Source organism: Microcebus murinus, chromosome 5 (genome assembly GCF_040939455.1).
Source record: "Microcebus murinus isolate Inina chromosome 5, M.murinus_Inina_mat1.0, whole genome shotgun sequence".
NCBI classification, from domain to species: domain Eukaryota; kingdom Metazoa; phylum Chordata; class Mammalia; order Primates; family Cheirogaleidae; genus Microcebus; species Microcebus murinus.
The window spans coordinates 14,507,055-14,750,847 of NC_134108.1; the positions used below are offsets into that span (position 1 = coordinate 14,507,055).

A 243,793-nucleotide genomic window follows, 5' to 3' on the forward strand; every position below is an offset into this window, starting at 1 on the left:
TTTAGCTTGATATAGACACAAATGGCTACATATAGAAATATTTTTAAATATATGCATATGCCTGTGTAAATATAGCATATGCACATATATTTCCTTGCTCTGTCAGCTGAAAGGCTTAGAAGCAATAACACCCCAATAGCGATGTGCACACCTAGGGCCTAGATCTTGGCTTCTATCACTGTTCTTCAAGAAAAGGTACAAAGGATTCTTGGAGGAATGGCTGATTTGAGAAGTGGGGTAGGAAACATACAAGATAAACCTGGAGAATTTTGCAGTACCGGAAAATAAGGAAGTGCTCAAAACAAACAACCCCAAGCAACAACAAAAAACCCTACATTCATGGGGATATATAAAAGGGACAGTAGAGCCAACTTAGAGTTCCCAATGGCCAAAACTGGAACAATTTTAGCAACTAAATGAATAAAATAGTATAAAATAAATATTCATAACTCCATACTGATATAAATAAATGATCAAGTAAATAATTAAGGAGAAAACACAAATCTCCCATGCAGAAGAATTGCAAACAATTGATGTAGATACTCCGCCCACAAGGAGGCAGAGCATAACTCCCTGCATCTAGCTGTTTCTTTCCAAAGAGTCCAGTATGGCAAGAGGGAGGGTGACTTTAGAGTAGAGGAACCCGACACATACCACTTCAGCCAGCTGATCAGCGTCAACGTCAACAGCGATAAGTTACGTTGACAGTATACTCTTGATGAGATGCGATAAAAATGGCACTTTACCTCTGTGGTTTTCCTCCCAATAACCCATAACATGAGTTTAATTGTGACAAAAACGTCAGACAAATCCCAAAAGAGGGACTTTCTACAAAATACCGACCAGTGCTAGAAGCTGACCGGGAACAAGTCAAAGGATCAGTAGGTGGCATGAAGTCCAGCTGAGATGGGGAAATAGGAACTTCCAGCGACAGCAATCTGTGCTCTTATCTCTTGTCTCTATGCAGTTGGAGATAGGAGCAGAGAAGACAGGGCGAATCGATCCTGGATTTGTACAGGGAGTGGAATAGGTGGTCGGGGAGTTGGGGGCCAGAGAGTAGTAAAGTTCTAGACTAAGAAAGAAGGTAGTAAGACCAGGAGGAGCTTGCTACTGGGGGAAAGTGTAGGGCCAAGGAGCTGGAGGTCTGCCTTTGGTTGAAGACGGTGGGTTATGGGACAGTGGAATGAAATTCCGATTCTGGTAACAGTGGAGGGACATGAAGTGTGAGATTTGGGGGCCATCATAATAAACTATGTAACATTCATGTAAGAAAATGTTAAGTCACTCTCAAGCAAGGTAAATGAGAAAAGCAGAAGCAAAGAGGTGAGAAAATGTCAAGGGTGGTTGAGAAATGGTAAGGAATCCTGTTTGGTTAGAATGGAAGATCTGTATATTTGCAAGTTGGGGACACTGTGCTCTGTTTCTGTCTGCAGTAGGGTGTCCGTACACAGTGCAAAATAATAATGTCTTCTTATTCAAGTTAACTTCCTATCAGAGGGTGGGAGATGAGCATGGAGATCACAGAGGTAGATTATAAGATTAGGACTGAAGGACGACTACCCTGATTTCGGTACCAGGTCAATGGCATTAAAAAAATTGATGAGGAAGCTCATCAATAGAGTCTCTAGAGGCATAGCAACCAAATGAAATGTGTGGAACTTTTTTGGCTATTGACTCAAATCAACTAAAAAAGACTATTCCATGAACTAGGGGAAATCTCAAATGGACTGTGATTCAGATACTATCAAGGAATTACTGCTAATTTTGTAGGGGTGACAATGACACTGTAATTATGTAAAGAAAATGTCTGTATTTTTAGAGATGCTTCCTGAAGTATGAGGGGCTAAAGTGACACGACGTTCAGAATTTGCCCTAAAGAAAGGAGAAAATTGGGCTAGACGAAGAAATGTGGCAGATCTTGGTAACTGTTGAATCTGGAAGTTCAGGATGCCTTGAACTTTCACGTACACTTGAAATTGTTCACAATACGTTAAAAAAATAACAGCTGGGAAAAGATTTGGGTTGAGAGTTAGAAATGTTCATTCTACCAGCAATCCCAGGGTGGGTAGGAACCCGGAGGTGACACCACTGTGGCGGGACAGGTGGTAGAGGTGGGTGGGCAGCCCCCCAGTCCCAGGTTGGCCTCTGATCCCAGATCTGGAGTTGAGGGGTGGGAGCTGACTACTGGAGAACCCACCCAATTTTTTCCTCTTTGCTTGACGTCTGGGAAACCCCAAGGCTCCTTCTTTTGGTCCTGCCAAAGCACAGGACCACAGGGTGAATGACAGAAGAAACAGACGCCCCCACCTCACTTGTGTGTTTGTGGCTACTTAGCAGTTCTTGTTACCCTACAGTAGGGTGTGAGAAACAGTGATTATGGTAAAGTTTGTGATGTTTGTTTTTCCCCAAGATCAAAACTCCACCTCCCCTCTGTTAACATAAGCCATCAAAAGCCGATCTGTATTTAATTTTCCCTGGGTGGTCCTGGGTTGACATCTTGACCTTTTGTCTTACCGTATGAACTTGGGAACCCAATCCTTCCTTCCATCTGCTTCAGAGACAGCCCACCTCCCGCTGCTGGCCTGGAGGTTCCAGTGTGGATTCTGTGTTTTGAAATATCGTCTAAAATTACAGGGAACAAGAGATCCTTACATTTCATGTGAGTACTCCCAGTGAAAAGCATGTGTCCCAGCCACATTTGTGCACAATTGGTCTGCATTTATGAGAAAGCAGCAGAGCAGGTGAGGCCAAAAATGTGACCCCCTCCCCACCCCCCACTTCCTAAAGCTTCCCCCGTGTTGGACAGACTGACCCCACTGCCTCAAAGGAGTAAGTGAAGCCCATTCTGGGGTGAGTGCAGAGGCCTCTGATGGCCTGAGATCTGGCTGGGGCTCAGTGAACTGTCCCCTGCCTGGCCCTGGAGGCTTCTCCCCTTTCCCCCTGGTGGAGTTGGGGTAGGTGATCAAGATGAAGAGTTGTATGAAACCCTTTGACTTAAGCATGTGGTAAAAAAGAATAAAAATATAATATATAAATTATAGAAAAAATATTCACACACACACACACAAAAGATGAAGAGTGTTGGCAACTGACCCAGGAACCTGAGCTGCTCGAGGTTTGAAAGCACCTTTGCATGTTGGAGTCCTTCCCGAAGGCCACTCCTTCAATCTGAGCGCAGCTGCACAGCCACCCCGACCCCACTGAAGAACAAACTAGCTTCTCCGGCACCTGCAAGGCGGAGCTATCCCAGAAATGCAGAAATGTACACAGGGCCACGTGCTCCTGTGACCAATCACCAGGCACACGGAGAGCCAGGGGAGGAGCACAGGAGTCCCAGTGTCCCTCCTCCTTGTGTGTTTCTTTCCTTGGAGCCGTCCCTTTCTGCACAGGGAAATGCAGCTCGCTTTGTTCCTTACCTCCCGGCACCCTCCGGCTACAGGACAATAGTGCTGGAAAGTTAGCAGTCATCTGAAACGTCGTCGTATCATTAGCTTTCTTCTCATTTCCCTGGAGTCTGAAGTCTGTTCCTATTGAAAAATCCTAAAAAGGCTGGATCCAAATTGTAAAACACAGCTTTTATATGGAATTACTATGATGTGGGCATCTTGAATTCATTACGCCTATGGTTTTATAGGGTATATTTAAAATGCATATACTAAAATGAATGTAAACTTTACGATTCATTTTGCCCAAGAGGAAAAAAAAGGATGAGAGGAAATGAGAGTTGTGCTTTGGCGCATTTACCTCCGCGGAGCCTCGCTCCGTCTGGAGTGCAGAGGGCTGCCCCGGGGACTCGCTCCCTTCCGTGCAAGCTCACTTCTCCCCAGGTTGACCATCGTGTTTTTATACGGCTCCGCTCACCGCCTGAGAATCTGCTCACATGAAACCACCTCATGGCTTGGAGCAAAATTGTTCAGATTTTTCAGGTGTGTGGATGCAATTATACATCTAAAGCTCTGGGACGGTTGCTCACCTGCGCGTGGGCATTTATCAGTCATGCCTGAACCTTCCCGGAGATGGGTCCAGAGATAAACTCACTCAGGCACGACCATGAAATTCGAGGCTGGGAAAGCAGATTTGAAAAGCTGCATTTGAGCAATCTTGATTTTCAGGTGAGGCCGAACTCCCTGAACTTAACTCACAGGAGCTCCGATGCAATGCAGGGCAATCCCCGGTTGCCGTGAGGGTCTACCCCTTGGTAAAGTTCTTATGTCACTGTGGTCATTAAGTTGTCTGGAGGAGATAAGTAGTATGTGCTGATGGATACAATAAATCAATATATTTAAGACTCATAACCGATTGACACATAGCAAGTGTTATATACTATTTGTTTCAAAATTTGGTTTCCAAAACAGTGTGATCTGCTCTCTCTCTCTCCCTTCTCTCTGTCTCTTTCTCTGTCTCTATCTGTCTGTCTGTCTATCCAGAGACATTGGATTTGAATCATGGCCCTGCCACTTTGTAGCTGTGTAATTTAAGGAAAGTTAAACGATCTTTTTTTTGCCGCAGTTTCTTCATCTGTACAATAGGCATAAGAATTGTGCTCTGCAATACTATTTTGAGAATTACATGCAGGACTATTAAAACTCTTCGAACAAAGCGTAAGAGTGCTATCATTTTGAAGTGATAGGCCTTGCCTAAAAAATAAATAAAAGAGCTCTGTAGTGTTCGTTATCATAATTATTGTACCTGGAATGATGTTCACCAAAACGTTAACCATCATATTTCTGAGTGGTAGACTCCAGATGAATGTCTACTTTATATCATGTTGGGTAAGTTGAAGCTTCTGGGCAGGGGTACATTTTCTTGGCCTTCCTAATCTTTGTGTATTTAGTGCTATGTCTGATTGATAGTAGCTGCTCAATATTGAACTCAGCTGTTAAGATTGCATTGTATAATCCTGGCACTCTGGGAGGCTGAGGTGGGAGGATTACTTGAGCTCAGGAGTTCCAGACCAGCCTGAGCAAAAGTGAGACCCCTGTCTCTACTAAAAATAGAAAAAAATTAGCCAGTCAACTAAAAATGAAACAAAAAATTAGCCAGGCATGGCGGCTCACACCTGTAGTCCCAGCTACTCGGGAGGCTGAGGCAGGAGGATTGCTTCAGCCCAGGAGTTTGAGGTTGCTGTGAGTTAGGCTGATGCCACAGCACTCACTCTAGCCTGGGCAACAAAGGGAGACTCTATCTCAAAAATAAATAAATAAAATAATAAAAGATTGCACTGTGTGGTCAGCATCTCTCCCTGGTATCCATAGTTATTGTCTCATGTTTTCATAGCTTTTCAGGCAGTTTCTGGAACAGAATTGGTAATGTGGGATGAAATAAACAAAGCTTAGTAAATACTAGTCCACATGAACGTATTGCTCACAAAATTGGGTATCTTTCTCAAGACTCCTTGAGGGCTTACAGAACAAGTTCTAGACTTGCTTTCTCAAGTGAGGCCCCTCTAGAAGCCTGCACTATGTGGTTTGCCATAAAAATAACAAACAAACTACTAGTTAATCATCTGCATATGTGGTCCATGTACAGCCGGCTCCCGGGAATAGTAAGTAGATGGTATTTTATGGAAGTCAGACCTCTGAACAGGCAGTGAAATTGGCAGTCAGGGAAAACATAAACAGCAAAAAGCATGATTAGAAGACAGCATATATGGCATGATTTTATATGTAAAACTACATATATAAATTTATGTACACATATATGTATGGAATGTTTTAAATGTAAGTGGTGTTTATCTCTGGTAGTGGGATTTGGGGTGATTTTTCTCTCTGTTTATACCTTTTCTATACAAAAAAAATACACACAAATATATTACATATATATGAGAAAGAAAAAAAAAACACCATGGAAAATGCCCTGTTCAATAGACTTCAAAAATTAACTATAAGAATATCAAATATGATGTCTTATAGGGTTTCTAGATTTAGCAAAGAAAAATACCAGACACCAAGTTAAATTTGATAAGTTTGATAAATAATGATAAGTATGTCCCATACAATAGTTAGGACATCACCTCTTTTCTTCATTTTTTTTTGAAAAAATGAAAAGAAATATTTAACGATAGGAGCATAGCTTCCACACGCCTACCATTATTTATATTTCTTTTCATTCTTTTCTCTATAAGTAGGTTTTGTTTCACATTGTCCAAAATCATATTGTGTGTATGTAGCATGTAGTAAGTGAACTTAGTTCATGTACTAAGTTTGTATTGAATCACACTATAGATCAGGCACTATGCTAAGCATTGCAAAGACAGTAGGGTTATACACCTTTCACTTTACCTCCGCTCAACATAAAGTCATTTTACATGTTTTTTGTATAAAAAAATTTAAATGAATGCATAATCTGCCATTGAGTTGGTATATTCCATTTTACTTAACCAATCTTCCATTGTGGATTAATTTATTCACTCATTTACATATTAGCTTTTTGCTATTATAAATAATAATGCCCCGAATGTCCTCCTATTTCAAGCTATTCTTGTTGTCTTAGCACTATTATTGTTATTTTAGAGACAAGGTCTCACTCTATCACCCAGGCTGGAGTGCAATGGCATAATCATAGCTCACTGCAGCCTTGAACTCCTGGGCTCAAGTCATCTTCCTGTCTCAGCCTCCCAAAGTGTTGGGACTACAGGGCTGAGCCATCGTGCCTGGTCAGCATTATTTCATTTTTAGAATAGATATCTGAAAATCCTTTTATTTTTGGGCTAGCTGGAATTTCATAATAATTTGCTTAGAAAAGGTTAATTGGCTAGAATGACAAAAAGAGTTTTTCTGTATTTCTCTGAATACTAATATATTTAATCATCTTTCCATATATGGGTTCATTAATTTTATTTGCTGGGTTATCTACTAAATTTTTTTTGGGTGGGGGAGAAGGTCTTAGTGATTTTTCTTATTTACTTTATGAACTCACATGGAAAGGCTGTTAACTTTGCATCATATTTATTTTTTTGCATTTTTCCATCTGTTGGTGGTTTAGTTTTGGTTATTGATTTTATTTTTATTTTTGACCTAGAGCAATTTAACATTGTTCCTAATAAAATATATTCATCTTTTGGTTTCTTTAACTGTTTCTCAGTGTAGAATATCATTTTTCTATCCAGATGTTTACTACCTGTTTAATTCTATTTTATTATTTTTTATATTTTAAAATATATTAGTCTGGTTCCACTTAGGGGTTGGAAAAATAAGAATTAAAAACAAACCAAAAGAAATATCAAAACCTTAAATCATCTGGAACTTATTTTGGTATAGGTTTGTAGTGAATGGCTGATAGGATTTTTTTCCAGATGACCTATCAATTATTCACAAAGAATAATCCATTTTTCTTTCTTTCCCCTTGATTTTTATAATGTCCTTTTTATCATATATTTAATTTTCTTATATAATAAAGCTTATCTTTGGATTTTATATAACATTCCTAATATACACCCTGAGTAGCTGGGACTATAGGCACACACCACCACACGCGGCTAATTTTTCTACTTTTTGTGGAGACGGGGGTCTTACCGTTGCTCAGGCTGGTCTTGAACTCCTGACCTCAAGCGATCCTCCTGCCTCAGGCTTCCAAAGCGCTAGAATTACTGGCGTCAGCACTGTGCCCAGGCTTTGTCTTGATTTTTGAATTAGATTATAAACACTTTGAGAGCAAGAACCATATATGCACTTCTATTTCAAGAACATAGTGCTATTATACTTTGTATGCACCCCACAAATACTTATTAAATGAATAAGAGAATAAATAGCAAGCATAGAATTAGAAATGTGTTTGCTTATTTATTTTAATCCTATGAAAATACAGTTAAGGCATATGCTTATTTTTCTTTTCTGGTATAAGTAAAACTTCATAACTTAATACAAATGGAATACTTAGTCAGAGACCCAGTGCAGACATAACATAACTTGTTTCCTCATTCATTAGCATTCGGTGGCCTAATCAATACAATGGGTGCCATGGAGTAATGAGCTCCCCATCATTGCTGGTATTCAAGTAGAGCTGGATGACTGCTTGTGAGATATGTGGTAGAGTAGATTCATATCTAGATTGCTTCCAACAAATGAGATTCACTTGTTTATCAGATACACATGGCTGAGGAAATATAAATGAGTAAGACATGGTTCCTGATCTCACAGACTAGATGAGAAACAATTACAGGGAAAAAAAAACCAAAAACACATGCTGTTCAGTTTGGTAGATGTGAATGAGCTATAGAGAAAGCAAAAAGTAATAAAGGGGGTTTTGGTGGAGGTAGAAGTCAGAAAAAGGCTTCATTGGAGAGAGAAAATAATTGAGTCTTGAAGCCTGAACAGGTGTATTCCAGGCAGATGCAGGTGAGGGGAATGGGGTTCTTGGTGGAGCGAGCAAACTGAACAAAGGCACACAGGTGTGAAACCAATTAACTCTGAATGGTTCACCATAGCTGGGAAGACCGCCAGGTCTTGAAGACCCCAGGTCTCTGTGAGTGTGGTTGATTCAGAGCACAGACTAGTGAGGCCAACGTCCACCCCCAGGTGGCTCTGCTCCAGGGGCAGTTCTGACCCTGGCCAGGTTGCCAAATGCAGGTCACTGGATCCTGGGGCCTTACTGACCAATGGGGTTGGATCTGCCACAGGTAATTCCTACTACTATAAAAATATCTTAATGGATAGCCATGTTTGTTGTTGCAACATTATATATGTGTGTGTTTATAGAGAGAGAGAGTAATAAATTATAGAAAATAAAATATTTAAATATATATTCTTGGACAAGCTATAGAAGTACAAGGTGGCATTTTTATTACAAAACTTATAGCAGAGAATTCTAGTGGCTTCCCAATATCCATTCTATCAGCCTGTCATAGTAATACCTATCCTATTGATCCTCTTTTATAAATTAATCCTCATTTTTATTCAACTGAACACACCGCTGCCCAGCAAAAGGGCTACATTTCCTACCCTCCCTGGCACCTGGAACGGCTAGCCGGTGAGATAAGAGCAGAAATGTGGTGAAGTATTTCTAGCAAGCCTCCCTCAAAAGGGAAGAGCGGCTTACTTCTTCTCTCCCTCTCTTCCTTGATTCTGATGGCTGGAATGTGAATGAAAATGCAAATGCTGAGGCTCGAAGATCTGTCCTGGACCCTAGAGTGGCACTCAAGGCAGAACTACTAACATGGAACAGCAGGACCTGGGGCCTTCGATGATTGTGGGGCTGCCATCTGGCTAGCTAGAAAGAGTTCTCTTTTGTTTAAACTACTGTTATTTTATTTTTAATTTTATTGTTATTCGGTGAGGTTGAACCTAATTCTAACTGCTCCAAGATCTCGGTTATGGCCCAATTGTGTTCTTCCCAGATCCCCACGTTGAAATCCTAACCCCAGTACCTCAGAACATGAGAGCATTGGAGACAGGGCCTTTGCTAGGGCTTAGATTTAATCCCCGTTGTAACTGTAGTAAGAGGTGGCGCCTTTGGGAGGTAATTAGGATTATATGAAGTCATCAAGGTGGGGCCCCCACAATGGACATTGTAGCTTTATAAGAAAAGAAAGACCTGGATTGGCATGCTCTACCCTCCCCACCGTTCCACCATGTGATAACACAGCATGAGCCCCCCCCCCCTCCAAGGCCTTGTCTTGGACTCCCCAGCCTCTAGAACTGTAAAAAATAGACTTCTTTTCTTTATAAATTACCCAGTGTCAGGTGTTGATTTACAGCAACAGAAAATGGTCTAAGACAGGCTTGAAAGAGGGGATTAGGTTAAAATGAGGCTATTAGGGTGGGCCCTAATCCAATCTGACTGCCGTCCTAATGAGAAGAGGAGATCTGGACACACAGAGACACCAGAGATGCACACGCAGAGGAAAGACCAGGCGAGGGTGTACACGGCAGCCATCTGCAAGCCAAGGAGAGCGGTCTCAGAAAACCAACCCTGCCAAGACCTTGATCTTGGACTTCTAGCCCCTGCAACTGTGAGAAAATAAATTTCTGTTGTTTAAGCCACCCAGTCTGTGATACTTTTTTATGGCAATCCTAGAAACTAATACAGTCTCTAAAAGAAACTCAAATAAATCAATGGACACTTTGGAAATAGGTAAAAGTAATGTTTTAGAATAAAGCTATAAACACCCTTACCAGTGTTTCTCTACATTTTTTTGGAGACCTTGTGTATTCCTGACATGTTTACTCCTGATTAGCATGAACAATTTAAGGTTTACAGAAACATCCAGATGTATCTGTGCAAATACAGTTAACTTCTTATACTAGAGTAAACGATAGGGCACGGATTTGAAGATTTGTTCACAGGACAGTAAACCACTGTACACTTACATTTCTGTGAAAACTTACTTGTGATCACACCCATGCAGCCTCTAAAACTAAAAAATGTGTGAGAAGTTGCCCTCTTGGGGTGAGAGGTGGCAGCCGTGGAGGCCAAAGTGGGGTTTTTATTTGTTTTTGTTTTTTTGCTAACTGGGTTTTCCTCTGGTTAAGACAACACAGAACCAACCAAGAGGGATTTGTGCTATTGAGTATGGTGAGATATTCTGCATAAACGTTTCTTAAAGAGGAGGCCTTTTCATCCTGGCTCTCTGGCAATGATCTGAAAAAGGAGTGGAAAGTGCCGTGGAACTGGGCTGGGCTGCAGAGTCAGCAGCAGAGCTCCCAGCAAACCTCCTCTGACTACATTTCTTCAGCTCTTCTTTGCATGCTATGTCCAGAAAAGCAACCTTTCCTGAGGGTCTGCTCTGTGCCAAGCACTGCCTGAAGTGCTCACCTAGCCACACCTTCAGTCTGAACCTCTGTCTACAGCTGTCGGGTACAAAGCATTGCCTCCCCATCCTGATCCTTCTCGCCCGTTCATCTGGGCATCCACCTTCTGAATATACCAAGGAAACACACCCCTTCTTAACCATGTCAGAGCACAGAACCAGAACAATTTAGAGAAAGAAAGTATCTTAGAGATGATTAGATTCCTACGGCTCCCAAACAAAGTACCACCAACTGGGTGGCTTAAAATAACAGAAATCTACTTTCTCACAGTTTCTGGAAGCCAGAAGTCCTAAATCAAAGTTTCAGCCATGTTTCCTCTGTAGGGAAGAGTCCTTCCTTGCCCCTCTGGGTTCTGGAGTTTCCCAGCAACCCTTGGTGCTCCTGGGCTTGCAGATGCCTCACTCTGCTGTCTGCCCCTGTGGTGTCACGGCCATCTTCTCTCTTGTTTCTATGTCTCTGTGTTTCTTCTCTTCCTATAAAAACACCAGTTATGTCGGCTAAAGGGCCCACTACTCCGATGTGACCTCATCTTAACCAATCACATCGGCGACAACCCTGTTTCCAAACATGGCCACATTCTGAGATCCTGGGGACTAGAACTGTAACATACTTATTTTTGGTGGGGGTGGGGCTACAATTCAAGCCATAAGAGAGACCCTCTCCTCTTACTCATTCTTGTTGTTAAGGAAGTCAGGATCTCAGATGTTGAGTTGGATTGTTAATTTGTATGAAATGGTGCATTATTACTCTTGGCAGTCTTGGTTTCAAGAAACTGGAAACCCATCTTGCTCTAGATTAGGCTAAAAGGAGTTCTTGGATCATGCAGTCTAAAAAGAAATGAATCAGTTGGGTGCCGGCTTGGCTTCAGAACTGGAACAAGGGGCTCAAGCGGATCAGGATTTTTTCTTATTATCTTCTTTGGGCTTCATTCCTTGTTAAAAAGATTTCTCTCTCTCTCTCTTTCTCTTAGAGATGGGTCTTGCTCTGTCTCCCAGGCTGGAGTGCAGTGGCCCCATCATAGCTCATTTGAAACCTCAAACCCCTGGGCTCAAGCGATCCTCCCAACTCAGCCTCCCAAAGTGCAGATACAGGTGTGAGCCACCACAACTGGCCAGGATGTCTCTTAGCGGCAGGTAACGTGACTATTGTCAGTTCCCACATTTGGCTCTAAGGCTTTCTAGCACCAGAGAAGGCCTGCCTTTTGCTGTTTAACAAAGTGCCTGGAAAAAATAGGTACGTGTCGTGGTAGCTGTTGAGGGGGTTAGAGGACGGCTTGAAGCTCGGAGAGACCGAATGCCGAGGGGGGCTGGAGGTGGTGGGGGCTGAACTAGGGTAGCAGCAGTGGGGACCCAAATACTTAGGAAATGCTTAGGACGGTTGCTCCTAAATCCTGGTCATCATCAAATCGCCTTGGGGGGCTGGGGAGCACTTTTAAAATGCAGATACTCAGGCCACTTCTAGAGGTACTGACACAGAGTCTCTAGGAAGGGGACTCCCAATCTGAATTCATTTGAAAGCCCCTCAGGGGATTCTGATACTCAGCCGAGTTTGGGAAGCACTGACTTAGGTAGTGCCTTGGGGTAAAGGGGAAAGGAAAGAGAGAGGCAGCTCTCTTAGGGACAGGGCACCTAATCCTGGACAGTGAACTGTGGCCAGTGGGATGGAGCACAGTAAAAGCAAGGCAGTCTCCGCAGCAGCCTCACAGATGAGGATAAGTGAAACAGGACTGAGCAGACGATATTATAGATGTCCACTATAAAAAGATAACTCAAGAGAGAAAAATCCAATTTTTATGTAAATTACCCAGAGGGACTCCAATGCATATTTATATTCAGCAGAGAAATTGCTCTGTTCTCTATTTTGTGTCACTTGGTAGATCAGGTTTATATCTGCGCCCCAGGGAAATGACCTATGACAGTTACTAAATCTTCAAATAGTGATTTCAGACTAATTTGAAAATTGATTAGGTTGCATGTTTTTGCAGACATGTTTTTGCCCTTTTGAGGTGGGGGATGTTAAATATCCATTTATGAATCCAGGAGTTATTGTCAAAACAGGCTTTCAAGTCAATTACTAGCATCCACTGGAGCTTAAACATAACCATTTTTAAAGTACATATTTTATTGAAGATATCCTTCTTTTAGTTTCTTTTAAAGTATTTGTTTAACTGTGAGAAACAGGCAACCTTGCAAATGCTAATTTACTCCAGGACTGTAGTAAGTGCATTAAATATACTTACCTATTTCTAGATTATCACTATTGATTATTTGGTTAAATCAATTAGAAAAATAAAAGTAATCTTTACCTCTTTCTGCTAAGCTACAGAGAAAAGAGGGAGTATGATCTTTTTCCTACCGAAATGTCAAATTCTCAAGGTCATACGTGACAGATGGCTCTCCTGATTCCCAGCTGCCAAAAGGACATCTTCCTCTGGGGACATGCGGGCACCTCACACCAAATTGTGCAAAAGCTTCTTCTGCTGAGCGAGTCTAGGACATAATCGCCTCTTTCCTTTCCCCTTTACCCCAAGGCACTACCTAAGTCAGTGCTTCCCAAACTCGGCTGAGTGTCAGAATCCCCTGAGGGGCTTTCAAATCAATTCAGATTGGGAGTCCCCTTCCTAGAGACTCTGTGTCAGTACCTCTAGAAGTGGCCTGAGTATCTGCATTTTAAAAGTGCTCCCCAGGCCCCCAAGGCGATTTGATGATGACCAGGATTTAGGAGCAACCGTCCTAAGCATTTCCTAAGTATTTGGGTCCCCACTGCTGCTACCCTAGTTCAGCCCCCACCACCTCCAGCCCCCCTCGGCATTCGGTCTCTCCGAGCTTCAAGCCGTCCTCTAACCCCCTCAACAGCTACCACGACACGTGCCTATTTTTTCCAGGCACTTGGTTAAATAGCAAAAGTGCAAGGATGAATAAACCATGCTCCTCCTCTCAAGACAACTCTTTCGTTAAGGGAGATAATCTGGGAAACAGAATTCTGTTCAAGAGACAGGTGCTCTAACTGGAAGACTAGGAATTACCTGAAAGTCACAAAAAAGGAACTGATTTAACTCAACCTTAGAAAGTCTCAGAAAGCTTCACAAAGGGAGTAATGCTGAATTTGGGATGAAGACAAGTTTATCAGAAAAAAGTAAGGGTGGAAGGGAGGGACACAATGTTTCAGACAGTTTAAGCAGGGGAATAATACAACTAGATTGGTGTTTTAGATTTGTCTCCAGACTTATCTTTTGAAATCACACCTGAGAGCCTGTGTTACCCCTATTTGACAACTTGTAGCAGTTCCTCACTGTCTTCAGCGTGGCATCCTAAGTCCCTTATCTTGTATTCAAGACACTTGGTGACCTCACCCATCTCTCCATCTCTGTCATTTGTCACCTCCCGTCTTGTGCTCTGGCCACAGTGGGTTATTGCCTGTTTTTTTTTTTTTTTTTTTTTTTTTTCCTGAGATGAAGTCTTTCTCTGTTGCCCAGGCTGGAGTGCAGTGGCATCATCATAACTCACTGCAAACTCAAACTCTTGGGCTCAAACAATCCTCCTGTATCAGCCTTCCAAGTAGCTGGGACTATAAGCACGTGCCACCAAGCCTGGCTAATTTTTTTTTTTTTTTTTTTTTAGAGACAGTGTCTTGTTATTGCCCAAGCTGGTCTCAAACTCCTGGACTCAAACTATCCTCCTGCCTCAGCCTCCCAAGGTGCTAGGATTCCAGGAGCGAGCCACTGCGCCTAGCCAAATTTTGTCCTTCTTTCAAAAAGCTGTGTTCTCACTTCTCCAGGACTCTTTGCCTCTCTCATCCTGCAGTTCTCTCCCTGTCCCACACTGCTTGCCTTTATTGCCTTCTCTGCTGCCATTTTTAAAAATTCACGTCTTCCTCTAATTAATTTAGAGAAACTGGATATACAAACAGGTAATGGCCAGATCATATGTAAAAACAGACTCACAACCTCTAGCAACCTGCCCAGGAAACCAACCCCTTATCTGCAATCAACAGTCCAGAAAGCCAGCCTGCTGTAAGTCAGACTGGCAGGAAGTCAGGCCCCTATCTCTGGTAACAATCCGGAAAGCCCAACAACAACCCCTGTAACAAATGGCCAAGACTTGATTAATAACAGACAGCTTCCCCAAGTTTTGTCCCTACTTCCAATTCAGGACCAACCAGAGAAAGCCAAATAAGTTCCCCTAACGAACCACATGGGATGCCCTGTGTCCAGAGAGCCACCTGCCCCTTCCGCAGCCTCCAGTCGGGGCACACCTGCGGCCTTCCCTTTGTCCACTATGAAGCTCTCCCACTCCTCTGCCTGTGTTTGAGTCACTGTCAAAATGCAAGTGACAGTGGCCAACTCCCTTGCTATATAAGCAAACTCTTCAAAAATAGCCTTTGCTGTTATTTGGTTGGTCTTTATTTCCACAATCTGTAAAACTTTTTTAGAAAAGCAAAACAGTTGTATCACTGGTCCCTATTTTTTGCATACTCAGGGAAATGCCCATTTATTCCTTTCCTTTGTTAAATAAGTTCCCTAATCTGGACAAAAAGTGATTAATCTCCATACCAGTCCAAGTAGAAATGGTCAGATGCCCCAGGTCACCGTGGGAGTTTTCTTGTCTGTTTTATTGGGTTTTATACAACACACTGCTATGATAAATCTTGTCTATTTAATGCATCACTGTGTTGATATTAATTTGAAGTTACTTGGGTCAAAGTTAATATTTCACTTTGCTAGAACCACTTCACTTATTTACCTGAAAGAGTAAGACAAGACGTTGTATTTGTCATGAGTGACGCTTCTGCTCGCAGGAACTTGGACACCCTGTAGTCACCCTTCTCCAGCCTCTTAGACTTCTCGCCTCTTGAACCAGCCCCCTAAGGGCTTCTTGTGTTATTCCTTTCTTCTCACTTTAACCCTAAAAAATCTTTTTTTTTTTTTTCTGAGACAGAGTCTCGCTTTGTTGCCCAGGCTAGAGTGAGTGCCATGGTGTCGGCCTAGCTCACAGCAACCTCAAACTCCTGGGCTCAAGCAATCCTGCTGCCTCAGCCTCCCAAGTAGCTGGGACTACAGGCATGTGCCACCATGCCTGGCTGATTTTTTTTCTATATGTATTAGTTGGCCAATTAATTTCTTTCTATTTATAGTAGAGACGGGTTCTCGCTCTTGCTTGGGCTGGTTTCAAACTCCTGACCTCGAGCAATCCGCCCGCCTCCGCCTCCCAGAGTGCTAGGATTACAGGCGTGAGCCACCTTGCCTGGCCAACCCTAAAAAATCTGATCCCTTAAAGTCTCAAATCTGAATTCTCCAAGATTTCCAGGAACTCTGATTGTGCAGCGGAGTTTGAACAGCCTGCCAACTCGGTAGGACAGAACACCCAAGACACTGTTCTTTAAAATGAGTTATCTTAGCCTAAAGCAAAGTTCTCAAAAGCTTTCAGTGGCTTTCCCCTGACTACAGCATGAAGTCTGGATTTGTGAGCCTGTCCACCAAATCTTGCCCAATTTCCAGCCATCATTTTCCAGTAGGAGATTTTGTGCTCCAGAGTGTGCCTCCTGCCCGCCTGCCTTTGTTCCTGTGGCTTCCCCTGCTTGGAAGGCCCTTCTCTACCCTCCTCACCTGGCATAAGAGCCACACTTCTTGCTCTCCAAGTCCAGCATCAGCCATGGGAGAAGCACACCGGGTGTGGGGGGGTCATTCTGGGCTTTCTTGCTTCCCAGCTGTGGGGTGCCGGACATACCGCTTAACCTTTCTAAGTCTGTTTTATCATCTGGAAACTAGGTCTCATAATAATTACCAAATAGGCCTGAGGATTTAAAGAGAAAAATGCTTGTTAAAACATTCCCAGTCAAATGTGCTCGTTCTTGACATGGGTGGTTACACAGGCATTTGCTTTGTGATAATTCATTGAACTGTATATTTATGTTCAAGCACTTTTCTGTATGTGTGTTGACGTCACTTAAGTAATTAGAAACAATTGTCTAGTCTAGCTTTGTGGGATCTTAATAAAGATGATAAATATTGGTTCTCTTTCATTCTTGTCTTTTTCTGCTGGAAGCAGATGACCAGAGCTGGGTAGGGTGGCTAATGCAGGAACGACAGACCTACATTTGTGAGAGTTTAAACATGATGCATGGACGTGCTGAGAGGAATAAGATGAAATTTAATAGGAATCAATACATAGGAGATTCAAAAAGAAATAATACAAGTAACAAGTGGGAGATGTGCTTTAAGAGGAATTGTTATGAAAACTTGAAGATTTTTAACTGACTGCAAATGTGATCTGAGTCAACAGTCCAGCTTGGCCAATAAATTCTATGAGCCTCTGCAACCCAAACAAGCAAATAAACCCAAAACAAACAGAAATTTCAATATAAATTTATGTTGCAATGGAAGTATCATGCTCACATCCAGGAAGTAAATGCAACCATTGAGTCCTGAATCCCTCAGACCATATCTATGCTGTAGTTTCAGTCCTGGAAGTTCTTCTTAGGATGAACTCAGACCAGTGATCATGTCTAGAGTTCAGTGACTATGATCCTAAGGTCTTAAAACCATCTTATATGAGGCCGGGCGCAGTGGCTCACGCCTGTAATCCTAGCACTCTGGGAGGCCAAGGTGGGAGGATCGCTTGAGCTCATGACTTTGGGACCATCCTAAGCAAGAGCGAGACTCTGTCTCTACTAAAAAGAGAAAAAATTAGCTGGACGTGGTGGTGCACACCTGTATGCCCAGCTATTTGGGAGGCTGAGGCAGGAGGATAGCCTGAGCCCAGGAGTTTGAGGTTGCTGTGAGCTAGGGTGATGTCACGGCACTCTAGCCTGGGCAACAGAGCAAGACCCTGTTCAAAAAAAAAAAATGTCATATGAAGATCTGGAGAATTTCATCTTAAGAGAATATTTGGAGACTGGCTGGGAGGGCTTTCTATATTAGCAAGGATTTTGTCAAGAGTGATTAGATTTATTCTATGTAGTTCGATAAGGGAAAACTCAAACCAATAGGTGAAAGTTAGCAGAGGCAGATTTTGGATCCTATTAAGAAATGAGGTAGCTCATAATTGGGGCTACCTAAAAATGGGACGTATTGTGCCTGGCTGTCATTGGCAGTATTTAAGCAGATTCTCTGTGGCTACACATCATGGCCTTTTCAGATTATATTTTTAATCTGGGTGAGATGATAAATTATATGCTTTCCATTACGGGTTGAATGGTCCCCCCAGAAGATATATTGAAGTCTTAACCCCCCAGCACCTGTAAATGTGACTTTACTTGGAAATAGGGTGTTTGTAGATGTAATCACATGAAGCAGGGGTCATTAGGGTGGGCCCTAACCCGGTATGACTGGTGCCCTTATAAGAAGAGACGCAGACAGGCAGAAGGCCACGTGAAGACACAGATGCACAGAGGGAAGGTGTGCACGTGACGTGGGAGGCAGAGAACGGAGTCAGGCAACTGCAAGCCAAGGAATTCCCTGGGTTGCTGGCAACGGCCAGAAGCGAGGAGAGACAGCATATCTCTGCTGGCACCTTGACTTCAGCCTCTAGAACTGTGAGAGAATACAATTCTATTGCTTTAAGCCACCCAGTTGGTGGTGTTTTGTGACAGCAGCCCTAGGAAATTAATACACCGAAATCCATTCCCATTCAGCCTCTGATCCTTATTATAGTAGTTGATGGCAACAGTGAAGGCGGCCTTGCCATATAAAATTGTCTGCACACACCGATTAGCTCTGGCCTTCTGAAGCCACCCCCAGGGTGACAGTCTTGACCCTTGACCTCCTTGTCCGTGGAACCTTCCCCAGCAATGTTCGTGGCTGGTGAACCCCTGGGGGAGCCATGCCGCATTTCGCCTTTCCCTTCCAGCCTTGCTTTCTGGCCCAGTGCTGCCCAGGGCTCACGGTCCGAGGGCTCCGTGAGGCCCAGGGTCAAGGCCAGGGACCTGTGATAGCTGCTACAGTAAGAATCAATAGGCTTTGAGATCTCTAGCCCTGCATATATTTAAAAAAAGGCTTTCTGAGATGCAAACAACTCCCCTGCAAACGAACCTTTGGCATACATAGTCCTGTGCGAGTTCAGGGACAGTCCGTGTTTGACACTCAGGCCCGGTTTGTAGATAAGGCTGTAACATCGCAGCATTTGGGAACATTCAGCTGTCCAGAAACACTCGCTGAGGGAGTGCAGAAAGCAACTCATTTCTCCTCCCACTGAAACCCAGGAATGTCTTGTGAGCACTTTTGTTGAGATATGCGAATGATTTGCTTTTAAAAAAATGGTAAATCAGGACCTCCCTGTGATTCTCACCCAAGTCCTGCTACCACGTGCAGAGCTTTTCTGGGCATTGATTGTCCCCATCGGGGGAAACAGACGTGCAGAGCTGAGACCCAGAGCCAGAAAGGGAGGGAACGGGACATTGTCCCTGAAGACAGTAAGTACAACTTGGTCCTCTCTCTGACATCCTTAAAAAGACATCAAAGACTTGAGTCCTTAAGCCCCCTGCAACCCTACGTGTCCTAGATTGAGTGATGCCGGTCCCCCTGCACCGTTCCCCACATCCCATCTCAGTCACATAGCCCAAGGTAGCCCTACATATCAGAGTGACACAGAAGACTGCATTTGAAAAGAGAGTCAACTGCTAACATATACACGTGCATGTGAATCTGTTTGAGAACCACTCTTTATGACCTGGAAGAACATTGTAGTGGGTTGAATGGTGGTGCTAGAAGGACATGCCCTTTGCCTTAACCCCTGGGACCTGTAATGTGATCTTATTTGGAAAAATAGTCTTTGCAGATGCAATTAAGTTAAGGATCTTGAGCTGAGATGGCCCTGGATTATCCGGTGGGCCCTCAATCCAATGACAGGTGTCCTTGTAAGAGAGAGAAGAGGAGAAAACACAGAGAGAAGAGGAGAAAGCCATGTGAAGACAGAGGCAGAGACGAGCGATGCAGCCACAAGCCAAGGAATGCTTGGGGCCACCAGAAGCTGGAAAGGACGAGAGCTACGCTAGAGCCTTCAGGGGAGGTGTGGCTTTGCCAATCCTTTGATTTCAAACTCTGGCTTCCAGAGCTGAGAGAATAAATTTCTGTTGTTTTGAGCTACCACGTTGTGGGACTCTGTCACAGTGGCCCTAGGGAACCAGTAGAAGCATCAGGATCCATTTGAGTGTGCTGTGCCGTGGGAGGGGTTGGTGCACCCTGTCCGGTGATCTCAGCACTGGGTCAAAAGGGACAGTATCATTCTACTTCTGGGGATCTACCCTGAGCCAATAACTGGCAGTACATGTGAGGACATAACTCTAAAAAGTTCATCACGGTGCTGTCTGGAATAAAGGAACATTGGAAACAATCTGAATGCCTCACCCTAGGTCATCAATTTAATCAAGTATGGTGCAATCATACAAAAGAATCCTATGTAGGTGTTAAAATAACATCGCAGAAATGCAACTATAGTTGTGGAAAGATGTTACCAATTTACTCCTATAAAAATACATCATGGTCTGATTTTAAAAATACATAAGGGCCGGGCGTGGTGGCTCACGCCTGTAATCCTAGCACTCTGGGAGGCAGAGACGGGTGGATTGGTTGAGGTCAGGAGTTTGAAACCAGCCTGAGCAAGAGCGAGACCCCGTCTCTATTATAAATAGAAAGAAATTAATTGGCCAACTAATATATATATATAGAAAAAATTAGCTGGGCATGGTGGCACATGCCTGTAGTCCCAGCTACTTGAGAGGCTGAGGCAGCAGGATTGGTTGAGCCCAGGAGTTTGAGGTTGCTGTGAGCTAGGCTGATGCCACGGCACTCTAGCCCAGGCAACGGAGTGAGACTCTGTCTCAAAAAAAAAAAAAATACATAAGTACATGTATTTTGTATATATACCTAGAAAAATCTAGAAAGGAATATGAACAGTGGTTTTCCTTGAAAGAGCGAGTGCTTTATGTTCTTTCGATTCTCTATGTCATCTGTAATTAATATATAATTTATAGAAATATTGAAAAGTAGTTATAATAATAATGAAAAACAATCAAAGACATTTCATGTAGGAGGAGCAAAAACCCTGAAACTTGTCATCAACAACACGGTGGGGAATATTATTTTGCCATGTGGAGGATTTAGGGAGACAGATCAGTGCAGCCCCAGGAAAGCCCTTTGTCCCGGGAGAGGTTGCAGTGTCAGAAGTAGGGAAGTACGAAGGGGACATTGAATTAGACAGCTGCAGGACTTGTCAGAGCCTTGTACATGCCAACATCATTGTAAATCTCCAAGAGTTGGCTGAGTTACAATTTCCCTCCTACCTAATCCGATCACTGGTCCAGGAACATATTACAGTACTCCTGCTCTAAGAAACACACTTCGGGAAGTTTGGGAATACCACTTGACAAAAACCAGTTCAACTGAGTTAAGAGCAAACCCTACCCAGACACAAATTGAGGAAGCATGTTTTCAGTTAGTATATTGCTGAGAAAGACAGGCTGCTCCGAGGCGACCACGAGCAGCAGTGAGCTGTAAACTGAATGCCGGTGACAGTGTCCTGAGACAATGTTAACAGTCTGGCAAGTAAGGACAAGGAGCCTGCCGTTGAGGAGACCCTTGTGGCTGCTGTGCGTTGTGTTTTAGGAGGAATGTAGAAATCTCAGACGGGGTCCTGAGGATGGTGGCAGTGGAGGCCGCAGAGGAGAAGCAGAGCCAGAAGGAATGAAAATCTTCCCAGGCTTGAGCTGACAGCTCTGTGTCCATGACCGGCCTGCAGAGACCTTCCTCGTGCCGACTGGCGACTGCAGGTTATGAAACCAGCCTTTAGCAGAAGACGCTGAGGCAGAGCGTTCAGCTCGGCATTCAAGCGCTCCCTGGGTGCCCTTGCAGGCTGCTGCTTCCACGGCAGCGGCGCTAACCGGGCCTTCCCTTTCTGCCCAAATGGACACCAGTAATAGGTTTGGTCCCCTCCCTCCATGCCTGCCTGCCTTTCTTTCCCTTTCTTCTTTCTCTCTCTTTCTTCCTTTTCTTCCCCTTTCCTGATGAGCCTTTAGGAATCAAGAGGCCTGAACTGTCCTGCAGGCTTGCCAGGGGGCAGGACAGGCAGGGGCTGGACACGGGACACAGGGGACCTTTACCGACAGGAATGCCATGGGACATCCTGCACCGGTGGGGCACTCCAGGATTCCACCTTCCTGCTCCACCACCCCACCAAGTGCCCTTGTTCCTGGTGGAGTCCTGACGTTTGCTGCCCTCATCCCGTTGTCTTTTCCTCTGCTCTCTGTTCTTCCTTTTATATTGACGCGGAAAGCCTCCCCGCACTCCGCATCCCGGCCGGGCTGTGTGGGGCCGGCTGGCGGTGCCCACTGCTGAGGTCCGGCCTTGCGTGCTGTCGGGGCCTGCGAGCCGAGGTCCACAGTGGGGGCCAGGCTCCATGCTCCGCTGCCTGCCTTCTGCCATCCAGGGTGCTGCTCGAGTGATCCTGATTGGGTAATTTTTGAATCCCACTGTTGCTGATTGGATGTTAAAGCTTGTAGTTGATTGGACGCTTTTTGAGCCCACCAAGTGTATAAAAGCAAGAGGAGACCAAGGAAGGGGGGGTCAGAAGATCAGAAGACAGGGAAAGAGCTGTAATGCTTGCTGGGTTGAGCCTGACGGTTCTCCGGCTCATCGTTGCTGCTGGGTTCTTGTCCCCATCAAAAGCTGTAACACTAGCTGTACACGTTGCTGCAACTATGTATATATATATACACATATATATATGACATTTTCATATGATCAAAGTCTAAGGTGCTTTTGTAAAAGTGATGGGTTTGTTGTGGCTCTTTGTTTTCTCTCCCCACCCTAGGAGCGATGCCCACTTCTGCCCAGTGGGGCCCTTGGGCCTGCCCGCCTGCAGACACAGGCTTAGAGCAAAGCTACCGCCTCCTCACCCCCAACCCTACCCCGGACTCATTCAGGCTCCTGCTCTCAGCAGTCGATTTTAGCCTGTGGTTTCCACCTTTCAGAGTGATGGAAATAACCGTGTTGGGAGGCTGAGGCAGGAGGCTCGCTTGAGCCCAGGAGTTGGAGGCTGCAGTGAGCTGTGATCACACCACTGCTCTCAGCCTGGGCACCCTGCCGCACTCCCATCTCCCCATCCCTCCCCCTAAAAAAAAAAAGAAGATGACCTGAGCAGTTTGTTAACCCTGAAGTCTCCCGGTTCCTCTCCCGGAGAGTCAGATTGAGTCAGGGAGCACAAATCTCTGTTTTCTGAAATCCCAAGTGATTATAACACCGAACGCACGACAGCAGGTTGTCATCAGTTACGTATGTGCACCACTGAACTCTCATTTATTCCCCTCTTTCTAGATTGACTCTAAATCCTATTTATCTTATCATCTTAACATTTCTCAAATATGTCCTCTTCATTCCCAACGCATCTGGTTGGATAAAGTTCAAGTCCTTATATGGTATATAAATATAGATAGCATTATACATAGATATAAATGTCTTGATTTGTCCACATTGGGATGCTTTAGCGAGTGATGGGGGCCACTATTAATCATGCCAAGATACAGGGCGTGGCCCGGCCAGCCTGGAAGGGCGCCCCGTCTGTATGTAAACCCTCTGTGCCCCTGCCCTTCACCCCTCCAGCCTCCTCTGGCTTAGCTGTGGTGCTGTTACTCTTCTCCAAGTCTTGCGTTTTTTGTTGTTGCGGCCAAGACTGTCCGCCTGGGACCCGCCACTCCTACGGATTCCAGCCTCCCTGTTCCACTCGAAGTTCCTTCAATGTGCCTTGTGCTCTCAGCTTTCCCTTAGCGGCACCCCCCACGGCCCCCAGATTGGATTGGGCCATCCTGCCGTGTGCTCCCGCAGGGCGACTGTACAACCCCCACTCTGGCCTTATTTTTCTGTCATTGTCTGATTACTAGGCTCTGTCTTCTCCCAGCGTCTGGAAGCTCCTTTAGGACAGGGACTAGATTTTTACCCTCGCCTACATTTAGAGGCTAACAGAGTAGGAGGCCAAGGCAATCACTCAACAAAACAATGCATACAAAACCATTAATTACTCCCCACATTTCATTTAAGAAATACTTACTCAGGGGCGGGGGCGGGGCAAAAAAAAAAAAAAAAAAGAAATACTTACTCAGTACCCACTACTTGATACCCTGCTGAGTCCTGAGCATACGAATAAAGCTCTCTTTCTAGTCCTGGGTTACTCCTTTTAAAGATATTTGCTTTTTTTTTGTTTGTTTGGTGGTTGTTTTGAGACAGGGTCTCTCTCTGTCACCCAGGCTAGAGTGCAGTGGTGCCGTCATAGCTCACTGCAGCCTCCAACTCCTGGGCTCACTAGATCCTCCTGCCTCAGCCTCTCGTGTAGCTGGGACTACAGGTGTGAGCCACCACGCCCAGCTAATTTCTCCTAGAGAGTCCTGCTCTTGCTCAGGCTGCTCTCAAACTCCTGGTCTCAAGCAATCTTCCCGCCTCCCAAAGTGCTAGGATCACAGGTGTGAGCTACCTCAGGGGCCAGTATTTGCATTTAAAAGGAGGATGTCTAAGTGCAGTGGTTGCCTTGAATGGAATTTTCTCCAGTTTTGGTTTCTAGATTGAAAGAAGATACTGAGTGACTTTAGACACTTTTCAAGTATTAAACTTTTTTGGTATGTTGGCAAAACAAAAATGGCCACAACAACAAAAAACGCAAGACTTGGAGAAGAGTAACAGCACCACAGCTAAGCCAGCTACCACTGCCGCCTGACCACCCAGCGTCAAGTCTGGTTCCTGACGCGTGCTGGACAAATGACTTAAGCTTTCCGTGCTTCATGTGTAAGATAGGGGTGGTGGCAGTAACTTCTTCCCTGGGGATCGTGGAGTATTAAGTGAGTAGCTGTGCCTGGCACACAGCGAGTACTCAGCAGATATTACTACCAGTAGGTGCTATGGTCCAAGGGCTACATCTCTAACTGGGGACCGCTGACGCACAGCGTGTGGCCAGACCCCTGGCTCTGTGACTTGGGCTGTTGCAGAGAAGCATGTGGAGCATTAGGGCCAGCTGGAAACAGCTTGAGGTTTGGACAATGGCCACTTTGAGGTTTTGTTCTAACCAGTGCAATCTTGGCACTCAACTTGGGACAAAGTAAATAGAAAGATAGTGGGAGGAGCTGGCGTGGTGGGGACAGCAACGTGGAGAAGGAGGAAGACCTTCTTCACAGGGGATTTCTCAAAGATTAAAGAAACCTGGTGTCAACATTTCTTTTAGCAGCCTGATATTTCATGCAGATCATCGTCATTCAATAATTACTGGTTGATCAGTAGTGCTTTGTACCCATTTCGTCTTTCACGCAGAGAGCACATGTAATTTTGACAGTAGAGCCTCTGCTTAGTGGATGAGCGAAGTGAGGAATACTGTTGCATGAGCTGCATTTGTCCAGATGTCTCCATTTCTTATCATTTGGGTTTACTAGACCTAAATCTCTTGTATTAGGGAAAGACTTTCGAACTGAGGCAGGATAATCCCCAGCTACAAAGTGCCAGGCACCGCACAAGGCACTGAGGACCCAGCTGTGAACACGGCAGATACTCTCCCTGCTGTCGCTGCCTGTCTGGGCGGGGAGAGATGAGCGTTGGATACCCAGTGGCACGGGTGCCTCAGACTCAGGCCTCTGGTCCTCCTGGTAGCGTCCTCCCCCAAGAGATGGCTCGTGAGGCCAGCACCCAGGAGAGGAGCTGCCTGAGGAAGAGGCTGGTGACACAAGTCCTGTGCCTGCTGCTCTGGAGGGCTGGGCGACCCTGAGGGGGCTGTGTGGGGCTCTGCAGAGCTCTCCCGCCATCCTTCCCTGGGCTGACACTGCTTATCCTTGACCCTCCTCAAGTCAATTCTGGTGGCAGCCTTTCCTGCCTCCCAGGGCTGGGTTGACTGCACTGCCTGATGCCCCCTCGGTCCCCTGTGCCTATCCTGTCACAGCCCTGAGCACCAGGGCTCTAGTTACTGCCTAACTGCCAGTTTCCTGGGCTCCCGGAGGAAGCCAGTGCCACCACTGGACCCCCAGCTTAGCACAGGGCCTGGCACACAAGAGTCACTCTGCAAACATCAGTTCCATGAAAAGGAGATGGAGAGGAAGAGGAGGAGGAGCAAGATGAAGAAGAGGATGAGGGGAGGAAAAGGAAGAGGAAGAAGAGGAAGAGGAAGCGGAGAAGGAGGTGGTGGGGGGAGGGCAGCTCCTGAACACTGAACACTCCTAGCTGTTTAAGGAAAGAGTGTTAGGTTGAAAGACTGAAGGCCTCATCTCAGTTTCCCCATTGATTCTCTCTTTGACTTTAGGCATTTTAATATGATTATAATTTCTGGAACTCCACTTTTTCCACTTTTAAATGAGGATAATACTAGACATTAACAGACTTGTAGTGAAGTTCAAAATAAAATGGTGTGTATAAAAAAGCTCTAAAAATTCAGTGTGCGTAACTACAAAAAATTGTTTGCATATAAAATGTAGAATTACAAAAGCGTCATAAATCAGAATGGTAGCTCAGGGGTAGATGTTCCACCTGCCACATACCAGGCCTAGCCCAGTGAGCTTTTTCTTTCCTGTGACATGTTCTGCTCGGGGCACCAAGAGTCCAGGTGGCTCTGTGGGAGGGGGCGAGGCAGCGCTGGGGGAGGGGGAGCCATGTTTCTTTTGACTTGATCACTGAGCCAGAAACTTCGAAAAACACACCCTGCTAGCCTGGCCCGAGATCCTCATTTGCAAGCACTTTTAGCTCCATAATACAGGAACAATTTCAGAAAAAGAAAAACATCAACACAGATTACGGAATATCAACAACACATACAAATTTGGAGCTGGAAGATCTTTGGTATCAATGCTGAGATGATATTTTCTCCCCTCCCCATTCCTTTCTTCCAAACCTTTGCCTCTGCTCCGGCTCCTGGCCCCCTTCCGATCCCACCCAACCCACTCCCTGCCGCTGAGCAGCCTCCCGCTGCACAGAGAAGACAGAGGCCACAAAGCAGGGACTGTCGCAGCTTCCTCCTCCCACCACCCACCCACTGCACAGTTATCTGCATCCACACTCGTCCTCTCCTCTTGTTTCTGCGCAATTCTCATTCTTCCACCTGTGTTTGGAATCTTATTGCTCTCTGTGTCCTTCAGAATTTCATTCTATGAATTAAATCTTCCTTTTCCTCCATCTTTAACCTCTGGGAGTTTCTTATCCCACTGCCAAGTTCACCCCACCCTAACCTTAACCTTAACCCTAACCCTAACCTTAACCCTAACCCTAACCCTAACCCTAACGCAGCACAGTGACTTTTGGCTGCAGGCTCTTTCACATCTTTTGAATTTTGCTTATTAAATGTATTCCTAGGCATTCACTAGGTATCCAATTCCTAGTTGATGAGTTTGACCTCACTTAAATGCAGAAGATTCAAAATCCCTAAACCAAAGCATGGCATCAAAAACCAGTGGTGGGCCCCAACGTTGCCTCCCTTTCTCTTTGAGCTGTGACTTGCAACAATTCCTGGGGCTGTGAGCTCCCTACTGGCAGAGGCCAACTCTGTTTCCACACCTCTACAACCCCAGTGCCTAGCTCAGTGCCTGGGTCTCAATGAACCTCTGTTTAAAGAATGGAACCAGGATGAGAAGGGATGAATATGTCATCGGGGTTCAAATGGCCTATTGGAAATTATTTTGAACATTGGCATTTTTAAGCATGAAGAATGGTAAATATAGAAGATGACAAGTTACACGCATATATCCGTTTAATAGCTATGAAGTCCTTTCTCATGCACTTTAATCTGATCCTCACGTACCCTTGAGAGAAAAGCTGAGCCCCAAAGAATCAGGTTTCTTGCTCAAGTTCACTGGGCTAGTAATTGGCGGGTCAGAAGCCAAATCTCGTTGCTACTGTTGGGCGTTGAGCTGTTTTCTGCTTTCAACAAACAGGGTTTGATAAAACACAGTCCTTCTTCCTCAACTGCTTAACCAAGCCTATTGTGAAAGAAATTGTCAGTGAGGAAGAAAGCATCACATTTCTCTTTCAAAATGACAAATATGTACTCTTGAAAATGAAGCTAAAATTCCAAGTTTTTTTTTTTTTTTTTTTTAGAGCCAGGGTCTTGCTCTTGCTCAGGCTGGTCTTGAACTCCTCAGCTCAAGCGATCCTCCTGCCTTGGTATCTCAGAGTGCTAGGATAAAATTGCAATTTGTTATGAGAAAAGCCAAATGAAGTTTTTTCCCTTTAAGCTAAAAGCTGCAAAAATTTAAACGTTAAATATTTCAATATGTAAAGCATTTCCCTAAAACAATTGGTCCTGCTGTGCTGATCAGTAGTGTGATCATGCCTGTGATAGCCACTGCACTCCAGCCTGGGCAGCATAGTGAGATCCCATCTCTTAAAAAAAAATAAAAAAATAAAAGAGTAAAAAAAAATTGGTCCTGAAATGCACAGATTACATTATTGCTAATTATTATTATTATTTATCAGATTTTAAACTGATGAGGCAGACTCATCATTGGTAACATTTTCCATTAAATTCCTAATACAAACAAACATTTTGATCTAGATGTCTATATCAGGGTTGGCAATCTATGGCCCAAGGCCTGTTTTTGGATAGCCCAAGAGTGAAGAATGGTTATTACATTTATAAGGGTTGTAATAAAAGCAAAAATATGCAACAGAGACAGTATGTGGCCCACAAAGCCTAAAATATTTACTAAAAAAAGTTTGTTAAGCCCTGGTTTGCATTCAAGTGTGTGTGTGTGTATATAAAACCCTTGGGCCAGAAAGCCTAGCATTTATCTATACAGTCATGTGCCGCATAAGCACGTTTTGGTGAAAGATGGACTGCATATACGACAGAAGTCCCATAAGATTACAATACCATATTTTTAGTGTACCATTTCTACGTTTAGATGTGTGTGGATACACAAATACCACTGGGGTACAGTTGCCTACGGCATTCGGTGCAGTAACACGCTGCACAGGCGTGTCGCCTAGGTGTGCAGCAGGCTATGCCGCGGAGGTTCGTGTGCGCACACTCGATGTTCCCACAGTGACGGAATCACCCAATGACGCATTTCAGAACGCATTCCTGTCGTTAAGCGACCTGTGACTGTATGTTTACTTACTCCCTGCCTCATTCCACAAAGGGTTCTGTCAAAGCAGATGACTCCCAGAGGATCCATAAATCTTCTGCAAAATAAGCTCCTTCAGCTGTATAACCACGGCATGCGGGGCTTAGAAGTCGAAGGAGAGAAGCAGGGTTGGACGGCCTGCTGTGTTCCCTGAGAGGAAATGAGAAACCATGAGAGACTCCGGGGAAGAAGGCTGACATAAAAGAGCAACCTCCACTAAGAAAGACGATTTACAACGTACACAGAACTTCATATTTTACAAGTGCATTTTAATTCCATTTTATCAATTTTCCAGTAACTCCTGGTAACTGCAGACAAATCAATGAGAGAATAATCGTCTAGGTAACGCTAAGCAGTGATCTGTCAGTCTGAGAATTGTTTTCCGATGCCACAGCAATACGGCTTTTAAATATTCCTGATTTTTCTCTGGAGGCGATTGAACTGTTTTCTAATGGCCATCACCGTTATCTTTCAAATCTGAGATTTGAAAGTGGAAGTTAAGGTTTCAGGGTCCCTCAATTAAGGTGGAGGATCCAGAGAAAGGGAGGACAAAGGGCAGGGCGGGGCAGAAGGGAAAAGAGACAGACAAGTGTCTTCCTGGCCCTGGGCCTTCTGCACTTGTTGCCCAGGGAGTAACCTACACAGAGTAAGGGGTACCTGGGGGGAGAGGGTTAAAGCAAGGGAGAAAATAACACACCAGAAACTTGGGGGAGCAGCCCGGGTTACAGGAGCAAAAACACCAAAGGTGTTTTCCTAATTTTCTTAGAATCAGCCTTCAGGCTGGCGCAGTGGCTCACGCCTGTAATCCCAGCACTCGGGGAGCCCGAGGCGGGCGGATTGTTTGAGCTCATGAGTTTGAAAACAGCCTGAGCAAGGGTGAGACCCCGTCTCTACTATAAGTAGAAATAAATTAATTGGCCAACTAATATATATAGAAAAAATTAGTCGGGTGTGGTGGCGCATGCCTGTAGTCCCAGCTACCGGGGAGGCTGAGGCAGGAGGATGGCTTGAGCCCAGGAGTTTGAGGTTGCTGTGAGCTAGGCTGACGCCATGGCACTCTAGCCTGGGCAACAAAGTGAGACTCTGTCTCAAGAAAAGAAAAAGAATCAGCCTTCACCAAATCAGTGAATCCTCCCCTGCTTACCTAGTCAACACTCCCCAAAGACAACTGTGGACAATGCATTCATCTGGCTGGCTGTCTGAGAGGAGAAGTGATTTCTTAAGCCTATTGCTCAAATAGCCTCTGAGTGTCTTCTCTACTTTGATGTCTCCCCTCCCAGCGTCTTAATGGTGGGACTGCAGCCCTCAAACCATTCTTTATTTGCCAGGAGGAAGAAAGAGGAAAAGGTCGAAGAGTGAGAACAAGATCAATGACTTGCCTGAAGCTAATTCTTTTAACTCTGCGGAGGGAGCAGTCCCGTGTTTCTGAGAGAATTCCAGAGACAGGTAGAAGATTGCTCTGTGGGTCCTCTGTATTTGTTAGGGTGGCCCTAGCTACCTTAGGCACCCAGCTCTAGCTACCTTAACAAATAAACGTGAACTGGATGACTTAAACAGCAGAGGTTTGTGACTTACAGTTCCAGAAGCTAGAAGTCCAAAGTCGAGCTCTTGGCAGAGTTGGTTTCTTCTCGGGGCTGTGAGGGAAGGGTCGGTTCTAGGCTTGCTGCAAGGCTTGTAGATGGCGTCTTCTCCCTGGGTCTCTAAACTTCCTTATATTTGTGTCTATTTCTAAATTTTTCCATTTTATAAGGACACCAGTCACCCTACTGACCTTATTCTAACTTAATTCAAAAACGTTCTCTCCAAAACAGTCACTTTCACAGGTACAGCACATATGAATTTGGGGACAATGATATTCAAATCATAGCAGAGAGGGACAGGAGACGCAAGAACCTGTTGAAGAAGCGGAAGGATCGCTGGAGGAAATGGGAACGAGCTCACCACAAACAAGTGAAAGATTAAATAGCGCAAGAGTCCAGCTGAGGTTGGAAATAAAAATAATAATAAAAATAGCTAAATTTATTGAGCTGCTACTATTCGCCAAATATTACATTAAGCGTTTTGTGGCATTATCTCATTTAATCCTTCTAGTAGTCATGTGAATACTGTCGTTTTCTTTACTTCATAGGTGAGGAGCATGACGTGATACTAGGACACCCTGCTGAATCATTTTTCCAGCTGTGCTGATCAGTGTGGGCGTAGGAGCAGAAACCAGAGGATGGGCAGGTTGGGTCGTTGGCTGTGGATCTGTTCGTTTAAGGAAAGGACAAGAAATTAAGAATCGTAATGGTTTGTGCATTTTACTCAACAGGACACTAGTCCATGAAAAATTAGTTCTTCAAGGGTCTACTCAGATCTAGAGTGGTGCTGTTCATAGAACGTCCTGGTGTGATGGGAATGTTCTATGATTTGAGCTGTTCAATACAGTAGCCATTAGCTCTATGTGGCTATTGTGTCCTAGGAAACTGAACTGTAAATTCTATTTACATTTGAATAGCTGTCTGTTGCTGCTGGCTACTGTCTAGCACAATAGCACACATCTATGGCGTGCTGGAAAACAAATAGCTCCCTGGGTGCACGTTGGACCTTTGCAATCACGTGATAATCAAGCTTAGATGGGGGCATTGGGGTGGACCCTAATCCAAAATGACGGGTGCCTTTATAAGAAGAGACAAAGGGACAGAGGAAAGATTCTCATGTGAGGATGGAGGCAGAGAGGTCCGAAGATGCAGCCACAAGCGGAGGAATGCCGGGGGCCACCAGAAGCTGGCAGAGACAAGGGAAGACTCCCCCCTGGGGTTTCAGAGCAAGCATGGCCCTGCCAACACCTTGATTTCTGACTTGTAGCCTTCAGAACTGTGAGAGAATAGATTTCTGTTGTTTTAAGCAACCCAGTTTGTGGTCCTATCATGGCCTTCTCCTCTCTGTGTGTCTCTGTGTCATTTGTCTCTTACAAGGACACCTGTCACTAGATGTAGGTCCAACCTGATTAATCCAGGATGATCTCATGTCGAGATCCTTAACTTAATTACACCTGCAAAGACGTTTTTCCAAATAAGGGCACATTCACAGGTCCCAGGTGGTCATATCTTTTGCTGGGCGTGGGGGGCACTCTTCTACCCACTGTAGGCACTCTCCTAAACAAATGTCCCTTGGAAACCCTCCGCCACTGTCCGGGATCACTTCCTGGTCATTTTTTAGCTGGCTTATAATAAAACTTGCCTCTGCCTTCTGGTTCCTCCTCTGAGCAGCATCAGAATGATCTTCCTGCAATGTGAAACTGATCGAGTCACTCCCTGCTCAGATAGCATGAGACTGCATCAGCACTGTGATTCTGAGTGTTTCAGAAAATATGTTGTAATGGAAATGTTTCCAAGCTTTCAAAGGACAGAAAATTGGCTCCAATTTGTATATTAGAGCAATTTAAATACATTCATCTGGGCGATGCCTGCACATAACCTCCCACTCTGATGCCTGAATTAATGAATTAATATCAGGGCTCCAGGTTCTACCCAAATGCTTTATCTAATTGGATGCAAATTAAATATGCATACTTAGTAAACTGAATTTGGAAACTCCACAGTCCCTCAGAGGAAACAAACTTCCAAATGTTCAATATGGCCAACCAGTTCCCTTAGACCTTAGCAGGAGATAATTTTCTTAAGTTTCCCACACTTTATCATAAATTGAGGACACAGAACTCCCATTATACATGAGCTAGCACAGGAGGGTTAGCCCAGGCCCAGAGCCAATTCACTTAAGACCATGCAAATCTGCTTTATTTCAGCAAATGCAAAAAAATTAAATTAAAATGAACAATACTTTTTTAAAGATATCTCAGTGCTTCTTATAGAATGCTAATCTCCAAGGATGTGCTGAAAATCACCTGCTGGATCACTTAGATTTCCAAAATCACTAAACAGACCAAACTCCTAATGATTTAGGAGCCTTTGCCTTTGGAAAGCAAACCATATTTTTAAAAATGTAATTGTGTCTCTGAAGCCTAGACAATAAAGTTATAAGACATGACTAGAAAGTCTCAAGTTATCACCAAGTTGAACTTTTCTCTTTGGGTCTGTCCAAGGCAGCCCAGCCAGACCCCTGGCATGTACCACTGTGGGGGACAGGATTAGGTTCGTTATGGTGTGACATTGGAGCTTAGCTGTTGCTCTGATTTATTAAATCTCTTAAGAGAGCAAGTGACCGAAATTTAACTCAAATGTATGTAATGTAAAACAGCGACTCTATTGGCTCAGTTAACTGAAACGTGGAAACGGCTTTAGACATGATTGAATCCAGGGGCGTAAACAAATGTCATCAGGACATGGTTCCCTTTTTCATCTTTTTCTATTGTTTCTTTTCTGCTGGCTTCATTCTCAAGACACCTCTGTCTCGGTAGCTCCAGGCTTACTTCCTACTAACTCAGCAACCTTGGTGGAAAAACTAGTACTTTGTTCCTCCAAAACTTCCTATTCCTAGCAAAGTCCTAGGATTGGCTTTCGCTGGCCTAATTTGGGTCACATTTCCATCCTTAAACAAATCCTGGGGTTTGGCAGAACTGGGTCACTAGCCCATGCCTGGAGTTAGTGATGGGTTTTGCCCTACCAGAATCACTCAAGAGTAGAGAGATGTGGTTTCCCAAAGGAAAATTGAGGTGTTGCTTCTAAACAAAGAGGATTGGGTGCTGGGAAGGCAAAAGCAGTATATCTGCTACATACCAGGATGTGAGTCAGCAGTACACAGAGTCATAAAAGCCCTCTGTTCCATCTCTGAATTTTTACTGTCTGGTAGCTGAACGAGAAGGAACTCATTGGTGCAAAATAACGTATGTGTATATTAATATATATGTATATCTGGCCGGCTGTGGTGGCTCACGCCTGTAATCCTAGCACTCTGGGAAGCTGAGGCGGGAGGAATGCCTGAGGTCGGGAGTTCGAGACCAGCCTGAACAAGAGCGAGACCCTGTTTCTACTAAAAATAGAAAAATTAGCCGGGTGTGGTGGTGAGCACCTGTAGTCCCAGCTACTCAGGAGGCTGAGGCAGGAGGATAGTTTGAGCCCAGGAGTTTGAGGTTGCTGTGAGCTAGGCTGATGCCATGGCACTCCAGCCCAGGTGACAGAGTGAAACTCTGTCTCAAATAAATAAATAAATAATAAAAAAAGAAAAAGAAAAAAAATATATGTATAACTGTATAGCCATTTTGATTAGAGGACACCACTCCTGAACTTTATCACTCTTCAGATGCTGATGCATATGAAATTCTGAAGAGTCCAGGTAATGCAATTCAGGTTTATTTGTGATGACTATGTACCAACAGGCTGCAGGGACTGATTTGCTTCTCATGCACGTCGGTACTAGTCTGATTGCCATCATGCTGTACAGGTCATTCAGTTCTGAAGGACCAAGAACTTCCCTTCCCTCCTCATTGCTTTAGGCCTGGTCTTTACTAGAATGCTCCTCCCAGGACTCTGCAGTCTGTGACAGGTTGACAAAGTAAACCTTTGTCACTTCTAGGTTTGTTTTTTCTGTGCTAGAAAAAAACAGCCACTGAATGCTGATTTATTGAGTACAATTTGCCTGAGTTTTGAGAGCTTGGAAATGTGTTCTTTGGACTACATATTTGCCCTAAAATACCCAGTGGACCACCACACATGTACCCCTACCCCTCCCCCTACATTACCGATGGTGGGATGGCCATGCTTGCTGTTTGTTTACAAAGGTCTGTTCTTTAGGACTGAGTCATTAATTCAATCCTGTCTTCATAGCTTATTAGAGACATCTCAGGTAGGACATTTGATTTGAAAGGTACCTACAAGCCCATCTTCTTTTCCATTGATTGATTGAACCCTTTTCATACTGTTTCTCAAAGATGTTCAATCAGTCCTGCTTAAGTACTTCCCCTGAGAGGAAAGTCACTATTTACAGTTTCCCCAGCTAAATTCCATTGCTGAACAGTTTGCATCCTGAGAAAGATCTCTCCCATATAGATTTAAAGTTGCTGTCTCACTAATATCCACTTCTTCTTAAAGGAACAAAGCAAGTTTTGAGGAATCTATGTCTTTTTTTCAGTAGGAGATCAGGGTTTACACTTCAAACGATTTCTTTGGTATCTCTTCATGAGTCAGAGGCTCATCATCTTTATTTCAGATCAGTAACAAGGCAGGTTTCTGGAATGTGTATATGGTTTCGTATAAACAGTCCCCAAATTCATGCATCAAACTGACAAAGTCTAGACTCAAGAGTTTGTTTCAAGAAGAAATAAAAAGCCAGCCACGATAGAAAGAATTGCAAGCCTGTAAATTGTGCCGAGGTGTGTTTATATAAGTAGATTAGAGTTTAAATAAAGCAATCCAAGAGTAAACTAAACCACAAGTCGTAGTTGTAAAAGCAACCTCAGAAGGGTCAGTTGAAAGGAGAGGTTATGCTTGTCTTGATTGTGCACACAAGCAGATGGCCAGGACATCAGGTCACTGCTTCCAGGGGGTAAGTTTCATTATCATTATTCTCTTCTTGACAAAACGAAGTTCAAAGAGATGAGTGACTGCCCCAAGTCAGACAGGACTTTCATTTCAAGGGGCAGGAATACCTGTGACCACTCTGACCTAGCCCAGGTGACAATTTACAGCTGATGCATATAACCCTGTAGACTCAGACCAGTACCCCAAAACTGTTTCCCATTTCTTGAGACAGCAAGCTCACCTGGGAGTGCTGTACAAGCTGTGAATTTTGTGAATTTTCATCAGTTTCTTACAGATATCTGTGACACCCCCACCCCACCCCATGAATATCTAGGACTACTGAATCATAGGTCAAACCATCAATCACGTGTTTCAGAGAACCAGGGACATAATTTGCTCAGTGGTTTTGGCTTATGCTAAGGGTTAAGTAAAGTCAGGAAAGGAGGATGGAGGGAGTAGTGTATTCAGGTAATGCATTCAAGTTATATATTAAAAACAAGCCTAAGAAGAAGCTGAAGCAGGAAGATGGTAGGGTTTATAAGCAAAATCAATGCTTTATAAAATTTCATAGTGTTCAGTAAATGTAAGTTTAAAGCAAACCATACTATATATGTATAATTACAAGTACATAAAATTGTACAGTTATACATCACTTAACGATGGGGATACATTCTGAGAAATGCATCATTATGTGATTTTTGTTGTTGTCTGAACATCATGGAGTACACTTACACAAACCTAGATGGTGCAGCCTACCATAGACTTGGCTCTAGGGTGTAGCCTATTGCTCCTAAGCTACAAACCTGTACAGCATGTACTGTACTGAAAACTGTAGGCAATTGTAACACAATGGTAAGTATTTGTGTATCTAAACATATTTAAAAATAGAAAAGGTGCAGTAAAAAAATACGTGGTATGAAAGATAAAATATAGTACACCTGTATAAGGCAGTGACCATGAGTGGAGTTTGCAGGACTGGAAGTTGTTCCGTGTGAGTCAGTGAGTGAGTGGTGAGTGAATGTGAAGGCCTAGCACATTCCTGTACACTAGTGTATTAGTGTACACTACTGTACACTAGTGTAGTAAACACTGTACACTCAGGCTACACTAAATGTATAAACATTTTTCTTTCTTCCATAACAAATTAACCTTAGCTTACTGTAACTTTTTACTTTATAAACTTTTAAATTTTTTAGCTTCTTGACACTTTTGTAAGCTTTCTTCTGTTTAAATTTTTTTTTTTTTTAGAGATAGGGTCTCACTGTGTTGCCCGGGCTAGAGTGCAGTGGTGTGATCATAGCTCTTTGTCACTCAAACTCCTGCCCTCAAGCAATCTTCCTGCTTCAGCCTCTTGAGTACCTGGGACTGCAGGTGAGCACCACCATGCCTGGCCAATTTTTAGATTTTTTGTAGAGACAAGGTCTTGCTGTGTTGCCCAGGCTGGTCTGGAATTCCTGGCCTGAAGTGATCCTTCCACCTCAGTCTCCCAAAATGCTGGGACTACAGGTGCGAGCCACTATTCCTAGACTGTTTTTAAAATTTTAAATATTTTTTACTTTTTAAACTTTTTTGTTGGAAACTAAGACACAAACATACATATTAACCTAGTCCTACCCAGGGTCAGGATCATCAATATCACTGCCTTCCACCTCCACATCTTGTCCCACTGGAAGGTCTTTGGGGGCAATGACACACAATATAGTTTTCATCTCACATGATAACAATGCCTTCTTCTGGAATATTTCCTGAAGGACTCGCCTGAGGCTGTTTTACAATCAACATTTTTTATATATAAGTAGAAGCAGTGTACTCTAAAAATAAGGATAAAAGGTATAGTATAGTAAATACATAAGCCAGGGTCATAGTCATTTATTAGCACTATCAAGTATTATGTACTGTATGTAATTGTATGTGATAAACTTTTACACAACTGGCAGAGCAGCAGGTTTGTTGGCACCAGCATCACCACACATACATGAACGACATGTTGCACTATGAGGCTAGGATGACTAGGATGTCACCAGGTGACAGGAATTTTTCTGCTCTATTATAATCGTAGAGGACCACCGTTATATATGCTGTCGACTGAAGCGACATTATGCAGCACGTAACTGTGTTTCCAAGGTATCTCTTTAAGACCTACAATCTATTACTATTAGATGCTGGAACCACTTGAGTCCTAGCTACATACATAATTAGACAGGAACAAAAATGGACAGATGGTGTAGGCTGGTGGCTTAGAAGAGCAGATATATGTCATTGTCCAGACTCCTGACGTCTCTCACCTGGGCCACTTTAATTAACTCCCAATTTGTCTCCTTGACTCTTGATTCTCCTCTGTCTAATCCACCCTCTCTAGGGCCAGGAGGGCAATGTTTGCTGGAAATACTTCTATGGCTCCCTAGTGCCCCCTAAATAAGGGCCACATTTTTGATATTGGGAACTTTCTGAAATCTGACTCTTAAGTATCTTTCTAATCTCATCTCTCTTCACCGTGTCACCAGAAACCAAATGTTTTCACGTTCATCAGTTAGGATCTGCCCAAGACTCTCTCATTTATGAGGTCATTGTACCGTGGAGCACATACTTACAGAAATTGGCTTTAAAGCAGAGTTCTGCAAGGGAAGGCCATAGATGTATCCCAGCCCGCGCGCTCTTCTTCCGGCACAGATGTTCGTCCCATGGACATGTGGGCTGACATTCCCTCCCTTTGAAGCTGGTGGAGGCTTGTGATCAGCCTGGCCCATGGCGTGTGTTGGGAACAATGCTGTGTAACTTCCAGGATGCGTCAGAGCAAGGGCACAGCTTCTGTCTGGCTCTGTCTCGGGATGCTTGCCATTGGATCTCAGCCACCACCTTGTGAAGAAACCCAGGCCACATGGAGAGGCCCAGATGTGAGCATCCCAACCAACAGCCCCAGTTGGGCCCTTAGCTGACAGCCAGCGCCAATGGGCAGACACGCGTGTGAGCAAGCCTTCAGGTGACCCCAGCTCCCACCCTGCAAATGTGCAGCAGAGGCCCCAGACACGGTAGGGCAGAGACCAATCTGTGCTCCCTCTGGGCCTTTCCAGATTTCTGGCCTAAGAAATCATGAGAGACAATAAGTGACTCTTGTTGCTTCAAGTCCCTAAGGTTTGGAGTAGCGCTAATACAGCGCTACTCACCTGGTTATACCCACTCCAGGTAACAGATCTTGGTTACCAGCAGGTAGTATCCAATGCAGAAATCTGTACATAAAGTTACCCCCAAAGGCCTTTTTAGTTCTGGACTTTGTAGGAAAAATTTGAATCCTGATGAGGAAATGGGTATATATGTATATAGTATCTGATACATAAATAAATATAACGGAATACAAACGCTGGTCAGTGGAGTTCTGATTACAACCATCGGCTGCTCCTCCCGAATTCTGGTGGGGAGACTTAGCCAACATGGTGCGAAGGAGAACAGAGCATTTGGGTTTAGATTTCTCTTATTTGCACTTGAGCTATTCCTTCCTCTACTGTGTCCTGCACTACTTTTTTTACAGGCTGCTTGTGGTGGCATTGGCTACCTCTCCTTTAAAGACCTTAACAGATCTGTCTCTGTCTCTGCAAGATGATTGCTCAATTTGGCTTCAAGTTCCAAAGCTCTGTTGATTTGGACAACGATTTGCTCTGTTAGAGATCCCATGCATTCTTAATGGCTGCATAATGTCATTGTATGGATGTTCCAAATTCCTTTTATTGTTGTTATCCAATTCCTAGTTTGATTTCCAACAATTTTGGTCCAGGATGATAAATACAACTGGCCAATGCTCAGTTGCACTCTTGGGGCCTCTTCTTGCATTTTTCTCTTGCTTCTCTGGCTGAGGGTCACTGGGCAGAGCCCTGATCATTGCTGAGGTTTAGGGGGACAGAACAAATAATGGTTAGAAAGAGGCTTAGGGAACATTTGAAGGTCAATGGGTCTTCATTGCACACCTGAGATTGAGACGATGTGCGTTTCACAGTCCACATGCTCAGGGGTGTCACCTGTTGATTGCATTAACGGTGAGGACTCGGAGTCAGCATAACCCAACATCCTGCCTGTCTTCTCATACAGACTTGAATTACATTGAGATAAGGATGCGACTAATTTAGGGGGATTTCAACTTGTTGGGAGAGAAAACAGAGGAACCCGCTGTGAAGGCCCGACTTTGAACAAGCCCACAGGCTGCCTAGCGGGCCTGTCCCCAACCCTCCATCCCCGATGAGACGACAGCACCATCCGTCACCCAGTAGGAAACAGCACAGCGGAAGCAGCTGCTCGCTTTCTGGACCTAGGTCTCGTATTCCAGCTGATTGCTTTTCCAGGGAGAGAGGTCCTTGGTGGTTTGGGTCTGATGTCTGTCCTGCTGCAGGACGGAGCAGCCGCTGAGTGCGTGGGCTTAGGGTCCCACAGAGAGTCCAAGGACAAGCCCAAGTCGCAGAGAAGCTGTCTAGCGCCTCAGTCTCCTCTCTCTCAGACGAGGGTAATCCTACCACGCCCATGGGACCCGTGTGAGCAGGGGATGAGGTAATGCTTATAACATGTGTGGCAGGGAGCCTGGGATGGGGTCAGCGCTCATAGACGGCGGTCGCTATTAATCCCGCAATATCAGAGCTGCAAGAGACCGTAACAGGCAATTCTTTTCAAATTTCTCATTTTACAGGTGAGGCAACGGAAGACCAGAAAGGTGAGAGACTTACGCAACCTTGCATAACCAGTCTGAGTAGAACCCTGAATCAGAACCAGGGCTTACCTAGTCCCCGGAGATAATATGCATAAGGATGAGGAGACGAATTGGTATCAAATGAATCAAAAGATCTGTAGGCGTCTGATAATCAAAGTCCTTGAAGCATTTTTTTAATTTGGCAAAATATATACAACATAAAATTTACCGTTTTAATAATTTTTCAGTTCACAATTCAGTGGCATTAAGTCCACTGACATTGCTATGCAACCATGACCACCATCCAGCTCCAGAACTTTCCCCATCTTTCCAAATTGAAACTCTGTACCATGAAATAACAATTAGTGGACTTTTAAACTACAATTAAAATATTTTGAGTTGGGAAAATAAATGTCCAGGCCCCCAGCATATAGTTATGACTTAAAATCTTTTATCTTTGCCTTAAAATACTACTTCATTGAAAATAAAAATATAATAGAAAAAAAATCTCACAAGTTTTCTTCTTCATCTTCAACTATTAGGTAGATTACATCAGTGTTGATCACTTTTACTTAGAAATTATTTGTTTATTTTTGTACCACAGGGAACTTTTGATTTTCTACTCTCCACCCCTGGATGGGCTCTTGCTCTGCCCTGGGCCGGGCTGGAGGGGAGACTCACGCCATCTAGGATACCTGGCTCCTCACTCCCCCTCCTCCCCACCCTACCTCGTCTTTCCAGGATGCTTTGGTCACTGTGGTGCCTTGTACCGAGTGTTCGACGCTGACACCAACGTAGTGATCAAGGGAAGTGAGAACTGTACTCTGTCTTCATAAAAGCCGGCCGAATCCTATATGATACGTAGAGAAGCAAAATAGCCTCAAACTGGTAACTGCAACTCATACCCGGGAAGCTGTCAGGACAAGTGACAGCCAAGCTAGCTAGTTAAAGCTAAATCTCTGCACCTCGAAAGCTCTTGCCACTGGCTGAGCTCCCACGAAACAAGAGCCGCACAGGCTGCGAGGTCTGTTTGTGCGAGAGAAACTCTTTCTGGGCCCAAATATGCTTTTCTCTTGCTGGATGGTTCCCTATCAGACCTGACACCTTCAGAGCAGGGCGGTGACACAGACCAGCTGTTTCAAACGCCTTTCCAAATGTCACTGGGGTCTGGGGCGGGATGGGTGAGAGGGCTGAGGAAAATGGGAGGTTAATGCGTCCAAACTCGCATGGGGATGTCTCCCAGGAGGAGAAACTGACAAAGTGCCAATGGTAAGAGCCAGAAGAACTGTGATGATGAGGGAGACACTGGGTCCATTTGCCCATAGCTGCAATTGGCAGCTGCTGGGGACCGATGTTTTGTCCTTCTTCCCCAAGGAGCCACCAGCAAGCTCAGCCTCACCACCAGGGAATGTTCAGGAAGGCTTCATGCCCTTTCTCAGTTCCAAGGACTGAGTTTCCTGGTAGGCTTTTGAGCCATTCTTTACAATTCCTTCCTTTGGAATTGTTAGTGCTTCTTAATTATTTTTCCCTGTTAAATCTCAACCACCTATTTAAAAACCCGAATTCTGTTATGATAATATTAATAGGATTAATAGCTTAACTATGAGCATTTACCATGTGCGAGGCACTATATTAAGCACATTACACTTGTAACACATTTTATCTTTATGACAACACTAAGAAACAATTATTATTATATGAAGTGGAAACCGGGGCATTGTAAGGGTAAGTGACTTACTGGAGGCTGCAGAGGCAGGAAGCAGAGAGCTGGACAGACTCCATGCTGCCCTGGCTCTGCCCTCGTCCTGCAGCCACCGTCCCCAGGAAGGGCAGTCCTAGCCAGGCTGCCACCATATTGGTCACGTCAGCTAAGTTCAAAAGTCATTCAAAATTGTAGTAGTACGTTGGAAATAAATGTCATTACAATGCCTTTAAACACAAGCCAATAAGAATAATAATTGTCCTAGTAGCAAAGATTGAAATACTAACAGAAAACCTGAATTTTTTTTCAAATTTTCTGTGCAAAAATATACATAACATAAAATCTACTGTTTTAACCATTTTAAATGTACAATCCAATGTCTTTAAATACGTTCACCATGTTGTGCAACCATCACCACTATCTAATTCCAAATTTTTCAACTCCCCAACCAGAAACTTGGTACCCTTCAAGTAACAAGGACCTTTTCCCCTCTCCTCCCAGCCCCTGGTAACCTCCAGTCTACTTTTTGTCTGTATTATAATTTGCCTAACTTATAGATGTTTCATGTAAGTGGACTCATACAGTATTTGTTCTATTGTATCTGGCTTACTTCACTGAGCATAATGTTTTCAAGGTCAATCCGTATTGTAGCAGGTGTCAGAATTTTATCTATTTTCTCTATATACCACATTTTGTTTATCCATTTATCTGTTGATGGACACTTGGGTTGTTTCCACCTTGTGGCTATTGTGAATAGTATTGCTATGAATATTGAGTGTACAAGAATCTAGTTGAGTCCCTATTTTCAATTCTTTGTGTATATACCTAGCAGTGAAATTGCTGGGTCATATGGTAATTCTATATTTAACTATTTGAGGAATTTTCTTTTGCTATGGAAATAATAGATTTAAATAAAGGAGATAAGGGTTGGGTATAGTGGCTCAAGCCTATAATCCCTGATCTTTGGGAAGCCAAAGTAGGAAGATCGCTTGGGGTCAGGAACTCAAGACCAGCCTGGCCAACATAGTGAGACCCCATCTCCACAAAAAAGAAAACCATTAGCTGGGTGAAGTGGCATGTACCTGTGGTCCCAGCTACTTAGGAGGCTGAGGCAGGAGGATCGCTTGGGCCCAGGAGTCTGAGGCTTCAGTGAGCTATGATCATGCTGCTGCACTCCAGCTTGGGTGACCCAGGCAGGACCCTTCTCTAGAAAAAAGAAAAGAAAAATGTAGAGTTAAAAAAAAAAAAAGGAAAAGGAAAAAAAAGAGATAAGCTACAATTGGATAGAGTAAATTTCATTGCTATGATTAAAAACTAAATGAATAATTCCATTTGTGATTGAGAATGGCAATGATATACTTTTTCTATTTTATTATTATTTTTTAATTTTTATTTTTGGAGACCGGATCTTGCTCTGTTGCTCAGGCTGGATGCAGTGGCTATTACACAGGCACTGTCATAGCTCACTGTAGCCTCCAACTCCTGGGCTCCAGGGATCCACCTGCCTCAGCGTCCCCAGTAGCTAGGACTACAGGCATGCATCACTGCACCTGCCTAATTAAAAAATTTTTTTGTTTTGCAGAGATCTAGTCTTGCTATGTTGTCCAAGCTGGTCTCAAACTCATGGGCTCAAGTGATCCTCCAACTTCGGCTTCTCAAAGTGCTGGGAATTACGGGCATGGGCCATGGTGCCTGGCTAGAATTCAATTTATTAATAAAGCATTGCAAGGATGAGTTTTCTCTCCAGCTCTTTTCTAAGAGTGCCATGGGTGGAGAAGGAGGAGGAGATTGTCTAGAGTTGGCTGCCTCGGGGAGGGCGCTATGGCCACCAGTTCCCGCTGGGCTGGCCTTGGAGTCTGAGAGGTGGGAACTCAGTGGGAGTCACTGTGGCCTTTCCCTCTGCTGTCAGCTCCACCTATGGGGTTCCCTTCCCATGGAGGCCTGGGCCACACCTGCACTCATAGCTCCTGGCAACCTCTGGTGGGGGCCCCAGAACAGGCAGGAACTTTCCAGAGCTTTCTGGGTTCTAGTTTCTCTTTCCAACTCCTTTCTCCCAGACCATGAAGACACCATCGCTGGCTGGATTCTGCCCCTCAGGCTTAGCAAGTCTCAACTTGCATTCGAGAAGATGGAGTAAGTCTTTAAGTAGAAAGTCTTATTCCTTTAACTTTATAAATGACCAGCCCTGCACTACTGTTGAACCCAGGACGTGCTTCAGCAAACGTGAAGCGACCGTGTCCATCCTTCTACTTGCCTTCACCTCCAGGACAAGACTTCACTTTCTCAGCGACACCAGGCTCAGAGGTTCCCTCTGTCCTCTTTCCTGCTGCCACCTTGGGCAACTGCAGTCTGCATGTTGATAATCAATTGGTGAATTCACTCATTCAATGAAACAATTCTCGAGCAGCTACTATGGGCTACTAAGCAGCAATAGACATACTACTACTATTCGTGATAATGACAATGCTAATAAAAATAATAATCATGCTCAATGAGCACCATGAGCCAAGCCCAGTATGAGCACGTTATGAGTTTTAACCAAGTAATTCCTTCATAATAGCCCTGCGGGGCTGGTGCTATTCTTGTCCCCATTGAACAGATGAGGCAAATAAGGCTCAGAGAGGTTAAGTATCTTGCTCAGTGTCACACAGCTGGTTAAGGGCAGAGTTGGGAAGGTGATGATTTACTGAACCCTTGGTGAGCAGTCGTCCTCTGTCCACCACCACCCTCACCCCCCAGTCTCTCTTCTTACTGTGCTGGGCACAATCTGGTGGTTATGGGCAGTCTGTCCGGGTCAGTCCTGTCTTCGTCACTTGGCTGCGTGGGGACCAGGTGGCCTGGGGGCCACTCTACTGCATGCTCCAAGTTTTTTAAACCCCACTTTCCAAATCCTGTATCACAGAATAGGCCTCGTTCTCTGAGCTTTCGGACTGTCTCCATACAGCTGGGTTGGCCCCAGTCCAAGGACACTTGGGAGCCTCTGGAAGCTTTCATTCCTTCCAAACACAGGCTCGTCTCGATTTGGGCGACCCCCGTTGGATTCAGGGAGACGCCCTCAGTGGGGCTGTGCACGGGGTCAGGAGGGCCGGGCTAAGAGTCCCAGCTGTCACTTGCTGGCTGTGGCACCTTGAGCATGCCCCCCGACCTCCCTCAGCCTCAGTTTCCTTAACTATACAAAGGGAAACATTTTTTAAAACCTATGTACCTACTTCCTAAGGTTGTTGTAGGATTAAATAAAATAATCTGTGCAAAATGTTTGGGGTAGGTTCTGGCAGATATTAATCTTTCAGTACATGTTAACCGTGATAATCAGATGTTACTCAAACAGAGGCCCGTCTTGGCCGGCTTCATTTCTTGTTCTCATCGCTACCCCGTCGCCATGAGCCCTCGCTTAGACGGCGTCCCCGGGACTCTGGTTTGCACTGGGAGCCCCCACCAGGCAGCTGATGAAGGCTTGGAACAGGACCTGCCAGCCACCGTCAGGCGTCTGCACAGATGAGGGACATCTGTTCAAATTTCTGCTAAGAGCCAAACTTTTCATGATTAATTTGTCCTTTAGGAATGATCACTGTCGCCAGCCAATTTGGGACTTTCACTCTCGAGCTGGCCGTGGGTGCATTAGGGTTTGTGCAGAGTTCCTTTGTGTTGATGTCCTTCTTGTGTTTGAACGGGAATACACCGTGGTGGCGACTGGGGCTGGGGAGGGGACTGAGGGGACATCGCATTCTTTTACCCTCAAAACTTGTTGTGTTCGAAGTAGCTGCTTTGAACTTCTAATTTTTAAAAAAATTTTGTGTGTGTGTGTGTGTGTAGAAGGGGTCTCACTATGTTGACCAAGCTGGTCTTGAACTCCTGGCCTCAAGTGATCCTCCTTCCTCGGCCTCCCAAAGTGCCGGGATTATCGGTGTGAACCACCACGCCTGGTCCCTATTTTTTTTAAATAGGGGACTTCCAAACCATTTGCCAGTTAGCATATTCTTGCTCCCAAATTGCCACTAAGAACATTTTTACCCCTTGCTTTCTCTGCAGAGGGGCACGTGGGGCCGGTCCTGGGGCGGAACGCTGCAGATGTGATGCTATTAGATACTTCTCTGTACTATTAGATTCTTCTCATAGTTCCAGGCAGACCCCGACCCCGACCATCTCACATATTGTGAGTTTCCTTTTTTTCATGTGGGCCATGGCTCTGTCACCTCTGCCTTGATGAGTTCAGAGTTGTCAGAAACCAGAACCCAACTGGTCTTTCCCTGCACAAGCTTTGTTCCTCAGCCCTCCCCCTCCCCCCTTCCTCTCCATATCCTCTCCCCCACCCTCCAAACCAGCTCTCATCTCCAGCTGTTTCCAGAATAGCCCCAACTTGCTCACCCCTCCAGAGCTGCCCCACCCAGACCCCTTCCTTGGCTTCCCTCCGAGCTAATCATTTAGCGCTTAAGTGGATCTTTCTGTCCGTCTGGTTTGCCGTGCATGTTGTGGATGTTTCTGTTTCTGTCACTTCTGTTTATGCGTATTTACGGTTAGTACAATTAATTGTTCTAATGGCGAGCTAGGTGGCATGAATAATTTAAAAATAATTTACGTTTGGCTTTGGAATGCATTTCTGCACTCACATTTGAGTTCGTGTCTGACATTTCTGGTAATTTACATTTCAAACTAAGAAATGAAGCTGCAATCTAAAACGCCTTGGGAGGAGCAGGAGGGTTACTCAGCATTTCTTTTCCCCTGGCCCCTGAAAAAAATCCTTTGGCTTCCAACTGCATGAAGACGTTGGAAAGCATTAGTTCTCCTCTAGTTGGCTTGTTCTGAACCCAGGAGAGCCTCCGCAGGGCTTTCGGGCTGTCTGTCTCTGCTGTTTGTCTGGTACACGTCGTCTCCGTCGAGGGGGGAGGTAACCAGCAGGCGGACTTAGAGGAGAATTATCAGGGCTCACGCAATTATCTGCGGAAGAAAAATTCCTTAATTGTAAGGCTTTGCCAAATGAACATTCATTAAATGTGTCTGCTCATGAGCACATACACAAATGTAACCTATCTCATTGTTTTGGAAAACTGTCTCTCCACGATCCTTATTGTAAAATGCGCAAGCAACATGATGTCTGATTGAAAATATTAGCTGGCTTTAAGCGATCAGGGTCCTCTCACGTAAACACGATGCCCGCACAGGGTCGAGTAAACGGATGACATCCATGCTGGTGTGCCGGGCGAGGCTTGCGGCCCTGACCACACCATGAGAAATATTTAAGTTGAGCTGATTTGTTACATAAACACTCTAACCACAAACTCGGTCTGAGCCATTAGACTGCTCTCCTCCGAGGGCTGCCATGCCAAAACAGAGGGGGCACGGGCCGGTTTTCATTTTAATCATGGGACGAAATGTGGTTGATAATCTATCTGAAAGTTCGTATTTTTAAAGCATTTCAGGAGACTGAAATACAAACCTACGGCGCTAAAGAGAAGCCTGACCACTGAGTGCGATTTTGTAAAAATGAACTCAAAGCCTGGATACAAACCTTCTGGCAGGTGGGTGAAAAGCCAACCCCAGGGCTGGCCTCATGCTGTTTGCAGCGGACCCTGCCAGCTCCAGCCCTGCCAGGATCCTCTTGGTGGCTTCTGGGACCACTTCAGAAGCACCCCTCCCCAGACTTGTTCCTCTTAATCCTCGGGCCGAGCGAGATGGCTGGCCTGGGGCGGCGCTCAGCCCATCCCGGATTAGTGGGCAAGATTCTGGAAGGGGAGATTCTGAACTCGCATGACCTCATCCCTCCTTCGTCGTGAATTGAACCTTCCTAAGAGGTCTGTGGTGGCCGAGGTGACATAGGAATTAAATTTGGGGGGCTTGGGAGCCTAGCAAAGCCGTAGCTGAGAGAGGCAGGGGAGAGATGCCACGAGAGCATATCAGGGACTGCGGGGCTGATGCATTAATGCAACATGACGGGACTGGCGTGGGGGGACACGAGGCCAGAAGGTGGCTGCTCTCAGCCTTTATTCTTAATTCTCTCAGCAAGTATTTGTCCAGTACCTTCTATGTGTTTAGCGCTGTGCTAGGCAAATGGTGATACAAAAGTAGTTTAGGTATATTCTTAAATTTTAGTACGCAGAAGAATAATTTGGCGAACTTGTTATATAAATTACAGACTCTCAGGATCATGCCCAGAGAGTCAAATTGGTTAGGTCTAAGTGGAGAGAGGAAGTTGCATTTTAAACAAGTATCTCAGGTAGTTCTAATGAAGATGGTCTTAAGACCAGTTTTTTTTTTTTTTAAAGTCATTAATTCGAAAACCTAGAAGTGAAAATTAGCCTCAAAACTTAGGGACCTGCTGTAATTGCCCACAGACGGTTTCTGTGTTCAGCTGGCTCACATGGACTTAGCTTAACTTGAATACTCGGAGGGGCCAGCCATAGTGCTGCCTCCTGAAACTGCCCACTGCGGTTGCGACAGGGCACCCACAGCCTCCGACGCAGGAAAGCAGTGCTGGGGTAGGTGGCCACGCCTTGGCCCTGGGGAGGTTGCTAACCCAGAGCTTAAGTAGCACAAAGGAAAGCATCAGCTCGCCTAGGACGGGGACTGCAATGATGGGTCTGTGATCACAGCCGGGTGGCACGGCTAAGAATTTCATTCTTTTTTTTTTGCTCTTATTGAAGACTCAGCTACATGCTCCTACTTGGGTTTGTGAAGCTATGTTCCTGTCCTTTTTGGTTCCTGACATCTACCTTTTGTCCTAGAAACCAACCCTCTTCCTGAGACTTTCAGGGAGGTCCAGCAGTCGTAGAGAGCAGGTCCCTGGCAATCCCCTGAAGCTACGGTTGTTTACTTGCATGCTCAGGGCATGGGGCACCCACAGGCAGCATTCCGCACAGTTGCCAAATGGGACTTTGGCCTTCCAGGAATGGACACTGGCTATCCAGCTCTGTCCCATTTACAGTGACCAATGCCATCTGACTAACAGGATGCAATCTGGAGCCCTGTGTGAGCTGGGGGGAAGGGGCAGGCCAGGTGAGGACTCCCTTGCTGGGCAGCATCTGAAGCCACAGGGGTTGGGGTGGAGCTTGGCCTTGGAGCAGGGTGGGGTGGGCGCTCAGGGGCTGGCTGGGGTAGGGGGAGGGTGTGGAGTTGCTAACCCAGCTGTATGCTGACACAGCACTCTACAGTGTCCAGAGCTTCTAGTATATCATCAGTATCAGGGGAAACTTTGGTGACTGGCACAGCCTGTCTTACTACTGGATAGAGACCAAGGCTCTGCTAGATGCAGCCCAGCTGCCCTGAAGCAGGGAGTCTCGGGGCCGGCCCGAGGCACACAGATATAGAGACAGCAAGATCTAAGACAGGCAACTCTGCCGCAGAACCAGGAGTTAGGCTGTTAGAATTTCATCTGGTCCAGGGGATTAGAACTACTTATATGGCATGCAGCCCTTCACAGAACACTTTGAAATGCTGAAACCAAAACACGTATGATTGTAAAGCAAACCAACGATAACGAAGGCTGATTATTAAAACATAGAAAAGGTACCCAAATTTGGTTATAGCTCTTCACACTTGAAATACTGACAGTGGCAGATCTAATAACTACCGTAATTTTGAGGCAACCATGAGCATAAATGCGATTATGGATATCTGCAGAAACCATCATGTAATATTAAGATGTCCATGATTCCTACTGGTGACAAAGACCAGAAGTACTGTTGATACTGCTGTGGTTTGCTACTGACGCTCATAGTGGAAGGAAATGCTACATTACAGTTGGCGGATAGTGAAAATAAAGACAATGCTCGGCTTTTTCAGAGGATACAGATCACAGATTTGTAACAAATGCCGCTATCAGAATACACTTATTACTTTATTTTTAGTCCCTTGTACATACAAATTTATACAAAATCAATGTACAAATACATGTCTGTGGATTTTCCTGGAATAAATAAGGTCAGTTTTGTACACCATCGTATTTGTTGGCATGTGTAAATTATGATAAAAACCAACTCTGGCCACTGTCAGAGGGGTGGGAACCAGAATCCCCTTAAATACCTAGTGTGAAGAACACCCCTGTGTAATTTAATGGAGTCGGCACATCCTAGTTAAACCAAATAGCCCTGGCAACAGGGGAATGAAAACAGTATTAATGGATGGTTGGCTAATTGCCTTGCTGCTGCTTTCTTGAGTCTCTGCTCATCTCTCCCTCAGTTAATCCCTAGGGTGTGTTCCTCGGGGAGTTTACTGAGAGGATTCTTCTGGCCTGGGACTTAACCGTTGCCGGCGTTGCCACCACCCGCCCTCAAGTGGAGAGGGAGTGCGACCGCACATTCGTGCGCCATGTTGGGTAACTGGGTCCCTCACCATTGCTGCTCTGTTCGTGGGTTTTTTTTTTTTTTAATATTTCAATGACAGAGGCAGAAAAAAAGCAGGGTCCACCCTTCCCGGGCACATTTCTAAGCTAAATCCACCATACCAAAGGTTATGTAATTCTTTTTTTTTTTCCCACACTGTGGCCTCAGAAGAGATAGTTGATAACTGGCTCCTCCCAATACTCCCCCAAATAATCCTTCCTCTTGTCTCTGAATCCCTCAAGTCATCATGGATTGATGGCCCCACCGATTAACCTGCCAGAGACCTCCTTTTTAGGTGGAGACTGCGTATCCCCCCGCAGGAGTATATCCTGCCACCAGCAGGGTAGGGAACAAGAGAAAACACAATGATCAGAGGCTGAGTTACGATACCCAGGAGTAAAAACAAACCAGCAGAATGGAAACGTGGTTCCCAGCAACTCCTGGGTTAGGTCCTACCAAGGTGGTGATCAACCCCTCCCACACCTGTGCATAGGATGCTTTTCCCCCTCGTTGATGGGTTGCCTGGTGAAAGTAGGCAAGGAAAGGAGTCCCTAGTCTAAAGCCCTTTGAGTGTAGATTTCTTAAATATTTTTTTAAAAACATTTCCAAAATTGAAAATGAGACTTTAAAGGGCAGAGGAGAAGAATAAAAAACGTCAATAGCAGAAGGCAACTGCTTAAAAATCAATTTGCAATGAGAAAGACTGTTTTCTGAGTGCAGCATATAGAGGAAAAATTTACTGTGAACCCTTAAAATCTTAAATTAGATTTATACATTGAAAATAACGGCACGATGGCACATGCCCGTAATCCTACCATTTTGGGAGGCCGAGGCAGGAGGATCACTTGAGGCCAGGAGTTTGAGACCAGCCTCAGCAACATAGTGATGAGACCCCCATCTTTGCAAGAAATAAAATTAAAAAATTATTAAAAACAAAAAAGAAAATACTGGTTAATTGTACATCTGGAGAGGTGTACTCAAATAAAAGGCAGTGATGGGGAGAGATGCTTCAGAATTGCCAAGTAAAATTATTCGTGGGATAGACAGCCTTTGAGTGGGGGGACTTTTCCGTTATTAGACGGTGTTTTGGAACAAATGAAATTATGCATAAAGATACATCATGGGCTGAGCAATGAATAAGCAGGGTCACTGGAGAGGGTAGCACAAGGGCATGAAGGAAAGATACTGCAGGATGTGCCTGGGGGACAGTCAAGATATTTATGGCGACTGTTTTACTTGCATTGTTTAGAGGACAATCACCTCTTGTTTGTTCCCCAATCCTTGGTTTTAACTTTTATATAATTTTATATTTTTGTAGGAAAAAATGGAAACAAAGAAGGGTCAGGAACTCCCGGAAGGGGGAACAGGACACAGAACATTCTCAACTATGAATTAAGGGCTGGGCCAAAGGAAGCACATTTGCCAAACACCTGACCTTTAATTGCTACTTTTCCTAGCCCTGGAGGCCTTACTTAGAAAGTTTAATGGCCACTGAGATCCATTCATAGGTGGAAGAAACTAGCATAAACTCATTTATTTTAGGTAAGAGATATAAACTTTACTGGCACTGAAAAATAGTTCTGGATATACAATGCACTTTGTTCCAAGATGTTACAACTCTCCAGCAGTTGGAAGATTTCACAATCGACCAGATATTTCTCTATGTGTGTTCTTTTCTTGTTGCATTTAAAAAGATCTTGTTAGCTGGGCGCGGTGTGGGAGCTTGTAGTCCCAGCTACTCTAGAGGCTGAGATGGGAGGATTGCTTGAGCCTGGGAGTTGGAAGCTGCAGTGAGCTATGGCTACACCACTGCACTCCAGCTGAGGTGACAGAATGAGATCCTATCTCTAAAATACAAAAAAAAAGCTCTCGTTGCATTCCCAATTTTTAGAAAACTGATGCCAAGTAACAACCCTGCCACACATAATTCTTCACATGAAGTTACCTCTAGAGAGTGCAGAGTTTTATCTGGCACTGAAGATTTGCTGGTCGGTTTTCTAGATATATGTTTACTTTCATTTCAAAGACAAAGTAGAAAACTCCATAATGGAAAATGTTACCTTTTAGTTCACACTCTTTTAATCCCTTAGTCCCCATAAAATAAACATTCTAAAGTGTAAGCAGTGGAAATAATGTAAACTCTGCAGAAACAGAAAATAAATTAGTCTCTTTCAGACTTGGTGGAGGTCTTTTTGCTGAACACTATACTCTGTTGCAAACAGAATTTGACTTGGAGGAAGAAGAAATCTTTGGCCTATTTAACCATTTCTCCAACATTGCATAAGAGACATATTTCAAATTCACTTTCTTCTCCAACTATAGCAAAAAGGCAGTAGTTTTTGTTTCAGGAGCCTGAAAAAGAGAGAAAAAAAAAGTTTTAGTGGTTTAAGAACAGCTTTCTCCTTTGGTGTTAAACTGTTAATATGTTACAGCTCTGAAGTTTGCAGCCCAAAGAACCTTCCAGAGCAGAGAGGAGATTCTATGCACACGATGAAGGCTGGTGGGATCGCTGTTTGGAGTATTTTACTCATGGGAAGTGCAGACTCAGATTCCGCACCACCCTGGACCCATGAGTCGGCATGGCTACTGCGTGCAGCCTTCTGAACTCCCCAAGAGATTTGCTTGGGGACAGCGGCAGAATTTCCAGAACTTCTGCACCTGGTATCTATGGTCTGCAGGATCCCGAGAAATGAGCATGTTCAGGATAAGGGATCCTGTCACCTTGGATTTTTGTCTCTCTTTCATATAGTAGGCACAGAATATCAAATTCTTTGTTATTCTTTAATCCTGCAATCTTTCAGCAAGATAAGTAATCAAACTATACTTTAAAAACAAACAACAGGCCGAAGTCCCAGGAAAAAATGTGTTCACCACTCCAGAAAAAATGTAAATGCAAGTATGTTGCCTTTAATCTTCAGTTAGACATGGAAGGACGGATCTGTTGGGCCGAGACAGTTCAAACTCTGCTGAAATCCAGGGAGTTGGCCTCCCACAGATAACCGAGTGGTCTGGAGCCAGAGAGGATGCTTGATTAGTTTCAAAACAGAAGACAGTGGTGCAGAGAGGGGACGAGGAACTTCAAACACTCCCTTAACATGTGACCCAACCCAAGGGAGTAAACAGAAAACAGAAGTATTACAAGTATAATAAATATTAACAAAGAAAATATTTTAGATGTCAGGAAGGGAGGTTTGCTTGGTGCGCTTAAACATGCCCCGCTTCACGGTAGTGGCTCTGGTGACCCTAGATGTGAGGGTCAGCATCTCCTGGGATGGGAGGCAATGCTGGGGGACAGGAGGGTGGGCTCAGTAGACGGAAGATGACCTTTGGCTTAGCAAGGCAAGGCTGGGCAGGGCCGTCGTGCTCCAGGGGCAGGCGGTGGAAGGCCAGCTGATTGGGCACATTACCTTCGTAGCCCACAGTTTTGTGTTTAAAGGGGCGTAGAGTCTGTGGTTCCACATTTTAAGGAATGTTGAAGGGCTGCCCAACATATAGAAAGTCTGCTTATAGATGAAGAAAATCAGACGCAGTAGCTAAGGTGACAATGTAAAAACGAATCTGTTGTTTATTGTTTATTCAGTGGAAAAAACAATTTCAGAAGTTTATTCAGTGGGAAAATATTTTGGAAGATATACAATATAGGAAACATTCTATTTTGGTATGGGAATTCTAAGAAAATCAAAATGTGCCCGGTAAAAGTTTCTTTTAAGGGGAATTAGGAATTTCACAATAGTTACCTAAACTTCAGAACATTCCATTTTAGTTAGATAGGGGAGATTTAATTATCAATATCTTTTAGATGCCAGTGAGGGTTATTTGAGTGCCTGGGGCTTCCATCCCACCTAGTCCCTGCCTGGAAATGGGAGGGAAGGGGACACCAGGTACTTAAGGATGGCTCGGGGTGATGAACTGACACCCTATTCCTTGGAGCGCAATGGCGATGAGCAACTTTTGAGTTGCTCTATGAAAAGAAGTTTCAAGACTAAAATCACAGAACCTGGGTGGCTCTTGCCAGGCATCTTGCAAGCCTGTGGTTTGTACGTTGGGGTTGAACAGGCCTGTCCACAGAAGGGCCAGCATGCAGCAACCCTCCTCAAGACACATTTATGATTATTAAGTATCACTTAAAATTTCTTCCCTAAAGGCAGCTTAGGAAAGAAATGAGCTGGGTATTATACTTCTGTGTGTGTCATTGGAAAAAAGTAATTCTTTGGTAAATAAACATTTATTAGGAGCAGAGGGAATCTGATTCTGCACTAAACAGAACTTTGCACATCAGAACAAAGTAAGGGAGAACCTGCATTCTTCAGGAAATCTGCCAGACTTTATTGTGTGTTCATTTGAATGAATCCTGCCAGAGCTCGGAAATATGATAAACGTTAAGAATAGGAAACCAGAAGACAGGGGGGAAAAAAGAACAATCAACCCCCCAAATCCAATTATTTTCAAACCAAAGACTCAAGAGCAGGATCAATTTCACTGGGACAAACAACTTATTTTAATTAGTTCTATTTAGTGACATCCAAAAGAATGAATCATGCCCTTTTTCTAACAATAGCGAAAGCACAACAGGGCAGTCTTGGGGAGGCGGAGCAAGAGCTCGGATTCTGGTGATTTCAGGCATCTCATGTTCAAGTACGGCCTCACACAACTTCCTAGAGGGTGAGGGAGGAAGGAAGAAAGGAAAGGGGTCATCCACCGATGGCAGTCTTCCCATGTGGGACACGTCTCCAGCACGTTCCTCGAGGAACAATGTGTGTGCTGTCCAGCAACCGAGCGTGCAGAACCATCAATGGTCTGATCCTGAGCAGAGTAAGCCGACCAGACATTTCCTTCCGGATGCCCAAATTTGTCCAAGCTGGCTTTGGTCCAAACTTTAACATTTTCATGTTGTGCATTTTTAATAGCCACGGACATCTGACTGTTGGTAGAAGTGGTCCCTGACTGCTGCACGTGAGAGGCACAGGACACAGAAAGAACGTTTGCTGGACCATCATAACAATGAGTCACCGAGAGGGAAAGTTTGCTGTATATTGTGGTTTTATCTTAGGACACTGGGTCTGTTTTTGATTGTTCAAGCAGGGTCAAATGATGGGTTCTGAACCACTGACCACCAAGTCTAGAATAGGGGTTAGCAATTTACAAGGAAGAAGGAGGCCTTGGACAAAGGAGGGGGGAAAACACCATTCAATGAGAGAATTAAGTAAAAGTAGCCCTATTATATATATACTTGGACTAAAAAAGAATCTTGACAAAGCTTTTAGTACCCAAATAATTACTTTAGATATTTTTAAAAATCACCCCATTATCCCCAAGTACCTGTCTTTTCAAAGAGCTGGTATTGTCTTTTGGAATAGGTCAAAGTTCCTTGAGCCCATGACTGGAATGAAAAGGGCACCTTGGGTTGGGGGCTGACAGCCAATGGATCTGAGTTGAGTCTTTTGTAGTTTTGTAGGCTTTTGTAGTTATTAGCTGCGCAAACTGAGCAAGTTGTCAACCTCTCTGGGCTAGGGGTTTTGCAGCTTTGAAATAAAAATACTACCCATCTCCCTGGTTTCATGATACGGGGTGGCAAAATGACATGTGCCAGCTATGAAATGACAGGCAGCACCTCTCGGTGGCCAGGTGGCTCTGGAGTCCTGTGCACTAGGGCCACCCATCAGTGACCCCAGGGGAAGGTCTGATCCTCCTGAAGCCTTTGTGGCCTTATGGGACAACACTTGTCTCCAGAGGTGCTGTGACCACTCAGGCAAGGTGTGTAGCACAGTGCCTGGGTCACGGGAGGTCACGACCACAGGCCGGTGTCCTGACCTGCAGGCCCTGCTCCATCTGTGAGTAAGAGCTGGAGGCGTACTTGTTACGGAATACCAGTGTCTTAGGTAGTAAAGGATTTAAGTGTATGTGTTAGTAAGGCTGAGGACACGTCCCCTGGCATTACCTGAGTCTTAACTGTAATAATTAAGGTATAATTGTTCTCATATGACCTACTTGGAGAGTAAATTAAAATTGACCAAAAGGCTGGAAAAATACTACCCAAGAGAGATAAGAGAATTGTACACACTTGTGCTGGAGAGAAATGACAAATGGCAGAAATGTAGCATAACGGGTTCTTGACATGAAACGAGAGATCAGTTGGGACAAGGGGTCAATTTTCGGTTTAAGACGAATGATGCTTTTACTTTCCCAAGGGCTAGCAGAGAAATCCAAGACACGCACAACACACAAACTCATACCAAAAAGACGAAAATAACACTGTTATCAAAGCTCAAGTGTATGGGTTTCTTTGTCAAACTAGTGACTAGTGTCTCTTGTTTCATTTTTTTCTGGAGTTTTCTTTTTCAGAAATGACAAAGATCAAAGATGTGGTTGTAGCTAAAACTTAACACAGTTCCCACTCCTCGGCAAAACCCGCACACACACACCCCACCCACAACCTAAAACAAGCAACCCCACACCTTGTTTTCATGTAATTTCATTTTAGTGGTCATTACCTTTCTCATCATCGCTTAGGTTGTTAGTGTTTTGGTAACAAAGACTTAGAAAAACAAAAACTAAGACACAAACACCTGGCGTTGACACTGGTCGGGGAAGAAATGAAAAGGAGAAGCCTGGGTGGCTTCGGGCCATGACGCACAAACAGCAGCAGAGAAGGGACTTTAGGTCAAGGAAGCTCATCTGGAAGGCCCAGAATGTGCTGGCAGGAGGGAGAGGGTCTGGGCCAGGACAGGAACAGCCCTGAGTGGGGAGCAGAGACTGGCGGTGCTTGGTGGGAAGGAATGTGTCCTAAGACCACGGCAAGGACATGTTTGATCCCTGGGGTGGGGGGCAGCTGCCCTAAGCCTTCCAAACTTCTGATTGGGAGTTGTCCAGGGAGGAGGACTGGGAAGTTGGTCATTTTTCTTCAGATGGGGAGTTGGGACAGAAGCCAGCAGGTGTGGCTGCAGTACTAAGGGGTGGACATGAATGAGGCTGCGATCCCCCAGCTCTGGGCTGCCCGAGACAGCTCCAAGTCAAGCCCGACCTTAAACCATGTAGATTGTGAGTCGCCAAAAGGCCTGACTTCTGCTGCCCCGTCCTTCCTGGGACTCATCTCTAGTTAGATGGATCTGTCCCATCTCCATGTGTCTTTCCAGGGCATGAGAGCCTGATACATGTGTTGTGCCATAGTCAACTGTTACAGGTTGAATTGTGTCCTCCAAAAGATATGCTTAAGACCTAACCCTGGGCACCCTTATTGGGAACTAGGGTCTTTGCAGAGTAATCACATTAAGATGAGGTCAACAGGTGGGCCTGAATCCAAGAGGACTGGGATCCTTATAAGAGGAGAACACCATGTGAAGACAGAGCCGCACGGGGAGGATGCCGTGTGCCCGCAGAGGCAGCCTGGAGGGACGCAGCTGCAAGCTGGGCAGCCTGACGGATTGACAGCCACCAGCAGATGCTAGGAGGACGCAAGGAAGGATTCTACCCCGAGTCTCAGAGAGTGTACAGCCCAGTGGACACTTGACTTTTAACTTCTAGCCTCCAGAATGGTTTTAAACTTTCTGTTGCTTTAAACCACCCAATTTGTGATTCTTTGTAATGGCAGCCCTAGGAAATGAATACACCAAGATTCCTCTATCACATGATTCTAACTCTGTACCAAGAGATATGTGGTATTGGTTTCAATGGGTATGTCATATTGGCTTTAAGTCTGGAAAAAGAATAATGAGTTTACACGGTTCCTTTGTTAGGGCTAGAGATGCTCCACACAAATCCATAGATGACGGGATCTGACTTTCACCGGACTCAAGCCAAGGTCCACTGAGGGCTGTGTACTGACCATCTAACTTGTATCTGCACCCAGGAGTGGACTCAAGTCATGGGCAGTCATTAGGTAGGAATCTGTAGTAACTCCGGAAGGAAATGACTTATCCAATCACTTTTGTAATAAGTATTAGAAAAACAAAACAGAGAAAGGATTTGAACTAAGAAAGAAAGAAGGAAAGAGGCTGGGCATGGTGGATCAGGCCTGTAATCCTAGCACTCTGGGAGGCCGAGGTGGGCGGATTGCTTGAGGTCAGGAGTTCGAAACCAGCCTGAGCAAGAGCGAGACCCCATCTCTACTGAAAATAGAAACAAATTAATTGGCCAACTAAAAATATATAGAAAAAATTAGCCAGGCATGGTGGCACATGCCTGTAGTCCCAGCTACTCGGGAGGCTGAGGCAGCAGGATTGCTTGAGCCCAGGAGTTTGAGGTTGCTGTGAGCTAGGCTGACGCCACAGCACTCTAGCCCGGGCAATACAGTGAGACTCTGTCTCAGAAAAAAAAAAATCAAGAAAGAGAAGGAAAGAGAGAAAGAGAAAGAAAAAGTTGAAACACAGCAGTTACCTGAATCGGGTCCTGTGAGAGTCTTTTTCACTTAGAACAAGCCTTTAACTTGTTCTGTTTCCGTGTCGAGATCTATATCATAAAAGCAGGGCCGAGTGGGCAGTCCTGGCATCGTGCTCATCTGGGGGAGAAAACAACGTGTTACATATTAGCAAATGCTAAGAGTGATCATGTGGAATACTGTGCATCTGATGACACGAATTAACCATATACTTGAACACAACTTCATGTAACTTTAAGGTATATCTATACACACATGTATCTCTTTAAATCTGCCATCTGCTATTTCAATTTTGTTTAAGGAAGTAAAATGGAAAAGGCAAATGCCAACTTCCTGGAAATTTAGAGCATTTACTTTCCCCCCGTGGTCCCACCACATGCCGTAGCTGCAAAACCGACTTTCTGAAACTTCTCTTCTAAATCAAATCTTCATGCTGAACCCCAACAAGGTTGAAGGGGGTGCTGTTGTGAGTGGAGTATAAGATGGTCTCCTCCTCATCCCCAAGACACATTTCCGTAAAATCAGTGGCTCCTGGAGCTCAGTTTGAAAACTCCCATTCTCTAAGCTCCCTGCTGTACTGAGAACGTGCTTTGTGCTGGGCACTAAGCGCCTTATGCATTTTAGCCTCTTAGCAACCTGCAAGGTAGGTGCCTTAATTATTTCCATTTTACACGGGAGGAAGCAGAGGTTTAGAGAGGGCAAGTCACTTGCCTGAGGTCACACAGGTAATAAGTGGCAAAACCAGAAATCTGACTCCACGCCTGCAATCTCAAATTCTCAAATCACTCATTTCACCACTGCCAGTGTCGCTGCCACCTCCACCGTGGCACTTGGTGGGCCACCGATGGGTTCTACAGATAACCTCATTAAGTTCCCCAGCATCCTATGAGGTAGGTGCTAATTTTAGCCTCACTTTGTAGATGAGGACAGAAGACATTCGGACACAAAGGCACGTGTTCAAGAACACGCGGCTGGTTAGTGGTGGAGACAGGGTTAAAACCAGCTCCTCCCTGCTTTGCTGCGCTGAATCTGGACGAAAGATCTTCAGAACGTGCTCCTTGCCCGCCTGCGCCAGAAACCCTCCGTGTGTGCGCCAGGGAAAGGGCTGGCGCCCCAGCTGGTGATTCTTAGATACCGAAACACTGCTCTGGGATCTGGATTGGGAGTCTCCCTGATGACCCACTTTCTTTCCAGTGTAGCATTTCCCGCCGTGCTTTAATAGTGTGCATTTCCTACGAATGAATGACGCTGATAAAGCCGTGCTGCGTGCAATCACTCAGAGGAAATACCCGCGGCTGTGCTTAGCCGGCTCTCCCAAGGGCTGACGCTTTGCCTCGCAGACCTCCCACCTGCCCGGGCCAAGAACACGCATGGGGTGAAGCGGTGGGGTGGCTAGTGGCTAAGGCATTAGGGTTGGCTCGCTTCTTGCCACCCAGCAAACAGGAACCCCCCTAAGGCCCACAGAATAGGACTCAGCCCTGTCACTCTCTACTGCCTTTATACGGTGACTCGGGACTTCCCCTTCCCCACCCTCTCCTCCCCGTGGTGTTTAAAGATGCTTGCTACTCAAAGGGGTCTGTGGACCAGTGGCATGGGCATGACCTGGGAGCCGGTTAGAAATTCAGACTCTCGGACCTCACCCCAGACCTGTTGGATCGGAACCGGCAAGTGTAGCCAACCCCTGGGGATTCGCGTGCACGCTACAGTTGAAGAGCGCTGGCTTCAGATGGCTCCCACGGCCCTCCTCACCTCCCTGCCCTGCCTCTTCAGCACTGGGAAAGGGAGCTTGTGGGGGAAGGGAGAGGAAAGCCGGTTTAACCCCCACCTGAGTTGCAGTTGCAGCAGGTGGGCAGCAAATGCCCGCACCTGCAGGCCTCATTAACCTCCCCCCTCCCGGCCCGCTGGGCCCGCTGAGAGCGGGAGCCGGGAACACATAAAACACTGTGATGGATGGTGGCTGGCTCCTGTCTTGCTAATTGCACAGGACTGCACTTTAGGTATATCATGGGCTAAAAAGGCTTCTGAGGCCTGCCTGGAATACAGGTACTGTTTATAACACGCCTATGGGAAAATGTATTCTGGGTTCCAAACGATGAACTACAACTAAACTTTTGCACGCAACCTGCTAGTAGGTGGGGACTTCCTGTATTTTAAAATTTTAGGCATGTGGATGGCCACCGTAGCCTCCGCATGCTAAGTTCCCTAGCAGGAACATTTTTCTCTGGCTATTACAGTGGCTGCATATAACTGAGGAGACCCCAGAAAGAAAACCACTTACTGTTTTAGTGCTGGGACAAACACAAAGGTCACTGGTTGACCTTGTTCATACTTTTTCCCAGTTGCCTGGGTTACAACTCAAACCGGGCACTCTACAGCAATTTCCCTGCCTAACTGCATTTGAGATGGCATTCGAAGGGATCTTATGGCATTTACAGACAGTATTTTAAGATGCCTCTATAATCTGTGTAGAGCTATGAATTTGAAAAAAAAAAGTATTTTATAGTTTAAGAGAAGGAAATAAATGATCACATTCAGCCACAGTGATGCTGCCCCACCCCTTAGGTCAGCACTCAAGGTCAAAGGCATCGTGTACTAGCAGGGCTGTCTGGATTCTCTGTCTGCTGTTGTCTGAGTCTGCAACACTGTTCACTCTAGGGCAGAAGTTGGTGCGAGTGAGACAGGTCAAGCTTAAATACGCTAGCGGATGACAAAAGCCAACAAGAACCCTGAAGGCAGTGTATTTGGGCCCATGTGACCAAAGCTACCAGTGGAATATTCTATTGTAGATAACACCCTCGTTACACACTATCTCAACTTTCCTCCCCTCTGGTAACTTTCAGCTGACAAGACAGACAAAGGCAGAGTGTGTGTTTCCTGGACTTGTACTGACTAGCTGCGGTGAACCAGAACGTGCATCTTTTGGTCATTCTGATTCTGTCCCAAAACCAGGCGCTAAAATTCACCAAAATATGAAGAGCCAGGAAGTGTGAAATGTCTTTCCTCTACTTTCAACTTCTTTCAAACGGGGGGAAAATGAGTTCAATCCGAAGACTCCCACGTTCCTTTCCAATGATGCAATAATCACTTCCAAGAAGTGCAACTACTTATTCGGGATAAGCAACGACAGACAAGAAACCACACAGAATCTGTAGACCCAAGAGACTCTGTGACTTGGGAATAACCAGCCATCTCTAATAAGTCTACTTTAAAAACAAAACGTCTCCTGTTGAGCGAACACAATATGGAATTATGTGGACCAGACCTTATACATTCACTGCAAATTCTCTCCCAATAAAAAGCTGTTATCAAAGGACTGTAGCCCCAGACAAGAGTCAATACAGCACTACAGGGCAGAAGGAATCCAGACGGCCCTTGGGGGCTGACCTCTGGCCACACGCCTGGGGTCGGTGGTGATCCGTGTTGACTTTATCTGTGTGCCCTCTAAGGAGGCCTCCTGCTTAAAATAACCGAGGAGCCACTAAATTGTACTTACTTGTCACGCTGCATTAATGGATTCTTTTACAAAGGCTGAAAAACATGGGCTTTTGCCCTTCATGACCCTAATTTTAACTACAATGAAACTTCCAAGTTTTTACCGTTTCAGGTTAACCTTACTTTGGAGAAAGGACGAGTTCTAGCAATAGCCTTTGTGAACGTACATTAAAGACCGGTAAAGACAGAAGAGTCATGTTTTTAAAACTAGTCATTAAAAAGTAAAAGAGTATTCTTGGCATGAGTAGAAAAATCATTACAAATTCTGTTTTATAAAGTGAGAAAATCATAATTTCTAACCATAATTTTCTTTCTTTTTTTTTTTTTTAATTGAGTCTTTTCTTTTAAGGGATGGGGTTTTATGTTGCCGAGGCTGGTCTCTAACTTTTGGGTTCAAGAGATCCTCCCATCCCAGCCTCCGGAATAGCCGGGACTACCACGGGTGCATATCAACATGCCTGGCTGTAACCATAATTTTCTTAACCAAAATAGTGGAATTAGTTTTGTTGTGTTTGTGAAATAATTTATTTTCTGATTTCTCCTGAAATCTACTATCTTTTCCAACTGAATAAATTACCTAGTTTTATTTTGCTTCAGAAAAGAAATAGCGTTTTCACACATATCTATTCTGTTCCTACGGTTCATGATCTGAAGTGGAGGAGAGTCCTTCCATACCCTGTTTCCCTCCTCCACCAGCTGGGTGATATATATCATCTTGTTTCAAAAATTTAAAAATAACCAAAAAGTGATTGTGTAAATGTATAAGACTGGGGAAAAACAAACAAACAAAACCCAAAAAGATTATGATGGCTAATTACGTGATGATATTATTTAAATAAAAAGAATTTATTTTGAGGAAATAACTCAAAAATTTAAAGTCTTTATTAAGTAAGAGTGTTTTCTGAATTGTTGTTAACACAGTGCCTGGCAATATTAGACCCTCAATAAATATTTTTTAAAATAGGTGAGTAAAAGTAGAAGATGATTGGAAAATAGGAAATAAAAAGAAGTCTTCTCAGGCATTAGGCGTTTCCTTTCTGTTTCTTCCCTTCTCCTCCTTTGGATGTGAGGAACAGAATCGTTTATATCAAAGGTCATTTTGATAATTATTCAAGTAACCCTAAGATGATGCATGAGGAAATGGCCCAGTATGAGTGTCAAGTGACCGAGGGGAAGAAAGAGAGAGATTCAATGTCATCACAGGCTGGTGGGGTGGCTCTCGCCTATAATCCTAGTACTTGGGAGGCCTAGGCAGGAGGATTGCTAGAGCCTAGTTTGAGAACAGCCTGGGCAATGTATCGAGACAACATTTCCGCAAAAAAATAGAAAAATTAGCTGGGTGTGGTGGCATGCGCTTGTAGTCCCAGCTACTTGGGAGGCTGAGCCAAGAGGATCGCTTGAGCCCAGGACTTTGAGGTTGCTGTGAACTATGATGACGCCACTGCACTCTGGCCCAGGAAACAGAGCGAGTCTCTGTCTCAAAAAAAAAAAAAGATAGTGCTGCTACAACTGGAAATTCTATTGGCTTGACTTAATGGAGATGGAATGTTCTAGGATTTTTTTCTGGGTGGTTATGTAATTTCTACCTGTATAACTTGTGCCTGCATCCAAAAGGTGATCTATATTTGGTGGTTAGTGATAGCCTGGGAGCTTGACGGTATATCCTCTTGAGTACACTTGTCTTTCATGGTGGCTGACTAATGACCCTGTGATGTGGACTCTCGAGTGCTTGCTGCTCTATGAAAGGACACAGGACCTTTGTTAAGGGCTAAGTATGAGGACACCAAGGTGCCAGGACCTGGCCCTGCCTCCTGAGGGACACACCATTCAGACATTCAGGTCACGTCTTTTTACTTTTTAGTTTTAAAAACATGTTTTTCATACTTTACTTTTTATATCAAAAGAATGAACAAGACGAATTCCTAACTTATGACTTTTTGAGATGGAAGTCACATTCAATTACTATAAAAATTACCATATTGTGCTCACTCACACACTGTGCTGGTACTACACAGCTCAAATTATGCCATTTCTATGGCCTTGAATGAAAGACTGAACAAGTACAGTGTTTTTTCTCTTCTTTTGTAAAGGAGATTACAGGTTTCTTTCAGTGGTAGGAAGCCTGGCCCTGAGCAACTTTTCTATTAGTTTTTAAAATTTTACTGAAAAAACATATTTTCAACATAGAAGTAAAAAGAGCTCCCCCCCAATACTGCTTCCCAGAGGTAACCCCTGTAAATAATTTCTTATGTAAACTCCTGATTATAATCAGAACGAATACAGGGGGGGAAATGAAATATTAATCTTTCTGAGAGTCAAACTGCAGAATTGTCCAATTATCCAATTTCTATATATAAATATAGAAATATACATTACGTAGACACATTGCTTACACAGGAATAGGAAATTACCTAGGAGTGTTGTGAGGGAGAAACTTTCCGAAGAGTGACCATAGTCCCAAAGGAGGTATGACTCTACACTGAGCTTTGGTCTTTAGGAAGTGAAAGGATGCCCCGGTGCAGGCCACACGAGATGCTGCGACGAGCACAGCACAGTTAGATTCCTTACGCCTGCTCTTCTCTCCCAGTGTTTTTGCAGTACGTGCACTCGTCAGCCTTTGACTGACAGGTGGCAAGCCACGAGTGTCTCCACCCACTTGGGCAAAACAAACCAATTTAATAGTATGTCTCATTTTTTGGAAACTCAAACCATGAGAAGCTCATCTCCCGGGCATGGGTTTTATGCCAAGGTCCTGCTGCCAATCACATCGTGATCCTGCAACCCCTTTAGGAAGAGAGATGGTGGAGGCGATGGAGAGAGAGAAGGAAGCAAGAAAGAAGGGTGGATGACATAGCTTCCACCTGGCCCATCTGGGCTTTCTCCTCCAGGGGCTTGTTATCAAAGGCACAGCCGCCCAGACCTCGTTGTGGCATGTTCGGTTTTCATCCCCACCCTCCTGACCCCTGCAAAGCCCCTCCCCTGAGATAATAAGCTCTTGCAGCAGGAAACACAACGAGACACAGGGAAATTATATCCATTATGTAAACTCCCCTTCATGCCTCTCTTGGGACAGTGGGAACGCAGGCCTGGAGGTGGCTGGGGGAGTTGCCTCATCGGTGCTCACCACCACCCCGACACTCGGCTGGCCAAGATCCGCTGAGTTAGGAAAGAATTCCGGGCCACCCTGCGACCTAGTTTAATTGTTGTAAATACTAGAGGCCTACGTCGTTCTGTAGTTTTTTTTTTCACGTGATCCAGGCCAGATCCAGGTTGAACGCTCAGGACTTCAGACGGGGTCTAAAAGTGATTTAGTGTATATTATGGACTGGTTTGTGTCCCCTCAAAATGTTGGAGCCCTAACCCCCAATGTGACTGTATTTGGAGATAGGGCATTTAAAGAGGGGATTCATAGAAAGGTCCTTTGAACATCATGATGTATCATTAAAAAAAAATAAAATATATATATATATGTATAAAGGTCACAAAGGTGGGGCTCTCATCCAAAATGAATGGTGTCCTTTTAAGAAGAGGAAGAGACACCAGGGATGTGTGTGTACAGAGAAAAGGCCATCTGCAAGCTGAGAGGCCTTAGGAGAAGTCAAACCTGCCAGCACCTTGATCTTGAACTTCCTGCCTTCAGAACTGTGAGAAAATAAACTTCTGCCGTTGAAGCCATCCTGTCTGTGGCATTTCTGTCACGGCAGCCCTAGTAGACTACTACACCAAACGTATGTGGGTACCATGTTTCCCTGAAAATAAGACAGGGTCTTATATTTATTTTTCCTCAAGAAGACACCCTAGGGCTTATTTTCAGGGGATGTGTTATTTTTTTTTTTAAGTGGGGTACAACGATCTACATTTATTCAAATATAGTTAAGTCGTCTTCTTCTGGAACATCATCATAACTCTCCAAACCCCAAATTCCATCCTGAATTTCTTGGTACTCTATTTCCTTTAGAACCATTGGCCCCAGTCTCTCATGTGGAGCAATAGAGCTCTCATGGGGCAGATGAGAAGGGCTGCTCGTCTTCTTTACTGCTCCGCGACGAAATGCCTGGGTTGTGCAGATGCGCCTCGCAGCCTCGCCCATCACTAGGGCTTATTTTTGGGGTGGGGCTTCTATTGCGCAAATGCTTAGAAATCCTGCTGGGGCTTATTTTATGGGTAGGTCTTGTTTTCGGGGAAACATGGTACATCCTTCCCTCCACACACTTTCTAGATTATCAACTAAACACGTTTTAAATTATTTCACCTTTCCCCAATTCCTGGACCAAAAGAATCCTAACTCTGTGACTTGCCAAGGCTTCTAGACACGGAACACTTGCTCCTTGCAAGAGCAGACGATAACAAACCACCAGGTGGGTGCAGCTGTCCCTCCTTGGTCCTGCCCTGGGCCTCTCCTACCCTCTGTCACCGGCTTCCCCAACACCCCCAGCATTTCGGGGGGCACGCCGTCTTCCTCCGGATCAACGCCAGAGGTGAAAGAAAAAGAAAACTGCAGACCAAACATCTTCAAATCCTTCACAAATCACCTCTCTCTCTTTCAGTGTCTCACAAGCACATATACGGTATGTTAAAAATAAGGGGAAACACAGAGAGAGCAAGATGATGAATTCTTTTTGTGAACTTAATTTTTACAAAAGTAAATCATGTACATGGCTCAAGTCACTTTGCTCCTCGGGGCAGGCTATAAAACACGACTGTCTCGTCCCCCGCATTCCTCCTCCTGAGAGGCGCCCACTGTGGACTCTCAGCTGTGTCCTTCTTTCCCTGCAGTTTTAGGTGTTAACTACTAGTTTTCTGATATATTAGTAGAAGATGAGGACTTAGCTCTTATATCCCACTGCGCATGCTCATCTGCTTCCATCTCCCAAAGACAGAGCCGCCATGACTCTGGTTTAGAGCAGGATCTATCGGGGCTATTAAGTATTTACAGCAAGGCCATCTTATGTACTGACTGCATCTCCATTCTTGTACAGCTTCTGCTTCTCCTGTTGTCTGGCCTCTTCATTTTCTCAGTGGTCTCTCACTCACACACCACCACACCTGCTGAGCTCTAAGTCATCCCTTGATATGTTCGAGGATAAGATTAGTCTTCCTGGGTGCTGTCCCGGAACCCTCGGGCCTGTGGCCCTATGAAACACAGTGGGCTCTTCCTTCACCATGGTCCTGGGGAGTCCCGTCACTTATCAACTTTGGTAGTTGCCACTTCCTGGAGCCGACTCTGGTGGCTGTACCAAACGGTGACTCCACTCTCAGTGAGCCCCTCCCCTGGAGTGCAGGGGAGACCTGGGACTTGCTTCTAACCAACACGATGTGGCACAAGTGAAGAGACATCCCTCTGTCTCAGCAGACTCAAGAGAAAAACTTTGCCCCGTGCTGGCTTTCAAGAAATAAGCTGCCGTGTTGTGAGTGGGTAGAAGGAAAAGGTCACTTGGCAAAAACACACATGTGGCCTCTGGGACCTGGGTGTGGCCTCCAACTGACAGCCAGAAAAAGCTGGACCCTCAGTCCTACAACCCCAAGGAACTGAATTCCCTGTAGCTTTGAACCCCAACCCTCAGACGAGACGGCCTGGTGCAGAGAACCCAGCTGAGCTATGTAGACTCCTGATCCACAGAAATAGAGATAACAAACATGTGTTATTTAAAGCCACGAAATTTGTGGTAATTTGTTATACAGCAAAGAAGAGAGAGAATTAATACACACATATTACTCTTCCATGGTTTACTTGCTCATTGGGGTGAAACATCTCTTCTTGAGACAAATGGCATAGGAGGTATATTTTTATAAACTCTCTGGCTTAGACTTTATTCTTATACACTTGATTGACAGCTTGGCTGGTTATATTATTTTCCCTGAATTTTGAAAATATTGTTCCATTGCAATCTACCCTCCAGTGTTGCTGCTGAGAAGTCTAATGCCATTTTGATCCAAGATTATTTGTATATCAACATTTTTCCCCCTCTGAAAGCTTTTAATAATAGTATCTTCTTTTTGGCCCTATTGTTTTTTAATTTTATGATAAAGTGCATTGGTTTGAGTCTATAAATCCATTTTGTTGGCCCGTATGATTTGGAAATCCTTCAGTTCTGAAGGAAAAAAACTCTTTTAAAGGAGAATTGAGGATTATTTCTCTGATAATTTCTCTCTGGTTTCTTACTTCTGTCTTATTGGAATTCTAATTATTTGATGTTAGACTTCCTGGACTGACCCTGTAATCTCTGAAATCTTTTCCTCAGTTTTTATACTCTTTCCGACTTTATTTTGGGAAACAAATTATATTATTTAACAGCTTTTGTTGAGGCAAATGGCAATGTCAAGTGTAAAGCTTATTGGATATTATTACCAAAAAAGCTGCTATGAACATCCATGTATAGATCTTTATATGGAAGTACGTTTCATTTCTCTTGAGTAAATATTTAGGAAACCAATGGCTTGGTCACATGGTAGGTGCATATTTAGCTCTGTTGCCCAAGCTGGAGGGCAATGGCACGATCATAGCTCACTGCAACCTCCAACTCCCTGGGTCAAGTGATCCTCCTGCCTCAGCTTCCTGAGTAGCTGGGACCACAGGTGTGCACAATCACACCTGGCTAATTTTTGCATTTTTTGTAGAGATGGAGTCTTCTTTGTTGCCCAGGCTGGTTTCAAACTCCTTGCCTCAAGAAATCCTCCCACCTTGGCCTCCCAAAGTGCTGGATTTACAGATGTGAGCCACTGTGCTTGGCCATATTTAACTTTTTAAAAAACGACTCCTGTTTTCTAGTGGAGCACTACACACACACACACACACACACACACACACACACATCTCCCGTATACTAGGATATATTCCTATAGTAGTGTATGAGAGTTTTAGTTGTTCCACATTTTCACCCACATTTGATACGGTCAGTCTTTTTCATTTTAGATATTCCAACAGCTACATAGTGATTTCCATTGTGCTTTTAATTTGCAGTTCCCTAATGACTAGTGATAGTATATTTTTATGTGCTTATCATCCATATGTTTTCTTGGGTGAAATGTCTGTTCAAATCTTTTACTCATTTTTAAAAAGGGTTGTTTATGTTCTCATTATTGAGTTTTGAGAGTCCTTTTAATATTCTGTATACAAATCCTGATCAGATAGATGATTTGCAAATAATTTCTCCCACTGTGTTGCTTATTTAGTTTCCAAATATTTGGAGTTTTTCCAGATGTCTTTCAGTTTTGATTTCTAATTTGATTTCATTAGGGTTAGAGAACATATTTTGTATGATTTAAGCCCTTTAAAATTTATTAAGACTTATTTTGTAACCCAGAATACGGTCTATCTTGGCAAATTTTCTGAATACATTTGAAAGAATGTATAATCTGCTGTTGTTGGGTGGAGTGTTCTAATCATGCCTATTAGCCAAGCTGGACTGGAGTATTGTTCAAATTTTGTTGAACAATTGATTTCATTCTACTTGTTCTGAGTGGGGTTTAGAATTTTCTAACTATATTTGTAGATTTTTTATTTTTACTAAAAATTTTATTTTTTTCTTCATGTATGTTGAAGCTTGTATTATATGCATAAAGACTTAGAATTGTTATGTCCTGCTGATAAAATGTCCCTTTTATCATTATGAATCAACCCTCTTTATATCCTTGGTACTTTTCTTTACTCTTGTTCTTCTTTAATATTAATATACCACTCTGTTTTTCTTCTAATCAGTTTTAACATTTTCCCATCTCTTTCCTTTCAACCTACTTGTGTCTTTATATTTAAAATGAGTTTCTTGGCTGGGCATGGTGGCTAACACCTGTAATTCTAGCACCCTGAGAGGCCAAGGCAGGAGGATGGCTTGAGCTCAGGAGCTCAAGACCAGCCTGAGCAAGAGTGAGGCCCTGTCTCTACTAAAAATAGGAAAAAAAAAAAATTAGCTGGGCAACTAAAAATAGAAAAAATTAGCCAGGTGTGGTGGCACATGCCTGTAGTCCCAGCTACTTGGGAGGCTGAGGCAGGAGAATAGCTTGAGCCCAGGAGTTTTGAGATTGCTGTGGGCTAGGCTGATGCCACAGCACTATAGCCCAGGAAACAAAGTGAGAGTATGTTTCAAAAAAAAAAAAAAAAAGTTTCTTGTGGACAACACATAGTTGTGGACAACACATACTTGATGCGTTTACGTCTAATGTGACTATAGATGGAGTTGAGTTTAACACATGGACTACACACTAGAAAAAAATTTTTTTCCCCTGAGGCCACAGTGTTTCATTACAAGAATAGAATAAAAACTTCAAAAATAAGATGATCCTTTCTAATTTAATGACAATATTTTATTTTTCATTGTTTTCTGTGTATGAGTTACATGCAACTTGAAAAACAGTTCTCATGGCTTCTAAGGTGAAGAGACGTGTGAGTTACATATGCTTCAGGAGACCCGGGCTCAAAACTAGCGTGAGTTAAACACAACTCACTATTCTTTTTCTCATGTACTGTCCTGTTCTTTGTTCCTTTTCCCCTTCTGCCTTCTTTGGGTTGAGTATTTTGAACAATTTCATTTTATCACCTTTGCTAACTATAACATAGTTATAGTTGCTAATTATAACTTATATTATTTTAGTGGTTTCCTTAGTGTTTATAGTACAATCACATCCTGCTTAATAACATGGATATGTTTTGAGAAATGTGTTGTTGGACTATTTCATCATTGTGTGAACATCATGCAGTGTACTTACACAGCCTGAGGTGGTACAGTCTACTGCATACCTAGGCTATACGGTATAGCCTATTTATCGCTCCTGGCCTACACACCTGTACAGCATGTTACTGTAGTAAGTACTGTAAGTAACTGTAACACAATGGTTAGTATTTGTGTATCTAAACATAGAAAAGGTACTATAAAAATATAGTATTATAATCTTATGGGACCTCTATTATATACACAGTTTGTCATTGATCAAAACATTATTATGTGGTACATGACTATATATACATTTAACTTTTCACAGTCTACCCTCAAGTGATATTGTACTATTTCGCATATGGCATAAGAATCTTACAAAAGTATATTTCCATTCTCTTCCTAGATTTTGTGCTATTGTTGTCATATATTTTGTTTCTACATATGTTATAAACTCTATACATTTCTATTAATTTTGCTTTATGTGGTAATTTACCTTTTAAAAAGGTTTAAATAATAAGAACAAGTCTTTACCCATGTGGTTACTATTTCTGCTGCTCTTCATTCTTTTGAGTAGATTCAGGTTTCTGACTGGTATCATTTTCTTTCTGTCTAGAGGACTTTCACATTTTTTGTACTTCAGGTTGGGTAGTGATGAACTGTTTCAGCTTTTACTGGTCTAAAAAAAGTCTTTATTTCACCTTTGTTTCTGAAAGATATTTTAACTGGGTAAAAAATTCCAGGCTGTGAATTTTCTTTTAGGACTTCAAAAATGTTGACCCCACTGCCTTCTAGTTTGTGTTATTTCCAACAAGAAAACAGCTGTCAGTTTATCTTTGTTCCTCTGCACAAAATTTGTCTTTCGTCCTCTGATTACTTAAAAAAATTTCTCTATCATTTTCTTTGTTTCTTGTACTTGGGGTTCGTTGAGGTTCTTGAATGCGTGGGTTTATAGTTCCTATGAAATTTGTAAAAAAAACCTGGCCATTATTTCCTCAAAGCTTTTTCATTTCCTTTCTTTCTCTCCTGTGGGACTCATATAATTACATGGGTTTTTGGCTGCTTGAAATTGTGCAAAGGCTCACTGATGCTCTTAATTCTTTTTAGCCTTTTTCTGCTTTATCTTGGATGGTTTCTATTGTTATGTCTTCAAGTTAACTAATTTTTTTCCGCAATGTCTAATCAGCGTATTTTTAATATTAGACACTGTAGTTTTTATCTCTAGAAGTTTGCTTTGTGTCCTTTTAATATCTTCTTTGTCTCTATTCAACATGTCAAATCTTTCCTCTAGTTTCTTGAACATATGAACCAGAGTCACAGCAGTTTTAATGTTTTAATTTAGTAAACATATGCTATCACCTGTGTAATGATTTATTTTTGATTGACTTTTCTCATTATGGGTGGTATTTTCCTACTTTTTTGTATGCCTGGTAATTTTGGACTGGATGTCAGATAAGACCATTTTTAGTATTCTAATCAGCACCCCCGCGCCATGAGGTTTTTCACTGTTGGGAATAGGCAGCTCTTCCTGGATCTGCGTGGGCCCCATGCACTGTTCCTTCTAATTCTTTTGAGTGATCCTTTCCCTGGCTTCAGGTAGTTTCTTCGAATAAATGCATGGATCAGTACTCACTTGCGTATTCAGTACTCTTCTCCTTCCTTTCTTCCCTCTCTCCCTTCTCTGCAGTTCTTGCCTCTCTGGTAGTCCATACCGCAAACTCTAGCTGCCTTGGTTGCACTCGAGGTATCCTCAGTAACATGTCTTCAACCCAGGCAGACAGCTGAGTTCTCCCATTCCTAGGTTTCCTCTTTCTACACAGCAGCCTGGCAACTTTTCCTAGGCTAAGACAAATGTAGGGCTCATCTTGTCTGTTTCCTGTCCTTTGCTGCCCAATGTCCAGCGCCTCAAGTGATGTTTCTTCATATACTCTGTTGGGTTTTTTACTTGTTTCAGGTGGGAGGGTAAATCTAGTCCCTGTTACTCTACCTTCACTAGAATGCAATTTACTTTCAAGAATGTTATGTATCATTGGGTGAGATAATATTGTCTTATAAGTGTAAGTATGAATTTTATAGGTTATTAGTATTCTATTCACTCTACCTAATTAAAGTATAATGTTATAAATTTGATTTTACGCTACATATTCCAAGAATAAAATTAATTTAAAAAAGGTCCAATGACATAATACAATGAGCTTAAAATGAATTCACTTTCTTAAACCTAGAGCCAAAATTTCAATCATTTGCTAACACATAAAATAAATACTGGGAAAAAAATATAGTTTTGTATAAAAAAGTTTGCCATCTTTAAAAGAGGGCACGAGAAATACTATACTTATAATGTGGGTTAATATATACAATTTTTTTTTTAGAAGAAAAGTATTTGTAGAAAATAGGAAATAAGGCAACAACAACATTTTCAGTTTAGGATTATAAACTGAACAACCACCATGATTTTAAAAAAGAGGATTCATTAGTTGCTTGGTTATGTGCTGTTCTCAAACAAAACAAGTCTGTTTTCTCTGAACTCTTATTTTTTTGGCAAGTCAGCTCCTTACTTCATTGCTTTGCTACTGACACGAGCAGCAAGAACCATGTGAAGTTCACTGTGCTTCCCTCTGCTGCCTTGCCAGCGACCTTGGTGAATGAAAGCTTCCCATGATGGCACATTCTCAGTTAAATACGTGGTTCAGGCATCTGACAAGCGTCTGAGTAATTCTCTAGCGTGTTGAAGTAGAGTTGATACCATCAGCCCATTAGCAATTTTCCCACAGAAATCAAGCCAATAAAGCCTTAATTTTTCATTTATATTACACACACACACACGAATTACCAATGTAGATGCACTTTATACCAGAAAACAGTTCTACAGCATCACTCATCTCCCAGCTTAGTATGCAGGCATCCGATTTTGACTGAAATCTTACTTTTCCTTCCATTTCCATCCCCCTACAACCATTTTACCCAATGCAATGCCATTTTCTGTAAACCTAAAGTAAGTCTGGTGTTAAGAATTTAATTTCAAGCACATACATCACCTAGACCGGGCAGGACTACAAGCAACATTTATTTCATTTGCTGTTATGTTTCTGAGTCGGGGCAAAGTGACCTGGAGGAGGGCTTAGAGATCCCCAAGCAAACTGGGACTGGCTGGGGTCTTGCAGACCAGCTGCTTCCCCTGCTCGGTGGCCAGCGGGGATTTCCACGGGGAAAGGAACAGGGCTGGCTACCCGCTTTAGGGAACGGCATTCCTGGCCCTTCCCATCTCATTCCCACCAGTACTTGCATATGCTGGGAAAGTAAAAATAGTTCCCAATAAGGAAGAGGTTAGGGACTCCTGGAACCATTTTGTATGTTTATTACCCAAACATAAAATTTCATGAAACTCTCTCTTCTTCTATATCAAGGGTTAGTAAACTAATGCCCACATGCCAAATCTGGCCAGCTGCCTACTTTTATAAATAAAAGTTTTATTGGAACACATCCGCAAACACTTGTTTATATATCGTGCTGGCTGCTCTCGCGCTGTGACAGCACGGCTGAGTAGCTAGGACGGAGACCGTACGGTCTGCAAAGCCTGAAATACCTACTATTTGGACCTCTACAGAAAATGTTTGTCAACTTCCATTCTCAAAGAGACAATGTCACAGACAAGGGGTTTAATAAAAACCAAAAGAGATGGAGATCTTGAGAAGAATATAGATATTTCATAACGTTCCCTAAAGCCACCAAAAACATCACTAGTAAAGTGCAGATATCAACTGAAAGAAAGAGCCCGGTGGTGGTGTCTGAATCTAGAGTAGTGGTTCAACAATATACATATTTTCCAAAAGTAGAAGGATATTGACCTGGTATAGTTTCAATATTTTGGGGGACTTCTGTGGAGCAAACCCTTCTCAGGTTAAAAGATATTAAAATATAAGTGATAGTACTTTATAGTATTTTTGCTTAGAATCTACTTCATAGGTTCTAATTGGCAGAACATATAATTCATAAAACCTAATTTGTAGATCCTAGATAGAAGTTTTAGAATCTAATTCTCCATGATTGGAAAAACACCCAAGTTCTTGGAGACGTGATATCTTCTTGTACCAAAGGGCATGTGTGACCCTCTGTTCCACCTGGGCCAGAGGTGGTCAACCTATCAATTTATGTGTCGTGTCACGTGAAGGCTGCAAAAGTGACACTCTTGCTAACAGAGAGTCAACACAGAACCAGGTCCTCTGTGTCCTGAGAGCAGCACTTGTTGCTGCTTAAGAAGTAGTGTTCTAGTTGGTCCGAGGGTTGTGGGTTATTGTTAAGCTGATTTAACATTGTCTCCCCCTACAACCACGCTTGACTAGCTTTAAAAAAAAAAAAAAAAAGAAGTAGTGTTCTAACGTGTGCTGAAACAAATAACTGATTCTGTGGCATATTCAATATGTCAATGGGACTTGTTGAGGGATCTATGATCTGAGAACTTGGACATGGTGGTTGGAGTGGTCTAGTACTTGTCCCTTAGTCACGTGGTGTTAAGGCACTGCTGGGCTCTGAGCGAAAGGGTCACCAGAGAGACCTCACCAGGGAAATGATCCCTGGACAGGCTGGTAAACAGGACCAAAGACACGTGATGCTAACTAAAGAAACACCGAGGCCTGCTGGAAGAAGGAAAGCTGCTATAGCAGCTTGGTTTAGCTAATGATAGTATGGGGGCAGTTTCCTAAGATCAAAATCAAAGCTATAAATCCAGGGGAGAGGACTGTGGTAGGAAAACAACAAGGAATTTGATCTAGGGTGAGGAGTGATGAAGAGAATCTATATGGATTCTGGATTCAGTGTTTTCCATGAACATCCAATCCAGCATCCAAAGGTCCTCTGACCTAATGAGCCACAAGGCAGTAACTCCCTTGTTCTTGACTATACCTTACACTTCCTGGCTGTACAACCTGAATGGTTAGGGAGCTCCCCATCAAACAGAGAGAGAGACAGAACAGATGCCTAAATAATGCCTAAATAAAAGTTGTGTGGTCTCCATGTGCCTAGGTTTGGGTCTGATGCCTGCAGTTACTATAGAACGAAGCCACAATTAAAAACTCATGAGATCGAGGTGGCTGAACTTATAAAGTAAGTCCTCGTTGAGTTCCATGCCCGTTGCCCCGAGACCTGCCTTCCCCAGCGTCCCAGGCTGAATTCCTCATCTTTCACCAAGACCGCCCCAAATTATGATTGATGTGAGGATTGCAATAAAACGATACCATAGTTTTAGTCCTTTCCAAAAACTTAATGAAATCAGGCAAACTGGCACAAGTCCACAGAAAAGGAATCAAAGCTGGATACCACGATCAGTGCTTCAAAGAAACTGAGCTGAGTTCAAAAGCAACAAGGCTGTGGACAAGTATTGATACTGTTTTCTCAAAGACAGTGATGAGCCCTCCAATGAATGTGTCAGAAAAATGAAAATGCTCTTGCCTACTTAAAGTCCCAGCTTTTACATCCTCTCAAGTTTAACTGTCTTAGGCTGTAAGTGAATAATTTTTAAATTAAAAAAAATGTATGCAATTCATATCAAACTTAAGAAATTTCTATTAAATTAGCTTTTTGAAAAATAATTGGGTTGTATGCTCAGAATATTTAGAGCATCCCTTGGGATTAGTGGATGGAAACATTAAAAGCCTGCAAAAGTACTGGAAAAGAACAAAGGTCAGAGAGGGGCCGGGAAGCATATGGATGTTGTAACCAAACCCTCAGTTCAAGAAGAACCTGACCCGCAGCAGCTACTTGGAGCCATGAGGAAATGCCTCAGGATTTGAGAGATCTGGTAGCATTATTAACCATGTCCAAGAACAAAACGTGAAAAACGATACTGGAAAATCCTGAGGTGTCTCCATCCCCATCACCGATAAAATCTGGGCTCAAGTTCCTCTTAATGGGTCAGCGGGCAAAAGGCACCGCCCCACCAATCACAGTGCGGCTTTTCTCCCTCAGTGTGGTCGGGCAGGCATGCCGATGTCGCCAAGCATAGGAGGACTAGCTTAAACTTTTCTTTGCCATCTTTAGACTTCATCAAAATGCAGTGCTGTTGTCAGATCTGCACGATAGCTATTACTTTGGTTTGTTTACCCAGAAGTCTCCTCTGCTGCCAATGGTGTGAATCAGAATTCTGTTATCTGTTTAGCATTACTCATCTCTTTTATGTAGCTTGCCCGAGACTGAATTTGTTATTCAAATGCTACTTTCAAGTCCTCTCGGATCTCCCTTAGCGCCTCACTAAAAATCACAAATGTACAATCAAGAATAACCATCCCCCGTTTATATGCACCAGAAGTCCACACGCAATACATGGGACACGTCAAGGTTCGTTTGGCTGGCGTCCCCACAACATCAGAAGAAAAACCCCAAATTAGTGGTGATGCCAAGCTGGCAGCCTGCCACCACGTCCCAAGTCCTGGAGAAGAACCAACCGTACAGTGAGCCCGGGCCACTGGGTTGGAGAGATTTTACTCTTGAGTATAAGGAGATTTGTGTTTACATATCTAGTTACCTAACTACATTTAAGTTTAGCATGCAAACACATTTCTGTTATATATTACTTTTGAATGTCACAAAAATTAATTTAAAAATGATAAATAACTTGTGATGCTTTTAACTGGTCAAACTAATGTAGCTCGATTTTATAACAATCAAACGGATGCATTTTTAAATACTCACATGGACTACAAAGACCTACATACACTGCTTTAATGAGCTGAATATGAAAGGAGTAAGATGAGTAACTGTAGGAATTTTGTGGGAATAAGATGAAAGAATGTAATCTTGAGAGGACCCAGGTCGGGCATCAGAGAGAGGATGCACTTGGCTGCAGACCCTTTGGAAGAGCCAACAATAGACTAAGGACACTTTTCCTGTGGTTCTTTTAAAACTAAAACATTATTTTTAAAGATCCAATGCTATTTAACCTTTGTGAGGATGGGGACCTCTTTTGAAGTGGAAAATTAATTCCCTCGGGGCAGAATCCATTCAACACAAAAAATACACAATGAGAAGGGGCTGCTATACATTTAGTTATGCTTTTAAATGACTTTATATTTCATGCACTCCAACATTCACCTATAATTAAAGGAAGAGTAGTTTTTGCCTGTGGGGGACATTTGATTCGCCCACACTATAGACCAGGCACAACTGAGCGGTGGCCACGGGGGCCTGCCCCGCCCAGCACTCCTGTCCCAGTGGTCCTGCAGCCACGGCGGCCATTGCATGCTGGGCAGGTGCCTCTGCCCCATTGCACCCACAGATGGGCACAGTGCAGGATTAGGACTGACTGGGTGCAGGAGGCAAACAGCCCAGCAGTTCCCGAATATTGACACGCAGATGGTGAGGCAGCCAGACTCCTCCTCCTCTGGAATAGTGAGTTTGGGGTTTGAAGTAGTCCACTCTGAATGGAACCCGTCACTCCGAGAGAGAGGCGAGGCTGAAGAATGGACAGTGACAGCCAGAAGCCTGAATCCAGCTGTGGCTAAAGCCAGACCAACCCTGGAAGATTTCTGTTATCTGTGTCAATTCATCCCCTCTTTCATATGAGTTTGAGTTGAGTTTCTCTTACTTGCAACCACAAGAGAGTTCTGACAACACAGTGGACATAAAGCTGTCCTGGCTAGGATGACTCTGAACCCGGCTCCCACCCCCAGCGCCCCACCCAGGGCCCTTGGCTGGGAGAAGAAGGTGAGGGGAAGAGGCTGGGGAGCGGTGAGAGGCGGCCTGGGGCTGGGGCCAGGCCGACAGGAAGAACAGCACAGCTATGGTTATCTGCTGGCCTGAGAACGCTTCCTTTGCTAACATGCTCCAGCTGTTAGGCTGGAGTGGCATTTCCAAATACTCCTGAAATAAATGACATCACAGGCACAAAACTGTAAAGAGAGGCACAGGTGGTCATTTAAGAATATTAACACATTTTTCAAGAGCAGCGAACATTTGCTACCTTGAAAAGTTATAAGCTATGATTTGGTTTAATATTTTAAGCGTTTTGTGGGGAACAAAAGTGAATTATTAAACCAATCTTCACTACCTTGGAGAAAAAACTGTTTCCAGCAAGTTGAAACTATTTTAACACTTTAAGGATATTTATTGGGAATTTTGTAAAAATGTAATAAACAGAAAAATTTTGGATTTATGGGATAAAAGTAAATTTCTTTGGAAGCAAGCTCTGTAAGTGAAATCAGAGCTTTTAAAGAGATAACTCTTCAAATTGACTATTTTTGCCAAGTATTAGCTTATTTTTCATTCTTTGATTTTTTTTTTAGGACTTTAAAATAGCATATTTTTAAGACAATTTGATTTTGTATTTTGAGAAACTCTCAATCTGTGAGTTCATCCAGGAGTGGCCTGGTCCCAGTGGAAAGATTCATGACAAAGATATCCTGAATGTCTTTAAAAATTCTAAGTAGCATGCTGAAAATGAGCACTCCCAGAAATGCTCACAACTTCCTGCAGCAGCTATAATATCATACTGTGCTCTATTCAAATCTGGGGGGAAAAAACACTGAAACATAATTCAGATCTTTGGTTTTAAAGGTATATTTTTAAACAATTAATTAATTAACTTCCACCTTAAGACCAGATAATGTAACATGGCAGCTATCTTATTCTTGACATTTGGATATTCTGTTATTATATTCGCTTAACTGTCTAAATATATTTGCATAAGTTTGCAAAAGTATCAGATGGAAGCCTTCATGAATTTGTCAATATTATTTTTGGCTAGCTTCATGGAAACATGCTATGCTAAAAGCATAAAATGTTGAGCAGGGAAATAAGCAAACTGCCCTTACATCTGCATAAGACATATTTGTTGGTAAAGTTGAAGAGACAAGAAAGATGGGCGTTTAACTAGATTACTCATCTTACAAAATATTCAGCCTTCTCCCTATGCTATGCTGCACAGCGTCAATTAATCATGTTTGAAAGCTGAAAGAACAAAGGCTGTTTAGATGACAAATGAGGCAGTAAATGAAGCTGAGATAGGAGTAAAGATTCAAGAGGGAAAAATCTTGTTTCTTGTTTAATATATATTTTGAGTTTATACAAATGACCTGCAACTTGTTTTAAAATTTACATTCTATCATTAAGTTTGACTTGACACATATTTGATACTATCTCCTGAGACAACTTGGAATGATGCAAAAGTGCCTATTATTAGTATAGGAGGGGTGTATAACCACACAAAAAGCAGCAGCAAACACAAGACATCCAATCTAGCCCTAAAAAGGCTGGCATGGGCATCAGAGAAGGTCACTCTGCCCACCCCTGCCCCCAACACACTCCTAATTTACAAGTTGTGTTAATCTATCTCCTTCCTGGCCCTACAATACAAGTAACTTGAGGGCAAAGACTATGTCACGTCTTTTTATTCCTAGTAGCTCAGTGTCTAGAACCATAACAATTTGTTGAATAGACACAGAGCAAAGAGGAGAGAAAGGTCTTAATACTTTGCTGGTCTTTGATAATCAAGGTGGAATGAAAATGAATGGCTGATTTAGTAGCTACTTAGAAATTCCTTCCAGGCTGGTCTGGAACTCCTGGCCTCAAGCAATCCTCCTACCTCAGCCTCCCGAGTAGACAGGAATACAGGGGAGAGCCACAGCACCCAAATCAGTTCTACTTTTGAGGGTCCCGGGATCAGCTCTTTGGGAAATAAGTTGCATTAACCAAACTTACAAGGGCCGGCTTTATAACCTAAATGCCATTTCATTCATTTATGCAAACGTATGACTCTTATTGTGCGAGGCAGTCTGGTATGATGGAAAGAGCAATAGGATTAAAACAGAAAAATGTGCAGCCAAGCCCCGTCGCCGGGGCCTCAGTGTTCTCACTGAGAAGAGCTGAACTGGATGATCTCTAGCATGGCGGTTTGGAGAAATACGAAGTTGGACTTCCTCTTTGTATCACCTTGGTTTTAATGACCATTTGTGGTGCTAATGACTCCAGAATCTTTAATTTATGGCCCAGATCTCTTCACTGAGCTTTAGACCCAATACCCAATTGTCCATTGGACATCGTCACTTGAACTTGTAACAAATGCTTCAGATCCAACACGTTCATAAGTGAATTCATATTGTGTAGAAAAGAGATAATGTAGCAGGTCTGAAAAGTCTGTCCTTAGAAAGACCTGCTTGCGAGCCTGGTATCTGGGAACTCGGACTGTGGGAGGGCTGCCACTACCCACTACCTGGTAAGAGTGGCTCCCTCTGCCTCAGTTGTCTGTACAGAATCGTTCACGTGGGACATTCGCCTTTTCTTCTGGGAGTCTGACACTCGGCGTGTGGCAGGCAGAGGGGGCCTGTGTGACCAGCCTCCAGCAAAAACCTTGAGGATGGAGCCTGTAATGAGCTTCCCCTGTTGACAACATTATAGGTGTTGTCACAGTTCGACGCTGGAAGAATTAAGTGCATCTTATGTGACCCCATGGGGAGAAGATTCCGGAAGCTTGTGCCTGGTCTTCTCTGGACTTCACCCCATGTGCCATTTCCTTCTGCTAATTTTGCTTTGTGTCCTCTTCCTGTGATAAATCATGGTCTCGGTGATCCCCCCACCCAAATGCAATTATCTTCCTCCTAAAATTGGTTCCATTTTCTTTATTCCTTATCTAAACAACCCCTCTCAAACTAGGGGAAGAAGTCAGAAATCCTAGAGCCACTTTTGAATTTTCTCTTGCCCTCTTCTGTTCATTCTCCCTCTATAATGTCTCTCATCCCCATCTCCTGCCTGTATCTCGGTTTGGGACTTGTGTATTTTTTGTCTTCTTAAGTACCAGCCCCTCTTAACTATGTCTTTGTGCCTCTAATCTATGCTCGTTCCACTCCATCCTCCAGACTCCTGCCCGAGTGATCTTTTCAAAACGTGAAAATAATTATGATATTGCTCTGCTTAAAGTCGTGACTCTTAAGCTTGTCCCTCAAGGCCTCATATGACCTGGGTCTTACCTTCCTGCTCAGTGTCATGGCTCATTCCAAATCTCCTGCTGCCTCACCACACCACTGCCATAGTAAATGATTTTAGGCCGGGCGCGGTGGCTCGTGCCTGTAATCCTAGCACTCTGGGAGGCCGAGGCGGGAGGATTGCTTGAACTCAGGAATTCGAGAACAGCCTGAGCAACATCGAGACCCCGTTTCTACTAAAAATAGAAAAAAATTAGCCAGTGTGGTGGTGCATGCCTGTAGTCCCAGCTACTTGGGAGGCTGAGGCAGGAGGATGGCTTGAGCCCAGGAGTTTGAGGTTGCTGTGAGCTAGGCTGACAAGCCTGGGCAACAGAGTGAGACTCTGTCTTAAAAAAAAAAAAAAAAAAAGGAAAGGAAAGGTTTTAGCAATGTCTACTCCTTCCTCGGTGCTGTGTGCCTGCTGCCTTTCTGTCCCCCAACGCCTGGTTAACCTGTTCTTGTCCTTCACGATGCAGCTCAGGTAACCCCACTCCCAGCCTGACTTTCCTTGTCCTGCCAGCCTTCAATGCCACCGGCCCCCCAGGGCTCCTAGAGCACAGGGCTCCCCCTGTCCCTGGCATCAGCTCTTTCCATTGTCTCTATATTTAACCTGTGTTCCTCTCTAGCCTGTGAAGTCCCCAGGTGCAAGGTCCCGGCCTATGCTGTTGCTCTTTGTTACAGCCTGGTACACAGCACTCCTCAGTACATATACTGAATGAGTGGATCAGAAATTAGGCATTTGCATGGTAGCATAATGATGCAACCATTAAGCTAGAATGGCCTAATGAATCACCACTGTTCGCGGAGGCCTGTGTGTCTAAAGAGAGAGGGCCAGTCAACTGCAATGAGAAATCTCTACCACCTGGTTTCTCTTGGTGACATCAGTGAAAGCTCATTCTCTGGGGCTCCCTTTCTAAGGTCCATGCGGCCCTACACCCCCTGCTGTCCACGTCCCGCCCAAAGCAACGCGCTGAATACCATGTAAACACGGAGTAGTTTTCCGCAGATTTTCCTGCATTGCTCCCCAGGAGCTCAGTGCTGTTCATCTTAGAGATGTCCCCTTGCTGGCCTCGGCCTGCTTTGCCCTTCCCTTAAATCCCAATGTCCTTCCTCAAGTCTCTATTGTACCCTCCCTATGTCACATGAAGAGTCTGGGCCCGGAACTAAGCAAAGCCAAGATCCGTGGAAAGCATCGACTGACTGGTAAATAACGCGATGGCTCCCTAGCGCGGAGCCCCCCCCCCCATCCCACCGCTGAGCTGGCTGCACCCGCCCTGCGGAGAGACGGCCACCCTGCCACCTGCGGGGTGGGACGCGCGGTCTTGTGCAACGTGGAGACTGCTCTGGAAAACGCCAGTCTCTATGAAGCTTGACTAGCAAAGAACTCTTCGTATCTCCAAGAGCTTTTGGGGGTAAAAAGCAGAGCCTCGATACAAAACAGGGAAGTACCTGATGACTTTTAGAGCATTTGGATCCTTCTGTAGTTGTCATTCCTCATCAAAAAAAGAACACTTTCAAATTTTACATTCTGACTTCATAAAAATTCCAATCACATCCAGTTTGGAATTCCAGAAACGTGGAGCTAAAAGGGCCTGGCGAACATTATCCCCCACACAGGAGTAGAGCGAGGTGCTCCGAGGCACAGGCAGGACTGTGAGCCCAGAGGTCCCCACCCCTCAGCACTGCACCACCCTGCTCTTCGCTGAGGTGCTGCCTCCCTTTGATTTAAAAAAAAAAAGTTCCTTCACAAGCAGGGTGAAATGCACAACACTGGCAAGGTGCTATCAAATAAAACAGTTTTTTTTTTTTTAAAAAACCCCAAAACAGCCCTTGGTCCACAGCTGGGGAGTCCCTGACTGCTGTGCACACGTCCACACAGCTCTTGTGGCCAGGCCAGGCCGAGCCAGGCGGGCGGGGGCAGGAGCCCTTGGAAAGGAGGGGACGCGGCCACGCCTGAGCCACGGCTCTCCCTTCCCACTAAAGCAAATCACACAAATCGCAAACCGCACGATCAGCTGTATCTTGGGGTTACATGGGCTTCTGTAGGCTTATTTCCATCCATCCTACTGCAAATTTGCAAATGTACACGGAATTAATGGTTCTGGCTGGCCGCCAGCCAGGTCAGCCTTAAAAGCAAGCAAAACAAAACACATTTCTGCACAGCATGCCGACAGGCTTTCTATGAGATCAGAAATGCAGTCTCCGCCAGGACAAAGGCCAAGAACGAATGTGACAGACCCGAGCGTCAGAGCTCCCACACTGGGGCCCCTGCCCTGAGCCCCAGCCCGGCCCCGCCCCGCCCAATGGGATCTCCAGATACTCATCTCTCTGTCCAGGAGCTATTTATGTTTCATTAACACATCGACTCCCTAAGTTAGCTTAAGTGCTTACTAGGTACTGAAATGAAGCAGGAGAAGAGATAAAACCCAACCCCTCAGTACATAAGCCAGGGGTCCTCAAACTTTTTAAACAGGGGGCCAGTTCACTGTCCCTCAGACCATTGGAGGGCCGGACTATATTCTAAAAATCTATGAACAAATTCCTATGCACACTGCACATATTTTGAAGTAAAAAAACAAAAGGGCAAAAACACCCCCATGTGGCCCGCGGGCCGTAGTTTGAGGACGCCTGACATAAGCCATAGGTTGCCCCTGAATAGGAATGAAAATAAGGGTGCAGCCAGGTGTGGTGGCTCACATCCATAATCCCAGCACTCGGGGAGGCCAAGGCGGGAGGATCACTTGAGGCGGGAGTTTGAGACCAGCCTCGGCAACAGACTGAGATGCTGTCTCTATAATAAGAAAATGATAATAAAATAAGCGTTCTGCATAGCACTATCCTCAAAGGTAAGAATATTCCCTGGAGTGTTCTTATTGTGAAGGAAAAGGCAGAAATGCCATCTTTGTGTGTGTTTGTGTGTATGCGTTTGTGTGTCTGCTTTTGGCTGGGAGGGGTCTAGGTCTCTTGGTTCTTGGAGCCGTCTGAGGCAGCACTATTAGGGAGACAGTGAGGGATTCTGGGGCTCCTGGGGATTAATGTGGGTGCCACTGCGATTCACAGCCCCCATCAGCTTTCAGAGAGGCTCATGGGAGATTTGGGTACGTCGTAAGAATCAGGTCATGCAGATCCCAACTGTCCAATCAAAGTGGTTCCATAGTGACCTTTGAGCCACTAGGGAGGTCCCAATCCCTGCACTATAAAACAGGATGCAGGCCGGGCGCAGTGGCTTACGCCTGTAATCCTAGCACTCTGGGAGGCCGAGGTGGGCGGATTGCTCGAGGTCAGGAGTTCGAAACCAGCCTGAGCAAGAGCGAGACCCCGTCTCTACTATAAATAGAAAGAAATTAATTGGCCAACTAATATATATAGAAAATTAGCCGGGCATGGTGGCGCATGCCTGTAGTCCCAGCTACTCGGGAGGCTGAGGCAGCAGGATTGCTTGAGCCCAGGAGATTGAGGTTGCTGTGAGCTAGGCTGACGCCACAGCACTCACTCTAGCCTGAGCAACAAAGTGAGACTCTGTCTCAAAAAAATTAAAAAATAAAAAAATAAAAATAAAACAAGATGCAGACAATAACCAGTCCCTTTTTTGCCCCCTTCTTTTTGCTGTCCCTTTGCTGTGACAATGGGTCCGGTCGTCATCTGTAGCGTATGTATCATGCTCTGTACACCCGTATCTTGTCCTGCTCTATAATCCTATCTTTCTCTCCTCGATAAACCTCATTTTCTTGCTTGCCTAACTTTGCCGTGTCCAGTCATTGTTCGACCGTGAGCACCAAAAATCAACATTTTTTCACACTGAAATCTGACAGCACCATTATTATATTCTGCCTCCTAATCTTCTGTATGCCCATTCCAGAGGAGGGAGGTTTTCAGCAAAGAACATGAGGAGGCTTACCTTCCTGATTGACAGAAATCAGGATCATGGAAAATATATACAGAATAAGAGACAAGATTCAGTTAGAAAGTAGGCACCGGGCCCAGGCACCCTACAATTACTAGAGGCGAGCTGTTTATGAGTTACAGAGATTCTTGGCAATGAGAGCAAAGGAAAGATATTCAGCCCCAGGATATGCCTTGTTCATATGGAAAAGGAATTTAAACATTCCTTTATTCCTGCTTTATTCCCCTCATGCATTTCTACATTGTTGACATTTTGCTCATTTTTCTCCACTAAACACACCAGTTATTTCTCCAAGTCATTAAACATTTTAAACGTGTAATCGCTGTGTATCTTTAGAGACACTCAATCTGGCTACGAAACCATCTAAACATTATTATCTTTAACCCTCCTTTCAATGAGTCTTTTTGGATTACCCATTACATTTTGGGTAAAAGAAATGATTATTTGGGGCTAGAAAGATGTCAGCTCAGGCACTCAACAGAGAAGATACAGAAAAAATAAATAAAAGAAAATTACAATTCGAGATCTTTGAAGATTCACTGAACCACTGCAGGCAGAGTTTTTGTTGTTAAAGTAATGACATAGAGAGCAGCGACTGTACGTTGATAACACTCCGGAGGGAGGCCGGGAATGTCAGGGTGCGTGGCGAAGTAGACTCGTGCACTTCGGATGAACTAGAACACTCCATCACTGTCCTCAGCTTGAATTTGTAATCACAAAGAAGTGCTGGAGAAGGATTTATGGGCACATGTTTTTTCAGTCCTGCAAAGATTCCCCATCATGGTTCTCATGTACCATTAACTATTTACTGTCCAAAAAAGGGGAAGAATTCCACCTGAAGTTCTAATTGGTAAATTTTATTATTCTTACGAAACCATCTATTCTTTTCCCAGTGATGTGGCTGTAGCAGTCACTTTTTTTTTTCCTGTCTCAAATACTTCCTACTCCAAAGAAAGACATAAGGTTCCACTTTATGCTCAAAATGAAAACTAAAAATGCTCCAAGGAAGCTGAACAAATCTCCCATTGGAATCCTGTCGTTAGGTGGTTTGGTGTCTCTTCTTTCTCCTTCCAAAACGTTTCCATCTCAAAATAGGAGCACATTCCACTCTTTACGGCAAACTTATCAAAATTAAAATAACCTCCAGCTGCCAAAACAGCTTTAAGGAAAAAAGTCAGTTATGGTTCCCATAAGAAACAAAGAACTCCCAGCTATCTATGCAATGATTTTTGCCCACGGGAAAAGCATTTTTAATGAAATGATTTTTAAATGGCATAAAAAATTACAAATGAGTAATTCACTAACTTCATTTATGTATTAACTTGGGAGGGAATATCAACCCCATGGACTGGGGAGCTGGACTGACTGCCCTAAACTTGGAGAACTGAGTCCTTGTGAGTGGTGAAGTAAATGTCAGGACAAAACTAAAAACTGTCTCTTAATATGAGTGCTATGGTTGGGATTTACACTTGGATACTAAGGTACAAAAGAGAACTTTTCACCTATCTTTGTAATTTTATAGCTTTGATGACAACTTAAGTCTTGGAAGTAGAGTCAAGCATGCTATAAAAGAGAGCAAAGATAACGGAAACCCAGGCTACCGGTCGCAGTGGCCCTATAATCATTGCGACACGGCAGCAAACAGGTTGAAAGGTGGAGCATTCTGATGGATCAGAAATATTTGTATAAGTCGGACAATGCACGGCATCTCAGAAGACCTTCTTTATATGTAGGATAATTCTATCTGTATAATACAGTTTGAAATAATATTAAAAGCTTTTGACCTATCGCAAATAATAGCCCATTCAGCAACCGAATTATTGAGGGTTCATGACTAGATGCATATGGAAATATTATCTCAGGATTCCACACAGATCAACCCACCGTGCAGGAATGGCTCATTGTTCCCTCGGCCTGGCCTGGAGCTGCCAGTTCCAGTGCTTCTGGCCTTCCTATTTACCTAGGACAGGATCCTTCCCCTAGCCAGGCCCACACAGCCCAGGTAGGGGGAATGGCTGAAAGTTTTGCTTTTCTGCATTAAAGGCAGTGAGGAACGGCCCAGAGCCCTTGCCCAGTAGGCACACAGAAGGTGGCCTTGTACACATCCAGGGACCACCATTCACACAGCTGCTGCTAGGAACGGGGTCCCCAGAGCTATGCAACGGTCTGATCCCATCATTCCCTTGGTTAAGGGCTTCTGTGGCTCACCCCACTGGCTTTGGGGTCCAGCCCACTGCTACATGAAGTGTATCACCCTGCCCTCCCCCATAAACGCTGCTCTTTTTAGGAGACCACAGGGCACTCCTGGGCACAGAAGTGACCATCCTTCCTCTGTGTCCCTTTGCACCCTGCAACCGTGGGCTCTCTGCTTGCAAGCAGCAGCCTTCCTGCCTCCCCCAGCTGAGCCTGCAGGGCAGGGTCTGGGCCTCTTCCCTCTCGGTAACCTCAGTGCACGCTGCACAGGAGACGCGCAAGAGTATTTTCAACTGGAAGGGAATTCCAGGCTGCATAGCACCCCCAGTTTAGATAACTCCCCAGTTTTTAGCTCTGGCCTCTCCCCTGGACTCCAGAAGCTAATTTCTAACTGTCTGTTGGACAACCCCGCAGGAAGTCAAACAGGCACTCTACTGGCAGGGCGCTTGCCAGTCAACCTCTTCCCTGCAAGGCCGGTTTGCTGTCCTGGCTCTTCTGGGTCCATCTTTTCTGGGTCTCCAGGACTCACGTGGGCCTTCCTCACATTCCTCACTTGTCAGTTCCTGCGACTTCCCCTTCACCGAGTCTCCCGGCCACACACACCAACCTCTCCACTTACTGGCGAGAACGCCATTGCCCCCGCTGCGGGCTCTATACCCCTGCCCGGGGCCTTGGGACAGGCCTGAGGTCTCCTGCCTCTCTCCCTCCTTCCCTCAGGAGGGCACTGCCAGGTGGTCGTCCACCCACAGACACCCTCAAATGCCCTAGTATGTCATCCCAAGTCCCACCTGCTCAGCCTGCTTCCTGCCCAGCCCAGCCCACCCACCCACTGTGGTCTTTGCCATCTTTGAACATCTTTCGTCTTTTTCTTTTGGCAAGCAAATGACACTAACTGTATTTGCTTTAATTTTTCAGGTGTTGATGCCTTATTTATCCAAACATGCTGGTGCCACCTCAGGGGAACTCTCCTTTGCCACTTATTGCTATGGTCACTGGGCTGCACAAGGAGTGATGAGCTAGTCTATGCAAAGCGTTTGGAAGAGCATCTGACCTGTGGTAGGGACAGGCGATGCTGGTGACAATGCAGCCGGGCACACAGGTGCACATGTGGACACGCAGCGTCCACACACATGGCTGGACTGCCCAGCAATCAGACTTGCTGGGTGTGGTGTAATATTAAAGATATTTGATCTTTGTCCTCACAGGGCTCCTAAAACCCTAGAAATTTCCTGAGAGATAGGAGTGCCTTTTCCTATTCATAATGAGATCCTCTGATAACACCTGAGTTCATGCTAATGAGGTGACTTAGAGTGGGGCTCCCAGACGGCCTTAGGACGGAATGACCAAGTGATCAGAGGTCCTTCAGCCCCACCACCAACCTCCAGGAAAGGTGGGGCTTGGGGCCGGGAGATTAGGCTCCACAAAAACTCCTGAATGAGATTTGAAGAGCTTGCGTGTGCCAGGAGGGAGGCACATGTCAACTCCATAGGGACAGAAGCTCCTGCCCCCAGGGCCCTTCCAGACCTCGCCTTATGTACCTCGGCATCAGGCTGTCCACCCATATCCTTTATGACAAACTCCCTGAGTTCTGTGGGCCACACTAAGTTCCTGCGGCCTGGACTTGAGATTAGCATCTGAAGTGGGGCAGTCTTGTGGGACTGAGCCTGTAGCCTGTGGGATTGGACACCCTCTCTAGGTCGACAGTGCCAGAAGTGAATGGAATGATGGGATGCCCAGTTGGTGCTTGCTAGAGAATTGCTTAGAGTGTGGCGGACGAACCACCATGCGGCTGGTCACAGGAGTGCTCTGTGTTGAATGCAAAAGCACCAGGAAAAAAGAGTTTGCCCTTTTCCTTTATAGTGGGACATTCAACGTGTAGATCCGGATCTAAGCACATTAATAAAAATGTATCTGGGCTTTGCTTTTATAGTCTTGTTGGTCCGTAACTGGCTCGACAAGAAAGACTAGGGCACCGATCCCAAAAGGATGGAGTGAAGAGCAGATAGGATTTGTGAGCACTCGAGGCTCTCCTATTAGCTCCTTAAAAGATGTACTGTTCTAGACTTTTTTGAGCCTGGGATTTTGGTGCTCCTGAGTTTACGTGGCCAGTGGACTCCTTAAACATTCCCTTGCTCTCTGCAGAGCTGGCAGGCCACCAGCACGCTAAGTCGGCTCCTATGGTAGGTTCTACACTGGACTTCCAACCGTGGAAAGGTCAACAGAACTGAAGATACGGTCCCTACTGGGGTGGGACGGGGTTCCTGGATTAACAGCAGACACTGGGTAAGGTGACATGGGTAAAGTGAGAGGACCCCCAAAGGCAGGAACTGCAACTGACCTTAGCTGGGTGGAGCTGGTGGCACAAATGCAGAGGTGTGCCTGAGTGACAAATGGGGTGATGGAAATATATCCTGGTAGGTGTGCTGAGCACCCCATCCCCCAAACTCTAGTCCCACAGAAGGCTCGGGAGCCCAGGTGACGATGCATGCAGAGGACAGACACGGGTGAGTCTGGGAACCGGATGATGGGCTTGGAGCGCAAGGAAGCCCAGGGTAGGTAACATTAATGGGTCCTGAATCTCCTCACCGATCCTTGGGCTTGGGATGAGACTCATGCAGGAGACTGATGGCCTTGATGGCTTCAGCACCTTATGTCCCGAGCCCTGGGTGTCTTCCTTGGCAGCTTGTGGTACCTTTATGACAAATGGCTGGGGCGGCACACCTCACACACGCACCTCAGCAGGTTCTTATAGGGGAGTGGTGATGTGGTTATGAATTTTAATTCTGGATCTTCTGGGGACTTAATAAAATTCCTTCATTTAATCATTTAACCCAATATAAATTATTCCCTTAGACCTACTTTACACCTGTTCCCTGATTTTATTACACCAGTGAGTACAGCCAGATCTAATTAAAAGTTTTAAACCTTCAATGATACCCATAAAAAAGTATGTGATAACCAATTCTCTCAAAAGCAATTTCTTGCAAATATTTTCATTTACAGTGAGTACATTTTTCTCATATAACACAGTGGATAGATTCCCGGAAACTACAATTTTAAAGGGAAATGAGGTACCGTGTGACCCGGGAACTTAATTCTTGTTTATATTAATGAACCTATGGTAAAACTGGATTTGTTGTATAGAAGGACATTTTGCTTAAAGTGACCATTTCCAAGAACCTATCTATGACATTAGGCGAGGATTTACCATAATCTGATATTCACGGGTGGGTAGTTTAAAGAACATGTATACAGTTAAGCCTGCAAACTGCAGCGAGTTCCAGATTTTATCAGTTATGTTTCTCCACAAATTACAATTCCAGTTTTTAAAAGTTTACCTTTTCTTTTCATCCATCCTTCCCACTAAACCCTCAGACTGACTCTGAGGGTGGCCTGGCTGTCTACTTTGCAAAACTGGTATTTTGGTTTGCATTAATTTTATTCCCTTGCATAAATTGTTTAGCTGCTTCTGATCACAAGCCTCTTAGCGAAGACTGGGTTGCAGAGTATAATTATTTAACAAAGAGGCACAGAACACAGAGAAGCTCCAGGGGTACCCAATAATTTTACGGGTGCCTTTCCGAGGTTCTAAAGTGGAATATATCTTTGTTGTCAATTTTAGGCTATGAATCCAAACCAAGAACAGGGGAAAGGAAACAAGCTGGCTGCAGATGAAAGTGGAAGAAAACTGAGCCAATACCCCATCAATTGTTAGGAAAAATGATAGATTAATATGCTGATTGTGCGGCTGGACACAGAGGTATCACAAGCACCCTTTTTTACTTGTCTCTTTTTCCTTCTACCCTGAAGAGAAACACACACCCTTCTCCTAAGTACATCAATGGTAAAAAAGACAGAACCAGCACACGGGGATTGACAGCAGTGCATTGCAAATCCAACTCAACAGGATAAATATCTGCATATTTCTACTACTAAGTATTATTAGTCAGCGTATTTCCCTGGCTGAGACTGATTTCGCTTAAAGTCCTTTTGTATTTGTGCTAAAAATAAATCTGCATCCAACCAGGGGAGAAAAGATGCTTTAAACAAATGGATTGGACCTAGATGACCTCCTGTGTCAGAGAGGAAAACATCATTTTCATGAGTCACAGAGCTTTTTCCCCCTGATCAATAGGATACGCAGTTTCTGGAAATTGAGAACCACGATGGTCACCTTCCTTTCCCCCGAACACGCCACACTGAAGAGACAGGAACACTCCTCTCCTACTGGACGGATGCTGTGGGGGAAGGCGTGGCCACAGAGCAGTCAGGCGACCTGCTGCAGGGATGTCATGACACAGGAAGCTGCGCATGCCTGGGCCTGGGAACGGCCTGTTGGGAGGAAAGCGGGAAATTCTGATGCAGAGATAAGGAAGAGTGTGGGGAAAGGACCCAAGCTGGGTGGGAAGAAGGAACAAGATCCCAGGATTGCAGGGAAATGACACAGTGACACAGTGTGGGGCCAGCCTGGGAGGAGGGGCTGGGCGGGGCATGAGCTGCACCTGGCTTATGTCACACTAATCAGAGATTGCAGGTGTGCAGCCAAATCAAGGTCAAGGAACACGGGAGACAGGAAGGTCATCTGCAGAGACTTTTGTAAAACAAGCTAAGAGTTCCTTTGTTTGTTCGTGAGGGGAGAAGGTAGGGCGGTGGAGAGCGAGCCGAGAAAGGACGGGTAGATGCCGTCACAGGCAGCGTGCCCGCCGGGGGCTCGCGCTGGACGCCCGGGCTGACGCCGTGCGCATAATCTCATGTCACCGAGAGCGCTTTACTACATTACGGCCTATACGTCTCACTTAAGGTGCAGCCTGGGGAGCGAATGCTTGATTTTCTCACTATGTGGCTGGCCATAAATCTCCGGAAAATGTGAGGAGTCGTGCGTTTGATTTAAAGCTCCTCGGTCTGAATGAATCCACCTTCACGCCCGGCGGAGTGAAGCGAGCGTGTAATAGCCATGCATCCCCAATAGGGCCGGGACAAAGGGAGAAAGCGCCTCCCCACTGAGCTCGCAAAGAACCTCACCACTGACCCGAATCAGATCCAGCAGGAAGCGAAACATTCAGTACATACTTTTACTAGAGGGAGGAGAACTGAATCGTGAGAACCAACAGCCTGGCAGCCACTCTGCCCGGTGGGGCCACGGCTTTCTTTTCGCCCCCCGGGCTCTGGTCCTGCACCACTCTGCACCCAGCATTGGCTGTGGATGATGTCGCTGGTGCCCCAGCACGCTCCGGCAGTGTCCTGCTCTCCAGGGTCCAGCCGGGCCATGACATCAGCGGTGCGCCAGGGCAGAGATGTGGCCAGGCCAGGTCACACGGAGTGGAGGAGACAAAGGCCAAGCCGGCCAAATACACTTCTAGTTTGACTACAGGTCTTTTAGTCCCTTGTTCCTGGACAGACTTCCACCTTGTGATGGGTCCAGCCCAGGCCAATCCCAACAGGAGGAAAATAAAGAAGTGTGTGTACCCATGCTGTGCCGCCTTCACTTTCTGCCCCAGAAAGGGCACAGGGACCAAAGCGAGGGGTTATAGGAAGACAGAGGGAAGGACACCTCCCAGGGATAAGCACAGCACAAGGCCAGGCCAGGGGTTCGGGGCTGCTGGGTCTTACAGTGGCCCCAGGCACCACACATCTCTCTCCTGTATCTGGGGGACAGAGCACAAATGGTCTGTTTCTCTAGAGTCCCAGGAGCCACCCTGTTCCCCAAAACACCCTAAATGGCATTGACCACCACCTAAATGCCACAGGACAGCTTCACCCATTCTGGGTAAATGCCAGGCTGTTTAACCCTCAGAATGCAACCCAGAGTTTGTCATATATAGTAGCTTAACTATATGTCCCAGATTTGTCGATGAAAAGAAGAGTTCATGTTTTAAGCTCTTCAAGAGCTTCTCTGACTGTCTCAATGCAATGTCAAAGGAATGGACATCTGCTAAGAACTCACACTTGGTCAGACACCTCCCTGTGCCAAGTGTCTTGAAAATGCATCGCTGTTTTAGAAAGCACTGTGAGCAGAAAGGGGTCATGCATCCAATTCTGACCCCAAAACAGTTTGCAAGAAGGGCCCAGGTGCAAATTAACATGGGGAAAAAAACAATCTTGCCTTTCCTTAGGAAAATTTGAGGTTCACAAACATTAGTCAAATCTACATGAACCACACTCAGGAGTACATTTTTTTTTTTTTTTTTTTTTGAGACAGAGTCTGCCTCTGTCACCTGGGCTAGAATAGACAGCCATGGCATCAGCCTAGCTCACAGCAACCTCAAACTCCTGGGTTCAAGTCATCCTCCTGCCTCAGCCTCCCCAGTAGCTGGGACTACAGATATGTGCCACCACACTTGGCTAATTTTTCTTTTTTTTTTGGTAGAGACAGGGTCTCACTCTTGCTCAGGCTGATCTTGAATTTCTGAGCTCAAGCCAGCTTCCCGCCTCAGCCTCCCAGAGTGCTAGGATTACAGGCGTGAGCCACCTCGCCCGGCCAGAAGGAGTGCATTTTTATAGGAACGTTCTAGCTTGTCTGTCCTTTCTTCACTGTGCTACCTTTTGAGGTGCTGAAGCACTGCAAGACGGCCAGGACGGGCCAGGCGACGCCTCACGTGCTGCACGTGTGTTCTGACTCTCTGGCAACTCTTTGGCTTGAGTTAAACATTTTCCCCAAGTACTTGTATTACCATTTATCATCTTCCCATTTATTGCATTTTCATGTTATAAAAGTGATATATGCCCAATGTAGTAACCTGAACTACACAGGAAAAGTAAAGAAAAGGAAAAAAGCTACTCATAATATCACTGTCCAATGTTAAGGCTTTGGTGTTGTCTTTACAGACTTTTTCTATGTGGAATGTAATTTACTTCTCCATAATATCACTTCATATACTTTGCTTACATATTAGTATTTTTATGTGATGAAATTTATGCCAACTGAGTAAACAGTCCTCGTAAATTATAAAAACTTAAAGAAAATATCAAAACAATGTGACCACAAGACAAAGACCACCTACCACTAAATTTTTTTTTTTTTTTGGCATGAGATTGTTTTTTGAGAAGTTTTATAAACTCTTGGGTTTATTGAACACTATAAACCCTAAGCTTTGAGAGAGAATTCTGGAAACATACCATAACAGGGTAATTTTTAGAATATAGGGTTGGAAAATCTTAAAAAAAAAAAAACACCCCAACGTGTTCTTTTCTTCCCAGATGAAAGCTCTACACTGGATAAATTATTTCTTTCAAAAAGACATACTATGTGTTGTGATGGTTGGGAATCTTGTACTATTTCCTAGCTTTCAATAATATGCTGGAAAAAAACACATGAGTATATCATCAAACAGAGACAAGAATACCTATGAAGCCTACTGGGAATGCATAGTTATTTAAGGACAAAGGAGCTACCTTAAAGTAATATGGAGAACACTGCGAATGTATCTGAGAACGGCAGCGCAGGGCACAGATGCCCACGAGCTGGGAATCCTCACACGGATCACTTCTGTGAAGAACAGCATGGTGACTCGAAACACACCGGGGAAGCTGCTACACCGGGTAATGGCATTTATGATTATTATTCGATTGTGTTGCCCAATGTTAAAGCACTACCTAAATAGAACATGATGAAATAATTCACTGGTAGAAAAAATTTGGCCTCCAAGTAAAGATGGAAAGTAAAAGTAAATATTTAGAAAGCTAAATCTGGAGGGGGAAAAGGCTGGACTGTCCAGCGTCTCACCACGCCAACTCCCACAGTCAGCGACGCTGGGGGTGATCATTGTTTGAGGAGGGGCTCGCTCGGGTTGGGATTCTCCACTTTTAGACCTGCGAGGTAGGCAGAGGCAAGGGGGGCTCCCTGCCTCCCTTGAGGACATTGCAAGAGGGGATTTCTTTCGTTGTTATAAAGCCCACGGCGTTCTGTCTTGCACAGTTTTGCTCGATAGTCCACCCCAAGGCCCCGGCGGGAAGGACTGGATCTCGCTCATTCATCTCCCTCCGTGTGGTCTGCGGCCCTGCCTGCCGTGGGCATTTAGCAACAGTTTGCGGAATGAATGCATGAACACTGCAGAAGAATGGGGAAGCCTTCTAATTTTTTGAGGTCTCAGTTTGGACTGTCTTTCTGGAGTAGATAGAGGAATGTGTACTTCAACGGCACTCTGATGAGCCCACGTTGAGTGACTAAGCACAACAGTGACTCATTTTGCTAGAATTTTCCCACCTGCAGGAACCAGCTCCGCCCACCTTGTCCCCATTCCCCTGACCCTTGGTCAGCTCAGCAGGAAATTGCCGTCCTGTCTCCACCGCGGGTGACGAATGTGCAAAGCATTCCAGCCAACGGTGCCAGCGCCTGGAATGGGCCTAAGTAAAAGTAAATACCAGCCCTTATTAGGAGATCCTGGCTCCCCGCGCACACTGTCCCCGCCGCACGCAGCTTCCTGCTCTGTCATAGAAAGCGGCCCTCTGAGGCCACCACCCCCGGGGACGGTTTCCTGACCTCCAGGAACTTCTTTAGTCAGGCATCACACTTCCTTCCTCACGCCTCACACGATTGTGTCAGCAGGATTTTGCCACGCTGTGTTGACGCTCCCGGGGACCCTGCCCCGTGGCCGGGGGTGGAACCCGGCCAAGCGCTGTGAGGATGAGACAGTGATGGCACAAGGCACCGAGGCCACTTCAGGGACCCAGGGGCTGCGGCCGCTCCATTCCACACGTCCATTTTCTACCTCGTCACAGTTCCCAGTGACATCAAGAGCGGCACCGCCCTAGTGTTCAGTCGCAATCCCAGGCTGACGGGATCCTGATGTTCCAGAACTGTTTGGTCTTTACCTGGCACTGGCTGTGGTGGTGTTAGCTGGGGCGGGAGGAGATTCATATTATACATTTCTATTGTATATAAGATTTTAAATTATATTGTGGCTTTTATTCGATGACTGGTAAATGTTCAGAAATGAATTAAAGTATCAACCAAAAGCACAATTTTTACACCAAGCCATTTTCTTTGTCCATTTAATTCTATCTACCTCTGCTGGCTGAAGCGGATTAGAGCCGCGAAAGCTTCTGCATGTCCGGGCTCCCCGTCCCCGTGAGCAGAGTGCCGCGTGCACACTGGCAGAATGAGCGAATTTGTTGGGTGAACTATCCTGGATTTCGAATCTGCCTGGGCAAGACAGGACCCATTAGGACTGTGGCTAACCTTCTAAGTTATGCACCGTCTCATGCTCTGTGTGGGCGCCCCGCTGCCCTGGGTCTCCCCTGGCACTCCTCTCTCCCGGCCTGTACTACCTGGCTGTCCCCTTGCCCCTAAGCTAAGGCCTTCGCCAACTAAAGCCCAGGAGTGCAGTGGCCACCACGGAGGCCATTCTAAGGAATAGAAAGCAAGCTCTTCTTATACCCTTTTTTGTTAACTGAGGTATAATTCAATTATACACAATAAAACTCACCTTTTTAGGTGAGTTTTGGATGAGTTTGGATACAGTCAGGGAACCCCCACCACAATCAAAATATACAGTAATCCCATCATTGCACCCCTTTATAGTCAACCCCGTTCTCCAATCTCCAACTGCTAGCAACCAACCACTGATCTGAATTGTATGCCCGAAACTGTCATTCACAACTCTTTTTATTTGAACCCTTCCCCATCACCATCCAGAGTCACCAAGCTAGGACAGCCCCTTTACCCTAATCTTCACCTGTAAGTAGCTGGGTCTCACTCTATCGCCCAGGTGGGAGAGCAGTGGTGCAATCACAGCTCACTGCAACCTTGAACTCCTGGGCTCAAGAGATCCTCCTACCTCAGTCTCCTGAGGAGCTGGGACTACAGGCACATGCCACTACACCTGGCTAATTTTTTAATTTCTGTAGAGATGGGGTCTCCCTATGTTGCTCAGGCTGGTCTTGAACTCTTGGCCTCAACCAATCTTCTCGGCTCAGGCTCCCAAAGTGCTGGGATGACAGGTGTGAGTCACCATGCCTGGCTGGTAGCTACTTTTAAAATATGTCTCAAATTCACCTCCACTGTCCTTATCTGCAGTGCTGTTCTAGATTGCCTCTGGCCCCAGCCTACGTAACCCGTCTCCCTGGGTCTGGTTCTCTTTCCTCTAAACACTTTCCACATTGCTGCCAGAGCTATTTTTCTAAAATACACATCAGACCACGTTCTTATTATTATTTTAAAAACCCAAAAACTAAAAAACAAACCAAGAAACAAACAAAAAAACCTCCATCCTATAGTGGCTCCCCAGTGTGTACGGGATGAAGTCCAAGTTCCTTAAGATGGCATTCAAGAACCTTAACAATTTGGCCCTGTTCTGCTCTCCCAATCCCATTTTTCAGCCTCCCTACCCCATCCAACTCTGGCCACACTGGACCACCCCAGTAAGGGACATCATGTCCTTTTGTGCCTTTGAGTCAAAACTCACTCTGCTTTTCCAGTTCAGAGGTTGAGGCCTTCATGAAGCCTTCTCCAGTCTCCTCTTCCTCCATGCCCCCTTCCCCTGGTAGAACTAGCTGTTGCCTCCCTGGGCGCTCAGGGCACCGAAGGCCAACACAGCAGCACTGCGCAGGTGCTCTGCACGTGCAAGTCTCACACTTCTCACCTGAAAGTCCCCGTGCCTCACATGAAGAACGCAAAAAATGCTTGTTGAAAACATTTTGTCCAATATTGGATGAAATGGTGTAAATATCAAGGCAAGAGTTCTGCACTCTTTGCCTATCCAATGCTTGTCTGCATAATAGAGCCACATGGCTTCTCACCAAAAATTGTTACAATGTGTTCTGTTTGGGCTCAGATGAGTCTGTAATAATAATAGTATTATTGAGGAGAAAGAGGAGAAGTTAGAATTTTTTTGGTCTAAACCTAATCCAGGAGCACTTCCATGACAAGAAGTCAAGTGTAGGCCACTGGCATGCACCAAGAGAAGGCTGTCGTTGTGTGGCTCCAATGAAGTAGTTGATGTATGAAGCCCATCACCATGGATTTTAAGTGCTTTCATAAGCTTTTATTTCTCTTCTCATTTCCTTTCCCCCATAGATTACCTGAAATAACATAATAATCATCTAACAGCAATGCAGTCCCATTACAACAACGTCAAAAATGAGAACGGGTGTGATTCACTGATTTTCTAAACCAGAGCTTCCACCTGATGTGCTGGGGAAGAGGGTGGCGCGCTGGGCTGGTCCTGTCCAGCAGGGGCAGTTGCCTCCACCCCCCACCGAGGTACAATGTCATCGCCCTGAGAGCCACGACGGGACGAAGGCTGAGAAGCCGTGTCCTAAGTCATTCTATCACTCATGCAGCAGACTGAATTCTCCCAGCTATTCTCTTCCTCGTCTTAGGAGGGGAACAGTTTTGACCCCGTGCCTCCTGAGCACATGATCTGAAAAACGACAACCCAAACCACAATGGCAGAGGTGGTTGGGTTTTCTTTTTGCTGGAAGGAGCAAATACTATGCTATTAATTACTCCCTAGTACATGATTGGCAAAGAGTTGGCAGAGCATAATGGTTTTAGGCCCCACGACAACACAGAACCGGGAGGGTTTTTGGAGAATGTCACTCACTCACCGTTCCGACCAAAGGGTAAATGAACCCGGCGCCTATGCTGGCCCGGACGTCACTGATGGGTAAGATGAAATCCCTCGGCACACCCTTTTTGTCAGGTTGGTGAGACAGAGAGAGGTGGGTCTTTGCCATGCAGATGGGCAAATTTCCAAAACCCTGGAAGAGAGGAAAGGAAAGGAAATGTGTTCATTGCCACAGATGTTAGTCTCCTGTGCTTGCTGAATTGGCACTGTATACAATCTCTGCAGCAACAGGACGTTGGCTCAGATCCAGGAACACACAGTAGCTGCCCGTTACTACTTGTTCATTAAACAAGAAGTTCAGGATAAAACTCATCAAGTTCAGGATAAAACTCATCTCCACGTGATCGTCACTGAGCAGGTTGAGGATGACTATTGTTTATTTTGGCGGTTCTCTTTAAGATAAGGCAGCATGACCCGAGCACGGTTGGTGAAAGCACGGCTATTTTCCGGCAAAGCAGCTATAGAAACCGCTTTCCAAGGAAGGCTATTAGTATCCGGGACCTAGCAAGGTAGTCTGGAGAAAGGCTCCGGAATGAGGCTTTTTAGGCATGTTGTTCACTCATTCTTGGAATCTGTCGGGAAGCAAAGGGCCCTTTTGTGCTGTGTATGAATCATGCCTGTTTGATCTGCGATTATATTATAGGAACTAAGATGAGGTCACTATTTAAGCCTCTTATTTTTAAGGACCAAAGTCTAGGCCTGACCCAGAGTTACAAAGGTGAAAGGGCAGGAAGTCACATGTGGTGTCTCACAAAAAGGACAGTGTCTTCGAAGCCTAGATCTGATTAAATGGCACACAGTGTTCCTTTAGAGATTTTGTTAATTAATTGCAACCACATACTTGACACTTAACTTTTAAGGAATATTCCCTTGGTAGATGGAGATAAAGGGGATGCAATCTTCAGAGGTAACCCACATAGAATTTATTATTCAGCCTCAAACTATTTGGAAGATTTTAGAATCTTTATCAGTAGGGGAGGGGGTGGCTGTTGGAGCCATTCTCTTTTGGAAACCTCTGCTCTTATAGTCTGATACGAATTTTTCTGAGAGACAATCACAACTGCCCTACAGAAATGGTGCCAGAATTTGGGATTTCAGAAATCAGGCAAATATTAAAATAATTTCTATCAACTGATATAGGTTTGCCAATTGAAAATTTTTGTGAGTAGGGATAGCAACAACAACAAAAAAAGCAACCAATGTGCCACACACCATCACCCCATTATGTAATAAAAGAAAGCACATTTTAAAACTAATAAGAGAGAAAATATTTAATATTAGAATTAATAGTAGTCCTAAATAGCATGATTAAAAACTCATGGAAAACAAACAAAGCAACCTCATGACAATGACCTTGTTTTACTCAGTTCATTTCACATGAATGAAAAAAATCTCACAATGCCAGTGTACAAAGCAGTGTCTGGAAATCCTTTCTGTGGCAGATAAGCTGAGACCATACATGGGAAATTCTAAGAAAAACTGAGTTGCTGACTATCTTATTAAACCTGGGAGAATACCCTGGTTGGCAATGGTAGTATTTAACAATAGATTAAACAGGATTTACAAATAGGATTAAGGAGTTGAAGAATTAAGAAAAAGGAGATCAGTGCTGCCCATATTGAAGCTCTCTTGCTAGCAAGCTCCTTTCCTTTCCTTTCCCTTTCCCTTTCCCCTTTTTTTTCTTCTTTCCTGTTGGAGACAGAGTCTTTGCTCTGTCATCCAAGCTGGAGTGCAGTGGTGTTATCATAGCTCACTGCAACCTCAAACTCCTGGGCTCAAGTAATCCTCCTGCCTCAACCTCCAGTAGCTGGGACTACAAATGCGCACCACAACATGCGGCAAATTAAAAAAATATTATTTTTGTAGAGATGAGGTCTTACTTTGTTGTCCAAGCTGGTCTTGGACTTGAGTGCTGGGATTACAGGCTTGAGCCACCCCGCCCAGTCTTCCAGCAAGCTCTTAAAGCACTCTGACTTCTATTTTATTATGCAAAACTGGACGGGGCACTGAGCACACACTCCTTTTGGTCAGGGCGGCTGAATGCTCTGTGAGGGAGTCAACTGATTTATAGGACTAGGTGACTTCGCTGCTGGGGCACAGCCATCCTCACAGCTGCCTGCCAACTTGCCCTTGTCATTGCCTAGAGGTAGATGATGATGCAGCCTTCAAACTCAGTGGACAATTTCATCAAGAAGCCAACGAACCACCATCTTCATACACTGTGCTCCTGTTTGCCTAACCTGGCAATACACTGACATTTTTAAGGTAGTAAGAGGCCTGCTCTTTAAGAAAGAGGAAGCACTACAAATCACCTAACCTGAAGCCGCAGGTGCACACCAAAGGACAGTTTCGGTTTCTGGCTGAGTTGGGGGGGAATCAAGATCACACATCGCATAGAAACATAGACACCGCCCATGTCAGACACATCACAGAAGTCAGTGATCCATGTATCAGAGGACATGTGCCTTCACCATATGTTCTCAATACCGTCAACAGTCTCTACCCAGGATATTCCTTCCATCTTTATTAACCATAATGTAGACTAAGCAAAGTTTGGCTGGTCAGACATATACCACAAGTCTTCAAGTCGAGGTGAGTATTTTGACAGGCAAAGGTGGATTTATTCCCTAAAAGTGCAAGTTTTACCTGTTCAGTATAACGATCTATTTTGGATTGTGCAGTAGGAGATAGTTCGATATCTTTGGCTCCATAGACAGCCTGGGCAATGGTTCTTATCTTTTCCACAATTGGAAGCTGAAGAAACACAAAAGATAACAAAATTGTTAAGGAATTAAGGGAAAGCTTAGTGAGATTTTACTGAGATTTTCTGTAATTACTTAAAATTCCCTAAGGGAGTACCACCTCAGCAACTGCAGCACTTGTAGCAAATCCTCTTTTCTCTATCATTCTTAAAGCACTGAAATTTTAAGATCAGATGTCAACTAGCAAACAAGAAGCCTTAGATGTTCAGCTAATTTAGAGGCTGCTTATCTAGTTATAAATCATTTTTACCCATTGCAGCATTTTAAAAAATGTAGTTTATACTATCCTTTTTAATGACCATGTACATTAGAGCAGAAGTCTCCTAACTAAATTGTTAGTGCTGATTTTTAAGTGGGTCTGAATAGTGGTTTATAGCATGGTTAAAGAAAAGATAGCAATGCTAAAGAACGGGCATATTTTTTGCGAGCAGGAATGGGTTGAGATTTTAATATAAATGCTGATGTGATCAAACACGTTATTGGAAAATTAGAAGTTGAACTTACTGTCACTTTAACAAATTATAAGAAATCACGCAGCCTGGGAAAAATGTGAGAAGACTAGAAATGGGCAAATAAATGTGAGCGGGGAGATGATTTCCATAATGCTGCATAGAAATCCTGCATGCAGATTGCTGGTCACATACACAAAGTGACCTTAAGAAACAAGAATGGTTCATTAGGAAAGGAATATTCCACAGACACAGTGATTCTTAATTGAAGAAAAATTTTCATAATTTTACCATGGGTAGAAAAGACATAGGCATGATGCAGTTAGTGGATTTACTATTTGGTGAATAAGTGCTGAATCAAGTGCTAATGAAATGATGTCAACTAAGTGGCAGAAGTCTCTTGGGCCTGCCACAAGGACTTTGCTTGGCAATGGCAAATGGCATCTGTATGAATTACTGTTGATACAGTAGAGTTACCCAACAAGAGAAAATAAAAGTTAGTACTTTCCACCCTCCCAACCCTGACAGAACTCAAAATTGCTTTAAAGCGTGTTTTTCATTACAATAGTTTTTATTACTGTAGAGTTATTCTGTGGTCTGGAACCTAAATATTGGACAATTTAACAAATAAAAAAGAATAAAGGCGCACGCCATTGTAGCCTTTCATTGAAGGGCATAAAAGGGGCAGAATCAATGGAGAAAAATATTACTTTGTTCATGGAAAGGAGACTCAATACTGTACAGACGTCAGTTCTCTTAAACTTACCCCATTAGTTCCATGCAACTCCAATAAAATTCCCCAGATCACTTTTGCTTACTTGGCCAACTAGTTCTAAAACTCATCATGAAGAGTAAAGGCATAAACAGGTAAGATAACTTAAAAAAATAAATAAAAAAAAGGACTTCTCTGCCAGGTATCAATCATATCATGAAATTATGCTAATTAATCCCGTGAGTACTAGCATGGGAATTGACAAATTAATCAATGAAACAGACTAAAGAACCCAGAAAGACGTCTCAGCAGGTGTAGGACAGTATATCATGGAAATGACACCAATCAACCGAGAAAGGGCTGACTACTCAATGACTTTTGGATGGAGAGAAATAAAATCAGGTTCCTACCACACGCCAGGTCCCCATATAAATCCAGTATGGAACAAAGACCTAAACTTGACAAATAAAACTCTAGATATTAGTAGAAAACAGTGGGAACTCTATCATCCCGTGGTAGGGAGGGATTTCTTAAATGAGGCAACAACAGAATAAGCCATAAAGGAAATGATTTATAGTTTGACTACATCAAAATTTAAATTTTTTTTAAAAAAATACAGTATTATTTAATAATGGACAAAAGGAGTGACTAGTAACCATATGAAAAATTGTTCCACCTCATTTGTATTAAAAAATGCAAATTAAAATGATGAAAACTAAATTCATGCTCATTAAACCAGCAAAACTGTAAAGTAGATATTACAATATCAGCTGTAGGTAAAGATGTGAGGAAATGTGCTCTTGCCTTGGTTGACATTCTAAGCTAACCAAGAATGACAACTTCCTAACCGGTCTCTTCACTTCTAACACCCTTTACTGCAAGGCTAACCTTCCTGACATATAACTAAGCAAGAAGAATTCCCCCATCTTCAGCTCTCCATGGTCTACTGAAGAACAAAATCTAGTTCTAATATGTAAGCATCTGCACAATAGGTCCTCTGAAGCATAAGTAGATAACTCCCTGTATCTTCACATTTCTCCCCATCTTCTTGCACCTGGGCCCTGCACATAAAGCCTCTTTCCCTGTACTCTTCAAAGACCAACCTTGGCTAAAACTCTCTAAGCTCTCTCTAAGATCGATCCCAAAGGCCACCTCCTATGGATCCCCCTCAGCAGCTGTGAGCATTCTCTTCTTCGATGTGCAGATGCCCTGGTGACCTCTCACCTGCTGATTCAGAGGACAGAGGTTCAACAGGGCCTGGTGAGTGGCTGCTAGAGAAGCTCATGCTATTTGGGGGAGTGCTGATGGAGCCCAAGTCGTTAACAGTCCCAGGACACCCAGCAGGACCAAACTCTGACACTGAACTCTGCTGGGGTAAAAGGGGCCTTTTGTAAACCATATCGTATGACAAATTGAAGAATCTCCTACTCTAGAAGGGACAAGTCTGGAAAGAAGTTATCATTATTTCGAGGAAGGCAGAATGTGAACCAAGGCACAAAAGTGAGGAGGAAGGAATTTTTAGCTCAATGATTAAGGAAGAACTGTAATAACCAAAGCTCTCTCACTAAGCAGTGATCTGTTCACTCCAGGTGTGTTCGCTATAAGCTGAATACAGTGCCGAGATTGTTGTAGAAAGAGTCCCTGCTCAAGTGCAAAGCTGAGGCTGGGCTAGAGAGAGAACCTTGACAGTAACTTCTAACGTAGAAGATTCAGTGTTCAAATCAGCTGCAGAATAAAGCATGGCTTATAAATTCTTTGAGGTCAAGGACCATCTCTTGTTTACCTAGAGGTGGGGTATATTACAACCCCTGGCATATATATTGGGCTATCAAGGAAGAATTGAACAAATGAATGACTATTTCTAAATTCCCTATTGGCTAAGCATGGGTTTCATACTGCAGCTAACAGGGAGAGAGGACATTTTCCATGAATCTTAGATCTCATCCATCAGCATATGTTGCTGGGCACTGAAGTGCTTGATATGGACACCATACTGAAGCCATCATGAGCTCCTCTGCTGGTCAATAAATATCAGGCAAGGAGCAAGCCTTTTTTGTTTGGTTGTTTTTGTTTTTGAGATAGAGTCTTGCTCTGTGACCCCGACAAGAGTGCAGTGGCATCATCATAGCTCACTGCTACTTCAAACTCCTGAGCTCAAGGATCCTCCTGCCTTGGCCTCCCAAGTAGCTGGGACTACAGGCATGCATCAACACACCTGGGTGATTATTTTTTAGTAGAGACTGGGTCTCACTCTTCGTCAGGCTGGTCTCGAACTCCTGAGCTCAAGCAGTGCTTCGGCCTTGGCCTTCCAGAGTGCTAGGATTACAGGCGTGAGCCACCATGCCCGGCTGGAGCAACCCATTTTAAGAAATATTAATAAAAGTTGTCAGGGTGCTGGAAGATGTTTCTAGCAGGAAAGGAGCCACATGGCAAGTGCAGGGACCACGCTTTGTCAGGGGAAGTCAGCTCCCAGGATATCTGTTCCCTAAGCAGTGTTAACAGTGGTTCCTGGGAACCAGGAAATGTTCTCGTTGCACTCAGTCTCTGGCCTGTGTGTGCCTCCCCCAGCTCGGCCACTCCCTCCATGGGCTTTGCACAAAGAAGCCTGGCGGCTGTGTGGGGCAGGAAGGCTAAGAGAGAACACAGCCCCTGCTGATAGTTAAATAATGTGGCTGCTCTGATGATGTTTCCTCCTTCCTAGAAGGGGGATGTGAATTACTCCATTTGTATCATTGAATTACACACATAGAAGCAGTGCAAAGCAAGCCAACATAACTCTGCGCTGTACAAACCTCCAGTAATACTATTACAGAGTGAGGTGGTAGGGTGAATGAAAGAACTGTGGTTTCTCTGGAAGCACAATAAAACAACAATATGTTACTACCCACAATATATTTAAAGAACAGAACATATTCTATATTGAACTCTAGATCATGATTCAAAAATAAAGAGTGACTATGGTTTTTCTATCAAGATAATTATTAAGGAAAAATGGCTGGGTGTGGTGGCTCACACCTATAATCCTAGCACTCTGGGAGGCTGAGGCGGGCGGATTGCTAGAGGTCAGGAGTTCAAAACCAGCCTGAGCAAGAGCAAGAACCCATCTCTACTATAAATAGAAAGAAATTAATTGGACAACTAATATATATAGAAAAAAAAAATTAGCCGGGCATGGTGGCGCATGCCTGTAGTCCCAGCTACTCGGGAGGCTGAGGCAGCAGAATCGCTTGAGCCCAGGAGTTTGAGGTTGCTGTGAGCTAGGCTGACACCATGGCACTCTAGCCTGGGCAACAGAGCAAGACTCTGTCTCAAAAGATAATTATTAAAGAAAAACTCACTTGGGAACAAAATAATAGCAAATTAATGACTAGAGAAGGAATTACTGTGAGTGGGTATCTGATTTATTATTATTTTGAAACATGAAATTATTTTATTTCAAGAAATATATTTTTAAATTTTAATTGTGGTAAAATACATTTAACATATCACTTACCATCTTAACCATTTTCTAAGTATATAGTTCAGTAGTGTTAAGTACATTCACACTGTTGCATAACCAAACCCCAGGACGTCTCCTCTAGCAAAACTGAAACTCTCCACTCCCGCAGGCCCCAGCCCTTGACACTTACCATTCTACTCTGTGTCTTTATGAGGCAGACAACTCTAAGTACCTCATACAAGTGGAACCATACAATATTTATTCATTTAGCATAATGTCCTCAAGTTCATCCACGTTGTGGCAGGTGTCAGAATTTCCTTCCTCCTTAAGGCTGGATGATACACCATCGTATGCACATACCACATTTTGCTTATCCATTCACCCATTGATGCCTTTTAGTTATTGTAAATAATGCTGCTGTGAACGTGGGCATACGAACATCTCTTCCAGACCCAGCTTTTAATTCCTTTGGGTATAAGAAATCATTTGTCTTTTGTAAACAACTAAAACTATCTTCCTTTCTAGTGTTTATTGCAAGGTGCTTTGGGAATGTTAAGCAGGTGCCAGGCTGACTTTGTGAGCAGTGCAGTTGTGTTTTTAATTCCTACAGGAAAAATTACTACCACCTACACATGAGGGCACAGTTAAGAGGCCAGTAGTATAACTGAATCGCAACAGGGCAGCCTTCGTTCCCCCCTTAAGCTCACTGCTGGAGCTGTGTTCTGCAGGGACCACTCTGCCGCCCGCTCCCACGCCCTGCCCAGCATTTGGCATTTTGGACGTGCCAACCTCAGCTTTGCCACACTGGAGAAGATGATGGGTTTGACAGGTCCAACGCTGTCTCCTGGGACCTGAAGAGAACGCCCCATCTGAGCTGCAGTCAGTCCCGTGGCCACATGCTGAATAAAGAAAATGCTTCAACTCACATAGCTAGGAAGCCCACGGCCAACGTCTTCTCGGGACTCCTAATATAATTTTCCTTTTTCATTTACAAGTAAAGAAAAAATATCTCAGCTAACACATCTTTTGGGTTTGGTGTAAAAACTAAGACCCACTCTGATAAGGTACTTGCTATTGCACGCCATCTGTTTATGTTGTGTCAGTAGGCAAGAACGTCCTTGTTTCTCTGCTCAGCTCTGGGGGAAAAAGTGTAATCTTTAAAGAAAAAAATAAAAGCCAAGCTTAGTCCAGTGATCTTGATCTGAACTTAATATTCACTTGTACTTCTCTGTAGTAAATGATAGCTTTTATAAAACAAATAAGATGGCAAAATAAATTATGAGTGTTTATGCATTAATCATTGCTGGCTCTCCCCTGGCTCTGCAAATGTTGACTAATCTATTTATTCACCACATCTTTCATCCTGATAGTCCTAGAGCACAGGAGAGTGGCTTGCACACAGTAGGCATCCTATAAGCATTTGCCAAATAAACAAATAACCCTTTAGGGCCAGTACTTTAAAGACATCAGGGCATCGTACATAGAGCTTCAGGGACTTTGTGCACAAAGAATTGATGGACTGGTGATAATGAGAGACAATAAGCAAGTATGACAGAATAGAGTGTGTGACCACGGCTCTGCATCAATATTACTCTTTAAGTTGGGAGACTGCAGATTGAAGGGGGAGGCATGACAATCGGCGAAAGCTGGCAAGACATAAAAAGGAACTTGAATAGTGCTTTAAAGGAAGGACAGGAAAGATCTCAACAAGCAAAGGAAGGGAAGAGTATTCCATGTGAACAGAAAGGCACAAGCAAGGTGCACATGGTGGCAAATACAGGGCTTACTGGGGAAATAGTGAATATTCTGTTTGTATTATGCACAATTGCTTAACATATTAATAAGCTACTTCATGGAACCTGGAGTCCACACTAAGTATCTTTGGTCACTTTTGAACTAACCCTATGTTAACTCTTCATATTCACCACAAATATAACTCTACACATATTCTACATTAATTCCCTCTCAAGCTTCTGAAATACACCTTTAGGAAACGAAAATAGAAAAGAGCTGTCCACTGGCACTTTCTGCCATGATGAAAATGTTCAATAGCTACACCTTCCAGTCCAGTAGCCACCTGTTTCGTGTGGCTACTAAAGCATTTGAAATGTGACTACTGCACCCGAGCTACTGTATTCTCAATTTTATTTTAGTTAACTTAAATTTCAGTTAACTAAACTGGATCTTGGGCAGTACAGCTCTAGAAAATAACTATGACCCATTGTTATATTAGTGTTATCTTGTGTAGAGGAGACACACCATAGCCACCAGATGGGTGGCATGAAGGTCTGTTGGGGGATGTGGTGGTTTTTGTGCTTTGTTAAGTATTTTGTGTAGATGTGGCGCTCCAGGTTCATAGACATCACTCAAAGTTAGATAGTATAGCCTTCTTGAAAAGGTTCTAGAAATGCCCACTTGGATTATGAAACTATTTAAACCTGATTTTTAGTGTAATAAAAGTGATCTATAAGTTCCAGAAAAGCAGTTATCTAAAATGGACAAAATAAAGTGAAATGAACAAAAGTTTAAAAACAAAGCTGCTAGAAATAAAGACTCCTGGTGGCTTTATAATGTAGTGACATCTCATCTCACTTGGAGATCAGATTCTAAAGTCAGCAGCCCTGGAAATCATTTAGAAGACCCGTGAAAACACAACCTACTACTCTACCGTCAATACCCCACTATCTCTTAATGAGCCCACGCCGTGGCTGGAGTGCTGGAACACATTCTCTTTCTTCAGCCCTGCACCAAATGAAGTCGCTGGTGTGCATCAGGGCCTCACTGAATGAAAAACACATTGTTCTTTTGTTTCACCAAGGCCAAACAGCTGAATTCACGTGGGTTAAACGTTTCTATGCTGTGATACTGGCAAAATGCATTCCAATGCCCATAAAATATATAAAGAAAAGGATCAATTAATAAACTTGCAAGTTGAACAGAAATCTCTGGGCACACAGTAATTATTTAAATTTGTATTTTAAATGAAGCATACATTTTAAATGATCTATGAGTACAGTTTGGGAATCAGTCCTTCCTGTACTTCAAATACAAGTACACCATGAAACTCCCGATATGAATTTATATTGACCATTGTACCCAAGGTGCAGGCGGGTGCCTTGCAAACACACCACCTGGAGTCACGGGAGGAGCTCTGCCATTGTTACTGAGAACAACAAGCCCCGGTATGTTTGACACAAAGCATGTCCTTGGCTGGAAATCAACACATCTGAGCTACCAAAGCTGTACGTGCCAACTCCCATGCGCTTGCCCACGGAGCGTCGGTCCCTGTCAGCTCCCTGGCCCTGAGCAACTGGTTAACTCTGCAGATTCCTAGAGGAATCGGATTCTCCCGAGGCAAATGTGGTATGGGGTGGAGATAAATGGGAAGTGAAAAAAGGCTCACTGCCAGAAAACCTGCATTGGTCCACGTGAAATGATGACAATAAGGAACTCACATGGACATCTTTTATCACTCCCAAATAGAACATTACAGCAATGCCAATGGAAAGGTAGAAAAAGGTGATTTTAAAGATCTCATTTCACCCGAGAGAGAGAGAGAGAGAGAGAGAGAGAGAGAGAGAGAGAGAGAGAGAGAGAGAGAGAGAGAGAGAGAGGCTGATAGTGGTCTGAGCTCTCTGCTGGGCTTGCTGACAGCCACGCAGTACCTGCTCGTTCCTCAGGCACAAACCTGGCTCAGGGACCTCAGTGTGGTATAGGAGCCCCAAGAATGAACACAGGTGCAGCTGTGGTTCTATTTTCACAGGTTGGGAGCCCTGGTCCTTTACGAGTGGTCCTTTATCTTGACTGGACAACCGAAGCCATACATTGCCCATCAAAATCCACTGAACACGTGCTTCAAAGAAAGAAACTTCTGTCCAAGACGAAAAGTGCCACTCCAGAGTAAACTACTTACATGAAAGGAAAAAAGAAATCATTTTCTGACAAAATATTATTGCTCAAAACAAATCCCCTAGCCTCTGAGAGAGTGGAGTGTTGGGAAGCCTGTACCGTTTGGGCTTGTTTTCTCCCCAATCCTAAGGTTGCAGTTTTCTCTCTGAAAGTGGTCTATTATATGTGGTGCCTTTAGTGTTTATGCCTGAGATAACATTTAATGTTCCTTAAGTGCTTGCTTTTAGGTTGAGAAAATGGATGCGCTCTCTATTATGATGGTCTCATCCCGTCTAAGCTGAAGTTGGAAAGCCTGTGGCGGGACGGCGTGGGCGGCGGAAGGCAGCGGGCCAACATGTGGTGTGACTTCCATAGTTCATCACTGTATATTATCTCATGATTTTAGATGAAATAATGCATTTCTGGAAACTTCCATCATAATGGCATTCCATTTTTCATGCTAGAAGAAAGCATCTCAATGAAATTATAGGGATCCTGGTGACATGTACAAAGGATGGGGCATGCTCTGCCAGAATCACACAGGATGCTTTTGAGCAAGTTGGGCTGGAACTAACCATAGGTGCAGATCTCTTGAGACTATCTAACACAGATGAATGAGGCACAAGGTATGCTGGGGAGGAATGTTATATATTGCAGGCAAGAACAGACACCACAGAGATCCTGGCAGCCAGTGTCGGAGAGGAATCTAGATTCGACACAGATCTGAGGCGTGTTTGGGGAAGCAGCAGAGGATCTGGGAGTTCAGAGTTGAATCCTGGGGAGAAGAGGCCTATGAGGGGCTGGTGGAAACAGTTCAGGTTGGATGATCAAAGCTCTTTAGACGCAGCTCAATCATAAATAAGACGGCAGAATATTAAAGAGTATGGGGACAGAAACAGATCTACGAATGAGATTCTTAACGGACTGGAAAACTTAAGGGGCAGCTTCCCATAGAACACACCACACATTCCAATGCACGGGAAGAGGAAAGGCAAATGGTTGGTGAAGGCAGTCCTGGTGGCCCAGCGCTCAGTGCTTGTAGCAAGGGTGGTGGGGAGGGCGGGGTTTCCGGACCATGAGGGGTGAGGAGTACCTGGGGAGGTCAAAGGCCCCAAGGGGGGAGACAGTCCTCTAGGGACAAGAACAAAACGAAGGGACACCCTTTCTCCTTAGATTGCATTTTTTCAATTACTGTGAAATACAAAAGATGTATAGAGATGTGCATAAATATTTTAAATTTTAAAACTCTTAAACTCCATACATACAATGTGAATGTACTTAATGCCACAGAACTGAATATTTAAAAATGCTTAAGGGGGAAATTTTATGTTTTATATATTTTTATAATATATATATATATATATATAAACCCCACTATGCATACATAGATACAAATATATACATATGCATTTTTATTTATTTATTTAATTTTTGAGGCTGTGGTTGCAAATCCTCTAAGTCCAATTAAAGGGTAATTCTCAAAACCCCACCAATAACGGGCATGTGCTCAAAGTCTGAATGTTTAAGAAATAAGAGGCGGGGCATGGCACTGTAATTCTAGTACTCTTAGCAGAGGCGGAAGAATCGCTTTGCTGGAGCCCAGGAGTTTGAGTTTGCAGTGAGCTACGATGACATCACTGCACTCTAGCCGGGGTGACAGAGTGAGACCCTGTCTCAAAAATAAATAAACAAGAAAGGAAAAATAAATTAAAAAAGAAGAAATATGAAATAATTTCTCCATAACCCACCAGATAACATCAATGAGGAACACAGCCTGTAAGCCCAGCAGGGGAAAAGATGCTCCTACCCATGGGGGCAGTGACATGCAAGTTCAGAGACCAGTGTGGCCGCCGGTGGCCCTGGGCTGAGACCTCGTGGCGTGCTTCGGTCTTCCTTCCTCCAGCCCCCACTGTGATCAAGAGAACGGCTTCACGCAAGGAACAGGAAAGATCTTTTAATAAAAACAAACACCGTTCTGTCTTGCTGTCAAGGTTACACCTCAAAATGTTTGTAAGGATAGAGGAAGGATATACAGATGATTTTCAACCTTAACTCCTGATTCAACAAACGACACTCAGACTGGCTTTCAAGCTCACTTTCGGTGCCATGCCTACTTCTTTGCAAAGGTGACCGACTTTCTGTGATAGCACTAAAGGCTCCCACTTCTCACGGAGAAGGAAGAATGCCAGACGCCTTGGTTTAACCTTGAGTGGTGCCTTCCTTTCTTGCTGCACTAGGAGCCCTGGCTTCTAATCCCTGATTTTAACCCATGTGAAAAAGAAACCGACCCTAGAGTTTGACAGGGTGACCTTGACTTCCTAGAGAATTGTTGCGGGTGAAGTCAGGAGGCCCGCTTTCTTCCTGCAGAGCGCAGGGCCAAGGAGGAGCCGGCAGCGCCTGCCTGCTTCCTGGGCTGTGGCATTCTACTCCAAGGCATGTCATTTTGTCCCCGCTGCAGTTTGGTGAACTTGGTGTGCATGTCGGACGCCACTGCGCAGAGGAGGAAGTGCAGGCTCAGGGAGATTAGCTACTTTGCCCATGTTTATAGCCAACCCAGAAGGACTAGGCAGGATTTCAACTACATTCTGCATGAGCCCAAAGCGTTAGCCTTTTAATGACATGTAGTAAGTCCGTCTCCTAGCAAGTGTCCATTTGCTGTGAAGCAAGGCTGTCCCCTTCGTGTCCATTACGCAGAGCTGAGCCCACGTAGCAGATGGGATTTGCTGAGGCCTGAAAGAATGTGTGGAAGCCGGTTTCCCAGCTGGCAAGGTGTGCACGCAGTGGCTTTTCTATTTCCCTATGTGCGTGCAGATAGGTGGACATTGCACCAGTCAGCTGCACAGATACAATTCGGAGCAATCACACCATTACGTCTTATGTCATATTTTTTGAATTATTATTCTGAATTAATTAGCCGCTGCCTGTGGTTCCATAATCAGAGGTTGACTGCTCTTTAAGTAGAAGCTACTCTGGCAAAAAGAGATGTGCAATTGTTCTCTAGATGACGGTGGCTGAGCGCTAACTCAGTTTCTTATGAAGTTCAGCAGAGACTCCCAAGTCAGGGATGAAGATACAAATATCGCTTCTTGCCTTAGACGCCGGCCTGTCATCACACGGCCTAGCACGCACACGGCGCTGTCCGGCCTCACGGCGTGTGAGGCACAGGTGTTCCCACGTCTCTCTAGCTGTCCCTCCTTCCTGCGGGGTCCTGAGACCATTTCTACTTCTGACACAAAAGCAGACACACCCCAGGCTCCAACACTATGTCCCATTTCCCTAAATGATCTCGGGTGTCTTTCTTCCATGACACAAGACTGGGGTGGGGGTAGAGCAGCAAATAAGATGCCATCAGCTCGTACTGAATCCATTTCAGGGGAGTTAAAAATGGCACGCGGAAATAAAGTTCATACCGAAAAGCAAAGGGAGGAGAGTGACTTATCCAAAAACATTTCTACCTTCTTTTTCCTGTAGAGCAATCCCACAACTACCTAGCTGTCCAGCACCAAAGGGTTAGTAGTGTGGGTGGGGGAGGGGAAGGGAAAAAAGGGCTTCCAGAAAACCATTACTTAATCCATAAATTTTACCAGCCCCGAATAATGCAAGAAATCGGGGGGTGGAGGGGGGGTGAAAAATTTGTGCTCTATTACTGACTGCATCAACAAATTCAGATTTCTATATGGTCACAAGACAAGATTGTAAATGGTCTTACACTATCTAATCTTCTTGCCAGTGTGAGGAACGCAGCTATTAGGGAGACAGGACAAAGGGAGCCAGAGGCAGCAACAGCTCTTTTCATAAACTGTCATGTTGCAATAGGCTGAGATGCTGATTATCTAACAAACAATTATGCAGCTCGAATTGAATTTCTGTGTCCTAAGAAAAGGGAGAAGTGTGTTGGCAAAGGAAGCAAGAATCCTGGCCTTGAGGCTGCCTATTAAATATAAGTCTGTAGACCACACTATTATAAATTTTTTCCCTTTCACAGGAGAGCAGACATTTTAGTAGCATTATCTCCATGAAGAACGGGAATTCAGAAAAAAAAAATAATTAAAACATCAGTGGAAAGGGTTCATCTTAGGGTTAGTGCATGTCCGAGACAGTGTAACTCAGGAACATTTCTTTTGTTTGCTGACCTTCCTTTCACCAGGGATGTTTTCCATGAAAAGAGACACTTTGTGAAATCATTCATTAAAAAACTGCCTTTGCCACTGAGAGTGGGGTGGTGGGTGATCAGATGGCACAATGGTCTAAGGCGCTCACAGCAGGACATGGGGGGGGGTTTCCTCACAGTGCTTTGTGTAGGACAGCCCTGGGCTGTGCCAGGCGTTGTAGATACCCTGGCGAGCCTTAGCCAGGACCAAGGAACAGGTTGGGGTCACCTTGGCCACCCGCCATCCCGAGTTGGCTTCAACCGCTCTCACTTGCCCAGGGCAGGGCTACATCTACGTTATGTTTATCATCTCAGCATCGGGAGACTCACAGCTTCCAATTAGCACATTTTTCCTTATGCTGACTCCAAATCTTCCCCCGAGTTGATCACGACCACCTCTGTAAGCCAGAATATTTCAGTCCCTCATTCATAAAACCACCCTTCAGCATGACAAAACTTTTCTGAGCTAGCCATCCGCATTCAATCCTTACGTCCTTCCACAAACACTAAATGAATGCCAACAATGTCCCTCATTAGGCGTAATTCTGTGCCTGTTCTGTCTCTGTCCCCCTGCCTCTTCGGGTGGTCACTTAGTCACTGCCTCCTTTAGCTGTGTCCCCCCACGCCCCCCAACACGTTTGAGCACAGCACTGAGCTCTGATGAGCAGGGCAGGAAGACGGCCTCAACTGTTCCAGGCCTTTCTACCCCGAGTTCTGCCACTTCACAGCTGTGGGACACTGGGCAGGTCACTTAATCCCTCTGTGCTTTAGTTTGCTTATCTGCAAAGTGGGAGGAAATCACCAGCTCCTACCCAACAGGGATGTCAGGACTAAGGAGGTGAACGGGTACAAAGTGCCCACATACCTGGCACCCCAAAACCTCCTCAGGGGGGGGCCTACCTAACACGCCAGCCTTGTGCTCTTGCTGCCATGCCCTAGACTTCCTGAAAATGCTGCTAAGCTCACTCCTTGCTTACTTTTTTCCTTCTTCACTTGTGCTACTGACTTATGTCATTTGAACAAGAACGAGGAGTGAAGCCACTGCCTGTGACACCTGAGACAGGCTGGAGCAATGGGAGAAGAGCCGTCAGCGTGAAGGCTGAGGCCTCTGGCCAACACGAACTCTGTGAGGACAAGTCCGGCAGCCACCCCTGAAGCCACAGGGTTCAGAACGGAGGTGACAAGAGGATGCCAGGATAACTGCCAGTAGGACACTTAAACTCAGGGAAACTCAGATTTTCTGTCTCAATGTGTTTAAAAATATATTAGATAAGCCAGCAATACACTTCTGGGTATATGTCTAAAAGAACTGAAAATGTGGTCTTGAAGAGACGTTTGCACCTACGTTACAAACAGTAGCCAAGAGGTGGGAACGGCCCAAGCGTCTGTCACCACATGAATAGATGAACACAATGTGGTGCATCCATACAATGGAATATTACTCAGCCTTAAAAAGGAAATTCTGACCCATGCTACAACATTGGTGACTATTATGCCAAGTGAAATGAGCCAGTCACAAAAAGAGTAATACTGTATGATTCCACGTATATGAGACACGAAGATTCATCAAACTCACAGTAACAGAAAGTAGAATGGTGGCTGCTGTTGGGAGAAAGGAATGGGAAGTTGTTTTTCAGTGGGTACAGTTTCAGTGTTGCAAGATGCGAAGAGTTCTAGAGATTGGTTGCATAATAATGTGAATCTATTACTATTGAACTGTGCACTTAAAAAATGGTTAAGATGGCACATTGTAGATTATGTATAGTTTATAATAATGAGAAATATATATACATATGAGACGTAGCTCAAGGAAACCAGAACGAGGAGAAAGAACCACAGCAGAAACAGCCAAGGAAAATACCTCCCACGATTTCACAAGCCTTATGTATGGGATTATTTGAAGGTCTTGTTCATGGACAACTGCTGAAAGTGTTAGCAGCTGAACCCTGTTCTTCAAAGCATCCCCGCATGTGGACCTGCTGTTTGGAAGCAGAGTATAATCTTCAAGAGCATAAGGTTTGGGCCGGGCGCTGTGGCTCATGCCTGTAATCCTAGCATTCTCGGAGACCGAAGTGGAAGGATTGCTTGAGGTCAGGAGTTCGAGATCAGCCTGTGCAAGAGGGTAGAGCATATGGTTTGGGGCTAGCAGCTGAGATAACCTCTTTCATCTTTAGTTGCCTTATCTGCAGAGTTGCCAAGACAAAGGAATGGGACAGCCCATGTTAAGGGGCAAGAAATGTGAGCCCTTGTTGTTGTGGCTATTGTCGCTGGATCTTACCTGGACATCGTACAGAAACTGGAAGCGACTTCTCTTACTTGCAGCCTCTCTCACAGCCTGAGCCAAGTCCACCGAGCCTCTGCCACCAACCGACCAGTGATAGCAGGGGACGGCATCAAAGGCACCAGCCCGCTTCGCGAGCTCACACACCAAGTCAATCTCCGCCCGGGTGTCGGTCCTGGTGATGAAAATATTTGTGGTTGTACATCTGTCTCCGTTTAGTGATGTTTTTAAAGAAAGACTAACTGTTTATACAGAACTTTGCTCCCTAACACTGAATACATTTGAAACATCAAAAGTGGTCACATCGTGTTTAAATAAATCAGACTTAAAGAAAAGCATGGAAAAAAAAATCCTCTCCAACACGACTCAAATATTTCAAGTTGTCGAGGGTTTTATCGAGAAAATTCCATAACATATCCCTTTGATCATTTGGTCTTTGAGACAGAAAATGCTGGGTGGAATTAAAAAAAAAAAAAAAAAAAAAGAAGCAGCCAAGGAAATGGCAATTCACGATATAGATTTCACTTCCCTAATAACATTCAGAGAACACATCTGCTAAAGTGAAACCAAACCAAACAAACAAACAGAAAGGGCTGAGCATTTCTGTATACTTTTAGATGAAGCAGAGAAAGACCATATACCCTCAATGCACAAAGAGTTCCCAGGGTGGCCCAGTGATATGCAACCACATTTGGAGTAGGAGGCTTGACTCACTTGAAGACGTTCACAGCCACCACAACGGGGACCCCGAAGAGCTGAGCGATCTGAATCTGCTTCTGGAGGTTACAGCAGCCGTCTGCCACCAGCTGTATATTCTGTTAAAAGAGAAAAAATCCAAAAAACATAAAAAGTATAGCCCTGGATGTTACCTCCCCCAAACCTGCTGAACTAAACCAGTAGCACCACTTCGCCAGGTGTTGTTGCTGACATCTTTTCTCACTTTTTCCTCCAATAAAAATGGTTGTAGAACGAGGAAGTTTGTTTTCAAAGTAATTTCTAAAAGTATTCTGGGTCCAATGGCCTATTTGGGTCTTGAGCCCAGCAGCTTCCTCAGCTGCTAGGACCTAAGCCAGGTGCCCACGCTGCAGGGTGGCGGGCAGCAGGCTCCATTCCAGGCTCAAATCCCTGGCGCCACCTGTGGGAGCCGAGCGGTACTGCTGCCAGTAAATCAAAGCCTATCCACAGCAATGAGTCCAGTCGTTGTGTAAGTCATAAAGCCAACTGTACAGCCTCCAAGAGAATCTATGGCTATACGTTTCATATTTTTTTCTGTCTTGGAGACCTTGGGCTACTGCTCTGACAGGTGCTTGAGAGTTAACTGGAGGGATTTTATCCCACCACCTCACCCATATCTTCTTGGATTCTTAGAAAAGCATTTTTTTTTTTTTTGGAGACAGAGTCTCACTTTGTTGTCCAGGCTAGAGTGAGTGCCGTGGCGTCAGCCTAGCTCACATTAACCTCAAACTCCTGGGCTCGAGTAATCCTGCTGCCTCAGCCTCGGGAGTAGCTGGGACTACAGGCATGTGCCACCATGCCCGGCTAATTTTATATAGATAGATATATATATATATCAGTTGGCCAATTAATTTCCTTCTATTTATAGTAGAGACGGGGTCTTGCTCTTGCTCAGGCTGGTTTTGAACTCCTGACCTCGAGCAATCCGCCCGCCTCGGCCTCCCAGAGAGCTAGGATTACAGGTGTGAGCCACCGCGCCCAGCCTGAAAAGCATTTTTCTAAGAGAAAGGCATTAGTGGACAGAGCATACGCTGATTGTCAACTGCAAACCAAAGATTGACCGGAGTCAAATGACTCTTCATGTAAAGTGTCTCTTCTTACCTCCTCTGTATATTCCTTTTTAAGAGGGACACCAGGAGTTACCTGAAATAAAAAAATGACAAAAGTTAAGAATAATTACATAAAAATGCTTACTCTGATAAAGATCTGGGGGGAAAAAAACCACAAGGAAACCCCAAATCATGGTCACTTTCTGGAAAGGTAGTCCTACATTTTGAGCTATTAAACCAGTAGCTGGCAGCACTGGCTAAACATAAAAACTTGTGGGACGCTTTTTAAAAACATTGACGCCTGGGCTCCACCCGGAGCAATGAAACCAGAATTTCTGGAATTGGGACCCAGGGTGAATAATATTTAAAAACTCCACAGATGATTCGAATTTGAGCCAACGTTGAGAACTTTCATAACATAAAATGGAACTAACCATATGTTTAATACCTGATTTATACAGAAAGCATCATCATTCCAAATCAATGCTAAATCATTTCAAAGTCATTTCTTTCTTTTTTTTTTTTGGTCTGGTTTCTCATTAACCCCCTATGAATGGTGGAAGATGAGGTAACTGAGTCTGGGGGAAGACAAGATGACAACGGAAATGAGAGGCAGAATGGGGACGTGAATATAATAGGGTTCTGGAAACCCAATGTGGTGCCTTTCCACAATTCCACATTGCTTTTGTCTACAGCGGGCTACTGATTCAGGAGAAAAACACTAGAGAACATTTAGATTCACATAGGACATGATGAGTTTTCTCTATTCTCAGTGGAAAAGGCCTTGAGAATATAGAAATCTTTTGAAAAGAAGTGACCTATGTGAAAGAATTGCTTTTTATTAGTGCACAGGAACACAATAAAGTGTTTTCAGGTGGGTATTTCCAGAAATAGTGTAGAAAAAAAGTGAGTGAACTTCAACTAGAACAATAAAAATGCTAAATTAAAAAAAAGTTTAAGCATTACTGAGATTACATGCTTGTGTGCAGAATACTACAGAATCGAAGAATTAAACGAAAGCAGGAAGAATAAGTTATAAGCAGATGCCCAAAAGTGGAGAGGATCAACAAAGCCAGAAGTTGGTTCTTTAAAAGACTAACAAAGATTCTAGTAAGATTTTAGAAAAAAAGGAATGAAAAAGATTACATAAGCTGTACACAGAACTAGTAGGTTACTATAACAACTTTGTACCAATACATTTAAAGACAGATAAAATAGAGAAATTTGCAGAGGTATAACTTTCATTAAAACTCATTTAAGAAAAAGTAGAAAACCTAAACAGTCCTCCTGTTATTAAAAAATTAGATTTGGGCCAGGCACAGTGGCTCATGCCTATAATTCTAGCACTCTGGGAGGCTGAGGCGGGAGGATCACTCAAGGTCAGGAGTTTGAGATCAGCCTGAGCAAGAGTGAGACCCCCTTTCTACTAAAACTAGAAAGAAATTAATTGGCTAACTAAAAATATATAGAAAAAAAAATTAGCCATGCATGGTGGCGCATGCCTGTAGTCCCAGCTACTCGGGAGGCTGACGTAGAAGGATTGCTTGAGCCCAGGAGTTTGAGGTTGCTGTGAGCTAGGCTGACACCATGACACTCTAGTACGGGCAACAGAGTAAGACTCTCTCTCAAAAAAAATAAATGAATATAAATAAATAATTAGATTTGCAGTTAAAAAATCTATCCCTCACCAATAAGCAACAGGCCGAGACAGGTTTACAAGTGAATTCTATCCAACTTTGAACAAACAAATTATTCCACTGTTAACACAAACCCTTATAGAGTATATAAAAAGGAAAACAAATCCTTTCCAATTTATTTTATATGGTTAACAAATATCACTCATATATATGCAAATACCCTACTTTAAACATTAGGAAACCAATTAGCAAAATCTACTTATTCATAAAAAAGATAATATATGCCCAAGTTAAATTCATTTTAGGAATGTAAGGTTCATTTATTATTTGGAAGTTAAGTAATAATATAATTTGCAACATTAATAATTACAGAGAAAAACCATATCATCATCTTAATAGATGAAAAAAATTCAATATCCATTCAGTATAACTTGCCAAATTAGGTATAGAAGTCAATTTTCTTAATCTGATTTCAAGAAGACATTAAAAATTCTACAGCAAAAAAAGTAAAAAAAAAAAAAAAGCAACAACAACAAAAAAATTCTACAGCAAACGTCATATTTAGTGATGAACTATATTAAAAGCGTTTCATTTAAGATCAGGAATAAGAAAAGAATGCCTATTATCACCACCTGTATGCAACATTGCATTGCAACTAGGAAGACCTGGTCAGTGACAAGAAAAAAAGTATAAAGATTGGAAAGGAAGCAACACCAGTGTCATTATTTTCACATATGACTGCCCACATAGAATCCCCCAAAGTATCTATAGCTAAATTAGTACAGTTAATATAAGAACTTAGGTCACTGGATGTAAAAGCAATATACAAGAGTAGAACTAGCCTGTTACATTATTAAAAATATAAAGTACACAGAAACAAATCTATAAAAAGATATACTAGCCCTTTATGGAATAAACTCTAAGCCATATATAGAAATAGATAAGAGTAACCTTGTCCTATAAGGCTGCGGTCTCCAACCCCTGGGCCTCAGACCAGTACTGGTACCAGTCCGTGGCCTGGTAGGAACCAGGCCACTCAGCAGGTGAGCAGCAGATGGGTGAGCAAAGCTTCATCTGTATTTACAGCCGCTCTCTATTGCTCGCATCCTGAGCTCTGCCTCCCCACGGCCCCCTCTAAACCAGTCCCGGGTGCCGAAAGTGTTGGGGACCGCTGCTGTAAGCTACCAGTGTAGCAGAGACACAGTTATAAAGAAATAGGCTAGAGCCACTGAAGCAAGATCCCAGAAAGAGACATTTCCCTATACATGCAAGGGGAATGGATTTACCACACAGTGGGCCTGAAGATCAGGAAAAAAAGAGGGACTATTTCAATAAATAGCATTGTACCTATTGGTTATTCATGTAGAAAAAACATGAAATTAGATCTGGTCATGGCACCACACCCCCAAATTCAGTAATAATGGGTGTGTTGGTAAGTTTTATATGTCAACTCGGCTGGGCCACAGGGTGGCCGATAGTTGGTCACACATTATTCTGGGTGTTTCCATAAGGCTGGTGTTGGATGAGATTAATATGTGAATCAGTGGACTTGAGTAAAGTAGGTTGTCCGCTACAATGTGGGTGGGTCTCAACCCAGCAGTTGAAGGCTTTTTTGAATACAGTTCAACAAAAAGAGTGGCCTCCCCAAAGCGAGGGCAAATTCTCCAACAGACTGCCTTTGGGCAGAAACTGGACTACTGCTTCTCCAGTGATTAACACAACAGGTTTAAAGAACGAATTATGAAAGGAATATGTGGCTCCTAAAAGTATAACTAATAAAAGCATTACTTCTTGTATTACACCAAGAATGGTGAGCACAGTGAGGGCCAGGATACGAATTTAAAATAATTGAGGCTGAAACAGGCCAGTTCAAGACCCACAGGATTTTCCACTGCACAAATGATGGGAAAAAACTAGCTGAGTAAACACGAGAGGCAGCGATGGTTATTTGTGCAATGGTATCAAAAGGAAGTGGATCTGAGCACAGACCCTGTAGAAAAAAAAATTATAATGGATCAAAAACATTACCACAGAGTCATTCCAAGTGAGGAATGATGCTGAGACGAGCAACATGAAATGTAGGATTAAGGAGATGAAAGTTCATTTATTATGCAATTATTGAAAACATTTTCTGGATAACAGACTATGCCAAGCACTAGGGACATACCAATTAATAAGAAACAGCCCTTAATCTGAAGGAACTGGGAATTAAGTAGGGAGATGCACGACCAGACACCCCCAAAACAATGAGGCGGAAGGTCCTCCTGGAACCCAGGAGAGGGATGCTTAGCTTTTGGGGCTGCTGATCCCAGTCCCCGTTTCTATTGCCCTCCACCCACACCTGTGCAACCTAAGCCTCTGCCCATCCTCACTGGCATAGAACCAGGACTTTAAGTCGGAATGGAAGAGGCACAACGGATTAATGTGGAAGGAAAATGCTACCCCTGTAAAACAGAGCACATACATTAAGATGAAACAGGAGTACATATAAAAGGTGGAGAATTTTTACAGGACAGAGACCAGAGTCTGGAAAAACACTGGACTGGAAGTCAAGCGGCCTTGATTTTAGGTCTGCTCAATCCCCCAAAATAGACGTGTGACATTACACAAGCTGTGGAATCTCTTTGTACCTCGGAGATGTTCTGTTTATAAAGACTGAGCCAGACTAGACAATCACACAGCCCTGCCCAGTATTAAAAAGTACTTTGCTTTTTCCCAAGGGTGTATGGCCTTTAAAACAATTAAAAATAGAGTGGAATTGGAATGTTCCTAACACAAAGAAATGATAAATGCCTGAAGTGATGGATACCCCAATTACCCTGATTTGATTAATTCACATTGTCTGCTGGCAACAGAACATCGCACGTACCCGATAAAGATAAACAACTATTGTGTGCCCCATAATAATCAAAAAAATTTTTTAAATTTAAAAATTAAAAAAAAAAAGGTTCGATTTTATAATTATCAGGGTGGTAAGACAGGCAGGGAGATTTCAAATGCATCTTACATAGGTAGAAAAATTTTTTTGGAAATGGAAGTTGGTATGTATACAGATTCAAAGTCTAAAAGTCCAGAGTGACTGTAGCAACAACTGGTGTTTTGAGGAAAACCAGAATTCTTTAGGATTTTCTACTTTCTGATTCTTATTTATTTTATCAGAGTCTTGCATTTGAAATGATGATGAAGCTTCAGGCAAAAATGAAGTGGTTAAGTGTCTCATATTACAAGTAGATCTGGGATTTAGAACATTTTTACCCCTCATTAACATTCAGCTGTGCATGGTGGACAGAGGGTGGGGATTTGGATATGAAGTCGTTGGCTTCAAACTGGCTCTCTGCTGGCCTAGCAACACTGCCCACATTCCCTAAACCCATCAAACCTCAGCTTCCTCATTACAAAATGGTATAAAAAATAGGTCTGCCTCTCCCAGGACAACAAACTCCTAAGATGATCAAATAATGTTGCATACATGATGCCAAACCTGTTGTTTGTTTTTACTACATAATAAGCATTGATTATACGATCTTTGTGTACACAGTACAGTACACTAATTAAGAGATCAAACCTGGCAGTTTGTCTCATATATGAGTATTATCATGATAAAGAAATTTTAATCATAAGTATAGTAAGTATAAAATTTCATATTCTCCACTTAGAAATTCCTAAAAATGATACAAAAAAAAGTAAACACTACACAGATTTTTCCTATGGAAAAAAAAAAACACATTCCCTTAATGATATCTGTAATTTCTATACATATTAAGATGAGTAAATATCAAAAGTCTTTTTAAAATGTTAAAATAGAATTTGTATTTTCCAAGCAAAGCTCTCTTAGAAACGATGCAACATTTTAACAGTTATGGGGTGAAATCATAAAAAACAGAAAGAGAAGGAAAATAGTTTTAGATGGAATCTGATGCGTTGCAGCATCAGTGAAGCAAAAAACTATCTGTACAAACATTGAAAAACCTTGGTCATCAAAGAGATCACTCTAATCCTCATGTTCTCCGTTCAGGAACAAGAGCTCCTATCCTCCCATACCATGTGGTTATACAACCTTGGCTGAGGTATGGGATGTGAATTTTAAGACTACAAAGTGGTTACATTGTGCTCCTTTCCAAAATACTGCTTAGAAATAACTGGGTGTTACTGTTTACTTGAACTAAACTCAAGGTGCCCTATGGTGGCAATTTGTACAAAAAGGTTTTAGCAAGAAGACATTCTAGAAAACCACAGCCATTCAGCAGGCAGGAATGTTTCCAATGCAAAATTCTCTTTTATCTTAACTAAAAAAATTTTTCTTAGGAAGTTAGCGTGGGCACTTACACTTGGCCCACCTCCGTGCATCTTCAGAGCTCGCACCGTTGCCACCAACACAACCACGTTGGGCACCAAGCCAGAAGCTCGGCACTTGATGTTGAAGAATTTCTCCATTCCGATGTCAGCACCAAAGCCAGCTTCAGTCACTGTGGGGAGAAAGCAAGATGGAAAAGCAAGAAAGCAAGATGGTGCTATGATCTTCTGAAAACAAATGTAGGTTTTGGCAATCATTGTTACGATTCAAGCTCAAAGAATAGCTTAAATTCATTTTGTTTACCTCTGCAAAGGTAAACGGATTTTTCCATCTTCATAGACAAACGTTCTACTCCATTATATACCCTAGAAAGATGGCTTTCTACTCTGCTTCACACCATCCGCTCTAAAGGATTCTTCCAAGATTTTTCTTCTAGCATTGTAACTCAGAAAGAAGCTTTTCATAATACAGATGGGATTTTCAACTTTGTAATCAGGTTCCAAATTGTATCAAAGGACAACGAAAACACGATTACAACAAAAGATCCTTTCTTACTCTTTATACTTGGAATAATTTATTTTAGTGCCACCTTATCACTTCTGCTGGTTGACAAAATTCAAGTTAGTTGAGTGCTGTAAAAATGTTGATCCTCAGACCTGATACAAGGCAGCTCCTTTTTTCCAGAATCAGAGAAAATACTCAATTCTATGCGGATCCCCTCCAATTGCTAGAACCATTATAGTAGCAAGCATGGAAATAGCAGGGAGAATATAAACATTGCCTTCCAAGATAGTCCCAGATACTAGGTCAGGGACACTTGATACACAAGGAAGAGCTCTTGGACCTCACCACTCAAGGCATGACCCATGGACCACCAGGATCACCATTACCTGTGCTTCTTGGGAATGTAGAATCTGGGCCCCCCCATAAAAATTACTGAGTCAGAATCACCATTTTAACTAGATTCTCAGGTAAGATGAATGTCCACTAAATTTGGGGAGCACATTACTCTAAAAACTGAATACTACTGATGCAACAAAAAGAAAATATTTATGAGATATGCCCTATATACTGACAATATAACAAGGCCGTAATTTATAGCACAGCTAGCATTTTTTTTACCGCCAATTCCTAAGAAATCAAAACATTTAAAAGTATAAAAATGAAGATATTTGTCCCTAGCATTCACTGAATACACACATTTTAACAAGAATGAAAGGAAATGAAAATGAAAATTGCAAACTCTAAATACATCAATCAGTTGTTCTAATTCCCTTGGTTTTCTTTTAGTACTTTGCAGGTGCTATAGTTTGGATGCTGAAATGCAGGTGGATCCCTCGTGAATAGATTAATGCTGTGTGTGTGTGTGTGTGTGTGAGAGAGAGAGAGAGAGAGAGAGAGAGCGAGCGAGCAAGAGAGAGTGCGCACGCCTGTCACTTCCCTCCCTCTTGCTTCTCATCTCTCTTCTCGTGATCTTTGCACACACTGGCTCCTTTTCACCTTCCATCATGAGTAGAAGCTTCCTGAGGCCTCATCTTAAGTAGATGCCGGGGCTATGCTTTTGTGCAGCATGTAGAACCGTGAGCCAAATAAATCTTTCTTCTTTATAAATTATCCAGTCTTGGGTACTCCCTTATAGTAAGCAACACAAATGGACTAGGATAATAATATGTTTACATAATTTTTACAGAACAGGTAGAATTTTATAGTCTGATCCTTCGCTTCAAAATGATCCGTTTTCTTGCTGTATGACAAACTTTCACAATTTACGATTATAAGTGGCAGCTTATAATTTTGCTAAGTTGATGTACCAAGATTTACAAAATTGTTCCCCCTATGACTGAACATTTGGGTTGTTTCCAATATAAACAATGTTACATTGAAAATATTTGTGCATATGAGCTTCAATCTCTTTTGAATTATGTTCTTGGAATAAATTCCCAAGGGTGAGGCAATGCAGCCAGAAGATATAAAAGTTTTTTATGACCATTGATATGCTTTGCACAAAATAAAAATATTCCTTATAAAAGACATTCCTTTTTATATAGTGTTTGGGTCAATTCTTTTGAGTTTATCAGTAGTCAAAACCAGAGAAGATTGTTTACAGAAAAAACAATCCCTATTTCAGCGGTACCCCTGGTAAGACAAGCATTAACGTTGGCATGTTGGTGGCATAGTGGCCCCCGGAAAAAGAATGCAGCTGACTTTTGTCAAAGTCATTAGAGAGTGGGCTCCCACAGGGGGAAACCCGGACAGCGAGGCCACCGCACTGGATCACACGGGACTGTCGTGTGGGTTAGGGTCACAGGTGGGATCCTGGGTCCCTCCTAGCTGTGCAACCCTGGCGAGTTACTTAACCGGAATCTCAAAGTCCTCATTTGACTTGTTGAGAGGAATAAGTGAGATGTAAAGTACTGAGTTACTGGGTTTTTTGGGGTGCATAGTAAAAGCTCACAAAAATGGATGGCATCATTCATACCAAAAGGACACAGAAATCACATTATTTCCTAAGCAGTTGTCGAATTCCTGCTACGTCCAGGCATGTTCCTCAGTGGCAGGAGCCCACTCCTGTGGTCACCATCCTCAAGCACTCCAGCCAGGTGGGGCAGAGGCCACCTGCCCTTCAGCTCCAGAGCACCAGAGGGCAGCATGCAGGGAGGGGTGGCGTTTGCCTGGGCACGTGGGGAGAGGTGACAATGGAGTCAGGCTCTGAGGGACACGGAGAATTTTTCTATGCAGAGAAATAAAAAGCTGGGAGAAGGGGGACAGAGGGCAAGGGGAGGAGAGGGAAGGTGGAAAGAATGGAGTCACAGGTAAGGGACAGAGCCAGGACAGATGCCACCTTGTCCAGATGAACGGAACTCGCCCGTCATGCCTGGAGGAGCCAGTACTTCAACCAGCAAGACCTGTTCTCTGGCCGAATAGCACCGAGGAGTGAGATTCAAGTACCCAGACTTTTATGCATGAAAAGCTGTTGAACGTTGCCCGGTAGTTGGAGTTCGATTGTTGCGCACATTTCATATGATTGGGGTTGATCCAGTCATGTCCACATTCGTTCCAGCTGGAGGCAGGTTTACACGCTGAGCTCCCCATTAGCCTGTGAGATCCGGGAGGGCAAGCACCTCGTCTGTTTGACAGGTTAACACGGCAAGGCACACAGAAGGCACTGAATGAACGTCATCGTGTATCTCCAAACCAAATAAAGCAGAGCAGACGAGAGCAAGATTCAAAACGCTTGGTCACAAATATACCGATGATGCGTTTCATTTATAATCATTTAATCCCCTGGAAAAGTTGCAGGCTCAAATTCCCTTCAAAAACCTGGCTTGCTCTCCCTTCCCACACTTGTGGGCACCATGTTCTCTTATCTGCACTGGCTCCCTCTTACCCAGAGGGAAAAATCCAAGTGCCTTAACTAAAACCCTAGGCCATGCTCATATAAACCCTAAGCATACACCCCGCCTTCATCTTCCTCACACTCCCTGCCTCAGACGTCATGCTTTAGCAAGATCAAGCTTTCAGCAGACCCAGCACACACTATGTAGCTCGTCACCTCTACCCCTCTTCTCCCATCTGGAACATTCCTGGTGCTCTCAGAGTTAGTCACTCCTCCTGCCCTCCCGTCCTCCCAGCCCACTGGTGCGCTCCCCCTCCAGCCCCTCACCTGTCCCTGCATGCGGCTCCCTAATTAGACTTGTGTGGCACCTCCCACCAGGAGGGCAGGGACCATGCCTTATTCACCTGTGTGTCTCCAGGTCCCCTGACAGCACCTGGCACATACATGTAAGTGAATTAACAGAGTGACACGTGGGAGCCAACGATGATCTCAAGTGAAGGTCGCACTCCAATGAGATAGACACATAAAATAGAATTAAAAATTTGTTTTTAGTCCTTCCTATCACATTTCTCTTTTTTTCTTATAATGTCAAAACGGTTTTACTCAAAGGTATAAATGTCGTGTCTGATAAAGAGCTATGACCATCTCAAATGTCTACATGGGCTACCTAAGGTTAATTTCACATTTTAGGAGACAAATGGGAAACAAAGAAAAAGCAGTGACAAAGAGAACTTCAGCTGAGAGAAGAAAACAGGATGCAGTAACACAGGCCCTGGGCCTGTGGCTTCCAAATGCAAAGGAAATATAGAGACAAATACTGGGGAGAAAGCAGAGGAAAGTGCCAAATTCTCACACTTTGAAAACTGTTCTGAAATACTGCATGGAATCATTTTTATGTTGTTTGTTTTCAAACGTCAGGCTGCCAAGGAAAACAGAGAGCATGGAAAAGGTATGCTGATGTGTAATCAGTAATTACAAGAAAAGTAGGAACTAATTTAATAAAATGTCACCAATAACTATGGACACTGTGGAGGGCTGTGTCTCTGTGCCTTGGCACCTCAGGGCGCCTTGATCTGAAGACCAAACCTGCCAGCAGGGTACAAAACACTCCCTCAGGCAGGTTCCATTTCTTAGGTACTTGTTGGGCATTGCCAACATAAAAAACCTGTAGGTTAAGTTTTCCTAGCGACCTGAAATAGGCAATCTATTCCCTTTTCATACCTGCTGCTCTTCATAAATTTTTAAAAAGATACAGGCCAAAGAATTATTCGATGTTGAACTTAACACAGAACTTGTTCTTCAATCATAAAGTAAGTCCACTTAGTGATTTAGCTTTCCTGAAAAGCATGTTAATATAGACTACTGAAAGCTGCAAATTTAATAAAGCTTGCGATAAAATGTTTGCACAAGCTACAACAATTATTTGTGTTGGCAATCTCTTTCCCTTTTGTTACAGCTGTCCAACTTACAGCATGAATGAAAACAGGAAATGCTGACGGATATTCTTATTGTGTAAGCATAGAAGTTATTGGATAGTGAATCTGTAGCATGGTTTGATTTAAACTTCAAAACCCCAGCTCAGAAAGGGTCAGTGGGTCTGAGTTAGGAAAGGACTATTTGGACAAAGGCTGTTAGCAACGTCCACAGGAAACAGAGCTCTGGGTTCACATGGATAGTGAAAACAGATCTCGGAAAACCGGGCCACTGGCTTTCCATGGTGATCCACGAGGGCACCAAGAGTTCTCTTATAAAACTTAAACGATGACAATGACAACCACAAAAACACCAGAACAATAAAACACTACTGGCAGGTGCAGGTGGTTATCTATGGAATTCTTCAAGGAGGGAGAGAGATGGTTTTGATATCTCCAGTTATTCTTTATATCCTCAAGTTACTGCACGCAAAGAAAGTTGCAGTGCCAATTAGGACTCGGATTTTAAAGTGATCACCAATCTGCTAACTAAAAAAAAAAAAAAAAAATTAATGTCATCACTTCATAGGGATGCCCTATAAAATACGGACTTATCAAATCCAACAGGTTTGAGGGAACTGCAGGCATAAGGTGCTCTCAGCTCCTGCTAGCTTCTCTGCACCAGGCAAAAAAACTGCCTTCCTGAGATAATGTCACGGATCCCAGAGTGTTGTCCCAGGTCCTCTTTGATGGCCAGTGTAGAGTTCTCCCTGCTATATTTGGCTTTCTACTCAAAAGCACGTTTGAGTAAACACATACATCACAGTATTTAGGAACACTCTTTACTTATTTTCATTCAAAAATTACTCACCCTCTCTTACTCTGCCTGGCATTTAAGCAATCATATACGTGCCAAGAAAACAGAAGAAAGTGCCAAATTCTTATACTTTGAAAACTGTTCTGAAATACTGCACGGAATCACTTTTATATTGTTTCTTTTCAAACATCAGGCCGCCAAGGAAAACAGAGCGTGGAAAAGGTATGCTGATGTGTAATTATAATAACAAAAGCAGGCACTAATTTAATAAGTTGTCACCAATAACTATGGACACTATGGAGTGCTGTGTCTCTGTGCCTTAGTACTTCAGGGGCCTGTGATCTGAAGACCCACCCTGTGACAAGGGGACAGGAGATGCCTCTAGATAGACTCCATTTTTTAGGTACTTCCTGGGCATTGTCAACATATAAAACTTGCATGTTAAGTTTTCCTAGTGATCTTAAATAAGCAATCTATCTCTTATCATACGTGCTGTTCTTAATAAATTCTAAAAGAGGTATAGGAATGTCAGGAAACAGCCTCCAGCACCTTTTTAACATGGCAAAGACGGGAAAGATTAAGTACCTAATAACTATCTAATTAAAAACAATCTTTCTGCCCTTTCCTTTTTCATTTTTTCTTCAATTCCCTTTGGTTCTTTCAACTTTTTGTTCATTTACCTGTATGCAGGTAAATTTGAATGCAGTTCCGTTTCACATTTACTTCTGGGTGTTTTCATGCTTTTAGTACATTTACTGGACCCATTTCTATGGAATCACAAATCATAAATATAGTTCAGTTCTTCTTGACTGGAGGCAATTCTGCGCTCTCCTCCCCCATGCTCCCCGGGGACATTTAGCAATGTTTGGAGACATTTTTGGTTGTTGTAACTGGCTCGAGTGGGGCGGCACAGGGCAGCTGGACTCCGCACCCCCTTCCAAAGAATAACCACCCAAAATGCCAACAGTGCCAAGGTTGAGACAGCCTGCTGTGGTTCAAGCAGGATGAAGGAGCCTTGTACTTTCTAGACACTGCTCTGAGAATATAAAAAATTTATTACATGCCAGACTAAAAGACTAAAAGAGCTTGGATGAAAACCAAGGCCTATCTGCCCAAGGCCCTGCTCCATCCTGCCTTGTCAATACATCGACTGCGCATGCAGCATTTCTCCAGCTGAATTGCTCGGTCAGTTTTGTGTGCAAAGACAATCTTAAGACCTCATACTTCAATGATATTTCAGCATCTAAAAAAGCTCTAAATTATTTTCCAGAACTGATAAGTGTGTCCAGGTGTGCTTTCTAATTGCATATGGCCCTGCCGTGACAACAGACAACAGGAATCTAGAGTTCTCCCCATTATGATCTTCCTTCCTTTGTTCTTTCTTTTACCAAATTCAGAATGTGTTTTTTCTCTCAGAGCAATTTATTTAGGGATTACAAATCACCTCTCCTAGTTCTAGGTTAATTGTTTGTCAGCAGTGGTGAGTCCTGGTGCAGTAGCAGGGAGTATTCTGGTGAACAAAGAAAAACCCCAGAAATAGGAAGCTCTAGGGACCAGTTGCCCGTGGACTTACTGGTACCCAACACCAGGCAGAACCAGGCCATGCAGGTGGGCAACAGTCGCACAGGTAGAGAACCAGCAAGCTTCTCGGGGCCTGGGAGGTATTTCACCACTTCCCACCTGAGCAGTCAGACCCCGAGACTTGGCCTCCCAGCCTCCTCTGGCCAGGCCCCAGCCCTCCCATCCCTGGGTGGGGAAGTGGATGCCTACAACCCTCTAGCTTGGGTTTTCCATTCCAAACTGCACTCTCCCTTATGGTCACGTGCACATGGAGGGAGAAAGGTTGAACAGTGCTAGAGGAAATAGAATCTAGACTCTTCGGACTGCCTTTTCTGCCCTATGTAAACATATCTATTCAATTGCAGCTGTCTGCAGGAATAGTTGAGTTCAAAATCACAGAGGCGCATGAATTCTGAACTTGAGCACAAGGTGGGCTAGTGAGGATCTTAATCATTTTTAAAATGAGCTTGATTTAGAACTCATTAACATTGAGGCTCTAGTTTCTTAAAGCCATGAAAGTTTACTAAAACTAAATCTTTTCAGTTCCTTAGGATGTATCTATTTAATATATGACCTTCTTTGATTTTATTGAATGTCTCAGGGTCACATTTCCATAGGGTATATAGAATCAACTGGACACATATTAGTAGACCTAACAGAAAAGGACCCAGTAAAAACCTCCATATTAATATTAGCATGTACCCTTCCTCCTCCTTATCTTTTCGGGGTGGCCAGGGTCATATGTATTGGGGAAGACTGGGAGTGTGTGTAGCCAATGTGAGGAAGTTATTGGTGACGTGTTTGGCGAATGGGAGAGAGGGGAGCAAGGTAAAGAGGACACAAGTAAGTACATGTGGACGTATTTTTGGTGGTAATAAAAACTTTGAAAATACCAGTGATGGACTTAGATGTTCTTTGGTGTCAGAATTACAATTTCCTTCCTCCGCAAAGTAAATTAGTTATACATACTGGTTCACATTATTTGGAACCATCAATAATCATCTTGTTTTGTGAAATGATTTTGACCAAAGTGAAATTTAATTTGGATGGGGGAATGTAGATGAAAATTACGAATTACACATGTTTAAAATAATAATATGTAACAAATATTATTTTTAGCTCCCTTATAAAAATCCAACTGAATTAAATCTATGAATCCATTATTCAAATAGTTGCATGTGGGCTGGGCTTGGTGGCTCCTGGCTCACACCTGTATTCCACACACTTTGGGGGACTGAGGTGAGAGGATCACTTGAGGGTAAGAGTTTATGACCCACGTGGACAATAGGAGACCCATCTCTACAAAAAATAGAAAATTGGCCAGGCGTGATGGTGTGCACTTGTAATCCCAGCTACTCCAGATGCTGAGGCAGGAGGATTGCTTGGGCCCAGGAGTTTGAGGTAGCAGTGAACTACCATGATGCCACTGGACTCTAGATGGGGCAACAGAGCAAGATCTTGTCTCAAAACAAAAAACCAAAAACCAAACAACCCCAAATAATTCCATGTTCTTGCAGGGAGTATGAACAGTTTGTACACTGTCATAACTATGACCAGCAAGCAGTGGCGTTGCCCAGTCCTGGCTAGAGACCTGGGATTTCGGATGACCACATGGAGGCAGAGCTGTTCTCTTGCACCTCCTGAGAACTGGACACCAGGAAGTTAACTGGAAACAGTAATGAATCCTGACAGGCTTGGCTACTAACATGACTTAACCTAAAATAATGGAAAGATGAAATGGAACATTTTTTACTGAGTGGTTTATGAAAACAAACCCAAGGAAGAAAAAAAAGTACAGGTTGAGTATCCCTTATCCGAAATGTTCATGACCAGAAAGACATGTTTTAGATTGTTATGGACTTTGGAATATTTGCATATACATAATGAGATATCCTAGGGCTGGGACCCAAGTCTAAACATGAAATTCATTTGTTTCATATGCACCTTATACACATGGTCTAAAGTAATTTTATATAATATTTTTTTTTTTTTTTTTTTTGAGACAGAGTCTCACTTTGTTGCCCAGGCTAGAGTGAGTGCCGTGGCGTCAGCCTGGCTCACAGCAACCTCAAACTCCTGGGCTCAAGCGATCCTCCTGCCTCAGCCTCCCGAGTAGCTGGGACTACAGGCATGCACCACCATGCCCAGCTAATTTTTTGTATATATATTAGTTGGCCAATTAATTTCTTTCTCTTTATAGTAGAGACGGGGTCTCGCCCTTGCTCAGGTTGGTTTCGAACTCCTGAACTCAAACGATCCGCCCACCTCGGCCTCCCAGAGAGCTAGGATTACAGGCGTGAGCCACCGTGCCCGGCCTATATAATATTTTAAATACTTTTGTGCATACAGTTTTTCCTGTAGTTTGACTGTGACCCATGACATGAGGTCAGGTATGGAATTTTCCTCTCTTGTGGCATCATGTCAGTGCTCAAAAAGGTTTGGATTTTGGAGCATTTCCAATTTCAGATTTTTGGATTGGAATGCTCAATCTGTACAAACATGAAGAGGTAAATACGTTTTATTTTTAAAATTCTCAGGAAAGAACAGTATCAAGAACGTTGCAATAACTTTTTCTGTGTCTAGGAATGTAACTGAGCAGGAGAAACTATGACCATTGAATCTCAAAACAAAGTCAATGTGCCAGCATTCCTGGTATGACAACTTACATTATGGAAGAAATTAAGACAGAAGGAAAATATTTTAAACTTAAAAGTTGTAAAACTGTCAATGTATTAACTCAATACAAATAGACAAAGCGTGAAACCAATGATAGAGACCCAATGCTTGCCATTATATCAATTTACTGAGTTGCAACCAGGATTTAAAAAGAATAAAAATAGGGTGAAAATATGAGGATACATCATACAAACTAAGCAAAAGCAGTATTGTTTCATAAGATTTGATTTCGTTTTTGCACACACGTGGTGTGAAATAAAATGTAATTCCTGCTCTGTATCACATTTAAGACATCCCAGAGGCGGTGGTCTAGAATCTGCCTCAGGTGATGCCTTAGCTAAGAAGTGAAGAGACAGACCTGTCAGTTTCATGGTCCTGTCTAGACCTACCAGTGTTTCACAAGCAGATCCATTTATTTTTATTTTTACTCTTATTCTTCCTGCAAAGACCCAGAAGAGAACAAGCAGATCAATTTACTGATTACTCAGGCCTGGCTTGAATAATCCGCTCAATATTGGCACAAACAGCACGGGCAGCTCTCACAGAGCAAAGATCCGAGTGTTATCCGTGTATGTGTTTATATTTAGGGTCACAAAACACAATCAGAACCCGAAGATGAAGAAAAATATCTATAGTGTTACTCTCTCTGATGCTGTGACTCATTTCCACTGACCCCAGAGCTAAATAGGAAAACATAAAAGGAGAACGCCTGGGTTAGACCAGTGACAGTGGGTGAGAGTCCGGTGACACTGTGGAAGGTTAAAGAGCCCCTTCAGATCAACTTCAGCTCCTTAGGGAAGGAGTCTGAGATGGTGTTCTACCCTCGCCATGCTGCTGGGAGCCAAGGTGGCTGTTTTCTTGGCTTTCTCCATGTGCCTAGAGAGCAGGCTAATTCAGGGATGGAAAGGACGAAAGAAGGACATCGTTCAGGATCTTCCAAAGATGAATGGGTGGCTAGCTGCCCCGGACTGCCCTCGGATCCTGCCTGCCTGCCCGGACTCCATAGTCAGAGGAAACCGCTTCCTCTGAAAGTGAGTGCGCAGGGCAAACATCTGCCTTGGACTGGGAGACCCAAACTCCCCTGCTTAGGTTCTCCAACCCAGCTCGTGAAATCCGCTGGCCTTGGGACTAGGTCTTCTTGAGCAGAAGGAGGCTTAACTTAGCCTGGCTGGTGGCTCTCGGACCCTGGGGCCCTCAGGCTCCACGGGAGCCACGGCTGAGCCATGGAGTTTGAGAAGAGGCTGCAAACATAAGAGATGGGGAAGCCACGGAGTGGCTCCGAGTAGAAGTCATCACCTAAGGAGGGAATTAGCAACACTGAAGGCAAGACAGGTGGCTTCTCTGCTGCTGCTGCTGCTGCTGACATTAAGAATGGTGACAGATGCACTTGCTATAGATAGAAAAAAAAAAAAAAAAGAATGGTGACAGGGAAGATGATGTGAATAAGCTGACACTTGATCAAGTTCTCCAAATTCAGCCCATAACAACTGTCGTGTCCTACCCCACTGGCGTAGGCGGGCCATTTTTGGGCGTGGAAACAAGAACAATCTGCACTATCTTGCTTTCCCACGTCCTTGCAGCGTGCCCGATGCAGCCACTAGCACGAGACAACCGCACTGCCCGCACGGCGGCACGGGATCGTGCAGGGATTCCGCTTCACGGAACCAGTGAGGACACACAAATTTACATTTGTCAAAATAATAGCCTTGGAAAGGAGGGCCAAACGTATTTTGTTCTTTGGCTTATTTCCAAATTAACTTCTGTTTAGAAAAAATATATATATTAATATATTATTAGAAATATGTTATTAGTGGTATATTGTTGGGAAATTTGATATAAGGAAGAAAACAAATCAAGCACTTTTAACCATTTTCACTGTAATCTATGTTTCAGGTTATCCCTTTACTCTTTGGACAGAGGAATGATGTCTTTGAGACGTCCAGGTAAACATATATTATAGGGAAAAAGTAACGAAGAATCAGGAATAATTCTTGTGTCATCCCGCCCCACTTCTACCCCATCTCTAAACCCAGAAAGAGCTGAGACTAAGGTTTGTTATGTTTCCCATTAGTATAAAAATAGAACAAACCCTCCATTTGACCCCTCCCCTTCCTCCCCAGCCTGATCTTGTATCCTCATACAGAAGTGAGTCTGACTTGGGTGAAGTATTTTTTTTTTTTGAGACAGAGTCTCACTTTGTTGCCCAAGCTAGAGTGAGTGCCGTGGCATCAGCCTAGCTCACAGCAACCTCAATCTCCTGGGCTCAAGCGATCCTGCTGCCTCAGCCTCCCGAGTAGCTGGGACAACAGGCTTACACCACCATGCCCGGCTGATTTTTTCTATATATTAGTTGGCCAATTAATTTCTTTCTATTTATAGTAGAGACGGGGGTCTCGCTCTTGCTCAGGTTGGTTTCGAACTCCTGACCTCGAGCAATCCGCCCGCCTCAGCCTCCCAGAGTGCTGGGATTACAGGTGTGAGCCACCGCGCCCGGCCTTGGGTGAAGTATTTATAGCTGATAAAAACATTAATTGTATTATATAGGAAAATACTAAATGCATAGAAATATTTAATTTTTACATTTATTATATTGGCAAAGGATATGCATTAGAAACAAGGCTTCATTATGCCTAACTAGCTTGCAAATTTCTGAGACAGGGTCCTGAGGAGCAGTTTGGGGCTGTCCCCCACAAGGACAGCATTCTCTATCTACTCGCCTTATCTTCAATGTGATGGACGCCATGCTCTGCAGACAACTGTACATCGAGGAGCTTCTACATGAGCCCAGAGTCCCTTCCCTGAACTTCTCTTACATGAGAGAAGCAAACTTCTATTATAGCTTGGTCATTTTTCTCACTGTTGCTGTTATTTGTGGGCGAAGATAATCCTATTTGATTATATGTGAAAATAGAGCCTCCTTAGAAAAATGAAATAAGAGCATTTTTCATTTCTCCCACTTCAGTTTGCACACTACTGGAACACTGTGCAGTGTTTTCTTTCTTCATACAACATGAACTCTGGGGCCTGAAGTCAAGGTTACATTTCTCATTTAGAAGAGATAGGAGGCTTGCTCAAAGTTTTGCTTATGAAAGAGCTGAGCTTTCAGAGGCTGAGATGTGGCCATCACTCTTCACTTGACACTCCAAAGCTATGCCACTGAAGGTAACTGAGAGAGGGAGGGTCACCAGCTCCGGACACTGAATTAAATCAAGACAGCAGGAGCCAGTACACATGTCAGTTTGGAGCAGCACAAGATATATATGAGCAGGATTTCAGAGGATTTTGCATTCATCTGTCTTTAAAAACTGTTTTAACTCTAAATTCTATCTCCTTTCTGTATATGCTAAACAAATGTTTTTTGGAAGAAAAAACCTGATTTTTTATAGTTGTTTTAAATATTTTTAGAAGTTATGGTCATGCAATTGGTGCCTGCCACTAAATAAGTAAAAAACAATCTACAGTCAACCAAAACATTTATGCAAATTTTATAAGACAAACAAAGAAAAAAGGAATAAACAATACAAGGTGGGGGGAACCAAAAGAAGTCACTCAGATTGCTGGTGTTCGAAATTCAGAATGTTTGTGTGCATAAACACTTGAACACATGAAAAAATTTAAAAACTCGTTAAAACATAACCAAACATTTCAGTGCTGAATAAGGAGTTTTCGATGAAAGCATAAGCCGTCCCTACCGACTTTGGAAAGGAGGCCACATGGGAAACCACTTAGAAATCTCGTGGCATTGCTCACATCTCCAAGTTTCATTTGCAGAGAGAATCTCACCCTGGCTCAAACCAGCCTGATTTACCCTGGCCATGTACTCTACCACGCATCCCAAGGGAAATTCAAGAATGTGGACAGCGACATATAAAAACCACCACCACTGCAAGAGAGTAACATAAAGCCCCTGGCTCACGATACGTGGCTGCTAACATCCAGATTTAGTTCTAAATAGGTGAAGTCTTGACCACATACTAATCACAGCTGCCAATCTTGGCTCAGGCCTCAGCCTCTCTCCTAAATTATAGACCCCTATTTCCTTCTCCTCTCCCCTCAACTAAAAACATTAATGTTTTGCCACAATTGCTGAGATCTTTCCTTTTTCAGAGGGTTCGAGCAGCAGCACAGCTGAGCTGGATCTCTTAGGCACCCTTCCTGGTGGAGCACCCCACCCTTTCCCACCATGACAACCGCAATGAACTTGGTGCTTATGCAGGATAGATTTTCATACCTTTGCTACATCCGCATACACATTCATGAACAGAATACAGTATTGTGTTGGGTGTTTTGAAAATGTAATACACTGCATATACACTTCCATAATCTGCTTTTGCACTCTGTATTTTGGAGCTCCAGCCCCATGGATATACCCAAGAGTGGCACTGCTAGGGGTACACTGTGCACATCTCTAACTGTCAAGGGGGTCCTTTCAGGGAGGAAGCCCTAATAGAGAACACTTTGTCCTCTCCTACCCCTCCTTTAATCTACTTCAGTAAGGTCAATGACTTGTCTGATGGAGGGTTGAAAAGAACTGTCATCTTGAAGCACAGTCCTGGCAACAGTAACTCTCTGCAAAACCATTCAGAAGTTCTCATAGATTTAAAATGATCCATGACATCTCAAGACACTGAATCTATGACTCCAGTCCATCTGCTCTCCCTATCTCTGAGCCAGCTGAGATATTTATGATTCCTTGAATGCAAGAATCTTTCTCCCCTCTGCCCTTCTTCCTTGGATTGCATCTTACTCCTTCTCCAGGGCTTGCCTCATTGCCATCTTCTTGGGCCAGTGTCACCAGAGCCACTATTTACAACTTGTTGATTTCTCCCCACCGGTCATTGAAAGCATAACATTTCAGATTAGCATTTATTCCCCTCCAAAATATGACCTCAGCTAATGCTAAAACTCATCTCCCCCAGATGTTAGGCCCTAAAACATTCCCAGAATCTACCAGCACTTTTCATCAACTTGCTCTTTGCACTCTGCAAAGAGTGCATTTCTCCTTACTTCCCATGGCAAATCACCTCGGATGTTTCAAGTCAATTTTTCCTTTACAAAAAAGGCACAAAATTAACACACAGTAACTGTAAAAATTTCAGCATGCCATGATACAGAAAATATAAATGCAAATCACTGTGACCCCATTCCCCACAGGTAGATAAAAGTAATCCTTGAGGCCAGGCGTGGAGGATCACACCTGTAATCCTAGCACTCTGGGAGGCCAAGGCAGGAGGATTGCTTGCGACCAGGAGTTCTAGACCAGCCTGAGCAAGAGCGAGACCCATCTCTACTAAAAATAGAAAAAATTAGCTGGGTGTAGTGGCGTAGGCCTGTAGTCCCAGCTACTTGGGAGACTGAGACAGGAGGATTGCTTCAGCCTAGCAGTTAGAGGTTGCAGTGAGCTATGATGATGCTACTGCCCTCTATCCAGGGTGATGGAGCAGGACTCTGCCTCAAAAAATAAAAATAAAAAAGAGAGAAAATCACTTGATATACTTCTATATCTTTTCATTGCATAGATTTATATTTCATGACTTTTTTAACATTTGGAAATGTATTGTAATTATGATTTTTGCAATGTGACTTTTTACTTTATATATTGTGACTGTCTTCCCATGTCACATATATTATCTACCAGTGCTTTCCAATAACTTTGATGTCACACCAATACTATACTTTTATTTTGCTATTTGCTTGAAGCTTTATGTTTTAATTTTCACAATAAAAGTTAATCTATCTTTAGTCTGAGTATATTGTGATACAAGACAAGGTTTATGTTTTAAAATTATTAGTCAAATGTCCCAATATCATTTAATCAGTAATCCATCCATTTGCCGCTGATTTAAAATGCCTTCTTCTGTCAAATTATTAATTTCTACATATAATGGGAAAAGTCTGTTCAGGGACACTCTAGGGTGTTCCTCTGCTATCAGTTCTCCCTGTCTATCCATCTTTTTACTGTGCCAGCATTACTCCGTTTTGGTATCTAGAATTAGGGAAGTCATCCATACATCACGGTTCTTTTAATTTTTTTCTTGTCTGTCCTCATGAATTTATTCTTGTAGAATCTAGACAAATGTTTGCTAATTTAACTTCCTCCACCGCTTTTATAGTAAGTTCAGTATAGTACAGCATGGCACAATATAGTACAGTAATTTTGTAGTAATTTATATTAGTTTGACAGAGGAATGTTTTTGTTTTTTTGAGATAGGGTCTTGCTCTGTGGCCCAGGTTAGTGGGTAGTGGTGTTATCATAGCAAAGAGCAACCTCAAACTCCTGGGCTGAAACAATCTTCCCACCTCAGCCTCCCAAGTAGCTGGGACTACAGGTGCATGCCACCAGGCCTGGCTAATTTGTTATTTTTTATAGATGTGGAGTCTCCCCACGCTGCCCAGGCTGGTCATGAATTCCTGGCCTCAAGCCATCCTCTACCTCGATTTTGCAGAGTGCTAGGGTTACAGGCGTGAACTACCCTGTCTTGTGATAGTTAAATACTGATTATTCCCATTCAAGAATATGTTATATGTTTTACTATTTATTCAGGATTTTCTATTTGTCGTTCAATAAAAGTTTATAGTTTCTTTCTATCTGCTAATTTCTTATTAAATTTATTTCTAGGCATTTTATTAATATATTTTGGGGGACATGTATAAATAGGACTTTTGTCCATTACAGTTTCTGTTTAATGTTAATATAAAGGATAACTATTTTTTTTTTTTTTTTTTTTTCTTTTGCCTTGTTATCATGTTCTGGAAAAAAGGATAACTATTGACTGTTACATATTTACATTGCATCCAACTAGCAAATGAAAACTTTTATTACTTAAAATATATTTTCAGTTGACCATTTTGAATTTTCTAGTTATGCAATCATTCTGTATATAAATAATAATAAACTTATCTCTTCCTTTCCAATATTTATGCTTTTTTTATAGTTCTTATTTTATTGCATTGGCTAAGACTTCCAGAATAATGATGAATAACAATGGTGATGATAAGCATTCCTGCCATGTTCCTTATATATTAGGTGTGCCTTTCAGGTTAAATACTTACTGTGGATGCTGTTTGTTAGTTTCTGTTTTTGAATTTCATTTAAATTCTTTTTTCTTTATCTCTTTAATCCCTAAAGTTAATTCTTTTTTTTTTTTTTTTTTTTGAGACAGAGTCTCACTTTTGTTGCCCAGGCTAGAGTGAGTGCCGTGGCGTCAGCCTAGCTCACAGCAACCTCAAACTCCTGGGCTCAAGCGATCCTCCTGCCTCAGCCTCCCAAGTAGCTGGGACTACAGGCATGTGCCACCATGCCCGGCTAATTTTTTGTATATATATTTTTAGTTGGTCAATTAATTTCTTTCTATTTTTAGTAGAGACGGGGTCTCGCTCAGGATGGTTTCGAACTCCTGACCTCAAGCAATCCACCCGCCTCGGCCTCCCAGAGTGCTAGGATTACAGGCGTGAGCCACTGCGCCCGGCCTAAAGTTAATTCTTTACTCTGCTTTATTTTGAACTGGATACTCAAGAACTTTGTAATTTACATAGTACTTTTAAATCTTAGAGAGGTTTCTATTGACATTATTTGTATCAAAGCATTAATAGCTAAAACAATACTTTTACGGCTGCAGCTAGCAAGAGGCTTAGGACTTTTAGAAAGTCCTAATAATTTATGCTTCTCCCCTTTCCAACCCCAAAAAGCCTAAAGAGGTCCACAAAAAGATATACTAAATCACACATTCCTTTAGCAATGGCTACTTCCCCAAATTCCTTGCTCAAAAATCTATTATGTTTTATTTGTATAAATAGAGCAAAATATTGTAAATATACCAAACATTGCTAAAAACAACCTCATATAATTGCGATTCTTTAAAGTACAGCTTATATAGGGAAGGGGTAGCCTGACTCCTTTTTAGCATGCTCAGCCTGAATGTTCTCAGCCAAGATCAGGTAAGACAGCAGTCACACGATGCAATTTTTTTTTTTTTCATGGGAGGGGGGAGAGGGTCTTCCAGTGAGGACTGGAAAACCTGCTAGACCAATTCTAAAAGAGCCGTAACACTCATACAATGTAATTTTAAAAATCATTATGCAATGGATATTTTTCAAAAATTCCTCAAAAAGCCTATACATTTTGTGAATTTCAAAACTGAAGTTTAACCTCTGAATCACATTTTAAAATCATTTTACGGGCCGGGCGCGGTGGCTCACGCCTGTAATCCTAGCACTCTGGGAGGCCGAGGCGGGCGGATTGCTCGAGGTTGGGAGTTCGAAACCATCCTGAGCGAGACCCCGTCTCTACTAAAAATAGAAAGAAATTATATATAAAAATATATATACAAAAAACTAGCCGGGCATGGTGGCACATGCCTGTAGTCCCAGCTACTTGGGAGGCTGAGGCAGGAGGATCGTTTGAGCCCAGGAGTTTGAGGTTGCTGTGAGCTAGGCTGACGCCACGGCACTCACTCTAGCCTGGGCAACAAAAGTGAGACTCTGTCTCAAAAAAAAAAAAAAAAAAAATCATTTTACGTTAACTTCCGTAGCACTGCTCTGTGCATGACAGTGTTTTGACAAGTGTCTCATTTTAACTCCACATTATATGATGGCAAGCAGAACTACATTCTAAGCACATTACTTAGAATATATATACATCATAAGCAGGGATGGGCTATCTTTTTGAAAATAAATTTGCATTTTTATAGCACACAAGGTAACAGTCAAGGTCAGGTTAGATATTCCTAAACTTCCAAACGTCCTCCCAAAACTTTTTAAATGTAATCGCTTTTAATTAATTTATTTAATTACTGCTTCAACAAAGCCACATGGCAACTATGTCAATGTTTACCATAAAAATCGAGTGGCCATTCAGGCAGTTTTACCAGTGGATAAGTCATTTAGTTGCCTGGAGTGTATTATTCGTTTTTCATTCAACGAACATTTACTTGGTGCCTGTTTATGTGCTGTGCACAGGGCTATGTGATGATATTCTGGAATCAGTGCCAAAGCACAGTGGTGCCAGCAAAGGCTCTGGAGCTCAGGGCTTCAGTTCAAATAAATCCTTGCTCCCTTCCCACTACCTGGTTCCCTTTGAGGCAACTACTAACTCGCTCTGTTGTTCGGTTATCTCATCTGTACTATGGGGCTAATTCTGGCAACTGCCCCATGGGCTGTTGTAACAATGAAATGAGTCACCACATATAAAGCACCTAGCAGGGTGCCCAGCACGTAGCAGGTCCTCCAGGAAGGAGACAAACTCCTCATTGTTAGCAAAGATCTACCTGTGCCTGGAGCTGCACCATACACTTTATCTGAGTCATACCTGTCATCCTCACGCTGCCTTGTATGTTAGGACATGTTACTTCTCATGGCTTTGCAGACAGAGAACTGGGGCCTGGGAGGGTGGTCAGACCCCTGTGGAGGGGGTACCACTCCTGGGGGAATGTCTGGTGGTCGGGAATTGGGAGCCACCAGGGATGATGGACTTGTTGTCACCCAGAAGACGGTCCCACAAAGACCTGCCCCACATCCCACCCCACCAGACGTTCTCTTAGTTGGCAAACCTGTTTAGGATTATAGGAACCTAGAACCCTTCCCTCCAATCTGTCTTACATAAAACACAAACTGTTTTTTCGAGAGATCAATATGTACTGAATTATTAAGGAATGCACACAAGAGTAAACACCGAGGAAAGATTAGACTTTGTTGTCTTTGGAACTTTGCCAAGAATCGTTTGCTTTTTCAGAAAAATTGCATCATCACTGCCAATAACCACCAGTGACATTTGAGTTGCCAACAACACACATGATCCTTCTGCATTTGTGGCTGGCCTGTCCACTGCTTCCGGCATGGGTGCAAGCAGCTAACCACTCACAGTATCTTCCAGTGTAGTCGAAATGCCTTCCAATTGATACAGACTGAAATATGCAGCATACTATCACAAATACTTTTATATCACAATTAACATTATGTCGTTTTGGGAAGTTATATATAGAAGGTTATGTTACATATAGGTTTCATTTCAGAATAATGAAGTGCTTGTTATACAGAGGGCACTGGGCCTGTTGAGTTTGAGGATAAATGCCTGGGCTGCATAACTTGCTCAAAGACACAGAACTGACAAGGATCAGAGCTAGGATTTGAACCTGGCTGGCCCTAGAACCCATGTTTATAATTGTGATACTTTCATTTTTTTTGAGACAGAGTCTCGCTCTGTCACTCTGGGTAGAGCACAGTGGCATCATCATATGTCACTGCAACCTCTAACCCCTGGGGTCAAACAATCCTCCTGCCTCAGCCTTCCGAGTAGCTGGGACTACAGACATGCACCACCACCCTGACTAATTTTTCTATTTTTAGTAGAGATGGGGTCTCTCTCTTGTTCAGGTTGGTCTGAAACTCCTGAGCTCATGAGATCCTCCTGCCTTGGTCTCCCAGAGTGCTAGGATCACAGGCATGAGCCACCACACCCAGTTTATAATTCTGACACTTCTGAAGTAAAAAACTTATTTACTGCTCTCTTCCTTTGCAAGTTCTTTGATCTGGTGGGTGGTTCATCAGATATTTACTCAGGGCTTACCCAGTGCTGAGCACTGTTCTAGAAGCTGGGGATACAGCAGGGAACCAAAGGACAGTGTGCCAGTCTAGAGTGGATTCATATTCTAGTGGAGAGACAGACAGGGCTCAACTGCACACACACGTCTGGTGGAGGCAACGGCGGAGAGGGCGAGGGTGCCAGGGAGGTGGGGGTGCTCTGTCCGCTAGAATGTGCGCGGGAGGCGTCTCTGATATGTAAGCAGACACCTGGATGAAGCTGGCAGCAACCTGCGAAGTGTGACGGAGCTTTGAGAAGTATACAGAGACTGTGCAAAGGCCCTGGTGGGGAACGCCCAGTGGAGCCGAGCCAGGGGCTAAGCAGAATGAGTGGACGGCAGGGCAGCAGGAGACGAGACGAGAGGAACGCAGGGGGAAGGGTAGGTTGGGCTTATTCTGTGCGATGGAAAACACTGCGAAGTTTGAGCAGAGCTGGGCAGGCTGGGCATGGTGGCAAGCACCTTGAGTCCCAGCTATTGAGGAGGCTGGGGTGAGAGATTGCTTGAGCCCAGAGTTCAAGTCCAGCCTGGGCAATCCAGCAAGACCCCATCTCTAAAAAAGAAAAACGGGTGTTAAAAAAAAAGCAAGACAGAAAGAAAAATAAAAAAGCACACCAGAGAAGATTCTAACACAATAAAATACCACATTATTTTTGCAAATCTGAAACTTTTTGTTATGTACTTCAGTAGCAAGAAAAGAAGAAGACTAAAATTAAAAGCTTTGCTATTGTCTGGTTTCCTGAATAACACAATTGGCATGGGAAGCTGATTACAGCATAGCACATACAGGTCAGTTTCAGCTCCTGGGATTTGGAATTTAAGTTATATCACAATGCAAGTTAATTTAGAGCTTTTTTTAAAGTGAAAGTCCTTGATTTGGGCCCTTAGATGACCACGGATTGTAAAGGAAACACATTTATAAAAGCTCCCCAATTAAGTTCTGCATTATTGACTAGCACTTTCCTGGAAGTAAATGCATTTAGAATAATAATCAGGTGCTACACATATGGACCCACAGACTCCACACGGTCGGTTAAAAGTAACACATACTAAGTGACTTAGCTACTCTACTTTCAAAAGCATTTGCCTCTGGTTTCTCTGCCCCTGGCAGTGATGGCCTTTCCCAAATAAGGAGTGAAATCCCTAAAGTTTTGATTATCGTCCCTTTTGGCACCGAGAGTCTATTTGAGATGTTAAATATGCCAGTTAGATTTAAGACCATATGTTTTTAATTTGAATGTTTAACGCCGCTCGAAGATTCTCTGCATTGCTTCTCAACAATTTTCATGTTTAAATTTCTTCCCTCCTCTGCATTCTAGAGTAGTGGAAGGCTCAGCGAGGGGGAAAGGCACTGAAATGATGTCGCCTAACAGTGCCTGCTGGCTTCCTGCTTCCTCCCAGGCAACCAGGAAGCATTTTAAACCAGGCTGTCTAGAAGCATTGTCCGAACCCAAAGGAGGGTTTTTTAAAATAATGAGAGTCCCTCGGATTTCTCAGATAACCCCTATGGATAATGGTCCTGGATGAGTTCCAACGAGAAGGACACAGCAGCTGTAGCGTTTCCCATCGTCAGAACTCTAATTGCGCTATGGGTTTCATTTATACACACACGCGACTTTAAAAAGTGTACTCACACAGATATTCATCACTTGAAAGAGTTGCCATGTTTCCCTGAAAGTAAGACCTACCCATAAAATAAGCCCTAGCAGGATTTCTAAGCGTTTGCGAAACAGAAGCCCTACCCCGAAAATAAGCCCTAGTGATGGGCGTGGCTGTGCAGTGCATCTGTACAACCCATGCATTTTGTCTCCGAGCGGTCAAGAAGATGAGGAGTCCTTCTCATCTGCCCCATGAGAGCTCTACTGCTTGACATGAGAGATTGGGGCCGATGGTTCTAAAGGAAATAGAGTACCAAGAAATTCAGGATAGAATTTGGGGTTTGGAGAGTTATGATGATGTTCCAGAAGAAGACGACTTAACTCTATTTGAATAAATGCAGATTGTTGTACTGTAATTAAAAAAATAACACATCCCCTGAAAATAAGCCCTAGGGTATCTTCTTGAGGAAAAATAAATATAAGACCCTGTCGTATTTCTCGGGGAAACATGGTATGTGTGTGAAGGTTTATCTTACAAGTAAAGATCCTTGGCACCTAAAGTGGTGACAGTAGCAGGCACCAGTGACTGCTGAGTGTGTATCAGAGCCCGTCCTTTCTCCAGCAATACTTCATGCCTAGAACGTGCCTTGAGATACCACTGGAGACACAGAGCTTTGGAGAGTGTAAGTGACCCACCCAGGGTCACAGCCAGCACATGGCAAAGAGCAACTCAGACCCAGGTGACTGGAAGCTGCAACCTAAAGAAAATCATCTCCATTATCTCGATTTTCACTGTATTATATAGCAGAAAATGACCCCTACATTATATTGGCATCTAAATGGGTGCTCGGATTACAGGCATGAGCCACCACGCCCAGCCAGGTAAAGACATTTAATTCAAAGAATCTTGTAAAATATTAAAGTAAATAGAAAATGTAGAGTTTCATCATAAAATTAAACCCTTGCTTTTCCAACTTCCAGGGGATGTTTTACAATGAATGTTTGGAATTGAACCGTAATAGTTACCAGAATCAATACAAGGCGGTTAGAACGGAGACTTTCACTTCTCCAAAAGATCATGTACCACTGCCCGAGTAAAGCCCAGCAGCAACAGGTCAAGGAAGAGTCAGGGAGAGATGGTGCCTGTAACTCCTTCTAGAAGAACAGCTGACCACCACCTGCATCAGCCGTGGACAGCGTGGGACCTTGGACAGGGAGAAACGTGCAACCGGCTGATCTGGATCTATGGAAGGTTCATGGTCCTTCTCTTAGGGCTGGGGCTGACAACCATCTCTGTTCGAAGCACCAAGGAAGAAAAGCTTACAAATTGTATGAATTGACGAAAAGGGACACCATATACAAACATAAATTCTAAGATGACTAAAAGCCTCAACGTAAGAGACAACATTTTATAAGACAATATAAGAGATTATGCTTATAATCCCCCAAAGCAGAAATCATAAGGAAAAAGGGCAGACAAGAAGCGGTACAATAAACATATTTAAAAGATAAGCCACACAGTGGGGAAGAATTTATAGCACACATTGGCAAATATTCAGAAAATATAAAGGGCTTCTATAAATTACTGAGAAAAAGATACATAACACAACAGAAAATAGATAATTCACAAATGCCTGGAAACATCCATCAATATGCTTAACCTCACAACTATAAGGAAATACTACTTTACTACTATCAGATAGATTATTAAAAGCTAAAAAATCTAACAGTACAGATGTCAGGAAGAATGTGGAGAAATCAGAAATCTCACAAACAGCTGGTAGTAATATAACTTGGTACGATTTTGGGAAATAATTTGGCTTTATCTATTGAATTGATACTAAGCATACTTTTAATCCCCCAAATCTCACTCCCAAGCATAGACTCTAGAAATCCTTTAGCACTTAATCACAGAAAATGTACAAGAATGTTCCCTGCAGTATTATTTATAACAGAAGAACATTGGAAACAATCTAAACAGAACAGAACAATCTAAATGCCAATGAAGACAATCAATGAAGATTATAAAAATCCATGCTATATTCATCAAAGGAAGACTACATTGCAGGTAAAATGAGGATTCTTTGATCACAGCTACATGAGTACATGCAAAGGTGTAAAGTTGAACAATCAAGTTATATAGTGTGGGGTTTGGTAAATTATCACCAGCAGGACAAATCCAGCATCCTCCTGTATGGCCTGCTGTTTTTTAAAAAATATTTTTAAATTTTAAAATATTTGAAAAAGATAGCAGAAGAATAGTATTTCATCACACATGACAATTACATGAAATTCAAATGTCAGGGTCCATAAATAAAATCTATCAGAACACAGCCACACTCATTCATGGACCTTGGCTGGTTTATGAATTTATGTTGTGCCAACGGCTTTCTAAATTGAATATTTCTAACAGAGACTCTATGACCCACAAAGCCTAAAATATTTATCATTTTGCCCTTTACAGGAAAAATGTGCTTACCCTTGTTGTACAACAATGTAGACAGTAACATTTATTCATATAGATAATTTGAAAACACATAAAAAATACAAAAAAGAGCTATACATCTGTGGTTCCCAAATACACACTTAGTTGCTGTGAAGCGTGGCAGCGAACTCCCAGGAGCCAAGCGGTATTTAAAATTTTTGAGGGAAACACGGTAACACCTGACATCCACTGGACACTGCAAACCATACTACTAGTTGGAGGGTGCCCACCATTTCAAAAACAGTACTCCACATTCCTTTCAATGACATCATACATTTGCAAAGCAAAATATTTGGCAGGTGCCTCAGTAAAAAGCAAACTCCACGTGAAAACTGACATGGAATGGGAAATGAGGTGGGGAGTGTGGACTGGTTACAAAGGTTGAGAAGTTGTTCAGTGCCCAACAAGGACACGCATCTCATTACTAACGCATGGTAGTTATTTAAGAACAAAATAGTAAAAAGTATTATTTTTCCTTTGAATTCCTGTATATTATGCTCTCAGACAGCGACTAAGTTTTAAGGGCGTAAATACCCATTCAGCTGTTTGGACCGCACTACTTAATAAATGGAAGTTTTAGGGATCTCTCTCGGCCTGGGCTGCCCTGAACAACACGGCAGAGCCATCCATCAGGGTGTCGTGAACAGAGGAGATGTGGGAGGCTACTGGACACATACATGTGTGGTGAAAGTCTAAAAACACCCCCAGCCATGGTAATCCTAACCATGAGTGTGCTCCGCTATAGAGAAGCAGAAAAAAGGGTGAGATCAAGGAGGGATTCATAGGAATTTCAACTGTCCCCAAAGTCTGATTTCTTTTTTAAAAACGAAAGCACATATAGCAATAAGTGAAGGTTTTGATGAAGCCGAGTGATGGGTGATTATTAATTTGCATATTTTCCCATATTGTGTATACTCAGAACATTTTACTTTTTCATTTTTTCTTTCCCAGGGGCAGAGGACCATCTGTTGAAAGAAAAGAGGGTTCCTTTACATAAAAACATGGGAGGAGAAAGATAACGCCAGGGAAAGGCTGGTTCAGAGAAGTGAGAGAGGAATGAGATTCAGCACCAGGCAACATAAAAGAAACCAGAACTCCAGAAACAACACAAAACAAGCTCCCCTCGAGTTAGGCTTTCTTGAATACAGGGGTGAAAAAACACTGCCCAAGATTTCCTGAGTTAGCACGGGATCTTCAGCCAGGGTCTCCAATAATCCAGCACGTCTTACCCTTGATTGAATTAAGGATACGATCACTGAAGAGGGAAACTGGGAGTGTCATAACAGAAGTGGAGCCTAGGCTGAGATCAGAGTTTTCAAATAATGTACACAGGGTGTGGCCGGGGAGAGCTAATGCTTAGAAGCCTGAGGACCACTCAACATCAGATTTTTTTTTTTTTTAAAGGGTGGATGAAATCATAGGAATGTTTAGTTTGGCCTGGTTTTCTTCTACCAAAATGAAGGAATATTTACAATTTCATAGCAATAAAAATGGAAACAGAGAACAAGCCAGTAGCTGGGTGTAGCCACCAGCAGAGACCTCTAAAGCCCAAGAAGAAAGATTTGAAACTGTCCCCAAAGGACATGGGCTGAGGGGAGCAGCAGGAAGACAGAGTGGGACTCAACGACGTCACCTTTAATCAGCAATCTACTGGGGAGGAAGAAATGTGGAAAGTAGGAAGGAGAAAAGGAAAACAAAACAAAAGTAATCCATCACTGTCAGCACATACTGTGATATATTGGCACATTATAATTATACTGGCACTCTTTGTAAAATGTGACCATCTGCCGTAGGTCACCTGAACAGGACTGAGCGGAGCCAGGTAAAAAGAGTTAAGAAAATTCCAGAAGGCAGAAGAGCCGACTGACAAACCACAGGCTTTGGCGAGAGGGGCCCTCAGGTTACATCTTCTGTCACTCACTGGGCGATCATGGACAGGTGTCAGAATCTTGCTAAGCTCCCGCCACACAGTCTGTAGGACGAGGATAATAACACTGACCCCACGAAACCGTCGTAAGGATTACGTGAGAATGTCTCTGACAGCCTCCGCGCAGGTCTGACGCTCATGAGTGGCTCGGAAGATGGGGACGTTTATAATGAAAATATTAGCCCGGCTTTGTTTCCCGATCCTCCTCAGTTTGTCTTGGAACTGTGATGGCTATTTCTTCCGATCTCTAAATCCTAATCCCGAAATGTTGGAGGCCAGGATCATCGCATGTTTTAATTGGGTAGCGGTCTGGTATTTCTCTTCTGCTCTAGTGTGTTTCTGCTCCTGTACCCAGGAAGCACCTGTGTGATTCTCTACAGACGGCGACCTGGATGGAACCTCGAGCTCCACCTGAGCAGAGGCCGCGGTACAGTGAAGAAGGTTAAAAAAAAAGACATGAGGCTCTAGGATGCACACCCACTTGTCTCTATCTTTCTTGAACCATGGTCCCCTTTGAGAACTTAATGGGAATTGTAAAGCCTCTCTTTAGTTTTTTTTTTAGGCATATATACCCATGTGTATAAGTCTGTATTTAATTACTAGAGGGGTTTGTAGATCCGAGTCTATCCATAGATCCCCTGGTGGCTGGTGACCTTCTGTTGAGGACCCCTAGCTGTAAGAACATACAAGTGTTCACTGCACTCCCCAGCAGAGGCCAGGTCTTTATCTGAAAACTGGAATCAAAAGCAACTAAGAGAACAGAAAACAAATTTTAAAAATCCAAAGTTCATGTGTAACTTTGAAATCCCTACACATCGTTTATATATGATAAAAAACAAAACAAAACAGGATCTCAATATTGTTTTTTCCTTTCTTTGTAAATAACACGGTTAGGGCTTGATGCCAAATAAATGTTTGCCTTTACAGCAGTAAATGGAACTTAGGTGGACTCCCACGAGGACGGTTGAGTAACGGCAGAAACGGCCATCCTGGTGACCACAGCACTTTTTCAAAAATTCTCATGAACTGTTTTGCTCTAGTATGACAAGTTCATGCAATTAATTAAATAAACATCACTGTGTTTTAAGTCTAAATGGACTATTGATTCCATTACCTTGGACAAATTACTCACAGTAGACAACACGGCCCTTCCTTGTGTTTGCTTTTTTTAAGAACAAAATATTAGACTAAATGTGCCTCAGCAACACCAGTAATACGACGCCCACCATCTTTCAAGGTTCTTAGTTAATCAATATAATACTTAATGTCTCAAGTGCACTATACTCACCACTGAGGTTCTTGACTCCCATATTACAGATTACTGGGGTGTAAGAACGTGTCTTACTTGTCTCTGATTCCCAGCTCCCTGACACAGACAAATAGCCCAGTAAGTAAATGATTTCAAAGGACTTCCGTCTATTTATTTTCAGTTCCTTCTCTTCCAGGGTATACATAGAACTGAAATTGCCAGACCATTTGCTCATATTCAGTCTTACCTGGAAATTCTTTGTAAAATGTGACCATCTGCTATAGGCAGGTCATCTGAAACTTCATTTTGCTTTTTCTGAGAATTACATTTTTAAATCTTTTGCCTGTTTTTTGACTGAATCATTCATCTTTCTCTGATTTATCAGTCTGCAGTCTTTGGTGTTTTATATATTCTCAATGCCAGTGATTTGTCTATTACCTTGGCAAATGTTTTCTCCCAATCTGTCACTTGCCTTTTAACCTTGTATCTTTTTATCAAACACAGTTTACTTTTTTAATGTAGCCCAAATTATCAATCTTTTTCTCTCTTGGGTTTGAGCTTTTATGTCTTAAGAGGGCCTTCCCTAGTATGAAGTGATAGACAATCTCCTACAAACAATAGTTTTTTTAAGCATAAATTCTTCCTGAGACTTCAGGTAAACTTTATGCCTACTGCATTTAACTTCTGGAGAAGGACGTTAAAATGTAGTTCTTCTTGTCACACTTTTGTTTCAGGCCACAAAACAGTGTTGATTACTCACATGCCAAAGGATGATGCTGGCCCATCTAGCAGGATTTGCAAAGAAGCTGTGTGAAAATAGATTTTGTATTCCTTAGCCCAATGATCACTTGAGGTTTCAAAAGGTTAGAACCCGGGGAAGGATTTCTTCAAAGAAAGTCATGGGTGGGCCAAATCCAACTCCCTCCCCACCACCCCGTGGGAAGGGCTCAGAGCTGCTTCTCTCTTTTCTCAAGCCAGTGAGCAAAGGCTTCAGAAGACCAGCTGGAATGGCTCAATACATGTCCCCTGCCAGAGGTCAAAGGTCGGTGGTGCCTGAAGACCAGGTGTGGAACCGGCGGGAGGACTGTCTAACGGTGACACCACCCAGGCGCTTCCGCCGAGAATGTGAGGACTTCAGCTGTAAGAGGCTCCAGGGTCACCATCGCACACTAAAGCTTCGACCCTGAGTGGGGAGCCAGGGCCAGCCTAGGTGCAAGACTCGGGTGACAGAGAAGAAGCCACCGTCCCCTCCCATTCTTCACCAGAGGAGGCCCAAGATGGGGTAGGGGAGGAGCTCAAAGCTGAATGAAACTTGAAGCTTTAGATTTTTATGTAAGACTAGACACACATTTCTTATTAAAAGGGGGCTATTCTTGTGACTGAAAGTATCCTAAGGAATTAAAAACTAAATATTTTAGAGGGAGCAGATATTAACCGAGAGCGAGATGCAGGGAGATACTGGGAACCTCATCCAGGGCCGGGAATGAACAGCCCCACAGAACAGGCTGCAGCAGGCGGCGGGAGGAAGGATGTCGTCTCCTGGCTGTGCCCTGTCCCTGCCGTCCAGAACGCTGGCTTTGCCGTCAGCATTCACATGGGAGCTACAGCACCGATACAGCAACTTTGTGAGAGTTTAACGCGACAGGGCCAGAGTCCTGTGGTCTGTACATATTTGTACGTATCACTCATTGCCTGTCATATATTTGTACACAACAGAGCGTGACTTTTATACATTAAAAGTAACATAAAAGGAAATATTTGTACACCTGTGTTCATAGCAACATTATTCACAACAGACAAAAGGTAGAAGCAACTCAAATGTCCACCGATGGACCAATGGATAAACAAAGCGTGGTCCATGCATACAATGAAATGTTATTCAGCCTTAAAAAGGAAGGAAATTCTGACATCTGCTACAACATGGATGACCCTTGAGGACATGGTGCTATTTGAAATAAGTCAGTCACAGCAGGACAAATACCGTGTGATTCCACTCACATGGGGTACACACACCTAAAGGAGTCAAATTCATAGAAACAGAAAGTAGAATGGTGGTTGCCAGGGGCTGGGGTGGGGGGAATGGGGACTGTTTCACGGGCACAGGATTTGGGCTTTTGCAAGATGAGAAGAGGTCTGGATGTTGGATGCATGACAATGTGAACGTATTGAACGGTACGCTGACAAATGGTTAAGATGGCAAATTGTATATGTATTTTGCAACAATTAAAAAATAAAATCCATGAGCCAAAAAAATAAACTAAAATAAAAGAAGAAAATTTAACCTGCATTAGCCATATGTCAACAGTGCAGTTACTGAGTCTCACCAGGTCTCGGGTGCCAGGACTTAATGCCCATGATCTCATTTAACCCTAATTCCAAACCTATGAGACAAGTTCTTTCAAAAGCCCTATTTTCCAGGTAAGGAAACTGAGGCAGAAAAGGGTTAAACTGCGTAAGGTTATACGACTTGAAAGAAGTTGAGCAGGCAGCAGACAGATTTCATTGTCACGGAAATCGCCCCGCTCTCAGCCTCTTAGACTGGAGAGGATCATAGGAATAAGTAGCATAATTGCTGACATGTGCATGTACCATGTATATTCTCATCCGATACTATTCATTAAAATACTGTCACATAGGTGTTCTTTTATCAAAAGAGGAAATCAAGCCCTAGAGAAATTAAGAAACTTGCTTGGGGTCACACTACCAGTTGGGGCTCTGATCCCACAGTTTCTAAGTCCAGATCCATGGCTACCCTTCCAAATCCAGCTCCTCATGTGATCCAACTTGTCATTTTCCAGATGAGAACATCCATAAGGAACACACCCACAGAGATTAAAGGCTTATCCAAGGTCACATAAAGATTGAGTTTATTTTACATACATCATCAGCTTATACCTTTAAAAATATTTTGTCACGATAACGCATATTCTATAAATATGCGTTTGACAAAGTAAAGATAGCTATAGAGGCAGAGAGCTCTGTCAGCATAAAATAGAGTGCCTTCCTTCAGAAGCTCCTCTGTTTGCAGAGCTGATATATCAGAACCACCACTTCTCTTAAGCACCCAACTTTTCAGGGCCTGCCCTGACCCAGCCCCCTTGTCCATTAGCTCTATAATTACGCAGCGATCAATCGAGCAAATACTTAGACAGCACGTCTAGCCGCTCTCATAGTGGATTTGGTACTGAAGCAGCAAAGTACCTGAGAGCCGGAGAATGCAGATCTTTGAGGAATGAACTACATAAATCCTCATTTGATCCCTACTACCTGTCTATAAGGAATTCTTAAGAGTCTCGATAACCCTGAATGAACTTCCTGACGTCTGAGCATAAAAGTGCAGAACTAAGTTCACTTATGCAGCACACTCTTTTCTAGAAAATATAACTCACTTCTGAGTAGGATCCGAGGCTGCTGGTGTGAAAGAAGACATTGAGGTCCCTGAATACAGGCATACATGTGGTTAATGGGATTCATCCATTAGCATGTGAACTCTGCCAACATAATCCCTCATATGCCAAGTTAAGGTGCTCTTCTGTGAATGCCTGTGCTTTGGATTTTTTATTGTTTGTTGCCTTGAAGCTTTTATAATGTGGGTGAGGCTGGGGCTGGCAAGGACTGAGTAGACTCTATGTCGGTTGCCCCTTCTCTCTGGTTGGAATATGCAAGAAAAGCCAAAGAAGAACAGGGTCTACAAAGAGCTTGACAGCAGCCAAAGGTGCAAAGTCCTACCAATTAAAATTTTGAAGTCTATTGGTTGGGAATCTCACCTCCATTAGTTCACAAAAACGAGGAGAAATGTGATTTCATTTCAAGTTATTAGTACTACACAATAAGATTAGTAATGGCTAACATTTAACGAACACTTTCTCCTACTAAACTGTATATACCATTAGATAGTATACTCCATGAGAGCAGGGACTAGTTCTACTTTTTTATTTTTAATTTTTTTTTAAATAGAGATGAGGTCTTGCTATGTTGCCCAGGCTGGACTTGAACTCTGAACTCAAGCAATCCTCCTGACTCATCCCCCCAGAGTAGCTGGGACAACAGGCACACATAACTGCCCAGCTGGGCTAGGTCTGTTTTACTCACTGCTATGTCCCTAGACCTGAGTAGCATGCCTTGTATATGGTAGGTTCTCAATAAATACTTGATGAGTGACTAAACAATCTCATTTAGTTTTCATGATAACCCTATATGGTTTGATACAATATTATAATCATAATTTTACACATGAGAAAACTGAGGCCCAGTAGTAATTAAAATGTGTCCAAAGTCACTCAGCTATAAAGTGTCAGAGCTTATATTCAACCCCATATGTACCTGACATCAGATTCTATGGTTCAACCACAACATAAGTTCATTAGTATAGATCAGACCTTGGGATTTTCCAACACTGAGATCATCTAGCAAAGAGAGGTCTAAAAGAATGCATTTCATGTCAGTATGGATATTACTTTAGTCCAGTCATCATTTTTTCAATTTCTTCAATATTCTGCAACAACTAAATTTCAAAGAAATGACTTACCCACAAATCCTTCCTCACCAACCAGTTTCAGGGCAATTTTATCAGCCAACACTGAAGAGTTGCCATGAGCAATGTTGGCAAAGGGGCCAGCGTGCACAAATACAGGTGTCCCCTAGACAAGCAGAAGAACAAGTCAAAATCCCAAAAGACTCATGGAAGAAACCAAGATCAATCGGTGTCAAACAAGGTGGGCAGGAGTGTAGGGTATTTAAAGAGTCATCCAAGTCACTCTGCATTCACTAATACCATATATTTAATGCACAGAATCTTTAACAGAGGGTTAAAACACCTGGACTCGATCAAAGGAATAAATAATTCCCTATATATTCTAGAAAGTATCATTCTACATTTAATGAAGAGCCAGTGAGAAAAAGCTATAAGAATTCAGCCCTTTCCTTCTATAATTTTGATAAGCCATTGTATTAGCTGCCTCAGGGACCAGGAAATAAACTATTTACATAATTTCATTTTTCTCTACATTCTTATTTTTGAAAAGAATGGAATTACACTGTGATGGGCTAAGAGGTGTATTTATTTATTTTTTTAACTAAGAAATTAGTCGATTCAAGAAAATCAAAAGCAAGCATAAAAATCAAGATAATCAGCAAATTGTGGATGTCATGGAAGGCCAACTATATAACACTTAAGTTTATAGACTGTTTTTATTTTAGTAAGAAAGTTGCTGCATTGATTTTTATAAGTTCTAAGTCTTTCTCATTGTTTAATTGCCTTCCAAGTTAGAAATCTGGTAACCATTAAGATAACAAAAGCAAGAAAAATTTCGCTCATAGTAATATGTTGGGGTAATTCTTATTAATAAAAAGCACAAAAGAAACTAATTTAAGAGAACCATCAAAAGCTACAGATGTTAATTCTTTAAAGAAAATTTGTCTATATATTCATTTTTAATGCCACTTCTATACTTTTCCCTCTTCCTTTATTGACAATAGACCTTAACCCTATCCAAGAAGAATTTATTCACATGCGTTAAAATGTCCAGGTTTTATTCAGAGCCCAGCCAGGGCCACCGGGGTCTGTACATGCAGCCCGGGCTCCACCTGTGAAAATACAGGCTGGCCTCACAGTGACAAGGGGAGGGAGCGCCGTGGGGCCTGGGGGCCGGGAGCCGTGGAAAATTCCCAGGAACCACAACGGGCTGTTCGCTGACCACGTTTCAAAGATGAGAAAACTGAACAAAAGCAGGCAGAAAGGAAGTAAAAGAAAAGTCATTGCTGAGAATGAAAAAGAGTGAAAGATAGAATGAAAAGAAGATAGAATGAAAAAGATGTCAAAGCCACTATGTTGAGTTCTCTATTTACTTTTCCTCCACAGTCCTCAAGAGGGAGAATAATATAAGGCCCTGATATGTTCATGCACAGGGATGTGGAAATGAACCCCATAATAAACTGAGGACCATAAAACCCAGATAGACACGTTGATGGATATGTATTATGTATGTTTAGTGTCTGTGTCTCTTTCTTACCATCTAGAAATTCCCATCTCTATCTAACTAAACCTTTTAAGTGATCTGAAGAAAATATTTTAAAAAAGAATGTAAAGTCCCTATAACCTCTTAATCTCGCCAGTTCTACTAAGTCCCTGCCTGTGGTAGGCTAGTGGCATTTGTAAAAGTTGACCACAGACAAGGTCACAGGCTCCAACCCTGGACAGGCAGGTGGCTTCCTTCCTCTTCACACTGCAGCCCTCACCAAGGCCATCTGTCTGAGAAGCACCATGCCCCGGGGGGACAGGTGACAGCGTGTGGCTGGATCAGCACAGACACATCACTGTTCCTGGGATAATCCACACACTCAGCAACATTTTAATTAAAAAAAGAACTTATATCCTTCAACATTTAAACATTAAATAAGATTAATAGGCCAGGCATGGTGGCTCGTGCCTGTAATCCTAGCATTCTGGGTGGCCGAGGCGGGAGGATCACACAAGGGCAGGAGTTCGAAACTAGCCTGAGCGAGACCTAATCTATACTAAAAATAGAAACAAATTAATTGGCAAACTAAAAATATATAGAAAAAAAAATTAGCTGGGCGTGGTGGAGCATGCCTGTAGTCCCAGCTACTCGGGAGGCTGAGGCAGGAGGATCGCTTGAAGCCCAGGAGTTTGAGGTTGCTGTGAGCTAGGCTGATGCCACGGCACTCACTCTAGCCTGGGCAACAAAGTGAGACAATCTCTCAAAAAAAAAAAAAGGATTAATATTTCAATTATACATTTGCTTAAGTGTTCTAAAAGAACACTGTTCAAAAGAAATGTCTGCAATGCCAAAAACAGTCTCTATCTGCTCTATAACCACTTAAAATGTGGCTAGTAAAAAAATTTTCTAGTAAATAAATGCATAAATGGAAATGTGGCTAAAACGACTAAAGAACTGAATTTTAACTTTTATGTAAATTCAATTAATTTGGATCGGAAGAACCACACGTGGCCAGCGTTATCATATTGGACAGCACACTCTAGCACACGGTGTTTCTGTCAGCACCACGCACGGCTAGCGTGTGGGAAAATGCAAAGACCTCTCATTGCCTTCTTGTTTTGATTAAGTCTTCCACAGGGTTCTCAGCCTGGCTGTACAGAGAATCACCTGGGGCGCCCAGGCCTGACCCCCAGACATGCTGGCTCACTGGTTTGCCGGTCGAGCCTGGCATGAAAATCAGTATCCAGAGCACTCTGGGAGGCCGAGGCGGGCAGATTGCTTGAGGTTGGGAGTTCGAAACCATCCTGAGCAAGACCCCGTCTCTACTTAAAATAGAAAGAAATTAATTGACCAGCTAAAAATATATATACAAAAAATTAGCCGGGCATAGTGGTGCATGCCTGTAGTCCCAGCTACTCGGGAGGCTGAGGCAGGAGGATTGCTTGAGCCCAGGAGTTTGAGGTTGCTGTGAGCTAGGCTGACGCCACGGCACTCACTCTAGCCAGGGCAACAAAAGTGAGACTCTGTCTCAAAAAAAAATATATATATATATATCTTTACCCATTCATTTCTACCCTGAATGTCCACCAAGTCATGTCTTGCTGCAAGACGAGCTCGCTTAGGCCCAGGATGTTCTGGCACAAAGGTGCTGCCAGCTTGTGCCTGGGAAGAGCTCAGCTACTAATGAGGAATGTGCTACAGCTGACAAAGCCAAGCGTCATCAGATACCAGGAGGAGCCAAACCATTTGTATCCAAAAAATGAGCTGTACTAACTCAAGAAGAGGGAAGAAAGGTTTTGGTAACCAAACAATAGCAGAGCAAGTGAGAAAAACTTGGGGACTTTGCGCATCAGCCAGTGCAGGCAGCCAGAAGTATCTGAGGCTGCAATTGTGTCCCGATGAGAGTATTTTGGGGAAGCTATAGGGGATTGGGGTGCTCTGCACCTTCCCAGGGCAGGCCTCTTTCCCTCTACACTGTTACCGGATCTGTGATTCCAAATTAGAACTACATCTGGGCAACCATAGGCTGCGAGTGGTGGGCAGCCAGGGTTGCAAGGGCTACTCTGGAAGACGTGGACAAAAGGGGCAGACCAGAAGCAGTGGCTGGATGGTCATAGGGGGTGTTTATGAATGAAGCAGCTGTTTCTGAATCAGGAAGGTCCACAGAGGAAAGGGTCTACTGTAGAGTCTGTCCCCAGAGTGCTGACAAGCCCTGGAAGGGCTAACGCAGGATGTCCTTAAAGATCTTCATCTAGGGGTAAATCTTTGATTCTGTAACTGGGAAAATCAGGATGAGACAAAACTGGCTGTGTGCGGGGCTTTAGGACCAGGCCCTCTGGTGTGCCCCATGGCTCTGGAGCCTGGGGGTGGGTGGGAGGCATCCAGGATCAGGCACAAGGGCCATTTGGGGAAGTACACAGGTTATCTGTTGGTAGCCTTTCTGTGCCTTTCCTTAGATTGACTCACCAGTCCAAACTAGTTCTCTTTTTCCTGCTAAAAAGGCACTCTGAGGCCTGGCGTGAAGTCAGCTCCCCCACCAATAAAAAAAAAAAAAAAAAAAGATAAAAAGAAAATCAGTATCCTCACATCTTCCCAAGTGCAGCCAGGATGGGGAACAACTGGTCTCCGGCAATGTGCAGAGATGCAGCCTGTGATGACCTCCCAGGGGACTGACAATCAAGGGTCTTCAAATGTGAGCACTGAAGCACCATCCGCAAACTAATCAATGATTTTTAGGTAATCCTCTAATGTAGATTCCTAGTCACCGATTAGCTACGTAAATCCAGAATGACTACACAGGATCAAGGTAGCAGAGGTCATGCATGCAAATATTTTAACTGATTGCTGTTTTATTTTTTAAACAGGCCCATTATCTTTTAAAGTAATCTTAAAACAGCCTATGCATTAAATGAAACATAGGCATAAACACTTGGAGAAGAACAGGAACTGCTGAGGAAACCCCATCTACTGATTCATTCATTAAATGCAAACTATACTTTCCCTTCTTTTTCATGCATCTCTTTGCTCAACCTGATCCCACTGTTTGGGACCAAATCCTGCGGTCTCATTAGCCAGGAGGAAGAAATTGGACAATTACTTAATCAAACAAATGTGACTAGTGACCAGAAAACTGGATTAAAATAGAGATAATTTGACAAAAAAAAAATTAAGTTCAATAAATATAAGAGCAGGGCAAGTCATGTACAAAAACAATGTTCTTACAAGAGCGGAGTACAGCATACTTTCCCAGAAAACATTTCTTAGCATTTACTGTGTTTTGCTTGGGGACAAAAACAAAACCAACCTGAAAAATCCAAAACTTAATGATTGAGAGATTTAGTCAAAAAATGATAAATAGAAACACAATGTGAATGTGGCTGTACAACCTACTAAAATATTAGACAGATACTAAGTTTATACTTGGATCAATTATGCGAAGATGGGGATCATACCAAAGAATTTATGAATGTATTTTTAACATTTTGGGGGTTGACCAAGAAGTAATTCTGAAGCACCCTGCCTGCCTCATATTGGCTGGGAGTGCTCCTGTTCTACAGGAACACAAAAGCAATTTAATTAGCACGAACTCTATAAGCAATTATTATGAAAAGAAAACCACTTACTTCGAGGGTCTGCATCAGAGTTGGTTTTATTGCATCTTTCATCAAAACTGTCAAAGCACCTGTCACCCCCTACAGGAGAGAGAAAAACATTTAGATTCCTGACAAAAGATCCTCCCTTGGCCTTTTCTCTCCAACCTACTTCCTGGGTGGGTGTCCCTGCAGGCACCTCTTGGCGATAGGTGACAGTGCTTTGCCTTTGTTCATTTCATCATGTCAGAGGTTCTAAGATGTGCAGGGCACTGGGGAAGTAGCAGACCTTGTCCTTCCTCAAAACTTTCCTTGATGGTGTTTAAGAGGCTTGCTAGAAAATAGATCTTTCAACAACATCTCCAAGTATTCTCTGGCAATGTATGCACATTATATTTCATTGCCAGAGGCTTTACTCTTGCTCAAAGAAATAAGATGAAGAACTGAAACAAGGCTATCTACGGAGCAGGAATGCAGAGAGGTAAAGGGAAAAATCTAAAAGCACCCATTCTGGTTTCCCGCCCTCTCTAAACCTTTTATCCTGCAGATAAAGAAAGCACTCAAAAAACTGCAGCATTTGGTAGGCTTCAGGCTCTCTCTCTCTCTCCCTGCAGTGAAGCTGATGCCACTTATACATAAAATAAGGCAGCACCCTGCCAGTCCTAGGACGCCCTGGGTTAGGTTCCCTCTAAGTCCTCTTTCTCCAGTCCTGGAAAAGAAAAGGAAGAGAGAACAGGAATACAGCCTGAGAATTACAGCAAAAAGTACGCCAAAGAATGCCACAAGGCTATAGGTTGTTTTCTCATAAATATGATGCCATCATTCACTTTGTTTTCTTTCTTTCTTTCTTTTTTTCTTTTTTATTCCCTTCTTGTTTTGCTAAAGACCCTGGGTGGTGCCTTGATGTTTTCAACAAATTGTTTATTGGAAGACTATGTTAAGTCTTCCAATGAGCAAATGCCTGTGAATATAGTTCTGAAAAAAAGTTTTTAAAGGGTACTATTCCTTGCTACACCTGGTATCAGAAAACAGAACTGTTTTACCATGGTAGGTCTTAGGTCTAACAGGTGAGGTGGTAGAATGTGGAAAATCTTCTCCACCCTAAAGTGCATTACTTTCTCCCTTTACTCCTATCCCCAACAATTTCAAATGTTTCTTTCATGTGATCAATTTATGTATTCATAATATTTAATCATTTATGATTGATAAGAGCATCCAATCTATTTTCTTCCTTCCTTCCTTGTACAATAGATCTCTTGAACTTATTCTTTAAGAAAAGAGAGACAGAGAAAGAGAGAGAAAGGGAGAAAGAGTATTTTGCACAGTAAGGTGGATCTCATTTCAATGGGAAGAATAAATTCCATTACTGTATGTGACCCAATATGTGGGAAAGTGAGCTTAAATTTAGAGTAACGTCATAGTATCCCTACTTGTCGCACGGAAGACTGGTGTTCAATTCCCCAACAGGAGGCAAAAATAAATAAATAAAAGAAGAGGCTTATGTCATACCCAAGCACTTATAAACATGTACGAGTAAATGAAATGGCTATGCCACAAGTGAGGTTTAAGTGAATAGTAAAGGTTGTTATTACAAAGAGGAAGAAGAAAAAGAGATTAGCATGCCAAATTAAAATAAGCACTAAAAAAAGGCAGTGGTACACCATGAAAGCTTTATAGAACACAACATGTCATTCGAAAAACAGCTAGAAGATTAAGATCAACTGAGGCAGAGATTTGTTTTTACAATGTGATACCCAAATCTAAAGCACAAAATTAAATAATAAGCCAGGTTAGTGCCTAAAATGCGCCAATTTTAACTTTATCTTCCTGTTAATGAAAGTAGAGCCACTTACTTCTTTTCCTCGGAAAGAGGATTTGCCCTCAATTTTTTCACATAGGCATAGATTGCACATTTTTAAAAGGCCACCAACTGCAGGGGGATGGCACCACCCCAGCCCATGCAGAAGCAGAGATCAGCATTGGCAAGGATGGAGGAAGTCTTATGAAATAAATTTCACATGATTTGGTTGCAGCCAGACATTAGCATATCATAAGTGCCCATGAGAACATTGGGAAGGTATAAGACAAACAGGCTTAAGAGGAAAAAAGTGCGTGCACAGAAATTCTCTGGATGCCAATTATACACACTAAGAAAAGGAAGACAACCTTCCTTCTTGTGGTTGTGAAAGAACAAGGACAGCGTGATCCCTGGAGCTTCCGGTGGGACATACTCACCAAATCATCTGCTGTCACAGGCTGCCCGCTTTTGTCACTGGCCACCACCATCTTTCCCAGCCGCACCTTCATGTCCATGAGGCTGTCCGTCAGGGCCAGCACTGCCATGATCTCGCTGGCCACTGCGATGTCGAACTGCGCCTGCGCCAGCCAAGCAGAGGTAGTGGTCAGTTCTGTACCATGGGGATGGCCGTGGACACATGGCACTGGGTTTCAGCACTGAAGCGATCACAGGTGGGGGAGTGATTGTCAATGTCATTATCTGTCTAGTGTGTCTCTATCACTGGACTATAAGTCCCATGAAGGCAGGGACCACATTGGGCCACTGAGTTCTGATTTCCCAGCACAGAGCTCGAAGCCAAGTAGGCACAGAGTGACAAATTAATAAATAGCCTATTGACCACCTCCGCTGGCTGGCAAGGGGGCTGCATTTGTCTGTCCAGCGGGGACATGAGGAGCAGACGGTGAAAGATGATGCTGGTTTCTTGCGTCTGAGGCCAGTTTCCCAGACCTAGATCTCAACATGGCAGGGAGGCCACCCCTGTCAGATGGTGGCCCAGACTCAGCTTTCTGCTACCCGTGAGGTATCGCCACATCAGAGCCTGCGGCATTCAGCAACGAAAGCCAGAGAGCAGCCACTTTTTATGCAAAGTTCCCAGGACTTCCTATTCCCCCTCTTGGCTCTGACTCCAGGTTGTACAAAGTCCAACAGGAACTAGAAGGACACAAGTAAGTGTACTTCCTGCTCATGGCAATTCAGCCATGAGGGAAGTGTCTCTGGACAGAACCACTTCATTACACCCCAGCTTCATTCCCCTCTTCCCGAGGGGAGCGTGAGCCAGACAAGTCCAGGCTTGCGCAGGGAGGGAATGGCTGTGCCCTGGTGGGATCACCTTGTGAGACACTTTATTATCCATTTCCGTCCCTGACAAGTGAGGAAATGAAGGAAATAAGGAGCTTTCTGGCTACTTCCTGGTTGAGATTGCATTAGTAATTGATTTAGTGAAAAAATATTACCTGAAAATCAAATACAACTATATTCAATTGTTATATTCCCTGTATAACTCATTCCAAAAATAAGTGTTTTTATCATTGTATGAAATTTAGGTTTCTTTATAGCATTATTCAATTCTAAACAGAGCATAGAAGGAGAATATATATATAAGCAGAATATATAATAGAGCCTATAAGAAAATGACTAAAAAACATTTAGATTGTCTGTATAAAACATGCGATTAGAACTATTCCTAGAATATTATCTGTGTAAATAAGTATATTTATAATATATATTCAAGTTCTTCATTTGTAATCAGTACAATTTCAAAATTTTGCCTGTTGAACATCAGAGATGAAATAAACTGGGTCAGTTGAGATATCATTGTATTCATTTTACTGACTGAAACATGTGGGTAGCAGAGGCCTGCTTATTTCAGTTTTATAAATAAAATATTTCAAAATCGTATAAAGGTGCAAATGAGATTATTTTTATTATTTATCAGATCAGCACAAATTTAACCGAAGGCCAATATGCATGTTGGTAAGGATGTAAATTGATTTAACTTCTCTGAAAGGTCATGTGAAAATGTAAACATTTAAAATTTACATCTTTTTTGACTCTACAATTATACATCTAAGAGGAATTTGTTGTAAGGATATTGTCAGAGAAGTATGTACACAAAAATGTGTGTACATTTACTACAACTTATTTGTGATAGCCCAACACTGCAAATACTCTTCAAGTCCATAACAGGGAACTGGTAGAATGGATTATGGTCCATGCATAAGATGTGATACAATGTAGCCATTAAAAATGACAACATAGATTTCAGATCCATGTTTACTGACAAAAAAAGATCTCCTATCTAGAATCTTATGGTTAAAGAAAAGCAGTTAAAGCTCTTAAATATAAAAGGATCTCCTTTTATTTAAAAATATGTATGAATAAAGTAATAGGAGATATAACCTTGTGCAAGTTGCTTAACATAACATCCTCAATTTTCTCATTTGTAAATCAGATTTACAAATTAAATGTGTTCATGTATGCAACAGACCTATCAATAGAAGGTGCATAGTAGGCATTGAAATCAAGGCCATTGTTAATCTTCCATCTCACCACTGAACAGTACAAAATATGCAGAGAAAAGGTGAAAGGCCTTCTTCACTACCCCATTCCGTTCCCAATCCTCTTTCCAGAGGCAACACTTGGTGTACACACCTTTCCAATTTCTACTCTAGGCGTGTATATATGTATATATATGAACATGTATGCTGGCTTCTTCTTATACAGGATTATACTATCTATATTTTACATGAAATTTTTAAATTTCTTTTTTAAACTTTCCATTTCACAGTGTGTAGGAGAGCTCTCTTTATGTCACTCTACCTGTCTACACTTTATTACTTTCAACTTCCATGAGGTACAGAGCATGTACCACATGTCTGTAGATATCCCTACTATTGGACATTCGGATTATTTCGAATTTTCACCATTATGAATAATGCTATAATATCTTTATAGCATTAATATAATATAGCATATAATATAATATAGCATATAATATCTTTAGATTCTTTTTGCACATAAGCAAATAATTCTTCTTCTTTTGTAAAAAAATATTTTTAGTCTCGAAGTTATAATTGTTGGGTCATTTCAAATTTTTTTTTTTTTTTTTTTTTTTGAGACAGAGTCTCGCTTTGTTGTCCAGGCTAGAGTGAGTGCCGTGGCGTCAGCCTAGCTCACAGCAACCTCAAACTCCTGGGCTTGAGTGATCCTTCTGCCTCAGCCTCCCGAGTAGCTGGGACTACAGGCATGCGCCACCATGCCCGGCTAATTTTTTATATATATATCAGTTGGCCAATTAATTTCTTTCTATTTATAGTAGAGACGGGGTCTCGCTCTTGCTCAGGCTGGTTTTGAACTCCTGACCTTGAGCAATCCGCCCGCCTCGGCCTCCCAAGAGCTAGGATTACAGGCGTGAGCCACAGCGCCCGGCCCATTTCAAATTTTAATACTAACCAACTATCGTCCCAAAAGGCTTTGCCAATTTCTACTCCCATTAACTCTACATAAAAGTCCCAATTTCCTTGCAACCTCGCTGGCATTTAGCATTAACTATTTATGTTTTGATGAGCTAGCTCCTAGGCGAATAATATTTCATTGTTTTAATTTGCAGTCTTATGATTCCTTGTGAATATCTTTTCATGCTGGCGTAAGGGTTCTGTATTTTAACAGAACTTAAAATTGTGTTTTACTTATTCTGTCCATTTATTCAACAAACTTTTACTGAACAACAACTACTACTGTGTAACAAAATTCCATTCTGAGCATGGGGAATACAGCAGTGAATTAAAAGGCAAAACCTCCTGTCCTTGTGAACTTTAGGAGGAAAGACTGAGACCAAACAAGGTGAGCAGGAATGTGTGATGAGGGTGTTAAGTCCAACAGGGAAAGGAGGGAGGGAGTTTGGGAATGGGCTGTTGCACTTTTAAATGAAGTGGCCAGGGAAGGCCTTATTAAGGGAAAAATATTTTAGTATTCATCTCTAGAAGTTCTTTTTATGTTTGGCATATTCACCTTTTGTCATACGTGTTGCAAATATTCCCTCCAAGTCTGTTACTGGTCTTGGTGGTTTTGTCACTTTTTTATACTAAAGATTTTAATTTTTTATTAAAACTAAATTATCCATTCTTTTCTTTATCGATTCTACATTTTATGTCAGTGACAGTACATATCTATGGCAACCGCTAATCTGTTTGGACTTATTCCAACCAGCTTGTTCTACATTTTCTATTCTACATGTTTTATTGTTGCTGCTATTGTTTTACTCTTTCTGCTGAAGATTCTAGGTTCAAAAATCATTTGCTGGGCCGGGCGCGGTGGCTCACGCCTGTAATCCTAGCTCTCTGGGAGGCCGAGGCGGGCGGATCGCTCGAGGTCGGGAGTTCGAAACCAGCCTGAGCAAGAGCGAGACCCCGTCTCTACTATAAATAGAAAGAAACTAATTGGCCAACTAATATATATAGAAAAAATTAGCCGGGCATGGTGGCTCATGCCTGTAGTCCCAGCTACTCGGGAGGCTGAGACAGAAGGATCGCTTGAGCCCAGGAGTTTGAGGTTGCTGTGAGCTAGGCTGACGCCACGGCACTCACTCTAGCCTGGGCAACAAAGCAAGACTCTGTCTCAAAAAAAAAAAAAAAAAAAAAAAAAAATCATTTGCTTTCACAACTCTGAATCCATTTCCCCAGTGTCACTGAGCATTCGGTATTGACAATGAGAAGGATGATGCCAACCTGAGTCATTCCTTTGTGAAAAAATAAGGACCTTTTCTCTCTGACAGCTCTCAGAATTTTTTTTTTTAATGCTTCATGTTCTGAAATTTCAACATGACGTGTCCAGATATAAGGCTTTTTTCTCATTTATACTGCTCTGCATTTGGTAGGGATATTTTTTTTTAATGTGAAATTTCATGTTAGGGGAATTCCCTTTTTATCATTTCTTTGAATGTGTTCTTCCCTCCATTTTCTGCCACTTCCTTGTGCGACTCTTCCTAGTTGCCTATTAGAACTTCTTGATGTGTGCTCTATGTTTCTTAAACTTTTCTTTCAGATTTTCTATTGCTTTCCTTTTGGGACTATGTTCTGAGACAGTTCCTTGGTTTAAATGTTCCTCTAGTTCACTTAAGCCTATTCAATTATTCAGCCCATTAACTGGATTTTTATTGTGACAATATTTAGTTTACAAGATTTTAACATGCTACATAAAAATCAGTCAATTCTCTCTCCTTGGATGTTACAGCTCTCTCAACCCTCTGAGAGGACTGATTGTACACCTCTTAAAGACTGATCTACTGCTTTGTCTTCCTTGGGCACTTGTGTTTCTCTTCACTGAGTTTGGTATCACTCTTCCTGATGTGGGTGTCGTTAAACATCTGGCGCTTCCTGGCTCTAATGCCCTTTGTTACCTGTCTGTGGACATGATTTCTGACGACGCCAGCCCATCTCCAGACACGGCTCCCACGCCGAATCCACTCCTGGGGACACTGCTTAGGAGGCCTTCTTTGCAAATGACAAAAGGCTAATCTTTCCTCAAAAAAAAGGGCCAGAATGCACTGGCTGTCTTTCAACAAGACACTTTTCACTGACCCCTGCCAAACAAGAGGCACAGCACATACACAGCCCTATGGCTGTGCTGCGGGCTGGTGGGGGACACTGTGCACCGACTGGGCTGAGGACCACACCAACGCCCCCAGGCTGAGATGCAGGTGTCCCGGAAAGGTGTCCATCCACCAGCTTGTGGGAGCTGTCCCCAGCCACTAGCCCTGAGAGGTATGCTGGCACAGTCCTATGTCTGAAAAATAGGATATTTATTGCCTCTGAATTTAGAGAATCCCTAAAATCCTTGCACCATATTTTGGGCTGTCCTCCATCAATCCAATTCCACCTTCCTATCTTTCAGAAACTTCCCAAAACGTTACGCCAAGGATTCTTGTTTTCTAGTTTGGATATCGACTGTTTGAAATCTGTCTGTGTGTGTGAGTTTCCAGGATTTTCAGGAGAGCGGGTGCATGGGCTCAGTTTCTCTTCCTCATCCAATCCCCACATTCACTTTTTAATTCAAGATATTTCTAAAGGTCCACAAGTCTATTTAGTATGAGGACTGGTTATTACAGCACAAGTGACTCTTTTCTCACTAATAAAAACTTAACATAAAGGTCATAAATCTAAAGCTGTCACAAAATATAAAGTTTATTACCAATTAAAAAGAAAATAATTTAGAAGCCCACTGTGCCTGGATGAAAAATTATGGAATGAATTTATATCCCCTAAGTACCACTGACTGACATCAGGGACCTATTAAAATGAAAGTGGATATCATATTTTTTCTCTCACATTCTCCACATTTGGGTAATAAGCCATTATCCTTAAGAAAAAAATCCCCAAAACTCATGCTAGTAAACATAATAACTAGGTGTTTGCCTTTTGATTTATGAAATTTGAGTAATTTGTCTGAGATTTTCATTTTTCAGTTATGCAGATGTGGTCTTAACTGGGTGGGTTTCCAATAAACTATGCAAGAATTTATGTTCAAGGGACACGCTGAGTAGCTCATTCTGGAAACACAACTGAAAACATGGAAAGGATGATAAGAAGACACCGCAGCTTTCCAGACTCCTTATCTTCTCCCAGCCCTGCTCAGGGCCTGAAATGGGGGCAGAGCCACTGGCCACTGCAGGTGGGGGACGAGGAGAGGCACAGAGTGACCTCCTGGGCCAGGGGAAACCAACACAAGTAAGAACAGAAACACTCCTGGGAAGAAGGCACCACCTACCTCCCGGGAATAGCCCTTCTCCGTGCCGGCCTGCCCAATCGTTATCTTCCGCAGAAATCGGTCATTTGTATCCAACACTGAAAGAGAAGGGAACAGATTAGTTATTCAATCAACGAATATGGACTGGCTGCCCGGTGTGTGTCTGGCATTGCTCTGGTGCCCGGTAAACAGCAAAGAGCAAAACAATGTCCGCTTTCTCCAAGCTGACGGTGGACACAGCGGAGAAATCAAATGAACCGGAAAATATCAGCTAACGATAAGTGCCCCAGGAAGATAAAAAGGGTGATATGATAGTGTGTGTCAGAAAATAGTGGTGGTGGAGTTGCCCTGTTAAAGTAGGCAGCAAGGAAAAGCATTTCTGAAGTCATGATATTTTATGCTGAAACCTGAGTCACAAGAAGAAGCCGACTCAGTTTCTCAGGATGTTAAATATAGAACCACCAGCAATTTCACTACTGGGTATTTATCGAAAAGAATTGAACACAGGGACTCAAGTAGGTAAATGAACGCCATGTTCATAGCAGCGTTATTCACAGTAGCCAAAAGGTGGAAGCAACCAAAGTGTCCGCCAATAGATGAATGGATAAACACAACGTGGTTCGTACACACAGTGGGATATTATACAGCCCGAAGTGCGGGGAGATCTTGACATATACTCCAACATGAATGGACGTTGAAAATGTGCATGGTGAAATATACCAGACACAGAAGGGCAAATACTGTCTGATTCTGCTTACATGAGGTACCTAGAATAGGCAACTTGATAGAGGCAGAACAGGCTAACAGTGGTTGCCAGAGGTGGAAGGGGAGTTATTATTTGATAGATACAGAGTTTTCATTAGGGATAATGAAAAGGCTTTGGGTATAGATTGTGGGGATGGTACCATCATTGTGAATGTATTTAATGCCATGAATTTTATGCTTATGAATGGTTAAAAAGATAAATATTATCTTATGTAAATTTTGCCACAAATACAAAAACCCAAAAGTAAATAAAGTAGCAGGGCGGCGGGGAGAGGGGCAGGGTCAAGCATGGTTAGAGCAGGTGCCAGTCCTCCGTTTTCTTCACCGGTCTGTTTGGACTGCACCGATTTAGGCTTCATTGGTGAAAACTAGATCTGGTTCAGGGAAAACCAAATTTACACAGCCAGGAGACAAAGCCAGAAGGGCACAGACCTCACTAATAATTAACGTGGCTTCAAATAAGCTGTTCACACTGACAACTCAGATCCAATTTACTAAACATATATATTATGGCACAAACAAAAACGGTGATGGAAATGAGGTATTTGGGGACCGTGGGCATCTGTAGGATGAAGAAAGTTGGCCTTTTCTGTTACATACATACAAAGCACTAACAGACTTGCTGGCCCTGCCTGACTTTGTTGTCTACTGACTCAGCTGTCGCAGGTCCTACTGTATAATATGTGCCCTTTCTTGCGTGCACTCTGACACATTCACACAGATCAACCCATATCAACCCTCTTCATGATTTTTAAAGATATAAGCAGAGTTATCTATAAAATGAAAGGACTGCTTCTCAACATTATCACTAGCTATTACTTTTATTCCTAAGACGTATGGTGCAAAGTCACGTAAAACACAAACATCTCCTCTTCTGATACGTAGTATACACAATCTTGGCACCCGATTGAAATGATCTTTTATCAAATTCTTTTAAAGTCAACAATGGAAATTCAGACAGTTTTTATATAGCAAAGAGCAAAGAAAAAGGAGAGAGAGAGAGGGAGAGCAAGAGCAAGAGTTTGACAAGATCAACTACAATCAGTGGCATCCAAAGCCCACCTGTGCTCTGAACATGGCCCGGGAGAGCGGGGTGTCTCGCCACCCACCAGGACTTGGATACCAGGGGAAGAGGTGTGTGACAGCAGCAGTGATACGTAAGGGAAATGTGAACAAAGTAGCCCCAAGTTAGTGTACACGAGTCCTATAAAGGACAGAACTAAAGGTAGAAAAAAAACATATTGATTCCTTCCTGGAATATGATATGTCTTGAGGGCCTACTTTGTGCCCAGGGCTGTGCTAGCTGTAGAGGGACACAAAGAAGAAGACATCAGTCTCTGCTCTAAGGTGTGACTTGGAGGGTGCCAGTATGCATTTTGGACATAATGGCATTGTAATCATTAATCTTCCTAGCTATTATAAAAAATTATTTAGAAAAAATATGTAGGCTTCCCAATAAAATGCTGAAAATATTCATGGCAGTTATTTAAAATGTTGGTTGGTCCAAGAACAGAAGTGTGTAAGTTGTGGTTCATCCACAAAGGAATATTCTAGAGACATTTAAAATGGCCATTATAACAAAGAGCTAGTAAGCATAGGGGGACGGGGAGGGGGGAGATCTGTTCGTTTATTCGTTGCACTAGACAGTCCCTTCAGTACTACAGCGCTGTGTCATGAGGAACATCCTCAGTGTGCCTTAGGACGTACTAAATACAGGCTAAGAGCCTGAGCGATATGAAGTGCTGTTATCAGGGGCAGAATCGATATGGCGGCTTCCATGGAAGCTGTGGCACCGATTCCCTACGTGGCTGTCAAGGCCACGTTGGGAACCATAACTTGATGTTGGTCCAGTGAGCATGAGTGAGGCTGGTGGGGCTGTGGTCCAAGCCAGGACATGTACATGCGAGGGAGGTGGGGGAGAGGGCAGGCTGGTGAGCCCCGGGGTATCAGATGCTCAGAGACACAGGGGCTCCGACCTGTCTGAGCAAAGTCCTAATCTGCAACAAAATGGCTTGATGTCTCCTTTTTCTTCTGCTTATGGTAAGTATTTCTGGAATAGTCTATGGGTTTCTGGTTTTTACCTGGTTTCCACCCAGTTACCAGGCACATGTAGCCTTCAAGCTTCTGGTACGAGGTATAGGATGAACAATCACCTGATTTTGTACACAGGCTGAAAGGAAGGGTGGCCACTAAACGGTGGAACAACCACATGGCCTGAGACGAGGGTGTCACCCCACCCTGCCTTAGGACCACTGAGTGTCCACTTCTAGTATTCAAATCATATAACAATCCAATCTCATCACCGGAGTTGCATTAGTTCTAGGTCTAAGCCACAACCCCCTACCAGGAAATATCCTCAATACATTTGATGAACAGGCCTATTTCTTATATTACTTTATGATAATAAGTGCCGAACTACTGATCAAATGTCATTCCAAATTCCTTACAGCCAGGTGGCTTGGCCACAGCCATAAAGTTTTCTTTACTTTAGTGCATTAAACACGGACTATAATTCTAGTATTTTCCTGGAATAATCTGTTAAAGTTATCTCTTCCATTAAAATTGCAACCACAGAACATTTCAGTCCTTTCTGCCTCTGCAGACAGAACCGATCTCACACTGGCCCCAGGCATAAAACATGATGTAACCTTTCTAAGACCAACATCTGAGCCAATGCCCTATTTCTGATATATGCCCAGGCTGGAACCCCAAAGCACAAGTGGAAGAACGCCAACTGCTGTGAAAATTTCTCTTTTAGCACACTCGCATGCTTCGTTTAAAATAAACATATTTCTACCTGCACAATTTTTCACTCACCAGTAAACATCCATAAAAGTTGTAAAGAGTTAACACAAATTCACAAATACCTTTTAAAAAGGTGAGTATGTATTTTGGACATAATGGCATTGTAATCATTAATCTTCCTAGCTATTATAAAAATATTTTTAGAAAAAATATGTAGGATTCCCAATGAAATGCTGAAAATATTCATGGCAGTTATTTAAAATGTTGGTTGGTCCAAGAACAGAAGTGTGTAAGTTGTGGTTCATCCACAAAGGAATATTCTAGAGACATTTAAAATGGCCATTATAACAAAGAGCTAATAAAATGGAAAATGTTTATGACATAAATGAAAACTAGTACAGGATATAAAACCTACACACCTAAATTATAGTTAGAGCCACACGCAAAACTCAGATGCACAAAAAAACTATGAATATACTGATTTCATTAGTATAGGGAGATTTTTAAGACATTTCCCAAATCTCTATAATGTTCTTACTTATTTTTAAATGAAAACTGTATCCTCAAAAGTTTCCAAGATTTTAGTTTAGTTTGGGAGACCAAGACACACAGCCAAACGACACAATACGACTATTACCACAATGACATCCCATGATCACCTAGGCAATACTTTTGAGTTAGGAAAGTCCTCACATTTCAGCCTCCCTAGCAGGGAGGCTGGCGTTACCAGTCCATTTTAAAGATGAGGAAACGGAGGAAGTAGTTTGTTCCGAAGTTATGCAACTCATAAATGGAGGAGCCAAGACTCAGGCTCTGGTCTTTGTCTCTCCACTTCACAGTGTGCGTGCAAACACTAAATGCTTAGCAGACTGGCTGAGTGGGTCCCCAGGAGGGAAGCTTTATGAAGATGCACGACCTGGACGAGATCTGGAGGGCAAGACTGGCCCAGACAGGGAGAGCTGGGGAAGGCTTGGCAGAGGCTGGCAGAAGGACAAGGTAGGCCCTCCTGACTGGCCAGCAGACGGGGAGCAAAGGGAACAAAGCCTCACTGTGCTGGCCCTGAAGGCCAAGCTATGCCAAGGCTACTTTATCACCCAGGATGGGGGGAGCCCCTGGAGGCTTCTGACACAGGAGGTGACATGATGACATCTCTGTTAATACAAACCTCCTAAACTGGGGCATGGAAACAGAAGCAAGATAAGTTATTAGAAGGAAACTGCTACAAACTGCACATCAGGCCAGGCGCAGTGGCTCATGCATATAATCCCAGCACTTTAGGAGGCTGAGATGGGAGGATCACTTGAGGCCAGGAGTTCAAGTCCAGCCTGAGCCATACAGTGAGACCATGTCTCTACAAAGAATTTAAAAATTAGCTGGGCATGGTGGCAGACCTATAGTCCTAGCTGTTTGGGGGGCTAAGGTGGGAGGATTGTAGGAGCCCAGGAGTCAAAGGCTGCGGGGAGGCATGATCACACCACTGCACTCCAGCCTGGGCTATAGTGTGAGACTCCATCTCTAAAAAGAATATTGAAAAAAAAAAAAAAAAATCAGGCCGGGCCTGTAATCCTAGCACTCTGGGAGGCCAAGACGGGAGGACTGCTCAAGGTCAGGAGTTGGAAACCAGCCTGAGCAAGAGTGAGACCCCCGTCTCTACTATAAATAGAAAGAAATTAATTGGCTAACTAATATATATAGAAAAAGAAAAAATTGGCCGGGCATGGTGGTGCATGCCTGTAGTCCCAGCTACTCGGGAGGCTGAGGCAGTAGGATTGCTTGAACCCAGGAGATTGAGGTTGCTGTGAGCTAGGCTGACGCCACGGCACTCACTCTAGCCTGGGCAACAAAGTGAGACTCTGTCTCAAAAAAAAAAAACAACCAAAAAAAAAACCCCAGGCATCTCATAAATACGTTTTAAAAGTGGGTAGAAATGGGGGAAATGGGGGCAGAGTCTGAGAAGGACAATCCAGGAAGGCTCAGAACACAAGCCATCGAGTATTTCTGCAGCCCCGTGGGGTTCCCGAAGTGCTGCTGCCGCATTGCTGGGAAGTGGATCTGATCGTCTCCTTCTCCACCTCCAAGAGACCGAGGCCCCCAGCACGCACGCAATTGCTCAGGGTCATGCAGTGAGTCAGGGGCAGGTGGGGGACACACCGGGCTCCGGGTCCCTGCATTTAGTGCTTCCTTGCACCATCGCACCCCGTCGTGACTGACAGGTGCAGACGGCAGTGGGGGAGGCGAGAGCGCGTCACAGCCGAGAGGGAAGCAGGGGAGCTCACGGGGAGTCCGTTCGTGCCGCATCCGAAGCGGCAGAGGGAAACAGCTGGAAGTACGTGCCAAAAAACTCAGCCCTGAAAACCCCGAGGAGAGAGCTGCCTGCAGCTCACGGTAAGGGCATGGACAGGAGAAATTAGGACGGTGGGTGGAGAAGGCAGCAGGATAAAGAAGGGAAGATGCTGGCTTTAAATTTTTTGCAGAGACAAGAAGCCAAGGAAGAGAGAAACAGAAGAGAAAATTAAGTAATTTTCCTCGGAAATTTGGAAGACGTGCGAGTAGATGGCATTGGGACCAGATGGAGCAGTTGGTACACACAGGAGGCAAGGAGAGGGAAGAGGATGGCAAAATGGTGGTAACCAGAAGAAACGGTTTATTAGGAAGCACAGGCCGGGATGACGAGGGGAAGAGCTCAAACCGAGCGTTTATGAAATGAGCCTGAGAGCTCCGGCGGGAAGGCACCCTCCCAGCCTGGCGCTCAGCACCCACCTCGCTGCCAGGTGATGGTGGCCGGGTCGATGTTGAGACGGGCGAACCTACTCATTTCCTCCTCGGTCAGGGCGCCCGGATCAGTCTTGTTTATTCCCAGTCTCTAATGGTTAAAGAAAAAAAATGTGGTAAGTTGGAGAAGGAATGGAAAGCAAAAGGTAACCACAATTATCCCTCCCGTTTTATTTTCTCCATGATTAGTAAATCCTTTTGAAAACTAAACTGAACTTAGCAGGTGAGTGCGAATCAGCTACATAAATGCTGACCAAATATCTTCTACAAGCGGAGGACACTGAACATTGAGTTGACAGCACAGTGAACACTCTGCCTGCTGCCGGCTGCCTCGGCTCTACGTGGCTGCCACGTCCTGTGCTCAGAAGGGACATAAACTGCTGTCCATATAATAATTGATGCTCTGGTGCGTTAGTTCTTCTTTTCAGGTACAAACGCCAATCATTCAAGTAAAGTGAACGTCTGTGCTCTAAAACAAGTTATTTCTAATTCACTGAGGAGAAAGAACAACATTAAAACTTTGAGTGCATCTGTTTCTGTGAAGCAAACATCCTAAGAAAGTGGTTTTTAATGACCAAGTTTAAGAAAAGGATGCAGGAAGCAGAAACTGTACATGTTATAGCTGCTGGGGGTAGAAGTATCACTATTCTCAACACACCAAACTTGGTTCGGTAAGGAGCAAGGGAGTAAATTTCAAATCCACCTAATGCCAGTGGTTGTAAATTATATCATTAAGGATTATTTAAAAGTTTCTTAAAAAAAAGCATGTAATTTGCATAGGAGGTCAGAAGCAGCAAAACTCATCAGAAATAAGATAACAGGGGTAAGAATTAAGATGGTTTTCATAAGTACACTTGTAGTATCTTGCTACAACAAAAATAGAGATAGATGAATTTTCAAAGGCTAGTTTATCATTTACTTCTCTTGAGAAAGAGAAGGACTCACAAAAATTGTAATTTGTTAGTTTTTTTTTTTTTTAAAGATGGGGTCTTGCTGTGTTGGCCAGGCTGGAGTGCAGTGGCTATTTACAGGTGTGATCACAGTGCACTGTAGCCTCGAACTCCTGGCCTCAAGTGTGATCCTCCCGCGTCAGCTTTCCAAGTAGCTGGGATTACAGGCACGTGCCACTGTGCTCAGCTAATTTGTTAGCTGACTAGGGAATTTGTAGATTAGCAAAGTAGGTCTCTTGCTTCACAGATAATGAAAGTGAGACCTAAAAACTTTAATTAATTTGTCCACCTGGTTCTTTGGTGTACGGTCCAGTTTTCAGGTTTTTAATACTGCATTCTCTCCGCTATATTGATTTGTCTCTTTAGTACTGCTAACTGGAAACTTACTTTCAGTCGCGCAAGTTGAATTTCTGAAAATTCTCTGACACCATTCACTAGAGGAACTAGCCGATTATACAGAGCCTAAAAACACAAAACAAAAACAAAACTTCAGAAAAGTTTAGGGGACAACTATGAATTTGGACAATTCACAGGATATGACAAAGCTCATTCATTTATAACTAAACTATTTAGATAACAGACCCTATTAAAATTTGTAGGCTAATATAAATAATGTAGACCTAAATTCTTTAATTTTAATAAAACTGATTAGATCTGAAATAATGCACAATGCAAAGAGTTTGCATAAAAGTATTTCTTGATCTATAGCCTTACAAAAATCAAATTAATATTTATCTGAAGTCTGCTTCAAAGACACACTAAGGAATTACTTTAATTGAAGAAAATCACGACCCTATTGTAAAACATGCCAGAAAGTACGCTTTAATCCATGCCCTCCGTCTGCTGAGGATAGGATGCCCAAAATGGACAGCAAGGAATCCCTCTCACCTTATCTGTCTGAGTGTTCTCATGCAGAATCCTTGTGTCGATAGCAGCAGCCAGCAAGTTGTTGGCAGCAGTGATGGCATGGATGTCCCCAGTCAAGTGAAGGTTGAACTGGAAATGAAGCGAGACCTCTTTCTATTTGTTTCAAACCACCATGGCAGAATTGAAGGACTGCCTGAATAAACCAATTAATATGCTAACTACATATCTTTATAATGAGCTGAGTCCGCAGGACAGCCTAAATCAGAAAACCAATGTCAAGATCCTCCAATGGAACTCTTAAGCAGTCTCTCTGACTGCAAATTCTCCCATTCCTGACAGGCGCAGTGGCTCACGCCTGTAATCCTAGCACTCTGGGAGGCCGAGGCGGGCGGATTGCTAGAGGTCAGGAGTTCAAAACCAGCCTGAGCAAGAGTGAGACCCCGTCTCTACTATAAATAGAAACAAATTAATTGGCCAACTAATATATATATAAAAAAAAATAGCCGGGCATGATGGCACATGCCTGTAGTCCCAGCTACTTGGTAGGCTGAGGCAGCAGGATTGCTTGAGCCCAGGAGTTTGAGGTTGCTGTGAGCTAGGCTGACGCCACGGCACTCACTCTAGCTTGGGCAACAAAGTGAGACTCTGTCTCAAAAAAAAATTATCCCATTCCCGGGTTAAGGGAAAAATATTCCAGTGGATTCATTGACTGGTTTCCTTATTTTCACTCTTATGCACAGTCACTGTTTACAGGGGCTGTTTGTAGTAGATGTACCAAAATTTTGAGCCTCTTACGTCTGGATATTTAAGTTGCTTCCAAATTTTTCGCATTTGCAAAGAAGGCTACAGTTATAAAGAATACACACAATTAGCTTTTTTCCCTTTCTAAGAAAAATAATTGCTAATGAGCAATATATTTTCAGGAGTGTTGTTATTGGGTTAAAGGACCTTGATAATATCACCAAATTGTTATTTGAACAATGAACATTTGAACAAATGTTATTTGAACAATTTGAACAGTGAAGTCACCATCTACAACTTGGAAACAAAGTAATCTCTGGATTAAAAAAATAGTTTAATAGTTTAAAAAGTGGTGTTCTGTTTTAAGTTATAGTTCTTTAATTTCTTGGTATATTAAACATTTTTATTTTCAGGCTAAAATTTCATTTTATAACTTATAAAAACATGTTCACTGGGGAAAATTTGAAAAATTATATATATATGTCATGTATATCTTACAAAATATAATTTTAAATATTGGGATGATAACACTGTAATAGTTTCTATTTTAGCTTTTATATTAAATGTTAATATTACTAGCATTTTTACAACATTAGTCTCAAAATATAGTTAACATAATATCCTATTATTAGACATTAAGTTCTCCAACGTTTTAATGTTATAAACTACATAAAGAAGGTACATAGTTTTAAAATTAAATCTTTGCACACATATCCGAGTTTTCCTTAGGATAAATTAAAAATGAGTTTTTTGGGGCCAATGACTATAAAGGTTTTTAAGGCACTTGCTACATATTTCTAACTCTCTTCCAGAAGGGTTTAATCAACATACACTTCCCAGCAGTGCATGGGAGTGTACTTGGATCTCTCATTGCCAAAATCTGGTATCATTACTATTTTGAAAAATCCAATTCTGTCAATTTGACAAGTAAAATGGTAACTGATAGTGGGTTTAATGTAGATTTATTTATTAGTGAAGATGAACATTCACTGGTGTGTTAATATTTCTTTTCCGATGTTTCTACTAAACCCTTTGGCCATTTTACAATTGGGATGTAAGTTTTTCCTTCCAGCTGTCTCCTTGAGATCCACTTACAACGTTTCACAGGCCCCAAAGAGCACTTTCCTGACCATAACCGCCCACCACGCCCGCCCCACACAGCTCAAACCTCCCACTCCTCTCTCCTGCTTCTCCATTTCAAGAAATGACTCTACTGAGTTGCTCAAGCCAGTACCCTGGGTGTCATCCCTGAATCCTTCCCCTTTCTCCCAGCCCACATCTAATCCTGCAAATATCTGCAAACAGATCTTAAATCGCCATCCTCTTTTCCACCCTCACTGCCACCAACCTGGGTCAAGCCACTGCTGTCTTTCCCCTGGGGAAGTCCAGGCCTTGCTGGACTCCTCGTGTCCACTTGGGGCCCCCACAGTGCCTTCTTTGCACAGAAGCCGGAGGGAATTAAATAAAGCCCAATTTGCATCCTGTAACTGTCCTGTCAAGATCCCTTCCACGGCTGGCCACGGCACCCCAATAAAATCCAGCCTCTTGGCTACAAACTGCAATCACCTGAGAAAACCGGTGCCTGCCCACTCCTCTACTTCCCGTCCCTCCCATCTGCCAGGCCACTGGGCTCCAGCCACCGTGAGGTCCTCCAGTGCCCGAATAGGCCAAGCCCTTTCCTGGCCAGGGGCTTTCCCACCAGCAATCCCCACTGCCTGGAAGGCGCAGCCCACTTCATTAGGCTGGCTCCTTCTCGCCCTTCATGGTCTTACCTCCTCCATGGGAATCACCTGGGCATATCCGCCGCCCGCCGCTCCCCCTAAACAACAGAACGAGCAGGATTTGAAACGAGTCACCAAGAACAGCAACCCCGGATGGACACAGCCCCCCAAACCCAACAGGGAGGCACCTACACCCAAGATGCAAAAACAACAGACAGCGAGAAACATTAACTGCTCTAAGCAAAACAGAAGTTCAAAAAAAAACAAAAGTTCACATCGTGTCCAATTATGTAATTTAAAGACTTCCATTTCTTTGTGTAAAAATACAAAGGTAAACATAATACAGGAAATGTCATTACTGCAAAACATAGCAAGATATGAGATTATTTTGTTAATTTATTATTAGATTTATGTGACTATACTTCATCTAAATCCTATATGCCTTGAAGTATCAGAAAACTTTGTTAAAAACAACCCACCAGATAACGACCTCAGGGTAACAAATTGTCAACTTTGGTCAATTATTTCAAATAACAGTAAATAAGATTTGTCATGCTGCTTATATCTCAAAATATTATAATATTAAAAAGACTTCTCTTTCCTAAAACAATAATGAAACCGTCCATGTTAGTGTCATCTTACAATGTACCCTGTTCTTTACGTGCTATCTCATTTGATCCTCACTCCCAGCCATAAGACAAGTAATAGCAGCCTTTTTACATTTTTACAGATGCAGCTCAGAGAGGTCATGACTGGCTAACAGTCACACAGCAGTAAGAGTCTCAGCTGTGAATAAAACCTCGGCCTTCATGCTCCAAGTCTAGTGCTCACTCCACTACATAATGTACGACACTCTGTGAGTTAACAGAACATAATGAGATAGGAGGAGGTATTAATATTTGTAATAGTGATATAAATATAATACTGTTAAAAAACCCAAAAGTGCCAAGAATAAACAGTAATTGCAGCAATAAATGCTGTTGTAAAGTGAGCTAAGGAATGAGTTCATGATAAATCAAGGAAGAAAGAGGAACGAAGGGGAAGGTGCCAGATGTCAGCCCAACCATAGCCAGAGAGGCATTTTCATGATAACTCGCTGTCCGCAGCCAGCTCGTCCCCCGAGCGGCTCGGGCCCCACACAGCCGCCCTGGCGAGCTGAGACAGGAGGGTCTCTGTTCAGAGGAGAGACCTTTCCCCAGGCTGGGATGATAAGACACAGCACGAATGGCAGCTGTTCAAGATCGCTTGGCAAAGAGGCACTCATGCAACGGGAGGCTCCGCTCGAGGCGGGAGTCCTGAGCAACAAAGCCAGGCGAACGGGCTTCCTGAGGGGCTCCACTGAAGCCCCCACAGCTCCCTCTGCTTGTCTTTGTCCCCAGGAGGACCAACGTGGGGGACTGCTCCGAACTGAGTGTGCAGCGATGAAACGTGCTAGCTCCTCTGCCACGTTTTAGCTCCTTATCTGTCGATGATATTTTTTTAAGACGTTCCTCCCCCAAATTTTGCTCTGAAAAATGTATTATAATAGTTCTTAAACAGAGTACCTTTCACTCCGAAAGTCGGCCCTTGGGAAGGCTGTCTCAGACAGGCAAAGGAGTTGACGTTCAGGTGCGCAGTCAGAGCCTGCACCAGCCCGATCGTGACGGTGCTCTTCCCTTCTCCAAGAGGGGTGGGCGTGATCCTGGTTTGGGAGGGAAAAACTGAATTTAATAAAAGGCACATAGATTTCCTGGGCAATCTATGTGAAAGCAGCCTCAGATACCAGAACCAAATCAGAGGATGTTGGTAGAGAACATACAATTCCAAAATCCACTCACTAAGTCCACTTTCTTGGACCACAGTGGTCCATGCACACATCACCTAGGCTAAAGACAAGACACAGATACATCTTTACCAAGACACCAAAAAGGGAAAAGTTACTGGGCAGTGTGCTAATGTTAACAGCAGTATCCATCTAAAGAAATGCCATAGAACCATCCGTTAAAATAATTATTAATAATTAAATAATTATGTGGATGCCACTTCTTGCTGGTGAGTAATTCAGTAGTCATTTTCCCCGAGCCATTTATTGGGGGCACGGTGTGGGGTCTAGCTCAGTGGTTCTTGAGTGAGTGAGGAACGGCCCCTTCCAGGCTTAGAAAGGACCCTGTAGACCCACTGTCCATCTCCTTCCAGCTATGCATGCCCAGGGTTTGTCCCTGCCCATGGCTTGTCCCTGCCATGCGTGAACGCTGACGGTGACGGGAGCCCATCACCTCCAGGGTGGCCCGCTCATTTCCAGACAGCTTTTACAGTGAGAAAGTTCTTTGTTCTAAAGAGGAGACATCTGCATTCCTGCTGCTTCCTATCTCTTAGAATCCCACACACTAAGCCTACTCCTTTTCCCTGTAACAGCGCTTCCAATATTTGAAAAGAATAAGTCTGAAGCCCTCCACATTCTACAGAGATAACTTCTGCCCTAGAGAAGCTTATCGTAGACACCACCACCCTCCAAAACGAAATATTCACACATTCATAACAACATCACAGTTCCAAGCAACAGGGGGGGAGCCTATTCCATTCCCAAGGCAGGTCTCATAAAGTGCTCCTTAGCACACTATAGCCATCATTAAAGTTTTTTAAACTGTCGTGTGGGCTTCCAATGTGGTCTTCTGTGGATGATGTAGGCTGGGCTGTCCAGGATACTCAACCACAACAAATCTGATAAGAGTTTTCTGACCTACCAAACCTAGTGATGTGACCACAAAGAAGAAGTAATGCCTTTAGATGCACCATGACCCGCAATACAGGCATTTGGCAAATATTTAAGTACTTCGTGGCAGGCCCCAGGCTAGACCCTGAGGACACACTGATGATCAGGCCAGGTTCCATCTCTGCCCTCCCAGAGCTTCTAGCTGATAGGAGTTATGGATACACCAGCAGTCACAATAAATGTGATAAACACCACGATGGGGAGAGGGGGCAATTACACTGTGTTATGAGAGTGCATGGAAAAAGGATCTAAAGGATCTCAGTAGATTTGGAACATCCGGGAAGGCTTTCTTTAGGAAGTAACACCTCTAAGCTGAGACCAGACGAATGAATAAATATTAGCCAGATAAAATTGAGGGTGGGCTGGGGGCAGTTAATAGGCAGGGAGCTATGCTTTATATTTATTAAGTTAATTATTTGTATCTCCATTTGACAGATGAGGAAACTGAGGCACAGAGAGTTTAAGTCAGTTGCCCAAGGTCACACAACAAGTAAGTAGTAGAGTTGGGAATCAAACCCAGTCATCTGACTTCACCAGGCTATTTCTGAGGGTGGAGACCATAGCCATAATTAGCAGTTTGAAGCATGGAGTGGTAAGATCACCCAGGGAGAGGGCACAGGGCGAGAAAAGGGGCAAGTACCTTTGCTTTTAAGGAATAGTCAGGAGAAGAGAGGCCACAAGGAAACCAGGAGGGACGGTGTAAAGTGAGGGAACCCTGAAGAAGGAGGTGGGGCGTCACAGGGAAGTCTCGGAGGGAGGCCAAAGAAGAGGGTGATTGGAGATGGAGGGAGTCAAATGCCACTGAGGCTGGAAGCAGGGTGAGGACTGAGAGGCGGTCAGTAGATTCAGCACCAAGGAGGCCGCTGGTGACCACCGCAGCGGGAGCTGGTGAGCCAGTGCAGACACTGCCGGGCAAAAGAAAACCTCCTGCTCCTCCTGCCACACGGCCCTGGCTTCTCCGTCACCTCCGCATCTGTCTAAGTAGCAAATGCGTAGTGGAGTCAAGGTGAAGACTCAAAGCTACACACACAAAGGCACTTACATTTTGAGTCAACTTTTTGTTTTCTTAGATGGAATGGGAAGAAAGGTACTTACAAACTCACAATCTCAGAATGGCCTGTAAAGACACTGTAGTATCAAACGTAGGGTAAGTACCGCACTGAGCATTTGGTGTTTGCAGAGGACTAAGTGGTTTACTTAAACTGTGTCACATGAAGGATTACATTTTCATTCCCAAGGATGTGCTAGCAGAGTGCCGGAGACAGCCAAAAGCAGACACGCCCAGAGATGACCTCCTCAAACTTCAGCTCACCATCCAACTTTTAATTAGAAACACAGGGCTGCTCCGCTTTCTGCCAACTAATACAATTCAGGAAAATCAGAAAGTAGGAAGTATTTATTGGGAGCAATAAAAGGAGAGCTACAATAAAAAATTTATTTCACCTCATTCCTGCATTTGGTATCAAAATTTGGTTTGATTTTTTTCCCTCCGTATCCTGAGCTCAGATTCCAAATAATCATATAGTTGATTTAGAAAAGAACCAGGACCAAGTTAATCTAATTTCTTTCTCTATAAGAGCTTAGCATTTACGGAGATTGGAGTATGATTTTCATTCGTTACTTTCCTCAACTTCTCAAAGCAGATTATGTGCTCTCTCCTTGATATCCCAGGGCATTTACTACATGATCATTATAGAACTTTCCAGACTGTGTTATTATAAGCTTTCTAATGTGTCTGTCTCACCTACAAGGCCACAAGCTCATGGAGGTAAACAAAAGTGGGTAATAAAAACTCAAAAAAAAAAAAAATTTTAAAGGCGGGTACCAATGCCCACTCTCCCTGCATTCTTATCACTGGTTCAGGGCACAGACTAGCAGAAAATGGTTGATGCTGTAATGATGCCTTCTCTAAGATAAACATTATTTACTATCAACTACGGTAAAAACATTGTTAAAGTACTCTGAGACAATTTGGACACAATTCTGAAAGAAGTTTATCATTTGCTCAAAGGTCAAAAAGAATGCTTATCATGGAGTACCACTCAGCCACAAAAAAATAAAAAAAATAAAAATTGTCAACTAATACCTCTTGTATTATCCTGGATGGAACTGGAGCCTGTTCTTCTAAGTGAAGTATCACAAGAATGGAAAAACAAACACCACATGTACTCACCATTAAATTGGAACTAATCGATCAACACTTATGTGCACATATGGAAATAGCATTCATCTGAAAGCAAGCAGGAGGGAAGGGGAGGAGGGGATGGGTGAACTCACACCTAACGGGTACAGTCCATACTATCTGGGGGATGGGCACACTTGTAAATTTGACTCAAACGGTACAAGAGCAATTTATGTAACCAAAACATTTGTACCCCTGTCATATTCTGAAATTTAAAAAAAAAAAAGTTTGCTTATACAGAGAGAAGTGGTAAGACTTTGAACCATTCTCAAAATCCAGAATTCTATTGAACAGTATTGTCGCCATTAACCATGAGCCATTAACCATGAACTCCAGCTCACATGCTCCAGCAGCATCTGAACATACAGCATTCATCCTAGGCATCTTGATGACTTGGAAGTTTTTTTAAAAAGCCTTTTATTATTTAACAATAAACTCCACAGTCCATTCTGTTGTGTTTCCCTTTACACTCGACTGAAGGAATAGTTCAAAGGCCCTGTCAGGTTAGTGGTTTCTTCTCAATAACTTAGTTCTCTTCTGCATAGTACAAATAAAAGGAAATCTCACAGATATATAGTTACTCAAGACAGAAAGGCAAAAAACTTAGAAAAGTCAGTAAAGATTATTTTTACATTATACCAAAATAAGGGGTTGAAACATTAAAAAAAAAAAAAGAAAGAATCAAATCAGGCATTTGGCACTCTGCAGGAAAAAAAGATGAAGTGACATGAATGATTTTAATTTTTCTTTAGTGTGAAATTCAGTCTGTTCACAGACCAGTTTGGGCTTCTTTTTTAGCTTCTCTGTCCAAGCAATTCAGAGAAATTCTAGAAAATTCTGCATAGAAATTGGTGAAGGCCCAATGGAGCCAGAGCACACATTCGAATGCCCTGCAGCTGCACTCCGAGTCAAGTTCTCAAACAAAATTCCTTTTCATTAGTGTAACTGGGAAAATATGTAAAACTCAAGAGTCCCTAAGATTCTTTTGGCATATTTCCCTGAACAATTCCCAATACTTTTCATTTTGTCAGGCAAAGCAAATAAAGTGATGTGTAGGTGTAAATACCATGCGATGTGTAGTTGATGAAATACAGATGATTCTGACTGAATAAGAAATCCTAAAGTTTGAAGAATGGCTTTTTAGAAAAATTAATCTGTTCTGCATTTTGGTTACTAATAATAGAAGATTTTTTAAAAATCTCATTGCTTTATATTTTAATCCCACTGTTGATATAGTTAAATCATATTTATATATAAATTCAAATGTATAATAAATATATTGTTACTTAGGTCTACTGAAAAATTACTCGGGAATTTGAATTCTGCGAAAGCATGGGAAAAGATTTCAGTTACAGCGTTCAGAGAAAAAAATCAGGACCAAAAATGATTTATAGTTCGATGGCAACAATTTAAGAAGGATGAAAGTATAGATAAACTCCTGGAAAGAAATATAAAGATTTGTAACACTTTTGAGTAATAATAGACTTATTATAGTTTTCTCCTTTTTGCTTTTCTTTATGTTAATTTTTTTTTTTTTTTACAATAAGCTGACATTATTTTCAGAATGAAAAAAAGACTTTCAGAAAAAGGAAATAATTCTCCATTTAAGGCGGGGTCATTTATATTTCTAAAGAAGTTGTAACAGTGCATATAATGGTTTGATAATATCGTTTTCCCCTGCTGACATAATCAACAGTAAAAATATGAAGGTCATTTTTCTTTCAAATTGACTTTTCACTTTGGATTATTATAGATGAAATATTGTTGGTGATTTAAACTGATCTCAATCATTCAGCTATTAAAGGATTAGATGCAGTTTATACATTTAAAAACATATACTATTTGTTGTGTTGGGGGGGCTGTTTATTCTTCCCTTATAGAATCCAGTATGGTATATATTTCCTAAAACATCTTCAAGTCCTGTTACAAATGCACATATATCATAATTCTATCCTCACAGTTTTTTTCCCCCAATATAGTTGAAAGGAACACAATTTAATTTTTGTTCCTTCAAGGCCTGTTAGGTAAAGGAACTTAAGTCACGATTTCAGAAAAAGAATGGTCGATCTTGGTGTTAAATTTGTTCTTGAGAATTCACGTTTAATTTTCATTTCTATTTACAATACGCAGGCCAACCTCGACCTCCGCTCAGTCACGCATATCAATGCTGGCAGAGAGAGCGTGCTGTGGTGTTCCCCTGGGCATAGACCCACATCAGCTGCGGTCCCAGGCTAGCCATGCTCCCGGGCATTCTCTAGCATGTGGCTGGAGTCCAGGCGGTGGATTGACGGTTTGATTCCCGGTTAGGAACTTGATAACAATATCATATCACAACTGCTATTCTAGAAGTATTGATTCTATGTTCTCAGCTAAGGGCAGGGCCAAATCTAGATTTGTGTTTTTATTTCCAGTGTTGATAAGCCCAAAATGGAGTAAGTCTCAGCCACTCTATAAGAAAATTTGTTGCATGATTTTTCCTTCATAAACTGAGACCTTACTCTCCTGAGTTTTCCTTAAGTCCTCCCATCTAAACGCATTGAGAAAACCAGCAAACCCACCTACCAAGATCACATAAAGCCTGGAAGAAGGGAACCAAATTCATGGGGATGCTTTTAAAGTTCTTAATGTCCAAAAGTTGGTTTATTCATTGCAAACATTGTAATGGTGTACATTGCAAAATGTACACCAAGAAAACTTCCACAAAAACACCCCTGCTAGATGCATGCTCCAACCTCAGAGACCCTGGAGCCAGGTATAACTGGGTGCTTCTTAGCTAGACAGCCAGCCCAGAGGATGCCGGCAGGTGGGGCCAACATCTCCCCTCAGCAAGGAGCTTTCTCGAATCAGGACATAGGGGTTGGGGGGTCCTAGGTTGGAATGGGACTCAGGAGTCCAACTGCAGTGAGCCTAGAAACCTGAGAGACAAACTAAATCACAGACAACTGAGGTGCTGCAGCAAAGCACAAATTCCTTAAAACCCCAGCAGCCGAGGGACTGAGAGACCCTGGCTGTCTAGCGCTCTTGCAGAAATGTAACAGAAGGAGGAATAAGAGGGGGAGGTGGGCAAGGGAGAGAGGGAAGGAAAAAAGATATGAAGAAATTACTACAACATTCAAATGGTGATATTCTTGGATGATATTTTGCTTTACTTGTAGACTTAAGAAAGTTGCCTCTAGGGACCTAAGGAGATAACTGGATAAATGCGCAAACACACATGCCCAAGGTTTTTAATTTTAGCACTGTTGTTTATAATGGCAAAAAATTGGGAACAATTCAATTGCCCATCAATAGAGAATCGGTTAAATAAATTGTGGAACATTCCCTATGATATTTTAAAATCATTTTTATGCATCAATACACTTGAAGAATTAGAAACATGCTGTATTGTCAGTGGCTGAGCCACAGCCGTGCTCCTCGGTAGAACCAGAGGTGCTGGAAGGTAAGTGCAATGAAATCCACCCCATCCCTGGCATTGGATCCCCTTCGCTCTCCATTCTTCCAGCACGTTTAAGAATCTGGGATGTGAGCATTGGAATGTTACGTAGTCATGAAAAATGGTAGCATAGCTCTCTACTCAGTCACATGGAGCTAGGTACACAACATATGGCTGAAGAATCAAGTCACTTAGAGAACAGTATGATCTCATCTATGAACAGCTCTATCAATGTCAAGATAGCCCTCAAACGTTTCACAAAGACTAGAGTTGTTGCCTCTGGGTGGTAGGATTTGGGATGTTTTACTTTCTTATTTATATTTTTCTGTATTTTTTGGAATATTTCTACAATGAGACCGTGTTATTTTTATAACCAGAAAAAGAAATAAAGAAAAAAAATGACTTACTAATAATTAAATATGTAAAAACAAAGTTAACTATGAGTCAAGTCCTGTCACAAGAAATGTCCTCTGCCTAATTAGACGTAGGTTTTTGTGCCTCAAGCCTTGGCCTGCGAATCATAAGCAACAGTCGCTGAAATGAAATTTCAAGACAACAAAGGAATTTATATGGTCTCTTGGTGTTCCCCGAGGTCACATTGAACAAATATTTGAAATCCCTTGCTTTCTATCATCTTTTCAGCTAGTGAATGCATTTTTTTTTAAGAGGGGGAAAAAAGCCAACACTCCTTTTCACAAAAACTACAAATTTCTTTTATAAAATAACCAACACAAATGAAAATGGTGCAACGTTAGTTTTGAAATACAAGAACAGAGAAATAATGAGTTTCTGTAATGCAAATATATATGTCAGAAGTATTAAAGATATTAACGGGAAAACATATGGTTCACACAGTTGTTTGTACATTTTTCCATTAAAATATTATTTCTAAGTAGAACACACAGAAAAATCTGCCTGGTTCAAAATATTTTACTTTCAATTCTTGTTTTGATTTTTATCACAGAAAGCTAACTAAAAAAGCTCAGGGGAGCAGGGGTGATCACAACACAATATGAGAAACAAAAGATAAGGTTCTGCAATTTGTTATACTTTCTATTTTGTAGAGGAAATTAATTTGCTCTGCGCTGAAAATAAAAACTTACCTGATACCAAATGAAGGACTGCTAAGTGAAATGGACAAAATAATGTCAAATTTGAGAACAGGAGGGATTTGAGGGGTCTGAGGACAGAGACGAATAGGGAAGAGAGTTTTCTAAACATGCCTTCTTAGTGAAGTAGATTTTAAAGACATAGTCTTACCCAGCAACTAAGACGTATTTTCCATTTGCTTGATCCTTTAACCTTTCTAGCACGGACAAACGCACTTTGGCTTTGCTTTTGCCATAGATTTCAATTTCATCTGCAAGCAATCCTATCTCCTTGGCAAGGACATCCACAGCTTTTGGAGTTTGTCCTCTGGAAATCTCAATATCGCTGGAGGGGAGAGACAGCATGAAAGAGGCATGAGTCTGGTCAGCTTAGGTGGTCGCTGCTAGAGGGAAAGCAGCCACACATGACGCCAACAATGAAATCAACGCGACTGCTTTGCGGTCCTTTCTCCCAGGCAGTATTAAGCACAACTGCTACCAATTAATGTGCATGAGAAAACGGTGCATACTTTTAGAGCTGCAACTCCAAAATACGCACAAAGGTCCTAGAATTGTGTCCAGGCATAAGAATAACACCTATGCCATAGGGACAAGAGAACTATATATCACCACGTGTCCAAGGGCCTCCTGCAAGTGTAAATCCACTATAAAGCAAAATGCTCTACGTGGGCCATCACTGTATCCCTTAGCCAGGAATAGAGGGTTATTGCATAATGAGCTCCCACTGGGCTAGCCACATGTGTCTCTTGGCTACTCAGAAAGGTGGAAATGCTATTTTGTTTTATCTGTGTCCATACTTTCCCTCTCTTTCCTATTTCCAGTCCAAAATCATATTTCAAAATATTTTAATAATTACATAACTGTCGGTAAAAAGACCCAGTGCCCGAAGCTCAACTCCAGACTGGGGAAATATTAGGAAGTCCGGAGTGTTTCTGGGCACATAGTTTAACTCTTCCATTTTACTGGCAAGATGCGAACGCCCCTGCTCATCTTACAGGAGTGCTCTGCACACCAGCAGATATAATGCTATGTTCTTCAGGGAGGGCCGTCTGGGGCTCATGTGCTCAGTCATTTCTTTATTGTGGGGGTCAGGCCACCCACCTTTCTGACTGATCGTCAGAAACTGTGAGAACTGGAAGTCACACTTATTCCCTGGCAGCAAGGCTAACCCAGAGCCTTGAGCACAGGAGAGCAGGCATCAGGGAACGGCTCCTAAGAGTCACATCAGTGAGGACAGCTGTCCTCTGACTCGCACTAGAGCACTTATTTGTGGCACAGCAGCCTCCTCCTTGGGCAGAGAGCCTTGACTATTCCTGTAGCTGCTCCCTGCACTCGACTCTCAGCCCTCCAACTTCCCTACATTCTCCTGCAGGTTCCTGCGGGAAGCAGGGTGTCGACCTTGGGGTAAGAGACAATAGCAAACACACCTCCACGCAGACTTCTCCCAGGGGCACTGGGGAAGCTGGGAGGGGAGCAAGGCCTCAGGGCCTTGGGGGGGTGGGTGCCGGACCTCTGCCAGGTCCCCCGAAGCCCGCCCTGCGTGTTCCTGTCCAGTTCTCTGCCCACCCAACCATTACTCTGCGGGCTCCTACTTCACTTTGCCTTCCTGGCTATACCTTTTTTCTGTTTCTCTCCTCCCATGATCTCCTAAATTGAGGAGCCTAATCTTGGAGACTCTAGGGTTTTCTCTTCGCTGAAGAGTCATAGTGACATCATTTTGAGTTTTCGGAATGATTTATAAACTACTCAGCCTATCTTTCTTTTCCCAGTGGCTCTAGAAATCAAATTTGGTTAAATAATTAAAGCATTCCTCTCTCCCCCAAGTAGAAATTACTTTGAAAGACTTTGGTATACAATTTGATAGGATCTGTCTTAATTTTGTTTAGCTCTCTGTAAGTAGAATTTGTTGCCTTTCGTTTAAAACGCTAAGGCCCTAAAACAACATAAATAATTTCAAAAAATAAGGTTTTTTGTTTTTTGAGACAAAGTTTCACTCTGTTGCCCAGGCTAGAGTGCCATGGCATCAGCCTAGCTCACAGCAACCTCAAACTCCTGGGCTCAAACGATCCTCCTGCCTCAGCCCCTCTGAGTAGCTGGGTCTACAGGCATGCACCACCATGCCTGGCTAATTTTTTCTGTATATTTTTAGTCGGCCAATTAATTTCTTTCTATTTTTTAGTAGAGACGAAGGTCCTGCTCTTGCTCAGGCTGGACTCGAACTCCTGACCTTGAGTGATTCTCTCGCCTCGGCCTCCCAAAATGCTAGTCGGCCTCCCAAAGTGCTAGGATTACAGGCGTGAGTCAACATGCCTGGCCAAAAATAAGGTATTTTATGAACCGGATTGCACAACTATAGGGATGATGTTACGAAGAATAACAGTCCTCAATGGAATTTACGTATCAATGAAGACAGAGCATGACTAAAATGTTTAGTCTATTGCAAGGGTGAAAACAGAGCCTGGAGGGTGTCATTGTACCAGAGTGTTCTGCTGACTGCTCCAGGAAAACAGAGGTCAATTCTGGAAAGTAACTGGTTAGCAGGTGAAAAATTACTCAGTTACCAGAGGGGTTTTATCTTGTTTATACTGTGCCGGATGGGATTACCTGAGGAGTCACACCTGGCCAGTCACACCTGGATAAAGGGGGTGGGGCCAGTTCCCTAGAGGAGGGCAGACAGATATGAGGCATCACCAGGCTGGAAAATACAGCTCTCTGACTCAAACATCATCTCCAAATAATCGTTCTAAACCACACGCTGACACTGTGTCCTGCAGCTTGTATTTCCAAATTTATACGGAGACGACACGTAGCTTAGATCTCATCAAATGCCACTCTCAGGTAAACATTCATCTTGACGATCACAGATTATCCTATCAGATAGTTCTGAAGAAAGCTGAGCTCTGTCCCCATGTCGAATGATGTTTGATTTGCTTGTTCATTCACCCCAGAGTAGAAAGCTACATGGCCCATAAGACCAGGCTGATACGTGTGCTGGGCATTTCTAACACCAAAAAACATGTTCCAAGTATTGCATTGCTATATTTTGTCAAATCTAAAACCATTATTTTATGGACCACTAAGAAAAAACATTATCATTGAATATAGGAAATATCACTGAAGTGAAATGAAAAAATATGCATTCTTAGAATTGATAGAATATGGTAAACATGTTCATTATGATTTAATTTTGGAGAATTTACAATAGAAAAAATAGTGTGGCAATGTAATGATTAGAGAAAATTATCACTGGGCATGGTGGCTCATGCCTGCAGTACCAGCTACTTGGGAGGCTAAAATGGGAGAATTGTTTGGTCAGCAGTTCAAGGGTGCAGCGAGCTATGATTGCCCCACTGCACTTCAGCCTGGCGACAGAGTGAGACTCCATCTCTTTAAAAAAAAAATCTTCCATTAAAACCATAATATCATGAGTTGTGCCCTCCCCTCCCATGACTAAGTTTGGATATTTAAGGTGCTTTGGTGAGCTGACATCAGTATAAACAAATCACCAGCGTTACCTCGGTACAGGGGAGAGCGGCTGAAGTTTCAAGCAGTGAAGCCTCCACCTCCGGTGCTGCTGTTCCCGAAGCCATCTCCTCCCACTGCTGACCATATTCTGCAGCAGGCACAGAGAGGAAAGCAAATGTCACAAAAGTAAAAGTTGACAGGGGAGGCATTTAAATGATACTGCTCATGGATGTTACGAAACAAAAAGATGATGATCACACAATAACCCAAAAGAACTTTAGGAATAATTTTATTCACGTGTAGTTAGGTTTGTAGGCTTTTCTTAAAAAGGAAAACATGAGTTAATAAGTGTTCACAGAAGATGTCAAGTACACGAGTAAAATTATACTGAGTGGGTTCCTCACCTAAATTAGAAAAGAAAAATGAGGAAAACACAAGACTGCGTGAATGATTGGCTTCAATGTCAAGCTTCCAAAATTTGTTAACACCATTTCAAGTACCATCCTTCCATACTTGGTATGAATTATTGAATAGTGTTATGCATATATATAATTTATAGATAAATAAAAATAAACAAAAATAAATAGGAAACAAATTTGGCTTTAGTAGAAATTTAATTATACTCTATACGAAAATGTACAACACCCCATTTGAAGGTTAAGAAGTTTGAATTGTATATTATCTTGTATGTAAAAAAAGAAATGAAGTAAAGCTTTCTTCTGCTTAATTCAGCTGTGGTAGCAACTACAGGTTTGGGTTTTTCCACTGCCAGTTAATGCCACACCCTGCAGTCACCACCACTGCAGGCCCCAGCACCACGGGAACACTCAGTTCACACAGTCAACAGCTGGGGACCTTGGGCTTTAGGTCACATAGATAGTGGTGGTTTGAAAAGATGTCTACAAAATTTTTAATACTCCTGTCTTCAAGAGGTGAACCCACTTCTCTTTCCCTTGAATGTGAACTAGACTTAGTGACTCACTTGTAACAAACGGAAGAAAAGAAAATGGAGGCAGGTGATTTTGGACACTAGGTCATAAGACAGACTGTGGCTTCCTGCTTGCTCTCTCTCTTGGATTGGGGAAAGTCAGCTGCTACAATGTGAGCAGCCTACAGAGAGGCCTACATGACGAGGAACTAAGGCATCTGGCCAATTGCCAATGAGGAATTAAACAGCACCTGCCAGCAGCCATGGGAGGGCGCCATCTTGAAACAGATCCTCCAGCCCCAGTCGAGCCTTCAGATGGCTGCAGCCCTTGCTGACATCTTGATTTTGACTGCATCAGAGGTCCTGAGCCAAAACCATCCAATGTGCTAAATCTGCTCCCTAATCCCTGACTCACAGAAACAGCGAGATGACACATGTTTGTTGTTTTGAGTGGCTAATTTCTGGGGGTAATCTGTTACATATCACCAAACGCTGATTCGGGTTCCTGCCCCATGCTTGCCATGTGGTCACAGGCAAATAGCATAGTCTTTCTAAGTCTCCTTTTCATCACTTATCACATGGGCCTGACACTGCGTGTAAAGTGTTTTTAACATTATATCTGTTAGCAAGACAACACTTGTAAAATGTTAGCAACTATTATTAATGACATCTCTAAACTCAAAATTCTCAAATAGCCGTGTCAAACAAACCTGAATTCGCAGAGCTGCAGCAAGAAGACTCACATTATCTTCCTCAATGAGTCCACTAGAATGTACCTCAGCAGAACCACATCCAACCTTCCCTGTAAAAAATTTGAGGAGAGAAAACACTTCAAGCATCTTGTCATTTATAACCAATTGTGCACACTGAATCATGGTCTCATTTTCAACCAAGGAAATTAGGCTGTCAGGGCACGGCTGTAGGCTGTCACTCTGGCATAGCGTGGGGCCTCTTGGTTGGGCCTGCTTCATATCGAACATTAATGACGTGTCCAGCTAAACTATTAACCTGGGATAAATGGATTTAATTTAGTAAATTTAATACAGCACGCCACGCTTTGGGAAAATCGTATCTCACGTTGAGCCAGAGAGAAACATCTAGGCATGCTGCCTCGTCAAACGACTCAAAATGTCACACTGTGATTTTTAAAATATGGTATAATTAGAGGTATAAATAGTAGCTCAAGACAATTCATAATGAACATCTGAAACATTTAACAGGGAGGTGGCACAGTCTGCACATTGGGCCACAGACTTTAGAGGTAGACCGGGGTTAAAATCATGCCTCTACCTCTTGCTTGCAATTGTGACGTCGAGCCCATTAATTAAGGTGCATAAGATCAACTTCCTGGAATTCTGTGGAAATGAAATGTGATGTGGTATGTAAAGTGCTTGGCATATAGTGTGTGTGTTTAAATTACTGGAGCAAAAACACCGCTTAGAAGAAAGGGATGGGGATGTGTACTTGCAGCGCAATGGGTCAGAACCACTTCTTCTCCAAACCTTTTAATTTTTTGACACAACAGGGTTTCATTTTATTACATGAAGGATTTATACTGGAAAGTATTTATACTGGAAAGTATGTAAAAAATAGATGTGATTTCACTTCTGGACACAAAGCATAAGAAGGAAGATGAACACACTTACAGGGCAAGGCTGGGCAATGTGCTATGTGAAAGATCAGGTTTTCTTGGATAATTTTAAAAACCCTGTCATAGAAGCAATAAAACCAATTTTCTATCAAAACTAAGAAATTATATCTTAGGATATTAACTTTAGGGATTACCTAGTTTTCAAAAAAGAAAGACGTTGATTAGAATTCTACTTTTCTCTTCTTTAGATAGCACTTATAACATTTCTAAAAATTAAACACACAAGCAAACTGCTGTAAGCCTACATCCCCCTGCTTTGAGAAAATAAATATTTCTAATAGTAACTTTTTTGAATTAAGAAACTATTCTCTTCTTTTTTGGACAACTCTACTCTTAAATTATCCACTTTTGCCGACAGTCCTTTGCAAGAAAGAGCACAAAACACTTAAGAGTATGTGTCTTGTGATGTTCTACTGTCCAATGTATTATGGGTGTTGGAAAATCATATCCCTCAGGTATCGTTTAAAGATTAGTAACACTTCAGTTTTGTAAATTATTAGGGAAAAGCCAAGAGTCTAGAGGATGAGAGATTTGTTTTGTTTTAACCACTAGAGATCTGATCCTGAGATCTTATCCAACCACTACAGAAAAGAAATAAGCTTCTCTCATTCTTCTCTTTAAGGCAGTGGTTCCTAACCTTTTTGACACCAGGGACCAGTTTCATGAAAGGCCATTTTTCCACAGACGCTGGGGTGTGGGGGTGGGCAGGGGAGCTCAGGCGGTGATGCGAGTCATGGGGAGCAGCTGTAAATATGCTCGCTCGCCGCTCAACTCCTGCTATGCACCCCCTCCCTCATTTCCTAAATTTCATGGAAGACCATTTTTCCATGCACTGGGAAGATGGCAGCAGAGGGTACAGAGCTCTGGGGCCCGGTCCCTAAGGGGCCACAGACCAGTACCGGTCCATGGCCTGGGGTTGGGGACCACAGCTTTAAATGATAGAAAAATAAGAAAATGCTACATTCCAGGAGTTCATAACTGTATGTTCCCATATCCAATCACAAATACCTGTGTGGATGAAGACTATCTCACCTCCACACTTACATAGTAAATAATTCCTCCTATAATTTCAGTCACTTTCATAACAGAATTTAGCAAAAGGGAGCATATGCTGTTTTAAAAAGCTGTATAATTGCTGATAACGTCCATCCATCTCACAAATAATTTCAACGAGCACAATGAGATATATGAGAAGGCATGATTAACAAAACAAACTCAAGGTCTCCAGTTCCAGAAGGCAGGAGGCGCACACAATACTACTCTCTTCTCCCAACCAAAACTCCACTGGAAGTGATTAAAAGATAGATATGTTAAAGAAAATAAATCATAATAGTAAAAAAGTGTGCCATGAATGGATCAGAAATCTTGAGAAATTTGTGGAAGAGAGAAACAAGTAGGATGAGATTGGTGAGAAACCAGAGCAGAGGAACTCATAACCCCAAACACTACTAATAGAAGCCCGCAAGGAAGTACAAACTTTTCTCCTCATAGACCCTGGTTATGCCCAAAACTCACAGCCAAAAAATATGAAAAGCAGGAGTGATAAAGTGGCAGTCCTTGAAACACTAAAGGATGTCCACCAGCAGCTGGGAAAGTTAACTCGGTTTACATACAGTGTTGCCTCCTGATTTTTATGCCTAGGAACTAAGGTTTACTACTTATAAAGGTAACTTTTGGCCCATTAAAAAACATGTAATTAAACACAACAAAGATTTTAAAATATAGCACAAAACCCACACTCTCTTATTTATTTTCATATGCATGCACATGAGAATATATTTTAAACTTTAGAAGAATCTTGCAGGACCCAATATTTTTCTTTTTGAAGAAATGGTTATCTGACTTTCAGTGATGCTTTTAGAATCATATTATCTTCATTTTTATGGAAAAATATAAAATGGTTATCTCGAGGTGGAGAGATCAGAGGTTATTTCTTTCCGTATACTATTCTATATTTTGCAAATTTTCTACCATGAGCTTTCGTAGTACTATGTATGTTTCCCCTAAAATAAGACCTACCCATAAAATAAGTCCTAGTAGGATTTCTAAGCATTTGCACAATATAAGCCCTACCCGGAAAATAAGACCTACTCCTGGGTGTGGCTACACAGCGTATCTGCACAACCCATGCATTTTGTCGTGGAGCGGAAAAGAAGACGAGCAGCCCTTCTCATCAGCCCCAAGAGAGCTCTAATTGCTCCACATGAGAGATTGGGGCCAATGATTCCAAAGGAAAGAGAGTCGCAAGAAATTCAGGATGGAATTCGGGGTTGGAGAGTTATGATGATGTTCCAGAAGAAGACGACTTAACTATATTTGAATAAAGGTAGATTGTTGTATCGTAATTAAAAAAAAATAACACATCCCCTGAAAATAAGCCCTAGGGTGTCTTCTTGAGGAAAAATAAATATTAAGACCCTGTCTTATTTTTGGGGAAACACTGTAGGAATCAATACGATCTTAAAAATGAATTAAAAGTTCTGAATCCAGAGAATTTGAAGCAATGAAGATTGGTCACTTATGGAATCAGGAATATATTCTTAATAAATTTCATGGCTAAAAAGAATTGAGACGTTTGAGCTCAGGAGTTTGAGACCAGCCTGAGTAAGAGTGAGACCCCGTCTCTACCAAAAATAGAAATTAATTGGATAACTAAACATATATAGAAAAAATTGGCCAGGCAAGGTGGCGCATGCCTGTAGTCCCAGCTACTCAGGAGGCTGAGGCAGAAGGATTGCTTGAGCCCAGGAGTTCGAGGTTTCTGTGAGCTAGGCTGATGCCATGGCACTTGAGCCTGGGTAACAGTTGAGACTTTGTGTAAAAAAAAAAATGAATTGAGAAATGGAATCCTAATTTCACCTTTCATCCCTTGCCTGTGTGAAGACAGGACTCCACCTGGAGGTACTCTAACCTGGGCCTGGGAGACGCCCGCCCGGGGATCAGAAACTAACAGAGGTCCTGTCCCAAAGCATGGCTGAGTCTTTTCACTTCCCACAAAGTGCTCTCATTTAACTTGTGATTCCTCCAGGGACAAGTCAATGAATCACTTTAAAAGACAGCCTCCCATTTATAATTTTTCTTATAACCAAACTTTCTGTAATAAGAACATTTAAAGCCAAAATGTTATCTTGCTTTCCTTGGAAATCAGAACAGCCCTTTTCCTGACACGAGCAGCTCTGAGACCACCCTGGGAACTTCGCCAGAGAAATCAGTGAAGTGGGAGGGACCAAGGCACATTTCAGTCTTCCTGTCTTCTCTGCTCTAGGGAAACTCCTTGGCTTTTGCATAATCTGGCCAAGGGGCCCCTTCTTATCGCAAAAGTGCTCTAGGAACCCATAGCTGAACTCTCAAATATTTCCCCCCTCTAGGAGAACAAGTTACTCTAAAAAATTTATATGAGGTTTTAAGATCAAGAAGAGCTAAAAATTGGAAATTAGCACAGATAAGACTTTTTTAAAAACCACACTGCTGATTAGTTTTCAGGCTAAATATATTAACTTTGTAGGATAAAAAGTAAAAGCAATAAATGAAATTAGTATAAATCATTTAGTATAATTTTTGTGACAGTGCTCTCAAGAGTTGCATTCCTAGTTTAAATCATTTGAATCCTACTATCAAATGACAACGTATCACTATTTTTTTAAAAGAATACAATGAAAGAAATGATTAAGGGAATATAATTAAAATATTAGTTTCAACTTACATAAGCAGTCCTTTTGGAACCGCTGAAATCAAATTAAGAAAGAGATTAGTGTAGGTCTACATATTTTAAATGACTTGAACCTTTTAAAAAAGTAAAAAACCAGGCTCAGGGGCTCATGTTTGTAGTCCCAACACTTTGGGAGGCTGAGGCAAGAGGATCGCTTTAGCCCAGGAGTTTGAGGTTGCAGTGAGCTATGATGATGCCACTGCACTCTAGCCCAGGCCACAGAGCAAGAACCTCTCTCAAAAATAAATTAATTAATTAATTTAATTAATTAAATTTTTAAAAAGTAAAAAACCAAATATATTGAGAACTAACTAAAGTTTGAAATGGAAAACTGGCAATGTGTCTCAGGGATAGATCCAAAATATCTAGAAGTTCCAAGAAAAAATAAGGAAAACAGGTAAGAGATAGGATTTTAGAATCAAGTTCAAAAGTCATAAGCAAATATCCCTATTTTATTGCAAATTATTAATACATTAGGATAATGATTAAATTACATATATGTCCAATTTCTCTAAGGCTGCCTTCTTACATTTTCAGAATTTCACTAGACTTCTTTCCTTCCCTGGGCTTGATTTTTCTTATATAAACTTTTATTCTGCTAAGATGAAGTCTGAAAGCTATTTAATGTGCTGGTAACACAGCAAAATGAAGTGGAGGGAACAAGTACAGGAAGCTCTGTCTCAAAACAAACAAACAAACAACAAAAAAAAACACCTAACTTTCTCCTCCCTCTCAGATTAATCCTGATGCTAAAGTCCATGCTCTTTCTACTATGTGATAGTGTCTCCTTTCAGAGCCGTGAGAGGGAAGGGCCAAGTCCCCTCAGGATCCTCTAGCTCCTTAGCACATCCTGGATGTGGCCCAGGGCTCTTCCCCTATTCTATACCAAATAGAATCATGTTAACTTAAAATGATACCATAAACTACTTCAAACCACAAAGTTGCTCTTCTGATACTATTCTCTGGGCCCAGATATAAGACCAGCTTCTCCTTGGTCCCATTTGGTACATCAATAAATAAGTCCTAATAGGATACAAAATGGTCTTGCTTAGGGCGGATTCTGCTCTTTACCAAGCAGGGCATTACAAGATCACAGCACGTTTCTCTCATTTGAAATAGTTTGTTAATAATAAAAAAGTCGTTATTCTTATAGCTAGAAAACAGAACATTTCCCAGTTTTAAAATGTAAACATTTGACTCCTGTAATAGCAGAGTGAACAGACCCAACAAGTCAGGTATAATTGTTTTCTGAGCTCTGCTTCTGGGATATCAGCAACCAGGAAAATCTCTCCTAGGATTAGGTATTCAATAAAATGGCTCTACAGAATTCCCTCCTCAGAAGTCACCACATCCCATCTATTTTTACAGCGGGGAGGGGAAGGGACCTGTACCATTAAGGTGAGAATGAAAATTTCATTATAAAACCCTGCTTTCACCCAGCCACAGGTTTATTAAAAATTCTTCTTCCGATCTTAAGTTTAAGCAAAAGCACTTTTCTTTTTAATAATGTTTCAGAAGTCTATTTATTTGTTTAAAGCAGCAAGATTATGAAGAGGGAAAAAACCTTTATCCAATTTACACATAGATTAAATTTTCATACTAATCAAAGTTGCTAAAATTATAACTTTGACTCCTTAGAAATGCAACACTATTATGAATAGTACCACCTGGGAAATCTTTGTCTATGTCATCAGCATAGCTTTCCTCATCTTTGTGTCAATAGCTTTCCTGCCAGCCCCATTTTTAAAAGGGAGGCCAAGTTCAAAGAAACATCTCTAAATGTGCAACAGACTGAAAACCATGAGCCTAGTACAATTCTGAGTCCATGTTTATCATTCAACATTCAATATTCACTGAGTGTTTACTAAGTGTCAGGCACCATTCTAGGCAGTGGGCATTCAAAAACCAACACAGTGCGGGCACAGTGGCTCATGCCTGTAATCCGAGCATTCTGGGAGGCCAAGGCGGGAGGATCACTTGAGGTCAGGAGTTCGAGACCAGCCTCAACAAGAGCAAGACCCCATCTCTACTAAAAATAGAAAAAATTAGGCCGGGCGCGGTGGCTCATGCCTGCCATCCTAGCACTCTGGGAGGACAAGGCGGGCTGATTGCTCAAGGTCAGGAGTTCGAAACCAACCTGATCAAGAGCGAGACCCCGTCTCTACCATAAATAGAAAGAAATTAATTGGCCAATTAATATATATATATGGAGAAAATATTAGCTGGGCATAGTGGCACATGCCTGTAGTCCCAGCTATTTGGGAGGCTGAGGCAGTAGGATTGCTTGAGCCCGGGAGTTTGAGGTTGCTGTGAGCTAGGCTGACGCCATGGCACTCACTCCAGCCCCGGCAGTACAGTGAAACTCTGTCTCAAAAAAAAAAAAAAAAGAAAAGAAAAGAAAAAAAAAATTAGCTGGGCATGGTGGCACGTGCCTGTAGTCCCAGCTACTCAGTAGGCTTAGGCAGAAGGATCACTTGAGCCCAGGAGTTGGAGGTTGCTGTGAGCTAGGTTGATGCCACAGCACTCTAGCCTGGGTGACAGACAGAGACTGTCTCAAAAAAAAAAAGAAAAAAAAAATCAACAGAAAAACTAAGAAAATTGGACCAGATATATTTGAAATAAATTAACTGTAACCAGTGTCGTTTCAAAATGTACAGATAGTTCCTAACTTGCCATGTCTCAACTTACTGTTTTTTGACTTTACAATGGTGCAAAAGTATACACTGCATTCAGTAGAAACTACTTGGAATTTTGATTTTTTTCCGGGGGGAACAATGCTGCTCTAGATGTTGGGCAGCAGCGACAGCGAACCCGGTCAGCCACGTGACCAACAGGAAAAACAGCCAACGCTGTAGAGAGTACGGAGCCGCCAGCTTTTTGGGGGGTATTTGTGTTTTAGCGTCCCATCATGTCTACTAAACACCCATTTCCGACTGGAGGAGATATTTTCGATGTACGGTGGGTTTATCTAGGTGTAGTCCCATTTTAAGACAAGGAGCATCTGTAATGACTCGGTCTCTCCTCTCCCCGTCCCCCAAAAGAATTGTTACATTGAAATCCAATGTTCTGGGAAACATTTTCAAAAAATAAGTGTCATAAAAAGAAACCTTATTGAAAATAAAGGTGTTTCACTAATAAATATATGTCACTGTCATATAATCAAAGGTCTTAAATGGATTCCAAAAGAACATCAAAGTAGACTCCCCTATCTCCATGTGGGACTATGCCAAAATTATCCCAGATATGAACTTTAATAAAAAGCAACAAGTAAATATTGCAACAAAGAAACAAATTTCAGAATTAACTTTCTTAATCTGAGATTTTGAATACAGGGAAAAATCTGCCTCACTCACCATTAATGGGCCAGGCACTGGGTTTTTTTTTTAGGTAAAAAATGTTATATGCAGAAACTACATATATTTTAAAGAAGTTATGTATATGCCTTCTATTTGTTAAAAAGAGCCATTAACCCCACACTCATATTGTACCTCTAATTGCTTCATTCATCTGTGTGCTTTTGGGTTTTTTGGAGGACAGGGTCTTACTCTGTTACTCAGGCTGGAGTACAGTGGCTTGATCATAGCTCACTACAGCCTTGAACTCCTGGGCTCAAATGATCCTCCTTCCTCAGCCTCCTGAGTAGCTGGGCCTACAGGTACCACCTAGCCTGGCTAATTTTTATTTTTTAAATTTTTTGCAGAGGTGGCGTTGAATCACTGTATCTAGCAGATCTGTGTGCTCTTAGTGCAAGAGCCAAGTGTGTGAACCATCTGGCAAGCTCATGAGCATCTTCCTGGGACTCTTCCATCCATTCTGCTCTCTTCAATTCCAAGGGCTTTTTAATCCCATTGGTCAATTCTGGGAGGACCTGCATTTCTTAGAGGGGAGGCTCAGTGTCACCCCTGCATGGTATGGCTCACTCTCTTCTGTGGGGCTGCCTAGAAGGTTTCAAGATTTCAAACTCAAGTATGGTCCAGACAGGCCAGGATGGGTGGCTCAAGGCCTGTAATTCTAGCACTCTGGGAGGCAGAGGCTGGTGCATCATTTGAGCTCAAGAGTTCGAGAACAGCCTAAGCAAGAGCAAGACCCCATCTCTACTAAAAAAAATAGAAAGAAATTAGCCAGGCATGGTAGTGCATGCCTGTAGTCTCAGCTACTTGGGAGGCTGAAGCAGTAGGATTACTTGAGCCCATGAGTTTGAGGTTGCTGTGAGCTGCACTCCAGCCCCAGCAATAGAGTGAAACTCTGTCTCAAAAAAAAAAAAAGGGTACGGTCCTAAAAGAGGGGAAAAGAGAGCAGAGGCCTCCACGACTTTGGTGCACGTTCTGCCCAGCTCTAGGGGAAAAGGCTACCCCTGCCCTCCAGCCCAGCCCATCCCAGTATAGTCCTCTTTTCCACGTTGAAATTTGGGGGCTAAAGCCAAATTAACACGAAAGGAGGGTTTCTCTGCCTCTCTTTTTTTTTTTTTTTTTTTTTGAGACAGAGTCTCACTTTGTTGCCCAGGCTAGAGTGAGTGCCGTGGCATCAGCCTTGCTCACAGCAACCTCAAACTCCTGGGCTCAAGCAATCCTCCTGCTTCAGCCTCCCAAGTAGCTGGGACTACAGGCATCACCATGCCCAGCTAATTTTTTCTATATATGTATTAGTTGGCCAATTAATTTCTTTCTATTAATAGTAGAGACGGAGTCTCGCTCTTGCTCAGGCTAGTTTCGAACTCCTGACCTCGAGAAATCCGCCCGACTCGGCCTCCCAGAGTGCTAGGATGACAGGCGTGAGCCACTGTGACCGGCCTTCCTCTGCCTCTCTTTGCCATTGTCTCTTGCCTACCTATGCCACTCAGGGACTGGCTGAGGGGGGCTGGGTGCGGTCCAAGGCTTTCTTAGCCTCCCTGTCTTTCTGTGAATTGGAGAAGGCACCCGCTGGCCTCTGGGCTGGCTGCCTTGTTGTGGGCACAACTTGAGCTACCCTAAAGACAGACCTGGCATGATCCACAGCATTCCCTGGTCCCTTGAAGAAGTGCCATCAAATATTAATAGTAGCACCAATCCTCAAACCATTTGTTTCTCATGGTGATTTTCCTACTGTTCTGAGTGACTTTGGGACTCCACGGAAGAGTGCTTCAGGGATCACTGCAAGGGCATATCAGGGAGACACAGAGCCCAGTGCCACTGCCAGCCCTCCTCGTAGCCCAAGATTTCATATGTTGAGATTCTGCTACGATTTCTTTGGAAGAAATGATTCCACTACTCATTCAGAGACTGAAAACCACTATTTCTAGTTTATCGCACACACACACACACACAAATCGCCTACTTTTGGCCAGTAGGGGGAGCCTTCAGTGTGAGGGAGCGGGAGGCACCACCTCAACCGCCATCTTGGTTTCTCTCAGCCTGACAACACGGTTTGTAACCCAAAAGGTAAGCGCCTCAACCAACGCTCTAAGTTTCGTACCCTATATGCTTATATGGACTACAACCCACATTTCAGGAACATATTCTATTCTGAATAAGGTTACCATTTCTCATAACAACTGATTCACATCTTATGAGCAGCTCCATACAGACGGTAAGACATTTTACCTGACAGGAAGTCATGGGAACAATTGAGAACAGTAGTTCCTGGTTGTATCCAAGCAAGGGGAATCTCTTCCGGTTTAGGTGAGCCTAAGACAACAACTTCAGCTTCATGAAGCTAAAAGAGAAAAGGAAAAAAAACACACACATTTTAATCTGAAGCATAAATACATGACTACTGGTGTCGAATGTTTTTAACTTATCAGACATAAATCACAGATCCAGAGTTTTGTTCCAAACTGTTAACATGGATGGAATTGCTTTGCTGACTCCTTTCAAGCATATAATAGTACAAACAGAACTTGGTTATCATGTCCTAGAAAGAAAAGAAAATGGGACTTTAAACAATTCTTCAGTTTCGTAAACTCAGCATACACTGTGTGGAGTATTATAATTTACGTGTTTTCACCACTAATTGCAATATCAAGAAAAAGGGAGGCAGAGACAGGAGGATCGCTTGAGCCCAGGCGCTGAAAGTTACAGTGAGCTATGCTGATGCCACTGCACTCCAGCCTGGGCAATAGAGTGAGAGCCTGTCTCAAAAAGAAAGGATGGTGCAAAGAAAACTATCCTGATGGCAGCAGTACACTGAAAGGAAGGAGACCTGGGCATTCATGGGGACGTGAGGAGGTGGCATCTGACTCATGACGTGACATAGGAGGAAAAACAGGGGTTGTCCTGTCCTGGTGAAGCCACATGAAGGTCTGATCTGCACAGTGGGCCTGCCAGCCTGCTCAGTGCCACACTCAAAATTAGACCCACATGGAATTTTACTATATCCATAAAAGGATTTTCAGGAGCTTGAAAAACAATCGCATTTTCCTTGAGGCCCTGGTTAGTCTACTGTCCAACTACTCTTTTTTTATTTTTCTGAGAAAGTGGAAAGAATGCAACTTGCTACTACAAAACACATTCTTCATGTCCATCCTGTTTGTATTTTGATCATACAGTGCTGTAGGGACACATCTGGTAGGAAGGTTAGATCTAGACACAGGGCAAAAAAGTTGGCTCTGACCTTAACCAAAGAATGACCACCTTTCCAGGCACCACTAAGCAAGTGATGATTTCAAACCGGACCTCCACGTGGAGGGAAAGGTGAACAAGGAGTATTAGACAAGTGCACGAGTCAGCTAGGTGCGGTGAGTGTCGTCTCATTGAATATCCCAGATATGTGAGATTAGTGTTACGATGGTCCTCTAATAGACAAGGAAACTGAGGCCCTTAGAGTTTAAGTTACTCTATGTTACCCCCTGTGTCTCCTAATGAACCCCATCTTGGAGATACTGTACAAGGTAGAAGGAGAGGGAAGCTGCCTGCCACTCATTCTCCAGCAGAGGGTCCCCTGCCCACCCCCACAATGTCCTGTCTATGGACTTTGATGCCCTGCAGCTGACGGTGGAGTCTCTAGGATCAGATAGGCAAAAGGGCAGAAGACAAAACATAAGAACACCCCCACTGCCACTATAACCACCAAACCACCCACCCAACCGGCCAACACGTCCTCATCCACTCCTAGGGTAGACAGGTTGATCGCTGTGGGTCTCACCAGCTCCTCAGCCTGAGAATTTCTAGCAGTGTTTGGGCAAGAAGATACATTGGCTGAAGCCTTTTAGTAATGTTGAAACAAGAGATGGTGAGGAGGGCAATCCACGACAGTCCTGCCTGGTTTATGAGCAAAAAAAGGCCAGGTCAAGGGTGGCTCCAAGTCCCCTAATAGAGGAGGGGCATGATGACAATTTAAATTGCATGTCTCTTCATGGAGCCGGCAAAGCCAACTTTCAAAAGTTAATAGCCTGGAAATCTCTGATCCATTTGACCATGCAAATAGGGAAAAGTGCATTAACACTCATTGAGCACCTGCTAATGAGCAACAGCCTTTTGGGCTCCTTGGTGCCTTACTTTACTACGGAACAGGAAATAGAAGAGCACATTGAAATGTGTAATGCTGAATCCCCTGTATCAATTATATTAAAAAGAAAAGAGAAATCCATACCGAAATTGGCCTAAATAACTATTCTTCTTCTGTGCCACACGCCATAACCCTGCTACCCTGCACCAAGAAGTCTGCAGCCAACATCACCAGCAATCTAGTGCATTCGAGCCACGCACGAGCCCTACAGGTAAATCTGAAAGGCAGCTAGACTTCTGGGTGATGTCACATTTAGGGGGAATAAAAGTATTCTAGTGGGAAGAGGATTTTAAACATTTATATTAAATAAGTATTTCTTCTATTCGGTCAGTTCTCTGCAGGAGAACTTTCTACAGTTTCTGAATAAATCTTGCTTTCACTTTAAAAAATATATTGCTTCACTTACATACACTACTGTCATAAAATCAAGCACAGTCATCCTCAAGAAAAACGCAAACACTTAAGGCTTGCTGCAGATCAGCAGATAAGAAACACCATTTTGCGAGACTTTCATGCCCAAGAGCAGCAAAAACAGCACACGTTAAAATAGCTATAAAAGGAGGTTAATATGAACAAGAATGAAATGTTCATTTTGGAAAAAGCCAAGGATCACAGGTTCACATAAGTCCCCTAAGAACACTTAGTTTCCTACACGTGGTGTCTTTGATAAAACCTGTTCTTTTCATTACCTATAAATCTCAGAAATCTCTGTAACCATAGAGCCCAGTCAAAAAAATAAAATAAAAAAAAATAAATAAATCTCAGAAATCTCACTCCTGCCCCTCCACTCCGTACCTCCATACAGCTCTAACGTGGGCTGTGTTAATAAGCAACCGGCGGACAGTTAATCCCACCGAGAAAAGACAAAAATCTCCTCCCTTAGCAATGATCACATCGTGGATGTTAATTCTTTCTGGAAAGAAAAAGTGCTAGATGCTTAAATCAATAAATAACCCAAGGAGGAAGAGGGAAGGTTTTAATGAGCTAAAATTCGAGGAGAATTATCGTCTCACTTGCTGTTCCTACTTTCCTCCTCCCAGATGGGAAAGACCCCGGCCAAAGCTTGGCTGGAAACCCTACCTCATAACCAAATATTGCTTTCTCTGCTGAGACCTGGGTAGAACAGCTTCATGCGAACCACCCACTCCCCAGGCAGAGGACCAAATGTTAAAACAATAGCAGGACACAGAGATGCAGACATTTAACGTGGAGCATGTGGAGGAGCAGTGGTTTAGATAAACATGAAAACGATTTTTCTCTAAGTTGGTGATTTTTAACACATTAAGTACCATGTGAGTTGTATTTAACTCACGCTAGTCCTGAGGCCGGGGCCTCATGAAGTATATGTAACTCACACATCTCTTCATTTTTGGAGCCAAGAGAACTATTTTTCAAATTACATGTAATCCATGCAAAAAAGAACAATAAATAATAATGATTTTTTCATTGAATTAGAAAGGACCATTTTGTTTTTGAAATTTTAATTCTATTTTTGTAATAAAACGCCATGGCCGCAAGGAAAAAATTTTTTTCCTAGCATGGCAGTCAATGTGTTAAACTGGTACAGGCATAGCATCATAACATGAAGGAACAGGAGGAAGGAAGGACAGGGAGATCTAGAAAGTTATAGGGAACTATCGTAATTACGTATTGAGCAAATAAATCCATTAAAAAATAATTTTTAACTGCAGAGAGTACAGCCCTACCCTCTTGTCTAGAAGACTATCTTTTGCTATCAATGTGTTTTGAAAGAACTCATAATGAGAATCTCAGGTATGAGATCACCTGAGACGCATGTAACCTGTTTCTGCTTCCTTCAAACGTTATCAACACAGTTCAGAATACAAAGTTCAACATGAGGAATGCTACTTTTAAAAAATTAGCAACAGGTAAGTGCTTTCTCCAGCAAAGATGCACATCTATAATGACAATAACTAGGCCAGGCACAGTGGCTCATGCCTGTAATCCCAACATTTTGGGAGGACGGGCTGGGAGGATCTCTTGAGGACAGGGGTTCAAGACTAGCCTGAGTAACACAGTGAGACCCTATCTCTACAAAAACCAGAAAAATTAGCTGAGTGTGCTGGTGTGCACCTGTAGTCCCAGCTACTTGGGAAGTTGAGGCAGGAGAATCACTTGAGCCCAGGAATTTAAGGCTGAAGTGAGCTATGCACTTCAGCTTGGGTGATAGAGACACTGTCTCAAAAAAAAAAAAAAAAGATTACAATAACTAAAGAGATGAAAAGAGATCCAGGATTCTGTAGTGAATAGACTCATTCACATGACATCTCTCAAGTGCCACTGGGACAGACCCTGGGGTAGGTGGGGATCTAAAAACAAAAACCCAGCCCCTACCTGTCAGGTTTACAGCTGTGATCTTTAAGGGTCACAGGGCAAGCTACTAACATAGGAGAAGAATATATCAAACATTCGATTTCTACTTATTTCCCTCACGCAAGGTGGTAAGTAATCTTTGCTAATATTTAATACCTGGGTAGATGTGGGCATTCTTGCTCAGTGCCTGTGTGCTAGCTGGCCAGCAGTCACACCTGCAGGACAGGGAGAGGTCCTGAGGGAAGGGAGGCCCCTACCACACCAAGGTGGTTGCCTCACTGGATCCTTCACTTTCAGCAAACTGGGATACACTGTGCTTTCTGTGCTCATGGTTAAGTGGTTTTATGGATCACACTGTGCTCCGCAGCAGATTCTTCACAACCCTTTATAGTAAGACAGGGTGTGTCTGTGAAAATCTTAACAGAGCATCAGGGCTCCTAGATCATCTCATGGCAAAGTCCTGAAGAGTGAGGTGTTGCTTTTCTTTCATAAGATGTCAAAATTTCCAACAAATTTGCACACCTTTTCTTTTCTTTCCTTCCTTTTTTTTTTTTTTTTTAGAGACAGGGTCTTGCTCTGTCACCCTAGTTGGAGCGCAATGGCATGGTCATAGCTCACTGCAACCTTGGACTTCTGGGCTCAAGTGATCCTCCTCCTGCCTTAGCCTCCTGAGTAGCTGGGACTACAGGTGTGTGCCACTACACCTGGCTAAATTTTTTATTTTATTTTTTGTAGAGACGGGGGTCTTGCTATGTTGCCCAGACTGGTCTTGAACTCCTGGCCTCAAGAGAGCCTCCCATCTTGGCCTCACAACATGCTGGGCTTACAGGTGTGGGACACCAAGCCTGGCTAAGCGCACCTTTTCTTAATAACAGACAAGCAGCTGTCAGGTTGGGCTACGGTGTATGGCTGCCCTCAAGCAGTCAATGTGTTTTAGGAAGATTCCTCTGCAAGCTGGCTTGAAAATGGGCTAGGAGGGTGGGGGAGAAGCATGATACTGAGACATCCCCAGGGAGGCGGCAGGAAGGATGCAGGATGCACAGGTCTGTAACTGAGAGTGCTCCGGGAGCGTGGGGAAGCAGGTCGCGATGCATCCACACGTGGGCAGTGGTTAAAACCACAAGCTTGGATTGGATTTCCCAAGGGAAACAGGCAGAATGGCAAGGAAGGCGGGTGAACACACGTCTTGGGGAGGACGAGATGGGAAACAAATGACGGAGACCACAGTGTGGACCAGGAGTTAAGAAGGGCAGGAAGGGCCGTTTTCATGTAGGCTCAGGGGAAAGGGTGTGGCCAACAGGTTCAAATGACATCAGTGGTCAAGTACAATAAAAGCAAAACACACATTTTTGGCAATTAGGAATTCATTGGTGATTTTACTATAGGAACATTAGCGACCATGCTTGGTATATTGCTGACATTTGAGTAGCGCGTGTTCCCTGCATATGGAAATTCCATTCAGGCAAAATGTCATGAGCAGAATCCCTGCTTATTCATAAACTTTTCTAACTTAGAATGTCTGACTTTTTATTTGAAATTAACTGAACCTCTACCACGAAATGATTGCTTTGTATCTATGAATTAAGGCTCACCTTTCCCTGAAATATGAAGCATACTATCAAACAGGAAGGTAAAAAATAACAGTGTAATTACTCTGAAATACGAATGTCAGACGATTTCCATTCAGATGTTGTAATACTTTGGCAAGATAAGAAGATGACAATTGCAGCACAAGGTGTTGCCCCCACTCCACATCCACCCAGTGATCTCATCCTGGGAGAATCTTTTTCCTTTCAGGAATTGGGTGTATTTCTTTTTTCTACTCCTCTGTGATCAGTAGAACAGATTATTGGCATTTAAAATTGTAAGACATTTCTTATGGTTATTTCATAAATCAGACTGACTATAAGCAAAATGGACAACTGGGAATTATGATTATAGCATTTATCTACCATTTTCCCCCTAAAGGATAATTAAGTGATCTTCCTTTTTCTGAATGTTCCTAAATTCACCTCTTACTTCATCATTCAACTCACTGCTCAGTGTATGAGAATATCAAAGATTATTCAGTTATGTCCAAAATGTTACAAAAGACAGATAATCACTCCAGAAGTGAGCCTGACACTAAAGTCATGACAGATAATAAAAGGAACATGCAACCTCAAACCTAGTAATAGATATCCTTCACCAAAATTAATTCCCTTTCTCACACTCACTCACACCCTAGGAAAAAAATTACATGAAAAAGTAGGGCTGAGAGAGAGAGAGAGTGTGTGTGTGGTGGCGGGGAGCTCCCCTCACGGGACAGAGACTCAGGATCACGGAGCACAAAAATGAAGAAATGTTGAAGTTACAGTTCCCAGAGCGACACCAAACAAGCCAGGCTTCATAGAGCAATCAGCGCCCTCAGGGTTTCCATGTATGCCGCTACCCATGCACTTTAACACATACAGCGTGTTCACGTTCAATCACATCAAGTTTGCCTTGGAGAATTTAGCATTGCATTTCCTGACATTTACGATTTCCAATTCTGAACCTCATACAGCAAACCCACAGAGTTCTGCATTCCTCTTCCTTTGAGAAACTCTCCTGGACCTTCGTCATTTCCTCTGAAAAGTGAAATGAATTGAAATGCAGGTGGGAGAGCACTATGGGTGGAGTCCCAGGACCTGGATTCAAGTCCAGACGCTGCTTCTTAATCAGCCACAATCAGAACCAAGGCTCTCGGTGAGGATAGCACCTCGTTTCCAGGGTTGTAGCATGAATGAGATGACATATAAAAAAAAGCCCTGAAAATGAAATGTCTATACAAATATAAGGTGCCTCATTGTCATAGATTATGTTTAATGCCTTCCCATTGAAAGATTCTAATTCCGTGTCCTTAGAAAGCTTCGCCTTGGAGAAGGTGGGAAAAGAGAGCCAGGCTTTGCTGACGGTGCAGAAGAGCGAACGGGAGATGACACGCAAGTGGCGCGCAGGGGATGCTGCCGGCCGCTTCTGCGCAGGACACAGCTTGTAGCCCTGCCTTGGGACTGGTGACGGCTCTCTTGTGCAATATACACCTCATGTCCCCATTGGGCCCTGATGACAAGGACTTATTTGTGGCTGGTCGCAGGTGACTGCAAAGTAACGTGGCCTGCATGAAGGCTAAACCTAACCCCACAGTTTAGAAGACTGTTAAAAGTTCCAGGTGATTGGGGGGAGGGGGGAAAATGGGCATTTATTGAAACCTTAAAATCTGTACCCTCATAATATGCCGAAATTAAAAAAAAAAAATTTTGCATAGAATTAAAAAAAAAAAAAAAAGTTCCAGGTGAGGCCGGGTGTGGTGGCTCACGCCTGTAATCCTAACACTCTGGGAGGCTGAGGCAGGAGGATCGCTCAAAGTCAGGAGTTCAAAACCAGCCTGAGCAAGAGCAAGACCCCGCCTCTACTAAAAATAGAAAGAAATTAGCTGGACAACTAAAAATATATAGAAAAAATTAGCCGGGCATGGTGGCGCATGCCTGTAGTCCCAGCTACTCGGGAGGCTGAGGCAGGAGGATTGCTTGAGCCCAGGAGTTTGAGGTTGCTATGAGCTAGGCTGACGCCACGGCACTCTAGCCCGGGCAACAGAGTGAGACTCTGTCTCAAAATAAAAAGTTCCAGGTGAAGTTTCCCAAAGAAAAATCAGAAACTACATTAATGCGATTCTGTTGCATTATTTGTTAAACTGGCTTCACCATTCTATTAACCTAACATCACTTATAATGTTAAGTGTATGAGAAAATACATTTAACATTCAAACCAAACTTCAGACACTGGGAACATAATCCACTGAGACTGAAATTAGAGTGTTTTGCCCAGAAGACAGAGGAAGAGCATCTAAAAGGGGGAGGGTATAGGGAAAGGAGGCGATGAATGGAATTTCCATTACAGTTTTATTCACATAGTTGATATAAGAACACTTCATGTCTCCTAACTTTCGGTTTCTCAGCTTAACTTTTGAACCATCTAAGACTAATCCATCTTAGACCGCCCGCCCTTTACCTGACACCTTCTTGCTCTCACGCCCATTAGTGTCAATATATTGTCTCACAAATCCTTTGCTCAACACTGCTAAATAAAATCACCCGGTTTTTTGGCTTTTAAAAAAAGTGGTATTCACCTCCGTCTCTGGTGCTAATAAGATAGAAGCAAGAGTGAAAAGCAGGGAGCGGATACCCAAAACTCTGTCAAAGAAAGCTCAGGACCTATACTAGCCAGGTAATTACACACCACAATCGTGGCTACTTGCTTATTAGCATGAGTTGTGGTGCCTGGGAGTGTCCGGGGCTATTCTCTGCACCTCACCCAGAACGGCCGGGGAAGGGGAGGAACTCACATGGCTGAGGCTGTCCCGTGTGTCCACACACCTGCCCAGGGTGCCTGCCCTGCCCTCTCCAAAGTCTGCACACCATCCCTCTGGAAGAGGGAGCCTGGACAGCTAGTGACAAGCCCCAGGCCTCAGGGAGGGGACAGCTCTCAGGCTACTTCAGCTTGCTTCTCTCCCACATATGTCTCTGGGATTACAAACAGTTGAAATAAAACAACAGTGTCTTGACATAAATCCACTGTCTCGGGCCTTAGTCTCTCTGATGTTCCACATCTGAGAGACAGCAGGTGGCAGGTGCTTTCTGGCTTTAAATATTGGAGGTTAGACTTTATGTGATTATCTAGAATAAGAGCTGACACGAGGCCGGGCGTGGTGGCTCACACCTGTAATCCTAGCACTCTGGGAGGCCGAGGCAGAGGATTGCTTGAGCTCAGGAGTTTGAGACCAGCCTGAGCAAGAGTGAGACCCTGTCTCTACTAAAAATAGAAAAATTAGCTGGGCATTGTGGTGCATGCATGTAGTCCCAGCTATGCAGGAGGCTGAGGCAGGAGGATTGCTTGAGCCCAAGAGTTGGAGGTTGCAGTGAGTTACGTCAGTCAAAAAAAAAGAGGAAGAGCTGATACAAGACAGTGTTAAAAACACAGGCTGTATTGCCACCACTAATTTTAAATTATACGATCTTTGGAAAGGCCTTCTCTGAGCCTCAGTTTCCTCATCTGTACTATGGAGAGGAGGCTAGCTCTGCCCAACAGGAAGAGCATGCCGAATCAATAAGGTAACAGGAGTTCAGAACAGTGGTTCAGAGTTGGCACTTAGTCAACCAGTGTTGTGTGTCATTATTGTCACTACAACAGGTTACTGTTCTAAGTGTCACCTGTACTGTTAAAAGGAATTGTCATATAACTCACTCATCTAGTCCAGTTTAAAAGCCAGAGAGTTGCCTCCCCTTTGGAAGAGATATTAATCTTTTTTTCAAAAAGCCATCCTTTCACGTATATAATACAAATACATTTAGAACTTTCCAGTTCCCTTTTAAAAAGCCTTTTACAAGCCACGCTGTGCGCTAAATTTAAACTGGAAAGGACTTTGTGATCGTGTAGCTTTGGTCGAAAAAGCCAGACACTTTGATCCTTCAAATGAGAAAGACCTGTATTTCTTCCGTCTTCTGTTAGGACTGGTTTTGAGGGTCTCTGTGCTCAGGAGGAGGAGAAACGAGATCCTCCGAGAAAAACTAAATAAAACGGTTCTCTCTTTTTTTTTTTCTAGACTATTTGTTCTGCACGCAGCTGGGGTTTACCTGATTCGCCCCAGCTGGAGGCCCTTCCGGCACCCCGTCCAGCTGTGCACCCCGTCCAGCTGTGCACCCCGTCCAGCTGTGCCAGGATCGGAGGGGACTCTCAAGGGGGCCAGGCCGGTGCCCGCCAACCTCTCCCTTCCCTGGAGAGGGCTCCACTGCCTCTTAAATGCCACACGAGACCTCCCTCGCCTCGGGCTGGCTTTGGAATCGTGTGCAATCACGGGGCGGGGAAGAGGCTATCTCCAGACCTACGCTCGTCCCCGGGAGTGGAGCCACCAGTGCCGGTCCACCGCAGGGGCCGGGGGAGCGAGCGTGGGGCCTGCGTCGGGGGGAAGAAGGTGGAGGAAGAAGGGGATTCCTTAGCCCCAGCCCAGAACATCGGATCCTGCGCCCTGGCTCGCTGACATCCGACACTCCACAGCATATGGCTGGTTTGGACAAATGCCCAGATCCCCGCCCCCACGCTAGGATGCCCATGGACATGCTCGGTGCATCTCAGAGCCCGGAAGGGATGCTCAAAAACAAAGCAGGAACTTCTTCTCCTTTTTTAAGGATACAACCCCACGGGCATAAGCTATTATTATAAAGCTACCAAACACAGAAGTCTGCCCTGGCTTTCTGTGGAACTCTAAGGGGGCAAATCTTACTTCTCCATGCTCAGGCTCCATGGAGATTTTATACATTACCAGTGTCCATAGAAAAATTCCTGGATGCAGGCAGGACGATAGAGAAAGGCTCGTTTCTATTCAATGAGCTCAAGGTAACTGTCCCTCAAAATCACAGGCCCGGCAGTGAGGAGCGGTGAGTGAGGCACTCTGTGAAGCAGAGTGGCTGGCAGGTCACAAGAACGGGACAGAAGCGGTCCCCAGCTCTCTCTGTGACGTTACTTAGAGTTGATAAGACTCCAGTTGAGGACCAGAGGTGAGCCTGGACTGGCCACAGCTGGGCCACTCCGGCAGTCCCTCCTCTCTCTGGGACACCGTCCCTCGGCAGTTTTGCTTTGGGTTTGGCTCCCTCAGCCCATACCTTGTTGGGGACCTCACAGACCGAGAGCTAGACCCTCTCCTCCCCCCTCCAGACAGTGGAGGCACGTAGACCAGATCTCCAGGGACAGACCCCAGGTCACACTATTTTATTAGTTATCTACTTAGGACTGGATTGGTCCACCTGATCGACCCACATTATTATAGCAGCCCTGCGAGGTACAGCGCGTCACGTCCCCCACTCTGCACACGAGCAAGCGGGCCCAGGGCGGCTAAGCGACAGCTAAGGGTGGAAGCCAGAGCTGCCTGCCCCCAAAGCCTGTGCTCCACTGCTTACTGAGGACACAAATGTGGTGCCCAGCTGGAGAAAGCTTCGAAGGCAGTCCGTGGTGGCTGCAGCAGGTTGAATGTCATTCCACACCTGTAAGGCTACCTGCATTCTCGGAGCTGGTGGATAGGACTCCAGTGTTACAGTCACACGCTGGTGCCCAAACCTCTCACCCCCAGCTGTGGAAACCCCCGCCTGATGTCCCACACGGGGTCCGGGCCAAGTCCAGAAGAAATAAGCATAGAAGAAACGCTTTTCAAAGATAGTATCCTTCTACTTTATAGTCATAAGCCTTGGCCTGTCCTCTTCTTTCCCCAACTCTTTTATCATTGTCAATAATAAGAAGCTAAATGAACTATAATCTTCAAGTGCACTTTTATGCATGGTTGATTAAACTGGACAAAAAATACCCGCATCTGTTGTTGAATTTTTCCTGCCACTGTTTTCCACAGTGGAGCTTTACCAAGGGTGTGGGACGTGTGGACAGAGGCTGTCCCCATCGAAACCCACAGGGCACTAACCCAAGCCTAGGTGCTCGTGTACCACTGTGCCCTTCTCACCCTTCAGGTGGTACAATCCGCTTATTACCATAGCTCCAGGGAAGGCTAGAATTCCTACTGAGACCAAAAGCAAGGGTTTTCTTCCCCAGTGTCTTCTTGTAAAAATGAAACGTAGCAAGTGTGACAAGTCAAACACCAGGGAGAAGCATGGAGGCCTGTTGCAGGTGGAGAAAGTATGTAGCTGGTACAGGGTGAAGACAGAGGAAGACACGGGGAGACAGAGGCGGGGATTCGTGGGGGGAGCATGTCGTATGGAGGTAGCCTAGGTAGATGGGGACAACTGATCACCTCTTCCCATGTTTCTGGCTACAAAGATGAAGCAATAAGAGTTAAAGTTAACAGTGTCTACTTTTTTATTTACTTATTTTAAGAGACTCTCACTCTGTTGCCCTGGCTAGCATGCCATGGCATCAGCCTAGCTCACAGCAACCTCAAACTCCTGGGCTCAAGCGATCCTCCTGCCTCAGCCTCCCAAGTAGCTGGGATTACTGGCACTTGCCACCACACCCAACTACTTTTTTCTATTTTTAATTGTCTGGCTAATTACTTTCTATTTTTAGTAGAGACGAGGGGTCTTACTTTTGCTGAGGCTGGTCTCGAACTCCTGAGTTCAAGCAACCTTCCCGCCTTGGCCTCCCAGAGTGCTAGGATTACAGGGGTGAGCCACCGTGCCTGGCCTAAAGTTCCCCGTGCCTGGCCTGACGCTAACAGCCTCTAACAATCATGGTGGTGCCTTCATGAGTGCCAAAAACTTAGGAAAAAAATTATGTGTTTAACATCAACTAATAGAGAGAACCTTTCTGTATATACAAAAACAGTTATGTTACCCAATTTTTAGATTTTCTACAAAGTCAAACCATTTAATCATTCTTAAAGTTAGGATGAGATTCATCCCAAAGTACAGATTCAAGGTGATTTAGTTCTATAATAAAAAGTACTTAGAAAAATGTCTTTGTTTTTCAAAAATACAGATACAACTAGCAATAGTATCTGTGGCAGCTGTGAAAACATTCAGTTGCCAGTGAAGGTATTTTCTTTTTTCACCACAGCTGTTCGGTGCAGGGCAAAGTTTATTTTCCTCTTCCACTAAGCTTCCAAATAAAAAATTCTGGCCGGGCGCTGTGGCTCACGCCTGTAATCCTAGCTCTTGGGAGGCCGAGGCGGGCGGATTGCTCAAGGTCAGGAGTTCGAAACCAGCCTGAGCAAGAGCGAGACCCCGTCTCTACTATAAATAGAAAGAAATTAATTGGCCAACTGATATATATATAAAAAATTAGCCGGGCATGGTGGCGCATGCCTGTAGTCCCAGCTACCCGGGAGGCTGAGGCAGAAGGATCACTCGAGCCCAGGAGTTTGAGGTTGCTGTGAGCTAGGCTGACGCCACGGCACTCACTCTAGCCTGGGCAACAAAGCGAGACTCTGTCTCAAAAAAAAAAAAAAAAAAAAAAAAAAAAAATTCTGGGCTCTCAAGTGCAAAACATTATCCTTGAATTTTCTTGGATAGGCTGCCACCATGTGGTGACAGCTAAAACTGCAACAGGTTTAGGTTCAATTGCAAGACCACATTCCTGAGCTGTCTTAACACAAGTGTTACTTAAAGTAAATCCACCTGCCAAACAAATATTCCAAATCTCTTGAGACATCTGCCTTCCCTGGCAGGACTGCAACTTGCTCCTCATTTCCATTCTCACACAACACGAGGAACGTGTATTTTTAGAACTTGTTTTGTAGTAATTTACTGCACTTAACTACACTCACTTTAATTTCACTTTGCTTTAAATCTGTGAGCTTCACTGTCAGTTTTTTTGGTTTATCGTTTTGAGACAGAGCCTTGCTCTGTCGCCCTGGCTACAGTGCAGTGGCGTCATCGTAGCTAACTGCAACGTCAAACTCCTCGACTCAGACGATCCTCCTGCCTCAGCCTCCCAAGGCGACAGCCAAACACCCAGCTAATTTTTTTCTACTGGCTAATTTTTTTTTTTTTTTTTTTTTTTACTTTTAGTAGAGATGGGTGTTGTTCGTACTCAGGCTGGTCTCGAACTACTGAGCTCAAGGGATTCTCCTGCCTTGGTTTCCCAGAGGACTAGGATTACAGGTGTGAGCCACTGGCCCACTGTCAGTTTTTGAAATGAAAAACTTTATTGACTATTTCAGACATAAGTAAAAGAATAATATAACACACCTAGATGTCCATTGCCCAGTTTAAGAAAGAAGGCATGAGGGTCTCCTTCCTTCAAGGAGACCTTCTTGGGTCTCCTTCCCCTCCTTAGCCACATCCTTGTCTCGATAAATGCTTTTCTGATTTGATTCATAGTTTCCATGCATTTATTCATTCATTCATTCATTCAGACAGAGTCTCACTCTGTTGTGCGGGCTAGAGTGCCATGGCATCATCATACAGCAACCTCCAACTCCTGGGCTCAAGCGATCCTCCTGCCTCAGCCTCCCAAGTAGCTGGGACTATAGGCATGTGCCACCATGCCTGGCTAATATTTTTTTATATATATTTTTAGTTGGCCAATTAATTTCTTTCAAATTTTAGTAGAGACAGGGTCTCGCTCTTGCTGAGGCTGATTTCAAACTCCTGACCTTAAGGGATTCTTCAGCCTCAGCCTCCCAGAGTGCTAGGATTACAGGAGTGAGTCACGGCGCCTGGCCACATGCATTTGTTTATACTTTTACTTTATATGTACGTAACCCTAAAATATACACGTACGTGGATGGCTTTCACATATATAAATGGTGTTATATGAAATACATCCTTCAGTGTCTTTTTTCAATGAGTACTGTTTCTAAATTTTTTTCTATGTTGATATCTACAGTTCTAGTTTTCTAAATTATCACTGTTGGTATGTCACTCTGTTTTTATGAATATACATCTATATTTACTCTATGTACAACTATACTGATTTATTCATTCACCCTGATGGACATTTAGATCACTGCTTATAATATAACATATTTTGCATTATAAACACGCTGCTCTGACCATTTATTTTTTGAGACAGGGTCTCTCTCTAGTCGCCTGGGCTAGAGTGCAGTGGAGTCATCATAGCTCACAGCAACCTCACACTCCTGGGCTCAAGTGATCATTTTATCAAGTGACTATTCTGCACCTACTATGGTGAATATATAATTTTTATTTATTTATTATTATTATTTATTTCACAGCATATTGTGGGGGTACAAATGTTAAGGTATATATTGCCCTTGCTCCCCCTCCGCCCTGAGTCAGAGCTTCAAGCATGCGCATCCGCCAGTTGGTGCGCATTGTATTCATTATGTATGCATATACCCATCCCCTCCCCACCCAATATACAGTTTTGAATCTGACAATGTGGCAAATTACAATAATAAATTTCCTGGTGTTAAATTTCCCTGGAAATTCTAGAATAAACTCAACTTGGTGCTGTATTTGGTTTTATAAAACTTTGCCCATGATTATTTCATCTATATTCATGGGTAAAAATGGCCTTCATCTTCCCTTAGCACCTGGTCCTTGTCTGGTTTGGGCACCCATAGAGTTAGGGTATGCTCCTTCCGTGTCCATTCACTGGAGGGAAGATTAGATCAGAACGATCTGTTCTTTGTTTGACAGAACTCATTTGTAAAACCACCTGTTACCCTTTTTGTTTGCTTCTTTGGTAACTGGACTGATTCAATGTCACTAATAGCTATAGGTCTATTCAATTTTCTTTCTCCAACTTTCTAAGCTACATGCTTAGCTTACACACTTCCAGCCTTTTCTTTTCTAACACAAGCATTCAAGGTTGTATGTTTCCAACACGGAATTTACCTTGCTTTGAAGCTGGGGCGCTTTCCACTGGGAGCTCATTGTCAGGGACCCCCTTCTCTGGAACAGGCACTGCAGGGCGGCCTCCACGGACCCGTGGGCCCCTATTACCAAGATCTTCTTTCCATCTAAGTTGACACCTACCAACCAAATGAAAATTCAGTATTAAATCAAAACTCCAGATCCTGCCTATCACACTGCTTTGACTTAAGGAAAAATGCCCTTTTAAAACTTGGCCTTCTTAGCAGCAACCTACAATGACTGTAAGCTAGGAGTGGAGTGCTGTAATTTACCAAGATTCTCTATTTGAATGCTTTTGGCTCCAATTCTTATTGCTGATTTCCTTTCTACAAGGCATTACTGTAATTTACTTGCTGTAATTTGCTCTTCTTTCTTGGAGAACTTTCTGGTGAAGTGGCTCAGAATCACCATCTTGATAATCCATAGGATAGAAAAATGCTATATGTATATGGATTATCTCAGAGATTTGACCTTACTGGTTACTGCCCAAAAGGTATATCCTGAAAGTTAACCTTTTACCAAAACTTGGCCATGTATTTTTGGACTTTTTGTTTGATTGTTGCATTTTCAGGGTGGGAGGGGGCATTTGCCTCTTTTCTATCCAAATTGACATAGAGACAAATTTAGTTAGGTAAATTTTTATGTTCTTAGCTAGACAGCCCTTAAATATATCAGATATTTGGCAATAATTTACCCATTAAATTCAATAACGAAGAAAGAGAAAATATTCATTTCTATTTCACTAACATAAAAATGTAAGGTCAAGGGGAGAATAATGGAAAGTTTTTAAGTACTGACTATTGAAAAGGATATTGCTCACTAATAAATCTCAATCTAGGTTTCTGTACCCTAAACTACATCTAACAGCTTCTGCATTTAAGTCTTCAAGGTAAATCTTGATCCTTTTGTAGTTCATGAGTATGATGACTGGGTTTTTTTTTTTTTTTTTTTGGAGACAGAGTCTCACTCTTTGCCAGGGCTAGAGTGCCGTGGCATCAGCCTAGCTCACAGCAACCTCAAACTCCTGGACTCAAGCAATCCTGCTGCCTCAGCCTCCCAAGTAGCTGGGACTACAGGCATGCCCACCATGCCCAGCTCATTTTTCTATATATTTTTAGTTGGCCAATTAATTTCTTTCTATTTATAATAGAGACAGGGTCTCCCTCTTGCTCAGGCTGGTTTTGAACTCCTGACCTTGAGTGATCCTCCCGCCTTGGCCTCCCGGAGTGCTAGAATTACAGGCGTGAGCCACTGCACTTAGCCAATGACTGGGTTTTCGCGAGCAAGTGTGAGATGTGCCTCCCTCAATCCTTGTTACATGTTGGCAGGTACACCCATCTGACATGAAAAAAAATGTAAGCCTTACCTAGGCATACATATTGACAGTTTGATAAGTTGAAACTTAAAACATTTCTCACTGTGGTTATTTTGACTGTTTCACAAGGGAAACTGAACATGTTTAAAACAGGGCAGTCACTCATCTTTACCAATTTCTCTTTTAAATTATAATATAGTCAACCTTACTAGAAAAATTTTGCAGTTATTCATTTGTATCTCTCAAAAGAAAAGTACATCAACATTAAGTATGACTGCCTAGTTTCAACTGGAATCTCCCAGAGACAAATCCTTATGAAAAAATAATGTAAACACCAATAAATAGAAAACAGTGTTTCTTTTCTTTTTATTGAGACAGGATCTTGCTCTGTTGCACAGGGCTGGAGGACAGTGGCATCATCACAGCTCACTGCAACCTCAAACTCCTGGGCTCATGTGATCCTCCTGCCTCAGCCTCCCAAAGTGCTAGGATTACAGGCGAACACCACCACCACACCTGTCCACAAAAACAACATTTCTAAAGGAGCAACCTACCTGATTTTTCAAGAAGTTCAATTACAGCTCTGGCAACAGGTGAAACAAAACATTCATGGGCATCTCCACGAACCAACTTCCCTAGGTTTATATCTGTTACTCTGGATCAGAAAATAAGGAAACAGGTAAGTCAAAGCCCAGTTAAAGCTCCCTTATATGTAGTTCACATGTATTGTCATAAATAACATACAAGTCAGTGTTTGATAGACAGAATACACCACAATGAATTAAAGAGATCACAGGCAATAAAGGCTGTTAAGCCCCTCAGGAAACTTCACTCTGGTCCCTACCTGAGGTTTTCTGACTCTGCACATGTACCAGGATGTAGCACAAGGCTATGCAGGGCTTCACTGCTCAACCCTACAACTCCAGACAGCCCCTTCCAGTGAACTACAATGCAACGGTAGCCATGGCACAGTGCAACACCATGGTCCTACAGCCCACTTGAAACCCAGAACCAATCCTAAGGATCTGGAATGACCTGGGGTTCACAGGTCTGAACCGCATGACTTTAGTATTTATCTCCTTGGGAAATCAGGACAACACAAATGGGTAACCACACATTTTCGATGGCTTTTGTGCCTTTCCTTCCTTGTTCAAATCTAAGACAAAAGGTTCTGTAACTACCTATAAGAGGGGACCAGCATATTTCCTGGGGATTAAAAACCCCATTTTCCTACATGGAAATTAAGAACTATTATATTTTATATTAAACTGACAGTGCCATATCAGATTAGTAACAAAACATTCAGGAAAGTTCTCATAATTGCCTCCTTTTATGAAAGACTTGAAACTATGCCCTGATACCTTCAGATTCTGAAAGTTTCCCCATTGACGGGGGCTTCTTCTCCCTCTGTAGTTAGTCTGCTGCAGCACTGGAGATTTTGGTGACAACATTGCAACCTGCGTTTGGGTCTGCCCCAAGCCACAATGACCGACTAGAATGGAAGATTCCTGGGTGCCTCAGGGAGGGGCAGCCTCTAAATGCAGCCCTTGAAGGATATACTTACCAGGTCAAGAGTCTAACCTTATAAATTTGCTTACAACCTTGTGACCCTAAACACATTGTGTTCTTGTTTGGCCACAGTATAAGATATAATAATTCCTAGTTTCCATGCAGGAAAATGGGGTTCTTAATCCCCAGGTAAGATGCTGATCCCCTTTGGTAGGCGGGCAATATTCTTTGCTTACATCATGCCATGGCATGAACCAGGGCACCTGACAGTTATGATTTTTTTCCCTCAAATTTCAAATAAAACCTGTGTCACCCAAGCACTATAAAAGGGTTATTAGTGTATTTTCCAAAATATGTGCTTTCTGTACACAGAATTTTAAAAGTCCTCAAACTCCTGAAACATTTTAAATGATTTTTGCATCTCCTAATTACTGACATAGTTCAAACAAATAGAAAGAATTTAGGGGGGAAAAATCACAGTAGAAAAAGTGATTTAGCAATAGGCTGTTTTTTTTGTTTTGTTTTTTTTAAATATGTTTGTTTTACCCATCAATATCTTTTTCTGGTGTTAAGGCATTGAGGACTTTGTTGCTAAGTGAGTTTTCCAGGATCTGAAGCGCTAGGCCATGTATTCTGGTGTCTTCATTAATCTTCAAGATTTCATCTATAATCTAAACAGAAAATGAAACAAAAACCCAAAAATTAGTTTTGTGAAAATAAGACCCAACAAAAGAAACTTTATATAAAACCTGGATTTAGGGGCCGGGCGAGGTGGCCACGCCTGTAATCCTAGCACTCTGGGAGGCCGAGGCGGGTGGATCACTCAAGGTCAGGAGTTCGAAACCAGCCTGAGCAAGAGTGAGACCCCTGTCTCTACTAAAAATAGAAATAAATAAATTGGCCAACTAAAAATATCTAGAAAAAATTAGCCGGGCATGGTGGTGCATGCCTGTAGTCCCAGCTACTCAACAGGAGGCTGGGGCAGGAGGATCGCTTGAGCCCAGGAGTTTGAGGTTGCTGTGAGCTAGGCTCACACCATGGCACTCTAGCCCCGGGCAACAGAGTGAGACTCTGTCTCAAAACAAAAAAACAAACAAACAAAAAAACTGGATTCATGAAAAATGCATGTTACGTTTTTTAGGTTTTTTTTTTTACTCTTTCTTGAAGCCTTGGTCTAAAACAAAATAAAGAGGTCTAGTTTCTCTTTTCATCATGTTTTAACAAGCTCAAAGAAAGAAACAAAATAAAAGCTTGGCTGAATTTTTTAGTGACTTCTCTGTCTTTCTTTTTGCTCTACTCTGTGCCAAAACAAAACTAAGCCAAACCACAGCCCAGCAGCTATTAAGGATTAGATAGACAAAAGACAACGCTAGGTGAACAATCGTTTTAAGTCAAACACACTGCCAGTTTCCAGGGACGCTAGGAAGCCTGAGTCACCGGTGCTCCAACCTGGCCCAGCTAAGCCTGTGAGCTTCAAATACAAAGTGTTGAACAGAGCTTAGGAATCAGGACATGCAAGAAGTCACAGAGGCCCTCAGGGGCTCTGGACCTGAATGGCACACAGGAAGCCTTTCCAAAGGCAGACGATAGCAAAACGCTCAGCACACACAACTTCATTTCCCAGAAAACACTGATCCACGATTTATGAAAAAGACCAAAGTACAGTTTGGGAAGCTAATGTGTAATAGCTAATGAATGGCTAAGTACGTCTCTAAACAAACAACATTCTGTCCTCCCTCTGGTTTTCTCTATTTTATGCCAGGAGATAAAATCCTGATTCGTTTCCTTTAACAAAAGTATTTGCTCACAAGTAAGAAGATACTGGCCCGTGCATACGGGTATCACTCTGAGGAAGTGTTAGTTTACCATTTTTGTACCATTGCCTAGTAAAAAAAAATCACTGTGGTATTACTACCTAATAGGGAGAAAAACAGCTGTTAGATGCATAAAATCGGAATGAAAATTTTGTTTCGTTTACTCAGCATTCTTCATTCAGCAAATATGTTTTGAGCACCTACCTACTTTGTACCATACCAGTTAATCCTAAGTAAAGGAAATACAGCTGTAAACAAAACTGCCCTCATGGAGCTTACATTCTGGTGGTGGAAGCAAGATTCTCCTCCAAAAAAATAAGTAATAACAATAATATACTCTCTGGAGGTGAAAAATGATATGCAGAAAAATAACACAGGTTATGTGAGTAAAGGGCTAACAGAATGATGGGGGTAGAGGGAGGTCAGGGGCTGTGAAATCTAAGAGCCCAAAATGAAGTGAGGGGAAACACTGTTACCTGTACCTAGGATTTGGTAGAAGAAACAAAAACAAAAATCCTAAACAGTAGATTAAGATACTTTTTCCCGGCCAGGCGCGGTGGCTCACGCCTGTAATCCTAGCACTCTGGGAGGCCGAGGCGGGCAGGTCATTTGAGCTTAGGAGTTTGAGACCAGCCTGAGCAAGAGCAAGACCCCGTCTCTACTATAAATAGAAAGAAATTAATTGGCCAACTAATATATATATATAGAAAAAATTAGCCAGGCATGGTGGTGCATGCCTGTAGTCCCAGCTACCCAGGAGGCTGAGGCAGGAGGATTGCTTGAGCCTAGGAGTTTGAGGTTGCTGTGAGCTAGGCTGAAACCACGGAACTCTAGCCTGGGCAACAAAGTGAGACTCTGTCTCAAAAAACAACAACAACAACAACAACAAAACAGGCAAAAGACCTGAATAGACATTTCTCAAAAGAAGACATACAAAGGACCAGCAGGTATATGACAAAATGTTCCACATCACTAATCATCGGGGAAATGCATTCAAAATCACAATGAGATACTACTTAACTCCAGTTAGAATGGCTATTATCTAAAAGACAACAAGAATAACAAAAAACAAATGCTGGCAAGGATGTGGAGAAAAGAGAAAAACTCTAACACACTGTTGGTGGAAATGTAGATCAGTGAAGCCATTACAGAAAACAATATAGTGGCATATTTACACAATAGAATACTATTCAGCTACAAAAAGTAATGAAATCCTATTATTTGCATCAACAGGGATGAACCTGAAAGATAATAAGTGAAATAAGATAGGCACAGAAAGACTAATACCATATGATCTCACTTATATGTACAATCTAGGAAAATTGATCTCATAGAAATAAAGAATAGAATGGTGGTTACCAGAGACTAGGGAGGGGAGGGGGATTGGATAGTGAGAGGTCAGTCCACAGGTACAAGGCTACTATAAGATAGGAAGAACAAGTGCAGGTGTTCTGTTACACAGTAGGGTAACTATGGCTAATAACAATGTGCTGTATGTTTCGAAATAGCTAGAAAAGAAGATCTTGAAAATTATCACTATGAAGAAATGATAACAGTTTGAGGTGATGGACATGCTAAGTGCCCTGATTTGATCATTATATACATGCATTGAAACATCGCACTATACCCTACAAACATGTACAATTAATACGTGGTGATTATAAACAACAGCAAAAAAAGTCAAGGGCTGTCAACATCAGTGGCAAAACAACCCAAAGAAATGCAAATTCTGATGCAGACAGTACATGTCCTTCTGTAAATGGACAACAAATCTCTTTGCAAGCTGTAAATGCTGATATCACAGGTATCTTAATATTTGTGGTATATTTAACACTTAATATTTGTAACATATTACAAAGGCAAGCGTGGCAGATGCTATTTGCCCAAAATCCACTTCCCTTCTTTCTTAGTAATAAACTCTTGATTTTCAGCTGCGCTAATAAATGATCGAGGGCTTCCTGGTCCACGGGCTGCACTGCCCGGCCTTGCCTGCAGTGTGGCCGGGCAATGATGCTCGACCAATGGGTGGAAGTAGAATTGTGACTTTCAGGAAATGTCCTTAAAGGGAAGATGGTAGGGGCCTGTCTTTGCCCTTTCTTTTTCTTGCTGGTGACAATGTTGAACTTTACCAGATCCCCAGATCCTGGAAAAGAGGGAAGCTTAAGAAATCCCCTCACCCTCTGTGTACGGCAAAGAACCACTTTCCCCCCAAGTGACTGAGGTGAGACTCACAGACGCCCCCTAGGACAAGGCCAGACGCAGACCCTACCAAGTTCCACTCTTTGTCTCAGGGAATCACTTGTCTCCACTGATCAATCAGGTCAAACGCTTGTTAACCACACTTTGGGTGAGCTTCTCTCCCTCCCCCAGTCCCCATGTGAACCACCCACCCTCAGGCAGAGCCATGGGACAGTACCTCCTGGGGACAGGCTGACCTCAGAGTAAAACGTTCTCTGATCTACTCTCCCCGCAGGCGACCTTTCCTCCCACTTCCCCTGTGGCCAAAGTCCCTCTCCCTACCTTGCAATAATCCTTTCAAATAACTCTCCTGACTAAGTCCGGATTTATTTTTTATTTGACACTGGCTAGACTGTGAGTGTGACCCGGCCCAGGGGGTAGCACAGCAAAGGTGGCGGAGCAGAGGGACAGAAGGAGCCTGAGTTTCTATAACTTGCTGATGCCACCAGTCACGGACTGCCGACTTCCAAACTCTACTCATGCTTAAGAAAAAAAACTCTGTTATTTAAGATTCTGTCATTAGGCTGGGCACGGTGGCTCACACCTGTAATCATAGCACTCTGGGAGGCCGAGGCGGGCGGCTTGCTTGAGCTCAGGAGTTCGAAACCAGCCTGAGCAAGAGCAAGATTCCCATCTCTACTATAAATATAAACAAATTAATTGGCCAACTAAAAATATATACAAAAAATCAGTCGGGCATGGTGGCGCATGCCTGTAGTCCCAGCTACTTGGGAGGCTGAGGCAGAAGGTTTGCTTGAGGCCAGGAGCTTGAGGTTGCTGAGAACTAGGCAGATGCCACGGCACTCTAACCCAAGGAACAGAGTGAGACTGTCTCAAAAAAAAAACAAAACAAAAAAAAGTAGTAAAAAAAATAATAATAAAATAAAATAAAATAATTAAGATTTTCTTATTTGAGGTTTCCTATCCCACGAAGCCTAACCCCAAAAAAGCACAAGCAACAAAAGCAAAAATACAAATAACAGCAAAAAACCAAATAATCTGATTAAAAAACAGATGAAAGACCTGAATTGACAAGTGGCCCGAGGTCCAGTTTCGTGACCTCTGCTCAGCAGGGAGGCTGTTCCTCCCAGGCTTGAGGTGACACCTGGGGAGCCGTGACTCCCTGCTGGCGGAAACAACCGGGTCACAGGGAACAGCATCGAAAGGAACACTGTGGGTGTTTTCTATCCACTCCCCCGTACGCCACTGGAGGAAACACAGACGTTGGCCTGGAAAGGACCCTGAAGACCAGGCGTCCTCAAACTACGGCCAGCGGGCCACATGCGGGCCTCCTAGCACATTTATCAGGTCCTCTGGGTGTTTTTGCTGCCACTGCCTGTCCTGCTTAGCAGCCGACTCGTCCCGGGCCCACAGTGCGCACTCTCCAACGGTCTGAGGGACAGTGAACGGCCCCCTGTTTAAAAAGTTTGAGGGCCCCTGCTGAAGACCATCTGGTCCTGCTCTTCTTTTTTATCAACAAGGCAACTGTGACCCAGAGAAGCCAAAGGAACGGCTCAAGGTCAACCGACCTGTCACAACACAGACCGACTGGAGCCTGTCCTGCAACACCCGCAGCCTGACAGCTCCACTAAATGACGCTGCCACTACAGCTGGGGAAACTCAACTAAAACCGCCAAGTGGCAGCTCAAGTCTTTAGGAGAAACATACAAGAAAGGACAAAGAGATCACGAAGCATTTACATTTAGAGGAAAAAGTTTTTTGTTCTAAAACTTCAGCCACAAGAAAAGGCTGGATCTGTTCCAGCCACAGCTGAGAGATGCGAACAGGCCCACGAGGTCTGAAGAGGAAAGGAAGAGTTTGGGCGCTAAGTGCTCTGCCGTGGTTACCTCAACTTCACTGCTGTCGGGAGGAAGGCAAATGTGAGTGATGTTCAGACCGGCCTGAAAAGAGAACACAAGGTTATTTGTCACGATAAGAGAATACATTGTTAAAAATGATAATGAATTTTTAAAAATTCAACCGTCCTCACCTCCTTGGCCAAATTCTGGTTGATTTCCTGTGTCAAGTTGTCATCACCTGCCTTAGGGGAGGGGAGAGAGGAGAATGTAATAACATAAAAAGCATCTTGAAAAGGCAGAAAATGTAATACAGAGACCGATTTTGTGATTATAAATGATCTAATTACAAAGACGATAAGGAAAATGCAGAAAAAGAATCGTATTGCTTCTAAAAAGGGACTAATGGCAAGTATTTATGACTATATTAATTTCTCAGGCTTTCAAGTTATGTCACTTAAAAAATATATATCCCTTGGCTGGGTGTGGTGGCTCAGGTCTGTAATCCTAGCACTCTGGGAGGCCGAGACAGGAGGATTGCTTGAGGTCAGGAGTTTGAAACCAGCCTGAGCAAGAAGAGGGAGACCCAGTCTCTACTAAAAAAAAAAAAAAGAAAGAAAATTAGCTAAAAACAATATCCCTCATATTGTAAGACATACATGGTCACATAGCTGTAAATGAGGACAAAGAAAGGAGTTTAAGTGGTTTGCCCTTAGGTAAAAAGCCAAAGAGTGAGGAGATTCCCAAGAGGCCCAAGTTCCCAATCTAATTTTCTTTCTATTGTTCCAATTTGTCTTTCTTTGTTAGGGGGTGTGGATACAGACCCCAAAGAACGTAAGTAACTTGAGCAGAGCTCTACAGCAGGGGTCCTCAAACTTTTTAAACAGGTGGCCAGACCGTTGGAGGACCAGACTATAGTTAAAAAAAAAAAAAAAACAGGCAGAAACACCCGCATGTGGCCCACGGGCCGTAGTTTGAGGACGCCTGCTCTACAGTCTTGGAAAACAGCACTGATGGAACGAGAGGGTGCTGCTTTGATACACTAAGTGCGTGCCAAACGCCCAACTGCCAGGCTGCGTTAGCTTACAGGCTTGGCTCACCCCGTCATCCCTCGGCACCTGCCACCACACCCGTGTGCCAATCGGGATGGCAAATGGCGCCAAATGCAGCTCAGAACCAAGGGGCTGCAGCCAAAAGATGTTCACGGCTTGCAAAGCCCTTGTGACATGGTAATGACTTCTGGCCCATGAAGCTCATAGCAGGCTTTAAGAGAGAGTCAAAAGATCACCAAATACCCATGTGTTATCTAGCACCTGTCTTCCAACAGAAACAAAGGGGAATTTTTTTTTTTTACCATATCACATGAGCATCTATGAGCACACACAGACCACAATATGTCCTGTGTAATGCAATCTGCGTGGGCACCTACCTCCTGACCTCTGAAAGCTACCCCAGAGAGGAAGACTCACAAGAGAGGACACCTTCAAGCAGGGTGGGACCTACTGAGACCCCAAGGAAGCCAATGACCAAAGAAAGGGAAAGCGACAGCATTCCCCACTGAGCCATCTCTTCTTAGACAAGAAATGCAGAGGGCCTTTTGCACACAATTTTCTAGAGTGAAAGGCATCCTAAAATAGTAGGACTGAATCAGTTCTCAGCTTACCTGCATAAGAGCAAGAACTGGCTTAAAGGCAGGGTTTTTTTCTTGCAATAACCTCAATGTTTCTTTTGAATTCTCAATGACTTCTCTACATTGAGAAAGAAAAAAATAACACAGTCATTTCTTGGTTAATCAGTAGAAAGGCTTGATACAATGCATTTTCTTAGAAAGTTTGTTATTATAAGTGAAAATAATGGGACAACAGAAGGCTGTGCTTTAAGTAATAGAGAAAAGAAACAAGCTCAGAGCACTGTGAGTGAGCAACCAGGCCCAGAGACCAGGAGGGTGGGACTTCTTCAGTCACCCCCTCCCCCAGCCATGCCTGGGGACAATGAGTTAAAGTCATTTGGTCCAGACTAGATCTTCCCTTTAAAAGCAGTTTAAAGAGGATTCGCAGCAGGTACAAGTGGATTTTCCCTTTAAAGATCCAATTGTGACTGCTGCTAATCAACTTGAATCTATGCTGCCCAGTTGCAATCCTCAAGCCTGGCCCAAATAAACTCTCCACTTATATTAATACTTATAATAATTTGGCCTCAGCTTCTTCCTTTTAGGTTCACAATACAGTGTGGAGGGAAGAGACAGGATAACAATGAAATCAAGACACGCCAACGCAGTGTAAAATGTGGCAAGCCAATTTTAAAAATATGCAGATGGAGACAAAAATAGATGTTAATAATTTTCTGGGGGTGAATTTTTCTCTTGTGTTTCCAAGTTTATTATAATAAAAAGTTTGGGTTTCTATTTTAAGTGATCTCCCTCCTCCACCATACTCCCCCCTCCAAAAACAAAAAAAACAAAAACAAATTTGGGGTCCACAGGGAAAGCAAATGAAGGTGGGGGAAGGGTAGTGAGGATGGGGACGGGGGAGGGGCTTGTTGTTGGACAAGAAGTGGTGGGTCAGGATAAGGTGCAGGGCCCAGGGAGGAAGGAAGGAAGGAAGGAAGGAAGGAAGGAAGGAAGGAAGGAAGGAAGGAAGGAAGGGTAAAGTAAGGGAGCAGAAAAGTAGGGGACACATCAAATTTAACAATCCCACAAAGACCTCCCAGGGAGAGAAGCATTTGGACCTTCTAAAGGCCCAGCAGCAGTCACCTTCACCTTCACCTCTCTGAGGTGACAGTGCTGGCCCAGGGCAGGGCAGGCCTAAGTCAATGTCGGATGAGGGACTTCAGGGGCTTCCTTCACCACCCCCCCCCCAGGAAATGTTATCACATCCCCCCTCCCCCACAACAGACTAAAGGTTCAGCCAAGGCAGTACCCACGCTTCAGTGGTAAGACCATCTTTCAATTTTGTTTTTGGTCTCCCAGAGTCTTGCATGCACCTAGCAAAAAATTCAAGTTGAAAAAGCTCCAGCCAGACACCATCAGCCATAAATTGCCAGGAACAAGAAGGCATCGGGCAGGTTCTCCCAGTTTCCAGAGAGGTAGTGGACAAAGGTAACTAGAGGACGCTTAGCTCGCCAGGAGAGGGTCGAGGAGAGAGGGGTGCTCAGAAAAAGTTTACAGGCTTCAAAACCGGGATCACCCTTTCTCCTGCTAACTGAGCTCCAAGCAGGCTAGGTGGGCAGGCAACTGTCTGTGGCCTGTGAACATTTCTATTTGTTTTGTTTTGAAACATTGGGGATAAAGCAACTAAATCCCCAGCCAATCAATTATATTATTGTGTTGAATAAAGGAGACCATATGGGAAAGTTTACAAATCATCTTATAAATGAGCACTAAAAATCCATCTGTCCAGTGATGGGTGCCTGAGGTCCATTATGCTGCGCTCTCTCCAGCCTGTTGTAACTGCTAATTTGGGCAGGTTGGGTCTTTATTTCTGCTTGGTCTGGAAGGCACTGGAGTGTGGGTCCTAAGCAGCTCTAGGCATAAGGATCATCTGCAGAGCTTAGTAAAAATAAAGGTTGCTGCTCAGGAGCGGTGGCTCACTCTGGGAACCCTAGCAGTTTGGGAGGCTGAGGCAGGAGGATCACTTGAAGTCAGGAGTTCAAGACCAGCCTGAGCAACATAGCAAGACCCTGTCTCTACAAAAAATCCAAACAAACAGGAAATTTAGGTGGGCGTGGTGGCCTGCGTTCCTGTAGTCCCAGCTACTTGGAAGGCTTGAGGCAGGAAGATCACTTGAGCCCAGGAGTTTGAGGTTGCAGTGAGCTATGATCACAAGGGAGGCTCTGTCTCTAAATTAAATAAATAAATGCTTCTGTGCCTCATGCCAGAAAGTCTGATTCAGTAGGTCTCAGCAATTTTGAAGGAGTCCAAGTAGTTCTGAAACACTGATTAAGTGGAAATACAGCCCAGGACTGGTACTTGGGCATTTCATTTATAAGTGTGAGCAAGTGGGCAACTGACTTAGTCTCTAAGGACCTCAGTTTCCTCACCTGTGAAATAGTTATACCACGGTGGCTCTTGACCTTTTTCTTATGATTGTACATATTTTTTTTCTGTCACCCCAAAGTACCCTAACACACTAAGAACACTCACACTAACAGCAATAATTTTCTCAAGGACATTCACAGAATTGCCTTCTCTTCAATAAAATGAAAGGAACACTTCTATAGATAAGTCAGCAATAGTTAAAAAGGAATCAGATTTTTAAAATTCTGTGTGTGGGGGGGGGGTGGATAGAAAAGAAAACACAGCCATACCCTGTTTTATTGTGCTTTGCTTTATTGCACTTGGAAGATTTTTTTTTTTTTTTTTTTACAAATTGATGGCTTCTGACAACCCTGCATTGAGCAAGTCTATGGGCGACATTTTTCCAACAGCATGTGCTCATCGTGTGTCTTATGTCATACTTTGGTAATTCTTGCAATATTTGAGACTTTTTCATTATTATTATATTTGTTAGGGTGATCTGTGATCAGTGATCTTTGATAGTACTATTAAAATTATTTTGGGGTGCCATGAATCCTGCCCATACAAGATGGTGAACTTCATTGGTCAATGTTATGTATGCTCTGACAGCTCCACCAACCGGCTATTACTGTCCCTCTCCCTCTCCTCAGGCCTCTCTATTCCCTGAGACACGGCAATATTGAAATTAGGCCATTTAATAACCTTCCAATGTCTGCAAAGTGTTCAAGTGAAAGGAAGAGTCACATCTCTCACTTTGAATCCAAAGTTAGAGATGATTAAGCTTAGGGAGGAAGGGAGGTCAAAAGCCAAGACAAGCTGATAGCTAGGACTCTTGAGCCAAGCAGTTAGCCAAGCTGAGAATGCAAAGGGGAAGTTCTTAAAGGGAATCAAAAGTGCAACTCTAGTAAACATAAAATAAAAATGATAAATACAAACAGCCTCACTGCTGATATGGAGAAAGTTTCAGTGGTCTGGATAGATCAAACCAGCCACAACATTCCTTTAGGCCAATCCAGAGCAAGGTCCTACCTCTCTTCATTTCTATGAAGGCTGAGACAGGTGAGGCAGCTGCAGAAGAAAGAGTTGGAAGCTAGCAGAGGTTGGTCCATAAAGTTTAAGGAAAAAAAGCTGTCTCTATAACATAATAGTGCAAGAAACAAAACCTGATGTAGAAGCTACAACAAGTTATCCAGAAGATCTAGCTAAGATCATTCATAAAAGTGGCTACAACGAACAGCAGATTTCCAACATAGACAAAACAGCTTTCTATTGGAGGAAGATGCCTTTGAGGACTTTCATAGCTAGAGAGGAGAAGTCTGTGCCTGGCTTCAAAACTTCAAAGGACAGGTTGACTCTCTTGTTAGGGGCTAATGCAGCTGGTGACTTGAAGTTGGAGCAAATGTTTATTTACTATTCTTAAAATCCTAGGACCCTTAAGAATGATCATAAATCAACTCTACCTGTGCTCTATAAATGTAACAACAAAGCCCAGGTGACAGCACATCTGTTTACAGCATGGTTTACTGAATATTGTAAGCCCACTTTTGAGACCCACTGCACAGAAAAAAAAACCAAAACGATTCCTTTCAAAATATTACTGCACATTAACAATGCACCTGGTAACTGAAGAGCTATCATGGACATGTACAAGGAAATTAATGTTGTTTTCATGCCTGCTAACACAATATCCATTCTGCAACCTGTGGATCAAGGAGTAATTTTGATTAATTAAGAAATACATTTCATAAAGCTATGGCTGCCATAGATAATTATTCTTCTGATGGATCTAGGCAAAGTAAATTGAAAACATTCTGAAAATGCTTCACCATTCTAGATACCACTAGGAATATTTGTGGGGGCCAGGTGTGGTGGCTCACACCCATAATCCTAGCACTCTGGGAGGCGGAGGCCCGTGGATCATTTGAGCTCAGGAGTTTGAGACCAGCCTGAGCAAGAGTGAGACCTCATCTCTACTGAAAAAAATATAGAAAGAAATTAGCTGGACAACTAAAAATGTATATATAAAAAATTAGCTGGGCATGGTGGCACATGCCTGTAGTCCCAGCTACTCGGGAGGCTGAGGCAGTAGGATTGCTTGAGCCCAGGAGTTTGAAGTTGTTGTGAGCTAGGCTGGCGCCATGGCACTCTAGCCTGGGCAACAGAGTGAGACTCTGTCTCAAAAAAAAAAAAAAAAGAAAGAAAAAGAAATTGCCACAGCCACCCCAACCTTCAGCAACCACCACCTGACCCACCAGTCAACAGCCTTCAACATCAAAGCAAGACCTTCCACCAGCAAAAAGATTACAACTTGCTGAAGGCTCAGACGATTGTTGACATGTTTTAGCATTAAACTATTTTTTAATTAAGGTGTACATAGTTTTTTTTAGACATAAGGCTATTGCACAGTTAGTAGACTACAGCGTAGTGTAAACATAACTTTTACATGTACTGGGAAACCAAAAAACTCATTTTATTGTAATATTTGCTTCATTGTGTTGGTCTGGAACAGAACCTGCGCTCTCTCAGAGGAACGTCTGTGTAGACATATAAAGGCGGTTCAACACTGTTACCAACTAAGCTAATAAAACAAAACTAGCTCCAGCTCCCTATAATTTGTCATGTGTGTAATGTTTCATTCTTTGGGTTACTCATTGTTCTTCCAGTTACAACCAAGGCAAACAAGAAAGGAGACACCAGGCTCAACAAATCTAAAAAGTAGCATACATGTTTCTGGTCAGGGATTTTCCTGACCTTGGGGGAGAAAAATGGCCTTGTCAGCTTCCACTCTGACTGAGAACAGTGGGAGGGAATGTGGGGTTCTCTAGCCCGGCTGCCACGTGCAGCTAAAACTCAGAGCTATTGTTAAAGGAAATAATATGCCTGTTACTGTTACATTGAATGTGTCTACTACCACTGCTGGTACCACAGACTCACACTCCTCTCCCTCTGGCTATGTGTGCAATAGCGTGTGTTAGAGGGGCTGCCTTGTAATAATGGCCATGTCCCCCAGCCTCCCTTGTGGCTAGCTGTGACCACGCCAAAGCGTTTGAGAGAAAGCAGCTAGTAGTGTTACTGAAAATTATTATACCAATTTAAGTACTCCGAATACTGAGCCTATTGATTAATTAATGATATTCTACATTTCAACTTTTTGACTTTTCCAAAAGCAAAAGGGGTGCCCTTCTATAAATATAGTGAAGATTCCCAAAGCAGGTGCCTCCAAAGGCAGCCACTGGTGTTCAGAGAATTAGTCCAGGTTCAAAGCAGCACAGAGTGGCTTACCAAGCCACTGCCCTGGAAATGGGCAGACACACGCAATACACAGCAGTAACAATAACACAGCTGATAATGATGGTGGAAATGACTGGGTACTTCCTATGGATAGTAATTCCATGCATTTTCTTTTTCTTTAATAACAGAACTCTGAGTCTTAGCACATAGCCACCTACCTGGCCAGTGTATCTGCCAGTTTCCCTCACCTGCAGCTGGGTGGGGTCAGGTGACTAAGCTCTGGCCAGCAGAAGGAGGTGAGGAAAGTGCAGCTACCAGGGACATGCGCCAGTCACCTGGCCAGCAGAAGGAAGGAAGGTGGCCAGTCACTGGCCACCTACCTGGCCAGTGTATCTGCCAGTTTCCCTCTTGCTGGCTGGGAAGTGATGAAACCGAGCAGCTGTCTTTTGCCCAGGGCCGAGGAATGAGTAGGTGTCACAGGGTCATCCCACCTCCCGTGGGCTGCTCTCCTCTGGGCAGTCAAGTCCACAGTATTTTGGGGAACTTTTTTTTTGAGGCAGAGTCTCGCTTTGTTGCCCAGGCTAGAGTGAGTGCCGTGGCGTCAGCCTAGCTCACAGCAACCTCAAACTCCTGGGCTCAAGCAATCCTCCTGCCTCAGCCTCCCAAGTAGATGGGACTACAGGCATGCTGCCCGGCTAATTTTTTCTATATATATTAGTTGGCCAATTAATTTATTTCTATTTATAGTAGAGACGGGGTCTCGCTCTTGCTCAGGCTGGTTTTGTTTTTTTTTTTTTTTTTTTTTTTTTTTTTTTTTTTTTTTTTTTTTTTTTTTTTTTTTTTTTTTTTTTTTTTTTTTTTTTTTTTTTTTTGAGACAGAGTCTCACTTTGTTGTCCAGGCTAGAGTGAGTGCCGTGGCGTCAGCCTAGCTCACAGCAACCTCAAACTCCTGGGCTTGAGTGATCCTTCTGCCTCAGCCTCCCGAGTAGCTGGGACTACAGGCATGCGCCACCATGCCCGGCTAATTTTTTAAATATATATCAGTTGGCCAATTTATTTCTTTCTATTTATAGTAGAGACGGGGTCTCGCTCTTGCTCAGGCTGGTTTTGAACTCCTGACCTTGAGCAATCCGCCCGCCTCGGCCTCCCAAGAGCTAGGATTACAGGCGTGAGCCACAGCGCCCGGCCTCAGGCTGGTTTTGAACTCCTGACCTCGAGCAATCCGCCCTCCTCGGCCTCCTGGAGTGCTAGGATTATCGGCTTGAGCCACCATGGCCGCTGGCCTTTGAGGAACTATTAAAGGAGACTGGCCTGTTTCCTTATGTCACGCACAAGCCTGATCTGAGAGCTTAAATAGGATTATCTTATTTACTGTAGTCCATCAAATCTTAGAATGAAATACACACCACTGCTTTATGAACCACTAAGAAAAAAAAATGCTACCAGTTAAACTATGGCACAATCTTTTCTTAACACAGCATGTTTATTCTATAAGTATGGGCAGAATTTTTTGGTCTTATTTAGACATAGTATTTTTTTTGCCATAAACCAGTGACATGTGTATATATGTCTGTGTGTGTTATATATGTATATATATGTATATGTATATATATGTATATGTATATATATGTGTACATATATAGATAAAGGAAGATAAATCGATATTGATTAAGGTATTCTGAAACTTCACACTCAGGATCTCACTCTTCTGATTTTTTTAATTCAAAGTCATTTTTTTTTTTTTTTGCTCTTGTTGTCTGTCAGTGTTTTGGGGTTCTCTTCCACACAACATCACCCTCTGTGCCACCAGTGTTGGCAGCATTTCTTAAGTCACATCATTTTTGTCCCTGGAGTTTTCATTCAGTTGCTGACACCCATTCTGCAAGTTTTGATGCTGGCACTTTCTTGATTCTACCAGATGTCAATGGAGGGTTGACAGACAACAAACAAAAATCATATTATTTCCTAAAATGACCTTTACAAGCCTTGTTGACTGAAACATTACAGAATGATGTCAATCTAGTCACACCACCAGGAATATGGGTCACTATGCTTTTGAAGGAGCTCATTCTTTAACCTTTCTGTTACATGTCCATGAATCAAGAACACGCTTAGACCCCTGCATGTCTATTCCAGGTGACCTCTAGCCAGACTCACTCCCCCGCTTTTCCTACAAGTCTGGAGGAATCTCTCTCAGGACTGAGAGTTCCATGCACATAACTCAAGTGAAAGGTACAGCAATTTGCATGGCTATGACCAAGTTCCCACAGGTGCAGGCAATGACAAATGTGCCATGACTGCCACCTAGCCAACAGGGACCGTAAGACACTATCAATTAAAGTACAAATACTATTTTCAGAGATATTAAAGATGTAGGTCATGGGATGTAGGTCAAAAATCTTATGAAAAGGTGATATTACATTTTCCATTTTATTTACAAAGAAACTGAGATCCAATAGCTTGCCCAAGCTCTCACAGCTAATGAATGATAAAGTCACACTGCAAATGGAGGTACCTGACTCTTATCCATAATTCTATGAAGCACTAATTCATTGATATAACACTTCCTATTAATTTAGAACAAGAGCCAACAAACTATGGCCCACCAGCTAAGATCAGCTTTTATTTGTTTATTAATTGTTTTAGATAGTTGCCCGGCTAAAGTGCAGTGGCATCATCACACTTCACTGCAACCTCAAACTCCTGGGCTCAAGGGATCCTCCTGCCTCAGTCTCCCAAGTAGCTGGGAATACAGGTGCGTACCACTATGTCCAGCCTATTTTTTCCTCCATTTTTTTAAGAGACGAGGTCCCACTCTTGCTCAGGCTGGTCTCCAACTCCCAGCCTCAAGTGATGCTCCCATCTCAGCCTCCCAGAGTACTAGGATTACAGGCGTGAGCCACCATGTCCAGCCTACATTTTAAAATATTTTTTATTTAAAAAAGTCAACATAAGAATAATATTTCATAGCATTTGAAGATCATATGAAATTCAGACTTCAGTGTCCACAAATAACATTTTGAATTTCATCCAAAAATTGTGGAAGTTTGTTCTTTTGCTATAGAAGTATTTGCATAACTGTTTGATTTTTTTCTCTTGGTCCAGTAAACCTAAAATATTTACTGTCTTACCCATTACATAAAAAGTTTGCTGACCCTTGGTTAAGAATATTAAGAAGTAACAATAGCCAGCATTTGTGAAGGGCCTAGAATGCAGCAGCCCTGAGCTTCGTGCTGTGCATGTGTTCTCTGGTGCAAGTGTTTCCATGCCCCCTTGAGGTGGGTACTGTTATTTCCCCCCATTCTCCTAAGGGAATTGAGGTTGGTGAACCCAGTGCAGCCCACCTAGAAGCTCCCTGCTGACGACTCATCTGTAGGGCAGTCATGGCTTTAAAGGAAACTATATGCATGAATACAACCCACAGAAAACCCCAAATCTTGATTCATTCATTCACCCACCATTTCACAAGCGCCTACCCACTCTCCCCAGCCCCGAAGATAGAGCAGGGAAGAAGACAGCTCCCTGCCCTTATGGAGCTAACGTTCCAAGTGGGTGAGACAAATGAGAAACGAGTAAATAAATAAACCGACAAGAAATTTTCAGATAAAGTAAGATAGGGTGACTGGGTGGTGGCTTCCGCCTCTCGTGCTGCCCTCAGCTCTAACCACTAAGAAGAGGCTCTGCCATGCGCTGGTTAAAATCCACTGACCTAAAGTAAACCCAACGTTCAGAAAGAGAACAAGGTGGACTAAATAAACCAACAGCCTCAGAAACTCACGTTACAGAGAGGGGTGTGGGGGAGGGGAAAGGGAGGCGGAGCCGGAGAGGGAGGAAGGAGGGAGGAAGGGAGGGAGAGGGCGGAGAAGGGTGGGCAGGCAATGACTTTTAGAAAGAAGGCTAGAAAGAAAAGAGGATGTTTGTAGAGGAGGCAGGGCAGCCTGCCCAGGGCGATGCAGGCTTGCTGCAACGCCCTCCTAATCCTACTTGTCTTCCTAATCCTACTTCGGAAGGAGGCAGGAAGGGGCTTCCGCGCCACCTCCAGGTGCGTCCTGGGCGCCCCGCTCTGCACGGTCTGCGTCCCAGAGCCCACACTTCTCCAAGCTCTCGCTCCCCTCTCCCGCTGAGGGGCGGGGAGACTGAGGCCCCGAGCTAGGGGTGTGCGTGCATGGGGAGCGCAGGTGGCGCCTCCAGCGGGGACTGCCGGGCCCCCGCAGAGCGCTGGGGCCGGAGACCGCCTTCCCGGGGCAGCTGCGCCGGGGGGTTCCAGGTGGGAAGCCGGAAACCAGGTGGCAGCGGCCTCCCGGCTCCACCGAACTTTCAGGAAATGGTGCCGGGGATCACAGCACTCACCCCCTCGCAGAGGCGGCGGCGCCGGGCAGAGGGCAAATTTCAATGCACCGCGGGGCGCCAGCAGCCAACGCCGCAGATGCGGAGCCCTCGGGCGGGCGGGCTCTGGGCCCGGGCCCGCCTTTCTGAGCCGGGAAGGCAGGTCGCCCATCCCCGAACCCTGGGCTGGCGGGCGGGCGGACGGAGAAGCCGGCGGGGCGGCGCAGAGCCGCAGCGGGCACCCCTCCTCCCGGCTCCCGCCCTCCGCCGCGCCGCCCCTTTCCTGTCTGGTCGCGCCGGGAGAGATTGCATCAGGGCCGGCGACCGGCGGCGCACGTGGAGCGGGGCGTGTGGGGCGTGCGGGCCGCGCCCGCCGGGGATGCTCGCGCCCGCCCGATCCCCGGCCCGCTCGGCCCCGGCGCCCCAGTCCTCCGCGCGCCATCCCCGGCCCGCGCTTCCCCCGCTCACCCGCCGGCGCGCCCAACTAGTCCTCGCCCCGCACTCCCGGCCCCGCCAGCCCCCCAGCGGCGGCGCCCGGGACCCGCGGAGACCTGAGCGCTCCGGCCGCCTGGCGCGCGGGGCCGGGCTGGACACTCACCTGACGATCGAGTCGGGCGCCCGGCCGCCGGGGATGCAGCTGCTCCGGGCCCGGGCGTCCTGCAGCCGCCGCTGCCCGAGCAGGGCCTCCCGGCCGCCGCCGCCGGTGCTGCCGGCGCGACAGGGCACGCGGAGGCAGCGCGGCGGGCCCGGGGGCTGGGGCGGGCGGCGGAGCGGGCGCAGGACGAGCGGCAGGCGCTTGCTCATGGTGCGGCGCGGCGGGGCGCGGATGCGGTGCAGAGCGCGGGGACGCGGTGGCGTCAAGTTCCTCCGGAGGGTGGCCGCGCGGGTGCGGGGCAGAGCCGGGTCGGCAGGTAACGGGCCACAGGCGGGAAGGACCTGGCTCTTCCTCCTCGGCCCAGCAGGGGCCCCTCGGGAGCACAGCACCTAGTGACCGTGACGTCGCGGGGGCGGGGGCCTGCGGGCCGCGGGCCGGCTCGTCGGAGTGGCCTGGATGTCAGGCGTAGGCCTCCGGCACTTCCATTTGGTTGGCGATGCAAGTGGGAGGGTGGGGCATCAGAGCGGGGCCCACACCCTGCCCCGAGACCGAGACCAAAATGCTGATAGGACCCTCGGTCCTCAGGTGGCGGTTTACCGCCCGGACAGGCACCTCGAGTTTAGGGGCGGGGGCTTGGATTTGCTGTGCCGGCGGCGGCCTGGGTAAGCGCGAACAGGACTCCGAGTTCTAACGATGGCTTTGCAGCCGTAGGCAGGTTACTGAACCTCTGAACCTTCAGGGCTTCATCAGTAAAATGCGGATAGATACACTCTCCTTATAACCTTAAAAGGATTGTATAGTCCTGCTTGGTTTCAGGACCTCCCGAGTCTACCAAAATTTAAGGATGCTCAAGTCCCTGATATTATAAAATGGCAGAGTAGTTGCATATAACGTAGGCACATCCTCCCATATACTTTTTGATTTTTTTGAGACTGGGTCTTGCTCTTGTTGCCCCAGGCTGGAGCGCAGTGACGATCCTCCAGCCTCTGCCTCCGGAGTAGCTAGGACTACCAGGCACCATGCCCAGCTAATTTTTCTATTTTTTGTAGAGTCGGGATGACTCGCTATGTTGCTCAGGCTGGTCTCAAGGGAGCCTCCCTTTCTCATCAAAGTTATAACAAAACTATGTGGAACAAAACAATGTTATTCTAGGACCTGCTGTACTTATAATACCTAATAGACGGTAAATGCTCTGTAAATAATTATGCTGAATTTTTTTTTTTTGGAGACAGTCTCTCTCTGTTGCCCAGGCTAGAGTGCCATGGCGTCAGCCTAGCTCACAGCAACCTCAAACTCCTGAGTTCAAGCAATCCTGCTGCCTCAGCCTCCCAGGTAGCTGGGACTACAGGCATGTGCCACCGTGCCTGCCTAATTTTTTCTATATATTTTTAGTTGGCCAATTAATTTCTTTCTATTTTTAGTAGAGACAGTCTCACTCTTGCTCTGGCTGGTTTTGAACTCCTGACCTTGAGCGATTCACCCGCCTCAGCCTACTAGAGTGCTAAGATTACAGGCATGAGCCATCGTGCCCAGCCTATACGGAATATTTTATTTGTAATGTTTTTTATTGTTGTACTGTTATTTTTTACTTTCTTTTTCAAATATTTTCATTCCAGAATTGGTTAAATCCAGGGATGCTGAACCCAAAGATACAGAGGGTCGACTGTAATTCCCAAGCAAAGTGGGAATCAGATTCTAACTTTATAACTTTATGATCTTATCATTCCCAAGGAAGGCAGGAAAAAAAGTAGCCCAAATTTGAGATGCTGGTTTTCCATTATCTAAGCACTGAACT

The 243,793-nt window shown here is 43.4% G+C and overlaps 1 protein-coding gene, 1 non-coding gene and 1 pseudogene across 3 annotated transcripts; 1 reads left to right on the top strand and 2 right to left on the bottom strand.

The window, feature by feature from the left end:
• Positions 1-49,461: 49,461 nt before the first annotated feature.
• Positions 49,462-242,374, bottom strand: MTHFD1L (methylenetetrahydrofolate dehydrogenase (NADP+ dependent) 1 like). Of its 2 annotated transcripts, none has more exons than XM_076002865.1 (28): positions 242,002-242,374; positions 231,495-231,579; positions 230,026-230,076; positions 229,883-229,936; positions 224,530-224,654; positions 223,029-223,129; positions 221,142-221,278; positions 205,587-205,698; positions 195,358-195,449; positions 193,770-193,867; positions 190,406-190,579; positions 182,323-182,459; positions 180,830-180,876; positions 178,338-178,445; positions 177,837-177,911; positions 176,488-176,590; positions 170,239-170,315; positions 163,911-164,051; positions 161,709-161,777; positions 156,654-156,765; positions 124,520-124,659; positions 118,609-118,650; positions 117,487-117,587; positions 116,770-116,947; positions 101,738-101,845; positions 99,072-99,224; positions 58,338-58,458; positions 49,462-52,316 (listed from the first exon to the last, which is right to left on the bottom strand). In XM_076002865.1, exons 1-27 carry the CDS (start codon positions 242,205-242,207, stop codon positions 58,369-58,371), a joined length of 2,916 nt encoding a protein of 971 aa, XP_075858980.1. In that variant the 5' UTR covers positions 242,208-242,374; the 3' UTR covers positions 49,462-52,316; positions 58,338-58,368. The 2 variants fall into 2 exon arrangements, with proteins under 2 accessions (XP_075858980.1, XP_075858981.1); XM_076002866.1 differs by lacking the exon at positions 242,002-242,374 and adding an exon at positions 241,428-241,461.
• On the bottom strand, positions 142,280-142,341 carry LOC142871261 (U7 small nuclear RNA). Its single transcript, XR_012919515.1, has one exon. It is a non-coding gene; the product is annotated as a U7 small nuclear RNA (small nuclear RNA).
• On the top strand, positions 222,406-222,503 carry LOC142871328 (uncharacterized; annotated as a pseudogene).
• Positions 242,375-243,793: the final 1,419 nt, after the last annotated feature.

What these genes read in the sequence shown, in the direction of transcription:
- MTHFD1L (XM_076002865.1), bottom strand. Translation starts at nt 242,207, where the DNA reads ATGAGCAAGCGCCTGCCGCTCGTCCTGCGCCCGCTCCGCCGCCCGCCC. An exon ending in CCAGAAAAAGATATTGATGG is followed by an intron (nt 223,130 to 224,529) that starts GTAAAACAAACA and finishes TTTCTGATCCAG; the next exon opens with AGTAACAGATATAAACCTAG. An exon ending in TTCCCATGACTTCCTGTCAG is followed by an intron (nt 195,450 to 205,586) that starts GTAAAATGTCTT and finishes AATTTTTTACAG; the next exon opens with GGAAGGTTGGATGTGGTTCT.